The 267201-nt window shown below is 34.7% G+C and overlaps 20 protein-coding genes, 2 long non-coding RNA genes, 1 other non-coding gene and 1 pseudogene across 35 annotated transcripts; 10 read left to right on the top strand and 14 right to left on the bottom strand.

Moving 5' to 3' along the window:
* Nucleotides 1–4341: 4341 nt before the first annotated feature.
* On the bottom strand, nt 4342–7168 carry LOC140875578 (uncharacterized). Its single transcript, XR_012148510.1, has 3 exons — nt 6960–7168; nt 6764–6821; nt 4342–4579 (listed from the first exon to the last, which is right to left on the bottom strand). It is a non-coding gene; the product is annotated as an uncharacterized lncRNA (long non-coding RNA).
* Nucleotides 7169–39420: 32252 nt separating this feature from the next.
* Nucleotides 39421–43190, top strand: LOC140875627 (uncharacterized). Its single transcript, XM_073279357.1, has 5 exons — nt 39421–39770; nt 41339–42145; nt 42246–42425; nt 42647–42820; nt 42970–43190. The coding sequence occupies exons 1-5, from the start codon at nt 39723–39725 to the stop codon at nt 43072–43074; spliced, it is 1314 nt and encodes a 437-aa protein (XP_073135458.1). The 5' UTR covers nt 39421–39722; the 3' UTR covers nt 43075–43190.
* Nucleotides 43191–43564: 374 nt separating this feature from the next.
* LOC140875708 (protein PROTON GRADIENT REGULATION 5, chloroplastic-like) lies at nt 43565–44857 on the bottom strand. Its single transcript, XM_073279479.1, has 2 exons — nt 44513–44857; nt 43565–43752 (listed from the first exon to the last, which is right to left on the bottom strand). Exons 1-2 carry the CDS (start codon nt 44774–44776, stop codon nt 43648–43650), a joined length of 369 nt encoding a protein of 122 aa, XP_073135580.1. The 5' UTR covers nt 44777–44857; the 3' UTR covers nt 43565–43647.
* A 470-nt stretch (nt 44858–45327) lies between these two features.
* On the bottom strand, nt 45328–46476 carry LOC140867246 (uncharacterized). The gene is made up of 3 exons (XM_073272325.1): nt 46346–46476; nt 46136–46224; nt 45328–46054 (listed from the first exon to the last, which is right to left on the bottom strand). The coding sequence occupies exons 1-3, from the start codon at nt 46427–46429 to the stop codon at nt 45328–45330; spliced, it is 900 nt and encodes a 299-aa protein (XP_073128426.1). The 5' UTR covers nt 46430–46476.
* Nucleotides 46477–47915: 1439 nt separating this feature from the next.
* On the top strand, nt 47916–51467 carry LOC140882352 (heterogeneous nuclear ribonucleoprotein 1). 2 transcript variants are annotated; one of them, XR_012150208.1, is made up of 3 exons: nt 47916–48244; nt 49418–50582; nt 51256–51467. XR_012150208.1 is itself a non-coding variant. In XM_073288348.1 (2 exons), exons 1-2 carry the CDS (start codon nt 48023–48025, stop codon nt 50507–50509), a joined length of 1314 nt encoding a protein of 437 aa, XP_073144449.1. In that variant the 5' UTR covers nt 47917–48022; the 3' UTR covers nt 50510–50916. The 2 variants fall into 2 exon arrangements, 1 of the variants encoding a protein (XP_073144449.1); XM_073288348.1 differs by lacking the exon at nt 51256–51467 and having other exon boundaries at nt 47917–48244; nt 49418–50916.
* Nucleotides 51285–57247, top strand: LOC140882240 (protein unc-13 homolog). Of its 2 annotated transcripts, none has more exons than XM_073288229.1 (7): nt 51285–51421; nt 52187–52345; nt 53167–53783; nt 54107–55015; nt 55084–55536; nt 55676–55862; nt 55971–57247. In XM_073288229.1, the coding sequence occupies exons 3-7, from the start codon at nt 53229–53231 to the stop codon at nt 56942–56944; spliced, it is 3078 nt and encodes a 1025-aa protein (XP_073144330.1). In that variant the 5' UTR covers nt 51285–51421; nt 52187–52345; nt 53167–53228; the 3' UTR covers nt 56945–57247. The 2 variants fall into 2 exon arrangements, with proteins under 2 accessions (XP_073144330.1, XP_073144251.1); XM_073288150.1 differs by having other exon boundaries at nt 51342–51479.
* Nucleotides 57248–57699: 452 nt separating this feature from the next.
* LOC140875230 (cyanate hydratase) lies at nt 57700–59884 on the bottom strand. Its single transcript, XM_073278864.1, has 4 exons — nt 59562–59884; nt 59104–59175; nt 58065–58173; nt 57700–57957 (listed from the first exon to the last, which is right to left on the bottom strand). The coding sequence occupies exons 1-4, from the start codon at nt 59825–59827 to the stop codon at nt 57889–57891; spliced, it is 516 nt and encodes a 171-aa protein (XP_073134965.1). The 5' UTR covers nt 59828–59884; the 3' UTR covers nt 57700–57888.
* A 783-nt stretch (nt 59885–60667) lies between these two features.
* Nucleotides 60668–61611, bottom strand: LOC140876050 (uncharacterized). The gene is made up of 2 exons (XM_073279905.1): nt 61339–61611; nt 60668–61293 (listed from the first exon to the last, which is right to left on the bottom strand). Exons 1-2 carry the CDS (start codon nt 61577–61579, stop codon nt 60986–60988), a joined length of 549 nt encoding a protein of 182 aa, XP_073136006.1. The 5' UTR covers nt 61580–61611; the 3' UTR covers nt 60668–60985.
* Nucleotides 61612–66120: 4509 nt separating this feature from the next.
* On the bottom strand, nt 66121–69385 carry LOC140875098 (KIN14B-interacting protein At4g14310). Its single transcript, XM_073278641.1, has 3 exons — nt 67770–69385; nt 66949–67562; nt 66121–66849 (listed from the first exon to the last, which is right to left on the bottom strand). Exons 1-3 carry the CDS (start codon nt 69306–69308, stop codon nt 66318–66320), a joined length of 2685 nt encoding a protein of 894 aa, XP_073134742.1. The 5' UTR covers nt 69309–69385; the 3' UTR covers nt 66121–66317.
* Nucleotides 69386–72527: 3142 nt separating this feature from the next.
* Nucleotides 72528–88882, bottom strand: LOC140882618 (tRNA threonylcarbamoyladenosine dehydratase-like). Of its 5 annotated transcripts, none has more exons than XM_073288748.1 (7): nt 88742–88882; nt 88568–88648; nt 75146–75361; nt 74315–74439; nt 73980–74037; nt 73674–73816; nt 72528–72712 (listed from the first exon to the last, which is right to left on the bottom strand). In XM_073288748.1, exons 2-6 carry the CDS (start codon nt 88571–88573, stop codon nt 73781–73783), a joined length of 441 nt encoding a protein of 146 aa, XP_073144849.1. In that variant the 5' UTR covers nt 88574–88648; nt 88742–88882; the 3' UTR covers nt 72528–72712; nt 73674–73780. The 5 variants fall into 5 exon arrangements, with proteins under 5 accessions (XP_073144849.1, XP_073144856.1, XP_073144840.1 ...); XM_073288755.1 differs by having other exon boundaries at nt 75146–75357; XM_073288739.1 differs by lacking the exon at nt 88568–88648 and having other exon boundaries at nt 73674–73780; nt 73862–74037; nt 75146–75357; nt 88742–88870.
* LOC140882615 (SWR1 complex subunit 2-like) lies at nt 79034–88743 on the top strand (annotated as a pseudogene).
* A 101-nt stretch (nt 88883–88983) lies between the features above and the next one.
* On the top strand, nt 88984–89057 carry TRNAT-AGU (transfer RNA threonine (anticodon AGU)). Its single transcript has one exon. It is a non-coding gene; the product is annotated as a tRNA-Thr (tRNA).
* Nucleotides 89058–89837: 780 nt separating this feature from the next.
* Nucleotides 89838–95859, bottom strand: LOC140889516 (uncharacterized). Its single transcript, XM_073297249.1, has 14 exons — nt 95640–95859; nt 94538–94919; nt 93546–93720; nt 92992–93075; nt 92657–92898; nt 92340–92559; nt 92084–92163; nt 91905–91989; nt 91374–91505; nt 91181–91294; nt 91051–91098; nt 90491–90575; nt 90328–90384; nt 89838–90235 (listed from the first exon to the last, which is right to left on the bottom strand). The coding sequence occupies exons 2-14, from the start codon at nt 94759–94761 to the stop codon at nt 90138–90140; spliced, it is 1644 nt and encodes a 547-aa protein (XP_073153350.1). The 5' UTR covers nt 94762–94919; nt 95640–95859; the 3' UTR covers nt 89838–90137.
* Nucleotides 95860–115539: 19680 nt separating this feature from the next.
* Nucleotides 115540–116903, bottom strand: LOC140889015 (protein LIGHT-DEPENDENT SHORT HYPOCOTYLS 4-like). The gene is made up of 2 exons (XM_073296712.1): nt 116730–116903; nt 115540–116565 (listed from the first exon to the last, which is right to left on the bottom strand). The coding sequence occupies exon 2, from the start codon at nt 116491–116493 to the stop codon at nt 115915–115917; it is 579 nt and encodes a 192-aa protein (XP_073152813.1). The 5' UTR covers nt 116494–116565; nt 116730–116903; the 3' UTR covers nt 115540–115914.
* Nucleotides 116904–122024: 5121 nt separating this feature from the next.
* LOC140884621 (putative E3 ubiquitin-protein ligase XBAT35) lies at nt 122025–126984 on the bottom strand. 2 transcript variants are annotated; one of them, XM_073291433.1, is made up of 10 exons: nt 126707–126984; nt 125957–126071; nt 125315–125395; nt 125144–125232; nt 124947–125038; nt 124536–124617; nt 123830–123932; nt 123410–123495; nt 122558–123225; nt 122025–122277 (listed from the first exon to the last, which is right to left on the bottom strand). In XM_073291433.1, the coding sequence occupies exons 1-9, from the start codon at nt 126806–126808 to the stop codon at nt 122587–122589; spliced, it is 1389 nt and encodes a 462-aa protein (XP_073147534.1). In that variant the 5' UTR covers nt 126809–126984; the 3' UTR covers nt 122025–122277; nt 122558–122586. The 2 variants fall into 2 exon arrangements, with proteins under 2 accessions (XP_073147534.1, XP_073147526.1); XM_073291425.1 differs by having other exon boundaries at nt 122025–122283; nt 122562–123225.
* A 1537-nt stretch (nt 126985–128521) lies between these two features.
* LOC140876219 (malate dehydrogenase-like) lies at nt 128522–131596 on the top strand. Of its 2 annotated transcripts, XM_073280131.1 has the most exons (9): nt 128548–128671; nt 128802–129046; nt 129132–129184; nt 129763–129919; nt 130032–130207; nt 130357–130634; nt 130747–130882; nt 130998–131109; nt 131189–131596. In XM_073280131.1, the coding sequence occupies exons 2-9, from the start codon at nt 128920–128922 to the stop codon at nt 131281–131283; spliced, it is 1134 nt and encodes a 377-aa protein (XP_073136232.1). In that variant the 5' UTR covers nt 128548–128671; nt 128802–128919; the 3' UTR covers nt 131284–131596. The 2 variants fall into 2 exon arrangements, with proteins under 2 accessions (XP_073136237.1, XP_073136232.1); XM_073280136.1 differs by lacking the exons at nt 128802–129046; nt 129132–129184 and having other exon boundaries at nt 128522–128671; nt 129761–129919.
* Nucleotides 131480–135645, top strand: LOC140876202 (cryptochrome-1-like). 2 transcript variants are annotated; one of them, XM_073280121.1, is made up of 6 exons: nt 131480–131609; nt 132584–133117; nt 133310–133531; nt 133757–134463; nt 134555–135161; nt 135351–135645. In XM_073280121.1, the coding sequence occupies exons 2-6, from the start codon at nt 132805–132807 to the stop codon at nt 135374–135376; spliced, it is 1875 nt and encodes a 624-aa protein (XP_073136222.1). In that variant the 5' UTR covers nt 131480–131609; nt 132584–132804; the 3' UTR covers nt 135377–135645. The 2 variants fall into 2 exon arrangements, with proteins under 2 accessions (XP_073136222.1, XP_073136215.1); XM_073280114.1 differs by lacking the exon at nt 131480–131609 and adding an exon at nt 131734–132484.
* Nucleotides 135646–177530: 41885 nt separating this feature from the next.
* Nucleotides 177531–179674, top strand: LOC140876176 (phosphoenolpyruvate carboxylase kinase 1-like). The gene is made up of 3 exons (XM_073280062.1): nt 177531–177875; nt 178367–178805; nt 179416–179674. The coding sequence occupies exons 1-3, from the start codon at nt 177531–177533 to the stop codon at nt 179472–179474; spliced, it is 843 nt and encodes a 280-aa protein (XP_073136163.1). The 3' UTR covers nt 179475–179674.
* A 1097-nt stretch (nt 179675–180771) lies between these two features.
* LOC140876166 (low affinity inorganic phosphate transporter 1) lies at nt 180772–184474 on the bottom strand. Its single transcript, XM_073280050.1, has 2 exons — nt 184339–184474; nt 180772–182846 (listed from the first exon to the last, which is right to left on the bottom strand). The coding sequence occupies exon 2, from the start codon at nt 182800–182802 to the stop codon at nt 181180–181182; it is 1623 nt and encodes a 540-aa protein (XP_073136151.1). The 5' UTR covers nt 182803–182846; nt 184339–184474; the 3' UTR covers nt 180772–181179.
* Nucleotides 184475–217570: 33096 nt separating this feature from the next.
* Nucleotides 217571–219689, bottom strand: LOC140877280 (probable inorganic phosphate transporter 1-3). 3 transcript variants are annotated; one of them, XM_073280830.1, is made up of 2 exons: nt 219491–219689; nt 217571–219396 (listed from the first exon to the last, which is right to left on the bottom strand). In XM_073280830.1, the coding sequence occupies exon 2, from the start codon at nt 219370–219372 to the stop codon at nt 217747–217749; it is 1626 nt and encodes a 541-aa protein (XP_073136931.1). In that variant the 5' UTR covers nt 219373–219396; nt 219491–219689; the 3' UTR covers nt 217571–217746. The 3 variants fall into 3 exon arrangements, with proteins under 3 accessions (XP_073136931.1, XP_073136923.1, XP_073136928.1); XM_073280822.1 differs by having other exon boundaries at nt 217571–219392; XM_073280827.1 differs by having other exon boundaries at nt 219496–219689.
* A 16999-nt stretch (nt 219690–236688) lies between these two features.
* Nucleotides 236689–237734, bottom strand: LOC140878841 (ethylene-response factor C3-like). Its single transcript, XM_073282468.1, has one exon. It carries the CDS (start codon nt 237525–237527, stop codon nt 236901–236903), a length of 627 nt encoding a protein of 208 aa, XP_073138569.1. The 5' UTR covers nt 237528–237734; the 3' UTR covers nt 236689–236900.
* Nucleotides 237735–243604: 5870 nt separating this feature from the next.
* Nucleotides 243605–246791, top strand: LOC140874895 (uncharacterized). 2 transcript variants are annotated; one of them, XR_012148255.1, is made up of 4 exons: nt 243605–244005; nt 244135–244158; nt 244531–244656; nt 245328–246791. It is a non-coding gene; the product is annotated as an uncharacterized lncRNA (long non-coding RNA). The 2 variants fall into 2 exon arrangements; XR_012148254.1 differs by having other exon boundaries at nt 244531–246791.
* An 8592-nt stretch (nt 246792–255383) lies between these two features.
* LOC140876360 (uncharacterized) lies at nt 255384–263746 on the top strand. The gene is made up of 2 exons (XM_073280308.1): nt 255384–260661; nt 263449–263746. The coding sequence occupies exon 1, from the start codon at nt 255491–255493 to the stop codon at nt 256466–256468; it is 978 nt and encodes a 325-aa protein (XP_073136409.1). The 5' UTR covers nt 255384–255490; the 3' UTR covers nt 256469–260661; nt 263449–263746.
* Nucleotides 263747–265583: 1837 nt separating this feature from the next.
* LOC140867202 (ethylene-responsive transcription factor 14-like) lies at nt 265584–265973 on the bottom strand. The gene has a single exon (XM_073272280.1). It carries the CDS (start codon nt 265971–265973, stop codon nt 265584–265586), a length of 390 nt encoding a protein of 129 aa, XP_073128381.1.
* Nucleotides 265974–267201: the final 1228 nt, after the last annotated feature.

Below are 267201 nucleotides of genomic sequence, written 5' to 3'. Positions count from 1 at the left end.
TAAGTCTTCAAGATGAATGCAACATATATCATCATCAAGGCATTCATAACATCAAAACTTATTCAACAACTCAAATAAAAACACATAAGAGCAATTAAGCAAACAAGTATGTGATTTAGGGGAACTCGATACAAACCATCTCGAGTTGTAGTCCCAATCAAATAGTAGTCCACTTTTACCTTTCAAATGTGGTGTTTAGGATGTCTTCAAACTTGTCAAAGTCTGTACAAGATCAACCACCAAGACTATATCAAAATCTGCTCAATATCAACCCCAAACTTCAACAAGAATTTCAAAGGCAAACTCTACCAACCTTGTTCTATTGTTTATCGGTTTTGGAGTTGACGTTCTTGAGTTGATATGCCCTGTTCAACCACTGAAATGATAGCATAACAATCAAGGAACCATTAACTAATAGCTCAACAACTTCTAAATGCAAGAACAGTAGCAAAACACTTCAATTCACGAGTTCAACGGCATATCGGTAGTACTTCGGCGATTCCGAACTCAATACAACATTTCTAATATGAACATCAGCTGTTAAAACTTCAAGATCAACAGAACAGCAGATATATATAGATCGAATCATAATTGAGAATCACCAGAACATGATATACAACTCCATCTTCAACCCAACTTCAAGATTATACAAGATAGAATCTCAACACCACAATTTCATAACAACATCTGATATCTGTCCATTTCGAAATCTCAAACCCCGAAGAACAAAGAGGAAACTTACATCAAATCGAAGGTCGTCTTGCGAGGATTCCAGAACATCTTTCGGAATCGAAAACGGATAACCGTATCTCAAGATATCACAATTTGAAAGATGAAGAAAAGTTTGGAAAATTCTGCTCTCGGTTCTTCCTTTTTCCTTGTCTGAATTTTCTGATGGAATATAGTGTAGTACACGTGAACATGCTGAGGAATAACAAGTGTCCAGCTCAAAATAATGATTTTGCACTTTGGCCCCTCAACTATACAATAATTGCAATTCAGCCCTCACATTCTCATGTTATTCAATTTCAATCCTAATCAATTTAAGAATATTAGAATTTGAATCAAAACTCCAAATATTCCCAAATTAATTATTCTCGGATTAAAATTAAATAATTCTGGGCGTTACACTGTTGTAAGTACACATACAAAACAAAGCAACAGTCGGATAAACCGGTGAGAATGATAATCCCAGTAAAAGCAACATATCAAGTAATACAACAATAAACATGCTTTCAAGACAACAACACAATCAATAACAACGTAATGAAATGCATGTCTTTAAACCGGGATATCAAATCTGATAAACGAAGGATTGCTGCTGTGCTTTTGGGATCCCAAGGATGAGATCATGTGACGACTCACCGACTCTCCCAATCGAGGTGGTGCCACATATCTCACTCCTCTAGACTTTGAGCAACCATAATGAGTATGCTAGCACTAGGCGATACGACTACGATCTAGGCCACTCAATCATAGTTCCCAAACGTCCAAACAAAAAGGGCGGTTCTGCCAGCTGAATCAATGTAGGCTCAAGATGAATGCATAACATAAACATAAAACATAAGCCACATAGTCGAAAGTAAAATCAATCAACAAGACACAAGTTCCTCATGCTAGAACAAGTGTAGATGCAATATGTGATTTGAAAGGGAAACTCGAGAACCAACTGTCCCGAGTATGCTATCCCGCTACGATGACTGCTTTTACCTTTCAATGTCGTAGATCCAACTCCGAACAAGCTACAACAAAAGATTTTATCAACAACTATACAACCTAAACAACAACAACGGTTCAAGAAAATCTCTTTACCGTTCTTCGTCCAACTCTCGACGAACAATGCTGCTAACATAGGGCTCGACAAACTCCAACGAATCTGTACGAATACAAGAGTTGATCAACAACCATGATCACTCACAAGCCAAAGCTTCAATCAATACAAAAATGGTTCGAAATCTCCAAAACTCAAACCGACGGCATAACGGCTATAAACTGAACAAACTGGAAACGCAGACAGCAGTTCAATACCGATATAACCTCATATCAATGCCCAAAACAACAATAACAAAGCAAACTCATCAATCTCAAAATCCACATTTTCGAAAATGGCTTCCAATAATCATAACAAATCTGAGCGTCGCTCTAATTCAAAACCGACAGATAATAAACGATCAGAACTCTGTTTAGAACAACATACTCGAATCTCAAACAATTCTAACAAAATCCAAAAACTAGAATGCATCCGATCGTAGAAAAACTTACGATATAGCGGAGCTCTCGCTGCAGTGATCGCTAAACTGCCTTCAGAAATAAATTCCAACGGCCGGATCGTGCTCGGACTGAAATCCCAAAGCTTGGAAAAGCTTGGAGGCGTTCTAATGGAGGGAGACGTCTTGGAGGAGATGGAGAAGACTTTGTCAAACAAATTCTAAGAGTAGATAATATATAAAATCCATAATTTGCATTTTAGTCCCTAAAAAATCTAATTTTTGCAAAAAGGACCCTGATCAAAATCAAGTCGGCTCGTGAACTCTGTAATCTCCGATTAACTCAAATAAATTCATTTAAGATAAAAACGGGGCGTTACACAACTGCTGCATCAAAACATGATTGTCTTGGCTTTTTAGACCGATTAATTTTGGTGGTTTCAGTTGAACACATGTGAAATGTTAGATGCGTAGCCATCTGGAACTTTAACTTTTTTCAAAACCTTGCAAAATATACCCTTCTCTTTTTTTCCCCCATTGAATAACATGATGGAGAAATAAAAACTCTACTCGATCCTTTCTCAATAGGATGAAGTGTTGATCTTATCCCAATTTCTTGCAAATCAAGACGTGATTTCATACTATCTTTTGTTTTCCCTTCCATATTCAGCAATGTCCCCCAAATCGATTCACAAACATTCTTTTCAATATGCATAAGATCAAGGTTGTGACGTATCACATTATCTTTCCAATATGGTAAATCGAAGAAAATACTCAACTTTTTCCAATTGTATGGTAGTTTCGGATTATCATCCATGGTTTTTCCGAATTTCAATTTAAAAATTTTCAACTCGTTGATCGCACTTTCTCCAGAAAGTATGGGTGGTTGTCTTCCGTACTCTTCTGTTCCATCAAAATGTTGAGCATTTTTCCGAAACTCATGGTCACTGTTCAAAAATTTGCGGTGACCCATATAGCAATATTTTTTTCCATTTTTAACCACCGTGAATGAGTAAATTTGTGGCACACTGTGCATGCAAATTGACCTTTGGTGCTCCACCCAGATAAGGTTGCATATCTAGGAAAATCACTTATCGTCCATAGTAATGCGGCATGCAATTGAAAATTTTGCTTGGTTGATGCATCATATGTCTCCACTCCTACCTCCCACAAATCCTTTAAATCAGCAATAAGGGGTTGTAAGTAGATGTCGATGTTATTTCCAGGAGCAGATGGACCAGGTATTAGCAACGACAACATAAAGTATGGTTGTTTCATACACATCCATGGCGAAAGATTATATGGCACTAAAACGACTGGCCATGTACTATGCACCACACTCATATTTTTGAATGGATTAAATCCATCTGAAGCTAATCCTAGCCTTATGTTCCGGGGATCCTTTGCAAATTCCGAGTGGTTATGGTCAAACGTTTGCCAAGCTGGGGAATCAGCTGGATGTCGCATGTAACCGTCTTTTGTGCGAGATTTAGAATGCCATCTCATATGGGCTGCTGTTTTGCTCGACATGAACAAACGTTGTAACCTAGGCTTTATTGGAAAATACCATAAAACCTTGCGTGAAAGTTTTCTTTTCTCACCAGTAGGATCACCTTCAGAAGTTTCCCATCTGGGCTCATCACATGTTTTGCTCTGAACTCTTTCTTTGTCCAACCCCCAGTACAAAGTGCAATCATTTGGGCTAGCATCGATCTTTTCGTAACCAAGTCCTAATTGCCTCATCAATTTTTCTGCTTCATAGTATGACTTTGGTAAATCTTTCATGGCGTTAGGAAATGCTTCTCTCAACAAATCCAAAAGCATATCGAATATTTTATTGGTCATTTTTCCAAGACATTTTAAGTGAAGCAAGCGAATGATGAATGAAAGTTTTGAGAATTTCTTGCAGCCAGGATATAACTCTTTTTGCAAATCATCAATTAATTTATAGAATTTTTGGGCCTCTCCAATTGGAATATCTTTATCCCCTTCAAATCCTGATGTATTGTTAATGTTGTCATCGTGTTGTGGATCCCAAAAGCCTCGTGAACTAGCCCTTCCATATCATGTACATCATCACGATATGAAACGAAACTAGATATTGAAGATGCACTACATGAGATCTCTCCATGAGCAACCCAGTCAGTGAGTATAACCTTTGATAAATCCATCAACCGTCAAATGATCATAAGCCTCCTCTCTTGAAACACAAATGCCAATCTTACATCTTGCACAAGGACATGCAATTTTTCCATTTATGTTTGCATTAGAAAATGCAAAATCTAGGAAACTCTCCAGTCCTTTTCTGTATTCCTCAGTTTGTCTCGGCAAATACATCCAAGTTTTATCCATCACAAGTTTGATAAAAATATCTACTAACACAAGTTCAAAAAACAAATATATAATATATGTATATATATATGTGGAGTATGAATATCAAACAAGACATATCAATTATAAATTATTATATAAACTATAAATATAAGAAATGAGATGATATTAATTTTTTAAAAGCTTTTAAAGTAGAATCACTCCACAATCAACATGTTATATAATAAACTTCTACTTATAAATTAATTTACATTCAAAATATTAATCTAAAATTACTTCACTCATAATTAATTGGCGAAAACATTACTAAAATAAATTTACAAGCAACGTCAACATTACTAAAAGATCTACTAACACAAGTTCAAAAAACAAACATATAATATATGTATATATATGTGGAGTATGAATACCAAATAAGACATATCAATTATAAATTATTATATAAATTATAAATATAAGAAATGAGATGATATTAATTTTTTAAAAGTTGTTAAAGTAGAATCACTCCACAATCAACATGTTATATAATAAACTTCTACTTATAAATTAATCTATGTTCAAAATATTAATCTAAAATTACTTCACTCATAATTAATTGGCGAGAACATTACTAAAATAAATTTACATGCAACATCTTAAAATAAAATTTCTTTCTCATAATTTAATTGACACAAGAAAGTAATTTATAACATATCAAGGTGGAAGTATCGATCTAAGCCAAATTTCGTTAATTTGGTAATTAACTTTATTTTTATAACTATTGCCTATTGGTACTGTTTTGCTTTTTTATATTAATTTTTTTAAAAAAAGATATTTTTTGACAAATATTATTATTTTATGTATTAATAAATATTATTTAAAATATTCATAATATTATATATATAAATATATATTTTTTCTTAGCTCTTTCATACAATTAACTACATTATTATTTTAATTATGATGAAGTATTCTATAAATCAACTCATCTAATTACCCATCTCTCAATATTCTTTAGTCCACCCCAGATTTCAAGCAAAAAAATAATATTTGATGCAAATAAAGAATTTCATGTTTCAATTACTTTTCAAGACAGAGCAATCCCAAACACATTGTTCCCAAAAATCCAAATCAAACAAAGAATATCCAACCAACATCTACTTGTTTACAAAACTTTTAAGCTCCAAAGGAAATTTGATGCAGCTAGTGCAATAAATTCAAATGCTTGCAACTACTTTACAAACATATAACTGTCAACTTCTTGCAATAAATTTAACAACATTTATATGTCTCTCTCTAATTTTTTTTCTCCTCTCAAGAAATCTAGACCCATCAAATATTGTGCTTGAGAAATTATTTCAATCACATGGAACCATTACTACCCATCGTGGCCGCAACCCACATATATTTTCAGCATGTCATCTCAACTATTTTATTGGCTTCATATTAGATATTATTGATTCATTATTTTACGTGTGATAACTAAGGAATTGAAAATAAATTAGCACAGGATAGTTGCTGCCCACTCACTAAAATAAATCCCCCAACAGTTCTTTATGAGCTCACACTAGCAAGAATTTCCATATATATTCACAAAAAACTAGAAACTCACAGTTCCAGGAACTTACAGATTCAGAATGATATATGAGCTATGGACGGAGGAAACTTCCATAATTTTACAGAAACCAAATTCAATAAAATGAGAAATAAATTCCAATTTTACAATATGACTTGCTCCAGCAAGTGAAAAGAAGCAAAATAACACGGCAGTCAATACAAACAAGAGGTAATTTTTTTTAAAAACAAAGATATGCTATTTCTAATGTGTTCAAATATTTTGATTTAATGGCTCTTCATGATCAGACTGTGATGCTGAACAGGTAATCTAGGATTACCAACAGCTTTCTCAGTCTCCTCAAGGAGCTGCACCGGAGAGTTAACTTCGCAAACTCACAAGTCCTGTCTTGTGGCAGAAACTAACATCTATTTCAAAAGAAATAGGGCCAATACAAAATCAGTTTACAATATGCATTGCTAATACTATGTTAGTGAGACTCAAAACTGCCTACGACCAAGACTTGATCGGATCGAATCTAGTCAAAACAGGGCAGTGTGGTCCTTGATAAATTAATTAGTCGAGTACAACAATTAAAATCTCACGAGCAGTCTGCTAAATCAATGAAATTAAAATATATTGGATTGACTTTTACACTTCATGAAAACCAAAACAAAATAAAAAAACATACCCAAACAAGATGGTTGGAATGGAACGATGGTTTCTCTGCTGCAAAACTCAAATCACCGCTGAAAATTAAACAGGTTTTTCTGGGTTAAAATTACAACTTCTTTAAGAAATAAAAATAAATCACTCGAAAATAGAGCACAAAACTTGCGACGACCCAGGGCTACTGATTGCCAGAGACGAGAGAAGAATTAGATTACCTCGGCGGGGTGGCAAAAGGTGAGGATGGCGGCGTTGGTGACAAACGGTGCAAAAGACGCTGATGGATAAAGACGTCGGGGGTGCGGGAGGATCCGACGGAAACGATTTTCCAAATCACAGAAGTGAGATTGTTGCGGCGTGAGCGAAGATTAGGGCGCTAAAGAAATTTGGGGATGCTAATAGGCACGAGTTTGATTAATAAAATTGGAGGGAGAGATTGGAGAGGGGAAAAAATAGGCGTGAAAATGTAATATTTTTAGTGGCATTTTTTTAATATTGTCACAATAATATATCTAATAGGGTTTTTATTTTATAAAATTTTCTTTTTTAATTAATGTCGTGATATGTATATATTAATGACATTTATTAAAAATGTCATTAAAAAAATGTCAAAAAATGTATTTTTTCTAGTAGTGCGCGTTTACAAAAACAAAAATTTTACAGCACTGTTAATTATCTTGGACTCCTAGACAGGGGAATTAAAAAAAATGAGCTAGGCAGACTAGGATATATATATATATATATATATATATATATATATATATATATATATATATATATATATATATATATATATATGCATGTGCAAATTATATTCATGTGGTAACATCATTGATCTTACAACCATCATGTCACTGTTCGGAATATGTTCAATGCTTATCGAGAAAAATTGGCTATTCCCTCTTAAATATAAAAATATATAAATTTAATTTTATTGTAGCATATATAACTATTCTTTACCAAATATTGCGAGTAATATCCAAATCAGAACATAATATTAGATTCCTGTATACCATGCATGTTATGACCTTTGAACGTATATTTCCAAGAATTGCAACATGGGTAATGCTACATGTATACGGAGTGTTACACGTTGGCTTACACAATGCACTTGAAATTACATGATTATCCTATATGTATTTTTGAAAGATTTTTTCCAAATAAAGTGCCGAGATAATCATGTAATTTCAAATGCATTGTGTAAGCCAACGTGTAACACTCAATGTACATGTAGCATTACCCTTGCAACATAGGCTATCGAATAAAAAAAAATTCAGAATGAGGCCTGGATAAAGAATTCGAATTTCTAAATTTAGTACATTGGTAGCACGACCTTGTGCAATATTTCACCAATATAGAACAAACATGGGACTTAACTCAAATATCACTATTCCATATTTTTTCAAGCAAAGGCACAAGACCTGTCCACGTTGCTTGGGCTGATTAATTTAGGCTCCACGTATTAAATATCTGAATGCATTTATTTAATTTTGTTTTTTTTTTCAATACTATTTTAAGTACAGGATTTAACTTAATTTTGTTGATATATTTTTTTTAAACTTTCGAACCTCCTAAACGTCGACTTGCAATTAAGGTGATATACACGTATATATATTTATAATTTATTTATTCCATTCGAATTTACGATTTTTTTTTATCATACTTGTAACTTGCTAGCTAGCTAGCTTTGAGTATATACCAAAAATATTTAATTTAAATCGGTCAAATTTATTTTGGAAACTTGTAGCTTGGGATTTTTTTTTTAATCAAGGATGGAGTGAAAAAATATAAATAATAAAAAAATGGTGTAGTTTATAAAGACGAATTTAGATGTAAATAAAGGTAGATTTGTTTGCCGAGGAATCCGCTAGCTAGATGAATTTTTTCGAGACTTGTACATTAAGAATTCAACAATGGAGGTCTCATTTTAGCTTTTAACTTTGAATAATATCTTTGCCTTCCATCCATACGGAGTTTGTCTCGAATATTATATATATATTAGTATTTCACCCGTGCGATGCACGGACTATATATCATGTATAATATGGTTAAATTGGATAATATAAAAATTTTGAATATGAAATTAAAATATAAAAAAATTTAATTCTACAATAAGTAATAATAATAATGTTAAAAAATACTTTTAAAAACTTTAAAAAAAATCTTTAAAAAATGTATCGTGTGATGCACATGATGTTATTTTATACAATTAATGATAAAAAAATAGTAAGATTAAACATTTGAACGAACATAGATAGAACATAAAAATAAATCAAAAAAATTTATGTATACATCAACATCTTAAAATATGGTTTTATCGTGTGAGATCTAGTAGATCTTAACAACATACTAACTGTGTTTCAACGATCAATGCTAGTCTGAAGGGTATAGTTCACGAATAACATTAAGCAAATGTGTCATTTGGTTTGCAATTGATTGGTGACTATTTTATTAAAGTAGTTGATCATGTTAAATAATATTTTTTGCACATAAATATATTTATACATTAAGTTTATTCAAACCAAAATTGGAAATGCTCGGTCAGTTTTGTTAAATTTTAAAATTTTTAATTGTGTGCAGAAAAATTTAGGGATGCGATATCGAACCAAAATATCGACTTTTCGAGATACCGTACCAAAATTTTTTCGATATATAAATATTTTTTTGATATATCAAATTTTTTTCGTTATTTCTACGGTATTAGTATAGATTTTTTTCATACCAAAATTTTAGAATTTCGATATCTGTACCGGTATGAATTTTTTTATACAAATATTTTTATACGATATACCGAAACTCCACCCCTAGGAAAATCATGATTGTTTTTTTAAAAAAAAAAAATTAGAGGTGGAATTTTCAATTTTTTGGAAAGAAAATATTGTATGTGCATATAAATATATGAATGTATTAAATGTGATTTTTTTTTCGAATCTTAAAATATGATTTTAATTTTTTTTAAAAAGAAATCAATTATCGTATACGGAATGCTGAAATCTTGGTTAAGATGTATACATATATGATAAATTAACAACATTGTGTAATCTATATATACATGTATATTTAATATTTATCGGGTATTTTAAATGTTTTATTGATATTATGATATATATTTTATATATAAATATATTTATACATATATGATAAATATGAAACATTCTGTATTTTTTAGTATTGTTTTTTCACATTAGAACCATTATCTAATCCATATATCCATGTATATTTAATATTTATCTGGTATTTTAAATGTTTATTGATATTATGATACATATGTTTATAAATATATTCACACATACATGGTAAATTAGCAATATTATGTAATATATATTTTAAAAGTGCACTTTAATTGTAATTATAAGTGTTTTCAAATTGAAATATTATATATTTATTAGAAATGTGGAATTGTAATTGTTTGTAAATATTTTTCGTATTTAAAATGAATATATATGTATATAAATAAATGTCAATATTACAAATTTTTAATTTTGTACATGAATATGTGATTAGATGAAGAATTGTTGATGTTTTAGAAAGTAAATATTACGGGATGATATTTATGTATATTAATTTATGCAAATATTAAGAAATTACATTTATATTTAATAATAACATTTATAGATCTTAAAGGTGTATGTATATAAATTATATTACCGAATTCTGTGTGTGTGTATATATATCTATATATATGTCTATGTATAAATTTATATTAAATATTTTTCGAATCTTATGTTGGATTTTTTAAAAAATTTAATTGTGTTGTGAAAAAGTAAAAATTTATGGTAAAAAGTAAATACTCCAAAACTCAAAATTTATCAAACTCTACACTTCACAAATATTTTTCTCTCAATTCAATTGTATTTTTCATCACAAATGAAGACCTATTTATAGATCCACATTTGAGATTAGTCCAAAAATAAATACATCATCATCTACATCATCACACACTAATTTTCCACATTTTACAACTCAATATTCAACATTCAACATTCAATATTCAACATAATATTAATAATAATAATATTTTTTAACACTCCCCCTTGTGATGATGATCGTGATATGATGACTGTCTTCATTACGTGTTTTATACTGCCTCGTTAAAAACCTTACTAGGAAAAACCCAGTGGGATAAAAACCATAGTAAGGGAAAAAGAGTGCAGCCACGTAAACTCCCCCTCATGTTAATATGAGTGATTCTTCACATATTCCGCAGATTGCGCATCCCAATGTTGTATATATGCTTTCTGAATATCGTCGTGGGAAGTGTCTTTGTGAAGAGATCTGATGAGTTCTCACTTGATTGAATATAACAGATATCAATATCTTTATTCTTCTCAAGCTCTTGAGTGTAGGCAAAGAACTTTGGGGGTATATGTTTTGTTCTGTCACTTTTGATGTATCCTTCTTTCATTTGAGCAATACATGCAGAATTGTCTTCATACAACGTCACAGGCTTCTTGTCTACTGATAATCCACAAGAAGTTTGGATATGTTGTGTCATTGATTTTAGCCAAACACATTCACGGCTTGCTTCATGTAGCGCAATAATCTCAGCGTGATTTGATGAAGTTGTTACGAGTGTTTGTTTCTGTGAACGCCAAGAAATTGCGGTGCCTCCACGAGTAAATACATATCCGGTTTGAGAACGTGCCTTATGTGGATCAGATAAATATCCAGCATCAGCATAACCAATGATACTTTGATTGGTGTCTTTTGAGTACAAAAGTCCCAAATCTGTTGTTCCTCGTAGATAACGAAATATATGTTTAATTCCGTTCCAGTGCCTCTTTGTTGGATATGAACTGAATCTTGCCAATAAATTTACAGCAAAAGATATATCAGGTCTAGTGCAATTTGCAAGATACATAAGGGCACCAATGGCACTTAGATATGGTACTTCTGGACCAAGAATAACTTCATCATCTCCACATGGACGGAATGGATCCTTTTCTATGTTTAATGATCTTACGACCATTGGAGTACTTAATGGATTTGATTTATCCATATTAAAACGTTTAAGGATCTTTTCTGTATAATTTGCCTGGTGAACAAAAATTCCACATTCTTTTTGTTCGATTTGCAAACCCAGACAATACTTGGTTTTTCCAAGATCCTTCATTTCGAATTCTTTCTTCAAGTACATCATAACTTTTTGAATTTCTTTATTCGTTCCAATGATGTTTAAATCATCAACATATATAGCAATAATTACACATCCGGATGTTGTTTTCTTGATGAAAACACAAGGGCATATTGGATCATTTACATATCCTTTTTTCATCAAGTGATCACTTAGCCGATTATACCACATTCGGCCTGATTGCTTCAACCCATATAATGATCTTTGCAATTTTACAGAATAAAATTCTCTGGGTTTTGAACTTTGTGCTTCAGGCATCTTAAATCCTTCAGGGATTTTCATGTATATATCACTATCAAGTGATCCGTATAAGTAAGCTGTAACAACATCCATAAGACACATTTCTAAATTTTCAGACACTGCCAAACTAATCAAATATCGAAACGTAATTGCATCCATAACAGGAGAATACGTTTCTTCATAATCAATTCCAGGCCTTTGAGAAAAACCTTGTGCAACAAGTCTAGCTTTATATCTGACTATTTCATTTTTCTCATTTTGCTTTCGAATAAAAACCCATTTGTATCCAACAGGTTTTACACCTTCAGGTGTAAGGACTATAGGTCCAAAAACATTACATTTATTCAGCGAATCCAATTCAACCTGGATGGCATCTTTCCATTTGGCCCAATCATGACGAGTTTTACATTCACCAAAAGATTTTGGTTCATGATCCTCATTTTCATTTACGATGTCACAAGCCACATTATAAGAAAATATCTCATCAATATCTTCTATGTCTTTTCGGTTCCATATTTTTCCAGTATTAATATAATTGATAGAGATTTCACGATTCTCGTCAGTTTGTGGTTCTGACAGAATATTTTCATCATCAGGTGATTCTTCTGGAACACCATTTTCTATTTTATGATCGTCGTGTTTCTCTATGCCTTTTTTTTTCCGAGGATTTTTATGTTGGAAAACGCGGCTCTCAGATCAATCACGATTGATACCCGGTGCAGCGGAAGTTTAAAAATTTATTATTATGGAACAATTCCATAGTGTGGGTATCAACCGTTCAACGATTAAATTATAAGTGTGTGTAAAATTTAAATAACAATTATTAAATTTTACCTTCAATCTCGAATCGAGATTATTGGACTCCAACAGATTTCTCTGCTCTTGTTGTCTCTCCCTGGAACCGATGAACTCCTTCAATCAGGTCCACGAATAGAGGTTTAATCCCTCTGATAGATTGCACTAGAAAATCTATCAGAAGTTTTTCTACGAAGAGAATAAACGAATTTGATTCGCTATTCCACACTGCAATTCAAAATCACAGACCGGAATTTCTCACGCAGAGAAGGGAGGGGGGCGGCCGAATTTGAGAGAGAGGAGGCTAGGGTTTTCGAAATTTTGCTCTCAAAATTATGACCAGTTGTCTGTAATTTCTGTACTGCAATAACTTATTTATAATGCAGGCCACTAACAGCTTAGGGCCCATTAGTCATAAGTTGAGGCCCGACAAGCAAAGCCCGCACGTTCAGAAATTAATATAAAATTCATCGTGACTCCGATTGATAAACCGATTTTACCAATGTGCACAGAAACCATTTCTGCACATTTTAAAGTCAAGATAAATTTTCCTGAATCCGAATTCAGTGGTTTCCAAAAATGTACATCCCTATGTCATTTTAGGAAATCCTACTCCCTTACTCTTATTCAAGAAGTCCAACTTCTTTATTCATTAAATTTAACTCTTTAAATTTAACTATCTCAACGGGGATTAAAACTCCATTACACTGTGTGACCCTCAATGGTTCAGGGATACAGCTAGCCGTGGGCTCACAACTCCTTGTGACTCGGAACAACGATTTCCGACTTGCCCATCGAATCATGGTAAAGCACCTAGCAACATCGCCCCATGATTCCCTAGGTATCACTGATAGTGCCTACAAGAACCAGTAGATTTTGGTTAGCGTACAGTACGGTCCCTTCATCCAAATATCCCGATCGAATCAACAACCATTGGTATATCGAGAGTCGCTCAAGATTCGATAACTATGCAATACATCTTGAAGATCAAATTAGTGACATCGCATGTGCTACTAAGAAACCATTTCTTAAATCACATCAAGTACTCTGGCCAGAGATTCGTCACACTAATATCTCCTCAGATCGCATAGGATATCCACACTCGCAAGTATGTGGTGAATCCTTGACAACAATGCATCGACTCCTATATGTGTTGTAACTGTACCCAATCCCGACACCTGATGACCCCCATAGAGTCGGTAAACGAGTCAAAGCACAGTACTAGCATATAGAGTCTCCATGATGTTTCAAGTAGTAAGGACTAATGGTGTACAACCAAAACCGCGGACTTTATCCACTCGATAAGTGATAACCACTTGGAAAGTCCGGATAGGGTAGTTCGATTATTCATCCTATGAATATCCATTTGCATGCTTCGAACATCTCCATGTTCCCTACCAATGAAACGTGGTACTCCGCATCGCAAATGCTAGTCTCAAACTCGAGCGATCCTTATCCTTATTATCGGACGGCTCAATCGACTAGGAACAGTTTAGAATATACAGTGACTATAAGATGTATTTCATGATAGACATCCCCATGTTCTACCACATCTTACATACACTATAGTATATTCAAGGTCTTTATCAAAACAACAATAGTATATCACAATATAACAATATGAAGAAAGTTAAAGTCATTGCCATTAATAAAAGTGTAAATTATATTAAACAAAAGATCGTTTGTACAAAGAGTCATCAAAGCCCATAGCCACAAGTTGGCTCACTGGGCACCCACTCTTTCATTTTATCCTTGGAACCAACTGGTCTTCCATGCTTCAAGCGTTTTATGACATCATGAATGTCTTCAATTTGTTTCTTTGGAATTTCAATTCGAGCAGGGGCATTTACAGCATGTATATATGATTTTGTTACCCCTTTTGTGTCTGCAAATGCATCTGGCATTTGATTTGCAATTCTTTGCATGTGCACAATTTGTTGTACATCTTTCTCACATTGTTTGGTCCTTGGATCCAAATGTAACAATGATGGTACATACCATGTGATTTCTTTTTCGATGTGTTTCTTTTCTCCCCCTAACACTGGGAAGATTTCTTCATTAAAATGACAATCAGCAAAGCGTGCTGTAAACACATCGCCTATCTGAGGCTCAAGATATCGAATGATTGATGGACTATCATAACCGATATAAATACCGATTTTTCTTTGTGGACCCATTTTTGATCGTTGAGGTGGTGCAATAGGCACATACACCATACATCCAAAAATTCTCAGATGAGAGATATTTGGTTCTTTACCAAATGCAAGTTGCAATTGGGAGAATTTATGATATGCACTTGGTCTGATGCGAATTAATGCCGCAGCATGTAAAATTGCATGTCCCCATATAGAAATAGGGAGTTTTGTTTTCATAATCATTGGTCTAGCAATCAGTTGTAGACGTTTAATCAATGATTCAGCTAATCCATTTTGCGTATGAACATGAGCTACAGGATGTTCAACAGTGATTCCCATTGACATACAATAATCATTGAAAGTCTGGGATGTAAATTCTCCAGCATTATCAAGTCTTATTTTCTTGATTGTATAATCGGGAAATTGATTTCGCAATTTTATTATTTGAGCCATCAATCTTGCAAATGCCACATTCCGAGTTGACAATAAGCATACATGTGACCATCTGCTAGAGGCATCGATCAATACCATAAAGTATCGAAATGGTCCACATGGTGGATGAATTGGCCCACAAATATCACCCTGAATTCGTTCAAGAAATATGGGTGATTCAGTTTGGATTTTAGCTGGCGATGGTCTTATAATAAGTTTTCCAAGAGAACATGCTTTACATTGAAACTTATTATTCTGAAAGATTTTCTGGTCTTTCAATGGATGACCATGCGTATTTTCAATAATTCTTCGCATCATTATTGAACCAGGATGTCCCAATCGATCATGCCAATTTGTTAATATTGAAGAATTATTAACCACCATATTTGATTCGATTGGCCTTATATGTGTATAATGCAATCCAGTAGGGAGCATTGATAATTTTTCAACCACATATTTCTTTCCTGATTTATATGTGGTAAGACACATATATTTCTGATTTCCATCAGTTATCGTCTCAGTATCATACTCATGAGAGTATATGTCATTAAAACTCAACAAATTTCTTTTCGATTGTGGTGAATATAAAACATCATTTATCAGAAATTTTGTACCATTAGGTAACAAAAAATGTGCTTTTTCACAACCTTCAATCAAGTCTACAGAACCTGATATGGTATTCACCATTGTTTTTGTTGGTTTTATTTCCAAGAAATATCTTTCATCTCGCAGAATAGTGTGTGTTGTACCACTATCTGGTATGCAAATTTCCATGATATTATTTCCATGTTTGCTCATAGCATTTTTCATATCAAACTTCACAAAAAAATGCAATAAAGAAAAATTAAGTACAATACAAATGCAAAATATAACATGCTTTATAATACAAGAATGCATGAAAAATACAAATTTGTTACAATATAGTCCCACCAATATTTTAATCAATGTCTTCGAAATCATTCAAAAAATCTGCAGCATTGAAACTAGTTGAACCAATTAAATGGTCACTATCTTCAACAAAATGTTTCATAGTTGAACCAATTAAATGGTCACTATCTTCAACAAAATTGGTCTCTTTTCCTTTCCCCTTTGTCGATTCTTTATAGAGCTTACATAGGTGCTCAGGGGTTCGACAAATATGTGACCAATGTCCTGGAGTGCCACATCTATAACAAACACTCTCAGATCTTTTTGAGTGATTTTCATTTTCACTTGTATTTTCATGCTGCCTTTTTGGTGGGTGGTTCGTGACGTTCTTTTGAGATTAGTTATTGAAATAACTATCTCGATTATTTCATATCCACGGCCACGACCACGACCGCGATAATTTTTACTTCCACGTCCACGCCCACGCCCACTTCCTCGACCTCGTCCACGACCAAAATCTGGTCTATGCCTTTGATTTTGGTTTTCATTTTTTATTACGACATTTGCTTCAGGAAATGTCGTCGATCCAGTGGGTCGGGATTGATGATTTCTTATTAATAATTCGTTGTTCTTTTCCGCCACAAGAAGACATGCAATGAGCTCAGAATATCTCGTAAAACCACGCACTCTATACTGTTGCTGTAGAGTTATATTTGATGCGTGAAAAGTGGAAAACGTTTTCTCAAGCATTTCCATCTCTGTGACTTGAAGTCCACAGAATTTTAATTGCGAGACTATTCGATACATTGCAGAATTATATTCACTGACTTTTTTAAAGTCTTGGATTCTCAACGAATTCCATTCATCACGGGCGGTCGGAAGTATCACTTCCCTTATATGCTCAAATCTTTCTTTCAACCCTTTCCATAAAATCATTGGGTCTTTTTCTGTGAGATACTCACATTTCAACCCTTCATCAAGATGTCGGCGTAAGAAAATCATTGCCTTTGCTTTATCTTGTGAGGTTGATATATTAATTTCTTTGATTGTATCACTTAGACCCAATGACTCAAGATGCATTTCTACATCGAGAGTCCATGGCATATAATTCTTTCCAGTGATATCGAGCGCAACGAATTCAATCTTTGCCAAATTTGACATGGTGACTAGAAAAATAACAATACATTTTATTAGTTAATTTCCATTAATATGACAATACAAAATAATGGATAAACGATGAGTACAAGTAAGTGTACAAATAGAGAAAAAGCATGTGGTGGAAAATCGCTGGTGAGTACAAAACTCGTGAGCATGATGATCATAATCGTTATGAAAGATATCCTTAGAAAAGCCAAAAACTCCATCTTCTTCTTTTTCAAAAAAAACCGAGGAGAAAATGTTTTGAGATGAAGAATGAATTTTGGTGTGATTGAAAATGAGTTTGAGTGAACATATTTATAGGGCAAAAACTAGCCGTTTATTACCGTTTGTGACCGTTGGGGGTAAGGAAAAAAATCGTGTATGTGTTGAATAAAAAATCGTGATAATCATGTGATGCACATAATGATAATCATAATTAAATAATTATGTATATCATATCACATTATTATAAGATCGGTGTCGTAGACAACCTTTTATATAATAACATGAGATTATACGAATATGGTTAGTATATAAATACACAATAATATATATCATATCACGTTATTATAAGGTCAGTGTCATAGACAACCTTTTATATAATAACATGAAATTATATATTAATACAGTTAATATATATACATAATAAATATATATCACGTTATTATTTAAAAACCTTAGAGGCTTTTATACTTGTCGTATCCCTTACCGGGAGTGTGGGATGTCGTCTTAACATCCTCCCAGGATTTATAACAAGTTTTGAAAAAAAACTATTTTTTTTTATAACATGATATTATATATTAATATATACACAATAAAAATATATAAACAGTAAAATAAAAATTCTTACTTGTTGAATATTTTTGACTTCTTCTTGTATTTTGGAGCGTCGGAAAATATAGAGAACCTTCGAGCGATCGTGCTGATAACGTGTTGTGAAAAAGTAAAAATTTATGGTAAAAAGTAAATACTCCAAAACTCAAAATTTATCAAACTCTACACTTCACAAATATTTTTCTCTCAATTCAATTGTATTTTTCATCACAAATGAAGACCTATTTATAGATCCACATTTGAGATTAGTCCAAAAATAAATACATCATCATCTACATCATCACACACTAATTTTCCACATTTTACAACTCAATATTCAACATTCAACATTCAATATTCAACATAATATTAATAATAATAATATTTTTCAACAAATTGATGAATTTTATATATTTTGGAAAGCAAATATTATGAATGAAATGTTGAAATAATGAAATATTGTAAATATTTCTGTGTAATTTAAATGAATATATATGTAAATATTATAAAATTTTTAATTACATGAATAATACGATTCAATTTAGAAATATAATAGTTTGTAAATATTTTTTCGTAATCCAAATATGCCAAATATGAAGAATTATAATTTGAAAAGATATAATTTTTTTAAACAATTTATTTTCCGATTTTCACAAAATTTTTGTTTAGAAACCAAGTTTTGGCGGGATTTTACTAAAAATTACAAAAATAAAATTAAATAAATATTAGAAAGGGAATGCTGAAATCAAAGAATAATGAAAATAATCATGTGTAATTTTACATGTATATATATATGTATATAAATAGTTGAAAATATTATGGAATTTTTAATTACATGAATATTGCAATTTAATTATGGAATTTTTTATTTTCGTTTTTAGCAACACATTTTTGTCAGAATTTAGCCAAAATGACAAAAATTCTACTTATATTTATGTATGTTTAATTATATGAATATTTTGATTTAATTTCGTAATCAAGATATGAAATACTTTATATTTTTTTTAAACCTAAGTTATTCTATATTTTTCTTAATTTTTAGATTTTGTTGTATTTAAGAATGACCGAGAAGTTAGTAGTGATTTTTTATAGTTTTAATTAAGGTAATGATTTTGTATGCTTCTAATTCGCAATTATAGATAGTGATTTTTTATAGTTTTAATTATAGTTATGATTTTGTATATTTTTTTTATACAAAATTAAAAATTAAAATATTATGCAATTTTTAATTACGCAATATTTTGATTAAGCCTGAAATTTAAATTTTTGAAAATCCTCCATAATCAAAATATGTCAAATATAGAATAATTGATTTAATATAATTTTAAAAAGTATGATTTTTTAAAACTATTTTTTCCCATTTTTGTTCTGAAAATTTTTATTTCCGAATCTTATGTTGGATTTTATTTTTTAAATATTTATTTTTTATTTTTAATTTTTTTTAAAAGCAAATATTATAAAAAAGAATGCTGAAATTAGGGAATAATATAAATAATGTTGTGTAATTTTAATTGGATATATATATATATATAGATGCAAATATTATGGAATGTTTAGTTATATTAATATTGTGATTTAATTTAGTAATTAAAATCTGAATTTTTTTTATTTTTACGGGTTTAAAAATAATTAGTGATTTTTAATAGTTTTTATTTTATTTACAAATTATATATATAGACAAAGATTACGTAAATATACATAAATATTGTTTGGAAAAAAAATATTGTAAATATATGTATATGTATATGTATATAAAAGATGTAAAGATTATGGAAGTTTTAATTTATATATATGTATATATAAATATGCAAAGATTATGCAATTTTTAATTAAGTTAATATTGCAATTTAAGTATGGTATTTTTTATTTTCGTTTTTGGCAATATATTTTTGGCGGAAATTTGCTAAAAATGGCAAAAACTCAGTTATTATATATATAGATAATATTTTCTTCAGGTATACACGGGGTGATCATCATCATGTATATAGAGTAAAACTTTTATAATTAATAACAGAGATGAATCTAAGAATTTTATCAAAGGGTAAAAAGCCAAAGAATACACAAATATATATATATATATATATATATATATATATATATATAAAATCATCGATAAAAAAAATTAAAATATAATAATAATATATAAATAATACTTTTTTATTTCAGATTTAACTTACAACATCTTTTACGAGTTGAAATTTTTTAAAATAATTAATAATAACTATATTAGATAAAATACAAATGATATCCTTTTTAATGTAAGTAATTAAAATATTATTCAAATATTCATTTTAACTTCGATTAGTATAAACAAAGAACAATTAAGATGAAATAAAATAATAAGTGATGTAGCAAAAAATTGATATTACCCGATTAAAGAAAATTTGGGTAACTTGTGGAGATCTGGATAGCCGGATTAATACTCGAACTGTTCCAAAGACCGAACTTCGTGGGTTGTCACCTGCATCACAAAGCAAAGTGAGTGGCGCCGGGGGTTGCCCGGCGAAAACACTCCGACGCTCAAGTCAGTATTTGTCCAATAAAAGTTCTAGAGAACTAGAACATGTGACTATAGAGTGCGTACCTTAATAATGAGAGAACTTGAGCTATTTATAGATAGTCAGAGAGTTTCATGGGCTTTAGCCTCTTATGGGCTTTGAGGTATTTATGGGCCTTGATAAAGTGTCCAAATAAATATCGGAGTAATATGGGACCCATATGGATTGAGTCATTGGGCTGGGGCCCGGGAGAAAGTCAAATTGAGTAATAACCCATCATAAGCCCCCCACTCTCGGGCATGCCGTTTTGGCGAGATGACCAATAGTAGAAAATTTAGATACTGTTATAGAGTAATTGTAGTAGGAATGTGTTGCAATTGAATCGCAGATAGTAGGAAGCAAAGTCCTAGTTGAATTAAAAATTGTTGGATTTACAGTCCTGTCTGAATAATGATCGTAGAATTGCAGTAGGATTGTGGTGTAATATGATATGAATCAAAGTCCTGCCAGAATAATAATTGTAGTGTAGTAGCCCGTACCCTAATTGAGTAATTAAAGGATTAATGCTAATTAATTAAATTGGGTATCGGACGGATCGGAAGCTCCGATGAGCGATCGGAGGCACCGATGATATTACGTCATCCATGACGTGTGGTTAGATCGGAAGCTCCGATCACCCTTATCTGGAGTCAACAAGTGATATTTTGACACGTGGCAGATCAGGATCTTCGGAAGCTCCGATGGCAGGATCGGACGTTCCGATCGAGGTTCGGACGTTTCGATCAAGGATCGGAAGTTCCGATTGTTGTCTATAAATAGAGGGCCGAGGCTTCATTTCTAATTGCCAATTCTGAGTATTTCCCTCTCCTTTCTAGTCTATTTGAGTTGTTCTAGCCTTCCTAGGCTTGACCCGGCGATCGGCGAGGCGTTCGGTAGTCGTAGCGGAGTTGTGCCCAAGTTCTGGAGTCGACATCAAAGGGCTAACGACGGACGAAGATATAGATTTTGCTTCCTATAAATATTTAGGAGTATGCAATAGCTTAGTTAAGGCTTTTAGTGCACTTTAATGATAGTAGTATCATTTGGAAGTGTAGAGCAGACTATAGGCGTGGACCTAGAGTTGGTAGAGCTTGCACTGTTTTGAGGTACGAAAGTACTGTTCGAGATATCCTGACTGAGTATGCATGTATTATGTGACTGCATGATTTATATGTCATTGATTTATGCTGAATTCATTTGCATACAGAGCTATCTCCTTCGAGATGTCTGTTAGTAAGGTTTTTCCCTATCCTGTTAGTGGTTGGACTTCCATCGATTTTGGTCCGGCATATCCACTGGTATTATGGTATGGGAGCCACCTCCTGAAGCGACGGCACATCGTGCTACATACCAGGGCCCGGTCTGTCTCTGTTATCTGATCCTTGACCTCGAGTTATAGGGAGTTCACTTTGCATGCATGTATACTCATACTCTCGTACTGAGCATTTTATGCTCATGTCTCGTATTCTGTGTTTCTGGACACCCTATTCCATGGGGCAGGTTTGCGATTGGACGAGGAGGGTGAATCCAGGAGGGGCTAGTCAGTGGTTGGCCAGCTGGAGCTTCGTCTAGGTTTATTACTGTTGTTTGGGTTGATACAGCTATTCGATTTGGTTGTATATTATTTGGATAAATTACAGATTCCTTTACTTGAGATTGTATAATGTTTATGGTTTCCGCAGTTTTATTCTGATATCTGTTTTACAGATTCCTGTGAGCATTGTTAGCGATCAGGACCCCAGGTTCACTTCTAGATTCTGGGGGAGTGTTCAGCGTGCGATGGGTACTACTCTCAGTTTGAGTACTGCCTATCATCCGGAGACTGATGGTCAGTCAGAGCGCATTATCTGTACTTTGGAGGATATGCTTAGAGCGTGCATCATGGATTTTGGTTCAGCCTGGCAGGATCATTTGCCATTGATCGAGTTCGCGTACAACAACAGCTACCATACTAGTATTGGGATGGCACTTTTGAGGCGTTGTACGGGCGACGTTGTCGTACTCCACTCTTCTGGGAAGAAGTGGGGGAGAGACAGGCTGAGGGACCAGAGTTTATCCAGCAAGCGATAGACATTGTTGATCAGATCAAGAAACGGATTAAGACTGCACAGGATCGTCAGGCCAGCTATGCTAATATCAAGCGTAGGCCTTTGCAGTTCGATGTCGGGGAGAAAGTGTTTCTGAGAGTGTCACCTTTCCGCAAGATTCTCAGATTTGGCCTTAAGGGCAAGTTGTCTCCCAGGTTTATCGGTCCGTTTAAGATCTTGAAGAGCATTGGCGATTTGGCTTATCGACTAGCTTTGCCACCGCATCTATCCAGTATTCACGACGTGTTCCACGTATCTCTGTTTCGACGGTATGTGGCGGATGAGTCTCATACTCTGCAGCGGTCTGAGGTTCGGGTGAACAAGGATTTGACTTATGTTGAGAAACCTATTCGTATCCTAGATTATAAGGATAAGGTTTTGCGGAACAAAGTCATTCCTTTGGTTTTGGTTCAGTGGCAGCGCCGAGGCACTGAGGAAGCTACTTGGGAGCTTGAGGACAGGATGCGTGAATATCATCCTGAGTTGTTTTGATTTCATTCTTAAGTTGTATTCAGTTGCAAACTCTGTAAACGTTTGATTTGAATAAAGAATGTTTCTGATTTTTGTATTACATTCAGTACTTAAGATCTGATTTCGAGGACGAAATATCTTAAGTGGGGGAGAATGTAGTAGCCCGTACCCTAATTGAGTAATTAAAGGATTAATGCTAATTAAATAAATTGGGTATCGGACGGATCGGAAGCTCCGAAGGCATGATCGGAAACTCCGAACAGGATCGGAAGCTCCGATGAGCGATCGGAGGCACCGATGATATTACGTCATCCATGACGTGTGGTTAGATCGGAAGCTCCGATCAGGATCGGAAGCTCCGATCACCCTTATCCGGAGTCAACAAGTGATATTTTGACACGTGGCATATCAGGATCTTCGAAAGCTCCGATGGCAGGATCGGACGTTCCGATCGAGGTTCAGACGTTCCGATCAAGGATCGGAAGTTCCGATCGTTGTCTATAAATAGAGGGCCGAGGCTTCATTTCCAATTGCCAATTCCGAGTATTTCCCTCTCCTTTCTAGTCTATTCGAGTTGTTCTAGCCTTCCTAGGCTTGACCCGGTGGTCGGCGAGGCGTTCGGTAGTCGTAGCGGAGTTGTGCCCAAGTTCTGGAGGCATCGACATCAAAGGGCTAACGACGGACGAAGGTATAGCTTTTGCTTCCTATAAATATTTAGGAGTATGCAATAGCTTAGTTAAGGCTTTTAGAGCACTTTAATGATAGTAGTATCATTTGGCAGTGTAGAGCAGACTATAGGCGTGTACCTAGAGTTGGTAGAGCTTGCACTGTTTTGAGGTACGAAAGTACTGTTCGAGATATCCTGACTGAGTATGCATGTATTATGTGACTGCATGATTTATATGTCATTGATTTATGCTGCATTCATTTGCATACAGAGCTATCTCCTTCGAGATGTCTGTTATTAGGGTTTTTCCCTATCCTGTTATTGGTTGGACTTCCATCGATTTGGGTCCAGCATATCCACTGGTGTTATGGTATGGGAGCCACCTCCTGAAGCGACGGCACAGCGTGCTACATACCAGGGCCCGGTCTGTCTCTGTTATCTGATCCTTGACCTCGAGTTATAGGGAGTTCACTTTGCATGCATGTATACTCATACTCTCGTACTGAGCATTTTATGCTCACGTCTTGTACTCTGTGTTTTTGGACACCCTATTCCATGGGGCAGGTTTGCGATTGGACGAGGAGGGTGGATCCAGGAGGGGCTAGTCAGTGGTTGGCCAGCTGGAGCTTTGTCTAGGTTTATTACTGTTGTTTGGGTTGATACAGCTATTCAATTTGGTTGTATATTATTTGGATAAATTACAGATTCCTTTACTTGGGATTGTATAATGTTTATGGTTTCCGCAGTTTTATTCTGATATCTGTTTTATTTAAGTTAATTGCATGCCTAAGTTTTGTTTAGTAGGTGATCCGGGTAAGGGTCACTACATGTAGAAACTCAGTAGAACTCTGGTTGTATTACTATTATAAATTCAACACCGTAGTGTTTACATCACAACTTACAAACTCAATATTATTTCTGAATTTTTTTATTGCAGCAGCCGCGGATGGAAAATTAACAGATCAAAGAGATTCAAAATAATATCATGATATGTACAAATCAAATCTATTTTTCTCTCTCATCTTTTCTTCTCCTCTCCCAAGATAAAATATGTATTGTGTGTATATGTGTATCTATGCTTGCAAATATGTGTATATCCCCATCTATGCAATTGTAGTAGCACGTACCCAAAATCAGTGATTAAGTGTTAATCAATTCATTAATCCTACTAGTTAAGAGTAAACGTGATTAAGGGAACTCTTAATGGGTTAACGGAATCCGGAAAAGGATTCAGAACACTTGAAAATGGTTTGAGGGTCATCGAGTTCGGAGGCTCCGAAGTCAAGGTTCGGACGGTTCGAAGTCAGGGTTCGAACGATCCGAAGAGTGGTTCGGACGCTACGAACGTGCTGCCGACAGTCGTCTTGGATGACGTCATCATGCTGACGTAAGCAATGACGTAATATCGGGTTCGGATGACCCGAAGCCCAGTTCAGACGACCCGAACGTGTTTGGACGACCCGAAGCCCAGTTCGGACGATCCGAACTCCGTCTATAAATAAGGGGTGCCGAGCTCATTTTTGAAGTGCACCAATCTCCTCTTCTCTCTCGATTCCTTAGCCTTATAACTCAGATCTAGGGAATTCTAGGCGTCCTGTGGGGAATCCGGAAGTGGCATAGCGATCCAGGCATTGTAGCGAAGCTATGGCCTAGTTTTGAGGCACTCGACAGCAAAGGGCTAACGATGGACGAAGAGCAGACTATAGGCGTGGACCTAGAGTTGGTAGAGCTCGCACTGATTTAAGGTACGGAAGTACTGTTCGAGATATCCTGACTGAGTATGCATGTATTATGTGACTGCATGGTTTATATGTCATTGATTTATGTTGCATTCATTTGCATACTGAGCTATCTCCTTCGAGATGTCTGTTAGTAGGGTTTTTCCCTATCCTGTTAGTGGTTGGACTTCCATCGATTTGGGTCCGGCATATCCACTGGTATTATGGTATGGGAGCCACCTCCTGAAACGACGACACAGCGTGTTACATACCAGGGCCCGGTCTGTCTCTTTTATCTGATCCTTGACCTCGAGTTTATAGGGAGTTCACTTTGCATGCATGTATACTCATACTCTCGTACTGAGAATTTTATGCTCACGTCTCGTACTCTGTGTTTCTGGACACCCTATTCCATGGGGCAGGTTTGCGATTGGACGAGGCGGGTGGATCCAAGAGGGGCTAGGCAGTTGTTGGCCAGCTGGAGCTTCGTCTAGGTTTTATTTCTGTTGTTTTGGGTTGATACAGCTTTCGATTTGGTTGTATAATCTATTTTGGATATTTACTGATTCCTTGCCTTGGGATTGTAATTTTAGTAATGTTTCCGCAGTTTATTCTGATATCTGTTTATTAAGTTAATTGCATGCCTAAGTTTTGTTTAGTAGGTGATCCGGGTAAGGGTCACTATATTTATGGTATCAGAGCATGCAAAGTATTCTTGGGATTTAGATTCTACATAAAGATAACCGTTAGGTTAATTTTGTAGATGGCAGATCGTGACGACCAGAGTTCTCATGGCAGTATTGGTGGGCGTTGGAGTGATGCCGACCAGGAGCCTCGTCGAGAACGCCGCCATCGTCATCGAGATAAGGACCGTTTCAGTGTACGTCGATTCTTGCAGACAGGGCCTAAGCCCTTGGTTGGAGGTGAGTCTCCGGAGGATGCGGAGAACTGGTTAGACCGCATGGAGATGACTTTTCAGACTTTCCAATGCAGCGAGGAGCAGAAGATGGAGACCCTTGGTTATATTCTGGATGGACGTGCGCGCAGGTGGTGGAGGTTTACTTCTGCACCTTTTGTTGCGGCGAGAGGAGTGACCACCTGGGCCGAGTTCCGCACAGCTTTTCAGAAGCTGTATTTTCCTCCTGCACTCCGTCAGTCGAAGGTGGGCGAGCTACTGAGTCTGCGACAGGGAGCCATGTCTATTGATGAGTATCAGCAGAAGTTCTTTGATCTGCTATCCTATTGCCCCGAGATTGCTGACAGCTCTGGGATGAAGTATAATCTTTTCCTTCAGGGCCTTAACCCTGAGATCCATGACCGTGTGGCGGTTGGCGACGACATGTCCTACGAGGGTTTGGTGAGCCGTTGTCACCAGGCGGAGGACAGCATTCGGCGGAACAGGTCTTTCTCTCAATCGAGGCCTGCTAGTTCTTTGGGTCCCCGTGCCCAAACTTTTAAGAAGTCTGGATCTACTTCTTCCTCTGGTTCTGGAGGTGTTGTCCGTTTCGGTAAGAAGGACAAGTGTGATCACTGTGGGAAGAACCATCCATCCGACAAGTGCCGTAGAGCTTCTGGAGCTTGTTTCCGTTGTGGAGAGACTGGTCATATCCGGAGGGATTATCCACTATCTGGGGGAGGCGGTTTTGGTTCTGGTTCTGGTTCAGGATCTGGTTCTCAGGCCACCGTTCAGCAGAGGTCGCAGGAACAGCCTGTTGGGAGTTCTCATTTGAGGCCACGAGCTTCTGGCCAGGTGTTTGCCCTGAGACATGATCAGGCAGTGGAGGAGAATGAGAAAGTCATCGCAGGTACATTTCTGCTTTATGGTATACCTGCTCTTGTACTTATTGACACTGGTGCATCTCATTCCTTCATTTCTGCACATTTTGTTAAGAGACATAAGTTACCATGCATTGCACTAGACGTAGTGATGTCTGTTTCTACTCCGACGGGCCAATCTGCTTTGGCTAAGCGTCTAGTGATGGGTTGCCCTTTAGAGTTCGAAGGAAACATTCTGTTAGCAAATCTCATGGTCCTGGCGATTGACGACTTTGATATCATTCTGGGAATAGATATGTTGACTACCTATCGAGCTTCAGTGGACTGCTATCATAGATTAGTACGCTTTCATCCGGAGGGGAGTGAGAGCTGGTTTTTCTATGGTGAGGGAGCGCGACCCCCGATGCCTTTGGTATCAGCTTTGAGAGCCTGTCGAGCTCTAGAGTCTGGCGGGGAAGGCTACCTTATCTATGCAGTTGATTTGTCCGCTGAGAGCGTTGGGATAGAGAGTATTTTGGTCGTGGATGAATTTCCACATGTTTTTCCTGATGAGATTTTGGGTTTTCCTCCTGCTAGGGAAGTCGAGTTTGGCATAGAGTTGATGCCGGATACTTCGCCTATTTCTCGAGCACCGTATCGTCTAGCTCCGTCAGAGATGCATGAATTAAAGAATCAGCTACAGGATCTTTTGGACAAGGGATACATTCGTTCTAGTGTATCTCCTTGGGGGGCTCCTGTTCTTTTTGTAAAGAAGAAGGATGGGTCTATGCGGTTGTGCATTGACTATCGGCAGCTGAATCGAGTCACTGTGAAGAACAAGTATCCGTTGCCTCGTATTGATGACTTGTTTGATCAGCTACAGGGCACTTCAGTTTACTCCAAGATTGACTTGAGATCTGGGTATCATCAGTTGAGAGTCCGTGATCAGGACGTAGCCAAGACTGCATTCCTTACTCGCTATGGGCATTACGAGTTTCTAGTGATGCCATTTGGTTTGACTAATGCGCCGGCTATATTCATGGATCTGATGAACCATGTCTTCAGGGAGTATTTGGACAAGTTTGTCGTGGTCTTCATTGACGACATCTTGGTGTATTTGCGTAATACGAAAGAGCATGTTTCTCACTTGCAGTTGGTACTGCAGACTCTTCGAGATGAGCAGTTGTACGCCAAGCTGAGCAAGTGTGAGTTCTGGATGGATCGAGTGGTCTTTATTGGACATATCATATCCAGGGAGGGGATTTCTGTTGATCCGAGTAAGATTGAAGCTGTTCTTAATTGGTCGCGTCCGACGACGGTTGCTGAGATCCGTAGTTTTCTGGGTTTAGCAGGGTATTATCGTCACTTCATTCTGAACTTCTCTCAGCTAGCTCGACCTTTGACGCAGCTTACCCGCAAGGGTGTGGATTTCGAGTGGTCCTCCGAGTGTGAGGAGAACTTCTGTGAGCTTCGACGGCGGTTGAATTCTGCGCCAGTGTTGGCATTACCGTCAGGATCTGGAGGGTATGTGGTGTACACTGATGCTTCTCTTCAGGGGTTAGGTTGTGTCCTGACTCAGAATGGGCATGTGATCGCATACGCTTCTAGACAGCTGAAGCTTCACGAGGACAACTACCCAGTCCATGATTTGGAGTTAGCAGCCATTGTGTTCGCTTTGAAAATCTGGCGTCATTATCTGTATGGCGAGAAATTTGAGATCTTCACCGATCATAAGAGTCTCAAGTATTTGTTCACTCAGGCGGAGTTGAACATGAGGAAAAGACGTTGGATGGACTTGCTTAAGGACTATGATTGCAAGATTAAGTACCATCTGGGAGCTGCTAATCTCACCGCTGATGCTTTGAGTCACAAGGTGCGACTATCCGCACTTCAGACTTGTTCGATGTCTAGTGCGATCAGTGACTGTTGTACTTCAAGATATACTTTCAAGCATAAGAAAGGTATGCAGAGTATCCAGGTGTTTGCGATATTATCTGAGCCAGCTTTGTATTCGCGGATTCGAGATGCTCAGATGTCTGATTCTAAGACCCAGCGTTTAGCTCGTCTAGCTAACAAGGGTAGCTCGTCTGGATTTCATTATCAGTCAGATGGATTTCTGTGTTTGTCTGGTAGGCTTGTGATTCCGCAGGATGAAGAGTTGCGAGAGGAGATTTTGTCTCAGGCGCATCGCACTAAGTTGAGTATTCATCCTGGGAGCAACAAGATGTACAAGGATCTACGTACTCATTTCTGGTGGAAGGGAATGAAACGCAGTGTTTATCAGTTTGTTTCGAGATGTTTGGTGTGTCAACAGGTCAAGGCAGAGCACCGACGACCTGGAGGATTGCTTCACAGTCTGCCTATTCCTGAATGGAAATGGGAGTTTTATCACAATGGACTTTGTAACCCATTTGCCGGTATCCCCGAGGAACTGTGATGCTATCTGGGTTGTGGTGGACCTACTCACCAAGTCAGCGCATTTCATTGCCTATAGCCGGGAGTACAATATCGATCGTATGGCTCGGTTGTACATTCAGGAGAACGTTCGACTTCATGGAGTGCCTGTGAGCATTGTCAGCGATCGAGACCCCAGGTTTACTTCTAGATTCTAGGGGAGTGTTCAGCGTGCGATGGGTACTACTCTCAGTTTGAGTACTGCCTATCATCCGGAGACTGATGGTCAGTCAGAGCGCACTATCCGTACTTTGGAGGATATGCTTAGAGCGTGCGTCATGGATTTTGGTTCAGCCTGGCAGGATCATTTGCCATTGATCAAGTTCGCGTACAACAACAGCTATCATACTAGTATTGGGATGGCACCTTTTGAGGCGTTGTACGGGCGACGTTGTCGTACACCACTCTTCTGGGAATAAGTGGGGGAGAGACAGGCTGAGGGACCGGAGTTTATCCAGCAGGCGGTAGACATTGTTGATCAGATCAAGAAACGGATTAATACTGCACAGGATCGTCAGGCCAGCTATGCTAATACTAAGCGTAGGCCTTTGCAGTTCGATGTCGGGGAGAAAGTGTATCTGAGAGTGTCGCCTTTTCGTAAAATTCTCAGATTTGGCCTTAAGGGCAAGTTGTCTCCCAGGTTTATCGGTCCGTTTGAGATCTTGGAGAGCATTGGCGATTTGGCTTATCGACTAGCTTTGCCACCACATCTTTTCAGTATTCACAACGTGTTCCACGTATCTCTGTTGCGACGGTATGTGGCGGATGAGTCTCATATTCTGCAGCGGTCTGAGGTTCAGGTGAGCAAGAATATGACCTATGTTGAGAAACCTATTCGTATCCTGGATTATAAGGATAAGGTTTTGCGGAACAAAGTCATTCCTCTGGCTTTAGTTCAGTGGAAGCGCCGAGGCACTGAAGAAGCTACTTGGTAACTTGAGGACAGGATGCGTGAAGACCATCCTGAGTAGTTTTAATTTCGGTTTCAGTTGTATTCAGTTGTAAACTCTGTAAACGTTTGACTGGAATAAAGAATGTTTTTAATTTCTGTTTTACATTCAGTACTTAAGATCTGTTTTCTAGGACGAAACATCTTAAGTGGGGGAGAATGTAGTAGCCCGTGCCCGAAATCAGTGATTAAGTGTTAATCAATTCATTAATCCTACTAGTTAAGAGTAAACATGATTAAGGAAAATCTTAATGGGTTAACGGAGTCCGGAATAGGATTCAGAACACTTGAAAATGGTTTGAGGGTCATCGAGTTCGGAGGCTCCGAAGTCAAGGTTCGGACGGTCCGAAGTCAGGGTTCGGACGATCCGAAGAGTGGTTCGGACGCTCCGAACTTGCTGCCGACAGTCGTCATGGATGACGTCATCATGATGACATAAGCAATGATATAATATCGGGTTCGTATGACCCGAAGCCCAGTTCGGGCGACCCGAACGTGTTCGGACGACCCGAAGCCCAGTTCGGACGATCCGAACTCCGTCTATAAATAGGGGGTGCCGAGCTCATTTTTGAAGTGCACCAATCACCTCTTCTCTCTCGATTCCTTAGCCTTCTAACTCAGATCTAGGGAATTCTAGGCGTCCCATAGGGAATCCGGAAGTGTCATAGCGATCCAGGCATTGTAGCGAAGCTGTGGCCTAGTTTTGAGGCACTCGACAGCAAAGGGCTAACGACGGACGAAGAGCAGACTATAGGCGTGGACCTAGAGTTGGTAGAGCTTGCACTGATTTAAGGTGCGGAAGTAATGTTCGAGATATCCTGACTGAATATGCATGTATTATGTGACTGCATGGTTTATATATCATTGATTTATGCTGCATTCATTTGCATACTGAGCTATCTCCTTCGAGATGTCTGTTAGTAGGGTTTTTCCCTATCCTGTTAGTGGTTGGACTTCCATCGATTTGGATCCGGCATATCCACTGGTATTATGGTATGGGAGTCACCTCCTGAAGCGACGGCACAGCGTGCTACATACCAGAGCCCGGTCTGTCTCTGTTATCTGATCCTTAACCTCGAGTTTATAGGGAGTTCACTTTGCATGCATGTATACTCATACTCTCGTACTGAGTATTTTATGCTCATGTCTCGTACTCTGTGTTTTTGGACACCCTATTCCATGGGGCAGGTTTGCGATTGGATGAGGCGGGTGGATCCAAGAGGGGCTAGGCAGTTGTTGGCCAGCTGAAGCTTTGCCTAGGTTTTATTTCTGTTGTTTTGGGTTGATACAGCTTTCGATTTGGTTGTATAATCTATTTTGGATATTTACAGATTCCTTGCCTTGGGATTGTAATTTTAGTAATGTTTCCGCAGTTTATTCTGATATCTGTTTATTAAGTTAATTGCATGCCTAAGTTCTGTTTAGTAGGTGATCTGGGTAAGGGTCACTACAGCAATCCTCCACCATCACCATGGATCATCGCCGATGAGTTGAGAGGCGGCGACACGATGGAGAGAAGGAGAGGCAGTGACGGCGTCGACGGCTCATGTCGATTTCCAGCCATGGATTAGCTTCCAAGCTTTCCTAATCTGGCTCGACAGAGGCTACATCGTTCGTGGCGTTTTTGTTCAAGGAGCATGGTCGCGCGAGAAGATGGAGAAAACAGTGTTCGGAGTCGAATTCCAGCATGGAACGTCCACCGCCGGTGGATGCTCCATTTTCAGGCTCGATCTGGGCGCGGTGGTTGCGGCGCGATGGCGAACGTGGTACGACAGCGATGATACTGCGACGACAATGGCGCTGCAACGAAGCGATGATGAATTTCTTGGGCCGTGAGAGGGATGGATAGATGCATGTATATACACGCATATGCACATACACGCATGTTATTTGTTGTTGATAATAATTATTTTATTTGTGTTTAAATTCATGGTCTGCTTCACCATAAAATCGTGAGAATTTTTATTGTCTCACTTTTACAACTTTTGTCTAATATTTTAAAATATTATGACTTAGTTATTTGCATTGAGTGATAGCGAAAAAGGTGTACTAGATATATATTTTAAATATATATATATTTGGTGGGGTGTCCGTTTTGGTATAAGGTATTGTCCTTTTTGGGAGTGAAGTGAAATACTAACATGTCTCTTGATCTAGCGGAACCTTCTACGTATTAGTTCGAGTCTACGTCAGGACCTAGATTCCATGCCTTCGTTCGTAGTTAGCCTGTTGATGTCAAACCCTTGTGGTCGAAATTATATACCAAAACTTCGAAACAAGTCCCAACAACTAAACTAAATCAACCCAACACTAGCCGGCAGCAACAGGCGGCGCAACGGCGGCGACTGGAAAATGGGTTTCTGGAAAGCGCAATAAAATTTCGCAAAATTGGTATCAATATATAGCTCTCGTCGAGACGATTCCAACGGTATATTTGGTTTTGCGTTTCGGCGACCGGAGGCGGCCAAACGACGGCGAGAAGTGGCGGTCGGTGGAATTCGGGTTTCTCCCAATCGCTCTAAAAATATTCAAAATGGGTGTCAATGGCTAGCTCTTGTCACGAGGAGTCCAATCGTATATTTACTTTCGAATTTCGACCATCACAAGCGGTTGAACGACGGCGAAACGTGGAGGTGGTGAGGAGAGAGAAAACGATTCGAGAATGGGGAATGGTGAGGACGATGAATATTGATGTGACAATGTCATTAACGGTGTAATGGTGTACACGTGTTTAAATGTGTGTACTCTTTTAATATTTTGGGATTAAATCTTGACCCGATTTGAATTATTTTAATTTTTAGTCGATATGACTTTTTCTGAAAAAAATTTTATAGTCACTATGACTTCTTTTGAAAAAATTTTATAGTCTCTATGACTTGATAAATTTTTTATAGTCGCTATGACTTCTTCTGAAATTTTTTTATAGTCTCTATGACTTTTCCAGAAATTTCTTTTATAGTCACTATAACTTCTTTTGAAAAAAAATTTTATAGTCTGTATGACTTTTCCTGAAAATTTTTTATAGTCATTATTACTTCTTATGAAATTTTTTTTTATAGTCGCTATGACTTTTTTGAAAATTTTTTATAGTCAATATGACTTCTTCTGAAAAAAGTTTGACAGTCGTTATGACTTCTTCTGAAAAAATTTTATAGTCACTATGACTTGATAAATTTTTTATAGTCACTATGACTTCTTCTGAAAAAAATTTTTATAGTCTCTATGACTTTTCCTGAAAATTTTTTATAGTCATTATGACTTCTTCTGAAATTTTTTTTTTATAGTTGCGATGACTTTTTTGAATTGTTTATAGTCGCTATGACTTTTCTGAATTTTTTTATAGTCACTATGACTTTTTCTGATTTTTTTTTTATAGTCGCTATGACTTATTTTGAAAAAAATTTTATAGTCTCTATGACTTTTCCTGAAAATTTTTTATAGTCATTATGACTTCTTGTGAATTTTTTTTTATAGTCGCTATGACTTCTTGAATTATTTATAGTCGATATAACTTTTCCTGAAAATTTTTTATAGTCATTATGACTTCTTTTGAAATTTTTTTTTATAGTCGCTATGACTTCTTGGATTATTTATAGTCGCTATGACTTTTTTGAATTGTTTATAGTCGCTATGACTTTTTCTGAATTTTTTATAGTCACTATGACTTTGTGAATTATTTATAGTCACTATGACTTTTTTGAATTGTGTATAGTCACTATGACTTTGTTGAATTGTTTATAGTCACTATGACTTTGTGAATTATTTATAGTTACTATGACTTTTTTGAATTGTTTATAGTCACTATGACTTTGTGAATGATTTATAGTCACTATAGCTTTTTGTTGTGCTCTAGGAGAAATAACGTATTGCTTAACATGAAGTACTTAGGAGTGGATCAAGTTCCTAAGATTTTGTCTCATGGGAAAGTCCTGAACCCACTCTATTTGCTAGGTGGTGAGGTATCCCGGGACTGTATTTTTGTCGTCTTGACCTCTTACAGCATCGTGGCTTAGGTAGTCCTACAGGGTTGGCCAAGCATCTGATGGATGAGTAGCCTCAATGAATGCATGGGTCATGGCGTATGAGATAAACATTCGTTAACGGAGCTGAGTTTCTTCCTATATAATTAAATAGAAAAGTAAACAAATCAACGTAAGTTTATTATTAAACTTAAAATAAAAGAAAATTAAATAAAAGTTTTGATCTGCAGAGTAAATAAAGTAGCGGCAGACAATTTATTTTAGCTTGCAGGTGTTTGCTCTATGAGTATAGAGTTTCTTTTGATTGACATGACTTTTTGTCCTGCGTTATATTTCATTGTATTCTTCGTTTTATTTTCTTTTTTCCTAGGAGTGTAACTCATCAGTTTCTCGAGACGGATGTATTTTTACGCTCTAGACAACAGTTCCTCCAAGGTATTCGGAGATTTTCATGCTATAGATTCCTTGAACCTTCCAGGACGCAAGTTCTGCTGCATTATTCCAGATAACATATCATGGTTCACGTGTGTGACTGCGTGAACCGCATGAGTAAATCTCTTAACATAGTCTCGCAAAATTTCTCCTTCTTTTTGAAGAATTGTGAATAAGTATGCTGTTGTTTTTGGGTATTTTTTGTTAATTGAGAATTGTTGGATGAAGCGTTGGATGAGTTGCTCCAAGTTTGCGATGGATTCGGACGGCAGCTTATTGAACCATGTGAGAGCTTGCCCTGATAATGTTGTTCGAAATATATTGCAGTAAGACGCATCTGTGATGCCATATAAATCTGCCTTCGCGTAGAATTTGTCAATATGATCTTGAGGATCACCAGTTCCATCGAACTCAAGTAGGTTAGGGATTTTGACTCCCTTAGGCAATGCTTCAGATAGAATGACGTTAGTGAACGGGCTCCGACGTACAGGCAAGACTGCTGACGAATTCTCTCCAGTTGCATATGTGTGAGATCCATCTCCACGGGTTGGATTAGTGGTTTTGTTTTCGTCAAAGACATCGCGAATTGTTTGAGCACTTGTTTCACTCTCTTTATGAAAAGTATTTTTTTTGTCCCCTCAAGATCTTTGTCTTTCACTTTAGACTTAGTTTTCTTTGGGTCTTTGTTACCGGGGTCATAAGATGAGAGCCCTCTTCTATGAGCTCTCTTGTCGGTGCATCGGCGTTGACGGGATTCCACGAACTGAGCGACCGCTTCAGTCGCTGTGCGTGCGCCTGTTCCTTCCATTAAGACTGTCAACGTTTCTTGGGTGAAACTAAATTCAGGCGGTGGTTTGGAAATTGGAGGTGTGTCTCCATTGCGATTATTTCCTTGAGATGTTTGTTATGGAGTATGCATTCTCAACGATGCAATGAACAAGTTTCCACAGACGGCGCCAAGCTGATGTAGCAAAAAATTGATATTACCCGATTAGAGAATATATGGGTAACTTGTGGAGATCTGGATAGCCGGATTAATACTCGAACTGTTCCAAAGACCGAACTTCGTGGGTTGTCACCTGCATCACAAAGCAAAGTGAGTGACGTCGGGGGTTGCCCGGCGAAAACACTCCGACGCTCAAGTCAGTATTTGTCCAATAAAAGTTCTAGAGAACTAGAACATGTGACTATAGAGTGCGTACCATAATAATGAGAGAACTTGAGCTATTTATAGATAGTCAGAAAGTTTCATGGGCTTTAGCCTCTTATGGGCTTTGAGGTATTTATAGGCCTTGATAAAGTGTCCAAATAAATATCGGAGTAATATGGGACCCATATGGATTGAGTCATTGGGCTGGGGCCCGGGAGAAAGTCAAATTGGGTAATAACCCATCAATAAGGAAGAAAAATAATTTCTTCTCACTCTTCAAACTTGGATTACAATTTTAAGAAAACTAAAGGCAATATTATTTTAACGATGAATTAATAATTTATTGTTTTCAAGAATATTTTTTATTCAGCCAAAATAAATGTATTTAGATAAAAAAAAATCATCATGTTTCATTAACCAATTAATATAAAAAAATTTAATAAATTTTACATATATATTTGATAGAATTAGTAAGGGAAATTAATCGTTAAAAACAACACATAAACAATACCCCATGTGTTAACATCGAACTGTCCACGTGCTAGCATATAGCGACATAACCAGTCCATTACAAATCCACCCAAATTTCAGCAGGATTTGACGTAATAGCAGCTACTAACACTAACCATTTTACTTTATTTTCAAAATGAATTCCATTATCTCATGTACAAAAATTAACTAGAGATTCTTGTTTGACTTGATTCTTATTCTCTATCTCAACAATGATCCTCCTTCAAATATTTACTAATTTGATTTCAAGAATTAATAGTTATGCACATTTCGATTTCTCTCATCCAACAGAGTTATTATTGTTCCTCAACAATCCTTATATGAATAATTGCATTGATCATTATAATCAATATGATTTGAACACGTGACATCAACTCGAATAGAATTTGTAAGATTTTTGTGTTTGTTGTATTACAAAAAAACTATAACTGATGAGAATAGTCTAACTAAGCACAAAAGTTGCGGCTTAATTAGTTGTTCTCTTAACAATGACAAATATCGTTGCTTTCAAAATATTTTTTTCTAATGAAAAATTGATCAATTACATTACTTTATAGTCATTCAAATAAAAAAAACAATCAAAATTCTTGAACCATGACATATACGTGCAAAATTGTTCACCTTTTACTCTTTTTTCCCCCACGAAACAAGTCATCAAATATTAAAAAGTTCCTTAAGAATTATAATTTTTTAAGTATAGAATCCAATCTATTACCATGGATAGACCAACTGATTAGTGTGACTGGTTTTTATATTATCATCAAAATCAGTATAAATTTTACAGAAAGAAGTTACACAAATAATGGAAGCCTATTTCACAAAGACATTCGATGTCCATGATTTATAGGAAGCATCCAACATTAATCCTTTCAATTGGAATTTGAGCAAATAGGTTTGATTCTTTTCACTGTTTTATCTGTACACGTGTCTCATATATGTGAAATCTTGTGGTTCACAATTCATTTATTTTTTCCTAAATAAGATTGAAATAATTATTTTGGCTAATTTAAACTCCCACAAAAATAAATCATAAGTAAGTCTTATGATACAATATAACGATCTATATTTGTAAAACGATTCCACCTGATACATATTTACGATGAAAGTAATATTTTTTTTATGAGTTGGGTTATTTCGGGTCAAAAACACTCTTACAAAATTGAATCATCAGATGATATATTATAGATTTTGTTGCGATAAATTATATAGAATCTCGTCGATAACTTAATTACTTGAAAAAGTAATCTCATGTGAGACGATCTCAGGAATATTTATTCATGAGTCATATCGATCCGATATATATAGAATTAAAAGTAATATTTTTTGTATAACAAGTAATATTTTTCATGAGTCGAAGCAAGTAATAAATATATCCTACATACATCGTAAGACGATGATGTCATAAAAATTTTGTGTTACATGGATGGATATTACTATATATTAACTTTTGAAATTTGACAATTCTCTCCGTTTTCGCTTTTCCTTTTACTCGTTCCATATATTATTTCTCCCATCCGAAAGGGACAAAACGTGGGAATTAATTTATTATATACTTCAACCGTGTTCTTGTGTTATTTAAGGAATTCTTAAATATAATAGAGTTCTTTTTGGAACTAAAAGTCAAATATCGTTAACATTAAAATTTAAAAGAGTGTTGATATTTACACTCCATTTTTTGTTATTTGCACTCTATTTGTGAGTAAATTGGACACATATTTTACACATGAAATGTAGTGTGAATAACACAAAATGAAGTGCAAATATCAATGAAATATAGCATTTTTCAGGAATATTACTTAAGAAGATCCTACCTATACAGACACTTGTTTGATATAAATTTAACGGTTGATATTTATCAATAAGTGTGGGGTTCATTATTTTTTTAGTGAACCCTACATGTATTGATAAATAATGGTTTTTAGATCTATCACCATGTAGGGCTTGTAAAGATAGGTTGAAATACTTGAAGATGTCAACAATAATTAGATAATAACATTTTTTTATAGCATTCATCCCTTATTTTATTTTTAAAATTCTTGCGGTGTTTCGTTTATATATATGCAAAACTATTATTTAACTGATTTAAAAAAATAAAAAATAAAATTTAAATTCAAAAAAATTACGTACATCTCAAACTAGATTATAATGATTTAAAATTGTATTGAATAGCCCAATAATAATAACAAAAAAATAAAAATAAATTTCTATTTCCAATTTCAATTCCTTCCCGCCACGTCATAAAATGCCACCTCGTACAAAAACAGCGGTCAAATTTGTGACTCCCCGACAACCTCGGTTTGACTACATCGACTAAAATATCTCGCCAAATTCCATATATATAAATATAACCAACTCTTCGTTTTTGTTCTCCTCGTTATTTAAAACATAAAATAAATTAACAGCCATATAAATTTCAACCTCCCCCATGCTTAATATAGCATGCAAGTTATAATTTTTTTTCTACTCCCTTTTCTCCTCTAAATTTTCTCTGTCTTCCCCTCTAAAAAAGGGTCTTTCTCTTCTTGTTTGCTCTAGATGAAGTTTTAATTGTCTTCTTCCATCGATTTCAATCTTCACCGCTCGAAAGAAAGGTTTATTTGTCGGAATGAATATTTGATCATCGCTAGGTTATATACGTTGGCGGAGGGAAGCTGATCTTGAAGGATTCCGCGTAATTTGCAGCGCGTTCGATTTCGTGGGATCAAGGATTGATTCATGATGTTGGACGACATGGTTCATCCTCAAGATCAACAGCTTCCCATCGTAAGTAAATTTTTATATATTATATACATATATATTGCCTTATAATGAATCAAATGGTTTCTAATTATTTTACCTTTTATCTGCCATTGTTTTTCACGTTTTTTGGGATCGAGAAAATTGAATCATGCATTTTATTCTATTGTTTTTGCTTCCCTTCTTGATTTACCATTTTCTATCCTCACATTTTTACTTTTATTTTGATATATACACGTCATTCGGTTTTATATATGTACGTATTTGAGTTTAATCATCCATGCATCTTGATGTTTCATGCACAAAAGATGGTGAAAGACAATAGCATTATTAACGCACAAGTATTTAAAATTTTCAGTGGGCGATTTGATCGTTAATTATCCTCTTATTTTTATATACTTACCTTCGTTTATCATTTTTTTTTAAAAATTTCTAGCTAATTCCAGTATTTGGGTCTTGGGATGCGGGTCATGTGTATGTTTGTATCAAGACAAGCAAAATAAAATCGTTTCATACATAAATTAGATTCAAAGTTTATTGTATATTAGTTCTTTGAAAATAAATATATGATAATTAATATGTTGTTTCTCAATTTTTTGAGTTCTATTGTTGTGGATTAATGACCGGTTTATATTTTATAAAAATTAACCTTTTGGTATAAATTTGCAATATATATCAAACCCCTTCATATATTCTTGATGACTAGCTCCAGTGTTCCAGCATAACAGAAAATGGCATCTGTTCAGGGGAAAACTCGTCAAATCTTATTATATGTACGCAATTTTTTTGTTTATATATATAAATAAATATAGACTATATATATATCCTCCTCTAGCTACTAAAATGAACGAGTACATATATGATCTGTGGCTAAGGACACCAGACATATACTTTGTTATCGATCGAGATCTTTATTATTAATCATACATGCACAACCGGACTAATAAAATAGCAATTTATCACGCTTCTTTCGAAATCATGATGGAATATTGAGCATTTTGGGCTACATTTTCAAGTGTTGTAATCTGGATTCCTTTATTCAGTTCGACCGAGAAAGGAATTTAGTTTATGGAAGCACTTCACGTGTGTGATTTAATAGGCATAAATGTCACTAAATTCCCAATGTTTGCCCATAAATAGGACATTAGTTCCACCTTCCCAAAGTTTGAAATACTGTGAATTTCCTCTTTCAAAAGCCTAATTTCTCACTTCCCACAAGCCACATGGACGCCACAAACTCGCCAAATTTCCTTTTTTCTGCAATAAAATCTAACACCAATAACATTACAAGATCTTCTTGGAAGCGTTTCATTTCTTGTGGCTTTCATCCATCATATGTGGGCATGCATATAGTTTCTTGGGTGCATGAATTAGTAAAGCAATATATAAAAATTAAAAAAAAAAAATCAAAATGGGTCAATAAAAACATAAATTTTTTAAACTTATTATAATTTAATTTGGTCAATAATAGCGTCATATTTTTAATATGTATAATATAAATGGCCGTGTAGATATATACTTTCATCAACTTCTTGTTGTTTATTATGTAATAACAATGATAATAATTTTTTTGGTTGCCACTTTTTTCTTGACAGGATGAAATTACAAGCCCCATTGGAGCTCAAATCTTCGAGTTTTGTGAATCTGAATTATTTCCCGAGACACTACAAAACTCAGAAGTTGCATCAAGTTCCAATTGCTGCTACGAGGAGCATTCTTCCTATCCCACAAATCTCTCTGTCCCACCCGAAATGAACAATGACTACACTATTACCACCTTCAAAGACAGAGAAATCCAGGCGTCCGTCATGGCCCCATCCACCCCCGGAAACCAGCACCTATCCGTTATATTCGACCCGACCGACGACAACGACATTTCAGCATCAATAGATTTCAGCCTCTCCCCATCTTTTCCCAATATTCCAAATCATCACCAACACATGATCAGCAGCAATAATCAAGAACCATTCGCAAACTCCTCGATGAACAACCACCCGTTTTTGTTAGACGTGTCCGACGGGCAAGTACTGCACACGGCTCATCATCAGTACATGCCCGAGAGGCGGCAGACGGCCGTGGGGATGGTTCCAATGCTAGGGCCGCCGCCACTTGCTTCGGCGGGTTATGAAAATGAATGTGGACTGAATTCTGTGCCTCCTTACATTCGTTTGAGGCCACCTTTACCAGGTTGTGGGATCATGGATCCAATGATTGGACAGTATTTGAATCCAGGCAGCACGAACGCGCCCTTCTCCGCAGAGAATTCGGGGATTTTCACCGGGGGTTCTTTGTTAATGGGACCTGATTTTTCCAATCAAGAATTGGAGTTCCAGAGTGAAAATGGTGGCCTTTTCATGCCTGATTCCATGCCAAGAGGCTTCAGCTGCGGGAATGAGCTTCAGGTAGATATTTCCAGCTCTGGATTTCAAGATTAATGCTTTACTTTAACTTGAATTAAAACTTGGTTTGATATTTCTTCTGGGCTTTTGGCATCAACTTCAGGTGCTTAGTAGTGAGAGCCAACATCTAGTCCATGGAGGGACAAGTACAACAAATCCACTGGCATCAGAGTTAGATGATCCGACGTTTAAGGTCGGAAAGCTCTCCGTCGAAGAAAGGAAAAGGAAAATTCATCGATACATGAAGAAAAGGAATGAGAGGAACTTTAGCAAGAAAATCAAGGTGATTATCCCCTGCCCCTCCCTCAATCATCTATTTACTTGTCACTAGCAACTTTATATAAAAGTATTTACATGGTCTGGACTATATATTATGAAGGAACAGAGAAAATTAAGTAAGAAGTTTCTTTTTCACATAAAAATCATGCATCCAACACACAGTATAGTATCAAGTGGTTCACTATTAATACTCAAAGCTAGCTCCAACCCTGTATGTAAATGCAGTATGCTTGCCGCAAAACACTAGCAGACAGCAGGCCTCGAGTTAGGGGGCGATTCGCAAAGAACGACGAATTAGGCGAAATGAACGGGAGAAGTGGGTGTAGCAACCACGAAGATGACACAGATGAAGATGTTAGCCTCTTTTCAAGCCAAATCCCTCATCATCACCAACGCAAGGTGCCTCCATTTCTTGATCATTAGTCTCTAATCTTATTTACATCAATATTCACTGATAAATATATACTGTAGTAAATAGTTTGGCTTGTATATCAATTAAATAAATAAATATATATGTTACTAATATCTGTTTGGGGGTGTACATGTAGGTGTTGGTGAAGGAAGAAGATGATATAGACGACTCAGATATATTTGCCCACATTAGTGGAGTTAATTCCTTCAAATGCAATTACCCAATCCAATCTTGGATCTGAAAGAAAAGAGTTTCACAGTACTGACGCCTTTTTCCAAGTGAATTTTTTCCTTGATATATATTGTAGAGAACATATATATAAATAGTTACTTATTTTTATGCTCTTATGCTAGTCATAATAATTAATCACGCTTCATTGCACAACTCGTGTATTTTCGTGTATATATACCCCATACAAGTGAATGGAGACATGTCTTGTAAAATCTTGTGATATACCCTAATATCGAATTAGTAGGTATTTTGCGAAGCGGTCTCGCGAATTCATATACCATGGGTGAGACCAGAAACTGGTCTCACAAGAATTTATAATGTGCTACCAAATATGGAGAGAACACAATTGAATCCTCGGCTTTTTTTTTGTTGGAGAATTAACTTGTTAATAATTATCCTAATATATAATAACTAACATCGTAAAAAGTATTAGTCCCAGTTAATTTCACATTAAATCCATAACCATTTTTTAATTGTTCCACCTTCCACACACACACACATATTTCAAATCCATTAATTTTAAATTCATTTACTTGCTTAGATATACAAAATTGAAGTCAAATTATACTCGAGAGAACTGTAATCATGCAAGAAATCCAAGCCGTTCTCCATTTTTCTTAGCAATACGAATCAATCCTTGCCGTTGCTTAGAGTCTGCCCCTATGGATTTGCAAAACTCGGTTATCACCTGAAAGGTTTGAATGCAACATCAAATCATAGAAAGTTATGACATAGTTTAATAGAAAAAAAAAATCAATAATAATAAGTTTTGTATGAAACAAGAACTAGATACATGTTTTGCTATCAATAAATATACGTTCAACGGTGAGATGAAATTCATGATGTTGTGAGTGTTGATAACTTCACCTGCATGCAATCTCCACGACCATTGGAAGCCGAGGATGTAGCGGGGCAAACACATACCCCAATTGTTTCCCCATAGCTAGCTAACCTAACTCAATCCAAAATCTAACTTAAAAGGGATGAGTAGTTTGTCCAAGCCTATATATATTAAACTCTAAGACTACTTATCCAACCAACTTGAGACAAATAATTAACACATGACACCGTGCACTCCGCCTCAACTCTCGGGTTCGGCCCATACAACATGAAATGTGTTTTTTCCCCATTTTGAATTCAATTAAATAGTGCATGATTATTTTGGTAATTGCAACTCATTATCGGATCTAATAATATTATTAATTTGTATGTGGTGAACTTATCGTTCTTCTAAAGATCGACTAAATTCATGTTAAAATGTTCATCAAATACTTAAGTCCAGGCACGTACGTACCTTGGAGTTCTGATTACTATATATTATTTGATAAAGATCTAGAAAACATGATTATCTTCTATAATAAATTAAAAGCTATTACTTCAGATGATAGAAAATTAATATAATTTTCAGAAGATCACTTGGATGTTTAAGAGTGAGTTTTTTTAGTAACCTGGGAGTGCAAAGCGATGGCTTTGCCCCTCAGCTGATTGAACTTCTTCTTCCCAATAATATTACGCGCCACCACAACAATCGGAGCGAAGATGCCTTTCCCTTCATTCACGTTCCTCATCACCGGACGCAACCGAACCGGCCGCGCCACCCTGAAATGTGGCGGCGCCGCCTTCGACTGCAGCATGGCATGGTCTTCGCCTCCGGCGACGGACGTTCCCCAGCTTCCCAGAGAAGCAGCTGCAGAAAGCGAAGTAGCTGCCATTTGTTTGTGCTGGAGATGAAATCGAGCAAGGGATAGAATAGAAGATTTCGTTGGTCATTTGTTTGATGGAATATTTAGAGCCACAAGAAAGTGGTTGGCCTATATTTTTCTTTTCTTTTCTTTTCTTTTCTACACTTCTCCTCCAAAGTCGTGGTTATTAGTAAATTATTGAGGAAAAGCGTCTTGTGATATAGGCTATAAATATTCTAGCTAGACAGAAAAACTAACTGTTGATTTTGCAACAATAAAAAAATCCACATGTATAACAAAAACAAATAAAAAATGAATCATACACACGATTTAGTCTATGCAACAATAAAAAAATCCTTGTCTATAACAAAAACAAATTAAAAATGAATCATACACACGGTTTAGTCTATGCCAGCACATGCATCCAAGGGCCCAATTTTTTTGTATTTGAGATGAACATCTCAAAAGCAAAAAAATGTGGGCCGTTGGATCCCGTTCGGGCAGTAGCATAAACTAAACTCATAGGGATCAAACTGCAAACATTAATCAAGTTCAAGATTCAAGCACAACCAACTGTCTTTTTATGTCAAACTTAACCAGTTTGAGAGACTGGCTTCAACTGCAACAGTACTACTGCTGCACCCTTGATCCCGTCGGAAAACTCTCCGGTTTTTCGTGTTCTTGAAATCGGAAAAATCTAAACTTCGCTCTTCCTCGGGGTGACATTTTGGTGTATTTTGCTCGTAGTATTGCTCTAACTCAACATTCTCCTTTTCGGGCCTCACCGGTGCTACCTTAGCTTTCACTGCTCTCCACTGACTCAAATTTTCAACAGGACTAAGCACAGAAAGCGCCTGTTTTTTCCTATCTGATTCAATCCCCTCAATTTCTTCACTCTTCAATCTGAGATTTTGCCTGAAAACACTGTTTTTGTCCCTGTCATAATCATTTCCATGAGTACTGGCGTGATCGTCCCCCTTATCTTCGTCGCTACTTAAGTCATCCTCCAACTCATAGTCGTCGTCTTCAATATCTTCGTAGATCTCGTCTGTGCAGTTGTGATATCTGTGATTTTGTGGGTAGGATTTGATTCTTGAAGATATTGAATCTTGTGCATAATGTAAAGTGGCCATGAGGCTTGTGGTTTCTGGGTTGAATTCCCATTTGGTTTTCTCTTCTTCTTCACTATCTGAGAGGTAGAATGTGTTGATGTCTGCCTCATTCTGTATTGGTTCATAGGCCTCCACATTTAAGTTGAAGCTCACCTTTTTCTTGATTTTCGATGTTGATGCTTCTTTTGTCTTCCCTCTACGAAATGAATTAATTAATTTGAGAAAATCATGAGCTTGAAAGATCGATCAAGAATAAATCTATAAACAATTGGCTTACTTGATCCCAGAATCTAATGCATTGTGCTTCTCTGTGGTGTCGAGTTTGATGAAAACATCAGAATCAAGAGGTAAGTAACTTCCATGGTTCTGTAAATTCAAGCAAGAGAGCAAAAACATGCATAAACTAAATGAAAACAAAAACCAAAAAGAAATTAGATTTCCGCTTTACAATCAGCTGAGTGATGAGTGTTTGAAGCTGGGATCTTACTTGTTCCACAGATGAACTTATATTCCTCGATTTTCGCCCTTTTTTCTTGGTCTTGAATCCAAAACATGCAAGAAAACACCCCATTTAATTAATTCCAGAAGCCCGCAAGACAAAAACTTGTTCAACTTGGCTTTAGCTCTGTGGACTGGTCGGTCTAATAATACGTGGATATATAATATATGCTCTTGTGTATGAATTTGAGTTGAACCAAAAAGTGAGATTTGATTCGCTAATTCTGACTGGCATTTTGGGGTACTACGAACGTTTGCCTCCACTGGATTTTGAAAACAATAACGTTGTGGAAATAATGATGGAATGGAAATGGTGCCCGACATTTGTTCAAATTACTTATTCTTTTATTCCCTATGGTATACTTTAATTTGGATTATGCTGTATTTTCCTTGATTGATATTTTTTTTGAACCATGTTTTTCAGTAATGTACTAATGTTAGCGTCAATTTGGGATATATAAAACTATATTAGGAATAGGCCGCATCAACTATAAAATTTGATTGTCACGGGTATTAAGATGTTCTCAAATGCAAAAAAATTAGATCCTTGGATGCAGCACATGAGCATTGTTCATATGCTAGCATAAACTAAACCGTCGTTTAGTTGAGAGTCGGTTTCTTTTATTTTTTCCTAAATTATTTATTTTGAATGCTACCGAATTTTCTGCTTTATCAATATCATCGATTCAATTAAGTTTGACAAATCACATTTCGCGCATTATTAACCTCAGTTGACTTGCAAAACTCGACAAGTTTGAGATAAAATTTGAAATACATATGACAATAGCGACGAGTTTGCAGGGAAAAAAAACTAAATTTTATCTGCATATTTGGTGTCTTATTATATAGTTTTTCCCATGGAGAAAGCTGAGGGGAAAATAAAAATGGTTTTTTTTAAAAAAAAAATCCCAATGAATTTTTAATAATTTTTTCCTTGCAAATAATTATTAAAAATATCATTTTTTTTTTTTTTTTTTTTACCTCTGCCACCAATAGAGCTGTCAAACGGGCCAACCCATGGCGGGGCGGGTCGGCCCATCAAAAACCCACCTTTTGGCGGATCGATGGCGGGCCGACCCACCATCCTGGCGCTCAAAATCCTCAACCCAACTCAACCCAAGGTGGATTGTGGGTTAGGCGGGCCGGCCCGCGGGTTGAATCACGACAAATAAAAATAAATAAATAATATTATAATTAATTATAAAAATCATTTCATAAAATTTCAAATTTTTTCAACCCAACCAACTTAAATTGTGTGGCGGGTCGAGCCAACCCAACGAGGCTAACCCAAATTGACGAGTGTAGCCACCAATAATTAACTAATTTTTTCAACCCAACCAACTTAAATTGTGTGGCGGGCCGAACCATGTCAACGGGGCTAACCCAAATTGACAGAGTGTAGCCACAATAATAAGTTAATTACAACCATCAATATTAAATATAACAACAAAAAATAAAAAGAATGTTCGTTCAAAAAAGAATATCGAACTTCGAATCTCAGCCCTTAACCTAGAGCCCTCATCAGATCCCAGCCTTTGATATAAATTGACCCCTCTTGTCTTCGCTTCTTTCTTCAGCAGTCGGCCGAGTTCACACGCTGCTGACCCCAAACCCTTATTCCCTTAAACGCAGCACTCATCTCTGCAAATTTTCATCGGAAATAATAATGGATTCAGATCAGGGGAAACTTTTTATAGGAGGGATTTCGTGGGAAACAGACGAGGAGAAGCTGAAAGAATACTTTCAAGGCTATGGAGAAGTATTGCAGACTGCGGTGATGAGAGACAAGATTTCTGGAAAGCCAAGAGGCTTTGGTTTTGTCGTATTTTCAGATCCAAACATTCTTGATAGAGTTCTTCAGGATAGGCATGTTATTGATGGCCGCACGGTAAGAATCGTGTGACTAATGAATATTATGTTTTTGCATATTTTCATTTGTTGGTTCGCCAAATATCTGTGGTCGACATTTGAGTTTTCCTTGGTTTGTTTTAGTATCTGGGTTAGCGTCGATTTACCTGTTTTAAGTATCTATGTTATCTAGCAAGTTTCAGTTAGATGCTTAATGTTTTTGGGACCTAATATTTGAATTTTCTTTTCTTTTATACTTTGGCTTTTGTTCAGACCCTTTTTTTTCAGATTTCTTGTTTAATCATGTCGATTTCATGTACATTTACAATTATTCCATCTGCATAACATGCCTTGAAACACTTTCCGAGGATACAAGCCAAGAAATGCAATTTTTACTTGAAATTTCATGTTATCTAGTGGTTTTTCCGGGCCTTCAGTTTTTGGTATCAGTTCATGTATAAACCATCATTTAGCTTTGTGAATGCTTAATGGGAGACATTTTTAGGCTTTAGCCAACAGTCACTCTGTTTCCTGATAGTCTATTTGTGTTAGGATTATAAGTTTAAAAAAAATGCATATGTTTTGTTCATCATTGCTAAGAATTGTCATTGCATGTTGTGTTGGCGGTTTAGCATTTATTTATGTGCTCATTGGGTAGTTATCAACACAAGGTTATGTCTATTTAATAATTGATTGTTTAATTTTATTTGACCATGGACTCATAGGAATCTTCTAATGGTAGATACAATACCGTACTACTAATGGATATCTTGGTACTATTCTGCTGTCGAATTTGGTGTAGATTTACTTTACGTATTTAGGGAAATATAATTAGTTAATAAACCAAGAGAAATCAGCTAAATTTATATGACCCAGTTACTATTTTTGGTTAAATGCAATGAGCAAGATTTTGGAAAATGGGTCATCCACTTGAGAAATTGTGTATCTTACTCGCTTAGCTTTCTCACGCTCTCCTTTAATTTTATGTGATTTGTTTTTGTTTCAGTTTGTGTTTACGTATGTATATATATTTTATGTTTTCCACATCTCCTTCACTTAAAATTTCTCGTTCATTGATAATCTATATGCAAAATAGCATGTATAGTGGATTACCATGTGGGGCTGTGACTGATGAATTATCCTGCCTTTTTATGTGATGACTGATGATTTTTTGCTCTGAATAATGATGGGATTATATTGTTATACCTGATAGGTCGAGGCTAAAAGAGCGTTATCACGAGAGGAACAGCAAGTTTCTAAGGTTGGAAACCCTGGTGGTGCAAGAAATTTTGGAGGTGGTGGAAGTACCAGAACAAAAAAGATATTTGTCGGGGGTTTACCAGCAACTTTGAGTGAGGATGGATTTAGGCAGTATTTTGAAACTTATGGTATGGTAACAGATGTAGTAATAATGTATGACCAGCAAACAAATCGTCCTCGCGGATTTGGCTTCATTTCATTTGATTCTGAGGAAGCAGTAGATAGGGTTTTACACAAGACATTCCATGACTTAAACGGTAAGCAAGTGGAAGTGAAGCGTGCTCTTCCTAAAGATTCCAATGTTGGCGGCGGCGGTGGCGGCCGATCTATGGGTGGTGGAGCTGGTGGTAGCAGTGGAGGATATCCGGGATATGGAGCTTCTGGTGGTAATTCAAGCTCTTATGATGGGCGAATGGAATCAAAGTACGTTCATTCACAAAATGCTGGTGGTGGTTACCCTTCTTATGGTTCATCTGGGTATAATGCTCCTGGTTATGGTTATGGTAATGGTATGGGTATGGGCTATGGCTACGGAAATTATGGTGGTGCCAATACAGGAGGCTATGCAAATCCTAGTGCTGGATATGGTGGTGGCCCTCCAAATGCTCCTAGAAGTTCATGGGGTTCACAAGCTCCAGCTGCATATGGCTATGGAAGCTCTCAGTGGGGTACTCCTGGTGGTGGTGGTGGCCCAGGTAACAATGTGCTTGCTACCGGTCAATCTCCAGGTGGCTCTTCTGGATTCGGGAATCAAGGTTATGGTTACGGGGGGTATGGTGGAAATGATGGAGGTTATGGTAATCAAGCGGCTTATGGAGCTGTTGGTGGGCGTTCGGCAACTGGCCAAAATGGTAGTACTCCTGGAGATCTTCAACCTGCTTCTGGCAATTACATGGGTGGTGCTTATGGTGATGGAAGCGGTAATTTAGGCTATGGAAATACTGGATGGCGATCTGATCCATCAGCAATGGGGTCACATGGTGGCCAAGTTGGCTATGGAAGCGGGTATGGTAGTGCTTCTAGTCGACCGGGTCAGCAGCAGTAATTTGTGGCTTGAGTCAATCTATTCTTCTTTCAAGGAGCTCTTACAGTTTACAAACTCCCTCTCTGGCACCAAAGTAGGTGGCTCTTGCCAGAAGTCACCTATTATATGGGACTCATTGGATATCTTAAGTTTGGTTGATCGTATTTGTTGGTTTTATTATTATGCTAGTTTCTAATAAGTAATACTTTATCGAGAGTAGTCTTCTTGCAATTTTCTTTGCTTTAAATGTAGTCTTAAGTATGTTTTCTGTAATGTTTGAGTTATGCTAGTTTCTATTGAACCTTATCTGAGTGAATTGCGGTGAGCTATTAGTGTTTGACCTGTAACCCTGGTAGAAAGGTTAATATGCTCTGGAATCTTCATGTCTGTGATGGTGGTGATATGTCATTACTAATCTGTTTGTTGAATGTGGCTTACCAAGAAATGAATGATGTTTCTTTATATTAATATCATTAATGCATGTTGATTTGGTGAACCTTTAGTGGCAGGAGTTCGGTTATTTCCGGAATATCCAATTCTTTCAATAATGGAACTATTGACGATCTTAGCTCTAGTTCTTGTTCCATAGAGTTGTATTTTTCTTAGAAGTTCAGCATTGTGACATTAGATAAATTAGTTTCGTAATGGATTTCAGTGATAGATAGCAGTTAAGGGATGAATACCATAATGGATAGCGGTAATCTACTGGTAGATACATTTTGGCAATGGTATAATCTTCCTCCTGCATTTGGCCTTGTGTTGTACAGGAGTGGAGGTGCTTGCATAAAAAAGTTCGATCAAAATATCCAAGCAAGCTAAACACAAGCATGTTGGATAATCTGTTTAGCATGGAATGAAACTTTAGAGGTGGCTGTGCCTGGGGTGACACGAGAATTAACTTGAGCTGAAGCAGTCCCTGCAGCTGTTGAAATGGTATTCTTCAATCTTCCTTGGGTTTTTGTGGGGAGAAGATTCACAGCCACAGATTTTGGTATGTTGGTTTTGTAGGGCTGTTAGGCTGGTTTTCGTGTTACGATATTGTGGAGGAATTGAGATTCAATAGAATTGGTCTCTTCAATTTTCTCATCTAATTCTAAGCCGACTATTTGGTACACTTGTTCAGGAGTATAGTCTTTGGATTTTCTCTGCTTTAAATTTTAGTTATACATTTGGTTTACTCATACCCATGTTTACTAGCTTTTCCAGATCCTGGCTTACTATAATGTTTCAGATATTTGAGCCTCTATAGATTTTTCTTGAGTCAATCAATGGGTAGTTGTTAGAGTTTGACCTGCAGCCCCATGAGCAGAATTTGTGGTTTGGAATTTTTTTGTCTATAGTTTTTTATGGTGGCGACATAAAATTCATATCCATCAGTTGGGTTTTACTTAACTTCTTGTCTTGAGTTTAGAGTATCATTTGAATTAATTCCCTTGGCAAACCTTTTACAGATGGAGTTCGGTTATTCCTATCTCGTTTAAATGTTTCTATTGTGGAGGTAGTTAAGATCTTTAGTTAGTGTACCATTTGAGTTGTGTTTCCGTTAGAACTTCAACGTAACCTTGTTAGATTTGTAGTTCAGTGTATAGATAGCAAGCAATGGGAGTGTTAGTGATTATGGATAGCGGTAATCTACTGATAGATAAATTTTGCCGTTGACATAATCTTTCCCCCTGTATCTGGCCTTGTGTTGTACAGGAGTCAAGATTCTTCCAAAAAGGTCCGCAGATGGCCACCTGAGACGAACACAAGCGTGTCGAAGGGGTGTCTGTGACTGGGTTGAGTTTTGTTGAACCGAAACAGGCCCTGGAGCTGTCGAAATGGAATCTCTCGAGTTTCGCAGCCGTGGACTTGGTGGTATGTTGATTTTGTAGGGCAGTCGGTCTAGTTTTCATGTTCTGGCATTGAGATAGAAGAGTACTCCTCACTTGACTAACTGTGCTCGGGATGAAGTGAAAACATAAATTGGCACAACTGACTGATTTAATTTACGAATAAATCATTATCATACTCAAATTTGAACTATATGACCATGTCATGTACTATCCTTTTCTATTACACGTTTGGTCTAACCCACAGATTTCTGTCTCGCTGTACGCCTCCTGTTTTTAATTTTAATTTTGTGAACAAGTTTATATTATTAGATTATCCTGAAAAAATAGAAATCCTTCTGAATTTGTCATTTTTATTTTTTCCGTTATGGATGAACGAAAAATTTTCTAGATTATGATGGATTATATATTTATTACCGATCATTACATAATTAGCACAACTATATGCTTGTTACCATATCAAAGTATGAACCAAACACAAGACATTTCTATGAAGAAAAACGAAACAATATTAAATAAGAAAATGAAATTCAAAATTTCTGAAATATCTGTGTCATGTTCCATTTCAAATTGTTTTCCTCGAATAATTAGATTATCGAAATAATTTGGAATGACAAAAAAAAAAAAAAAAAAAGGGCTGTGTTTTTCTAGGGAAAGTAGTACGTACATTAGAATCCTTTATGTTTTCCTCGTATTTATCGCACAACAATGGGCTCAAAACACAATAAAAATGAAGACCATCAATCTCTGTTCCCCCCCTCCCTTGTAGCTAACATTGTGTGCCTCCTCCCATGTTTTCTTTTTCACAAAACATTCTTGAAAATACGATACAATTATGTTCACCAGCTTCTCTCTTCCCTCTCTTCCGCCGGACGTCTAAACGTTAGTTATCTCGGAAGTCTCCGCCGATGATCCACCGCCACCTCCGTCTGTCCAACACCAATTTGCATACCGACAATCCTAAACCTGGCTCTCACAGCGGCCACATGGATCTCTCCTCGCCTTTCGGGAAACTCGATGGTCTCGACCGAGACGACTTTCGCGAGGCGGCATACGAGATTTTCTTCACGGCGTGCCGGTCTTCTCCGGGGTTTGGTGGGCGGAGCGCGATCACTTATTACAACTCTTCAGAAGGCGTGGATGGAAATGGGTCGAGTCCCGGGTCGCCGATGAAGCCACCGGGGGTCGGGATGGCGGTGACGAGTCGGGTGAAGAGGGCGTTGGGGCTACGAATGTTGAAGCGAACGCCATCTTCCAGACGTTCGAGCTCATGCGGAGTGAATCCTTCGTCTCCAAGTGGCGCGGGGTCGAGTCCGAGGATGTCGTTGACACTGCCTGCATCGCCGGTGGCGAGGCTGAGGCGGCCAATGACATCGGCAGAAATTATGAGACAGCAGATGAGGGTGACGGAGCAGAGTGACAATAGACTTCGCAAAACTCTAATGAGGACTTTGGTTGGCCAAGTACGTAATGTTAATATTTTTGTGATGCTATGAATATTGCATGCACGGTTTACGAAACTTTTGAGATACAGATAAATAAATGGTTTTTAAGACGATAACATTTTAACGTTATATATAAATAAATATAAACATGTATCGAGACATAAATTACCAAAAACTTCCCTCGTTCGCATGCACGAATATCAGTAGACAATGAATTTTCTTTCTTATTGATTGAATTTTTATTTTTTTTGGTGTGGATTCATGGTAAAACAATATATTCTATTCATTATGGGAATGGAAAATGCATCGCAATATTGTGAATATTTTTATTGTTTGATTAGATGGGGAGGCGAGCAGAGACCATCATTCTTCCTCTGGAGTTGCTCCGTCATCTGAAACCATCTGAATTCAACGATGCTCACGAGTACCATATCTGGCAAAAACGCCAACTCAAAATACTCGAAGCAGGACTACTACTCCACCCTTCTATCCCACTAGAAAAGTCAGACGCAGTTGCCGCAAAATTTCGAGACATCATCAATTCTTGCGAAACGAAGGCTGTAGACACAGGCAAGAATTCCGAGGCCATGAAAACACTCTGCAACTGTATCGTTTCCTTGGCATGGAGAAGCCCCGATGGTGGAACCACTGACGTGTGCCATTGGGCTGATGGATACCCCCTCAATGTCCAAATCTACGTAGCCCTTCTCTGCTCGGTTTTCGACATCAAGGATGAAACGCTAGTCGTTGATGAAGTCGATGAACTGCTAGAGCTTATGAAGAAAACGTGGTCGACTTTGGGGATTAACCGGTCCATACATAATCTGTGTTTCACTTGGGTGCTTTTTGAGCAGTATGTCGTAACAGGGCAGGTGGAGCAGGATCTTCTTGGGGCATCTCATGCTATGTTGACTGAAGTAGCAGCCGATGCTAAGAACGTCAATAGGGAGGCGATTTACATCAAGATGCTGTCGAATGTTTTGACAGCAATGAAGAAGTGGTCTGACAAAAGGTTGTTGGATTATCATGAAAGCTTTGACAGGGGAACAGTTGGAATCATGGAAAGTATTCTTCCACTGGTTTTCTCTGCTACAAAGATACTCGAAGAGGATGTTCCTTGCTACGTCTCGGTTGATCAAGAAAAGGGAGATGTTTCGGCTAATCAAGAAAAGGGAGAGACGGGGGATGAAGCCATGGGGAATAGGGTCGACTATTATATTCGAGCGTCACTGAGAAATGCATTTGCCAAGGTATGTGTACATCTACACAAAGAAATGTTTTCATTTTCTTGGTGTACCCAACTTTTTTATATTGACAGATGCTCGTGGACAAAAATGGAAGCGGGACAGCCCTTGAAGGGCAAGAAGTGAGTAAAATGCTCATCAAATTGGCTAGAGAAACCGAAGAATTGGCTTCGAAGGAGAAGGATTTATTCAGTCGAGTTCTTAAGAAATGGCACTCGATTTCTGCTGGTGTTGCAGCTGTTACACTGCACAATTGCTACGGTAAATTACTAAAGCAGTACTTAACGGGCACGTCTATGCTCCAGAACGAAACAGTCTTGGTGTTGCAAAGGGCTGGGAAATTAGAGAAACTTTTAGTACAGATGGTGGTTGAGGACTCTGCTGAATGTGAAGATGGAGGCAAGGCAATCGTGAGAGAAATGGTTCCTTACGAAGTCGATTCAATCATAGTTAAACTTATGAAACAGTGGGTTCAAGAAAAGTTGAAGCAAGGGAAGGAGATTTACCAAAGAGCAAAAGAAACAGAAGTAAATTTATTAAATCACAAATTCCGCTATATATGTATATAACGAAAATGATTTCTAACACGCGGAATCGAAATGTCACATTTTGCCATAGAACTAAGAATTGGCAGATTAGGTTCTAAAATTTTTCATAATTCTGCAGACATGGAACCCGAAGTCCAAAACTGAGCCATACGCTCATTCTGCTGAAGAACTAATCAAATTTGCCAAGGAAGCTGTGAAGAATTTCTTTGAAATTCCTATAAACATATCAGAGAATCTTGTTTACGATCTCACCGAAGGTTTAGAGCATCTCTTTCGAGATTACATAACGTTCATTGCATCATGCGGTAAGAATTGCTCAATTATCATAATTCTAAGCAGAAGCTAAGCAATTGCATTCTAGTTTATACAATTTGTCTTCTATAAATCCTAAGCTCGCATTTTCTCATTTTTAGGATCAAAACAGAGTTATATCCCCACACTTCCTCCACTAACACGATGCAGCTTGGATTCAAAGTTCCGAAAACTCTGGAAAAGAGCAGCATGCAATGTAGGAATTGATGATCCAGACAATAATTTGGGCAGTGAAGGAAACAATCCCCGTCCATCGACAAGTCGTGGAACACAACGCCTATACATCCGTCTCAACACCTTACACTACATTCAGTCACAACTGCACCCCCTTGACAAAACATTAACTCTGTCGCCAAAGGTAACTCCATCACCAAAATCTCGGTTTGGTAACAGAAGGCAACTCAACAGTTCATATTTTGAGCACAGCCGATCAGCTATACAAGCTGCATTTCAGCATGTGGCAGAAGTAGCAGCCTATCGTCTAATATTTTTGGATTCAAACTCGGTTTTCTACGGAAGCCTCTATGTTGGTGACGTGATAAATTCACGAATCAGGCCAGCATTAAGAATACTAAAGCAGAATCTTACTCTACTGTGTGCAATAGTGACCGATCGTGCTCAACCACAGGCTCTAAAAGAAGTAATGAAGGCTTCTTTTGAGGCTTACCTAATGGTTTTGCTAGCTGGTGGCAGCTCCCGAACCTTCTCTAGGTTCGATCACCCAATGATTGAGGAAGACTTTGATAACTTGAAACGAGTATTTTGTACATGCGGAGAAGGTTTGCTAGTTGAGGATATGGTTGAAAAGGAGGCGGAGACGGTTGAAGGGGTGGTGACGTTGATGGGGCAGTCAACCGAGCAATTAATCGAAGATTTCAGTATCGTGGCTTGTGAAGCTAGCGGGATAGGAGTGGTGGGTACAGGGCAGAAACTCCCAATGCCACCAACAACTGGTAAGTGGAATCGGTTAGATCCAAATACCATATTGAGGGTACTTTGCCACAGGAATGATCAAGCTGCAAATCATTTCTTGAAGAGGACATTCCAACTTGCAAAGAGAAGGGACTCGAGATAATCAAGAACACTGTATATTTGAAAAAAAAAAATTTAAAAATAATATGCACAAAGAGATTTCTTAATTTATGTATGAAATTTTCTTTTCAACAAGGTTTTAATTGGATTTTTAGTGGTATTCCTTAGACAACAATCTAGGGCAGGAGAGCACACTTCTAAATTTTGTCTTTGTTTTTCTTAGACCTAAGCAATATTCTTCGATATGTAATATTTGGGGGGAAGTCGGGAGTTGCTTGAAATATTTTTCTTGTACTACTTTGGATGTTGACTAATTGTTGATATAATTTATTAGATAATATTACCACTAGCTTCTAGGCAAACACATCACATCATTATGGCATCTTTACCAATAGGTTTGTTGCAAAATATTGTGCAGACCAATGATTGGTATGATTTCTGCAAAACAAATAATCAAGAAATGTGAAATACTGAATATTTAGGCTGCCGATGGAGCCATGCTGCTGAATTTTTCATAAATCGACGATTACGCGCCAAAATCAACGACCCTGAACCTTACTCGGAAACCATATTAGTTGAGTACTTTATATTTGAACTCATAGTCTTGTCGAAGCTGTTTTTACGTAATATTATTAACATGCAAACTACATATGTTTTCTTACTCAACTTCTAGGAATCTTAAGCACAGATACGACGAGATTTCCACTAAATTGATGATAACCCCAACTGCAATTTCAAGACCAATACGGAGAATATTTTAGATTCAACTAGATTGAAAATCATACAAACTTTAGAGAGAACTCAAAAACTTAGATTTAGTAACCAGATTCTTATTTTAAATTTGCAAGAACTCCCTATCAGATCTTTACATCAACAAAATCTGACTTACCATCAATTTCTTGGTACCTGAGTATAACTTATGATCAGGTATTATTTAATTGATCTCAACAACAATACACACATACAAGGGGTTATGGACAACTAGATTTACCCTTTCTTTGATTCATGATCTTGATTTTCTATCTTTCTTGATCTCGATACCATATGCTCAGTACGCTGCACAAGAAGAAAATAAATGTAATAAAAATTTTGTAGCAATTAGTTGTGAAGTTCAGAAACAATTAAAGTTTTATCTAACAAATAAAGTAATTCAGCCACGTTACATGCTCAGTGTGAGACAAGTATTTTCCGTCAAACGTCACAACAACGCGATCCTTCCCGTCCACGCCTTTGATTTTGTCGACTGAACAGAAGAAATCAATTGCCGACATGCTATTTGCCAAGTTCCCAGATCCAGCAAAAGATGTTTCACCAAAAAAAAATAGGGAAAGAAAAGGTAAGGAAAATCATATTGATTAAGTATTGTAATTTAAAGCTCAAGTGCACCTTTTTATTTAACCCATCACCACTATTGTACATTATAAAAGTAAATAATACCACCCAGGGAAGTTTTGGTAATTTAAGCCACGATTATCTAGTAGAAGCATGGTCATAAATGAAGTTTAGTTACAAACTGCAAAATAAGAGGCAGTACGCTGTTAGAAAGACTCGGCAGTGACTATTTAGCATTAACACTAGCCCTGTAATTACATAAATTATGCAATTTTTGGGAAACAAGATAAAGATCTTCATATTCAGTTTCTTGAGAATGGTAATTGCACTTCCTCTTGGCAGAAAAAGATAAGGTCCTGCTTCTTAAACTTGTAAAAGGAATTTGATGGTGAATAACTTAATTACAGGAACTATGTTATAATTATAATAGACCAGGAAGAAAGAGAGATTGTCCTGCTTAATGATAAGCTGATAACTTGTACAGGATTGGGGATATGATAGAAATCATAGCAAACAAGGGAAACTTCCAAATATTCAATTTCTATCAGAAATTCAAATATACATAAAACTCACTGGTGAAAGGTCAAAGTTGAAAAAATAATTTCAGGGAAGCTGGAAAAGGACATAAGAGACAGAGTCTATCCACAATGAAGCAATCTAATACATTTTTCAGATGATATTGCTCGTTCTACGGCATATATAAACAACATGAAAATGGAGCTGTAATTTGTATGCCATATTCAAGTTGCAATTAATTCAAGACACCATCCAACACAAATAAATATGAAGCAGTTGCCAGTTTCTCTAACAAGAAGCTAAAATTCTTCAAAATTGAATCTTCACTTCAGAAAATAAAGAACAATTACTTACATGCCATCGCCAAATTCCTCATTTATGATCTCCTTAATGCTCTCCCCAAAATGCATAACAGCTTCGTTTAGCCTGTAAACAGGAAAGTGAGAACTTTAGAGAGAGTACAGCGTATCGGCAGGCAGCACAACTTAGAGCCAATTAGTTGATTCAAAGCCAGCATTTTTTAGATGTAAAGCATCACACAGAGTATGGTTGAAAAGGTCGAAGCTTTGCATTCGGACTCATATCTTCTCGCATCAAGTACTTATCTTCTATAATAGAAAACTTGTGGTCCAAATTACATAAACCAAAACATCTGTAAACACGAACCCCACACACGCACACTAAAACCTATACAAAGCAACAGATTAAATCAACTCCAAACTCAAACTTGCTTTCCAGCAACTAATTTCAACAAATGAGAAAAAATACATTTCGAAAAACATAAAAGGACAAACCAAAAGCAGCCGAATTACCTATAAATACTGGGTTCTTGAATTAATCTTGGATCATACGATCGCATAGGCGGTTGCATCATCTCATGAAGGTGATTCTCAGATAGGTCAGGCAGGGCTGCCCGGAGTAACGGCGCGGTGTCGGGCTTCAGCTGAGCTTGGCGGCGCAGTAGCTGAGCCACGTACACGTTAGTGAGGCCAGTCTCCTCGGCTATCTGCCCGTAAGTCTTGCCCGAGTTCTTCTTCACCGCTTGGAGTGCAGCCACAGTACTGACTTTGGTCTCCATAGAATTGTTTCCAGACACACAAATGTTTAGGTGAGGTGTGATGATTATTCCATCTCTTTATTTCTTCCTTCCTTCCTTTCTTTCTTTCTTTCTTTCTTTCTTTATTTATTTATTTTATTTTATTAATTAATTTATTTTAAAAAAATATCAGATTTATTTAAAATTTTTATTATGATAAGTAATTATCATATTCTCATATCAAACTAGAATATCATAAATGAAATGATAAGAATTGATTTTACATCATTGTGCTGTTTAACATTAATATTGGTTTTGTAACCCCAAAATTAGTTATATATATTTGAAACCAAAGTATGATAGATTAATAGGTTTTTATATCGATGATTAATGGGTGACGATCGAGTACTATCTCACTGATTAAACTATTATAAATTTGACTTATATGAGACTATATATTTTTAAGCTTTCAACTCGTGTTTGAGTAATTACATATTTTGATAATCATGACTATCTAATTTGCAAGAGTTTAAAAATGTATATCTTTGGCAAATATATATAATTAATTATATTGACTGTAACCGAGAGTTTTTGTTTGAGATGGGAGCTTAACTCTATATATAGCTCCAAAATCTTTATTCTATAAACTTTAATAATTTTATTTATATTCGTATTTTTTAGACATGATTTTAAATTCTATTATCTATATATGGCGTGTGCATTTAACGAATATTGTGTTTAAATTAATATTTGATGTCTCGAATCAATCGGTAAATATAATAATTTCATTAGGTACTCGCGATTTCATTTAATTTGTTTAAATTAATGTTTGATAACTCGAATCAATTACTGCAAAACTACTGACATGATTAAGAATAAAACACAAACACAAGCTATATTATATTGAGTGATTAATAAGATGATACATATCGAAATTAATTATCGAACAAATCAACCAAGAAAGAGGGGTGGGTAAATATAGGCAACTAACATATATATTAATTAAGTATATAATATTGATAATTCATATGTCCATGCATGCAGTTCGGTCACTTATAGATCTGACGATTCTTTTTTTTTTTAACACACAAGATGTTTAACCAAACATTTTGCATGAAACAAAATTAAATCGTTGGATCTTGATTCGAACAATAACATCCACAGATTCCATGCATGCATATTGTCCCATTATATTGGGGATCAATGATGCCCAACTACACCGGCGGCACCTCCGCCGGCGCCAACGCCAAACCCCCCACCCTTCCCAAAGCCACCGGCAACTACGCCACCTTTGCCGAAACCACCTCCGACGACACCGCCTTTCCAAATACCTCCTCCAACACCCTTACCGAAACCTCCACCGACGACACCCCCTTTCCAAATACCTCCACCAACACCCTTACCAAATCCTCCGCCAACTACGCCGACGCTTTTATGAATGCCACCGCCGAAGCCAACACCCTTGCCTAGTCCTCCGCCTTTACCCCATTCTTTACCGAAACCTCCACCTACTCCGCCACCAAGGCCAGTACCAACACCAACGCCGCCGCCACCAAACCCAACACCCTTGCCTATTCCTCCCCCTTTAGTACCCCATACTTTACCGAAACCTCCACCAATGCCACCACCAGCCCCACCGCCACCGAACCCAACGCCCTTCCCCACCCAACCACCAAGTCCAACACCCTTTCCGATCAGAAACTTCTCATCGCCATTCGCAATATCTCTAGCCACCACCAAAGTCGCCACGAGAACAGGAAAACAAAGCATGTATAAAAAACAACCGCGACCCATTTCCAAGAACAATAAATATAAACCGATGTAAAATATTGCTAATTGGATCGATATGTTTCTTGAATGAAGAAATCCATGACAATTTATAAGCATGCAGAATTTGCATTAAATGAATTCAGCAATCAACCGTCTTCCAACTTTGACAACACTACAGAAGTACGTGATCGCTAGCTTGACGAATAACTACCCTCTTTAATGGCTGCCGATATAAGTAGATTAGAGGATCGGAGGGTAATATTCAAATCATGCATTCAATAGTTCGTATTTTTACACATAAACATAATTAATGATATATTGTTGACGTGACAAATCATACCTAATATGCTAGGTTAAACTCTACCGGATCGGAGACTCCCCACCATCAACCATCCATCATTAATATTATACCATTAATCTAATTTCATAATCTTATTTTCAAATAAAACACCTAATCATGCATTAAATTTATGATATTTCATCGTAAAAAACAGTTGATTAAGCTGCGGTTTTTTATTACCTAGAAATACAAAATCAGCTATATATCACGCGATAGTACTTTAATCACGTATATGTTTTAATTAGAAATCGACAATTACTGATCATGTATCTAAATTTGGGAAGATTTAATTTGTACGTTTTTATGGGAAAAAAAAAGACTAAAATGGGAAAATTTCAAAATAATAGAATGTGACCGTAATTTGACCGGAAACTTCGAGACCATCATGAAAACGTATCCGATTGAAAAGGAGGGGAATTATATAAATTTTTAGGCATTAAAATATTATAAGTTTCACTGTCATAAAATAAATTTGAATATATAGCATGATCTCCTCAACTAAATTATTAAGCTTAGTCTGGATTAATTAATTATATGGATGTGGTGATGCACATGGCTAGCACATTTAGAAGCCCATCTGTTTTCCAATATCTTCCTATTAATTGCTATTCGGCCACACGGAACCTTATAAGATTAATGAAACCGGATATTGTATATAAATATGAAACCATTTATGTTTGGTCCGAATCAAGAAATTTACAGCTTTCTTAGTTAATATATATTATATATCCTTTTTAATTATATTTTATCAATCTTATGGAATCAAGATGAGGAATTGAGACTTCACATTTTAATTTGGCTCTGATTTCAAAAATAAGAAACTGTGAATTTATTAGGCGATGATTGTAAACAAATCGAGTCAGTTTGGAAAATATCCGATTTATGTCTAAAGTTATAGCTTTTGAGCCAAAAATAAACATGCTCAAATTTGACTAAAAATTTGAGCCTAAATTATTTTGTTATACTACCTTTGATATTGTATCGATATAATATTATTGTAAGTAAAATAAATATAGTACGATCAATATAATTATATAGTAACATGATATCTCACATTCTCACTAATATGTGGAATGCTTCGAGTCGAGCATGAGCTGAATTCGAACAAAAATTAATCAATTATTCGAGTTTATTTCTTAAATTTTTCTTAATTAATATTTGATTCGCTAATATAACGTTCCTGCAAATTTATAGGAATTCTAACTTCTGTTCTTTTTATTTTATTTTATTTTTAACAAATATTTAAATGTATTTCAACAATGTATGCGTTCTTTAATTAACACACACCAATTCACATGTCTCACTTGAACTTTAATTATTGGGACCTATCAAATTATTCATCACATGATTATGGTGAGTTGGCGCAATGTTTCATAAATTAGATTATATAATGTCGTAAAATCAGTATTCAATAATAATTCGTTGTATTGATATTTACATCACACGGATCTGAAAATTGCACTTACCTAGCTAATTAACTATATTATATACTAATTAATTGAATTAAATGGGATGTAATAGTAGTTGCACCGGAGAATTGATCAAAAGCTTAATTTTAATCATGCCAAAGGGTTAACTGGAAAATGATTCTAATTAAAGTTTCAGCTCAACCAAATTCAATTTTTACTCAAATTATGCAGCAAAAAAATAATAACAATAATAAAACAAAATAAGATAGAATTTTTTGTACATTTGGGTATAGCTTTGAATTATTGGATAGCGTGGATTCGATAACCATCATCGTCTTAAAACCAAATTCGGATCCGATCTTAACCCAGCCCATGTTAGGCCCATTGTTCTCGGAGCTTTGGACTTTCCTGGTATGAAGCAGCCCACTTCAGAGTCAACGTCATAAAAAACATATAATAAAAAGAAAAAACTTTGCACAAGCGTGCAAACTGCAAAGTTTATATATAGCAACGCGTGCACGTAAAATATTTCAAAATTATTAAAGCAATATTTTATTAATAATAAAATTTAAGAAGAGTTGTGAAATATTAAAGGCAAATAACTAAATATAGGATAAAATAAAATCAGGTTGTCTCAAGTTTTAAAAACGATGGAAAATATTTCAAATTTTTTTGTTTGTTTGTTTGTTTTATTTTTAGAGTTTGTTCAGAAGCTCATTTAAATATATGAAATGTGGTTTTTATAAGCTCCCGTTGCTTATAATTAATTACCAAATAGAGATCGTCACTGAATGTATTATAAAATACACAGCCACCCATCATTAAAAAAAATTTATTCACAATTCTAAAAATACATTCTTCATCTTCAATTGAGTGTTCATCTTATTTTATTTATGTCATGAAATCGAAGATCAATGTATGCGTCTGTACGGTAGCCTTTGATTACGACGGATAACCAACAAAAATATGTCATATGTCCCACTTGTCATTTCAGTAATTTTGAAGTAGATTTATTTCTGGAAACAACTAAAAATTAACCATTATAAATAAATAAATAAATTTTTTTTACAATAAATAAATAAATAAAATACTAAAAATACCGTTCTAATAAAAAAAAATTCATGTCTAATGAGTTAATTTCGTGAAACAAATATTTTTTTTTACTTCATTCATAAAAAATATTTTTTTTTATATAATTATTTTTTAGCATAAATATGAGTGGAATTATGGATAATGTTTTACGATATATTTGTTTAAAAAATAATATATTGTATTTTATTCAGACTGTCAAATTCTATTTTTATCACATGCGATGGCCCTTGAGTAATTTAGTGTGAAACCAAGGGCGAAACTGAAATATCTCTGGCTATATAAAGAGGACATTTCACGCCGCGGACGCACACCCTCCTTCAGGTCCCTTTCCTTTTAAAACATCGCCTCTCTCTTTTCCTATCGCCACCCTAGAGCCGCCGTACTCCGCCGCCGTCGCCGACCAACCATTTGTACAGTTTCCTATTTTCTGAATCTAATTTTGTTCCCCTTGATCGCCAAATTCAACTTTCCGAACAGTTTTCACCGACCATTTCGCCTTCGCCCCTCTCAGGATCTCGCTGACGTGGGACGCTTATCTTCATTTTTTTTTAATTTTTTGAATATAAAAAACGGACGGTGAAGATGAGCTCGCACGCGCTAGGAATAATGGCGCCGGGCGCGTCGCGAAAGCGGAAGGAGAGGGAAGCATCTGACGGTGCCAAGTCACAGAAACCGTTGGCCAGACAAACGGCGGTTAACGGGTCAACCACTGCGAAGCCGCTTTCCTCCTCGAGCCGGCTTCTGGCCGGCTACATGGCTTACGAATTTTTGACCAAAGGGACCTTGTTGGGACAGAAGTTTGATCCGGAGCCGATGCCGATGAATCATAAGAAAGTGGAGAGCCGCAGCCAGCCGAGTGCGAAATTGGAGCCGGCTACCTACGCTGAGGTGGCCAAGCTGATGATGACCGATGGAGCCCACATTCCGGGTGTGGTGAACCCCACCCAGTTAGCACGTTGGATTCAAATGTAGAAATTTTCTCTTTCTTTTTTCTGAATCTCATGTTACGCTTACGCCTAGTGGATGGATAACTGTTATTCATCACAGAAAATTGTGGCCACATTTTGTGTTGAAAAAAAGAAAGAAAGAAAGAAGAATAGGGAATGGGAAATCAATATTACGGGAAACAATAGTAAAGCGTGCATGGACTTTGCATGCGTATGAGCTAGTAAAATGTAAAGCTAAGGGAAATATTTCTTTATACTCCCATGTTAAGAAATGCATCATTCTTATGTTCTTGCTCCATTAAGTTTTTTAAAATAAACAATTACGTGCATATCATATAGCTAGTTTTAAGTTACGTTTATATTATCTATCTATTTATTAATAAAACGGACTTTATGAATATAAATCTAATTAAGATCGATATCAAACACAAACTAAACTTTTAAACCAAAACTCGATCTTGGACGTACATGTCATCATTCAAGCTTCAAGCCAAAACTTAGAATGCCTTCAATCAAAATATATAACATAAAAATCGACAAGATTATACGAGAGAAGACCAGTTCTTCGACTTCGATTCCATTTGATTAAATACTTAAATTTAAGTGTCCGTTATTCTCGTCTAACTTTTCGTAATTTTAGTACTAGTGATTATTTGACCTGTTGTAGTGTTTTCGTGACAGTAAATGTGATACACCATGTGGTTCAAACTGAGTGCAAGAAGCTCAACAAGGCATCGTTTGCATGGTATGTTTGAAATCCCAAAAAAAAAGAAACATGAAAACATATAAAACAGTAGCCACAATCACGGTTTGCTTCTGGAACACCCAAAAAAACAAAACCCTCATACAAAATATCATGACAACAAATTCAACATGCGAAAACCAAAACGCAATAACAGGACAGACAATAAGTTATTGAACAATCCATATATATCTTCAAGTTTGATACCTTAATAATTTATTCACATAATTATCTATGATAAATACCTCCATTTGGCGGGACGATCTCTTGACACCAGAAGAACTCTTGAAGCCAAGTAATCAAAGGAAGGAGAATACATGTCATCTGGTCCAATAATTTCTTTTGCATTCTGTACGTTATTATAATTCATAGAGAGGTACTGAGAACCATCGTCTTTTAAGGATTCAAAAATAAATAAACCGAGCCCACAAACTCCCATAACTGAACTTGAATTCCCCCACACTTGTGTCAATGCTGAGAAATGGGAGTGAGCATTCGATTCTGGCAATGTGTACGTGCTGAAAAGATTCGGCTTCCGTAATGAGTAGCGTTGGATTTGGGAGGTGGATTGCTTTTTAGCCATTGATCTTAAATTAGTGCATCCAATGTATAATGCATCGCCGCAAGAAAAAGATGACTGAACGTCCACACCAACTTTTGGAATCTTGAGACCTATGCCAGATGGGTGACGAAAATCAAGAACATTAATTGAATCAGGAGTGCAAAATACCCCATCATTTCCCTCTGCTTCTGATGAACTAATTCTGCAAAAAGTACAAAACGAATACACAAGTATGAGAAAAATGTTTTAGAATCCAATTAAAGAATCAATATGATAATTGTGCGAGAAATGAGTGTGTTACCTCTGCCTAACTCCTCCGCCTAATTCTGCATCTGTGTTATTCACATGCAGAGCAGAGATTTTTCGACCAGTGGATGAAACCGAGAGTAATGCTTGCGGACTCTGAGAGCTCACATCAAATAGGGAAACAGAGTCTGCCTCTGCTATCACCACTTTTTCTCGATTTTTCCATTGTAAAGGGCTTGCATAATCCATGGCCAACACAGGCTTCTGCAACTCCCATTTCATTACTTGATCTCCATCACGTATATCGTAAATTTGCACCATCCTTTGACCACTAGCAGTTGATATGATAAGAGGTCCACAAGGTTTATACCACCATTGTCGGTTTTCAGTAGCAGTATACATTGGCAAATTGTTTCTTCTATACATAGTGTTGTTTGACAAGGGAGCTAGGGCTGCTCTTGTATTGGTGGAGTCTTCCTCAAAGTGAAATGCTCGTACAGATTTTGAATAAAAATCCCAAGAGCAGAAACCTGAACCCACAGAATTTCCAGCAGATGCTGCCACAACGTATCTCCCAGCACACCCATCTGCGCTTGGGGCACGGATTAGCCAACAATCTTGCCACATGTTTGGTGAGATTCCAGCCGGAGGTTTGTACTCTGCCTTCTCCTGAAATAGACACAATTATAGCACAGTTGATCAATACTTTATACTTCTTTTCATTAAAAGATCCCTACTCTACTGCGTTATTGAACACACACACACGAAATAATATATAATGGTTCATTGATTTATTTTTAGCAGATACACTCACAGACATGATCAACAACAATGCAAAACATTGAGTATGTGAAATGATTCAAGAAAGATCCATACCTCACAGTTTGTTATGTCGTAGAATGAACAAGAGCCATCATCATGAGCGAGAAGAACAGACTCTCCTTCTGACACAAACCATCCTCCAGTTGAGGTCTTGTTACCAATTTCATTCAACTTATACGTATAACTGTCTTCTATCTCCTCCACGAATGTCATGGCTGGAACTCTCTCTTGGTCATCAAAATCGTCGAGCTTTTCATCAGCCATCAGCATAGCATCAATGGTAACTTTGTCTTTATCATTAAAAGTATTAATGGAAGAAGTTCCCACTACAGAAATTGCTGAATCCTCAACTTCTTGAACTTCACTTGACTCTGTACCAGCCAACATTTCCTTCTTACTCAAAGAAGCCAAGAATTCCGAAGCAATGGCATTGCCATCTAAAGAGCTTACTTTCTCCTCCAAATTCAGTTCACCCTTGGATTCCCCAACATTTGCCATATGGGACTCCGAACCTTCAGAAGTTCTTGAAAACGTTCTATCTCTTATCAACTTATGATGAGGGAATAATCGAGCTTCCAATTCTTCAACATTCAACCCCTTCACCGAGTTTTTCACATCCACAAATTCCTTCTTATCTTTTATATACTCAATGTCACCTTTGTTGGCTGACCCTGTCTTAACATCTCCATCATTACAGACAACATGACCCATAGCCCTCTCAATCCCTGAAATCTTTTCTTGAATATCAGACAGCATCATCTTTGACGACTCTGGATTATTCATATCCAACATCTCTTTGGTCCGCTTTATATCTGATGCTATTCTCTTCACTTTCCCTTCCAAAAAAGCAAGCTTTTCACGAAGCTTGCTGGGATGCTTATTCACACTATTCTCTCTTGGTACCCCAGGAAAATTAATTACTTTATTAGCCATTTTAGAGTCTCTCGAACCAGACCCATGTTCAACTTCAACACCTGAAGATTTCAACACTACTTTTTCTACACTAGGCTTTTCAATAAAATCATCAAGTTCCGATCTTTTAACTGAAATTGAGCTCAAATTACCTATTTTCCCTTCATTACCACCATTATTCAGAACCATAACCTTAAATTTCCCATTTTCTCGAGAATTCTGTTCCAACACTTCTACAATTTCTCCATTTCTATCCTGATCTTTCGAAACACTTTTCTCAAGATCAGATTTTTCCCCTGATTTCTCGCTCAAACCCCTAAAATTGGAACGATTCCCTTTCACCTGATGTGGGCCCAGTGAAACCCTAGTAGAGTTTTTTCTCAAATCAGAAAAAACTCTAGTAAAATCAGAGGGGCTACAGCTCCTACCTCGGGGAACCGACGAAGTCGAACGCCTGAAACGTGGCTCAGCGCGTGAGTCCTCCACCGGCGGCGGCGCTAGAGCGGACTTGTCAATCCGAGCGATAGGCCTGATGTTGGGCTTCTGAGTTGCTGCCCGGATACGGGATGTAGGCCTGGAGTTCTCCTTCCCCGTGGAAATAGAATTCCCAGAAGCTGGAGTGATTTTCCCCCCACCAGTGCCGCGTTCTTTCATCCGGCGAACCGATGATGACGAAGACATTGTGTATGGGGAAATCAGAAATGGATCCTGCAGTGTACTGTGTGTGAATTTACAGCGGGACTTTGGTTTGGAGGATATGGTGACGAAGGGTGGCATTTGGTTTCTTTGATTTGATATCTGTCTGGGCGGGAAAATAATTTCTATTGGATTTTTTGAAAACTTTTGCTGGTTCCGAAATTTTGGTTTTTATGTGGTCAAAGTCGCGTACATACATTTGGGAAATCGATTATTTTTTGGTATATTTGTATGTGAATCTTTTACTATCTACTAGTGCTAAATGCACATATTTTACGTGTGTAAAATAAATAAATTTTTATGTAATTTTTTTTTAAACCAAAAAATAGATTGAGAAGGATGTTTATATTTTTTTTAAACCTAAAAATAGATTGAGAAAAATGTTTATTGAGATAGAGGATAAGAAGGGGTAATTATGGTATAAAGAATTTTGGTGTTTTCAAAGTTAGTTACTACTAAGAGTGTTCATATTTCGGATAAAACCAAAAAATCGAAAATCCAAACCGGATAAATCAAACACCGAACCGAACCGAAAACCGTAGTTTATAATTCGGATATAAATATTAAAACCGAAGTTTATTTGGTTCGATTTTGGATTATATATGTCAAAACCGAACCGACCAAAAAAACCGAAATTGAATTAAAATAATAATTTATTTATATTTTTTATTTATATTATATATGTTATGAGATGATATTTAGTGAATGAATAATTATTTTGAATAATTATTAGTTAATTGTTGTTTATTTATTCATTGTTGTTGTTTATATAAGTCATTTAAACTTTATTTTTAAAATTTTACTAATAAATCATGTAAAAAAGAACATATTATATTTTACAATGTATTTATATTATTGATTTTAATAATTATATCACATTCGGAATAATCGTATCAAAATTTGTTTTGTTTTGTTCTTTTGAAAATATTATAAGACTATAGTTGGATGTTTGTCCTTGCATTATTTGTTATTTTTTGTTTCTTCATTACATGACTATAAATTAAAGTTGTGTGATGTGGTATTTAAATTACATGTTGGATTTTATATTTTTTTATTGTGTTATGTATTATTAATTATCAAACCGACCAAACCGAACCGTATAAACCGATCCATTATAGTGCAAAAACCGAACCGAACCGAAGTAGAAATGTTTGACTTCGGATTACATTTTTCATAAACCGAAAGCCGAAAAACCGAACTGAAATTGGACAAATTAAAATCGAACCGACCGATGAACACTCCTAGTTACTATAATAGGCTCAACTTTTATATAATAGTATAGATTAATAAACTTGTTTGTACGATGAGGTCTTTTGTTCAAGATAAGCACGTTTCGAGTACGCTCAAGTCTCGTCTGTAGTGTGGACGATTACTTTATATAATTGTAATTTGGATCAAAATTGTATATGTACTCTTAAAATAAATAAACTTGTTTGTATTATTATTACTACTTTGAAAATATCTATTTGATCTAATTATATTATGAAGAGTAGGTGGTATCTTACAAGACAATTTCATATATCTTTATCCGTACTACGAATCAATCACGGTCATATTTACAATAAAAATTAATACATTTTGTTATAAAAAAAATATTATTTTTTCATGGATACTCATTTAGAAGATTTGTCTCACCAAATTTACTTATGACCGTCTCACAAGATTTTTTGTGTTATATTAATATTATACCAAAATTAGTTTTTAATATTTAATTATTTTTTAAAAACTAATAGCATATTATATATGTTTATATTCGATGGGAAAAACATAAAAAAAATTGCAAATAAAATAAAAAAATTACACCAACACAATATATTATAAATAAAAACGATCTTTACTTACATAAAATTAATTTAATTTATATGCATATATCATGTGCCAAGTACTAGTTAAAATAATGTATGAGGGACACGTCTTGTAATATGCAATGTTCACAAATACATGCATATGAGCATATACATAGAATCTTACAAGTCCCACGCACACATAAAAATTGGTCACTTTCTCAACACAAGTAATCCTAAACAAAAAGCTGCTAGAGGAAAGCCCAATTCAACCAAGCATCCAGTCGTTGGTCTATCTTTGTTCTTCTGAAAGCAAGGCCCCTCTGGCAGTTCAACCGCTGAACAGTTTCCGGTGCCTGATCGTATAGTTAGATTCACCCTAGGAATAGTATAAAAGTGAGACATAAATCAGGAAAGTAATTTTCTTTGGCTAGTTTCGGCTTACAGCGAGCATAAGCACCTTTGTTTACAATCGAGCACTATATGAGTCTATGACTCCAACTAGATGCACATTCTGGATTAACAGCTACTATGATTCTCATACTAAATTACCTTTTACCAAGAGGCTAGGACCCCACAAGATGCTAAAACAGCCTCAAAATCCATAGAAAAAAGTCTGCAGTTTAGTCAATTATATTGAGATCTGCTAAAAGAATTCATACAATGTTAATACGTAAGTTCCTTTCTCAAAATTATTAGATTTTCAAACTTCTGTTTCACATTCGATATGAGATGAATCCTCAAGAAAAAGAGTTCAATCGTTATCCTAGTAAACTAGCATCAACACTTCCAGTATAGAGCGAATCCTATTGGACACCATTATCATGGATGAGAAGGAAAATAATAACCATGAATATTTGAATGAGTTCATGCAGATACTTGTAATTGTATACTCCACCATAACACTGAATGATAGAAATCCTTCATAATTGGATGATGATCACCGGGCTAAAAGAAGTTTGCCATTGGAAAAGTAAAACTTTGTTCAGACTCCATTTCTAACAACATACTACCAGTAAAAGGGTAAAATCAAATATCACACAATTGTTAGAAATCACTACAACAAAAAAGTTAATAGACAAGGATGAAAAAACGATGTTAAAAGGAGGTCTGTAACCGATGTTAAAAGCCATGTTGTTAAAAGTGCGGTCAAAAACACCGTTGTCTTTTTGAGCCAACGACAACGGTTTCACAACGGTGAAAAATCGTTGGCGCTGGCTCATAAAAACACGGTTAAAAACTGTTGTATTTTTATCGCACTTTTAATAACTGGGCCTTTAACATCAGTTTTAAAAACCCATTTAACAACGGTTTTTCACCCTTTCTTTTTTCAAATATAAAATAAAAAAATATAAAATTTCCAATATTATAAATTTTTCAAAATTTGAAATTTGAAAATAAAATTTAATATACAATTTTTCAGTATTGTAAATTACTCGATATTCAAAATTTTGAATTCTAATTTCATGCACACTAGAAACTAAAGCTAAGCTAATATCTTGATAAACTTGAAACCGCATCGATCGTTTTTTCTAAATAGAGATTCTTCAAGAAAGTCGCATCCATCTTTTTCTTCTGATTTGTCTGTCCATAAGCATCCCCACACTAAGAAAAATAAAAAAAGAAGCATATTTAGAAACCAAAATACAAAAAAATTATAAACCAAAACACAAAAGCGATCCAATCAACTAAAAGCATCCCAATTAATGTTCACCTCTCAAATGATAAAACTAGAACACAAAAAGTTTATAACCGTATTCAAGAATCCAAAAAGCATGAAATTAGTCTCCTTCAATTTTATTTTCGAACCAAAAGTTTATAAAACTAGCGTAATTGCTTTCTCCTAACCCCTCAGTTTTAATTTTAATAATCAGTTAGAGATCACCAAAACAACCCACAGACGCACACAAAAAAACATTGCAGCTTAGTTTCAAAACTCATCTATAAACTGTATAAAATAAAACATTAGCTTGTGGTAGGAGTCATACATTTCTTAGTACATTTGATGGAGTCATACATTTCTTAGTACATTTGATGAAAATAATAAACAAGTGACAAAAAAGAACAACACGTCTCAACTAGTTAAACGAGAGGCCCAAATTTCATATATTCACATCTCAAGCAAGGTTGCTGAGAGTTTAACAAACAAAGTATTCTAGCATGATCAACCATTTATCAAAGTTGTCATATCAGAGAAGCAAGAAAGTTAAAATGCATGAAGTGCTGAATTCCTACCAAATTTGATCAACTTAGCAACCTTTGCAATTATTATATTATAATTTATAAACAAGGTCAACTGTTGGATCACGTTATTTTTATTCATATTATGACAACATCTAATCGTTTCTACCTCTCGACAAAAAATTATAACTATGAAAACAGAAATCATACAAAAGAGCCCATAAAACAAACCGACGCATTCTACCTATTTCAACTCAAAAAGATTGATTCCACCTTTTACTATAAATGCAAACAGTACAGGAGATGAAAACTACCAGCCTTTCTCAAATAGAGATTGGACTGTACATAAATTTAAGCATGGAGATGCTGTAATTAAACCACATACCTTCACGATTAACTGAGTATCACGAGCAAGGGAATTATCTGCCTCTATATGCCATGCACAAAACATAGTGTATCCAGTATTCAGGAAAAACTCGGGTTCATTTTCTCCTATAACGTCAAGTGAACTGGATTCATGTTCATCAGCTGTGGAGGAAAATTGATTAAGCAAGTATATAATATTTCAAATACCTCGTGTATGACAAAGTCAGTGAAGGATGAATGCTTTGCGTACAAATTGCAAGCGCAATACTGCTAAAGAATGCATTTTCATTTATGTTATGACAGGCATATTCAGTCCTGCACACACCTCTTTAAATCTCAAGAGAATTAAATTTGACATACAGGCAGGTTTTGTACGATCCCATCTGAAAATATACCATCAAATAACAAACAATTAGAATGGAAAAAACCGCAGGTATGCCGCAACTCGCAAGTGTTTGCCTTCTTCATCATAATAATATAAACATGACTAGGAGAAAGGATACACATACAAACTAGCATTTAAGAGAATTTGTCATCTCAATAAAAGCTTCTCTTTTTTCTCTATAATTCATTATATAACAAAAATCCATATATACCTGATAAGAATTGAGTTTCTTTTTCTTTTTTCTATATAATTCACTGTATAACAAATATCCATACCTGATAAGTATTAATTCGTTTACAGAACGCCACATTGCATGTCCAACTTCTTTAGGTGATTCATACATTGCACTCCGTCCATGCCACAGTTCTTTGACTATATACATGACCTCCTCAGCATCAACCTGGAAGAAATACAGACAAGACAAGACACAAAAGTTGTATTTAATTGCAAATCATGTGGCTTGTGGCTTGACCATATGAAGGATGATGCTGTCATTGATAAATGCAGTTTCATGAGTGGCTAATAACGGTTCAGGACTCGGTTGACATACATTAGTCAGTTTAAGCTTGCATGACTTCAAGATTACGTATGAATTCGCAACATATTACGTTGTCAGATATCACTGGATTTATGGTCCGTTCCCTCAATGAAAGAGTTATTCAGGTGACTCCAAAATCGCAAGGCATATATATGTTCCTGTATCGATTAAATGAATCAAGGTATATTCTCAAGACAAATTGTCCTGGGATTTCTTTCTATTTTTTTTCTTGTTCCTCCATAAAACCCAAAGTTATTAGTCAGAAATAAATTGAAAAAAGGCTGGTAAAAACCAAATATAGCAATCAAATAACTGAATTCACACCATTCAACCTTATAGAAGGGTATAATACAAGCCGTCAATTCTCTAGGTTTTCATGCCAAACCAAGTCTATCCCAACTGTACTCTCTTTTTTGGAAAAGAAATGTCTTCCCAATACCTTCCTACATAAACATTGTTTCTCAATAAACTATTTTTTAGGATGAATACTAGCAGTGAAGCAATGCGGATAAAAGGGAAGCAAGAGCACCTCAATAGAGTATTAGAAAAAAAATTCACAATTGAGAACCTGAACTTGCATTGTGGTACCATACTGCAACTCTTCATGTTCAATAAGACGCTGATGAAGTACACGATAATGGTCGATATCAATATTCACAACTGGCTCCATATGAACTTGCACTCCAGCCAGTTGAGTCACAACATAGGAAGCCATTACTTGCCCAAAGATTGCAGGAATGGTTCCTAAGACTGGAATGATACGTACTCGAAATCCTGGGACTATCTAATAATCAATTTAATACAAATTTACAATTTCAGAAGAACAACCAGGAAAGATAAAAGCTGGTGCATGCCTCGGCATCCTTTAAGCTCGTGTTAAGAGCCTCTAGATTCCATGGACAAAACACAGCAAAAATTCACGGAGAAAAAAATGCTATGGCAGAGCCCTAATGAGAAGTATAATGCAAGAAACCTTTAAACAAGAATGCCAGCTTCGTACCTCCCTCTGCGCTAGCATCAGATTCTTCCACTTTCACATTTACATTTACATTTACGGGCAAATATGTTTTTATTCTCATTTCCATTTTTCACTTTCTCTTCATCAATTTTTTGCCTAATGTGTTGGATATTTTTATCGGTCTACAAGATTACATTTCTATATCAATATAAATGGTAATTAGAAATTATATATATGTCATAGACCCAAGACAAGACAAAAAATTAATTAAAAACAAACACACACTTATAAGCTACGTTGTACTAACACACCAAACAAAGTACGAGATTACTTCAAAATACTGGTTTTCTTAGCTTTGTTTGTTGAAAAGAATATTGAATGATACAACAATATGGTCGAGCACTCTATTTAATTTAATATTTATGAGGGGTTAGGCAGAAACTTAAATTCGTTGATGCAGACGTACGTACAAGTTAATTATATATATTATGGGTTTAATTATGTCAAATTGTCACAGCACAGACATCATGCCAACCTTAATTACAATATTTGAAGTGGCTCAATATCCAACTTAATTTTCCTTTCGCGGAAAGGGTGTCCTTTGCTTTTAGAAATCACCCATCACCACTAGGTCTTCTCTAAAAGCAGCACAGATTACAGTTAAATGCACATAATAAACTCATTTTTATCATCAGTAATATCTAATAAAAGATAGGTTTTCTTTGATCCTTCCTCACCTAGCCTGCTAGCCACAGAGAAAACACTAGTAAGCTCCACTGTTCACGAATTGTACTCTGAGCCGTGATTACGTTCTTAACACACACACAGAGGAACATATTTCTCTGAAAATCCTGAAATTTCTAAAGGCTTTTTTTGAGAAAAATCAGCCAACAAAATATCAATTTTCCGAAAAGAAGAATTGTGAGCTTGGGAGCGGAACCGAAACAAAGATAAAGGCACCACCACCTTCAGAAAATTAAATATATCCTGCCATATTAAGACCAAAACCAATACAATAATCATGAATAGAAAATCCCATTAACAAAACGCAAAACCCTGGACCGGAACCGATTCAGTGGCTATTTATACAAGTTGTTAAAGAAAATCAATCTTTCATCGGCACGAAACAAGTATGAGCAGCCATGGAAAAAATATATATATTATCTCCAAATCGGAATAGATAGTTGAAGAAATCGGAAGAAATGGAGACTAAAAAACCTGCCTAATTACTTCGAGTCACGACAAGGCTTTGATAGTGATTTTGAGCTTGAATCCTTGGGCTTCCAGTGCTTAGATTGAATCTCTAGGTTGAAATTTATCATGGACGGTGGTCTTCGGCTAGTTTCTGGTGGTGTACGAAGGCGCCGACATGAAATCGAAGAAGAAGAAATTTGGGCCTTCTACGCGGAAACCCCGGAGGAGATGGGTTGGGGCTAGGTTTTGAAGGGAATGTGATTTGGGTTTCTCCATGGGTTCGACAGAAGTTCTCCCATTTTTTCTGTAGTCTTTAAAACAAAATAGTTTTAAAAAAAATTAAAATTTTAAAAAAAATGCAAAAAAAACGCTCATAGACAACGAAAACCGTTGTCTTTGACCCCAAAAAAACAACGGTTTTAGGAAAACTGTTGTCTTTGGTAACAAAAAACCGCCCATAGACAACGGTTTTCATTAAAACCGTTGTTAAAAGCTAAAAAAACGGTTTTAATTAAAACCGTTGTCTTTGAGGTGTTGTGTATTTGGATTTTTGTTGTAGTGAATAAACTGTAATTTCTAGAGCCATTTTCTAGAATACTCATGTGAACTTTGAAAGGCACTTAAGAAGTTAGAATGGCTAATCAAAGCCTAGAATTAATATACATGCAAAATTGGTTATTTTAGTTCTATTTATATAATCTTGTAATCTGCTATGTGCAGAGGGAAAAAATCAATCAAAAGATTCAATTTAAAAAATAGAGCAGCAGCTCTCAAGTCTTCCGCTGTGCCAACAAATTTGGTATCAGAGACATTTCTTCCTTGCAACGTACAGAGAGTTGTTGGAAGCTTTTCTCTCCTATTCAATTCCAAATATCTCAAACCCTTCGTTCCTTCTCCTATTAATTGTCTTTCACTTGAGCAACTATCAATTTTGCTTGCAATGGGAAGCTTTCTTATGCATGTTCTACGGAGAAGAAATTTCAAGTCCACTTTGATTTCTTTCATCACAACACCAAAAACTACAGATTGCAATGACCGGAAAATTTTCCACTCACGATGTTTAAATATTCTTCGACGGAAGTACCATATTCGAAGGAGAACATTATGATTATTGGAGCACTGAAACTATGGATTTCTTTATCTCGGAAGATTTATGGGACATCATTGAAAGCGATTACCCAAATCTATCTACGAAGATGGTGCAGAATGGAGTGCAAATCATCAAACAAAATACAAAGAAGATCAAAAAAGGATGCTACTGCACCTTGGTATTTGAAGCAGAGGGGGTTAGCAATAGGGGTGAAATCGAACCGAATAATCGTAAAATTTTAAGGCTCGAATTCGGCTCGATAAGAGTATATTCGAGTTCGAGCTCGATTCGAAGTTCGATAATTTCAAATATTTTGGCTCGAGCTCGGCTCGAAATGAAGTTCGAGTTCGAGTTCGGTTCGAAATATTCGAACATATTCGTGAACTATTCGGATATTATGGTTCGAAAAGCTCGAAATGTTCAAAAAAGTTCAAAATGTATATATATTTATTATATAATTATATTATATTAATTAAATATTAAGGCTCAAAAACTATTCGCGAACTATCGAACAGAGTAATTTCGGCTCGAGATCGGCTCGAAAAAAAGTTCGAACATGTTCGAATTCGGCTCGAGTTCGATAAGCTCGAATACGAATCAAATATTTTCGAGCGGGCTCGTAAAGCTCACGAACATGTTCGGTTCATTTGCACCCCTAGTTAGTAAGGGCGAGTTTGGATACAAAAGCCTTTAGCTTAAATAAGTCCAGTTTTTTGAAGTGCTTTTATAAAAAGAAAACATAAGCGGTTTTAGCGTTTGGATAAATGTTTAAAAAAAAAAATTTTAAAAAAATTAAATAGAAGCACAAGCATAAGCCAAAATTTCTGGAAGCACTTGAATAAGTGTTTTTTTTAAATGTTTTTCTTTTGAAGAATTGGACTTAGACCTAACTCAACCTCAAAAGCTAGCTTAAGAGGGGAGGGTTGTCCAAGACCATATATTGAACTCCCAGGAATTCTCTCTAACCGACTTGGGACATATCTAACCGATTTGGCAATTTGCATCTAGGGTTCATGATTATGTGTGCATTTCTGTTCCAGAATCACTCCCCTTTATCCCAATTGAAATTGAACCGCGTGTGGGACGAACACTTTCCGGTGATGGCAATGGACCAATAGGCTGTGGGTCAAAAAAGAGAGTTTTTGTCTCAGAAACGTATTCAGTTCGCTCTTTCGGTTAGAGGGTTGAAGAATTTATTTCACTTGGTGAAGTCGATGGATTTGCAGCAATCCCCCGTTTTCCTTGATCGTTTCTCTTGGGGAACCAGAGACAAAAGGATGACGAAGTTTCTTGATGATGAACTCGAAGAGGACGAGGTCTTCTGGAATCAAGATGCTCTCAAAGAGGAAGAGAATGATGTCGAATACGAGGAAGAAGCGGAGGTTGCTGATGTTTATGATAGTGATTTTGATGATGTGCGTCTGAGGCAGATGAAGTAATGGAAAATGAATCAGATGAGAGGACAAGGACAAAAAAGAAATTAATATTTCCAGGAAAGCCACCCACAAAGAAGAAGAAAAACAAGGTGCTGTCAAGATAGAAAAGGTACCTGAAGATGAGAAAATTTCAGAGCAGTCCACTCCTGATGAACATCATGAAGTTCCTGACGATGCCGAGGAGGAGAAAATAGTCAGAAAATCAACCAGAACTTCTGCCATTATCAGGCAAGCCGAAAGGGATGCAATACGTGCAGCATTGCAAGCTTCTAGGAAGCCAATTAAAAAGAAAAAAGGAAGGTGAGGAGAAAAGGATGACCCGAGCAGTGTTTTACGTAGCGCGCTATAGCACATTTTTATGGCGTAGCGCTACTATTTTAGCGTTTTGCACGAATAGCGCACACTATCCTCTGGAAAAGCGCGCTATAGCGCAAATAACATGCACTATAGCGCTATTTGCTGAAAACTAAAGGCTCATAATTGACATATTATGACCAAAATTAAAGGTTCAAACAAGCAAGATTGGGGTTGAGTTAGGTCCAAGTTCATTTCTTAACACTATCTATCATAGAATATCCAACAAACGAAAAGCAAAGTATAGGAAGTCTTGCAACAAGAATTTCATGGAAATGATAAAATAGTGTCTATCAAGCTTGAATCACTATGGAGTGATTTCGACGATGATAGAAAGTGAAAAAATACCTGGTATTTCTTCCCGACTTCTCTAGAGTTGCAAAAATTGTGAATAATATTCAAAGCCTTAAAGACAATATTCAAGACAAGCGGGTAGTCGTGAAATCTCGCAGAGTCTACAATCAAAGTTTGATCGTTGTGTTGCAGCAACCGAAGAATCGAAGGATCTCTCCATGTTGTCAATGTTCGAGTTGATGAGTTCTCTTCAAGCACATGAAGAAAGGATAAATTGATCCTCAAATCAGCCTTTGGAGCAAGTATTTCAACCCAAAGTTGAATTTTATAATAAGAAGCCGAATAAGTTTGAAACTTCATCAAATTCATGGTAGACGAGGAACCAAAATGGTCAGCAACATTGGCAAAGAAAATATCCAAAAAAATAGGAGCGACAACAAAATTTGGCGAACAGTATTGCATCATATGCGACTCAACCAGCCACAATTCAAGGGATTGTCGTTTCAAATGCACAAGATGTCGCATTCTGAATCATTCTCAAAGAGACTGTTGTCATCAAATAGACAAGAAAAAGAGCAGGCAGATGTCCCAAAGGAGGAAACTGAAGATTTGTTGTTTTATACATGCATTAAGGCAGAAAGCAGATCCAAGGATTTATGGTACATCGACAATGGTTGTAGTAACCACATGACTAGCAATCTCAACAGTTCTGTGAAGATCCACAGAAATTTCTCCACTGAAGTAAAACTTGGCGATGGGAAAATGCAAAAGGTCGAAGGAAAAGACACAATCAAAGTTTGCACAAAAGAGGTACCAACAAGCTTCTTACCGATGTTCTTTGCGTGCCTAACTTGCACAAAAATTTTCCGAGTGTCGGGCAACTTATTTGCAAAGATTATTCAGTTCATTTTGATAATAATGAACGTATAATTACTGACAAGAAAAGGAATTTGACAGTGGCAATAAAATAACTCAAACGGACAAAAATAAAGTTTATAGTCTCATTATGCCAGTTGAAAATAATGATTCTCGAAAAGCTGAAGATTCAAGTGAACCATCATTCACTCATGGCCTTAAGCCACAATCAACGCCCAAAGGAGATGAATCATTCAATGAAGCAGTTGATCCAGAATCACAGGTAAAAAAGTTTCAATCTTTGAAAAAGATTTTTGATACAGTGTTTCCATGTTCTCTTGTGAGCCTTAATTTTTTGAAGAAAGAAATGGTGCAGCAAATTTGGTTCAAGCGAAAAAATGAGATATTTTTTGTTGAAAAGAAGAAACAAAAAAATGCATTGAAGAAAATTTACAAGACAAAATGTGAAGATGGTGTATCCATAAAAAGGAAGAAAAATCAAGGAGTTGTAAAGAACATGCTCAACAATGTGAAGTTGATGGCAATGACACATTTGACCCAATGGTTCGAATGAAGTCAATCCAAGTAGCTCCTCAAAATGTGTCAATTCAAAATTACAAATTAAAGAGTGTTGGAAATAATTCTTAAATCTAATGTCGTCGTCTAGAGATGTGAACTTTGAAATGCACTTAAGAAGTTTGAATAGCTAGTCAAAGTCTAGATTTAATATGCATAGGAAATTGGTGATTTTAGTTGTACTAGCAAGAAACATGTGATTTGCACGTGGAACATGTATTATATTGGATTTGTTATGATCTTTATTTTTTCAATGCATTAATGGAAATGTGAAATCAATTATCTCCCTATACACGATTCATAATTTTTTTTATTTTGGAACCAAGACACATTGAGCCATGAACAATGTATATACATGTGGTTACCACTAAAATTCAAATAAATATAATGTCACTTACTTTTCTTGTCTATTTATACAAGAACGACCCATTAGTTATAAAAACAAACCACTTTATTATTATTTTTTCGGAATGAATAAACCACTTTATTTATTCTAGACTCTTAATTCTATTTCCAATAATATGTTAGAAATCATATTTTATCTCATTACTTCATTATTCTATTGCGTCTTTTCTGTATTTCTTGTGGTATGCTACATATAATTTCTTGATCTTTTGTAATTTTTAAAATGGTAGTACTCGTAACTTCATTATCCTATTGCATTTTTCTGTATTTCTCGTGGTACATTAGATATAATTTATTGATCTTTTGTAATTTGTAAAATGATAGTATTAAATATATTTACTGACATATTATTTTGAATTTGATCACCTTACAGCTTTAGTCATCAATCTTTTCTATTATATCATTAATCTGAAAAAAGTTGCTTCTAACCAGTATTTTCTCCCTAAATATATTTCTCTCTTGAATTTATTACCAGTTCCGCGTATATACTATTTTAGCATGTTTCATCAATAAATTGACATATACTTAATTATTTTTAGAAATTTAAAATATGTAATAATTACACTTATCTAATTTTTTTGCTTATTTTTTTATTTTCAAAATTATAGAATTTTTTAAAAATTAAAGTTTTACTTATAACTCAGAAATATGAAAAACTAAATCGATTCAAGTAATAACACTAACTCATTTTATTTCTTGCTCCTTTCCTATACATGTTATAAGTCTTATAACACGTTATAAATCATTTTCCACCATTTGTTAAATTATTATCTACTAAATCATAAAAAAAAAAACAAAGAGGAAGACCAAGAATTATATTATATCAATTAATATATCACAACATTATAAAAAACAAATTGAGCAATTTAAAATATGTAATAATTACACTTATCTAATTTTTTTGCTTATTTTTTTATTTTCAAAATTATAGAATTTTTTAAAAATTAAAGTTTTACTTGTAACTCAGAAATATGAAAAAAAATCGATTCAAGTAATAACACTAACTCATTTTATTTCTTTCTCCTTTCCTATACATGTTATAAGTCTTATAACAAGTTATAAATCATTTTCCACCATTTGTTATATTATTATCTACTAAATCATTAAAAAAACCAAAGAGGAAGACCAAGAATTATATTATATCAATTAATATATCACAACATTATAAAAAACAAAGAGGAAGACCAACAGTTATATTAAATTAATTATTCGGTCAATTCGGGCAATATTAAGAATTTAAATATTTCAAGGGCACAAAAGTAAATAAACAATTCAAAATCTTATTCATGCTTTTATATAGATAGAATAGATATAGATATATTTAGAGTTAGATTTATAATCATCTTGTAATCTGCTATGTGTAGACAAAAGAAATCAATTAAAAAAACAATTAAAAAATAAAGTAGCAGCTCTAAGTTTACCACTATTCCAACCGTAATCATGTCATTCGTCCACTCTTAAGTATACCCATGGTTGGAGTCATCAATAATGGTATTTATCAAATTTTGCAAATTGGCTAGCATATTTTGCAAACTATCTAGCATCTAGATGTAATTGTGGTAGTTGAAGAAATTAAAAATATAATAACAAGCTGCATATGTCACAAATCATTTGGGAGCATCCATGTGTTCGCAAAAAGCATCGTTTGATTTCAAAAGAGGTTATTACTTCATGCATGTCTCTTCTTGCATTTAAAGCCAATCCAACGATGTTGTTCATTGTATGCATTTAATTTTATGGTATTTGCATTAAATACCCATGGTTGCTGACAATTCAGGTTTCGTAATATTTGTTAGGCAAAGAAGAACTTGAAAATAAATAAATAAATAAATGGAGTTATTTTAAGGCTATGCCAGGCACCATTAGAGACTTTGTTTGGCACCGGCAATGAAGACAATTCGTACTACCATCCTTCAATTCACTTTGTAGGATGTATTCGACAACAGATTTGTTAGCAACTTGGTTTAGCAATTTTTGCGAAGTGAGGATGGATACAAGTGGTTGTCGATGTTATCATTTGAACAGAAATCTTGCTTGGCTGGACCACTGAACCATGGATATGACAACATGCTATCAAAGTCGAACATATGAAAAATGTCAGAACCTAAGTGCTATGCAGGACGATTCACCACTCAATGTTGGTGAATTGATGCATTAAGCCGTGATACCCTATATTGATTTGTCAGAAGGATTTCTCTAGCAAAACGAGTAGCCGTTTTTGCAAGGCGAGAATTGATGCGAAATAGTTGTTAACAGAGGCCAACATAAATACTGTTTGCACACGCTCATAAATTTGGGCAAGACAGCTCAACATTGTGAAATGAGAAGCCAAACCATAGTTATACGACAACACAAATTTTTTTCAAAAAAGGAATTTATTATTTCAATGATACCAAGATAACAAATTTTTATTTACCACTCATCATGGTCTTCAAAAACATTTAAGTTAAACAAGCACCTCTAGTAGCATGAAAAACACAATCTCAAATGAACAAGCCACACTAAAGCAAAAATCAAGGCCATGCATTCATGGGAAGCAACAGCAAACATCAACGCAACTCATACGAGTTTTTTAGAGCTTCAAAGTCAAGTCTATCTCCTCTTCATCATCGCTTATGACAATTATCTCCTGAAAGGGCTTTTTCGACTGATTTATATGTGGCCTTTTATGACCAGCAACCCGTCCTCCTCGACGTCCATTTTGTTCCCTCAAATGCAAGGGAGGAACTGTGGCCATGCCACGAGCAAAGCCACTCCTTGCACCAACTTGAGAGTAAATTAGTGGGCGGGTTGATGACGAAGCAACAGCCATGTGGCTCATGGCTGAATGAAAATTTGGTGACGGAAAATTCTGAGAAGCATCAACAGATGGCCTTAATGGTGGCATGGAATTCAGCACGGGCATCTGGACAACAGTAGAAGGTAAAACGTTTGGTGGTGTTGCAGAAGGAATAGGAAGGGAACATGATTTCAAGTAGTAATTCATCTTAGGAATGTCTACAAAATAAGCTTGACTCATTCTGTTAATAGACAAATTCCAGCTATTTTGCAAAGCTGCCATGGTACGCCCCTGTAGACTCGGGTTTGAATTCTCATCTTCCAGGTGAGCCTCAAAGTGATACACGAGGCTCAGATTATCAAAGAAAACCTTGTCACACACACGGCATGCAATTGCCATTGAGTTAGTAGCAACAGGTGTTTTCAGATTTCCAGATTGTTCCATGTTTTGGTTATGAGAACTTGACTCATTCGCAGACATGGAAGATTGCAAAGAAATAAAGAAGACTGTTGTTGAAGATTTAAGAATACAAAAGGAAAGACAATGCATTAGCCCTTCGAGAGAGCATCAAATTTATAGGGAAGAAAAGCGAGGTGGTTGGCATGCTTATCTGTGTAAAGCACGTTAAGCGTTCGAATTTCCTGTATTTATCGAAAAATTCAACATTCAACTGTAGCTTTGAATGGGTTTGGTAGAACCATTGTATTTATCTAACCTAAAAGCACGTCCTTTTAAATTTCAAAAATATGATTCTCGTTCTCGGAAATATGATAGAGGTAAAAATTCCGAAACTATTCTAAGACCACACGTGTTGAACGTTCCATCAGGATAGAAAAATAATCACTTCATTTTCTGGGATTTTTACTACACCTAAACTCTCATAATATTTGTAATGATTAAAAGTTTTCCAAATAAAAGACAGTTTCAATTAATTTGTTTTATGAATAATAATTTAATGCATGTGGCAATTTATTATTTTTTTCGAAGCAATGTGGCAATATTTTATGATTCGGTATTGTTGTCACACAACAAATATTTATTCACATAACTTAAAATCAATATTAATCAAAGTACCATAAAGCTTAGAAATGTTTATCATATTAACTGAACTCATTAAAAGTTTGGAATTCACTTTAACCTCACCACAAAGTTGAATATCTGTTTCCTGATTACCAGAACCCTAATAATTGTTAAGTGTTATTTTTTGAAAAAGAAAATTCTAGACATTACAAGCAATAAATTTAGGAAGCTAAAGCTAGGCATAATCCAACATCCAAAGTTTTGAAAATTAAATAAAAGGTTGCTGAAAAGGTCGGTAAAAAAGATGTGACATGATTTCTAATATCTACACAAAATTTTCCTCTTCGCTTTGTTGTTACTGTTGCGTCAAACCTTAAAGAGCCTGTAAAGCAATTTAAAGGTCTAAAATAAAATTCAGACCTTAGTCCATTGGGTAAATCCAAATGTCAACAAAAATACTAAAAACGATTATATAAACTAAAATTAGCAAAACACTGATGCTAAGAATCAATGTTATAGTCTATACTATCAGCATTGTGAAAATACAACAAATATAGCATCACTGATTTATTAAAAACAATTATTCCCTCGTCTCAGTTATTTAAATTTATGTATGTTTTCACAGAGATTTAAGAAAATTATGGGAAAAACAAGTTTTACTGAAAATATTCTCATTTTATCTCCATTTAATGAGCGCTTTAATGTGATATACCCCCTCTGTCCCATATATTTATGGTTTGTGTTCTTTTATACAGATTAAGAAAGTTATTAAAAGTAAATTTTACAAAGAAAACGATTTTACCCTTATCTGATGAATGTTTTAGAAATTAGATGAATAAATTAGTAATTTAAAAAACAAATTAAGTAGGGGTGGATTGATAAAACAGTAGGGAAAATAATGACAAATATGAAAACTGAACTATATATTTGGGATAGACAAAAAATAAAAATTAGTATGCATATATAGGACGGAAAGAGTAAAAGCTTGTTGGAAGTAACTAATGTACACAATGAATAGGGTAGATTGGTAAAAGAATAGAAAAAAAATATTAAATATGGATATTGGACTATATATTTCATACAGATGAAAAATGAATGTCATTTTAATATTTGGAACAGCGAGAGTATTTTTAATCTCGAAATTAGCAGATACTGATGCTAACAATTAATGTTATAGCCTATACTATCAGTGTTGTGAGAATACAATAAATATAGCATCACTGATTTATTAAAAACAATTATTCCCCTTGTCCCATATATTTAAATTTATGTGTGTTTTAAAAGAGATTAAGAAAATTATGGCAAAAGTAAGTTTTACAGAAAATATTCTCATTTTATCTTTATTTAATGAGCGCTTTGATAAATTACCTCTGTCCCATATATTTTTGGTATGTGTTTTTTTTAACAGATTAAGAAAGTTACTGAAAAAGTAAATTTTACAAAGAAAATGATTATACCCTTATTTGATGAATGTTTTATTAATTAGATGAATAAACTAGTAATTTTAAAAACAAATTAAGTAGGGGTAGATTGATAAAACAGTAGGGAAAATAATGAAAAATATGGAAACTGAACTATATATTTGGGATAGACAAAAAATTAAATTTTAGTTTGAATATATAGGACGGAAAAGTCACTAATGTATACAATGAACAGGGGTAGACAAGTAAAAGAATAGATAAAATAATTTTAGATATACGTATTGGGCTATATATTTGGGACGGATGAAAAATGAAATATGATCTTAATATTGGAACGGAGAGAGTATTTTTATTCTTCGCACACAACGTGTCGAGTCGAGGGAGGCTACAGTGGAAACTTAGGCAAAGGGTGGAAAAGAAAGATATTATCATACACTCAAAAAAGGGATAATCTAACGAAATTTACGATTGCCACCATGCTTCCTGACGAAACTAGAATGCTCAATCGGGAGCCCGACATCCGATAGAGTAGAAATGATGGTGAAGATTGGCAGAAGGCATAATTAGGTGGAGAAGATGTCAAGGATGAACAACAGAGTGGAAAGTTCCATCTAGGACAGAATCAAGGACCTGTATTTCATGGTTCGATGAATCAAAAAATTACTGAGTTATGACAAAGCAGATAGTAGAGTAAGAGATACACAATTCATCAAAATTATGGCTTATTATAATATCATATTGTGATATGTAAAGTGGGGTAATAAAAATATGAACGCATAATAATATATTGAACGGAGGAGTAGAGTCTCATAGCCAGACTTAAGCGGACCTGGACCTGGAGCGGGTCATTCAGTAAGACACAAAGAAATCCTAAGTTAGAGGAGTCAAGGGTAACGGGTAAGCAAATTGATAATGAGTGACAAGTATGAAATGCTACTTATATTTTCCTATCACTGACTCGAGCAATGATATGCCAACTCTGTCAACGTTTACAAACCCGATGAGGCAGAAAAGACTGCTGATGGGGGACCTACAATCATCGGGACAGGGTTTGGGATCAAGAAAAGAAGATGATTAAAATAGCCAATTGACATTGAAAGATCCTATCTTGGTTATTAGAGTTCTTCCTCTCTGTGATCTCTCTCATCAAAGAAGACGTTGGGATTTCCTTTATTAACAGCGCACCTGATGGAAACAATATATACTGTCAGATTTAGATGCAAGTTTCTCTATAAGAATCCATTTTTCCGGTCAGGTGGATATGCTAGAGCAGTAGGAACTGCAAATGATGATGAGATTTAGAAATTGACACGCATTTGCTGCAAGAGTATACACTTAGTTCCACTGATGTTTGTCAATTAATACGGTATAGCAGTACAATGGCGGGACAACAGAAGCACGCAATAAGCTACATCCAATGGAACTAATGCGCTAATCATCACAATTTCCAATCATACCATGAAAAGCTACCAAATCAATGGAAATCTGAGATATCATAAGGCACAAAACATCTAAGTATAACCACTAGAATCCTACACCTTAAGCAAAAGAGTCGGGAAGCAATATACAAAAGTCAATCATCCAATGAAAATTTAAGAAGAAAAATACCCGCATAGAATTATATCCAATTTATTCATTCTCTAGGACGAGAGAGGATGCCAATATCGGATGGTAACCCAACACACGGAGCTGCACCGCAAACATCAAGAAAAGCAAACGTCGTGAAGGGAAAGCACTCATTCACCACGGATCATCATAAAGATTGAAAATTTGAGTTCTTACAGTCGATTCGAGCCGGTGAGTCAGGCGCCTCCCGTATTCTGCAGAAAAGGCACGAGCTTGCAGTCGCCATAAACTCTATCACCAGCTTCATTACACCAAAAGGGATACTTGCTACCATCAAGTATTCATGTGAACGATGGCAACTTGAAGATAAAAAAACAAAACCCAAGGACTACGATAATCAGAACTTGCTGGGAAATATATATTGAGATATATAAACAGATCCTACATCGGATGCAACAGCTCTCGTAGCTCAGTTGGTTAGAGCACCCGTTTAGTAAGCGGGAGGTCTTGAGTTCGACTCTCAACGAGAGCATTTACATTTTTTCTTAGAAACTTTTCAGTACAGAACTGAACTACTATTGTTATAACAATTATAATTGATTAAGAAGAGAATTTAAATAAATTCTGATGTTATATTCTAATATTATATTAAATTAAATTTCGACACCTTAGTTAAATTTTCAGCAAAAGCTAAATAAGTTCCTTCATTTTATAAAAGATCAGGGTATCTATGCTGCTTATTTTAGTGGCATTTAAAAACCTTCTAAAATTATATTAAAAATATATTATAAATTAATAAACTATTTATTTTTATTGTTTAACCTTCTAAAATTATATTTAAAATATATTATAAATTAATAAGCTATTTATTTTTATTGTTTATTGATGACATAATGGCATAACGCGATTTTGTCTATGCTACCCCATTCGGGCACTCGGACAGTGCCCGAATGGGGATCCAACGACCCATATTTTTTGAAATTTGATATGATTTTATTTCAAATAAAATTATATTAAATTTCAAAAAACATGAACCTTTGGATGTAGCACATGTACACTGCCCATATGCTAACATAAACAAAGCCGCATAACACATTCAAACGAATTGCATGCACACTTGCACAGTACCATTTGTCGTAGAAATACAATTATACAATCGAGACAACGCAGTTTCGTGACAAAAGTGTGCTAGGGATAAAATTAAAAAAAAAAAAACAAGAAACAAGAATTTGAAGGCAAATTTATATATAAATATAAACTTCAAAAAAATGTTAATCACATTCATTAATCCTATACCCAAATAACAATTACATGAGAAATGAATTAGTCTCTACAATTTTGTAACGACAAAGAATTACACATCGTCAACTATCAAAAGGGTAAACAAAAAAAATGACATATTTACAGTCGGTGTGTAATTTACACAAGCTCAATCAAGGTAAATACACCTGGAAAACTAACTTCATCCATGGATACTTCCACATTATGGGCATTCACGGACCAAAAAAAGCCAAACCAACCATCCTATTCACTTCAAAAGAAATTATCGCCGTCTTGATTCTTGTTACTACAGTCCTTCGATGCTAGTCACAGAGTAGTGAGGAGTTCCTTTCTATGGTTCGCCCTTTTTCGACATCTCTAATGTGGGAGGAAGTAGATTGAGAAAACTTCCTTGCGCAGGCTGAGAGTATGAAGAATTTGATTCCTCACCTTACATAGTAATGAAACATGAGAATATAAAACAACGGGTATTTTTTTCTATGTTGTAAAAAGTAATTGTGGAGGGAGAGAAAGAATCATACTGAAGAGGGACTTCACGGTAGGTCTCTTTGGTTTTGTGCTCTTCTTCTTCAATTCGGCTGGAAATAACAAGACAAGGCTTGAAAAGTTAACAAGATTCAAAGGAACTGAATGCAACATGGAAATGAACATAGTTAGTTCGCCCAAAGAGGACAGATATGCTACCTATTCCAGGAACTTCATTATCATTTACTATTTCAAAGTTCTTGTAAGTGTAACCCATAAAGTTAACGTCCTTGGATGAAAGCATCTGCACCATGAAAAAAAACATAATCATATTTGATCAGACCAGATTCAGCAAGTAAATGCCTGTTTCACCGATGGAAATGCAAAGCCAAAGTGTAAAAACTCGCAATATACAATGGATATCATTATTACTCGATCAACTTAGTTCGATAGTATATTCTTCATATGTAGCATTTTTTATAAACCTATTTTCTATAAATAATTTTGCCTCAGATTTTGAAAAGGGCTTAATAAACTGAAACCAAAAATTGTGTGGTTTTGGCTTCCGCTCAACTCTCTACCCTTTTTTGTGACAAGAAAAACATGTATAAAAAAATTGTGGTTAACAAGGGCTTCAATATTCAAAATCACCCTACAAATCCCAGACGACGTGTTTGGCTGAATTGAGTCACAAATGTGACATGGTACAAGGAGAATTGAAGGTTTCAAACCATCAGAAAAGACTGTAAATAGAGATGTTATTGGCAGCATATACTAACCTTCCTCCAGGGTCCTGATTTTGTTGTCGAAGGAACTTGATTGTCAGACTGCGGGAAAATTGCAAGGACGTGAGAAAAAAAATAAGTAGAAACATGCAAGACATAGGTGTAACTGAAAAAAGAAGAAAACCTCTTCGAACTTTTCAAAGTTTTGAGTATCCAACTCATCGTTAACCTCTGGAATGAATGCCGCTTTCATTTGATACAACATGTCCCACTCAATGCCTTTGAACCACGGGTGAGCCTGGAAAGATGGTGGTACAGGTAAGCTAATGGTTTACCATAAGTTATAGATCTTCAAATTAAATATGCATGAGCAACACCTTAATTTCATCAGCGCCTTTTGTTCCAAGCCTTTGCTCTACATTACACAAGAGTTTGCAGATAAGATCCTTTGCTTCTGGTGATAACTTTGCCTCTTCCGGAAATTTTAAATGAATTCTCCAGTTTACTATCTGCACCGAGAGAAAGGCGCAACAACCCATAGCAAGGAAACCCATCAATAAAGCATAGCACCGGTTTAAAGAAATTCACAGCAAGCATTGAGTTTAAGCTGCATTCTGTGTTCCTCCACAATGAATTGAAAATATAAATATTTTCTTGTTGGGTTTATTGAGGGAAAAACTGGTTTATTTGAAAAAGACTCGCTTGTTGCATTCATGACTTCCTGTGTTGTCTAGCATGGACAGGGGGGGAAATAATAAAATATCAAGGAAAAAATTATCAATTCGGTGATTGAGAAAGAAAAAATGGAAAACAAAATCCATAAAAAGCAAAGATGCAACAGACAGACAAAATGGAAAGCACAAATCATTACAATCACAGCATGTAAGACCGAATCTTATTATCATTACCTTTCTACATGTAGACATAGGTTCATCTGAGTAGAAAGGTGGAAACCCTACCAGCATCTCATACATGATAGCCCCAAGAGACCACCTAGGCAAGACATACGATCCGGATCGTCCCCATCAGACAAATTATTTTTTTTTTTCTCCACACAATAAAAAACAACACTGATATGAATGCATACCAATCACATTCCATTCCGTATCCTTTCTTCAGCAGAACTTCTGGAGCAATATAGTCAGGCGTACCAACAGTCGAGTAGGCCTACGCCATGAAAAACAAGAGGGAATTCAACATAATTACATGCCAGCCTTACAGCTACAAACCTTATTTATTGCCAGTATTAAAAATATATATGTGAAGAAGGGGATGAATTAGGTCAAAAGTGGGGGGTAAGGGATGGACTATGGAGTAATATGATTTAGCTATAGGAAGCTTACAAGCATTCTCCTGTTCCTCTGCCAGTGCTGCAGCTGCTCTTGTTGAGTGCGCCTCGGTACTGCAGGACGCCCATCACTTTGAAGAGCCCCACTGTAACTATTTCCTACTGAAAAATCCTTTTCTTGAATATTGCTGCAATCCAACGGTTTACATAATCCAAAATCTGACAACTTCATGTGTCCATTTCGATCAAGAAGCAAGTTATCAGGCTTGATATCTCTGTACAATTATAAGAAATGCGATATGAGATATAATTGAACAAAATATGATTTGAAGCTAAAACATTCCATCAAACTATCACAAAATTGTCACAAACCTATGAATATAATTGTGTTTGTGGATTGATTCGATGGCAAGAACAGTTTCACCGACGTAAAATCTGGCTTCTTCTTCAGTTAAAATATCTTTGCGCATTAGCAAAGTCATCATATCTCCACCAGGGAGATATTCCATAATAAGGTACAGATACCCTTCGTCTTGGAAAGAACAATAAAGTTTGACAATGCAATTACTATCAACTTCTGCAAGTAAATTTCTTTCAGCTTTGACATGCTCGACCTAAAAAAAGACAAGAAAGGGTAGAAAGAGTAAGCACCACAGCTAACTCTAGATATATTTTTCATTCATTTTGTTTGATATATTAAATGTTACCTGGCCCCTACGAAGCATTTCTGATTTCTTGAGTTTTTTCATGGCATAAACATTGCCAGTTGATTTCTCCCGACAAACTCTAACCTGCACTATTGCATTATTTTTAAGTCATTGTATGCAAATAAAGTAGAATATATATTGAAAAAAAATGAAATCAAACATCATCACCTACAAATCTGTTGTTATTCTAGGTATTCCTCTCCAAGGAACATGAGAAATGGAAATAAAAACCTTTGAAGCCCAGTAAGAGCGACCAGTGACTCAATATTCGATATGTGATTCCGTATCAACAGGAAAATGACTCACTGAAGACATGAAGCAAGTCATGCAGTATGCTGAACAAATGTCACAAAGATAGGAATGTTTTGTTCTGTATTCTAATGCATCCTAAACTTGGGAGGAATTGGGTAAATGTCACAGAGAATCATTCAGATCCAAGATCTCAATGCATCAATATTCAGCTTCACAAGGAAAAGAAAATAGGGATGTCCTTTATCCAAATTTAACTTCAAGGAATATACATTCTTAAAGCTTAGAGAGAGAGAGAGAGAGACCTCTCCAAATGCACCCTTTCCTATCATTGTTAGTGGCTCAAAATCATCAGCACCCATTTTATGCCTCTGAATGCGCATATATTCTGTTTCCTTTTTCTCCAAGCGCTTCAATATGTTGTTTTGCTCTTCCTCCGAGACCTCCGCATCAGCCAGTTTTCTCTCAAGCATGTTACGCCTGCAGGATGCCACGACGAAGGACTTCTTCAGCGTTCGAAACTTGCAGTGTGTAAGAAAATCAAGATCCATAGTCCATCCAAAAAGAATAAAAAATTGTTATAAACAAAAGAAAATGAGAGGAAATGTTGGTAGATGGACCAGACATTAAAAACAAACACAAGCCAAAAGCAGACCTCGGAGACGGTCAATGTTTAACTTGATTTAGCACATACAATGAGTACAACCCGTATGCAACATTGTACTCTACACTTACACACTCTCACCACACTATTATGAAAAAAGTGTATCCTGCACTGCTAAACAATACACTTATGCAATCTTCCTTGAAAACTAAGGGGCCCCCATTTGCAACAATCTCATCAAAGGCCTGGGATACAGAATGTAGATATGTCATATGCAGAGCTTGCTATTGCCAACAGCGCATCTGAGGATTTATCAAGTGAGAACTAACATTGCACAGACAGTTATGGTGAATAAGACTTACATAATGTTTCGGTTGTAGTAAATAGTAATCAACTGTAAGTAATAACTGTTCCAACAAAAACCAGTTCGGAATTTCTCGCTTCAAGATATGGATTATGGATGCACATTGTCGTAAAGTATCAAGTATACAAATGGATCCGTCGCTAACACATGAACCACATTAAGGTAGTGTTTGAGAGAGCTTCTAGAAAGCACTTCTCAGTTTTTTCTTAACAAAATTTTAAATTTTGTTGACGAAAAGCTGAGAAGAGCTTCCTAGAAGCTCTCTCAAACACTACCTAAATACATCAAACAACAATTCATAACAAAAACTTGAAAGAGAAAGGTCTTGCCTCTCCCTCCTTTCTTGCAAGCTCTTCATCTGTTCCTTATAATGTTTTTCTATATACTGTTTGGCAGCTTCTACCTTCTGCTTAGTTGCATTCGAAGGTGTTTCTTCATTCAACGGAGTTTTCGAACCTTCTTTCCCATTAGGTGTCGGTTCTTTTTTCTTGCTTGAAGTCCTAGGCTTTTCTTTTGATCGCAACTTTCCAAGCCAACGCTTAGCAGTTTCCATCTACCTTACCACTTTTTCTTATCAAAATTTAGACTCCAGTTCCTGATGCTACCAAGTTGGCATGTCAAAGAATCCCATATATTCAGAACCAAACTTCCAATGCATCAGCTATGGAATCAAATCCGCAGAGTAATGAGAAAAGATACCATTAACTCGTGCTGCATAGAGAAATAAACCAGAAATAATGAATCAAGAAATGTCAGAAATCTTCTTTAGTAGTCAACAAATCCCTTTTTGGCATGTAAAAAAAGAACCTAGTCAAAGTTTCCATAATTTGATTTTGGCGTGTTTTATTGCTACTTTTCAAGTAAAACATCTCAAATATCAAAAAGAACATTTCTTTAAATTCATATCTTCGTTGATGGTACAGTCAGAGCCAATCAAACTCCTCCAACTTAAAATCCCAGAAAATATCCTCCAGCACAGGCAATAATAAATTAAACACCAAGACAAGATTTTTCTGGATCAGAAACAAGAATAAGTCGAAAAGAGGAACAAAAGCCAAAATAAATTCATCGCCAAAACAGGATTTGAAGAAAAAGGGGAAAAGGGTCCTAGAATAAACTGACCAAATGACCAAATTTTACTACTGGATGTCAAGAAACAAAAAAGCAATCAAACGACCAAATTCTACTACTCAATTCCTACGGATAACACCAAAGAGAAAAAGGATCTTTAAAAAAACATTAATAAATCAGAGATACATAAGAATCACCTACAGCAAAATCCAATCACTAGCAGCACAAGGAAACGCATCACACCGATCCCAAAAATAAGAAGCAGAAGATTATCCCTTAAAAATCCGAAATTCAAGCCAGAAGAACTTTCTCCAAAAGTGAAAACTCAACTGTAAGCATAAACATGAATCGAGTAGTAACCTTAGCATCAAATCCAGTAAGAGAAATTTCCCTCCATTTATTTATGCACAACAGATAGAGCAGTAAAACGAGATGACGCCAATGCGACAGCGAATCACTGGAAACCCTAAATTTATCTAGAGAGAGCAGAAGAAGGAAAGGCGAGAAAGAAGAAGATGGCGATGGAACTTTATGCTTTGGTGGCAAAATTCGCCATTAAAAGGGGAGAGAGAATGGGGAAGTTTAGCACTAATTGATGGAGCTGTAATAATATTAAATCAAATTAATTAAATCTTGCCTTTTTTCAAACTGTTACGCAGTTGAATTTCTCGCGAGTCTTTTCGGACGCGTTTTGACGAATCAAATGTCACATTCCATGCAACCCATTTTTCTTTATTGCAAATTGTTATTTTTAAATTTTAAGTGCAAATCTAATTTATTTTATATATTCTGCCGATCCACTCAATTTCTTTTTAAAAAAATATCTAAACTGTTAGAAGGGCGTCATTCGATATTAAATGATAAACGAGTGCATGAGTTGTTTGATTCGTTTTTCTCAAATAAATGTTGGAATTTTCAAATGTAGTGTTAACTATTTATTACCCAATCGTCGACGCACAAATTTCAGTTCTTGTTTTCCATAAATAATTTTTAAAAACAATGTTGATTAATACTCACAAAACAGACATAAATATATGGAAAATAATTCGATCTCCAGTGGTGCATGATAAGATGGATTATTATTAGTTTTCATCAATCATAATATTTTAATTTTTAAATATATTTTTCATATAACAAGAAGCCCATAAATTAATTAGGCGTACAGATCAAGATTTATGGTCACAAATTATGATGGAACAGCAAAACCATGATCGAACTGATGGATCCAAGATGTGCTAGAGCACACGCTTGCTCCTAATTCATTACTTCCTTTGTTCACAATTCTTAACATAAAAATCATTATCATAGTCTCAAAGTATAGTGGACGACAATGATAAATAGATCATCATTTGTTCGTGAGGTAAAACAAGCTATTTTTAAATTAACATTATCGTTAAAATCGAATTAAACACGAAATGATCCAAGAATGGTAAATGATATTTCTTTATACTTATATTTTGTAAAAGAAAAAACAAAATGTATGTACACATTTTGAGGTTAAAGTCGTGGTCAAGAATGAGACATATCATCAAACCATTTACTTTTAAACGCACAACCTCCCCAACTATAAACCTTAGATACACTTTGCCTTTGGTTTTTTCGATTAATTTCCATAATACTAAACACTTTGAAAATTTTAAATATAATATTATGTCGATAATTCGGTTCTATTTAAATAAAACCTAATTATAAGTTAATAATACCTTCTGATATGACCAAATAAAAAGTATTTTAGCAAACAATAATTTTTAACAAAGTTAATCAATGAATTGTATTTGCTTTATTTAAACTGACAGATAAAGGTCAATCTATCTTTTTTCATCATGTGGGCTAACGACATAAAGTGTGGGCATAAAAGGAACGTCCACCAAAAGTGCTTCTAATTTAATCATATACAGCTTAATTAAGATACTGTTTGGCCTAATCACTCACCTTAATGGAAATTTTATCATATAATAATTATGTAACGCGAAAACATAAAAACTTCTGTACGATTGTCTAAGTTGATTTTAATTTGTAATATATATTTCATATTCGACCTATATTTATGTAAAATATTATTTTTTATGTCATAAATATTATTTTTCATTTTATACATGAATCAGGTCTTTTTGTTTCATTATTGATGTCGTCCGACATGAGACATATCCATGCAAAATTATTTTTGCAAAACTTCTTATGTACATTTTTTTATTTTTACATTTTTATGAATTTTAGTTCTTAAATCCAACATTTTAGTTTTTCTATGATTTCTTAATATTCGAATTCAAATTTCATTTTTCACACATTTACTATGTTTAATTAATTTAATTTAATTTAAAACTTTCTGAATTCAATTAAAGAAAATAAAATAATTAAAAAATCGTTGAACAAATTACATAAATTAAATTTCGATATTTTATTTTTAAAATTCAAGTTTTAGTTTTTCATAAAAACAATACTTACAGAAGATCAACTGCACAACACGATTATCGCATACACAAAAACACTAATATATTCTTTCAAAAAAAAAAACACTAATATATAGTCAAAAACACTAATTTATATGTTTATCATTACATAATAAAAAAAATTCAAAATATACTAATTAGTAATTGAACTAATCCACTAAATTAATTTTGTAAATAAGCCATTGTGAAAAAAAAAAAAAAAAAAAACCAAAGCCGTTGATATAGGTAGGAGAAGGAAAGTATTTTGTTAAAGATTAAAAAAAATCATTCTCAAGATTTTTACGTGATTGGAATGATCATGATCAGAAATAACAAGTAACAATAGATTTATATTTTAAGCACATGCGATATCTTATATTATTTTATAATAATAGCTACCCGTATTTTATTAATTAAACCAACAAATCATTAGTCTAATTGAAAAACCTTTGTACAAGCTAGTTTGAAAACTGGTCATTCAAAAAACCAAAATAACATAATATGCATCGTCTGTATGTGTTGATCAGTAGTACAAATAAAGCTCGGAAGTTGAATTTTCAAAAAATTATATATTATCGGATTAGCCAGTTCCATCATTTTATCTTAGATTAATGGGAACAAATTACATATTATGAATTCATAATAAAAATATTATTAAAAAAGAGCACCACATACTAATCGAGTTAAAATTAATTTGGTGAAACCAAATATGAAATATCTAAAATACTCTTTAAAAAAATATTTACCTCTCTTTTAAACTTCATTTGTCCATTATAATCTTCATTTTGTGATTTAATTTTATTTTCAAATTTAAATTGATTTGAAACAAAGATATAATACATATATACAATAAATAATATTCACATTTTAATGACACGCGCAACTCATTTTATTTTTAAATTTAAATTGATTTATAACAAACATATAATATATAAATACAATAAATAATATTTATATTTTAATCACACACACAACCCGTGTGCAGACGATTAGTTCATAATAAAAATGTGCATATCTCCTTATCAGGTTTGTAGGAACAAATTATTGATAACCAAAAAAAAAAAAGCTGCCCCCGAGTAAAAGTGTAAAACCCGAAGGCCTACGTGAATTTAAAACAATGTGCTTTAAGTTAGCCCCCAGACCAGCTGGGTTTTGGTGTTTTAAAAATATATTGCTCATTTTTCGTTTCAGAGAAAGTTTACTGCTCGATTTGATTTTTAAACAGTGTTGATAAATAATATTTATTACCGGTCCAAAATTCCTTTATTTTTTGGAATGATATAATTTTTTTATAAATATAATATATTTTTTTTAACTTTTAACTCTTAGATAAAGTTTCAGCGTAATTAACATACAGGTTCATGATTCTAATCGACCTGTATAGTCCATTTTTCGTGTCAAATCTTTATGGTACTTGATACAATCAAATAATATCGGGTTGTTACTTTGATCATACTACATAATCAATGGTAGCTATTATGCACAGAGTACTTTATAATTTACATCACAGGAATATCAATGTATTGCATACTACTTACGATCGAGACCATAATATAATGTATACCGACAAAGTTTGACATATTACATAGCTAATATTAATATTTTAAAAACATTTAATATTATTAATTCCGTTCCATTATATATAATTTATAAATCAAACAAAATAAATTTTTTTTTTTGCCGTGTGTCTTTAAATATGTGTTAAATGCATCACATAAATGAAATCTTTACAAAAAAATTGAAGTCGTGAACACGTGTAACTAGCTCATATATATATATATCATTAAATCATATATATATATATATATATATATATATATGGGTAATGCTACATGTACACTGAGGGTTACACGTTGGGTTACACATTATACTTGAAATTACATGATTATCCCTGCACTTTATTTGGAAAAAATCTTTCAAAAATGCATGTAGGATAATCATGTAATTTCAAGTGCAATGTGTAACCCAACGTGTAACCATCAGTGTACATGTAGCATTACCCTATATATATATATATATATAATATTCACAAAAACTCACGAGTCAGACTAACTATTCAATTTATGAGACATGTCTTTTATTCAGGTTACCCATAAAAAAATATTATTTTTAATTTAAAAAATATTATTTTTTATTGCAAATATGGATGTGATTGACCCGTCTTACAAAAGATTTACTCATATATATCCATTATTTTTCTAAACTGTGTAGAACTCGATGCAATTAACAATATTATTTCTCTTAATTGAACCGAGGAAAAGCTAATATCCATCTGACATCTCTATACATATATAACATATTTTCTTGTTTGCATTGCTAAAAATGTCGCACAGTCAAAAACATCACATGTACAGTCCATTTATGAACTAATACATTGACTAAAAAATGGTGAAAAAAGCATACAATTTTGTCACTTCATTAATTGACACACACATGAAATGTCTATACAAAACAACAAACAGCGCACCTAATTTCTCAAACAAAATGTCATTTATACAAAAATGGGATTCTTGGTTTCACATGCCCAAATAGCTCTTGTAACCAATGAAAATGGATAAAGTTTATTGGTGCCAAATTACCCCACCACAAAGACAACTCGAGCGGTTGAGTAAAGGGCCCCAAATATATATAATGGCCAAAATGTGGACCATTTAATAATATCTCTTGGGCAAGAAAAAGAAAATTAGCCCATTTTAAAGTCACCCCTTTTAAATTATAAATATATATATGCATATCAACTAAATCGCATATAAACTAGATTAAGTTAGTGTTTGGAAGAGCTTTTAAAAATCACTTCTCAACTTTTCGTTAATAAAAATTTAAAATTTTGTGAAATTTTATTAACAAAAAATTGAAAAGTGTTTTTTAGAAGTTCTCCCAAACATTACCTAAACCAATTATCTTTTGCCCAAGTAGACAATTAACATTTTTAATTACCAACGAAAAAGGCTCATGATAAAAAATATATATATAATTTTGATATATTGAAGACCTCTTAAACGAGATGATCATGTGAACATCTCAGAATACGCATGGTTACATTTACCCACTTGATTTCTGGCATATGAATCTCAGCTACATTTGCATGTGCTCGTATAACTTTGAAACCCTTTTTATGCGACATGATGGGCAAATGCCCCCTTGGAGAAGCTAATAAATAATTGGAAGCAAACTCGATCTGTAAGTGCATGGTACTTCATATACATCCTTTGCGTAATTTAAGGATGCCTCAAAGGAAATTAATACTTTAGTTCTTTCTTTAAAAAAAAAGAAAAATACTTTAGAAAATATGCAACTTGTCTTGGAAACCAATTTCGTATAGGGTTTTGGTCACTTTCGTGAATCAAAGAATGTGATTCCTTTTTATGTTATTCACGAGGCCAGGTCTATTATTACCAACACAAGTTGAAAGAATTAATAATAATCTTCTTAAAGTTGGCGAGTAAAATCACTGGTGAATTTTGAATTTGTTTTTATAACATGACCAATGCTATGATACTAAATTCTGATAAAAAAAAATTATATAATTCTGGCTAGCTACAAAATTAATTTGGATGAACGACATATAAACGATATAATCTTTGGTTATATTTTAAATTAAAGTTAAACTTGGCGGTTCGCATCTCGAGTTAATTTTGGAACACTTGCTCTTTTCTTCCGGTTCAATATCTCTAATCTAAACATCAAGTAACCATCAAAGATTTTAAGTTGAAATAAGATGTGTGTTAAGTTCAAAACACAGCTATAACAAATTATTATTCATATAAAGTTTTTTCTTTAAAAAAAATTTGAAGCGCGAAATGTATAAGATATTTTATACAAAATCTTAAATTTAGTCTCATAATCTTCCACTATATATAAAGAATCTACCCCTCAGACGTCATTTGTTTATCACCGAAATTGTCCTTATTTGATATAAATATTATTTTATTTTGTTTTTTTTTAATTTCAATATTTCAAATTACAGTTTAGTTCCTCGATAACTTTTAAACTATGATATTACTCTTATTTGAATATAAATCAAATTAATGACAAAATTATATATTATACAAGTACGCAACGCGTGCATCAATACACTAGTTAAAGAAAATATTTTGTGGTATATATATATGGACTATATATAATAATTTAAAGAAAATATTTTCTGAGAATAATTATATTGTACCAATGGACGCTTAAGTTTTACTGCATGCAAGTGCACATGCATCCACCAGTTATGGAACCGTGCCAATCAAGCCTCTACTCTATATATAGCGCACACAACATTAATTAATTATATTTATGATCACCCAAACGTATATACATCGTCATTGTCTTCCAAGCAAATGACCACAAATATTCATCACGTTTCTCAGAGTACAGTCCCATGAGATATCTTTGCTCCAATAATTTTCAAAATGGAGATTGCAAACAAAGAGGACCTCCTTCAAAACATTTTACATATTTTCATTGGATCAAGTTATATATCGAATATCGCATCATATATCCAACCCAAACTTGACAGAAGCTCCATCTTGCTTTCCCCACAAAGATCAGAATCTCAATTTTCTCAAAGACCAGCTACGTACCATACTATTACGATTGAAGAGAGAAATTGAAGCTAGAAAATCCATTGAATATATTGATGAATGAATGTCAATTACAGAGTACAAAGCTTATTTATATACAAGGAATATAAATGTCTTTAACTACTCTAACTAACTCTATTTTAACTCTAATATCCCCCCCTCAAGACGGACTATATATGTTTTTAATAGACATCTTGGACAACAATTGTGATAGAGTCGAATGTGGGAGAGGTTTTGTAAACATGTCTGCTAATTGAAGCTTGGAACTAATTGGTAAAAGTTTGATCGATCCATCCTTGATCTTGTCACGAATAAAATGACAATCAATTTCTATGTGTTTGATGCGTTCATGGAAGATAGGATTAGTGGCAAGATGGATTGCAGATTGGTTATCACAGAAAATAGTAGCTGGTGTGGAAGTATCAATATGCAAATCTTTAAGTAGCTGGATGAGCCAAAGTATTTCACTAGTGGTATGAGCCAATGCTCGATATTCCGCTTCAGTTGAGGATTTTGAAATCGTGGCTTGTTTCTTTGTTTTCCATGAAATTAAGGATTCCTCGAGAAACACACAACATCCAGTGATTGATTTTTGAGAATCCATACAAGCAGCCCAGTCACCATCTGAAAAAGCTTGCAATTGACATGATGAAGTAGCAGAAAAGAAAATGCCTTGACCAGGTATGGACTTTAGATATCGAAGAAGGTGGTGTGCAGCTTGTAGATGAGGAATGCGTGGTTTGGATACATATTGGCTTAATTTATGACCAGCAAACATAATGTCTGGCCTTGTGATTGTTAAGTATAATAAACATCCAATAAGCCTGCGATATTGAGTGTTATCATCAAGTAGCTCACCATCATTTAATGCTAGACGACTTCGAGGCTCCATTGGTGTATTGGTTGGTTTGCTGCCTAGAAAACCAGTGTCCTCTAGTAGATTCAGAGTATAATTTCTGTGAGATAAAGCAATTCCATGAGATGATCTTGCTATCTCAAGACCAAGAAAATACTTGAGATTTCCCAAGTCCTTGAGCTTGAATTGGGTTTGTAATTCAGACTTTAGTGCTTGAATGTGAACATCAGACGGGCCAGCAATGATAATATCATCAACATACACTAATAAAGCTAGGAATGAAGATCCTGAACCCTTGGTAAATAATGTATGATCAGACTTCGATTGTGCAAAACCAGATTGAAGTAGAGCATGTGAGAATTTTGTATACCATTGTCGTGAAGCTTGACGAAGAACATAGATAGATTTATGCAATTTGCAAAAAAGTTTTTGAGATGAAGAGATCTTGTTCTTATCCACGGAATAACCAAGTGGTAAATCCATATAGACCTCTTCAAGTAGATCCCCATTCAGAAACGCATTATTGATGTCCAATTGAGCCAAATTCCAGTGCTGAGTAGCAGCTAATGCTAATAAAACTTTGACTGTGGCAAGTTTAGCAACTGGAGAGAAAGTCTCAAAAAAATCAACACCTTCTTGTTGAGTATATCCCTTAGCAACTAAACGTGATTTGTGTCGATCTACTGCACCATCTGAAGTATATTTCACCTTATAAACCCACCTACAACCAATGGGATGTTTTTCAGGGGGTAAAGGTACTACAGACCAAGTATGGTTTGCTTCCATGGCATCTAGTTCATTATTCATTGCTGTTTTCCAAGAAGAGAATTTGACAGCTTGATGATAAAATTGAGGCTCATATTGAGCTGAGACATTAAGTACAAAATTCTTATGTCTGTGAGATAAGGAATTGTATGAGAGGAATTCGTGCAAAGGATATTTAGTGGTGGAAGGAGGTACTGAATTATGTTGAAGAAGATGACAGTGATAATCACTGAGGTAAGATGGTTGTCTTGAAATTCTGGAAGATGCACGTAGAGGTACCACTGGTAGTGAAGAGCTTGTAGATGGCAGATTAGGAGTGTCAAAAGGTGTTGGATTAGTAGTATGATCATTTGAGTCAAGTGAAATTAAATCACTTGTATCTACTGGTCGCGGAAAAACCATGGTTGGAAAAGGATCTACTGAAGTGTTTGTTGTAGGAATAGAGATAAATGGAAATATATTTTCATGGAACACATCCCTAGATACAAATATGTCTTTACTGTTTAAATCATATAATTTGTATCATTTCATCTCTGGAGGATAACCAAGAAACACACAGGTTCGAGCTATAGGGAGAAACTTCTTTCGATGAGCAGCAAGAGTTGACGCAAAAGCAAGACATCCAAAAACTCGAAAATGTGAATAATCAATACTCTTTTGATAAAGCAACTCAAATGGAGATTGATTGTGAGTAATGGATGATGGAATACGATTAACCAAAAAGGTAGCTGTCAATACACATTCTCCCCAAAAATGTGTCGGCATATGTGACTGGAAAAACAGAGAACGGGAAACATTAAGCAAATGCTGGTGTTTTCGTTCTATGACTGAATTTTGTTGTGGGGTTTGAACACAAGAGTATTGGTGCAGAATTCCTTTAGATTGAAAAAGGTCTGTAAAGGCAAGCTCTTTCGCATTATCCGTACGAAATGCCTTAACCTTTTTGTTGAATTGAGTGTGAACCATAGTTAAGTATTTGGAAACTATGCTCGATGCTTCAGATTTATGTTGAATAAGGAAAACCCACGTAAACCGTGTACAATCATCTACCAATGTCATGAAATATCTTTGATTATTGTAAGTAGGAACATGGTATGAACCCCAAATGTCACAATGAATAAGCTCAAAAGCATGAGTTGACATATTATGAGCAGATAGAAAAGGAAATCTTTTCTGTTTAGCCAATGGGCAAATGTGACAAGGTGTACATTGATGTAATGTTGTATCTTCTAGTTGTAGCTTTCCTTTTATTCCAAGTAATACCTTCAAGGATGGATGTCCAAATCGTGAATGCAAAACTGAGGAGCTGACTTGATTGATATGAATATTCAGATTTGTGTTGGTGGTGTCCAGAACATACAACCCTTCAATTCTGCTACCCTTGCCAATCATCTTCTGTGTTCGATTGTTTAGAATTATAAATGAATCATGGTAGAAACTAATCATCGTTTGAGTATTGGCAATAAGGGAGCTGACAGAGAGTAAATTAAATTTGAATTCCGGTATGTAAAGAACATCAGAAAGCACCAAAGAAGATCCTAATCGAACATCACCACTGAAAGTGAACATCAATATGATCATGATTCGGCAGAGTAACTCGTGAATGATCAACTGCCTTAAGAGATACAAATGCTACTGCATTCGAACAAATGTGCTTTGATGCACCAGAATCCACTATCCAACATGATGAAGAATTCAAAAACGATGGAATTGAGATGGCAAAACAAGTACCTGCAACATGAGAAGTACTTGCTCCATCTTGTGATTGATCCTTTTTATCAAAAGTGGAAATGTGTTTGACAAACATAGCCATCAGTTGATCAATATGATCCTTATCTAGATTCTGAAACGCATTTGCGTTTGAACTTGCTACATCCTGAGGGATATCAGCAGTGCCAGAAACTTGATTAACTAGTGTGGTAGATTTTCTGTTAGAGGATGACCGATGCTTGTAACTAGGTGGATATCCATATCTTGTAACACGTTTCTATGGTATGACCAGGTATGTTACATGAAGTACAATAGGGCCTGCCTTTCTGAAATTTTTGTCCATTTCGATATTGAGGCTGCCGCTGAGACTGATCATTCTTGATTGCAAAGGCCATGCTATTATTTGAAATATTTGCATGAGATGTGCTACCAATTGTTCTTTGACGTTCCTCTTGCATCACCAAAGCAAAGACACGACTGATAGAAGGAAGTGGATCAAGAAGCAAGACTTGACTTCGAACATTTGCAAAAGAATCGTTAAGACCCATGAGAAATGTCATGGTATAATCCATTTGAAAATAAGCATCAATATTCTTGACTCCATTGCAAGAACATTTTCCACAATTGCACATAGGGCGGAAATGATTTAATTCTTCCCAAAGCGCCTTGAGTTTGGTGAAATAGACATTAACTGGATCTTGCCCTTGTCGAAGAGATATTATATCATGTCGAAGTTGAAAGATTCGAGGCGCGTTGCACTGCTGAAAACGATCACGAAGATCATTCCATATATCCGCAGCAGAATCTGCAAATAAGATGCTCGCTGAAATGTCTTTGGACACCGAATTCAATAGCCAAGATATGACTATGTTGTTGTTGCGATTCCATGCATTTAGCAGACTGACTTCAGATTCGGAAGGCTTGGGAATAGAACCATCAAGAAAACCTAGTTTGTTCTTGACGAAAAGTGCTATTTTCATTGCTCTACTCCATGAAGAAAAATTATCACCCGTGAGTGGTTGTGAAACTAAGATCATGCCTGGATTATCAGAATGATGAAGAAAGTATGGACTTGAAGAATCATCCATAGCAGATCGCGATATATTCCATGCATAAGATGAAGGAATTGCCATAATTTGGAGATTGAATCTTGAAACAATTGTGGTTGAAATCGATAGTTGAAGATGATAACCAATTACAATCAACCAGTAATCAATCGGCGCCGATCAGATATGACCTGAAGAATGGAAAAGTTTGTGCGAAAGCTTCTCTGATACCATATTACGATTGAAGAGAGAAATTAAAGCTAGAAAATCCATTGAATATATTGATGAATGAATGTCAATTACAGAGTACAAAGCTTATTTATATACAAGGAATATAACTGTTTTTAACTACTCTAACTAACTCTATTTTAACTCTAATACATACTCTATAACAAACCCCCCAGAATTCTTGGAACCCGCGGATTAATAGGCATGCATGCATGCACAAAAACAAGAAATCGCTTCTTTTGTTTGCACGTACCCCATCGATCCGATCACATCTTTCTCTCATCATTTATATAGCTTCAGTGTTCCTTTAATTATTTTCTGCTTCTACTTCCATATTTCACATAGAAAAAGAATCACATTTTGAGTTCATTCGGGATCTCTTACATTTTAATTCTAATCACATTTGATATTATTGATCTGTGTAAGTTACCAAACACCACCATCGATCTAAGGTGCGTGCATGTTCCCTTAATTAATCTAGCCGAATCGTGAAAAATATTTAAATCATGTGGGGTATCCTCATATGATATCCTCTCCCAACTAGGCCCAATTATCTAAAGACTTTTACGTTGGGCCTTCTTGTGGGTTTATATATCATTCACACATATACCTAAACTAAATTTAACTATCCACCAAGTCATACAACCAAACAAATCATCAATCCATCTTATTAGTGATATATTTATTTTGTTTTATGAAAATTAAATTCTTATAAAATTAAACCTTTATAAATTAATAATGTTGAGACCGTAAAATTTTATTAATTTTGAGAGGTATTAATTAATCGATAAATTAATAATTTATTATTTTAAAGAACATTGTTCTTTATTCAGCTAACATTAATTTAATCACGTAAAAAGTCACCGTGTTTCACCAATACTTGAATCATATTATTCGAATTAATATATAAAAAAATACTGGTTATAATTTATATATGTGTGTATAAATATATAAGTGATACTCGATTTTTTTAATAATTAAATAAAATTCCTTATATTGACTAAATTAAATTCAATTAACCACGTACATAAAAAATAATATAATTAAATTTTATGAAAAAGGAACAATAATATAATCATATTTTACAAAATTATCAGTTATTTTTTGTCATTTTAGTAAATTATTAATTTATAATATTGATGGATTTTCCAAAAATTTATTATCTTAATAATTGATCGAAAATTTAGTACATTGGCTCAAGTCAAAACCTTTAATTTATCGAATATTAAATTATAGAAGTACTTTTTCTATATTAGTTTGATTATTTTGTCGGATTAGTTTTTTATGATTGTTGATCGGGTCGTCGATCGGGTGTGTATGGGTTGGATCAGTTTGATTTCATGGTTTTCTTTCTTTTTTTTTTTTCAAGTCAATTTCATGGTTTTATATTTTGATTAAATCCGAGTAGTTTAAGAAATATTTCAATATATATGTTTTTTATTTTTTAAATTTAATTATAGCAATTACATCCCACAAAGTGATAAAATACAAACACTTGGAAGAAAAATAATTCACTTGTACACTGACTCAGAAAAGACTTGCCCTTGGTGTATGGTCCACGTCAACTCAGACAAAACGATTCCGAGGGCTTGGATTCATCCACGTGGCGCAGTCTCCGGGAATCCGTGGCAAATGGACCGGGGAAACTGATTGGAGTTGGGGGGGGGGGGGGAAAAAACAAAAATGGGCCGACACTGACACGTAAGCCCACGTGCATCCTCCAGGGCTTTTGGGCCCACTAAGGAACTTTATGTCAAATCTGATGGGTCAGCTCGGAACTGAGAGTTGGAAGACTGAGTGATTCCAGAGGGATTCTCGTACCCGTTTCCATTAACACCAACACCAACACCAACACCAACAAATTTATCTACTTTTCTGTATTTTTTTCCCTTAAATTCTTCATTCTAATTTTTTTTATTGCACTGTAGAGTGAAATAAAGTTGGTGAAAACGACAGCCTCTTCCCTTGTTTTTCTTCGCTTTCTTTATTTAAATATGGGCGTTGATTCTCCTAAAAAAAGAATTATCATTCTTTCTCTTTAAAATATCAATATATTAGCAAATGTGTTATTGAAAATGATCAATAAAATAGACAATATCGAATAATCTAATCCAATAGTTGTAGAATTTTTTTTTGAAAAAAGGAGAATGAAATTTCTAGTCTCCTAACTTTGTAATTTTTTTTTCTCCATATGAGTCATTTCACAATTTTAGCTGACTAACTTCCTTTCCCTTTCTCCTAGTTTGTCATTTTTTTTTCATTCAAGTGTTGATGACTTGATGTGTCATCATTTCAAACACGTTAGCAATATATCTAGGCTAGTTTGATGTTATCTAATAAGGCTGCGTTTACTTATGTTGATAGGATTGTGAAAATATAATTTATTAGGTGATTATTAAACTAATTAGATATGATATAGAGTGTTATGGATAAATAATAATTTGTTTACTATGATTGATTACGATTGTGATTAGAATTGTGATTAAACAAAAATTCACAATTTTATCCTTTAAATATAATAGAAATGATTAAAAATAAGGGTATATTGGGAGTTTTCTAACTTTTTTTCCATTTATACAAGCCATAGATTATTTATCCTTAATGAAATTGAGGATTAAAAATCATGCTCAAATCTAATTATTAACGGGCCCTTGAGTTTAGGATTTTTTGTAAATTTTTAAGTAAACATGAGATGAATTAGTATTAATAGTCTTATCACATGATAATCACCCCAAGTAAACGCAGCCTAAGGGTACTGTTTTGTCATACATCTAACGGTTGACATTTTTTAATACATATGTGATCCATTATTTTTTAGTGTAACCCGTATATATTGATGAATGATCACTCTTAGATCTATCATAGGGTAGTGTTCTTGTAAGTAGCATGAAATATTTCTTAACACCATAATATTTTTTTTAGTGCCACGTCAGCAATTATCATATACATGTCAGTATTGATCAGGTTAAAAACGTTTAATTTTTTTAAAAAAAATGCAATTTAATGTACTAATATGAAGAATGGACTAATATCATAAATAAAAATAGAAACTGTGCAAATTATAGGAAAAAAAATTAATTCTCTCGGTGAAACATAAATATGTAAAATGTTTTGAAGGAGGTACTCCTCATTTTATGTCCCATTTCTGTAGTCCTTGGATCCCTATTAAAAATTTAAAATGAGACGCAATATTATACCATGTGCTTACTTAATGAATCGACATTTTTCAATTAGTCTGCAAAATCATCGCCATCGAGCCTACATCTAAGTTTGATCTGAATTCTAATATGTCATTTTTGAAAGAAAAACTCATAATTGTATTTTTCGAAAGCAATATAAAACACTACCACAAGAACTATATAATTGTATATGTGCTAGTCTAGTAATTTGATTAAATACGATCAAGCAAGAATCATCATCATGAGCATATTTATATAATTTTTTGAATTCAGGGTAATTGGATAAGTGCATGATGAAAACAATGACAATTAATTTTAGATCTAAAAGCTGACAAGGATACATTTTACAATGGATTCTTCATTAGGCGTTGAATAGAGTACTATATGCTAGCGCCTGCACCTAGTCGTTTAATGTAATTAATTTAACTTAAAAGCACATGTATTTACCCTATATCATAATTTTGTAGCAACTGATCATATCGTTGGTGGAACTGACCGGTACCACCACAAAAAAAATAAAATAATAAAATAAATAAATAAAATTGATAAACATTATGCCCTTATTCATTCTAACATTTGATTCGAACTCTACAATAAGGCATTGTTTGGTTTGATGTATTATTAATCTATGTATAACTTATCCCAATCAATTTCGCCTTATTTTTGTCAAATTATTTATCTATTTATTAATTAATAATTTTACATCAATTAAATCAAATAAATTATAATCTATCATCAAATCAAATAATGTATTAACTATTTTTTTTAATTTTTAATTTACATTATATTACTTATCTATGGATTAATTATCTTATCACTCAAACCAAACGATGTCTAAATAAAGTTAAAATAATTTTGTTATTTTTTATATCTTTCAATTATCACCAAATTCCATGTATGATGGACATAGAAACTATGAATCTAGAAATTGGAAACTAACGACATATTTAATTTAATGAAAAATGATATATGTATAATAAATGTTACATATGCGTTGTTTTTATAAAATTATTCCAAATGCACTAATGAAAAGACGATATTGTAACACAAATTAAATAGTTGTCAATATTCAAAATGCATAATATTTTCGAAATATTTCATAAAAACACTTATGAAACGGTCTCACGATTAACGGGTCAATTTTATGTGATATATCCCTATTTGGCCCGATTCATTAAAAAATGTTGCTTTTATGCTAAAATTTTAAATTTTTCTTGCAAATATGAATCAGATCAACTAATTTCATGGATATATATCCGTGAAAATCTCGTAAGACACCTAGTCGAAATATTTTTAAAGATTATATATAATGGAATTGAACATCTCGAAGACGTACATCGTTTAGGACTTACTGTTTTAATTTAATCTATATGTTACTATGTCCATTCATGATCAAACACACAAGCATTAATTCAAGATTTATCCCAACGTTCTCAAATAATCATTGGATCATATTTTTATTGTTCTCAAGGATTTTAATTTTAATTAATTTTTTTTAAAGCTATATCTATATTATCTATTCTATATATATCTATACTAGATGAGGGACTTACCGTTTTTTATGTTTCAAATCACACCAAATTTTTTCTTCATTTTACCTCTAAATTTAACAGACATATCTTCTTTAATTTACATCTCAAATGACTAATAATGTATCCTCATTTTTCTCTAACATCATTATCTTATTTTCTTTTTATCTTATTTTTCAAATTTCATTATTCGTTTTTATTAAATTATCCAAATATATTTTTACAAATTCTCTTTACTTTTTAAAAACTCACATGTTTTTTTTATCTATTATAATTTTTTACTCTTCTAAATAATTGAATTATCGAGCACATAAAAATCATGTGTCACGATTGCTAATATAAATAAAGTTTCAGTAAATAGAAAATAAGGATTTTCGATTTAATAAATCGGCATGTACATATATATACATACCTAAGTATAACTTTGTGGAGTAAACTGTAAACATATCAAACTTCCATTAATATAAAAGCTATCAACGAAAATATTTTATGCACTAATTTTGTATTTTCAAGTATAAATTTGTTTTTGGTAAAAAAAAAAAAAGAGTATAAATTTGTTTGTTTATTTTATTTTTCATGTACGAAATCCATTGAACTTTGACAAAGTATATTAATGTCTAAAAAAATATTCCAAAATATGTGTCTAAATTTTTTTTTACAACTACGTGAAAATGTGGAATTAATGTACAAAAATGAGCGGTCAAATCTTAAAAAAATCTAAAAATGATCTCCATTTATATGTTTCCATATTGATTCGATACTAATAAATACCGTCCTTTTAAAAAAAAAAATAAAAAAATCTCCATTTGATTAAAAATCCATACTGGATATCCTTAAAAAAAGAAGAGTCATATTGAATATTGGAGAATCACAGTAGTCATCTCTATTTTGAATCCATTTTGGAGATGTTCTCCAAAATTGAGAACGAGATGAATTTGAAGAATCACTGTAGATTTGAAGATGGAATTTCGATAATGGCATAATGACGAAAATTTCATTATCTAAAATTGCAGTTTAACCCTTTTGTATTTTTTGAATTATTTTTTGGTTCAATCATATATATATATATATTTGTTCATTTCAATCCTTTTATTTATTTTAATTTTTTGGGTATTTTTTAAATGTATTTAATGTTTTATTCTTATTTATTTATTGTAATTAAATTATACTGAAGAAAAAAAATTGAAATAATAATTAAATAAGATAGTGAAAAAAATACATTACATATTTTATCACGAACATAAATCATATTAGTTAATTTGAATTAAACATGCAATCACATTAAAACATAAAAAAATATACAATCATTAAATAATTTGGAATTAAAAATAGAAAATAGAAATTTTTAAAAAAATAGAGAATATTAGTTTAAGAAGATTTTTGAAATAAGAAATTCAATACTCTACTTAATTTGAAGAATATAGTACTCCAAAATAGAGTATGCATTGGAGATGTCCTAATAAGGAAGTCAAGTCAACCAAGAAATATTTTCTTTTAATTGAACTTGACTCAATAGGTTTTTAGAATAAATTAAATTCAAATGCCAATGTTTAACTCATAATCTTGATGACAAACGTTCCCTAGGGTTGCTAATGACTTATTAAGGATTTACCGACAAGTTTTTAGCATATGATGAACATGATTACGAAATGAATAAAATAATCTTCGCAAATTAAAAAAATACCTTATAATATGGATGGATAAAGTAAGCCCACTTTCAAAAATTAGTATTTAATTTCATAATATCAATGAAAATTATTTAAATAACCGAATTTTTAAATTATTTTCTTACAAAATGGGTCCCAAGATTCATGAAACTTCTTGAACTTCGGTATCTCTTGGGAGTGAAAATTTCCGATAAATCGAAACAGTCAATCCAACCAATTTAACTCCTATCGATTCTATTTGTCATCAAACATGGTCACAAATAGAAAATCAAATCAACGAGACATTACACACACACACACAACACACACACATAATATATAATGGCCTTTTCTTTTATTATTATTTTTTTTAAAAAAAAAAAAAAAAAAAAAACCTCCATGCATGTTTAGGCCATACGTTTTCGTTTCTTGGATACCCAAAGCGAATGGGGTCTTGAAAAATGGGGTTTTGTCTTCTTTTCCATATTTATAAAGATGAACCAAAAGATCGCCTTTAATGAATACCTAACAAAATTCAACTGTTGAAAGAGGATCATGTGAGAGTCCTGAATAATTTAATGTTATATATATATGTGTGTGTGTGAATATATATATATATATATATATATATATAATATAGGATTTATTTAACTAAATAACGCTTGTTTGACCATGATTTGGAAATATAACCTTCTCAATTTTTTCCTTTGTTTTGTTTTTGCATTTCCTTTGTATTTGAAGGTCATTTTGCAAATTTTTTTTGTTGGAAGGTCATAAATCAAAAAATTTCGTTGACCAAGGTCATTTTTCAAACTCTCTCTCTATATATATGTGTGTGTGTGTGTGTGTGTGTGTGTGTGTGTGTGTGTGTGGAACATATCTCTTTGATAGAGGCCATCTGAAAACTTCGGCATTTTCTGGAAAAACAAATAAGAACTCCAGTGGATTAAAAAAAAAAAAATCAAGTAACTCGATCAATATTCGCAATTAATTTGCTTATTGTTTTCGTATAATTTAAGCTACATATAAACTATAATAAATCATTTTCTGAACTCAAAATCCCGATATTCACCAAAGTACTCTTCACATACACATACAATTCCATGTACATTAAGTTGGCATTAATGAAGAAATTAATCGATTCTGATATTAATCGATTCTGATATTAATCGATTCTGCTTATATCCTAGGCCAGCCAACCATCTCAACCAGTGTACATAACATATAGTTACTTTTCTATGAAAGTGTCATTGTTCGAACTATTTCCAGGATGAAAAGAAAATTAAGCTATCATTTAAATTTTTTGTCTCGAAAATACCTACATATATATATTTGGTTTAACCCTTATGCTCTCATCTATTATCTAATCCTCCACGTATGGCTTAATTGCTGGATATATATACGTACGTACATGCACATATAGTTTCTCTTAAAGTGATGGAACATTCTTGAGGTTCTATATATGGTATATATTTTGTTATTACCCTATGAATGAACCCAATCATTGAGGCAGTTTTACCATATACGAAATATATAAAATCTATAAAATCAAGGTATGTACTATCGGATCATAATCGATTTATTCGACTCTATATTGTGGTATAATTAGCCCTAAGAGATGATCAAATGATGTTAAAAAGACCACATGTGTTCTTTCATGTGAAACAATGCATTTATTCAAATGAAAAAAAATTATTTGACTCTCTTGTAGCAGTTGGATCAACCCTTGGACTATATATAAGATCGAACTTATAACAATTCATAATCACAGAAGACATGCATTGATCTTTTAGCGATCCATCGAATTTTCGATATGCTAAAGCTTCAAAAATAGCCAACAGATTTTAAAACTCCCTATTTCTTGCAGCTTGAGTGCTAGAAAATGATGACATATACAAAATCCATACAAAACTATTATAAAATAAGTATATATCATTCACAACCTTTTTTTTTTTTTTTTTTTTTATTAACTCGATTTGGCAACACTCACATTTAAAAAGACCCCAACTATTAGCTAGAAAAAAGACACAATACCTGATATGCAAATCTACTAGTTGTCATAAATGGTTTTTCAGAATCCAAATCAATGCCAAAATTGGTGACACAGTGACATAGATCTCAACTAGCCAGTACCTGCCATAGTACCCAAAAAACTACCACTTCTATTAATTATAACACACTTTGGAAATTTTAATGTGTTGACGCACGAATTCAAAAAGGGGAAGTCCTTCAAATATCTTGCAGTATTTTACATTATATTCAAGAAACAGACAGATCATACATATAAGAATTCGAGCCCTTAATATATTTGGAACAAGAGGCATAGCTAGCGGCCATAAGCACATACACATCCACTACCATGTTGAACATTACAATTTCTAGCATGTGTGTGTGGCACGATCAAATATCAAAATCCCATATACCAAAAAACCATAAAAAAAAATCAACAACAAAGCTTACACAGAGAGGAAAAAGTTAGGGTACCTCTTCATAAACGCCTCACAGTTGATGTTCATCAAGTTGGCTAACATTGATTTATAGTGGCTAGATAGGTAGAATATATATATATAGGATTCAAGATAATAAATATCACTCGATTCTTGCAGCAAACCCCATGCAAACGGTGGTGATCTTAGATAGATAGTACTTGAACTTGGAGATGCATAGAATAACAGCTAGCTAGCTCGGTGGCGGCGCTGCAGGTTGCGGCGGCGGCTTCTTCCGTTTCTTCTTCTCGTAGCTTATCCCTCTTGCCTTAGACTGTGAATCACGAACTTCGCGCAAATAGAGCCTAACTGCCCGAGCCCCAAACGGGTTGGCTTCGGGCTTGCCTCCATTCTCTTCGTAAGCTGCCCGGAGGCGGCCTATAAGGGCATCAAGACTGCCCCAAGCTTGACGGAGGGGGCACGGGCAGGGGGCAGGTGGGTTCGGGTGCCCAAAAAAGGGACAAAGCTGAGTGTGTACCTTAGTTTTGCCGAACTGATCAAGATAACGGAGGAATTCCAGGACGTGAGCTCCGCTGCAGCGGGATAGCGAGAGGGGAGGACGGTGGTTGCGGAGATACTGCCCGAAAGTGTTCCAGTCCCGGCGTTTCTGGTTCTCGTAGCGGCTGAGGGTCGTCGGAGAGGAGGCGGAGGAGCCCGACGGTGAACCCATCATCGAGCTGCTGCCGCCGCCGCCGGATGCAGGGGTGGTGATGGTGAATGTGTTGATCTCCATGTTGGGAGAAGAGTTCATTTGGTGGGTTATCGGGTCCATACCGGTTCGATCTCGAATTTGGTTGAAAGCTCGGAAAATGAAAGAAAAGGGACAAAATGTTTTAGGGTTTTCCTGCAGTTGAAGAATCTGGATTACCAAATCAACAAACACGAAACCATATATACAAACATAGTAATTTGATCTTAATTTGCCACGAGAAATTAAGATGAAGCAACAACAAGTCAAAGATGAGCAGCACAAAAGAATTAAGAGAAAAGGAGAGATTAATAATTAACCTTTTGGAGGTTTGAAATAATCTATCTAGCTAAGTTTCATCAATCCTAGATAAAACCAGCTTCATGATGTGTGTGGCTTTTATGGGTTTGGTTTTGTGCAAACATTTGAGGAGAGATTTCTGGTTTTGGGGGTCAGAAAAGGAAAGGGGTAGCTAGGAACAACTACTACTGTAGTAAAACTGTGTTGAATATATATATATATATAAATGGAGAATTGAAGAGAGATGTAGTGCCTAGTATTGGTAATATAGGTAGGGCTTTTGTGGAAATGAAAAGATATTTAAAAAGGGTAAGGGGGGAGACATAAGTAAAAGCTGTGGGGGAGACTCAAAAAAAAGGGAATAATATGATTTTTGTTGCCTTTATATTGATTTGACAATATATACCTTTTCTAATTACCAAAATGTCCTCTTTTCTAATTACAATTCTCATTATTATGAGTAACTATTTAGTGGTTAATTTCTATTATATATATATATATATATAACGCAATATATATTTAGATATAATGATTTCAAATCTATAGATTTCGATGAGAGCTTAATTGTTAACAAATAAACAATAGATCAAATTTTAAAAATTATTTTTTATGTCAAAAATATTATTTTCCATTTTAGATTAGATTGTGTCAACTTTTCTCACGGGGTCTGTCTATGCTAGCACATGAACAATGCCCATGTGCTGCATTCAACGGCCTAAATTTTTTGCATTTGAGATGTTCTCGTACCTGAATGGGGTAACATAAACAATACCCTCTCACGGATATATATTGGTGAGACTGCCTCAAATGAAACCATTAATCTTTAATTAAATGGCTAAAGCCTCCAATGTTCGCTTTTTTATACATGGCTTTGTCCATGCAACGGGTCGATCGAGTTCATATCCAAAGTGAACAATAATACTTCATATATATCTTACTTATTTACATATTACTAGGAAAGCACATCGGAAAATTTATACTTAAATATATGTTTATTAATATCTAATACATAATAGAAAAGATATATTTTATTGGCAATATTAACTAAGACACGATATGATTAATTAATGGTTGGAGAATAGAGTACAATATGAAGGGTACAAAAGAATTCACAATTCAAAATGATATATTTATATATAATAATAAAATATTAGATGTTAGATAGTTATATAAAAATATAATGGACAATGACACAATTATTATATAAACTTGAAATGCATCATAATTTATATGAAATACTATATAAATATGAAAGAGAGAATTTGAAGTTTATGGTCTTACTTATCTAAACAACAAAAATACATTTGAATTATATGTATTTGAAATTTTTCCAACTAAGCACGAACTTAATGTTGCTATAAATGATATGAAATGACACGATTTTATTTTCGAAATGTGGGGAGAATAATTGTGATCAACCATTAATTTAATTTTTTTGAACTATAAAATTTATGAAGAATCGATAGCTTATTTTACGAGTTTTACTTAATTAACATTTCATCCATTCTATAAATTTAGGATTGTGCATGTGCTTTCACGCATATTTAAAAGCTATTGAAAAAGAAAATTTTAGAAAGAAAATTTCAATTTCCATTATTTATGAATGGTTTAGTAGGATAAAAAATGTTGGAAGTACTTATAAATATATTTAATCACAAAGGTAGAGAGGTAAAAATTAAAATAAAATAAAATAATAATAAAGATTAAGTGTCTACTATTTATTTGAGATGAATAAAAAAGAAAATGTTATATTTGTATTTGGTATAGAATAAGTAATATTAAATTTGATATATATTGTGGGGAAGATTTTAAGATATGCAACAATTTTTTTTTGAAAGAAGATATGCAACAATTAAATTAACTTTAAATAGGAAAAATAAAATAGATACTATACTTTCTCAATATATATGTTCTCATTACTGAATACACCGTGGAAAATAATAATTTTGAGACTTGATATTTCTCTTCCATTGCCCCCACCAAACCGTAAAGTCATCAACTTATTATGATTATTCGAGCTAACATTGACTTTTTTGCGTTTGTATTCCATTTTATCATTTTAAACAAATACTTGACATTATATATATTTAGGTATTTATGCATATATATATAATGTTTAAATGTTATATAAAATTATATATATATATATATATATATAAATAATTTTATATAACGTTTAAACATTATTAGTATTATTAATTATTTTTTTCTGTCATCAACGTTGTTAATTGTTATTATAATTTACTATGATGTTAACTACAAGAATAATAGTTTTACACTTTTATGTATGACCGATAAAATTGTTTTCCATAAAAAATATTATTTATATTGTTACATTTTTTTCTTTAAAAAAAAATTTTCGAAATTTTCTCAACAGTCGTATGTAAAAAAACAAACAAACAAATAACAGTGTTAAATATTCCGTTGTAAGAATTAAGTATCGGTATATGAAATACGAGCTGTAATTTTTTTTGGAGTTGTTGAAATAGAAGAAATTGAGTTTTGCAATAAATAAATGGGAACCCTGTTATAAACTTATAAGTGTAGTCCGTACAATGTTTGTTTGCTATTCATGGCGATCAAATATGTTTAAATGCAGGTAGGTAGGATGTCTCCATTATTATTATTTTTTTTGTGATTAATCAATTTTATTTTTTATTTTTTAGTTTTTAGTGGTGGATACATAATGTTTTCCAACATAAAAACTTTTCACATAATATATTTTTATCCAGAGTTGTAATAATTATTGTTATGTAATATTTTTCAAGTTCACATATTGATAATGAAATTAAGTGTTATATTAAGTTCGACATGCATGACATACATTAATTCTATAACAAATTTGGGATTATTGAAATGTCCGGGTATTCTCTATATACTTTGTTAAAATAGATATTTTGAAATCTAAAATTTCAAAACTTATATATAAATCCATTACTCCAATATACTCTAAATTTTTTTGTAGTCAATGAAAATGTGACAATGTATAAAATTAACTAATGTGTATCTTACAAATGTGAGGTACGGTATATATGTGTAGGGAAAGATCATGCATGACTTTGAATAGTATAAATAATGGGTATGCGCTTGGGTTGCTTTCACAAATTAAGTGGATAATGCTAGATAGTCTTCCTATATGAAAATGACTTGTTATATTACATATAAGCTAGAAAAAGATCAATCTGGTTCGATTAATGCAAATAATCTCAAACCCGATAATTTAAACCAGTAGGAATTATTTAAATTAAATTTTAGGATGCAACATATATACTACAATATTGAAAAAAGCACCTTTTTTTAGTAAAAACCCAAGAAAAAAATAAAAAAATTCAATTGGTCGAGTGTGGTATGTTCCCTAAGACCACAAAATAAAGTCAAAATAATACGTACAATTAATTGTTGGCTCGAGAAGGCTGTGGCCTAGTAATTATGTGATCTCATCTCTTGGCCCTCCCACATTACCCACTGTACGTCATACATTGTGTACAAGCGAAGTAAACAAGAAAATATTATATATATTAGTATATTTGGTACGCGATATGTGTACGTATACGAAAAAAATTACAAAAAGTTTCGAAATTATTTAAGATACAAAATTATATAAATTATTTTAGTATATGATTTGGTTTTTATAATAACATTCTACTGATAAATTTACGACAATAGATATTTTTCTTGAATAATGAATGTTAAATTAAATTAGATCTGGTGTATTTGATATTAATGAATAAAGTAACAAATTATGAGTCTCAAGTTACACGGACATTTGGGATGTAATAAATGAGAGGGGAAAACGTACAAGTTAGAATGTAAATTTTACCTACCTATTTAATATGCTCAGTTTTTGTCCAGGATATTCATCTGGAATTTAAATTATTATTTTAAAAAGAAGGATGGTGACAACTCATTTTTACAAATATATCTAGACTTCAAATAAACCACAAATGTGTCGATTTAAATAGACGACTTAAATAAACGTCGAAACTCATGAACTTGAATATAATCCCAATAAAAAATCGAATTATTTGCTAACTAAGATTAAAAAAATATCGAACCATAAATTTGAATGAAATATAGATAGTTAATTGTATCATCATCAACACAAATTAATTTCTTAACATATTTATAAAACACAAAATCAAAAACATTGAAGGAGACGGTGAAGTTGGCCGTAATAGAGCTACAGTGATCAGATATAAATTTTATTTCATAACTAGTAAGGATGATTGATTTTAATATATTGTTTATTTATTAATACGTGCATGTGTGCTAATTAATTAGACCTAATCATGTTGTTAGTAAAGGAGATTACAATTTAACTGTGTTGTTCAAAGTTCAAACATAACTCAAGTTCCGAGGAATACATTTGTGCTCACTTTTTATTTGCATCCATCCTGTTTGGTCTCGATCCTCTACATAATTTGACGAGAGATATTAATATTTGAAAATCAATTTTATATAACAAAAAATTCAGAACAAAAGTTTTATTTGGGAAAATTTCATGACATATTGAATACAAAATTATATGATATAGTTTATGTAAATTTCGATGTATAATATATTGAATGTATTTTTAGTATTATTCTAATTTCACTAATGAACCGAGTTGGAACAATCATTTCAATTATTAATGACAAAAAATCTTAATTTTAGGAAAGCATAATTACCGAAAACACTCTTTATGTTTTTTGACTTTGTCTCACTAATTAGCATTTACCAATGGCTTGTAAAAATTTGAATTCGAGTGAGTAGTGAATTTCAATCAAAATGTACACCATTAGATACTATTAATCTTCCATATTGACATTAGGTTTTTGAATTTAACCATGATTTTATTATGTGGATCACAAATTTAGGAGACGAATCAAATCGCTACTAATATTTACCATAAATATTCTTAAGCCTACTTTAGCCAAAGCAAGTTAAAAAAAGTCGACAATTAGATGCCATGTTTAGTTCTGGTAAATAAGTTTAATTCCATCACAATGTTGGTCATGGAATCTGTAAAAGAAGAAATAAATTTGAATTGGCAGACACGTTACTATAATGTAAAAGAAAGCTGATTTTCAAGTGGTGAACAAGATGCGACAATCTTGAATTTAAATATGCAAAAAGTTGTACAATTATCACACCAACTTAATATCACCAAGTCTATTGAATCCAAAAAAAAAAAATCGTATTCAGGGCAACAGAAAAAGGAAGGTGAATGCAAAACAACAATATATATATAATTTTGATATGTTGTCTATCCATCGTGACCATTATTGAAGTGACACTCAACTATTGAATGTATATAAACACTCTCATTTGATGAATGAAAAGCAGAAGAGAGAGTACTTCTATTAAAATTTACGAAATTAACAGTTATACAGCAAACCATCATAAAAAAAATTCATCACAGCTATACATACACTGTATTTCGAATTCTCGTAGCATAATCACAATATTGATGCATATAGATAGATCACTCATAAAAAGCATGCATTGTTCATCATAAATGACCAACGGGTTATATAAAAATGAATTCAATCTTGCAACTTCCGCTGCCAGAGCCGAGCCGGCATGAATCTTTGGCTGCAAAAAAAAATGCAAGTTACAATCGATCATTCGTTTCTCAACACTTTGGGTAATAAAAAATCTGCGAAAATAAAAGGTTCCCAAATTTTGCAAGAAGCCAAATCATGCAAGACTGAAGCTTCATGGTCCACCTGAAACCGTTGGATCATCCAGTTGCACATTTTTTATTTTATGGAGTATGGCGGATCCGACGGTGTAAGATGGGTAAAGGACAAATCCAGTTGATCCGAGTTCATGATAGAATTTTCCTTCAAAACAAGAGTAATGAAACTCACCGGTAACATCTATTCCATGTGCCATCTAAACAGCATATATACGTATAATCTGATCGATCTTGGAACGACATACAGGGCAGCCCCATTTCTTGGCCTTAATTTCATTCAAACAAGACATGCACCCAGCCATGTGCCCACATGGGACACAAGCTCCCTCCAGTGGAGCGTCTAGGCATATTGTGCAAGATGAAGGGACCGCACCATTTTCATTATTTTCACCTGTACCACCAGATATGGCATGCACAGATGGTGAAGATAAATCGACAGGGCTTGCGTCGATTGAGTCGAGCGAGGGATAGTGAATATGGCCATCATCTATAGATTCAACAGCAAATGGAGCCGATGGGGAAGAGACTGGAGGAGGATTTTCGAGGGCCGGTGCAATTGTAGAAACCTCACATTTGCTTCCAGCAGTATCGTGGCTAGAAGATGCTCCATCACCATGGTTTTCTTGATGGTTGGAGGTGTTCATGGGATTGATCGAACTTGTTGAAGCATCTGGATGAGATGGTGGGCGAGATGCTATATGTGGTTGACCTTCAACCATCGCAGACTGAAGGGAGGCATTGATTGCCATAGCAATTTCTTCATCTTCTGAAGTTGGTGGGGCAGTTGCTGGGGCATTATGGATTGGATCGTTGAAAGGAAATGATGGATGCATCACCTGATTTCAAGCCAGGAAGCGATAAAAACAATTTGCTATCTCAAATACTAAGAAGTCCCCAAAATAATAAACAAATAAATAAAAAGTCATTTGCTGATACGTTTTAAGTCACTTGTTCTAAAGCATGAGAGCAAATGTTAACAGAAAAATTATGAAGTAAAGGACCAAAGGTTGTGTGTTCCACCTGTGGAATTCCTTTGCATGCATTACAAAAACGCTGCAATTGTTGTTTCTCACTTTCATGAGCAGGTGCCAGTTTAATTCGTGTACCTATGGAACAAGAAAACACAAATGACTTACACCATCAAACTAATTTTATTCAATCTTATTTACATGTTACGCAACGATTAAGAGTCAATAACAATTACTGCTTCTCTTATAAGTACATTAAGAGTTATTAAGAATTATGAAGTGTTTGAAGCATAGAGTCCAGCAAAGAGTGAATACACAGCCAAATACAACTGGAATGTGGAAAGTTGCTTGGTTCGACTTCATTTATTGGATTTTCAATTAAATCAGAATTGTAAAACATGAATGTATCGATTTGATTCAGTTGACTAAACATAAAAATATAAAAATTCAAAGAATGAGCTTGATAACTGACTTTTTGATATATCAGATATTATTGCTGCTGGATCTGGCTGGTTAAAATTTGGTTCGTCCAGATTGGCCTTCCAGAGTGGTAAAATTGTCCTTGGTTGGGCATCCTGATCAACATTGTAGAAGTTACATGAGTCAGACTCAGAGATCGTCAAAAGTCTGCTTCTTAATATGAAAAGAGATCTTGATTCTCAGAAGACATATAAACAGAAAAACATCAAAACCAGTCTGATGGCAAGTATACCACATCCACAGTTAATAGTTAACTAGCAACCGTCGCACGTGATTTTCACGTGCTCGACAATTTAATTATTTTAAAAATATATAAAAAATTATCACGGTGAAAAAATACGGAAGTATTGATATAAAGGAGAGAGAAGTTGTAAAAAAATTACGTGGATAATTTAATAAGAATTGATAAATGATGAAATTTTAAAAAGGAGATGGAGATAAAAAGAGATAATGATGTTACAAAAAGTGTGGATAATTTAGTCATTTCAGATCTGACATAAAAGAGAGTTATGTTAAATTTAGGGGTAAAATGAAAGAATTTTTGGTGTAATTTGACACACAAAAAATGGTTAGTATAAGGGGTGAAACTATTATATAATAGTTAGATACATTTCAAGTAAGAAACCAGAAATGGCCTAAATCAGAAGAAAGGTAGTAAAAATTCTGTTCGCTTGGAAACTCAAAAGACATAAAGGCACCTGATTAGTAGCATATATGGCAAGCTCCAACTTGAGAGGCTTTCTAAGATTACGGGAGCCACAAGGTAAAATAACCACCCACCTGCAAAAAGATAAGAGGAAAGCATCACGATTCTTGCATCAAGTAAACTACACTAACTACACAAACTGAGTTTTAATATAGATTAGAAAAATCCAGTACTTTGAATGACCTAAAAGGTAAAAACAAGGGAACACTCGTGAAACATGTTTTTGAAACAAAAAGCATTAAAGCCAGATGAGAAATATATGGTTGCTACTTACTAGTTTAACTAGCTCTATAGAACCCATTAGGGGTTAGCTAATAAAAAACAGAATTGTGAAACAAATTTATAGCGAGAAATATTCAAAGTATACAGCAAAAAATAACAATGATAAGGGCATTCTACCCACACTTTTCTTGAAAGCAGCTGAGGTGCAAAGAGTTCCAGAATGCCAGGTCCATAAAGCTCTCGCAGCCAACCAGAGAATAAGCAAATACGCTCCTACAAAGCACAACAGGAGAAAGTCAAACTAGTATTCATACTATACATAAAAACCAAACGGAACAAAAACAGGGCACTAAACCAATGATCAGTGGATATATGTACCTCGATTGTTCGTACAACATTGCTATACCCTTTGGCTCTAGCAACGTCGAGTGGGGTTTGACAGTCGTCATTAATTAGAAGTGCATTTGCTGAAATTTCAGGCAACAAAATCAAACCAACAAAGACATATAATTTAAACAAAGTGTCTGCACGGTGAAAGGGTACACAAACCTCCTTGTGAAAGAAGTAACTTCACGGTGTGTTCCAGGCCTCTTTTTGCAGCATGATGTAGTGGAGTTCCAGCATGGCGCCCTTCAAAGAAAAACAACTTAGCAGAAGAAACAACACAAAAACAACAACATCAAATGCTCGCGAACCATAAGATTTCATGAGACGCATCCAATGAGAAAGACTGCAACAAAGCCAAACATAAAACAATATTCATTCAGACTGACATTCATACCAGATGCATCTAGAAAGCACATATTAACTCAGCATCTCAACAATATATATAATAAATGCCTATATTAAAAAATGAACATACTAAGTGATATGTGATCGTAACTCATGAGTCACTTTAAGTCTTCAACTCAATTGTTCGTTTCCAGTTTCACTCCATCAGAAAATACATACCCAATTAGCAAACACATAGCTGACTTGCATACAAATACATTAATCCGTGGTAACAGGAAGCACCTAAAGTGACTACATTAGAACAACTGTCCATCGAAAGGTATTTCTCTTTATCTATATACCACCACATCTCCTGGCAGTACAACTCAAGGGAATGGTGCAATAATAACAGGAAAGTACCGAAAGAACTACATATTTGGAAAATTTTAAAAGAATAAAAAAACAGGATATTTTTTTTACCTGGGCGATAAGCATTGACGTTTGCACCCAGTTCAATCAAAGTTTTTGCTACATTGTAAAGCTCTGGATTCATGCAAGCCAAAACCAGTGGAGTTTTCCCTTCACTATCTATCCACTGTACCCAGAGGCAAGACAATCATTTTAGCCCATATAACAAGAACCGAAAGCTTCAAAACATTTTAACATTGGAAACTAAAAGATCGTGCTTATGCAGTCACCAGCCACAGAAGTTAAGCGAATCAATTCATGGCTCAATGTTCTTCGAGAACCATACAATGAGACAAGTATTAGTTCAAGAATTTTTGCATACTTAACACAAACATTAATACCATCATATTGCTAGTTAGCACCCAAAAAAAAAAGGTCAGAGACATGCATATGATTAATCACAATTACACATGAGCAACCATGCCACTTGAAAGCTAAAATATGAAATGCAATTAAACAGTAACATAATTTTCCAACCGAATTCAACACCGAAATCACGGGATAATTTCCAGGTCTTGCTAAAGAACGCACAAATTATCTGGCACCGACAAGTAATTAAGGAAGTAAATAAACTTGTATATTTCATGAGTCCTTTACATAAAATTAGGAAGCCCGTGTACATAAAAAGAAGCAGATATTGTATTTTAAGTTTTTAACCCATAAATTGAGACGGGCAGCACCTGAAAATGGAAACTTTAACCACAGAGGCATCAATCACGCAATCAAAAAGAATGTATAATTATAAATTTAGATGTTATATACCTCAAGGCCAGCGCCTTCGGTTCGAAGAGATTTGATGCCTTCAATATTTCCATAATTCACTTGCTTGTACAACAACTCATCTTTCGATTGCTGCTGTCCCATTCTTTAAAGATCGAATTTTTTGAAAGGGGGAAAAAGGTAGAATGAATATTCCCCGAATTCAACGAGATTTTCGGGGCAGCGAAGCGAAGCACAGAAAGATATTTTTTTTTTAAATGCTTGGCTCCGCCTGCGAAATGGGATCGGGTGGCCTTCCAGATAATGGGAATTTCTCTTAATCTAATACGTTATTATTGCTTAATCAGGAAGGCTTTCATCAGTATTTTATACATGAAAATTACTCACACAATTATATTATATTTATTGCATAGTCAAAATCATCAAATTGTTCAAATGGTGAAAATAAATTTTGATTTTGATCGAGTTGAATTTTATTTTATAAAACTCTTTCATTAATACTGTACGTGCATATATACATATATATATATATATATAGTGTAAAAGATATTAGAGATGATTTCTCTTATAATAATTATGACAATGATTATTTAAAAATAAAAAATTTAGATACAAGATAAATAAATATTTTATTAGGATACAACTATATTATAGATTATTTATAAATGTGCTAACATTATTTTATCTTTGAGATAAAGTAAGAAAAAATTGAAAACATAATCGAAGATGATGAAGAGAGATACGAAAATTATCAACTAACTTGTATTATCAAAATTAATCACTTTTAAAATGCACAATCTATTGCAAACACTTCTTAAAAATAAAATTATAGAGAACTGTTAGTGTAAAGTTGATAATAAGATGAGATCTCGATATATTCTTAAATAGTTTTTTTTAAGTATTGAAGATTATATATTTATATTTATACCTATCTATACTATAATTAAAGTTTATGCTCTTATAATAACTCACTTTAATTGAATTGCTGATCAAATCTTACATAAAATTACATATATACTCTCATGGTCTGTTTGAAGTAATTGATTAGAGCTAGATCGATTATTTACATACAAAATATGTGTGTCATAACATGCTAGTATAAAAATAACGAGCTATATAGAATGTAAGCATTTTTAAAAATAGATTTTCAAAAAATATTTTGGAGACTTTTTCTGTGAAATTACAAAATGATGTCACAGTCTCCTATGCTTACATCTTGAAGCACATTCGACGCCCAATATTTATGTTTGCCGATTCCTCGTGTCAAATGATGTCATATTTGTATGCTTCATTATATCGTCTATAACTTTTTTTTCAATTAATTTGCTCTGCCTTCTCATATCCTTTAAATATTTCCCTGGTATGAATTAGAGCTGTAAAAAATATATCAAATTGTACTAGGCGCTTGGATCGGTCAACATCACTACATAAAATAAATAGATTAAGTTGACAAAATCGACCTGCCAAAAAATAGACAAATCCCCCGTACAATAAAATTTAATATAAAATTTGCATAACCCATTGAATCTGTCTTTTCGTACATAAAATAGATTGATTGAGTTGATAATATTATGATCCTTCAAAATTATAAAGATGATTTGTTAAATGAAATCAATAATTTATTATTGAATCTCACAAAAAAACAAAATAATTAGCATTCACCTAAAAAACAAAATAATCAACATATCGCGTTAATATTGTTCCATAATTAACTATTAACTAAAACACTAAATGTATAGGGCCGTCACTAAGCATGCCATAATGCCTAATTGTTAGGCCTTGGAATGTATGTGGAAAAAAATAGATTATGCCTTGGAATGTCTAAATTCGGCTTGGCAATATCAAAAACTTCACTCTTATAAAAGGGAAGTGGTGTCTTGTGTGGACAGAGTGCCTCTCTTTTGCCTCCTCCCTCACATTTCATTGGTATAATCGCTTTCTGATCGCAGATCTCGCAATCAATCATGGTGAAAGAAGCAGTTCGTGTTCTCGTCACCGGCGCCGCAGGTACAACTTCACGCGATGCATCGTATCTCGCCTTTTGATCCCTTTTTTCTTCATTTTTCGTCATTGGATCTCTGCTTTATCATTTATTCATCTGCATTTCTTTCACTGATCGTTATCTCCTTGTTTCTAGCAATTGTTTATTGCAGTGGGTGATGAAAAAGATTCATCTTTATCATATGCACTGCTCTGGGTCAAGATTAGTTTATTAAGAAACCGTACTACGCACAGTTTTGAGTTTTTCGAGGATCATGCCGATCTCGGGAGAAAATTTTTATCTTTATTGTTTTTACAATCCGTTTTCAATAATTATAAGTCTTCTAATTGATTTAAGGCAGCAATTCAGCAAAATGGAGGATCTGTTTAATTCTTATCTCAGTGAGTAGCTCAGATAATTTTAATTATTCTTTGGTGCAAATGAACTGAGTTTTTAATCGACATATATTATTTTTGTTTTGAATAGGTGAAATTTTGGGTTTATGTGCTTTAAAATCGATCAAAGTTTCTCATGATGGGAAATGAAGTTTCTTCCCTTTAAGTTTCCGTTGTTGAAATTGAAGTAAAATTACAAGTTACGATCTCAATATCTGGGAATTTTTAATTTTATTTTGTGAGTTCACCATTTTGGTGGCAACTGTGGGAAGCATCCATGGCCAGATGAGCTATTTTACTCAGTTTTTTTTATTTGAATACACTTCTTGGTCCGCCGTTTGTGGTGTGCGTAAAAATATGATCGTGAAGTGGTTTTTCTCATTCCTGTGGGAGAATACTAACATACCTGTTTGGCGAACTAACTACTTTCCTCTTGTCGTTTCTCATTTGAAATGACAAGTTATAAGATCATTTGATCACAAATGCTTTGTCCGTTTCTTTAAGATTCAAAACAATTGACTGGATCACCCCCCATGGGCAGCCTGGATTCAGATTTTGACAGCCACAAGCTGTAACTTTTGTGTAACTAGTTTGTGTGATGGTCATTGCTGTTTTTTGTTTGAGAACTGTAATCTTGAACTGTAACTTACAGTAGCTTTCAGTATATATACACTTGATTTTAAGTGGTATTAATGGGAGAGTCTTTGCATGTTTTTACAGGGCAAATTGGATATGCCCTGGTTCCTATGATTGCCAGGGGTGTTATGTTAGGTCCTGACCAGCCTGTTATTCTCCACATGCTGGATATTCCACCTGCCGCTGAGGCACTCAATGGAGTTAAGATGGAATTGGTGGATGCTGCATTCCCCCTTTTGAAAGGTTAGTTCTTTTGCTTCATTTGTCAAGGTTACAGTTTTATCTTTTCTGACTTATATAACCACATGAGATAACCATAGACTTTCAATCAAGCCTATCCATTGTTTTGAATCAGGAGTTGTTGCTACAACCGACGTTGTTGAAGCTTGCACTGGTGTCAGTGTTGCAGTTATGGTTGGCGGATTCCCAAGGAAAGAGGGTATGGAGAGGAAAGATGTTATGTCGAAAAATGTCTCCATCTACAAGGCCCAAGCATCCGCTCTTGAGAAGCATGCTGCCACTAACTGCAAGGTGATTTTTCTAGAACATCGTGCTTTTTTGTTTCAAGTTGATTTGGTATATTGAGACCGTAGTTTACCAAATCAAAATATATCTTCGTCTGACACGTATATTCTGTGGAAAAAGAAATGATTTGTAAGTATTTGTGGCTATCATTCCAGGTTTTGGTTGTTGCCAATCCTGCCAATACCAATGCATTGATTCTTAAGGAATTTGCGCCATCTATCCCGGAGAAGAACATTACTTGCTTGACTAGATTGGACCATAACCGGGCTCTTGGACAGGTTTCTGAGAGATTGAATGTCCAAGTCTCTGATGTTAAAAATGTCATTATCTGGGGAAATCACTCCTCGACACAGTATCCTGATGTCAACCATGCATCTGTCAAGACACCAGCTGGAGAGAAACCTGTCCGTACTCTTGTTGCTGATGATGAATGGTATATAAGTTCGATCATACTTCGAAATTTTGTGGCCGGTATTCACTATAACAATGAGAGGTTTCTACTTGATTCCTATCTCTGGGATTTTATTTAGATTTCTATTTGTTAGGTTGAACACGGAATTCATTACAACTGTTCAGCAACGTGGTGCAGCAATAATCAAAGCTAGAAAGTTTTCTAGTGCACTTTCTGCTGCTAGTTCGGCTTGTGACCATATTCATGATTGGGTCCTCGGTACTCCGGAGGTCAGCCTTTTTCTTGGCCATCTATTTTGAGGTCTCCATTTAGTTCGAGGTTGTTATAATGATGGATGAATGTTTGATTGGGTTTTGTTCTGTTTATCATGTCACACAATTCCAGGGTTCTTGGGTGTCTATGGGTGTATACTCTGATGGCTCGTATAACGTCCCAGCAGGGCTCATCTATTCATTCCCAGTTACATGCAAAAACGGTGAATGGAGTATCGTTCAAGGTGAGACAATGAAACAACATTAAAATAGGGCACCCAATTGTTTTAGTTTCAGGTGCTAATTGAGTCGACCCTGTTACAGGACTTGCCATCGATGAATTTTCAAGAAAAAAACTGGATTCCACTGCTCAAGAGCTGAGCGAGGAAAAAGCTTTGGCGTATTCGTGCCTCTCTTAATCTCCTTCCTTTTGCGTAGTGTTAGCAATTGGTGCTACTCATTTTTCCCATTTTGTGGCAATATAAGCATGTCAGCAGCAGTTTTAAATAAATGAGATTGTTGAAGGACTAAAGATGGAGACTCCGTCCGTATCCACCCTTCTTCATTCCATTGCGCTTTAATTTCAAAACTTTTGCGTTTGTTGAGATGTAATGAAATGGGTGTCTTCTAGAACTTGTGTCCCAATTTAATAATAAATGAGGCCACAACCAAAAGTACCTTAAAAATTTTCCGCCTACCTTTTGATGTTGACAGGCACCTTTGTAGTTTTCATTCAATGTTTAAGGTAATGCATTAAATACCTTTTCTCAAATGTAAAACTTTGGTCCTTGTGTACATTGCATAAGAGTAACCCTTTTCTTTCTTTAAAAAACACAACATCTTTGGTCATTAGGAAAAATTTATCATACCTCCACTTGAGATTACACAAAATTGATGAAAGTGAAGATCTTGATATTGATAGTCCCTATATATCAAAGTGCTCAAAATTCTTAATTAAAATTAGCTTCAATATTGCTCGACGTTAACTCGAACCATCAATAATTAACGGTTTGAATCTCATCTAATCGGCACATTAATAAATTGAGAGATTGAACTTAAGCTAAAGGGATCATCTAAATTCTAACGTATTAACTCCAAATTTTGGATAGGAATGGATCCTCTGTGGAAAGGAACTTTTCACTTGTGAGATAAGTTTTTTTGGGATATTCTAAATTTCTGACTCTGCACATACATGACTTGACTCACAAATTTGGTTCTTTTTTCGTGCTTGCACGGACATGTCTCATCTTACATTAGCAAATTTCAAAATATCCCTTTTACTAATTTTAGAAACCAAGTATCGGCCATACCTCATACGTGTGTGTCGTATGCCAATAAAGTGAAATATTGCATCTCAATAAATATCTATAATTTCTAAAATATATTGTGCAAACATATGTATCGATTTATAAAAATACGTACGTCAATCTCAATTATCGAAATTGTTAAATTTATGCGTTTGTTTCCTCAACGGGATATAGTTAATTATATTATTGATATTCCATTCCGAGGATACAAATCTGCATGATGATCAACACCATACTTGATTTTTGTCGTAGTGGGCCTGTGCACACTGCTAAGTTTGTCTGGGAAACATTTCACTTAGTCATATGAAATCTGGTCTCTATGCATATATATTTAAGTTTTTCTCAATCTTTTTTCTGCAAAAGTATTTTGTTTTTGCTCCAACCTAAACTTTTTTTGTACTTTTTCTTCAAGTTACATTTTGGTTTCTGGTGAAGAACTGACCTGGAAGGATGTCTGTGCACAAGTTCCAATTTCTCTGCCGGAAGATGTATTTGTTACAGCAGATTGACATGGCCCGTTTCGAGAGTTTATTGTTCTGGGGATTATATACAGCCTATTATAATTAAGAAACTGAATTTTGTGGGGAGTGAAAAAATATCAAACTTTGATCACGAGGATTGATATTCTTGGAAATGGAAAGTAACTGCAAGAGCATAGTGTGGTTTAGGAGGGATTTGAGGATCGAAGATAATCCTGCTTTAGCTGCTGCTGCAAGGGATGGCAGTGTATTACCAGTCTTTATATGGTGTCCTAAAGAAGAAGGCACATATATACCGGGGCGGGTTTCGCGGTGGTGGCTTAAGCAATCTCTCATACAGATGGAGCAGTCTTTGAAATCTCTTGGGGCAGAATTAGTACTTATCAAAGCAGAGAGTACTCTATCTGCTTTATTGGATTGTATTGGTGCTGTTGGCGCGACGAAAGTCGTCTACAACCACCTTTATGGTGAGTTCTTTTTTTTTTTTTTTTTGAATGGTTTGTGGTCATGAGGGAGTTTAGTTCGGTCATGAATTGATTTAAAATACACTTAAATTGGATGGTTTGAATTCAAAGTTCATATGAAATCATTTCTTGTACTCCGATTTCGCTCTTTTATTCTTGAATTCTCAACTTCAGATATATTATCTTTCGTTACAGATCCTGTTTCACTTGTTCGTGACCACCATATTACTCAAAAGTTGGGGGAAAGGGGAGTTTGTGTTCAAAGTTACAACGCTGAGCTATTGCATGAGCCTTGGGAAATATATGACCATAATGGAAATGCTTTTACTACGTTCGATGCTTATGCTGATAAATGGTTGAAACTGCAAACGGGACCTGTGGCGCATCTTCCCCCACGCTGTTTGGTGCCGGCTACAGGTTTGATGTCTCACTTTTCATTTTTCTAGTAGGTCGTCTCATCGAGTTTTGATCTAGTTTTCTACCAATTTAGTAAATTTATCAGTTTATCCTAAGTCGGGAAATCGTGCTTTAGCTGAGACAAAATTAGTGCACTGGAGCAGACGAGATTAACTATGAAAAAGGACGAGACTCTGAAAATTCAAGAAAAAACGACTAATGAGCTGTTCTTGGTGCTTTTGACAGGGAAAATCGAAAAATGTTTGATTGATGAATTGGGTCTTGAAGACGAAGACGAGAAGTCGAGTAATGTGTTGCTTGGAAGAGGATGGTCGCCAGGCTGGGCTAATGCTAACAAAGCTTTTACTGGATTCATGGAAAATCATCTAATCAACTACTCAAAAGATAGGTTCAGGGTCCATGGGAACTGCACATCCCTTTTGTCCCCGTACCTTCATTACGGGGAGCTAAGTGTGAGAAAAGTTTTCCTGAGTGTGCTAATGAAACAGAGAGTCTGGAGAAACGAGAAAAATTTGGTCGGCGAAAACAGTGCGAATATTTTCCTCAAGGGTATTAGATTAAGAGAGTATTCCCGCTACATATGTTTCAATTTCCCGTTTACTCACGAAAAGCCGTTGCTGAGTCACCTGAAATTTTTCCCTTGGGATGCAAATCAAGTGCATTTCAAGGCTTGGAGACAAGGACGAACCGGCTATCCGCTTGTTGATGCTGGAATGAGAGAACTCTGGGCGACCGGATGGATTCACAATAGGATTAGAGTTATTGTTTCGAGTTTCTTTGTGAAATTTCTTGTTCTACCTTGGCAATGGGGGATGAGGTATTTCTGGGATACCCTTTTGGATGCTGACTTGGAAAACGACATCCTCGGATGGCAGTACATCTCCGGAAGCTTGCCTGATGGCCATGCACTCGAGCGAATGGACTTCCCTCAGGTTAGACCGATTGAGTTTAGTCTCCGATCCTTCTCACAAATAGACAAATCATGTCCATTTGGTTTGGTGTTTTCTTGATTTTGTGATCCAGGTTCAGGGATTCAAGTATGATCCAGATGGAGACTATATAAGGCAATGGTTACCCGAGTTGGCGCAAATACCATGCGAGTGGATCCATCATCCATATGATGCCCCTGAATATGTGCTTAATTCTGCAGGAGTCGACTTGGGATCAAACTACCCAAAGCCTATAATCGACATAGATTTAGCCAGAGCTCGGCTAACTGAAGCCATATCAATCATGCGCGGGAAAGAATTATCAGCCAGAGCCGATGGAACAGATGAAGAAGTCTTTGATAACTATGATACACCTATTCCCAACGCAGTTGTCAAGGGCAGAAGTCTGTTTCCTGACGCCTCGTCTCGCTGTCGAAGAGTGACCTCAATACAAAATTCGGACAACATGGTTATTAACAACAACAAGAGGTTGAAGTCTACCGAAGGCGAAAGGGTGGTCTCAGAAGATAATAAGTTGCGTGGTTGCAGTAGTGGAGGGGAGAGGTTGAAAACGGAGGACGAGTTGCGTTCGACGGCCGAATCTTGTTTTGGTAAAAGACAGGCAACAAGCAGTAGATCACATCCATTTCCCTTTCCCCAAAACTGTTCTTCAATGTCACAGCAAGTCGAAAACATGCCAGGTACCGTAAAAATGCATGTGGTACTATATATATGATCTCTAAATCATGTTTACGTTTCAATTCGCTAGATTCGTTATTGGAGTCTTAATATATTCATCTAGATATTCACAAGAAGGCGTGGCTTCTCAGATTTAAATCACATTTGAAACTATGTAGATATCAGATATTTTTCTTGCTCTGTTGATGCAGGAGCTGCCCATCTGCATAGTGAATGACGGTGAATAGAGTATCGATCGATCTGTGAATAAGGTGGTGTTTGGGAGAGCTTTTACTTTCGAGAAACTCTCCCCAACACTACCCAAAGTAAGAGTTTTTCGGTGGAATGAGTTTGCTTCTCTTGTAATTAAGTGATGTGTAGCTAAATAATAACGTGTTCCAAGTACGCATTTGTACCCGTTTTACAGGTTTCTTTCAGCATTTTTTGTTTTGATAGACGTACAGACTTCCAATTTCTGTTTCTTTTTAAAGATTTGTGATTATTTTATTATAGTTTGTAGTTATTATTTGGATAATAATGATATAACTTATATTTAAATATTAGCTTCATTGATACGCGTCTCGTGAACATATATATAATATTAATTTTTATTATAATTTTTAAATAATGTATAATTAATTTAATTTGAATGAAAGGAAAAAAAAAAAAGAAGGGAAAACAATACAAATGTAGAAATATTTATAATTATGTTAAGCATTAAATAATTCGTATTTTTTGGTTGGTTGATTGAAATTAGAGATAGAGTGAGGGGTAGAATGGAGGAAAAAAAATATTAAGCTTCACCAAAACACCAAAATATTTAATATATGGAGTTTAATTTTAATAGTACTAGTGCAATGAACATGTTTTGCATGTGCATGTAATATAAACGTTATATTGAATTAAAAGTTGTTTTGTAAATTCATGTTTTAATTAGAATTTTGTGATGAATTTTAGTTTAGTGGTTGAACACAAAGATATCGTACCATTAACATTTCCTTCTAGGATAATGAGACAATGTTTAGGTGTCTGAATTCACCTGAATGTAAATTGAATGATTTAAAATTGATTTGAACACTATGAAGTTCATAAAAATATATATGAATCACACATAGTCAAATTAAAATTGGATCTTTATATATGGTCCGAAGATATTACACTTATACTAACATCTCATAAACATGTTTTACACAATAGGAATAGAATTAGAGAATTAACGAGTACTAAACAATCTACCCTTTTATGAAGTAAGTGTTAAATATTTTAGGAGGAATGGTAAAGATAAAGTTGGAATATTAAAGATTTGATGTATTTTGTAAAGATGAAGTGTGAATAGTTGAATTTTAGAAAGTTGATAGTTATGTGATCACAAATTGGTTTCAAACTTTATATATGTGGTAGCTAGGCATAGACATAGGGAAGAAAAAAATCTTGGACAATTGAAGAAGTTTATAATCGTCTCTTGTAATTGGAAACGTTTTACCTTTATTATTCTTTTAAAAAAAAATTATTTTTCCTTTATTCTGGATTTGGAAGTTTGGTCCATGCTTTTTCTCCGTGGTTGGCAGAAATGGATAGCTCATGCCAAAACATCGATAAAACCATTGGCCTTCATTAGGCTAGTGCCTAACAAACATCCTCCCTTACACTCATAAGATATCGTGCACAAGTAGGCTCCACAAATGGCCAAGAAACTTCAAACACAATCCAATATTGTACCTTTAGATTTGTGATTGTCGTTTGATTTGTACCTGTTTCGTACTAACCTTGTACCCTTTGGATTTCTCCAAAAGACGTTCAAATTGGGACCTCACATGCTCCCAATGACAGCTGATGATACATGACATTTAGAGAAGTTTTATTTTATTATTATTTTTTAAGAGAGACATAGTATACATAGATCTGTGAGTCGAATTGATCTAGTCTGAATGCAATAAAAAATACTATTTTTCATAAGTTTACATGATTTGAAGATCCGTTTTGAAAAATTAATTATGAGAAGATTTCACGATAGTTTTTGTGTAATATTTATCACCAACAATGATCCAACATTTTATGTGATGTTTGGGGCGCCTCATCAAATGCTCTAACGAACAATGTGTGGTGGCCACATATTAATTGGTTACCCCAAGCTTAAAAAGTTATTAACTAAAGTTTGGAGACCACTTTTTTTTTTTTTTTTTCCTTATTTTATTTTATTTTTTATCACCAAGTATTTTATCATTGAAAATATCTGGTAGATCGATGGAGCACTGAGTGCAATCATTTAACTAAAAATACTGAATAATATATATGTATATACTAGCAAAATGTACGTGCGTTGCACGTAATAACAATTTTATTTAATTATGATCGGAATTATCAAATTTTGAATGTTTAGTTTTATTAAAATAAAATGTTATAATTTTTACGGGTGCCAAGTTCAAACTTGAGTAACTATGATTCAATATCTAATTAGCTACTGAAGTGATCATATGACCTATTTAACTTTCTTTTTTGTTCTATTAGTCGGTTTCTGATAGACTTTTTTCTAGTGATATTATATGTTTATTCATTAAGTTTTATTTTTTAAAGCTAACAACTTTAAAGCAATAACATATGTTATATATTTATTGAAAAATGTAAAATATTTATATTGTTACAAACGGTAGGATCAAGAGATTTGTGTTTTACTAAAAACTATAGTTGGTGGTAATTGTGTAACGCAAATCTTTTAGATCGTAGCACAGTTCAAACAAATACGTATTTCAGTTGTTTAACACAAGAGGACAATTATTGCACCCAAACAATCACCTTATCAACAATTGTGCTTTCAATCAATGTGAATCGAAACTATGGTCTTGACTCTGATATTAATTGTATGACCGAATACATATCGCTTTACCAAAATTTATAGTTGATGGTAACAATACGATTCAAATATCTTAAATATTACAAAATCTTAAGCATCGTGTTTCGATTGCTCTTAGAGACTATTATTGCATCCCAGCTTAAACAATTTATGTTAAATGATAATTTTATTTATATTGATTTTTAAGGAAAAAACAGTAATTTCTTTCAGAAAAATGATTTTTTATTCATTAACTTGTCCAAATTTGAGTTTTAGTCCATTGAGTTGTCAAATTTGGTTATGGTGCACTCACATTTAATTTTCAATTATTGTTTGTCCAATTGATGACTTGATATTTGACAATTCAACAATGTTCTATCTCACTTCAGCATTTTTACGTCATGTCAGTATTTTTTTATTATAAGCCAGTATTTTCCAATGGGCCTCTAACCCAATTAGACCTAAAATAACCGAATTAAAATTTAACGTATCAAAAATATACTTTGTAAACTTAGTGGACCAAATCATAATATTAAATAAGTTAGTGAAAAAAAAAACTATTTTTCCTTTATTTAAAAGCTTTTATTTAGATATGAAAGTTTATCTTCCATTGATAAAGTAAATAAAAATCACGTATTATTTTTTCTCTGATAAACCATGTTAATCATAAGACAATTGTTGTAGATTAACTTGCTACAGTAATCTTTTTCAGATAAGTGATTTTTTGATTCATTAACTTATCTAAATTTGAGTTTTAGTCCATTGATTTTTCAAATTTGGTTTTGGTACACTAACATTTAATTTTTGACTATTGTTAGTTCAATTGCTGACGTTATATTTGACAATTCAACAATGTTCGATCTCAATTTTTGACTCGAATATATGCTTTTATTCTTAATTTTCTTCAATAATAATCCAATTGAGTTGTTTTAAATTTTATATACATTTAAAGTAGATGTTGTTGTACATCTATAGCTATATAAAAGAGTGAATAAAAGGTCAAAGTTTTACCATTGTGAAATAACAATGTTGTCCTTTATTTATACTATAAGTAAAATCATATAAAAATATATAGGGTTATAAAAGTAAAAATAACACTTTAGTTATAGGACATAAACGTAAATCAATATTATATTATATGTAAAATAGATTATTATGATAAGGTCAAAATTGACAAAGTGTGTGCAAATTAGATAAAGATTCAGTTTCCAAAAGGATTTAAATTCTTAAATACTTTGTTTTTTTTATTTTCTTGTAGATAAAGTAATCAATATTAATATGTAAAATCGATTATCATGATAAGATCAAAATTTAAAAAATATGTGCATATTATATAAAAATTCAGTTTTCAAAAAAATTGAAATATCAAAATACTTTGTTTTTTATTTTATTGTAGATAAAGTGAATATATTTTTTCCACAAATATTTTTTTAAAAAAATTCAAAAATATCTTAATTAAATACTATTCAATTTCTTAAAATATTGAAACATCAAATTCTAGATTTTTATTTGTTTGTATACTGAATAAACATTTTTTTAAAAAAAATATTATATATTTTAATTCGTGTAAGGACCTATTGAAGTAAATAATTATATCATGAGTTCAAATTTATATATTTTAATTCGATTATTATGATAAGATCAAAATTGAAAAACTATGTGCATATTATATAAAAATTCAGTTTTCAAAAAAATTGAAATATCAAAACACTTTGTTTTTTATTTTCTTGTAGATAAAGTGAATATATTTTTTCCACAAATATTTTAAAAAAAATTCACAAAATCTTAATTAAATACTATTCAGTTTCTTAAAATATTGAAACACAAATTCTTGATTTGTATTTGTTTGTATACTGAATAAACATATTTTTTTAAAAAAATGTTAGAAATTCAAGATCTAAGTTTCGGTGTTTGACAAACTTAGACATCAACTGAGCAGATCAGAAGAGAAGCAGAACATATAAGTTATCGAGCAGATCAATGGAAGCAACAAAAAAGCCAGATCAAGTTCACGATGTCTTGAGATCAGATCAATTATGTGATCATAATTGATCTGCACATAGTACAGATCAAAGCCACATTCAGACCGAATGATTCTCAGAAACAGAACAGATCAAGAACTTATGGAAGAGCCTAGAATGTCATAGAGCTTTTGTGCTAAAAGACAAAAGACATTAAAAGAAGATTTGAACGTTGCCAACAAAGAGCCAGAAAGTCAAGATCTAAGAGTAAATTAAGGAGACTTGTCGACACCTTAACGGATACTTTCTAAAGGCTATAAATACAAGAAGAGAAGAAAAGAAAAAAAAAGTTAAGAAGCGTAAGAAAAAGAGAGCTACAGAAAGAGAAGAGAATACACGATCAGAAATATCGAGTTGTAAGATTATATCAGATCAGTTGAATGTTCTGTAAAACACTACATTTGTAACAAGAAACAATCAAGGGTTGTGTTCTTGAGTGTCTAGGAGTTCTGAGATAGGCAGAGGTGTAAGTCCAATCTTGGATCGGATCTGTGCAAATTGCTTGTACAAGATCAAAGTCTTCTAGAAGAGAGTGAATCCTTCCGAGGTGGAAGAAGGGGTGACGTAGGAGATTGAGCTCCGAACATCCAAAAATAATTCACTGTGTTATTTCCTTTCTGCCTAACACGTTCACTCACTTCACAAATTCGACCAAGCTATTTGATCTGTGTTCAATCTGTTAGTCAATCTCTTCCGCACTGATTTAAGTTGGTTGATTAATATAGACACACGAGAAAGACAGGAGTCCATTTACTAACCCATCTGAACTCCATATAATTGAGAAAGATATTTTCGATCCTATCAAGTGGTATCAGAGAGAGGTACTTTCTCGTCTCTGAACATATTCAAATGGCCGCATTTAGTGAGATTGCTAAAAGCTTCTGGTACACCACCGTGGACAACTGTACTGCCAAAACTATTGAGACATGCTCCACTGCTAAGATCTTTGGCAGCAGTTGATCAAGCTTGGAACAGATGAGAAGGCTGAGCAGATCAGGAGTCCAATGATTGAAGATCTTAAAGAACTCTGCTGCTCAGATAGTTCCAGATCAAATGATGATGAGAGCACAAGTCAACCAATTCATCCATCTGACTTACTCGAACGTTGCTCAACTGAACCAATCGCTTTTATTGAGGAATCTTGCCATCCAGTTAGCTCATCAAACTCTGATGATTATGAAGATAGCTGCCTCATGGCCAAAAGTGACCAACCACCTATCAGCAATCAATCATCACATCAACTCTTCTCCAGTGAACATGTATTTGATTTCAACTCAGATGAATTTACACGAGAAGATTTAGCAAATGCATTACATGACATGAGTAAAGAGTATCAACGACTTTGCTTAGCATTTGAGGAAGTTAAGGCCAAGAAAAATGATCTGTCGGACTGCTCAACTGAACCCAATTGGGAAACATCAGTTGAGAAAATCAGTCTAGAAGCAGAGATTGCCAAGCTTAAGACAGAAATTGATAAGCTACAAGTGGAAAGTCAGCAATTAAGATCAGAAAATTTAAGACTGACTGAACTGACCACCACCTGGAATAAGTCATCAGCATTGTTAACTAAGATGCAAGAGTCACAAAAATCTTTTGGAGATAAGACAGGTCTCGGATTTAGTGACAAGGACTGCAAACAAGCTGAGCCAATTACTCAATCCTGTCTGGACAAAAACACTTCAAATTATGTGAAATTTGTCAAGTCCAGCACGATATATGAAAATATAAAACCTGATAATCAGGTCAGTTCACCTATATCTCAACCAAAAACTCTTTACAATCGAGGATTGGGATATGTGGAACTAGAGAGTTCTAACTCAAGCCAGATCAAAAATAGACCAGTTCGTTCTGGATATGGTAAAAAATAGACCACCTTATTTCAAAAATAGATCCGTTCAAAAGTGATATTGGAGGCCTAACTTGTACAATCAATCTAGACAGACATATCCAATGCACAAACGACATAATGCATATCATATTTATCATTCACATACATATCACCAGCACACATGACACAATATACAAACTTTATGGGACACTTTCAATGATCGACCTGTTAGATTAATCAAAGCTTAGGTTCCTAAAAGACTAATCCATCGAGGACCCACATAAGATATGGGTACCATAGCATATTTTTATTTGTATTTGCAGGTGACAAGTACTGAGAAGAATTGAGAAAGGAATTACAGTACAACAAAATTCAAAAAATTACAGAGGATGTTAGAGACAACTATATCTTAAGATGTTTTAAAGCTGCTGCCCAAATTTTAGCTTGATCCGATGGCTAGATTGTGAGAGATGATTTTTTTAAAATTGTCGCTCAGTAGAACAAGAAAGTAGCGCGATAGCACCCCTCAATAGCGCGATAGCGCTCCTAGCACTCCTTGGAAGCGCGATAGCGCTCCTAGCACTCCTCCAAAGCGCGATAACGCTTCAGTAGCGCTCCTCCAAAGCGCGATAGCGCTGTTGCTATGAAAAGCATGCGAACCCGCATCAATCTGGGAGATTAGATAAAGAACTGTGAAAAATAAAAGCTCGATGGGATTTTATCTACATATAAAAGAGATTTTGAAGATCACAAGAACACACCACACAACACAAAATCTGGAGAGAAACGCAACAGATTGAGGGGGAATGAAGATTCTCTCTGGCATCTTAATTGAAGAAGAAAGCAGATCAGTCAAGAAGAAGAAATAATAACTGAGCAAAGCAGATCAATGTATCCAATAGGAACCAGATCAACTTGGAGGTAACATATCAACTCGAAGATACATAGCAAGAGATAATGTAGTGACCCTGCATGGTATCACCTACTAACTGGCAACTAATAGCATGCATTAAACTTAATACAGCAAAATAACTTAACAGAGTAAATCGTGCGGAAACATAACCATAAATTACATATCAGCTTAGTATAAAAGTGTCAAGCTTATTCATCAGTAGTGATACAACCATATCGAAATACTTAAAAGTAAACATTATACAGCTATATCAAATCCTGCTGTATAATAAACTCCTCAAGGCTCCTGCTCCCTACTTGCCTTGAACTACCAGCTCCGTCCATCCTGCGACCTGCCCCGTGGAATAGGGTGTCCAAGATAACAACTAGGACGTGAGCGCTAACGCCCAGTACATAAATATGAGTAAACATATGTATATAGTGCATGCAACATGATAACTGGTAAAGGGTCATCTGAAAAATCATGCTCAGTATCGGCGCCACATGAGTGCTGCCACCGCACGAATCAACCTCTGGGTGCAACCACACTCGTCTAGTACACCAGAGTAGTCAGACATAAATGCCCCCGCCGTCGCGGTACTCTCAGTGATAGACTATCGAATATAGAGCTGAGCGGCTCTATAATCAGGTATAACAAGATATAGGCTCAACGTATATATGCACATGACATATGAATATGAAAAATGATAAATCATATATCATGCCATATAATAATGCCAAATAAATGCAACATATAAACATGTATACTCGCTGGCAATCTCAGTCAATGTGTATGTACCTCTAGGCTAGTTCAAGTATAATAGGATCCTAGGTTCCAAGCCTATATTCAAAAGTTCACCGTATCACTACATAAATTCTATAAGCCTTAACTAAGCTAATACGTACTCCCAAAACTTAAATAGATTCCCGGTCCATACCTTCGTCCGTAGATAGCCCTTTGGAGTCGCTAGTCCCGGATGACTATAACCACTACTTGGTTATTCCAGAACCTCTATTATAACCGATAGGGCCCTCAATGTTGGAAAACTGTGTTCAGATCAATTAGAATTGATACCCGGTGCAGCGGAAGTTTAAAAAATTTATTTTATTAATATGAAACGATTCCATATCTGGGTATCAAAATTTTCACGATTAAATTTGTGTAAGTAAAATAAATAATCACAATTAAATATTTTACCTTAAAATCTCGAAGCGAGATTATGGACACCAACAGAATTTAATCTGCTCTTGTTGTATATCCCCGGAACTGATGAACGAACGTTTCTTCAATCAGGTCCACGAATAGAAAACAAAACCCTCTGATTGACTGCACTAGAAATCAATCAGAAGTTTGCGTAGAGAATAAACAGATATGATCTGTTAATTCGGATTGTAATTTTTCATAAAAATCACAAGCCGAATTTTCTCCGAAAGGGACAGAAGTTTTCGAAAATCCTCTTGAAATATTTTGTAGTGTTTTTCAAAAATTCTAATAATGAATTTCATGCAATTTTCGAACACTACACATATATTTATAGATAATTTCTAGTTATAATTGTATCAGGACTCTAACTCCTTAAAGCCCACAATCCATAACTTAAGCCCAACAAGCCAAGCCTGTTGTTGTAGAAATTAATATAAAATTCATCGTGACTCCGATTGATAAACTAATTTTACCAATGTGCACAGAAACCATTTCTGCATCTTTTAGAGTCAAGATAATTTTTCTGAATCCGAATTCAGTGATTTCCAAAAATGCCCATCCCTATGTCATTTTAGGAAATCCCACTCCCTTTAGTTAAGAAGTCCAACTTCTCATTCATTAAATTTAACTCTTTAAATTTAACTATCTCTACAGGGTTTTAGTAATCCATTACTTGTGTAACCCTCAATGGTTCAGGAATACAGCTAGCCGTGGGCTCACAATTCCTTGTGACTCGGAACAACAATTTCCAACTTACCCATCGAATCATGGTAAGAGCGCCTAGCAACATCGCCCCATGATTTCCTAGGTATTACTGATAGTGCCTGCAAGAACCAGTAGATTTTGGTTAGCGTACAGTACGGTCCCTTCAACCATATATCCCGATCGAATCAACAACCATTGGTATATCGAGAGTCGTTCGAGATTCGATAACTATGCATAACATCTTGGAGATCAAATAGTGACATCGCATGTGTTACTAGGAAAACCCATTAACCTAAAACACATCATGTACTCTGGCTAGAGATTTGTCACACTAATATCTCCTCAGATCGCATAGGATATCCACACTCACAAGTATGTGGTGAATCCTTGACAACAAAGCATCGACTCCTATATGTGTCGTAACTGTACCCAATCCCGAAACTGTACCCAATCCCGACACCTGATGACCCCAATAAAGTCGGTAAACGAGTCAAAATACAGTACTAGCATATAGAGTCTCAATGATGTTTCAAGTAATAAGGACTAATGGTGTACAACCAAAACCGCGGACTTTATCCACTCGATAAGTGATAACCACTTGGAAAGTTCGAATAGGGTAGTTCGATCATTCATCATATGAATATCCATTTGCATGCTTTGAACATCTCTATGTTCCATACCAATGAAACGTGGTACTCGGCATCGCAAATGCTAGTCTCAATCTCGAGCGATCCTTATCCTTATTTGCGGACGGCTCAATTGACTAGGAACAGTTTAGAATATACAGTGACTATAAGATGTGTTTCATGATAGCCATCCCCATGTGCTACCACATCTTACATACACTATAGTATATTCAAGGTCTTTATCAAAACAACAATAGTATATCATAATATAACAATATGAAGAAAGATAAAGTCAATGCCATTATAAAAGTGTAAATTATATTAAACAAAAGATTGTTTTACATAGAGTCATAAAAGTCCTTAGCCACAAGTTGGCTAACCGGACACCCACTCTTTCACTCAAGTGTATATCTCACACTATATAACTGAAGAAGGAACCTCGGGAATTCGTATTTCAAAATGAAATCGAATGAGCCCTATTTATAGGAAAAATTTCGAACGAGTTCGGGCCCTCCGAACCTGAGTTCGGACCGTCCGATCCAACTCACTGTCTGCATGCGAGACACGTCGAGTTTGGATCGTCCGATCTCTACTTCGGGTCGTCCGAAGTGCTCTAAGTCCGACACTTGTCAAAATTCATTGCTGATTAATCCTGCCTACTTGGCACAAACGAGTTTGGGCCGTTAACAAGCCTTAACTCCGAAGTCACCAAGCTCACCTTCGGAGCCCCCGGTGGTCAAGTTTGGGCCGTCCGAAGTCCTTTTCGGATCGTCCGAACTGGCTCAGACAATGAAATTTCATTTCTTTCTTCTGAAGTCCGATTAAATCCCGGAATTGGTTAATTACCAACCCTTAATCATGTTTAACATATTATTATCTTAAAATGAGTTCTGGATTACTACATTCTCCCCACCTTTAGATATTTCGTCCGCGAAATAACATCTAAATACAGATTAAGATAACAATATGAAATATCAAACCACGTTTTATTACAACAACTGTAATTACAACTACATGGTAATAAAAAATACAAAGCAAACAACTCAGGATATTCTGCTTGCATATGACTCTCAGTTTCCCAATTTGCTTCTTCAACGCCTCGGCGCTGCCACTGTACCATCACAAGTGGTATAGTCTTGTTCCGAAGAACTTTCTCCTTTCTGTCTAAGATACGGATTGGTCGTTCAACAAAAGACAGATCTGGCTCTAGCTAAATATCAGTAGACTGAATCACCTGAGATTCATCAGCTATATACTGTCGAAGTAACGACACATGAAAAACATTATGTATACTGAAAAGATTTGGCGGTAAAGCCAAACGATATGCAACATCTCCGATCTCCTCTAGTTTCTGGAAAGGTCCAATAAAACGAGGAGACAACTTGCCTTTCACGCCGAATATCATCACCTTCCTGAAAGGTGATACTCGTAGAAACACATATTCACCAGGCTCAAACTGAAGTGGCCTGCGACGAATATTAGTATAACTGGCTTGTCTATCTTGAGCAACTTTGATCCTATGCTTGATCAAATCTACCTTGTATACAATCTGCTGCACCAATTCAGGACCCTCGAATTGTCGTTCCCCGACTTCATCCCAGAATAACGGAGTACGACACCGTCGACCGTACAATGCCTCGAAAGGTGCCATATCAATACTATGATGATAACTGTTATTGTAGGCAAATTCGATCAAAGTTAAATGATCCTGCCAAGATAAGCCAAAGTCCATGACAAAAGAACGTAGCATATCCTCCAATGTACAAATCGTCCGCTCTGACTGTCCGTAAGTCTCCGGATGATATGCAGTGCTCAAACTCAGAGTGGTACCCAACGCCTCCTGAAAACTACCCCAAAAACGTGAGGTAAATCGCGGGTCTCTATCACTGACTATGCTCGCTGGAATCCCATGCAATCACACTATCTCCTGGATGTATAAACGTGTCATGCGATCATAAGAATACTCCCGGTTATAAGGAATAAAGTGTGCTGATTTTGTCAAACGGTCAACAAAGACCCAGATAGCATTACACTGGCGTAAAGTCATAGGTAAGTGGGTAACAAAATCCATAGTTACATGCTCCTACTTCCATTCGAGAATCTCAAGATTCTGCAATAATCCACCTGGTCGTCGATGTTCAGCCTTGACCTGTTGACAAACCAAACATCTCGAAACAAATTGATACACACTCCGCTTCATCCCTTTCCACCAGAATCTAGTTCGCAAGTCTTTATACATTTTCATGCTTCCAGGATGAACTGATAATCGACTCCTGTGAGCTTGAGAAAGAATATCATTCCTGAGCTCTGCAACATTAGGTACAACCACTCGATTAGATAAGCACAATAAACCATCTGCCTGAAAATGAAATCCAGATGTATTAACTCCATTGGCTAAACGTGCCAAACGCTGAGTTTTAACATCAGATATCTGAGCATCTCTGATCCGAGAATACAATGCTGGCTCAGATAGAATAGTATACAATCGAATCACATTTCTCCCTTTCCTGTGCTTGAGCGTAAAACTCAATGAACAACACTCTTGTATCATATGAGATATTTCATTAGTCTGAAGTGCAGAAAGTCTCACCTTCCGACTCAAGGCATCAGCAGTAAGATTAACAAAACCTGGATGATATTTGATTTCACAATCATAATCCTTCAGAAGATCCATCCAGCGTCTCTGTCGCATATTCAACTCCGCCTGAGTAAATAAATACTTCAAACTCTTGTGATCCGTGAATATCTCAAATTTCTTGCCATAAAGATAATGTCTCCAGATCTTGAGTGCAAATACAATGGCGGCTAACTCGAGATCATGTACTGGATAATTACTCTCATGCGTCTTCAACTGTCGAGAAGCATAGGCAATAACATGTTCATGTTATGTCAGAACACATCCTAACCCCTGACCAGAAGCATCAGTATAGACAACATAACCTCCTGATCCAGAAGGTAGAGCTAGCACAGGTGCAGTAGTAAGACGTCCACGCAGCTCGTGAAATGACTCCTCACAATCCGAGGACCATATGAAGGCAACATATTTCCGTGTAAGCTGTGTCAAAGGTCTGACCAACTGTGCAAAATTCTCGATGAACCGACGGTAATATCCAGCTAGACCCAAGAAACTACGAATCTCAGCAACCGTCGTCGAACGAGACCAGTTCAGCACTGCCTCTATCTTACTAGGATCAACAGATATCCCTTCATTAGAAATCACATGACCGAGAAACACTACCCGATCAAGCCAGAATTCACACTTACTCAATTTCGCATACAACTGCTTATCTCGTAACGTCTGTAAAATAATCCTCAAATGCTGTGCATGCTCATCCTTGTCATGAGAATAGACAAGAATATCATCAATGAAGACGATGAAAAATCTATCCAGATATTCTCGAAATACCTGATTCATCAGATTCATAAAGACTGTCGGTGCATTCGTCAAACCAAATGGCATAACCAGAAATTCATAATGTCCGTATCTGGTCCTAAAAGCAGTCGTAAAAATATCTGAGTCTCGTACCCGCATCTGGTGGTATCCAGATCTCAGATCTATTTTGGAGTAAACAGAAGTACCCTGTAGTTGATCGAATAGATCATCAATCCACGGCAAAGGATACTTATTCTTGATGGTGACACGATTCAACTGCCTGTAATCAATACACAATCGCATCGATCCATCTTTCTTCTTGATGAACAAAACAGGTGCTCCCCATGGAGAAACACTCGGACGAATATATCCCTTATCAAGCAGATCCTGTAACTGCTGTTTCAATTCCCTCATCTCTGATGGTGCTAGACGATAAGGCGCTCGGGATATAGGCGTAGTTCCTGGTACTAAATCAATACCAAATTCAACCTCTCGCACCGGAGGAAAACCAGGAATCTCATCAGGGAATACATCAGGAAACTCACTGACTACCGGTAACTGATCAATACCCGTACTACTCATGGACATATCAACTGCATAGATAAGGTAGCCCTCTCCACCTGACTCCAAGACATGACATGCCTTCAGAGCCGAAACAAGTGGCATCGGAGGTCGCGCACCCTCACCATAAAAATACCAGCTATCACCCTCAGCAGGATGAAACTGTATCAGACGCTGATAACAATCCACAGTAGCGTGATACAAAATCAGCATATCTATTTCCAAAATACAGTCAAAATCTGTCATCGCTAATATCATCAAATTAGCCAATTACATATTACCCTCAAAATCTAGAATGCAACCCATCACTAGACGCTTAGTTACTATCTCCTGCTCCAGCGGAGTAGATACAACTAAATCCATATCTAATGATACATAAGGTAATCTATGTCTCTTAACAAAGCGACTAGAAATAAAGGAATGCGATGCTCCAGTATCAATTAAAACAAGTGCAGGAATACCACATAACAAAAAGGTACCTGCCAACATGCGATCGCTTCCCTCAGTAGCCTGTTCTTGAGACAGAGCAAATACCTGCCCTTGAGACTGTGGACGGTAACCAGAAGAACTCTGTGGTGCTGGCTGCTGTCGTGGAAAAGTAGAAGCCTGAGATCCAACCTATGATCCCGATCCACTAGAACAACCCATGCGTTGAGGACAATCTCTCCGCAGATGTCCCTGCTGACCGCAAATATAACAAGCACCAGTAGCTCTCCGACATGAAGCTGCAGGATTCTTCCCTCCATAGTGACTACAAAACTCCTCCTTCTTCTTCCCAAAATGGAACATACCTCGTGAACCACGAGATCCAGATGAAGTAGTAGGAGTAGAAGAAGACGTAGGTTCAGATTGCACAACAGATTGAGCTCTAGGCTCAAATGATCCTCTAAGCTGTGCTGGCATCAACAACTGTGCACGCCTGTTGCTGGTCTCCACAAGATGGCAATGGTTCACCAAAGTCTCATAAGATACTGGGTCATCACAGACAACAACCTGTGAGTAGATATCTTGGTTCAGGCCTTGTAAAAAGAGATCATACTTCGATGCATCACTCTCATTAATATGAGGACTGAAAGGTAGCAGATCAAGAAATCGTTGCTGATATTGATCAATATTCATTGATCCTTGCCTCAGAGTAAGCAACTCCATTGATCGTGCTTGGCAAACAGCCGGAGGAAAATACAGTTTCTAGAACTGCTGACAGAAATCTCCCCAAGTCACCTGTCCTCTCTCAGTACGTACCAGAGCAGCTTTGGCATCCCACCAAAAACGTGCTCGATCCTCTAGAACAAATTCTAGAACTTTCAATTTCTGATCCTCAGTACAATCGAAAGCACGAAAAGTACTCTCGAGTTTAGACATCCAACTTCTTGCTTGTTCAGGATTCTCGCCTCCCACCAAAGGTTTCGGTCCTACTTGCATGAATTTATTGATAGAGTAGCGACGTCTACCCTCATGATGACGATGTTGATCATCATGATGGTGGTGATGACGATGATGATGACCACCTCCCTGGCCAACACTACCGTGACTCTCGTCAGCCATATCCTGAAAAGAATTGCACATTAAAATCCCAAATGCGCAAGAATTACTCGTAACTAATTCTAAATCCCAAGTACTAATCTCAAAATCTAAGCATGCTCTGATACCAAAAATGTAGTGACCCTGCATGGTATCACTTACTAACTGGCAACTAATAGCATGCATTAAACTTAATACAGCAAAATAACTTAACATAGTAAAACGTGCGGAAACATAACCATAAATTACATACCAGCTTAGTATAAAAGTGTCAAGCTTATTCATCAGTAGTGATACAACCATATCGAAATACTTAAAAGTAAACATTATACAGCTATATCAAATCCTGCTGTATAATAAACTCCTCAAGGCTCCTGCTCCCTAGTCCTGCCTTGAACTACCAGCTCCGTCCATCCTGCGACCTGCCCCATGGAATAGGGTGTCCAAGATAATAACTAGGACGTGAGCGCTAACGCCCAGTACATAAACATGAGTAAACATATGTATATAGTGCATGCAACATGATAACTGGTAAATGGTCATCTGAAAAGTCATGCTCAGTACCGGCGCCACATGAGTGCTGCCACCGCACGGATCAACCTCTGGGTGCAACCAAACTCGTCTAGTACACCAGAGTAGTCAGACATAAATGCCCCCGTCGTCGCGGTACTCTCAGTGACAGACTATCGAATATAGAGCTGAGCGGCTCTATAATCAGGTATAACAAGATATAGGCTCAACGTGTATATGCACATGACATATGAATATGGAAAACGGTAAATCATATATCATTCCATATAATAATGCCAAATAAATGCAACATATAAACATATATACTCGCTGTCAATCTCAGTCAATGTGTACGTACCTCTAGGCTAGTTCAAGTATAATAGGATCCTAGGTTCCAAGCCTATATTCAAAAGTTCACCGTATCACTACATAAATTTTATAAGCCTTAACTAAGCTAATACGTACTCCCAAAACTTAAATAGATTCCCGGTCCATACCTTCGTCCGTAGATAGCCCTTTGGAGTCGCTAGTCCCGGATGACTATAACCACTCCTTGGTTATTCCAGAACCTCTATTATAACCGATAGGGCCCTCAAGTGTATATCTCACACTATATAACTGAAGAAGGAACCTTGGGAATTCGTATTTCAAAATAAAATCGAATGAGCCCTATTTATAGGAAAAATTTCGAACGAGTTCGGGCCCTCCGAACCTGAGTTCGGATCGTCCGATCCAACTCACTGTCTGCATGCAAGACACGTCGAGTTCGGATCGTTCGATCTCTACTTCGGGTCGTCCGAAGTGCTCTAAGTCCGACACTTGTCAAAATTCATTGCTGAGTAATCCTTCCTACTTGGCAAAAACGAGTTTGGGCCGTCCGAACTTGAGTTCGGATCGTCCGAACCAGCCTTAACTCCGAAGTCACCAAGCTCACCTTCGGAGCCCCCGGTGGTCAAGTTCGGGCCGTCCGAAGTCCTCTTCGGATCGTCCGAACTGGCTCAGACAATGAAATTTCATTTCTTGCTTCTGAAGTCCAATTAAATCCCGAAATTGGTTAATTACCAACCCTTAATCATGTTTAACATATTATTATCTTAAAATGAGTTCTGGGTTACTACAGATAAGAATCCAGATTAAAGTTGGACCAGATCAACGTCAGATCAAACCATATTGGACCAGACCAGACAAATCAAACCATACCAGATCAAAGTTCAATCAGATCAGACAAGATCAATCAAACCAGAAAAGATCAGATCGAATCATAAACGAGCCAGATCAATTGGAATGATGAAGATCAACTAAGAGACTAGATCAATTGAACCAGATCATATCAGTTAAAGCTCAGACATGACCAGATCAGTCAACCAGATCAGACAAGCTAGAAATTTGAAAAATTCATTTGACATCACCTTTTAAGGGAGAACAGACTTATGGAGATCAGTCAACCTAAGAAGAAGAGAACATATCAAAATATATATCACCAGTTGATGCGATTGTCAAGAAAGGAAAAATGATAGACTAAATGCTTATCTTTGTCAAACACCAAAAAGGGGGAAATTGTTAGAAATTCAAGATCTAAGTTTCGGTGTTTGACAAACTTAGACATCAACTGAGCAGATCAGAAGAGAAACAGAACAGATAAGTTATCGAGCGGATCAATGGAGGCAACAAAGAAGCCAGATCAATTTCACGATGTCTTGAGATCAGATCAATTATGTGATCATAATTGATCTGCACATAGTACAGATCAAAGCCACATTCAGACCGAATGATTCTCAGAAACAGAACAGATCAAGAACTTATGGAAGAGCCTAGAATGTCAGAGAGCTTTTGTGCTAAAAGACAAAAGACATTAAAAGAAGATTTGAACGCTGCCAACAAAGAACCAGAAAGTCAAGATCTAAGAGTAAATTAAGGAGACTTGTTGACACCTTAACGGATACTTTCTAAAAGCTATAAATATAAGAAGAGAAGAAAAGAAAAAAAAGAAAAAAAGGGGTTAAGAAGCGTAAGAAAAAGAGAGCTACAGAAAGAGAAGATGATACACAATCAGAAATATCGAGTTGTAAGATTATATCAGATCAGTTGAGTGTTCTGTAAAACACTACATTTGTAACAAGAAACAATCAAGGGCTGTGTTCTTGAGTGTCTAGGAGTTCTGAGATAGGCAGAGGTGTAAGTCCAATCTTGGATCGGATCTGTGAAAATTGCTTGTTCAAGATCAAAGTCTTTTAGAAGAGAGTGAATCCTTCCGAGGTGGAAGAAGGGGTGACGTAGGAGATTGAGCTCCGAACATCCAGAAACAATTCACTGTGTTATTTCCTTTCTGCCTAACACGTTCACTCACTTCACAAATTCGACCAAGCCATTTGATCTGTGTTCAATCTGTTAGTCAATCTTTTCCGCACTAATTTAAGTTGGTTGATTAACATAGACACACGAGAAAGACAGGAGTTCATTTACTAACCCATCTGAACTCCATATAATTTAAAAAGATATTTTCGATCCTATCAAAAAATCTTATATATTTTAATTTGTGTAAGGACATATTGAGATAAATAATTATATCATGAGTTCATATTTAAATATATACAAATATTAGATTTGGAAAAGTTATTAATATATATATATATATATATGTTAATTAAATAATATACAGATGTTGAAATAAATCAATTCAAATATATTCAAGTTTTAATATAAAATAATAAATAAAAAAATACATCAACACACACATATCACATATATAAAAGTTGAAATTAAAATTTTAACTAATTTTCCTTCACATAAAAGCTAAAACCATTTAAAAAAAATTATCAGATGGTCTTGCAACCAAAAATATCAGATTTTTAATATTTTATAAAGCATTATTTATAAAGTCCCGTGAAATACCAAAATATTTTTTGAAGTATTTGAAATACTTATTAGTTGCAATGCTAAAGATTATATTGATTTCATAACTAAACATGTAATAGTTTTTCTTTCAAATAATATATATATTACCAATTACTATGAAATATACTTTATTTAAAGAACGACGACACTTCAATAAAGTGATGATAATGGACTGGGTTTAAACTTAGTTTTGTATTAAACCCGTCTCGGAGAAACAAGTTTAGACTCACCCAAACGGGTTCACAAAAAAGTTCAAGTGGGTCTTCGCTTTTGGCCAGACCCACCATATAAATTGTTGTTAATAAAGATGATAAGAATATTGATTTTTTCATAGAGAAAAAATAATGCATGATAATGAAAAAAAAATCGTGAAATAGATAAAAATTCATTATATAGAGGAAAATATTTATTAATAATTTAAATTAAGGTTTAGAATGCATTATATATGTTATTATTTTTATTACATAAATTAATATTTGTAAAACAAGTAATTAGCACATAAATTAGAACATATATTACAAAATGAATATTTTATTTATAAATTTGATTAGCATATCTCACTTATTAGCAAATACATAATAAATCATATCGATTCAGAGCAACATACATAAGAAAGAAAATAAAACAAATGCATGGTACCAAAAATGTCATACTTGCTCAATATTAATCAAACAAAAAATTGAAATTCGAGTTAATAATTGCATAAGAATCAATATCAATATTGTGCCAAAATAAAACTATATTAAAATTTAAACATTATATCTATAGGCTTACATGAGTTATTGATAATGTATTATTTTAAACTGTTATAATGATGACTGTAAATTGAAACTGTAAACTTTTAGTAAAATGACAAGCGATCGGTCATACAATTGATATCAAAGCTAAGGTCATGTGTTCGATTCTCATTGATTACAAGAAGTGCAATGAAGATTGTTGAGTGCAATAATTGCCCTTGCTGTGTAAAACAATCAAACCATGACGCTTGATTGTTGTGCGGTTTAAAAGATTTGAGTTGCATTATTACCGCCAATTATAACTTTTGATAAAGCAGCAAACTTTCGATCCTCTATATTATTACAAATTATTAATAAAATCTTCTTTATTTATAGGATAACATCACTTCAAAATAATACAAAATTTTAAAGGCACTAAATTAAAAAGAATATACATTTATTCTTAAAATGGATAAGACGGTTAAAATACAAGATGAAATGTTGACATTTATAATAAAAAAACATTCAAAATTCAAGTTAAAATTTAGCAAAAAAAATTATTGCAATAGTGGATTTCGAACAACTTAACATTAAATTAAAAATAAAAAAACGTCAAATAACACATTGATTATTAACGATATTGACTTACAAGTAATAGAAGATAATAACACAAGAATAGAGGTTGGAAACAATGAAATTATTTATACTCTTGCAAAGAATTTTTTTAGCATAATCCAACAAAAGAATCAAAGAATAAAGATATAAAAATAAAAATAATTGATAGTAAAAATATTACAAAAATTATTATCTAAGATGATGAGAAAATTACTTTTTTTATAAATGGACTGCAAACGAAAAATCGTGAAAGAAGAAAAATATTTTATGTAAACAAGAAAAGACGTTGTAATTTAATTTAAAATTTAAAATGCATTATTTGTATTATTATTATTTTCTCAAAACCAGTAGTTGTAAAATAATTTTTAAAAATTATATATTATTTGATATATTTTTTCTTAAATTTTATTTATTAAATATGTCACGACATCAAATTATATATTTTCCTCTTTTTAAAAAAAATTATATATTTTCCTTAATGTCTAATTTATACAAAATTACAGTATTTGTTACAACTATTATTTACAATAACGTCTATAAATTCAATTAGACTTGTAACATATAAAATCTTTCAACAAATACTTTTCACACTCATTTTATAATACATGTTGTAAATATCATATTACATTGAATTTAAAATTTACTAAATATCACGAAAATTATTAACTAACTGCATATTTATCTTTTCTCATCTCAACTCAGTTATTTAACAACATTTATCGATAATAGAAAGCATTCCCACGTGCAACGCACGTTACTTTTACTAGTGTCATAAAAAATATTTATATATGAGTGTGATAATTAATTTATAATTTTTAAGAATAGTATGTTAAATATATTATTTGCAATAAAAATTTGAGTAGACTGAAAAATGTGAAGAGAAATATTTTTTTAGAAGATGAACAATCATATTTTAAACAAGTTAAAAACTTTTATAATAAATCATTCAAGCAACTTAGATATAAGAATAACTTGTCTAATTTAAAATCGATTTGAATTTAGTGTGATTTTTTTAAGTTTTGTCACGCAATATTTTACGATTTCATAAGTATTAACATTAATTAATTCTATTAGCCAAGTATTATATTGTAATACAAATATCCACGTGAAATTTAGTCATAATCATACTCGATCTCTTTGTATCACTTATTTAAGATACATTTATTTTTTATTTGTCTCAATTATATATATAAAAAAAGGTTGACCACGAAAGGGACCCCATTCCACATGAGTCAGACGTTCATTGGCTCATGCGGAGGTTAAATCGAGGGATGTGCACGAGCGATAGAGACCTGAAGGAGGGAGCAACATGACCAACCCCCAAAGCATATCCCCACAGTATTTCAGCAGGGAATATGCTCCACACGAAGATCGAACCCGCAACGCTGAAAAATCTCTTCTCACGTCACCTCAGAACTTACCAACTCACCTAGGCCCCCGTGGGATTGCCTCAATTATATAATGTAGTTATCATATTGAATATCATATGTCCTGCTCTTTTAACAATTTATCCATATTAACTTAATATTATTAACTAACTTGTATAATTATTTTATTTTATTAGTATTAATTGATTCTATTAACCAATTATTATATTGTAGTACAAATATCAACTTAAAACTTAATTATAATCATACTCTCTATGTTTCACTTATTTAAACTACATCTATTTTTTTAATTAATAGTATGTGAAATAAGAAGGGCAAATTATAAAATTGACAATTGAAACTAATCTAGAAATGAGTATATTTTTTAACTTGCACAGGAAAATATTGATGTTGTTGATTATATTTGTAGTCTCTAAAATTTTAAAAAAATATTACACATAAGTATTAATTATGAAATGAAAAGTGATAATAACTAAAGTGTCACTTTTATAGAAATATATTATAACAAATAAATTAAGACATATTTCAATTAATATAATAATTTTTTTAGTTTAGGAAATGAATTAAATTTAAAAATTAATTTACTCTGAATAATTAAATAGACACAAAATTTAAGATAAATTTTAATTATTAACTTTTTTTAATTGAAGACATGAATTAAATGTTAACAATTAATAAAAAAAAATAATAATTACTTTAGACTAATCTAAAAAATGAAAGGGAAAACCAAAAAATACATTGAAAATGACAAAAATATTTAATTAATATTATGTAAGATAAAGAAGGACAAATTAGAAAATTCACAATTGAAACTCATATATTTATAATTTTAATTAATTAATTAATTAATTATTAATTAATTAATTAATAACTTTTTTTTAATTTAAGACATGAATTAAATGTTAACAATTAATAAAAAAAATTAATTACTCTAGACTAATCTAGAAAATGAAAGGGAAAACCAAAAAAATACATTGAAAATGATAAAAATATTTAATTAATATTATGTAAGATAAATAAGGGCAAATTTGAAAATTCACAATTGAAACTCATATATTTATAATAGATAATAGATACATGACCAGCTGGTTCTCTATATTTCAACTTTTTATGCATACTAGTAAGTAGGACGTGCGTTGCACGTATTATACGATCTGAAACGATGAAATTATAAGAATTTAAAGATAAATTAAATATTTATGTAGATTTATTTGAGAAAACAAAATTTTCATTGTCCATTGAAATTTGAATAAAAAGCATGGTGTTTATTCTAAATTCTCAATATTAAAAAGTATTATAAATTTTTTCTACCGCTTAATTTTTACTTTTTAATCATGATTATGTTGTTTTTTTTTTATTGAGTTTCTTGATTCTTCTATTAAAATCATCAATCATCTCGTCATCTTGAATCATTGCGATAACTTTTTTAGAGACGAATGACTTTGATTCTCTTTATATGGTTTTGTTGTTTTGTTTGCATTTGTTCTTCTCTTATCATCTATTTGTATTTTATTCATTTTATGAGTAATTCGTTTCTAATTATCTGTAACGTTTGTCTTTCATTGTTCTGGTTTCTCAAAACCATCTTCAATTATTTATAGCGTCACATTTTTATATAAGACAAAATTGTCTAATTTGAAAGAAAAACTTGTGATCTTATTTTCTTGGGTGATAAAATATGTTTTTTTTTGTTTCAGTGTACATGGTCGCTACAATATAAAATACGTTTAATAAATATAAAAATATTGGAATGAATATGTTGGGATCGGTTCAGAGGGTAGAGGGGGGGTGAATACACTCTGAAACTTATTTTCTTTCTTTTCAAAATGATCAAGTGAAGTTTAGTTCACTTAATCTGTTTTCTCAACTTCTAAAACGGTTTGAACAACTTAAATAGTGCGGAAATAGTTCAGAGGTTTTAGTGATGCAAAGGCAAGTTATAACACGATGTATGAGCAATATGTAAGATAAATATGCACTAAAGACTGAGGCACGATTTATGGAAGTTCGAAGGCTTAATCCTTCTACGTCTCCCCTTCTTCCACTTAGGAAGGAATTCACTAGAAGACTTTGGTTATTACAACGTCTTGCAATACACCCACTTCAGACTTAGGACTTATCCAATGCCTAATCCGAAACTCCTAGATTTACACAGATAAGATTCTCGGTTCTTATCAGACTGGTGGAAGCTTTCAGAGTAGCTTCAAGTCTCTTCAATAATGAATACAGTCCGGTTGAGCTTCTCAAACTGCAAGCGGTCGAGAGGCTTGGAAACCCTAGGATGATCCTTGAAGATCAGATATGTAAACTGTAGGCGAGGGTTTATTTGAGCAGCAAGTGAATGATCTTGTAAGTGTGCTCAAGTATTGCTTCAGTATATCAGATGAGGACTTCTGATAGTATTCAAGTGATTGAGTTGATTGAGATTTTTCGTCTTGCTTGTCTTCTTGTCTTTTGTCTTGAGCAATCTTCCCTTTATATAGGTCAATCATCAACGTCTTTATTTTGAACGTTCTGATGCTGCATTGAATGCACATTTAATGCTTCATAAATGCATTGATGATTCTGCATGAAGATCGTACTCTTCTTTAAATGCAGACAACTTCCAGGGTCCAAAACTGGTATAAACGGTCGAATGCTTTATCTGTAGCCATTCTGCGTTTTTGCCATTTATTTGCAACCTGTTGTCTCGATGCAAGAGTCAACAGATCTTCTGATACGCCGGTTCTGCTTTTGATAAAAGATCTTGCAAAGAACGTCTTGTCTCAACTATTTGTCTTGAGATATCTTGATAAACAGTTGACTTTCTTCCGGTAGAGAGATTTATCCTCTGCTGGTTTGAATAACCAGTCGATAGGCTTGTGACTGCAATCGGTCGAGAGACAAAGGCGGTTGACAAGCTTCCGGTAGATAACTTGAAGGGTTTAGACGGTTGCGGTAGGAGTTGTAGTAGATTCCTGAAGTACAAAAGATTGGTAGCACATTCCTATACACTGAGTTGTTGTTTGTTATCACCAAAATGTCGGATTCAACAATTTCCCCCTTTTTGGTGATGACAAAACTAAAGTGCTCCAAGAAAAATATGAAAGCATTAAAATGAACTTCATTGAGAGAATGAATTTCATTAATTACAATAAGCATTCTTATTACACCTACTGAAGAAAAAAACAAAATGAGATGCAGCTGCGATAAGTAAAGAAGAGACAGGTTGTTCATCTTTTGAACCAACTGGCTCCTCCTGACCTATAGCCTTCTCTTCTTCTTCTGTCGGCTTCTTCCTCACGTCTTCTTGCCTCTGCTGCTCTTCGTTGCTCTTCTTCCCCCTTTTTGGCATCACCTTGGTTGAGTCGAAGGATGATCTCAGTGAGTTGAGTGCCAAGGCAGGCTTGCATAGTATCAATTTTTGCATCTAGTTGAGCAAGTAGAGTAGCTTGCATAGTGTCCATCCGATCATTCAACTGCCTATGAAGGCGGTTTTTGGATCTGACAACTTGTTCGGAGACGGTAGAGAGCGTTTTGATTTGAGTGCGATGATGGGCAGTGATCTCTTTGGACAGGTGAGCAAGGTCTCGAGACACGGTCTCAAAATGCCGAATCATCGTCTCGCGTGAATTGTCAACCGATAAGGATGAGTTTGTGATGTCTTGTGAGAAGGATCGAACTGTTTGCATGAGCTCATGAAGCCTATTTATCAAAGTGTGATCCAGAGCTGCGGCCATGGCTTCAATTAATGAGTCATCAGTCGGAAGCATTTGACTCTGTGTGTCATTCCTTGGTGAAATCGGGCCAGACTCAAGATGATGTGGTGCTGGTGATCTGGCTGGGGAGCTAGCTGATGGACCTTCCAATAGTGGTACAGTTGGAGATGTAAGAGTCTCGACTGCAGCCAAGATGGTTGGTGGAGTAGCAGGATCAGCACTCGGTTCATCCATTATGAGATCTTTCACAAACTTTTCAGTAGATGGAGACGGTTGAAGTGCTGGGTCAGCATCAGTCACTGGCTGTTCTGGAGGTGCAAGTGATACAATAGTGCTTGGTATCTCTGTTGGGGGCACTACTGCTTCACTGCTGCAAGGAGCTTCTGTCACAGAGGTGATAGGAATCTCTTTTTCAATCACTTCAAAAGAATCTTGTGGACGACTGGGAGAGGTGTGAGCGGTCGTCGCTGGAGATGAGTGAGCAGTCACAGCTGCTTCCGGTTGAATTACTGCTTGGACTGCGGTTGAGGCGGGGTCGACCGATGAAGATGCTCCCACAATTGATCCTAGAGCGGATGACTGAAACAGGTCAGCAGTGATGAGACCGGTCAGAATCCCATCTGAAAGAGTAAGAGCAGAGACGTCTTCTTCACCCTGATCTTGGGTAAGAAAAGTCTTTATCATCACCTGTGCTTCCAGTCCATAAGCCTGTAAACAGGCTGCTGAAGCTGTCGTTTTTACGTTGTTAAGAGCTTGGAAGTGCTGAAGTAGTTGAGTGATTTGACGTAGACTATTCTGTAGTCCAGTCAGAATCACAAAGTCATCGGCGGCGGTAGGACTCTTGGATTTGAAGTTCTTGACACGCTCATTAATCAACAGATGTAACAGGCTTCCTCGAAGCTTCAAGTCGATGAGCTGTCTTCTTCCCAGAGCCTCCACGATGTCTTTAGTGTCAGCAAAAAGAAGCATCTTTTTCTCAATAACATTCAAAGCTTTCCACTTAGGAAATATTTGAGCAAGCGTCAGGTGAGTACGGGAATGATGTCATCTGTCAAAGCGTTGTAGGTGACGCTTGATAGTGCGGAGAACGTGAGAGATGATCAAGTTGAGCTCTACAGTAGCTGCTGGTTGAGCCTTAGGTGAGTAGATCATCACACCTTTCCCTTTGTCCTTGGGATCAGCGAGAGTGACCTTTGGAGTTAATGAGGCACCTTCCCTGATTATCACACCCTTGGTAGGACGTGGAGCAGTAGTAGCAGCAGTGGTAGTAGTCTCAACCGTTGGCAGAATTGGTGTTGAAACGGTAGGAGCAAGTCCAGAAAGAGACTTTAACTTCTTGTGCTGCCTCTTCTTCTCGCCTGCAGGCATGGATGACACAGCTGCTTTGGAGACAGAAGGAGATGACTTGCTGAAGGCTTGAATCAGTGGAACGTTCTCACGTGATTCGTCTTCAGAGTCAGACTCTATGATAAGTTGACGCTTGGCAGATTTCTTGGTATGGGCTGGTTTGGCCGCTACCGAAACTGTTGAAAGCGGTTGAGTGACAGCAATAACACTTGCGGTTGAAGGCAGAGTGTCGACCGCAACCTCTTTCTTGTTCAGAAACTTGAAGATTGTAGACTTGTTGAGCCATTTGGTGGGATGCAGAGGCTCAGTCTTGGAGAAGTCTACTCCAAGGACGCTCAAGATGTGGCAAATTTGCAGAGCAAATCCCTCGGATTGCCCTTTTCCCCTGATCATTTCACATAAGGTAGTGAACAATATGTCTGACCAGTTGATGTTGATTTTGGAGGCGATATAAGCCATGTATTGGAATTTCTCCATCGTCACCTTGTCGTATGATCCAGCCTTGGCAAGAAGATTCTTGGCCACGATGTTGGTCAATAGCCTGAATGGAGCTTTAAGAGATGTCTTCTGAGCCGGCAGTTTGATCAGAGCATCAGTGGTTGAGAACTCCTTCAACCAGTATGAGCAGTTACCATCGGGAAGATCCGCGCATTTTGTCAAACCCCTGGAGGGCAGATCAAATGTGCTGGCGAAGAACTTTTGATTGAAGGAATAGGACTCTGTCCGGATCAAGCATTTGACAGTCCCATGCTCGATTTGAGCGGTTGCAAAGAACTCCTTCAATACAGGCAGATCGCAGATGGCGCTGCTTCCCAGAAACTTCTTTAGTCCAGAGGCTTCAAGCATGGTGAAGACCTCAGTGATTCCTGCATTGTTTGCCTCAATAACGGAATCAAAGTTGATTGCAAGGCAAGTCTTTTGGATCGACATGATAGCTGTAGATAAGAACTCGAGCAGAGAGTAAGCAAAAGCTTGATAGTAATACGATAGAACTTTTAATGCAATATGAAAGCTTTAGAAACGGTGAAAGGTTGATATACGAGTGTAGAGAAGTATATATAGGAACCTATGGGCCATAGGGTGACGTCATGAAAAGTATTTTTGAAATTCAAAAAGTTTTGAAGAGTATAATCACAGTGCCCAATTAATGTCATTTGGTTCAAAGCACAAAGCTGCTAGTACGGAGCCTGTCAGAGACTAGCTAAAGGCGGATGATATGCCAACATTTATGGCAATGTAACAGCTAAGCTATTAACGTCATACTGGCAATCATTCCCCCTAAAAACATGCATACTAACTTAGATCTACTAAACCAAAAATATTTCAAAAATATGAAAACTTAGCGTCCGGTAAAGGCTTGGTGAATATGTCTGCTGCTTGCTGATTGGTAGAGATGTATTCCAGCCTGATTTCCTTCTTTAAGACATGATCTCGGATAAAGTGATGCCTGACATCAATGTGCTTTGTCCTAGAGTGCATCACTGGATTGTGAGTGATGGCTATGGCACTTGTATTGTCACAGTAGATTGGAGCTTCACTCGACCGGATTCCATAATCATTAAGCTGCTGTTGAATCCAGAGTATTTGAGCACAACAGCTGCCAGCAGCGAGGTATTCTGCTTCGGCGGTCGAGGTAGCAATTGATGTCTGCTTCTTACTTGACCACGAAATTAGTCTATCTCCAAGGAATTGACATGTGCCACTTGTACTTTTGCGATCAATTCTACAGCCTGCATAATCTGCATCTGAATAGCCAATAAGATTAAGATTTGAATCTTTGGGATACCAAAGACCCACATTAGTAGTTCCTTTAATATATTTAATTATTCGTTTGGCGGCAATGAGATGAGATTGCTTAGGTGCTGCTTGAAATCTAGCACATAAACAAACTGAATACATGATATCCGGTCGACTGGCAGTCAAATAAAGAAATGAGCCAATAAGGCCTCGATACATTGTTACCTCGACCGGGATTCCCCCTTCATCTTTATCAAGCTTGATTGATGTACTCATGGGGGTAGATACAGTTGAGCACTGTTCCATTCCAAACTTCTTTACCAATTCCTTGGCATACTTGGATTGATTGATAAATATTCCAGTTTCAAGTTGCTTTACTTGCAATCCAAGAAAGAAATTTAGCTCGCCCATCATGCTCATTTCAAATTTCTCCTACATCATCTTAGAGAACTTTGAGCACAACTTGGGGTTAGTTGACCCAAATATAATGTCATCAACATAAATTTGTACTAGTAACACATGATCACCTTTTACAAATTTAAACAAGGTCTTATCGACCGTTCCAATTTGGAAATCATGTTCCAGTAAAAATTTTAGTAATGTATCGTACCATGCACGCGGTGCTTGTTTTAATCCATAGAGGGCTTTGTCAAGTTTATAGATATATTGAGGATGAGTAGGATTGACAAAACCTGGTGGTTGCTCAACGTACACCTCTTCTTGAAGTAGACCATTGAGGAATGCAGACTTGACATCCATTTGATAAACTTTAAAGTCCTTGAAAGCTGCATAGGCAAGAAAGATGCGGATTGCTTCTAGTCTTGCAACTGGTGCGAATGATTCCTCAAAGTCTATGCCTTCTTCTTGTCTGAATCCTTGTACAACAAGTCGAGCTTTGTTGCGCACAACAGTGCCATGTTCATCGAGCTTGTTACGAAACACCCATCTAGTTCCAATCACATTTTGATTTTCCGGTCGAGGAACTAGATGCCAAACATTGTTGCGGGTGAATTGATTCAACTCTTCTTGCATAGCTTCAATCCAGCTGGCATCTGATAGAGCTTCATCTATCTTCTTGGGCTCTACCTGAGATATGAAAGCTGCATGCAAGAATTCATTAATCATTTGACCACGTGTTTTTCGAGGAGCAGAAGGGTCACCTATGACCAACCCAGGTGGATGATCTTTGTTCCACCTAAAATAATTCCCTAAAGGGTTGTCATCAATTGGTTGACGAACGTCCTCGTTTACTGGATCATTATTGGCAGGAGGATCGTTATCAACCGGTGGATCCTCTTCTGGCCTTGTTTGATCACACACGGTAGAGGGAACTGGATCATCCTTCTTTGGAGGATATGGATCACTGTCACTTTCTTCCTGTAGATTTGTGTTTTCCAGTCTATGACTCAGATCATTTATGCTCCCTTGAGTTTGTTCTGTACAAAGAGTAGATTCATCAAAAACAACATGAATGGTTTCCTCGACCGTTAGTGATCTTTGATTGAACACTCGATAAGCTCTGCTAACGGCTGAGTAACCAATAAAAGTTCCTTCGTCTGCTTTGGCATCGAAGGCTGTCAAATGATTTTTGCCATTGTTGTGGATAAAGCATTTGCACCCAAAAATTTTGAAGTATGAAATATCAGGTTTTGTACCATTCCAGATTTCATATGGAGTTTTGTTAAATCGTTTATTAATCATAGATCTGTTTTGAGTATAGCAAGCTGTGTTAACTGCTTCTGCCCAAAGCCTTTGAGAAACATTTGAATCAGCAATCATAGTTCTGGCTGCTTCTTTTAAAGTACGGTTCCTTCTTTCAGCCACCCCATTTTGCTGTGGGGATCTAGCAGCTGACAACTCATGCTTGATTCCCTGATCATCTAGATAAGTCATAAGAGCAGTGTTTAAAAACTCAGTCCCTCTATCACTCCTGATTCTATCTATCACAGTGGATTGTTCATTTTGCAAACGTTTAAAAAGCTTAATCAGGTGAGGTGCAGTTTGATCTTTTGAAGAGAGAAAGATGACCCAAGTAAATCGAGAAAAGTCATCTATAACAACAAGAGCATATCTCATTCCCCCTATGCTTCTTACTGGTATAGGACCAAATAGGTCCATGTGAAGTAAATCTAAGCATTTGGAGGAAGACATACACCCTTTATTTTTAAAGGTTGCTCTCACCTGCTTTCCTAGTTGACAAGCAGGACAAACTTTGTCTTTTATAAAATCTCCTTCAGGCAGACCAGAAACCAAATCATGCTTCCTCAAGTTAGAGATGGACTTAAAATTTAGATGATTTAACCGCTTATGCCACAACCAATGTTTATCATGATAAGCAGTAAGACAAGTAGGTGAAGAAGTATGTGAGCAAGACCAGTTTACCTTGTAGGTGTTTAGGTCTCTTACACCGGTCATAAGAGTCTCACCTTTGTCATTTTTGATAATGCAAGTGTGTTTGTGAAACTCGACCGAATGATCATTGTCACATAGTTGACTAATACTTATCAAATTATAGCACAGTTTGTCAACAAGCAACACATGTTTAATAATGATGTTACCATGGATAATCTTACCCTTACCCACGGTTTTACCTTTGGAGTTGTCTCCAAAGCTGATCTTTGGTCCTTTGCACAGCACGACTTCTGTCAGAAGTTCTGGATTCCCTGTCATGTGCCGTGAGCAACCACTATCTAAGTACCAGGTAGTGTCCTTGATAGAAGTGGTCTTCTCGCCCGTTTGGACTTTTAGTACCTCCTCAGCTTCTTCTTCGATGTCAGCCATAAGGCATTCAACCTTTTCATCATCGCTGTCATCTGAAGAGCTTCCGGTATTGGGGTTGTCAGAGTCAGACTCAGCCCGCTTGCTTTTGCTTTCGTCTGCTACTAGAACCCTTTGGTTTCTTCCTTTTCTAAACATCCTCTTGTCCTCCTTGCCCTTTCTTCTTTCGAAAACTTGCTTCTGATCATTGCTCTTAGGCTTGGTGCAATCTGCAATGAAGTGGCCTGGCTTGACACAGTTAAAACAAGTAGGACCATCGTCTGTATGGTCTGATTTATGATAATTTTTAAATTTAGAATTGTTTTTACGCATAAATCTACCAAATTTCTTGACAAAGAGTGTCATGTCTTCGTTGCTGATTTGCTCAGCTGATCTCTTTGGAGCTTCCTCGACCGGTGGACGCATCACCGTTGAGGTTAAGGCCTTGGTTGGTTGAGAGGTAGATGGTTCATCTTCTGTCCTCATGTTGAGCTCGAACTCGTAGGCTTTGAGATCTGCAAAGAGATCATGCAGTTCAACCTTGCTTAAGTCTTTTGACTCCCTCATGGCCACTGTCTTGATCTCCCATTCTTTGGGCAAAGCTCTCATAACCTTCACAGCAATTTTACGGTTAGTATAAATTTTTCCTAAAGCAATAAGGTCACAAATGATACTACTAAACCGTTCATCAAATTCAGCCATGGTTTCCCCTGGCTTCATTTTGGCATTGTCATATTTTTGAATGGCCATGGTGAACTTGTTTTCCTTGGTCTGGTCATTTCCTTCACACAGCTGAGTGAGCTTCTCCCAAATCTCCTTTGCTGTGGAGCATGACTTGATTTTGCTGAACATGTTCTTGTCCAGTGTTTTGTATAGGATGTCCCGGGCCACATTGTCAAGATTGGCCTTCTTTTTGTCCTCAGTAGTCCACTCAGCTCTTGGTTTCTCAATCATTTGTCCTGCACCATCGGTTAGAGCTGGATTGACCTTCATGATTTTGATGGGACCGTCTGTTATGACATATAGCATGTCATCGTCCTGTGCTGCAAGATGTGCCTGCATGCGAATTTTCCAGTCATCATAATCTTCTTTAGAAAACATAGGAATTTTGTTAAAAGAAGTCATGATTTTAAAACTTTAGATCAGCAGTTGAGAAAGGAACCCTCTCTGATACCACTTGTTGGGATCGGTTCAGAGGGTAGAGGGGGGGGGGGGTGAATACACTCTGAAACTTATTTTCTTTCTTTTCAAAATGATCAAGTGAAGTTTAGTTCACTTAATCTGTTTTCTCAACTTCTAAAACGGCTTGAACAACTTAAATAGTGCGGAAATAGTTCAGAGGTTTTAGTGATGCAAAGGCAAGTTATAACACGATGTATGAGCAATATGTAAGATAAATATGCACTAAAGACTGAGGCACGATTTATGGAAGTTCGAAGGCTTAATCCTTCTACGTCTCCCCTTCTTCCACTTAGGAAGGAATTCACTAGAAGACTTTGGTTATTACAACGTCTTGCAATACACCCACTTCAGACTTAGGACTTATCCAATGCCTAATCCGAAACTCCTAGATTTACACAGATAAGATTCTCGGTTCTTATCAGACTGGTGGAAGCTTTCAGAGTAGCTTCAAGTCTCTTCAATAATGAATACAGTCCGGTTGAGCTTCTCAAACTGCAAGCGGTCGAGAGGCTTGGAAACCCTAGGATGATCCTTGAAGATCAGATATGTAAACTGTAGGCGAGGGTTTATTTGAGCAGCAAGTGAATGATCTTGTAAGTGTGCTCAAGTATTGCTTCAGTATATCAGATGAGGACTTCTGATAGTATTCAAGTGATTGAGTTGATTGAGATTTTTCGTCTTGCTTGTCTTCTTGTCTTTTGTCTTGAGCAATCTTCCCTTTATATAGGTCAATCATCAACGTCTTTATTTTGAACGTTCTGATGCTGCATTGAATGCACATTTAATGCTTCATAAATGCATTGATGATTCTGCATGAAGATCGTACTCTTCTTTAAATGCAGACAACTTCCAGGGTCCAAAACTGGTATAAACGGTCGAATGCTTTATCTGTAGCCATTCTGCGTTTTTGCCATTTTAGTGCAACCTGTTGTCTCGATGCAAGAGTCAACAGATCTTCTGATACGCCGGTTCTGCTTTTGATAAAAGATCTTGCAAAGAACGTCTTGTCTCAAGTATTTGTCTTGAGATATCTTGATAAACAGTTGACTTTCTTCCGGTAGAGAGATTTATCCTCTGCTGGTTTGAATAACCAGTCGATAGGCTTGTGACTGCAACCGGTCGAGAGACAAAGGCGGTTGACAAGCTTCCGGTAGATAACTTGAAGGGTTTAGACGGTTGCGGTAGGAGTTGTAGTAGATTCCTGAAGTACAAAAGATTGGTAGCACATTCCTATACACTGAGTTGTTGTTTGTTATCACCAAAATGTCGGATTCAACAGAATATTTTAAATTAATTTACAAGTGTGCATGTCGGTGTATTTCTCAATAAAACAACCAATAAATGACACTACAACGTTTCTTCAAACAATGTCACTTAATTTAGACATTTCATTTTGATCTTGGATGATTATTGTTATTTGGTACCTGAAAAATCAATTGTGAGAATTTATACACAAAAATTAATTTTTTTGATTAAGAATCTATATATAGTTTAGCATAGGTGAGTACATTATGACGTCTTTTATATTGATCTTGACATAATTTTTGCAATTAAATCTACCAGAAGTTTTGATAACATCTTTGTAATAATTACTGCAAGCCTTTTACCACGACAATGCTTTATTTTCAATTTAATTGATGATTTCTTTGATTTAATTATATTTGTCATATAAGAAGGTTATCTGATCGTGAACATGTCGAATTATTTTAAAGTCATATTCAATATAGGAAATTTGATTAATTTTAATTAATTTTGTAGATCTTAAAAATTCACGGCTATTCAATCCGGACTTTTGTATTTCAAAATAGATTTTCTTAGAGTTTAAAAATTCAATTGATATTCGATCTTTACTTTTAAAATTTTTACAAAAGTCCACCAATATTAAAAAATGATAACAAATTGATTGATTTTATTAACATAAAAACATTATAACATAAAGTAAAACTATAAATTATCTATAATTTTCTTTGATCCAACCCAAAAATTTTGATGTATTTTTAAAACTCATGATTTACATACAAATTTTATCTTTCTTCTTCTATTTCTCTCTCCATCTCACGTCTCTTCTCCTCTCCTCTCACTCTCTTTTATCTTCAAAATGTATTTTTATATTTGCACTTTTTAATTATCATTTTTATCTTAAGAATTTGTTTTTTCATTTTTCGAACAATATTTAAATACTTTCTTAAGTCGTTAATTTTTTTACAATAGTTTGAAATCAAAACCAAATTAAAATTATAAGTTTTTTAATAAAATTATTATGAAAATCATAAAAATTTGTTGCCAATAGAATTAAAAGACGTTAATTTTTTCAATAATAAAATCTAATTTTTTTGTTAATTTTTGAAATTGATTTTTTTTCGTATTTTCAATTATTATGTAAATTAATATATTTTTATTCCAATATTATATTTACACAATTGTAAATAATATTCTTGAATTTTTTTTTTACATGCAGATATATATTATAAATTCAAACATAAGGTTTCTGATTTAATAAAATGACAAGTTTTTTAAAAAAATAATGGTATATAAAGAATCCAACATATAGATGCAAATACATGTATGTAAGGATTAAATTGATTTAAATTTTAAATAAGTAAAATCTATGTATTTTAATAAATTAAAAAGTTATTTCAAACTGGTATACATGTTAAATAATTATTAGTTCAAATAGATCAATGAAAAAGAATAAGTTATAACAAACTTAGAAATACATATCGCAATTAAACAATTCAATTATATATGAAAGATGTGACGTAATATTCAAAATCATGGATATTAATATAGACAATTATATATTGAAGTTTTTTTAAAGAAAAGTAAATTAATTTCATCGCATCAAATCTTACAACGTTACATACCCCAGATTCAACAAAAAATACATTATTGTAAAACCAGTTGTCGAAAAAATTGAATGAAAATATATTATTATACGACAATTGACTTTGACGGAATAAAAGAACAGGAGACAGCATATCTTTGAACAAAGCTTGGAAAATTATTGGAGTAACCGATAAGGCCGACTTATTCTTGCCAGAAACCTAATTAAACGACAAAGGTTTCTAAGAAAACCTTCAAGCACGACAAAAATGACACGATGAGATCGATGCAAATACATGTAAACGATCCAAGTCCACCTTTTTGACTGTTAAGAAAAAATAATTAATCAACAACATAGAAAAAATAAAATTAATTCATATACATCTTTCATATATTTAATCAATCTCAAAATCCCTAACATTCTAATTTACTTTAATATTATAATCATCCCTGATTTTGGTTAAAAATCTCACAAAGTAGTTGTCCTTTTTAATTTTTTTCTATATATAAATTGGTTTTTTTAACTTAAACAATGTAAATTATAAAAAACATATTATTATTATTATTATTATTATTATTATTATTATTATTATTATTATTATTATGATCATCATCGTCATCATCATCATCTATCATGTTATTTAAAAACTTTAAAGTTTATCACTAAATTTTAAAATTTTTAAACGTATTTTTTTAAATATTTTTTATTTTTTAATAAAAATTGTATAACGTAATCATAATTATATTAATATTTTTATGTAAATAAATTTTTATATAATTAATTTTCAAATCACCACAAATAAATTATAAATTTCTATCTTATAAATTTTTAAATAAGTTTTTTTTGCATTAATTATTATAACATTAATCATTATAGTATTAACTAATTTTACATTAATATGTTTTTTTTATGAATTTTCATATGAATATTGAAAAAATACATTACCCCATATTTTGTTAAATTTAAGTTTCAAACATTGGTTGCTAAATTTTATATAGTTTTTTGTTTTAGATATTTGGTAAATTTAATTTATTTTTTTTATTATTTAATAAAATTATTTATAACGTTATTACTATTATCGATAAGTTATTATACATAACTAATTATTAGAAAAAAGTTACCTAAATATTATTAAATAAAAAATCATATATTATATTGTAAATATTGAATTTTAATAATGTATTTTTTTATATGCAATAATTTTTTAAAATAAAATATTGATAACATTGTTGCCATTATTTTAATTATTTTTATGCTATCAACTATTTTTTTTTATCCAATTAAGTTTCAAATGGTGACAACTAAACTTTTTAATTTTTATTCAATCTCCATTAAACACGGTTATTATCGAATAAATAATTTTTTTAATTTAATGGAAATAAAATAAAAAAGTTTAGTGGATACATAAAAACTTCCGAACGTGGATACAAACATCAATTTAAGGCGATCATTTAAACATAAGGACAATTTGAATGATAAAAAAAATTATTTACACATTGAACTTAAAAAATTTAAATGTTGGCACAAGGACAAATAGGCATGACACAATTAAACTCTCACAATTTTAACGTTCACAATCACACAAGGACAAATTAAAATGGATATTTGACAATTACTTAAAAAACACAATTTATTTTATATTTACACAATAAATCGTAGAGTGCATGAAAAAAAATTTAATTGAATAATGAAAGTAAAAAAATATTTGTAGGATAAAAATTCATCTAACATGACAATAAATTAAGAGGCAAGCATTTAATAGGAATATAATTCCACTCACCTTCTTTAAATGTTGGCACAAAGACAAAATAAACATGCCACAATTAAACTCTCACCATTTTAAATTTAAGTTTCAAACATTGGTTGCTAAATTTTATATAGTTTTTTGTTTTAGATATTTGTTAAATTTAATTTATTTTTTTGTATTTTTTAATAAAATTATTTATAACGTTATTACTATTATCGTTAAGTTATTATACATAACTAATTATTAAAAAAAAGTTACCTAAATATTATTAAATAAGAAATCATATATTATATTGTAAATATTGAATTTTAACAATGTATTTTTGTATATGCAATCATTTTTTAAAATAAAAGATTGATAACATTGTTACCATTATTTTAATTATTTTTATGCTATCAACTATTTTTTTATCCAATTAAGTTTCAAATGATGACAACTAAACATTTTAATTTTCATTAATCTCCATTATACACGGTTATTATCCAATAAATAATTTTTTAATTTAATAAAAATAAAATTAAAAAGTTTAGTGGATACATAAAAACTCCCGAATGTGGATACAAACATCAATTTAAGGCAATAATTTAAACATGATAAGGACAATTTGGATGATTAAAAAAAAAATTTGAAAGAGATAAAAAAAATTATTTACACATTGAATTTAAAAAACTTAAATGTTGGCACAAAGACAAATAGGCATGCCACAATTAAACTCTCACAATTTTAATGTTCACACAAGGACAAAGTGGATATTTGACAATTACTTAAAAAACACAATTTATTTTATATTTACACAATAAATCAAAGAGTGCATGAAAAAAAAATTTAATTGAACAATGAAATTCAAAAAATATTTGTAGGATAAAAATTCATTTAACATGACAATAAATTAAGAGGTAAGCATTTAAGAGGAAGATAATTTCACTCACCTTATTTAAATATGAGTAACACTCCTGTGCAACGGTCTCATTCGTGAGACGGGTCAACCCTATCCATATTTATAATAATAAGTAATACTTTTGACATAAAATGTAATAATTTTTAATGGATAACCCATATAAGAGACCCGTCACACGAATATGACCCGTGCAACGGTTGCATACAAGTGTTTGCCTTTAAATATTGGCACAAGGACAAAATAAACATGCAACAATTAAACTCTCACCATTTTAATGTACACATAAGAACAAAGTAAACATTTGACAATTAAACTCATACTTTTTACGTCAATAGTTTGTATCGAGTAGTACTTTAGTATTGATGAATGTTCTGGCAAAGCACTTATTTAGTAATTGATAGAATCAATTGGAGGAAAGCTTTTACATAGTGATTAAGAAAGTAAAGAAAGTTCCATCAAGGTTTTCAACCGTACCGCTGCCTAATTTAATACAAATATTAATATAAAAAAACCATTTACTTGTTATATATAAGAACAAAAATATATTATATCAATATAAATTTATTCTATTATATTAAGTGTGATGTCACGCCAAATTGGCACGTTGATGTGACATTTTTTTGTTTTAAATTTTTTATAATTGAAAGGAATATTTTATTCCTTAAAATTATCCTATTTTGAAAAGAATTTATTTAATATTTTTTTGCCTTTCTTGAACATGAAGTAATCTTTATTTAAGTGATTTATTTCCTATTTGTGATATTAATAAGTTGATTAGAATATTTATCATATCATATCTAATATTTATCTTTCTTTATTTGTGTAGATTTGATATGATCAAAATAAAAGAAATCCTACGTCTACAAGGAAACATATTGAAGAAGGATTCTTGGTTTATTTATTTGAGATAGGCGTTCACAAGGAGAAGAGATTGATAGAGAGAAACCGTGAGAATTCCTAGAGCTTCATATACGTATATTGACAGAAGGATTGAAGATCTTGGAAAACCTAAAATCGGCAAAGGTTACTTGATGCTTGAAGGACACTTGAAGATCATTGATTGAAGAGTGTTTCGTCTATACAAGTTTTGGCATCAAAATTTTTAACTCCTTACTCTATTTTATTTATTCTATCTTGAATAGAATTTTTAGGAGTTATTTTTATGGTTTATTTTCTCAATTGTTTTGAGAAATTGAATTTTTCAATAATCACTAGTTTTAGGGTTTGTAAAACTCTTCGAAAGTTTTTTAGTGAAGTTTTGCCCTGAGGCACTGCAAGAGTATTTTATACTCTTGCTTAAATCAATTGAGTCTATTTATTTGGTTGCTTGTTTATTTTATTTATGCTTTAATTATATTCCGCTGCAAATTACTCAAGGTGTTATTGTAGGTGTTGTCAACACCTTGTGACAACACCTCAAACTGTTTATGTGCAACCCCTTTTCCCTTATAATAATTATTTAATATTTTTTATTTTTTACAATTATTTAATAAAAAATTGAATTGTATCATGAACACGCAATGTGTATGCAAAAATTGACTATAAGGTCTTTGATTTTTTGTTTTTTTAATTTCTTCAATTATTTAATATTTTTATTTTTTACAATTATTTAATAAAAAAATAATTGTGGAAGCACGCAACGTGTACAAAAAATATTTATTATATAAGCACGCAACATGTGCAATTCTTACTAGTTTATATAAAAAGAGACCTCCTAGATGGTATTTTCAAACGTGTGAACTAACTAAAATACACATTTAATTTGCAATTATATTATCAATTAGTGGAATGATAAAATTTATTCTAAAATTTTTTGTATGTAAATAACTTACTGAAAAGATTAATTTTTAAAATTCCATTGATATCTTATATAAAATCTACACTACACAGATGCAAGAAAGATTTTATGTTGTATCGGAAGAAAACTATCTTATTTTTCTTCAGATATTCACACGAACATCACATTGAAAAATAAAAAAAAATATTGATAAAATCCACTGTTTTTTAGCGTGAAATTTACATAAATATCTAAGAAAAAAAATTCAAGAACTAATATTTCTCCAAAAATAACGTAGAATATCTCAATTCCTTTCCATGCAAGGCAAGAGAACAAAAGTTGGGAAATTTGTAGGCTACGTTATCTCTATTATATTATAATAGTTGAGAGAGCTAGAAAAACTGTTTTTAGAGAACACCAACTTTTTTTTCCCATTTTACCCATCTTTTAACATTTCTTTCACGTGTAGGTTAACTTTTTTCCCACGCAAATATAACTTCTCTCATGTAAAATATCATCTATTTATACTACAATTATCATGCGCAAATCTTCTACCTCTCATCTCAATGGTTGAGTTCAACCTAGGATATGAGTATTACTCCAATGATAGATCTAATGTTCAATTATTTGTCACGTCAATAATATATCATTAATTACGTCTATGTGTAAAAATACGAATCATTTGATGCGTGATTTGAGTATTACCATCAGTGTAGGATCTCATTGACCTATCCGAATATATCTTCTAATTTGTAATCTCGATAAGCACCTTTTTTACATTTCATATTAAATTATGTTGTGATCATTATTGTACACACGCAACGCACGTATATCATTTGCTAGTGATAATATAAACATCAAGATTCTATCGGCCTCTAATTTTTCAAGAAGCTAAGGGCATGTTTGGTAGTTGATAAACTGAATTGGATAATAATGAGCGTGGCGTATCTGATAATAGAATCCAACTGTAAAATGTACGGATTTTGTGGGTTGGTGGTTCCCAAATTAATTCTCGAATCCCTTTGGAAGTACGATTGTTCGTCCACTAACGCCGTTAAACTCCCGTTCAAATAACCACCAATTAGTTATTAGGCTTTTTTTTGCCTACTATATTTAATGCATATTATTTGTTTTAAAAAGGACGCATCTAATTGAGTAGCTCGCAAATTACTTGAGTAATTATATGTTAGTATATATTTTTATTTTTTTAAATGATGTATATTACAAATTTTTTTGCTATATGTATATAAAATTTAAACCCTAAAATTATGATACAAACAATTTTGAATTTTTCGAGCTCGAGTAAATTGAACTTTGCACAGGTCAGAGTTCGAGCTTATAAAATTAAAATCGAGTTGAACTCGACTACTCAAATAATATGAAACTCGAGCTCAAAATTCAAACGAGTAAGAGCTTGAGCTTACAAAGTACAGAAGAATTTTATTTTAAGTTTATAGAAGGATTAAAAAAAAAAAAAAGGACTCGTATTTCTTGTATCCAATTTTTCTTGTGTACAATTGGAGGGTACATATCTAATGGGATAAAATTATTAATTTTTAATATTTATATATATACTGTCGTTTACTATATATAAGTTTATATTTTGTAGCACTATTATATTATTTATTAGATATAATAATTTCTAATTGGATCAAACTCAAGAAATTAAAATAAATAATATAAAGAATATGCACAAACATATATAATTTTTAAAATAATTTTATTCAAATGATGAGGTACAATCGGTTCTATTTTTCATTAAACTTATCATCACACCATATTACACGGTGCAATTTGACTTCCCCATGGTGTGGTACGGTTCGATTCGGTCGATTTAAACATTTTTTATTATTAATTTTGACCATGTTCAACATGAAAGCCTCTATAAAACACCATCTTTGAAGATTTGTGGAACACACATGAAGCGATTAGCGAAGAGTGGAGATTGCTTAAAATATCATCTTTTATTCATAAAACGGGTTAATGCTACCTATAATTACAATAAAAAAATAACTCAGACATAGAAAATAATATTTTTTTCACGAAAACTCAAATAAGATATTCGTTCATGAAATTGATCCATTAGACCTTTTTCACATAAATTTCTTATGTTGTAATAATTTTTATCTAAAAAATCTTTTCATGAATATATCGTTATCGAAGTCATGAGATAAAGTGATGTAATAAGTATCATATTATTAAAACGTAATGTTTTAATTATTAATTACATGATTTAAAAAGATTAAAATTATATTATTATTATTATTATTATTATTATTATTATTTCAATAACTTTTTTTAAAAAATAAAATAAAATTATAAACACTCAATCTTACATATTATTTGATGATTCCTTTTTCTAAAGTGGAATGATTACAATCGAACAAATAGACAACAATATAATTATAGTCTGAGATATAATAATCCCATAAAAGAAGAGGTTGTTTATTGGATAAATACTTAATATTAAACATCACTTACAATATTATTTGGGGTTTGTAATAGTTTTAAAAATAAAAGAAGAATCGGTTAAAATAAAGGAAAGTTCGAATATCTTAACCTCCAGATAGGATCAGATCCGAATTGAGATTTTGAAAAGAAAAACACGAAACTCCAGAAATCGGTCTCTTATTCCCGTCAAACTTTCTCACACGTGTCAATGATTAATTGGCTATAAAAAATCCAGTTTATAAATACTACCTTTTGGGAGAGAATCAGAAAGAAGAAGCAACAAAGCAAAGATGACTGAAGCGCTCAAGAGAAACTACACAGTAGGAGAGGAGATTGGTAGGGGAAGATACGGCGTCGTATACAGGTGCCACTGCCTCCGCACCGGAGATTGCGTCGCCGTGAAGTCCATAGAGAAGCGCCTCATCCAAAACGACGCCGTCGATAGCCTGTGTATACCCAACGAGGCCAAGCTTATGAGCCTCGTCTCCGATCATCAGAATGTGTTGGGGATTTCTGATGTTTACGAAGATGATGAGTTCGTCCACTTGGTGCTGGACTATTGCGGCTCTGCGGATCTCTATCAGAGGATCACGGCCCGACCCGTTTTCACCGAGCTGGAGGCCCACCGAGTCATGGTGAGTTGTGTTTTCATGGAGGATGCAAATGTACTACTTTTTCTGGGTGTTACCGGATTTGATAATTTTGTCCACAAAGTGTTTGAATTCTGTACATTTTGAGTTAGATCTTTGCGTTTGTTTGTTTGTTTGGGTTGGGGGCGCTAGACTGAAAATAACAAATTATGAGTTATCCGGGACTGAGACTGTTCGATGAAAATAACAATTCGTGATCTCTATTCAAATAATGCTTTGGCCCTTCGATTTTATTTATTTTACTTGTACTAATGCTTGCCTTGTGAATCGAAGATCTCATGTTGTTTAGTTTGTTTCCTTTTGTTTTCAGTTTTTTAGTTAAATTCTTGTTCTTTAGCTAATATCTGTTTCCTGAGCGAAATAAGTGTTCAAGAAAATCAATCAATTAAACCGAAAGATTTGGATATTTCATAGCTAGACTAGATTTGGCTTGCTTAATGTGTATAGTTAACTCATCACAATTTTGATATTTTCAGGTACCTCTCATGGAAGCCATATTTCACTGCCACAGCCGCGGTGTAGCCCACCGAGACATCAAGCCAGATAACATTCTCTTCAACAGCTACAACGAGCTCAAGCTGGCGGACTTTGGCTCGGCTGAATACTTCCACACTGGGGAACTAATGTCTGGCATTGTCGGGACACCGTTCTATGTTGCCCCTGAGGTGGTGGCTGGCCGGGAGTACAATGAAAAGGTCGATATATGGAGTGCAGGTGTCATATTGTACATAATGTTATCCGGGATCCCGCCCTTTTACGGGGATTCTGCGACGGAGATCTTTGAGTCTGTGTTGAGGGCGAATTTGAGATTCCCCAAGAGTATTTTCGGCTCAGCTTCTTGTGAAGTGAAGGATTTGTTGAGACGGATGCTCTGTAGGGATGCGTTTCGAAGGTTTTCGGCTGAACAAGTGCTAGGTATGCGATTCATATCTTTCTGTTTGTTCTTGGCTTGTTTCAATGTTGCTTCTTAACTTGTAGGATTGCATAGAATGCTAGAAGAATGTTGTTTCTCATTGCATGCGTCGTGTTCGGAAAATTCGAGCAAGTTATGAAATTAACTATGAATTCTTATGCACCAACGCATATTCAGCTTCAACAACATTTAAAACTACACAAGTTTAGTATTCACCAATGACGCTTAAGTAGTGTTTCGGAATGCTTCTAGCAAGCTATCCTAAATCCGAGGCAAACTGCTTCCAACGAGTTTTGGACGTCGACTCTCGGCTTGCATTCTCTGTATTCATAAAATTCTTTCACGGGTGAGCCATTCCGTGATTTGTGGTTAGGATTTACCCTTTAGGCCAAAAGGAGCAAAATTCAGCTATCCCACTTGATCCACTAGGCCACTTCTCTACTAATCATATCAAGAGCTTGTAGTTAAACGTGATTGGTTGTCTTTCTATCCACTCATATAAATTTAAATATCCCAAGAATTTGTATTTTTCGAATTAGTCTGTCAAAAATTTTGTTGTCATATTTCTTTAGCTTCAAAACTTTGAGTAACTTGACAAATCTATTTTTGCAGCACATCCATGGATGACAAGCGGCGGAGTCTCCGTAACAGAGTGCTGCTATCTAACCTGAGAAGATGCTTTCAAGTCTTCCAAATATTAGTCAATCCTATATATATATAGATATATCTTTAGCTCTAAATTGTAGGAGATTTTGTTAATATGCTGATAGTTTTTATCTTTACTCGATCGAAACGTTGGTTCAAGTTTTTTGCGTACCGACCGGAGTAACCTGGATGTATGATACACTTGCTGTGAATATGTTCTCTTTCCATCGAGTTATATTAGCTTCCGAAAATTGCAGTATCGATCATTCATTACATATAACATCGGTATTCAAGAAAGAATTCAATTATAATTAATTTCAGTCAAACTCTAACGATGCTCAAAATCCTATATATGTTACAACGTTTCATTACGTTTTCTAAAAAAATGTTTTCTTTAATTGTAAAATTCAACATTTTATGACTACAAGTTAGTTTAAAATTAATGTGCGGGATATTTAAAAAAATAAATAAATAAATAAAATAATTTTCGGGAGAATATGCAATGATGAAATCAATTAAATTTACGGTTATTATAAATACAGCGACAAAGAGAAATAGGAATAAACTCTCTAAGGCTCCGCTTGGATTGAAATATTTCAAATCCATGGATTTTAAATGCATTTTTGTTGTTTAGAGAAGTTGCACCACAAACATCAAATCCACTTTTTTTATGTTTATATAGTAATTCATGGTAGTTGTGATGGATTTCAAGTTCATCCAATAAAGTGGTGATTTAAAATCCTTTTTACTCCATCTAAGTAATGTGTAAATAATTAAGCTATGAATTTGAGATTTTTCTATGTTTCATTGTTAACACTAAAATTATAATCGAAATCCATTGATTTCAAATCCTTCAATCCAAGCGCAACCTAATATTTGGTAGATGAAATGGGAAAAATGTGATAATTGCTGATACATTTTCTGTTAAATTGACGTTAATTTCACTTGTTAAGTTTTTATTGATACGATAATTTTTTAAATATATAAATTATTACACATGTCAATCAATGATTGATGTAACATAGAATAATAAACCAATTCGTCACATAAGATTTTTTCTCAGATGAAATGAATGAGTTAAAAAAAAAGTTTGTGTTTGGATAAAAAAAATTTAACTTCATAGATTTCAAATGTATTTTGTTATTTAATTAGAAGTTTCAAATACACCTTCATGTTTATATAGTGTTTCATGTTTATTACAATAGATTTTAAACGTTAACTTATGATGATGTTGTTAAAATACTATCTACTTTATCGATCAACTAATGTGTAACCAAGTAATGTATGAATTTAAGATTTGATATATAGTTTCATTGTCAATAATAAAACTAAAATAATAAATTTAAAATCTTTTCATCCAAACACAACCTAAGTAAATTAAATTTGAATACGTAGAAAAGAAAATAAATCAAACTTAATGAATAATAAAACATAAACAAAATCATATATATGTAGCCTACAAATCATGCAAACCACATAAACTGCATTGAACAAACATAACGTGAGAGATTCACTCAGAAAAATGTTGAGTAAGAGGAATAGATTCTTGATCATCTGTCAAACCACCAACTCGTATATTCTTCCGACAGGAAATAGAGATTCACAAGATGGGATCGAATTATCTTCCTACTCGATTCGATTTTCTTGTTCAGGGCACATGGATCGGATTGAGATAACAACTCATTAAAGTATGATATGTAAACATGATTATAATCTTATTTGGCAACATAATCAAACAGGAACAGTCCTATTCTCACCATAACTCTGTGTCCTCATTTCTTCTCCAGTACTATCTTCATTCTCTTTGGACATTTCCTCCAACGATTTTCCCCTGGATTCAGGCACCAACAGAGTGAACAGAATCCCCAAAGCATTCACACAACCCAACACAATCAGCGAGTACTTCACCCCTATTCCAGCCGGGTACCCAGCATCCCTCTTGCTCGGATCCTTTGGCTGAGCAGCATATAAGAACCCGAACGCCCCCACGATGGCCCCTGCCTTTCCAGATGCTGCCGATATCCCGTGGCACGTTGACCGCAACCGTGCTGGGAAAATCTCAGCCGGCACGACGAATGTGGTGGCATTTGGTCCGAAGTTGGCGAAGAAGAACGTCAGCGAGTAGATGATCACGAACCCGATTCGGTTGTCCTTGTGAGTCCAGTGGTCGTAAGGAATGGCTAAGGCGAACATGAACACGGTCATGAAGAAGAATCCCATTAACTGGATCACAAAGCGGCCGATTTTGTCGATGAGAAAGACCGTAAACCAGTAGCCTGGAACTGTGCTGCAGAGGGCTATCAGTGTTTGGGCTCTGGCGATTCTGAACACTTCCTCGAGTGCATTCATAGTTTTGGCCGGTGGGATCCATCCAATGGCGCTGAAAATGTCTTTCTGGAACAGATTCTGGCTGTAGAATGCGATGTCGAGTAGGAACCAAGTCGTGGTCGTGCCGAGCAAGTGCATCCCATGTCGTTTGACGAATTCCCTCGAAAACAACCCAAAGCTGTTCCCAGCTTTGTCCTGAGAAATCTGCTCAATCTTCTCCTGCTCTGCTTCGAGTTCAACTTGCAGCACTTTGGACATATCGGCAGCTGCTTGTTTCGCGTTCTTGGCTACCAATGCCGTGTAACGTGCAGTTTCGGGCATTTTCATACGCCAATAGTACGTCAGGGCAGCGGGGAGCGCACCAAACATCAAGATTAAACGCCACACAAAATCAGCCTGTGATACAGTAGAAGCAGCAGCATTTTCTTCATACGTCGGGGCCGGATACGCACTCCTAAAGGAAGCCGAAAGAATGATCCCCACCATTCCTCCAGCCAAGATCCCAAACCCCTGCATCGCAAACACCGCAGCAATGAACGCCCCGCGAGTCTTTTTATTTGCATACTCAGACATGATCGTGGCAGACAACGGGTAGTCACCCCCTATACCGAAACCCAACCAGAACCGAAAGAAGCAAAGTGTCGCCATAACGGATTTGGGCTTGTCCCCGAAGGAAAGGCCAGAAGCAACCGAACAAATAACCATTACCATGAGTGTCATCCCGTACACCTTTTTCCTGCCTAATTTGTCACCGAGCCACCCGAAAAAGAGCTGCCCTGCTAAAGTACCGCAGAAGGCGACACCGTTGACAGCAGCGGCTACGTTTGGGGGCAGAGTCCCGGGCTTCGCCGCGCCTTCTTGGTGGTAGTATATGCGGCCTAGGAGCTTGGTTACTGGAGGGATGCAGAAGAGATCATACGCGTCGGTGAAGAAGCCCATTCCGGCGATGATTATCGCTGTGAAATGGTACCATTGCGTTTTGGCCGCATCGAGGGCGTTGAGAACATGCAGGTGTTCCCTGGCCATTAATTTCTTGTTTTGGTGGTATATACTTATCGATGCTTTAAATCCTGCGACATAGAAAGAGAATGGGAAATTCAATTCGATCGATCATTTGATTAGTACTATTACATAAAATTCAAGAGTAGCTAGCAAATTAAATATATTCCTAACGAAAGTATTGTCAAAATTTATAAATAAAAACCAACACATGCATGCTACTACGTACTACTCCGCCAGTTAATTTGAACCTGTAATTAGTTTATGTATATGATAATATGAACAAACACCTGATCGATCTGGAGTCAATTGTTGTATAGCTCAATACGTACGCTTGCTAGCTTATGTACATTTATTGGGTATATCATGATTTTATATATAATTTATTTATTATTTGTTATCGATATATGCGGGGTAGGGTAGGTTTTATATGGGTGTGAAACTCGAGACCATATTCGAAATTAAGTGGAGGTAGGTTGAAATTTATGCCATATAGGAAGTAAATTAAATGAAGGCTTAAACGAATAATTTATTCATCGTATTTTGAAAGTTGGTGAACTAAGCAAGGCACCTTTTTTGACTAAATGGAAGAAAGAATATTCAAGGATCTGGTAGCTAGTAAATATATATTTTAATTAATTACAAAAAAAAAACGCAAAGTTGCATGCATGATTTAATATAAAATATACGTTTGATTAGAGAGTTGGGGAATCCTGAATAGATTAATATATAACTAATATTTTTATTTCTATTTGGTCTGACACTAAAGTCAAACCGGTCAAAAAAATGCTATTATTATGGTAAAAAAATAATAGAACCGCCAGGCTAGCTCCCCTCGATGAGGCAACAAAGGGTCCAATATCTTTTGGAGGTATGTTCGATCAGTCAAATACACAACCAACTTATTAACATACCTTCGCACGTGTGGTCATATATAGATCGAAAATTTTACCACCACCGTAGATTATAAAAAAAATATATATATATATATATATATCTTGTACATATATAATTTATAGTAAAGGAACTTAAACCACGAGATCGGATTAAAATTAATTCTATACTTCACCGATAGAAATTAAAAAAACTCTTCCGGTGAATATTCGGAGGAGCATTATGTACAAATAATCACGAGTGTGAGATCAAACTGTCCAATCCAACACATGAAGCCCGGTACGTAAGAAGTGAGAATTACGTCTATATATATCTCTCTCACTCTCTCTCTCTCTCTCTAAAAAAGAGTTGGATCGAAATGTTTTTTATTTTACAAAGCAAAAATATATTGTTAATATTATGTACTTTTCCGTCTACGAAAAGAATATGGGAGAGACTATATATATATAGTCACCCAAAAAATTCACATGCATCTATTTTTCAACACAAAACTAAGAAATATTTATAGTTATCTGCAGGCCATTCATATTCAGAGGATGCATAAACAAGCAAAAATAACCTTACCTTCCAAACTTGAAGGACTTTTTTTAAATTACCACAAAAACTACACTTTAATTACTCTATATACGTAAAACGAAGGGAAAAATGAGATGATGAGTACGTACGTACCTAGCTATATATGTTATTAGGGAGGAAATTCACAAAGTCAGAGTCGAAAATGGTGTGTCGCTAGCTAGCTCTGCATGGCGCCGTATATTATTATAAATCGTGTGAGAGGAAAAAAAAGAAAAGTATGCAAGAGAAATGGAGAGCTGGTTCCCTTTTATAAATGCCAAACCAAAATGGAATTTTTTCAAAGCATATTCCGATTCCTGCCGAATGGGATTGGGCTTCTTCGCCCCCAAGATCTTGCCACGTGTTCTATTTCCGATGTGGCAGGATCGAGGCCGTTCATCTCGGACTTGTTTTATTATTCCTCGGTTTACACTCGTCCTATACATACTGATTTTTTGTCCGACTCCATATTGGTCAACGCTTTTGTTTAACGACGCGTGTTTTTTAAACAAGTATGTTCATTTAGCTAGGTGTCTGTAAATATATATTATGAAATAGTTCTTTTATTATTGTATCATAAAAAAATCTGAGGGTTGAATACTATAAAATTAATTGTGAAATTATTATAATCAATTTAACTTGTTGTTGTGCGAACACGGAGTAAGTTAATTAAGCAATGTTATTTTGGAACATAAAAAAGTGTGGCTTGAGCACAAAGAAAATATTATTTATGTCGTATTATAATAGTATTGTAGATACATCCAATCATATATGTAAAATATCTATTTGACAAAATTGTAAACTTTTTATTGAGTTTTAATACTTTTCCACTTCATTTCTGAATATTCTGCCACTGCAATTAATTTTTCCATAGTGATTTTGAACCTTCTTGTTTTAGGTAATAATGCATGAAAACAACCCTAAAAAAATATAGCAATATTTCGACCGACTCACTATATTAATTTTCTGCAACACAGCCTCAATCTATCGCCCATGTTTGGTTTTCTCATTTCGCTCAATCATTCTGAAATCAGAAGGCAACTTTCTGTTTCCACCCAACGAGTTTTTTTTTTTTAAAGAAAATTTTATTAAAAAATAAAAAAAAATCTTTGTGATGGGGGAAAAAGAAACTAAAAAAATGAATTTCCCCAGAGTGACCATGCACGGGCCTCAAATTTAAAATATTTATACGAGAAAATTAAACACAGCGCACGTAATTACATTCTCTAATTTCTCTATCTTTTTATATACTCCAAAAAAATTGAGAATTGAATTCAATTTTCATACTAAATATATAAATTATATTCGGTCCATTAGTTTAGTTTTCAATGATTCAATCCAAGCTTAAACTCTAAATTCAATTTTAAAAATCCATAAATCAACTTCCCTGTAGATGACTTAAAACATTCATCAAAATTAGTTATAATTTTTTGAATGGCTTTGTAATTTATCTTATCTAATAAATGATCGCTATATGGGTGAAATATAATATATATATATATATATATATGATATATATAATAAATAACACTAATGAATATTGATTGTAGCACAGGCCCACTATAGACTTGGCTGTATGTACATTGTAAGTCAACGGGACAATGCTGGCTAGTTGTAACATTAATTGCTTTGCGATACATGGAAGAAAAAATGGGGCATTGAATTGTAATCCCAGTCTATATATGAATGATTTAATGAACACAGACTATGAACTCATTTGATATTAGTTGTGATTTTTTTTAAAAAAAATATTTTTTTAAGTTCTAATTTTGGATTTTTGAAAAAACTCTAAATTTGATTTTAAAAAATATTTTTTAAGCACTTAAATAGCAGGGCCGTTCTTTTTATGAGTCAGAAGAGTCCAATGACTCAGGCTCAAAAAATTTGGGGCCCATAATTTTTTTAAAAAAACTAGTATTATATATAAGTCATAGCCCAATTAAAATTTATTAACCCATTATTTCTCCAAACTTCATAGCATAAGCGGAAGTCTGCACAAAAACAAAATAAATTTCAAGTTTTTCGAATACGTTTCTTTTGAAGTTTTTTTTATGAGTTATCTCATGCTCTATGTTTTCCTATTTTTTTATTTGATTATTTCATAACTAGTTACTAGATTTAGATATAACGATAATTTTTTAATAGATTAATGTGTAAAAATGATTTGAATGAGAAGTTTGAATTATTGCACACAAACTGCTTGATGAAATATTTGAATTAGTTTTATGGGGTTACAATGATTATATGAACTATGGTTGATCAAAATATGATAATTGAAAATTGTGAATTTGATTGTCGAATATCTATGCAATGTTTGCAAGTTATTTGATCAATTAATTTATATGCACTTAAATACTTAATTCGTAATAGTGGAAAATTTTATGTCGTTTGAAAATTATGATTTATTTATTTATTCTAAATTTTAAATGAAGAAGATGTGTGTAATTTCTTTGTGATTATTTATTAAAATTTTCATTTAATTGTTAAATTCTTAGTATTTACCATGCCTCCTAAGTGCATAAAGTAGTTTATGCAAGTTAAAACTCGTCAAACTTTTTTCTGATCACTATCTCACAAGAAAGATTGAATGGATTGATCATGTTGTCAATTGAGAAAAAAATTACTGAACATCTTGATTATACAGACTTAATTAGAATTTTTAGCTCCAAAACTGTAAGGCGGGTTTCTTTTTAGCGATAATTTTGGACTTGTTTGATCTTATTGTTTAATTATAATAAAATTATTTAGTTGTTATTTATATTATCTTTCATGTATTGATTTAATTCAAAGAGGTTATAATGAAACTAAAAGAATGTGAACACGTATTATGCTTAAGTTATTCACGGGTCTTTTTAGAAAAATTGGACTCAGGCCTAAAAATGTTCAGGATCGGCACTGTTAAATAGTTATCCAAACACTTTACAAACCAAAAAAACACTTCTTTTAAAAAAAAAAATACTTTTTTGATTTAACTTTTGATACCAAACGAGACCTATATAATTTTTTATATTATATATATATATATTTATGACAATATATATAATCCAGAACTATTATATCAATTTTTTCGATGCAGGATGGTTAAACGGTCTATTAGTCTATATACAAGATATTATAGTGTGTTTGATAAAGAATATTATAACAAACATTATATTTTTGTTATTATGATCTCGAAGATATCTTCTCAATTAGTTTGAGTACCCTAAAGAGTGTATGTATGTATGTATGTATGCATGTGTGGGAAGTTTGTGTAAACGTGTACTAGAAAAAGTTTATGCCAATAAATGTCTTTGTAGTTTGAAAATCTCTAAACAATGCGATGTTCAAAGCAACTAAAGCCATATATATATATTCGACGTTGTAGCCATTTTATTCACGAATACAAAATTATAGAATCACGCTCTTTGGAAAGACTTTCAGAGAAATTTGGTGCGACTTTAGCAGTTTACTTTACAAGGATTGGCAATTTTTAGGCCCACTTATGGAAGAAGGTTAACAAGATAAAAGGGGAAGGAATATTATTAATGCATGGGTAGGATTTAAAGTTGACATACATTAGCGTGCATAATTTAATATTTCTTTTCAAATAATTAGTTTTTGTCGAAACCTCTACTTAAAAAACTCCATCATACTTTGTTGACTTCCATATTTTCCAAAGCAAAAATAACATGTTCTTGATGGAAATTATGAATTATTAAATCATGTTAGTTGAAAAAACATATGCTACATATGAACATGATCTTGCTAGCTAGGGATCCAAGTCAGATCAAGCTGTAAAATCTAAATGTTTATAAATACTTGTAAATTTTTTTAAAAAAAATTATAAATTATTTTAAAAATAAATATGTATGTGGACTACTATTCTATAAAAAAATGTTTCTAAACCTGAAAATTAGTACGTTTTGTTTTTAATAATAATCATTGTATTCAATTCTAAAAATATCAAAAAATATGAGTTATTCGTTCTTTAATAAAATCACAATTTCTTAAAAGTATTTTTCAAATTTTTTTAAAAAGTTAAGATCTTGTTCAAACATATACTTTAAATTTTTTCAACTTATAAAACACTAAGAGAGTGTTTGTTAAATTTTCTACAAAGTGCTTCTTAACTTCTAGTTATATAGAAGTACTTTTGAGTATTTGTAAATGTTAAATTCTGTTTTAGTTTCTAAAACTTTACCTCAAAAGAAAAAAGCAAAAATTTGATTTTTTTTCTTTTATTTTTTTTAAGATATAAAATTATATGTTGACATATATGTCCTTAATAAACTTATCATATTATATATGCTTTTATTATTATTTTTAAATATTTTTTAATTTTACATTATTATTACAAATATTTTTTTTTAAAAAATATTTATTAATTTTACATTGTTGTTACAAGATTTTTTTAAAAATATTTTTTATAATTTTATATATTATTACAATTATTTATTTAATTATATATATATATATATATATTTATATTGTCTTTTAATACATTTTTGTACATATCTTGCATATTTATACAAAATTTTCATTTTTTATATTTTTATTTATATTAATCTTACCTATTTTTTCAAGTATTCATCTTATAAAAAATTAAATATTTTTGATACAAAATTCATAATGCAAAATAATATATAAACTCAGCTTCAAAAATTAAATAATAAAATAAGGATATGATTGTTATTTTGTTAAAAAATTAAAATTGAAAGCAATTATTCTCCAAATAGTAAGCTTTAGCTTGTATTAGCTTTCAAATTCTATTTTCAAACATTCCTTATTTTAGCTTCTCACCAACTTCAAAATAATCTCTATTAAAATAACTTTTAGATAAGTAAAATGTAGTGACCCCAGTGTTCTAAATGACGGTCGATGCGGCATCCTAGGCAACACCTAGCCAGGCGGTAGGGGGCCCTCGACCGCCCCGTCTTTATCTAAGGCGGTCTCAGTAGGCGGTCTGAGGCCATTCGACGAGCGAGGCGGGCAATAAAGCGGGCGAGGCAGCCGAGATGGTGAATGATTTTAAAATCTCAGTCAACTATCAAAGTTAAATAATTTTTAAAACCAATCAAAGTCAAACAATTGTATGCTCGAGCTACTCGAGCTCGAGCTCAGTCAAATCAAGCTCGAGTCGAGCTTTGACCGAGCTACTCACGAGTTGCTCGGTTCGTTTACACCCCTAGTAACACCCCTCACTCTCTTTTTTATTTAATTTTGGTTTAATTACATATATTACATAAAAAATTATGACTATTTGTAATTACATTGCATGATTATATATATTATATAATTTACATATAAAATATAGCTAAAAAAATTCAACCGCCTAGGCACTGCCTAGGCGGCCGAGGCAGTAGGCGGTCACTGAGCACCCCGCCACCGCCACCGCCACCGCCTCCCACCATTTACAACATTGAGTGGCAATGCATTGAATCACCTACTAACTGGCAACTATGACATGCATTAATCTTAATTAAAATATAATCACTTAACAAAGTAAACATACGGAAAACCATAATTTATATATCAACTTAGTATAAAGCTTAACTCAGTAGTGATACATGACCGCGTTAATCGGTGTGAATAAATTCAACTGGCAAGCGTACCAGGTCAAGTAATAATATAGTGGACAAAAGTCCAAGTGTCGAACCCATAGAGACTGTATAAAAATGATTACCAAAATATATTTATTTCTACCTAATCTAGCCTAATTAAAAGGATGATTTCAGATTTTTAACTAACAAATAAAATTGCAAATAAAATTAAATAAACTAAAACGGAGCTGGAAAATTTGGATTTAACTCAAATTTGGTAAAAATTCGATCAATGACTCACGTAGGTACCAGACAATTCATGTAACAAGCAGTCGATCTAAGACATCAGACTTAATCTTAATTCACGAGAATTTTCCTAATTTGTTCGAAGGACTATTTCTAGAACAATCAAACCTATTCAAATATTGATGAACTAATCTTTCGTAATTCTAATCAAACTTGAATGCATGAATAACTGTGAAAATTCGGTTTACACTCAAACCACATAATGAAACCGAATTCTATTTCTATTCAGTTTTACACTATGTTGACTATCAAAGTGATCGAATTCGAGACCTCCTCTGTCGACTTGGAATCGATTAACAAGCAAACAAATAAATGGCCAAGAAATTTGTAAGACAAATATAAATTCGATAATCAATAAAATCAAATCAAGTCTAAAAATCTCAAATAAACAAACGAGTTTTATACATAAATTGTCTGGCCCAATCACGTGACCTTGATCGAAAGAGAAAACTACTCAATAAATAAATTCATGATCAAACAAGGTATTTAATCCTGAAAAGTAAAAATAAAATAAAAGAAAAAATAAGAAATCTTCTCCCAAGCGTGTAGCCTGTAGCCGCCTCTGAAAATCTGGAACTGAAACCCTTATTCTGATGATTAGATTGGTATTTATATGTCCAAGGGTCTTCAAAAGTTAGTATCCTTCCCGAGCAAGAATTTTCTTTTTAAAAAACTCTGCACGCGTATCTCGCTCGAGCGAGCATAGGGTCTCGCTCTAGCGAGCCATCTTCTGCCCGAAGGTGATTTTCCACATCTTGCTCGCTCGAGCGAGCATATCCTCTTGCTCGAGCAAGCAACATTCTGTCTCGGATGCTTTTTTGGACGTCTCGCTCGCTCGAGTGAGCATAAACTCTCGCTCGAGCGAGCAAATTTTTCTGCACCGCGCGACAATTTTGAAAAATTCATATCTTGATTTCTAGCCGTCGGATCGAGCTGAAATTTGGACAGCAGCTTTAAAACATCATGAATTTCTGAACGGTGGAGATTGGATTTGGATCTCTCTAAAATTAAATATGATTTTTCGATCAAGGCTGCTCCGTAATTCACTCTTCAAAAATCCATTTTTCTACAAAATTAACCGGGAGAGTGAAATACACACACATGAACTAAAACACATAAAAACACATAAAATCAAAATGAATGCACACAAAAATATATATAAAAATATCACAAACTAATGCATACAAAATGCACTTATCAATACACCAAATCGAAATAACTTAAATAAAACTGTCAAAAATATTATACAGCTATATCGAATTCTGCTGTATAAAATATCCTTCCATGGCTCATGTTCCCTAGTCCTGCCTCGAACTCCCAGCTCCATCCATCATGCGACCTGTGCCGTGAAATGGGGTATCCAAGATAATAACTAGGACGTAAGCGACTAACGTCCAGTACATAAATATGAGTAAACGTATGTGATGTAACAAAAAATTGATATTACCCGATTAGAGAAAATCTGGGTGACTTGTGAAGATTTAGATAGCCAGATCAATACTTGAACTGTTCCAAAGTACGAACTTCATGGGAAGTTACCTGCATCACAAAGCAAAGTGAGTTGCGCCGGGGGTTACCCGGCGAAGACACTCCGACGCTCATGTCAGTATTTGTCCAATAAAAGTTTTAGAGAACTAGAGCATGCGACTATAGAGTGCGTACCTTAATAATGAGAGGACTTGAACTATTTATAGATAGTCGGAGAGTTTAATTGGCTTGAGCCTCTTATGGGCTTTTAGAAATTTATGGGCCTTGATAAAGTATCCCAATAAATAATATGAGATCCAAGTGGATTGAGTTACTGGGCTTGGGTCCGGAAGAAAGACAAATTGGGTAATAACTCGTCAATATGTATATGATGCATGCATTTGTGATTACTGGTAACGGGTCATCTGATAAATCATGCTCAGTACAAGAGCCAGATGAGTGCTGCAACCTCGCGGATCAACCTCTGGGTACAACCACACTCGTCTAGTACACCGGAGCAACCAGGCATACATGTCCCCGCCGTCGCGGTACTCCTAGTGACAAAATATATATATATACAGGTATAGGCTGAGCGGCTCTATAGTCAAGCTATAACAAGGTATATGCTCAACGAGTACGTGCACATGACATATGAATATAGAAAGCGGTAAAACATATATCATGCCACATAATAATGCCAAGTAAATGCAACATATATACATGTATAGTCGCTGAAAATCTCTGTCAATGTATACGTACCTCTAAGCTAGTTCGAGTCTAGTAGGACCTATGTTCCAAGCCTATACTCAAAAGTTCACCGTATCACTACACAAGTTCTGTAATCCTTAACTAAGCTAATAAATACTCCAAAAACCTAATATGATTCTCGGACCATACATTCGTCCGTAGTTAGCCCATTGATGTCGCTAGCTCTGGAGGACTATAACAACACCTTGTTATTCCAGAACCTCTTTATAATCTGATAGGGCCCTCAAGTGTATATCTCACACTATATATAACCGAAGAAGGAAAATCGGGAATTTGTATAAAAAATGAACTTCGGAGACCCCTATTTATAGGCCAAGGAACGGCCACGATCAGAACTTTCGATTTCGAGAACGGAGCTTCCGATCCTGCTCGATGAGTGCATGTGTGACACGTCGGGATCCGAACTTCCGATCCAGCGATCGGAGCTTCCGATCTGCTCTATGTCCGACATTTGTCAAAATTCGTGGCTGAGTCATCGAGCATTGCTGGCAGCTGGAGATCGGAACTTCCGATCCTAGATCGGAGCTTCAGATCCTGCCTTAGTTTCGAAGTAAACAAGCTCTTTTCGGTGCTTTCGATCTGTAGGGTTCGGAGCTTCCGATCCTGTCCATGCTTGGAAGTCCAATTTCTTGTTTTCGAAGCTCAATTAAGCCCTTGAATTGATTAAAAACTAACCTTTAATCATGATTATCATATTAAAATGGTTTCTGGATTACTACATAAAAAACTCTCCAAAATAATCTCTAAATCTTTTTTTCCAGTACTTATCTAAACATACCGAAATCATATGCGAAAACTTCGATACGTAGCAGATAAATTCTATCTCAAACATAACCGGCCAAGTCAAAAAGTGGAAGATGGAATGAGATTCTATTTGTAATTTGAGCCTTCTTCACTTACGTATATGATATATCTATATATAGTATTACTACTCGATCCTCCTTCTATAAAGTTAGAAAAATAAGTAGTGATGTTTTTGTAATCAATCATATTATTTATGTAATCACAATTCAATGATCACTTTTTAATTAGCAATTACTTATTTTATTGATGGCCGCCACTATGGTACTACCACGAGATCTCTTTGATCATATAACTATATAATAAAGTTTACAATATTTGGATTGATGGATTTGGAAATGTGAGAGGATTTTAAATCGATATAATTATTTAAATGACTATAGATTGAGGAAAATTAAGTTTGAATTTGAAGTCAAAAAAATGTTAACATAAGGCATGTTTTTTAACCAAACGCATTGAAATCAAATCTACTCAAATCCAAACAGTTGATTAATCATATTTATTTCACACTTTTTAAGCTTTTATTATTATTTTTATTAAAATATATTGAAACAGTTGAAAAAATGAAGTCCACATTTACGGATATCAGGCGACCCCCTAGCTAGCCATTTCCTACTGCAAATTGATGCCGCATTCTAAATCGATCTCTTTTGACATATTTATTTGATATTATATTATGAAAACAAAAATTTAATATAATATAATAAAATAAAGTCGTAAGACTTTTACATTTTTGTTTACTTTGTTAGGATTTTTATTTAAAACAAAAAATTATGCAAGCCTTTTAAATTAAAAATTTTAAATATAACCGTGTTTTGATCCTCGCAAGCAATAGCATGGTCCATTAAAGTTAGGGGTGTCAAAATGGGCTGAGTTTATCGGGTTGATCTGTCCCAACACCTAAATAAGTGGTTTGAGTTGATGTTTTCTCAACCCGCCTCGCCTAATGGTAGGTTGTGGCGGGTTGCGAGTTGACCCGCCACAATCCGCCAAATTACACGTGGGCCGCTGATTTGATCGGTCAAACCAAAATAAATGAGTTGAGTTGGTGTTTCAACCCACCTAAAAGGTAGGCTGGCCAACTCCGCCCCCACCTAATGATGGATTCTGAAAGATTGTAGGTCGACCCGTTCCAATATCTCATTTTAACATCTCTAATTTATATAACTTGCTAATATAATATGTTACCCCGAGAAAATATTTCAACCCGAGCCCGTTTATAATGGGTCTACTGGATATGACCAGGACTGGTATTTTATGGGCCGACCAGGGCTGGGCCTAGTATGCCGCACGCATCTTTTCTATAATTCAAGTGAGACTCTGATATATGTGAGATAAGTATGGATCTTCTCAAATATTCACAAGATAGAGATAAACTTAAGAAAGATCCAATGGATGAAGAGTCCTAGTCCAGGATATGTTATAATTCGACTAGGTAAATTATTCTATTTTCTCCTATAAATACAGGTATTGTTATGGTTGTATTCATTATTCATTACTCACTTTTACATTCACGCATTCATATCTCTCAGTTTTCGCATTAATCATACCCTCTGCCTTCAAGACACTGACTTAGGCATCGGAGGGGTCACGCCGAAAACACTTTCGGCGTCCCTTTGACCTAGCTGTTGCTTGTGCAGTTCCGCCATACCCGACCCGACCTACTTTCTAAAGGATTTGGAGGATCCATTCTACCAGACCGAACCCGAGGTAAAATTTCGACATCATCAATTGGCGCCGTCCGTGGGAATTTGAAGAAAAAGAGTTTCGATGGCTAATCAGAATGGAAATCACCCAAATTTAGAGGAGTTAGTAACTCAGGCTGTTCAAAGGGCTTTGGCGGAAAGGGATGAGGCCAATCCTTCGCACCTCGATCATAATGCCCACCTCGAGGAGATCAAAAAGTTGAAGGAGGAGATAGAGCAGTTAAGGAAGAAGCAGGCCGGGTACCTAGCTACCACAACCAGAAACATTCCTTTTACTCAGGAGATATTGGACGCCGACCTCCCCAAGCAGTTCAAATTGCCTCATGTTGGATAATATGATGGCAAAGGAGATCCTGAAGACCATTTAGCGCGCTTCGAGAATGCAGCTCTGTTGCATAAATATTCTGATCAGATTAAGTGTCGGGCTTTTCTTACTACTCTCATAGGACCAGCCCAGCAATGGTTCAATATGTTACACTCCGGAGAGATCAAGGAATTCAAGGATTTTAGCAAATCCTTCGTGCACCACTTCGCCAGTAGCAAAAAACATCCTACTACTACTTTCAGTCTCTTCGCAATCAAGCAAAGGGAGCATGAAAATTTGAGAGCATATATCCGCAGGTTTAGTGCCTTGGCTCTTGAGGTACCCACAGCGACACCAGATCTGCTTATCAGTGCCTCAAATCCCTAATAAAAAGACCAGCGGAAACATACGAGTAACTACTCGCCCGAGCGGAGAAATATGTCAACATGGAAGAAATACAGGTTTCTAGAACTGCTGTGAAGAGGGAACGACCAAAAAGTCCAAAGGGTAATAGGGTTCCTAACAATAATTCGGGAATGGGACAGCCATTCCGGCCCATTTTGTTGGGAGAGTTCACTTCTCTCACCCCTTTACGCATGAACAAAGTACGAGCTTTACAAATTTGTGACGATCGTAAACTCACGCAGAGGCCTCCCTGGGCTGAGAAGGGACCTCGTAATAGGGAATCAGATAAATATTGTCACTTTCACAATGAGTATGGGCATACGACATAGGACTGTCGTCAATTAGATCAAGAAATTGAAAGAATAATACAGCAACACTCTGAATTAAAAAACATATTGACTCGGCAGGAAAGGTATCGCCCGAACAGGGGACAGGGAGGAAGGTCAAGACAAAGAGCCCGGACTGCTCCTCCCCATGAAGATTTCAACCAACCCAATCAAGAACAGCCCAGGGATGACCGAGCTCATCAGAGACCAGCCCCGCCCGCTCGAGGAATTATCAACATGATTTCTGGAGGTCCTACTGATGGTGATTCCAACCGAGCCAGGAAGTTTAGCAGCAGAAAGTTAATGAATATGGAGATCGATAATCAGATTGTCCATACTGGCCCAACCCTCTCTTTTGGACCGGAAGATATGAAAGGGGTGGCTAGCAACCATAATGACGCACTAGTAATAAGAGCTATGATCGCAAATTATGATGTAGCCCGGATATTTGTGGATTCAGGCAGCTCTGCCAACGTTCTATTTCAGGAAGCAATAAGTCAAATGGATTTGGGGCAATACAAGATAGAACCAGTCGTAACATCACTCTTTGGTTTCACAGGTCATGCCATCCGACCTGTGGGGTTAGTGCATTTACCCTTAACTCTGGGTAAAAGCAGCATCCGCAAAACCAGGATTGTGAGTTTCATTATTGTTGACGCTCCGTCTGCCTACAATGCCATACTAGGCAGACCTGCTATGACCACTTTCATGGCAGTGGCATCAGCCCTGCATCAGAAAATAAAATTCCCGGTGGGAAATGAGGTTGGTGAGGTAGAAGGGGACCAAATCATAGCTCGCAAATGTTATGTAGAGGAGGTCAGAATAGAGCAAAAGGTTGCCAGGACTGATAATGTTGGCAGACCTGGACTTTCTGTGATGGAAAAAGTCAACTTGATAGAGGATACATCTGTCACCACTGAAGAAGAAATTGAGGAAATCATGATATCACCTCCCTCTGGGGTGGTGAAAATTGCTCACACCCTTGAAACACGGTTGAAGCAACCGCTACTGGAATGCTTGAAAAAATATAAGGATGTTTTTGCATGGTCGGTTTCCGACCTGACAGGGGTACATCGGGAAGTAGCAAAGCACAAACTCAATATAATAAAGAGTTGTCGCCCTATTATCCAAAAGAAAAGGCACTTCGGTCCCAAAAAGGATGCGGTTATAAAGGAACAAGTGGACGAATTACTCAGAGCGGGACACATTGAGGAAATCTACTTCCCGACCTGGCTGTCTAATATAGTGCTGGTGCCAAAGTCCTCAGGCAAATGGCGCATGTGCGTGGATTTTCGGGATCTAAACAAGGCTTGTCCAAAGGACTGTTATCCGTTACCCAGAATTGATCAACTTGTCGATTCGATAGCAGGACACGAGCTGCTCTGTTTCTTGGACGCCTATCAAGGATATCATCAAATCCCATTAGCCAGAGAGGACAAGGATAAAGTAAGTTTTGTGACGTCAACAGGAACATATTGTTACGTAGTTATGCCATTTGGGCTCAAAAATGCTGGGGCTACATATCAAAGGCTGATGGATAAAGTATTCGAGCAGCAAATTGGGAAGAATATCGAAGTCTATGTAGATGATATTCTGGTCAAGACCCGAACTACGGACCAGTTTATTACTGACTTAACTCAAACCTTTCAGACCCTGAAGCGCTACAAGCTTAAGCTAAACCCTAACAAGTGTACTTTCGGAGTCCGAGCTGGAAAGTTTTTGGGTTATATGGTCACGCAAAGGGGAATAGAAGCTAATCCTGAAAAAGTTCAAGCTATCATTTCTATGAGCTCCCCTAAGAATATACAGGAAGTACAGAGATTAACGGGAAGAATTACAGCACTGGCCCGATTTATAAGCAGATCGACAGATAAAAGCCTCCCTTTCTTTAAAGCATTAAGGAAAACGAAGAATTTTGAATGGAATGAAGAAAGTGAGAAAGCATTCCAAGACTTGAAGGCTTACTTAAAACAATTACCCGTATTAAATAAACCTACCCAAGGGGAAGAATTGTTCTTATATTTGGCAGTTACACCCCGAGCAGTCAGTTCGGTCCTTGTCAAAAAGGACGGAATAAATCATCGGCCCGTATATTTTGTCAGTCACGCCCTGAGGGGACCCGAGCTCAATTACCTGACTCAGGAAAAGCTTGCTCTAGCTTTGATCATCACAGCAAGAAAATTAAGGCCTTATTTTCTCTCACATCCTATCACTGTACTCACCAATAGTGCTTTGGGAAAGATCGCGGCTAACCCGGATGTATCGGGTAGACTGGTTAGATGGATCACAGAATTGAGTGAGTACGATATCAAATATGAAGCTCGAACAGCTATAAAAGCCCAAGCCCTAGCTGATTTCTTGGAAGAAACAATTCAGCTCGAACAAGAAGAACTATGGAAGATCTTTGTAGATGGGTCATCATGCAAGTCCGGGAGCGGAGCAGGAATTGTAATAATCTTACCTTGGGGTGAAGAGACTAAAATTTCAATCAGACTAGACTTCAGAGCCTCCAATAATGAAGCAGAATACGAGGCCTTGTTACTCGGCCTTAAGGCAGCGCGGAATTTGGGGGTTTCCCGAGCTATCCTATATTCCGATTCCCAATTAGCTATTCAACAAGGCAATGGAAAGTTTGAAGTCAAAGATGATAAAATGAGAAAATATGCCAATGCATTGGACAAGGCCAAAGAAGGATTCACAGATCTGAAATTAGAGCTAATTCCCCGAACAGAGAACATCAAGGCTGACCACTTGGCCCGTTTCGGAATCCCTCGCAGGTTGGCCTCGGACAATGGGAGGCAGTTCTGTGGCTCCAAAGTTCGAGCATGGTGTCAAGAGATGAAGATTGAACAAGTTTTCACCTCTGTTGCATACCCTCAAGGGAATGGACAGGTTGAGGTTACCAACAGGACGATTGTCCAAGCTCTCAAAACACGACTAGATGCAGCTAAGGGAAAATGGGCAGACGAACTCCCTTCTGTATTATGGTCCTATCGAACTACAACTCGATCTGGTACAGGTGAAACTCCTTTCAGTATGGTGTATGGGATGGAAGCAGTTCTCCCGGCAGAAATTGGACAAGAGAGTGCGAGGATAATGGCGTATGGGGCAAACAATCAAGCACTACGAGCAATGGATTTGGACTTACTCGAAGAACACAGGTCCCGAGCAGCACTTAGGCTCGCAGCCTATCGTAAACGAATGACCCAGGCTTACAACAAAAGAGTATACCCTAAAGTTTTTCAGGAAGGAGATCTGGTTATGCGCAAGATACAACATCCAGGGGAAAGAGGAAAGCTGGAGGCCAAGTATGAAGGCCCATTCAAAGTAATAGGAAAAGCTGGAATTGCGGCATATTATCTGGAAGATGCCCAAGGCAAGAAGGGTAAAAGGCCCTGGAATGCTCAGCACTTGAAAAAATACTATCCCTAAGCAGGCCAGCCCGAGTTTCACCACAGTATCTATAACTCATCAAGCTGGTCCTTAACCAGTGGGTTTTTTTTCTTTTTTTTTATGAAAGTCAGTCCTATTTTTATTTATCTCAGGGTCAGTCTTGTTTTGTGTCAATTTTGTTTTTTTAAAAAAAAAACAATCGCGCAGTAGGAGCCAATTTTTCTTATATAACGCATTAGTACTTTTAGACATTCTTTACAAAGCCCAGGCAGGTCTGACACTCAAAGTCCACTTCAGTGGCACGCAAGGACCACATCAGTGGAACGCAGGTCTGGCACTCAAAGTCCACTTCAGTGGCACGCAAGGACCACATTAGTGGAACTAAAAGCCCAGGCAGGTCTGGCACTCAAAGTCCACTTCAGTGGCACGCAAGGACCACATCAGTGGAATTAAAAGTTCAGGCAGGTCTGGCACTCAAAGTCCACTTCAGTGGCACGCAAGGACCACATCAGTGGAACTAAAAGCCCAGGCAGGTCTGGCACTCAAAGTCCACTTCAGTGGCATGCAAGGACCACATTAGTGGAACTAAAAGCCCAGGCAGGTCTGGCACTCAAAGTCCACTTCAGTGGCACGCAAGGACCACATCAGTGGAACTAAAAGCCCAGGCAGGTCTGGCACTCAAAGTCCACTTCAGTGGCACGCAAGGACCACATCAGTGGAACTAAAAGCCCAGGCAGGTCTGGCACTCAAAGTCCACTTCAGTGGCACGCAAGGACCACATCAGTGGAACTAAAAGCCCAGGCAGGTCTGGCACTCAAAGTCCACTTCAGTGGCACGCAAGGACCACATCAGTGGAATTAAAAGTCCAGGCAAGTCTGGCACTCAAAGTCCACCTCAGTGGCACTCATGGACCACAACAGTGGAACTAAAAGCCCAGGCAGGTCTGGCACACAAAGTCCACCTCAGTGGCCCACCAATGGAATTCAAAACCCAGACAGGTCTGGTACTTAAAATTAGTAATTAGCAATACTAACACCCACATTTTGGTGGGTAATTGAAAATCATAGTATGATTCAAGCTCGAGGGTCACAGTAGAGCTTAAAGAGCTTAGAAAAGGTACTAATTTGCATTCAACTAGTCCAGGCACCCTTGAAGGTCGGAATTCAATTCTCACTCATCCAGTCCGGGTACATATAGTTTGGGTTTTAGGGATACACTGGATTAATTATGACTTGATTCAGCCAGTCCGAGTGCATATAGGATAAGTCCTTAAAATTTTTAAGGGTGTGGTTTTGTCATCCAGCCAGTCCGGGTATATTTAGTACGGGCTTTCAGTAATTTACACGGTAAAGTTTGACTCAACTGGAATTCAACCACTCCGGGTATATATGTAGGTCGGGCCCTTAAAAGATTTATACTTGATAAATTTTGTGGCTGGATTTGCATGCACATTTATAACAGTAAAACCATGTTAGAAAAGGAAAATTCTTAAATAAACCTGAACTGGGCAAAAACATTCATATGTGAAAGAGTAAACAATGTATCAGCCCTACCTGGGCAACAACCGAAATCAATGACCTCGCAGGGTCTACCATTTAGATCATGTTTTTAAACAATATTTATACAAATAATCAAAGGGCGGGGGCGTCCTGTGACTTTGAGCTCTGATCGGGATCTTCTGGCTTCTCTTGCTCGGCCTCCTCCGAGTCTTCATCGGGCATGTCATCAAGAGCCTTGGTACAATCTAGGAAAAGGGCGGGGTGCTCGGCTTCTGAGTACCCATTAGCCCTGAAATGGGCTAAGCACCCCTTGAAACCCTCATCAAAGAAGGTAGCCGCCTTCTGAGCTACTGTAACACCCGGTATTTTTAAATACGTAAATCCGCATGCATAATTAGGGTATTTAATTATTTAAATTTATGATTTATGGGTTAAATAATTATGTGAATTATTTGTGCATGATTTAATTTATTTTTAAGCATTTAACCCATAATTAGTGATTTTTATGATTTATAGTATTTTAATTATTTTATCGCGTTGACGGGACCGTGGACGGACGAGATGACAACTTTCTATCCAATTTATTTCATGAGCCTTTTAAGAGCCCAAAAATATTTTGAGTTTTAATACCTCACTATTTTTAGTATTTAATTTTATATAATTTTAGGAGCCTGTTTTTATTCAAAATAAGCCAAAATATTGATTTTTAATTATCTTTAAAAATTCCCTAATTTAATATTTCGGGATTTATGATTTAATATCAGATTTAAATCTTTTTAGGTGGAGTTTAAATTATATTATTTTGTATATTACTAACCTAATTAATTATATTATCTATTTACCTAATTTTAATTATTTTAAAAACCTAATCTACCCAAACCCAAGCCCACGTCTTCAAGATGCAGCCGACACCCATTCCCTATTCATCCTCTTCTTCGGCCAGTCATCCCCAAGAAAACTCCATAGCCTCGGTCTTGAAGGTCCAAAGTTCATCGTCGTCGCCCCGTCGTCCCGGAATCGTCTCACTTTCGGTTTTTTCTCTTCGTCTACGGTGAAAGGCATGAATTCTTCCCTATGTTTTGTACCTATCAGATATCAGTATGTGTGTGTCGTGTATACACCGAAAGGTTTAAGAAATTTTCAGAAAAATGTTGGCTTTTGATTGTTATGCACTTTGTTTATGTATTCATTCCATCTTGCTCACGTTTTCTTCAACCATGGGGCGTCCAGCTGCTGTCCAGGGGTTCATAGGCTAGGTGAGGGTGGCTTGAATCTGGGTGTCTCGAAGAGACCGAGCCAAAATAGCCAGGAGAGGGCTGGAGGCAGTTTCGGCTCTTGGGCTGCGCAGGTTAGGGCTGTTGGAAGAGGCTTTGGGTTCAGTGGCTTGGGCTGCATGGGGTTGGGTCTAGGGGCAGGTTAGGACCGCCCAAACGTGGGCTACGTCTGGGCGGCGGCGCTCCGGCCAGGGGCGGCCGAAGCAGGCCGGCAGCAGCCAAGGAGTGGCTGCTGCTCACGGCCGCAGCAGATTAGGGCATAGGGTGATCGGGTTTAGGGCTCCAGGTTGTTTCCGGGTCGGGTCTTGGGTCCGGGTCGGATCTGGAAGTAAGTGGGTCAAGTTAGTTGGGTCCGGGTTTGGGTTAGGTTAGTTGGGCTCGGGTATTTTTATTTTTAAGTTTTTAAGTTTAATTAAGGGTTTAATGGGCCTAATTAAATCTTAAAATTTTATTGGGCTCCATTTAATTATTTTGGGCTAAGATAATTTATTTGGGCTTAATTAATTTAATTAAGTGAGTCCAATAATTTTTATGGCTTTAGGGCCCGTGAAAATTATTGGGCCAGTCTTTGGGCTTTTGGGCCCATTGGGCCAGAATTGGTTATTTATGGGCTTTAATTATTTAATTGGGCTTAGATCAATTTTATTGGGCTTAAGTATGTTAATGGGCCAGATTTAAGTAAATGTGCTTGAGTGTTAGGGCCAGCAGTCCAGTACAATCCATGAGAAATTTGCATGTGTCCTGAATATATTTAATTATTTTTATGCATTGAAGTTATTTTAATATTTATATTAGTAAGAAATTAAATTAAATATATATGAAGGACACACATTTTTATTTAAGTACATGCATTCATGAAATAATTTTATGCATAATTTAATTTTTAAAGGTTGAGCAGTAATAAAATATTTTATGTTGGAAGTTGAAGTAGTGTGACAATTTAAGGGGGATTCGTCCCCATATGTGACCTATTGAAGGGCAGTCTACTGCCAATTTAAGAGGTGATTCGTCACCGCCACGTACGTTGGTTTCCACGCTGATCAGTATTTAATGTATGATTTAAGGTTACACTACGGATACAACCATGCGATGTTAGAAAAATTAATTGCTCAACAATGTTATGTATTATGTTATTTAAGTTTATTTAAGTTAAGTTATGTTATGTAATTTTTAAGCATGCTCATTCATGTATATATATGTATTAGTATTTAATTGTTTTAAATTATTTTAAACCCTTGTTATGTTAGCATGTTGGGCCTCTAGGCTCACTACACTGGTATGGTGCACGTGAGTACGTTGAGGAGGATGTTGTATCCACCGGAGGCGAGGATGTATGAGCGGACAGGTAGTGACCCCGTGACCGTGATAGATGTCTGAGTCACGTGCATGTTTATTTATGTCAGCATGCTACATTTTATATTATTTTTCAGTGGTTGGGAATTTTGAATATTTTATGGAATATTGTTAGTGCATGAAAATTTTAATCATTTTATTTATGCAGTACTTTTAATTAAATATTTAACTCAGATATTTATTTTATTTTAAAGAATGCATTTTTATTTAAGTATTTAATTGTTTATTTATTTATTTATTTATTTTAAAACTTTTTATTCTGTGCATATATGTATGGGCATATATGTACATATTTTATTTAGTAACTATATATATAAAAAAAAATTTCCGCATATTTATTTATTAATTATAGAGTTAGGGTCGTTTCAGTTGGTATCAGAGCACGGTCCTCGGAGGGGTCATTACTGCTATGCGAGCTCAGAAGTTCACGCTACCGGTCTGTAAGTTTTAAGTGTTTATAGCATGATTTAATTTTTAGAATTTAAGTTAGCATTAAATTTTAAACCACTTAGTTATGCATGGCGATTTACGTAAAGAAATATGTCGTGGTGCAGAATGCCTCCTAGACCAGTTAACAGACGTGGGGGACCTCCACCTCCACCTCCGCAGAACCCTATTGCAGCATTGGAGCAGGCCAATGCAAATATGATGGCAGGGATTACTGCTCTGTTAGAGCAGCAGGCTACTCGTCCCAGGTTGTCCCACGAGGAGGACGTTGCTGAGAGGTTCCGGAAGAAGGGACCCAAGGAGTTTGTTTGTACCACCGATCCTTTGGTGGCGGAGGGATGGATTCGCTCTCTGGAGTTCATCTTTGCTTATATGGGGATCACAGACACCGACAGGGTGAACTGTGCGACGTACATGCTGCGGGGTGATGCAGCGCTCTGGTGGGAGGGTGCAGCCAGGGGAGTTCACCTTCCTACACTGACCTGGGCAGAGTTTAGGCGTATCTTCTACGCCAAGTACTTTACTGAGGATGTGCGCAGTCGCATGATCCGTGAGTTTATGAGTCTCCGTCAGGGGGACAAGGCCGTGGTTGAGTATGTGAGACTGTTCGAGAGGGGCTGTCACTTTGTGCCCTTGATTGCTGATAGTCCGCAGGAGAAGTTGAGGCAGTTTGTGGAGGGCCTGAAGGCTGATATCAGGCATGATGTTCGTATGGCAGCCGTCCTTACTTATGAGTCTGCAGTCAGTAGAGCCTTGCGTTTCGAGGAGGGTCGGAGAGAGATCCAGAGGGAGCAGCAGGGAAAGAGGCAGTTTCAGGCTGGGTACCAGCGACCATCTTCGCAGCCTCCTGCGAAGAAGCAGTATACAGGGCCGGCTAAGGGCCCGAATCAGCAGCAGAGGCCACTGCAGCAGAGGCCGCAGCAGCAGAGGGGCGGGGCCCCTAATGCCATAGCTTATCCTACTTGCCCGAAGTGTCAGAAGATGCATTCGGGACCTTGTCTTTTGGGAGCGGGAGTGTGCTACCATTGTAGGGAGCCAGGGCATCAGATTGCTAACTGCCCGAGGAAGAAGAACACTGCTGGGAGAGTGTTTGTGATGCAGGCTGAGGAGGTAGATCCAGACACCTCTTTGATCACCGGTATATCCTACTCCTAGCATTTTAATAATTTTCCTTTGGTTAAAATTTCGTCTTTATTTTGGAATTGTTGCTATTTGGGTTATTTAACTGCATGTTAGATTAAAAAGCATGTTTCTACTTGTGATTAGAATTATGGGATTATTAGTGATTTGTTGGGGGAAAAGTTTAGTAGTTGTGTGAATTGTTGGGAATTTTCTGCGTGCAGGGAGAATTCTAGTAGGAGGTAACTCCACGTTTGCGTTGCTAGATTCAGGGGCTACGCATTCGTTTATCTCCCTGGAGTTTATCAGGCGGATAGGCATCACACCTGAGAGTTCTGACAGTGGGTATGATGTTACTATGCCGTCAGGACAGATTATTTCTACCTCGAAGGTCATTCGAGAGTTGGAGTTGGAGCTTCAGGGACACTCCATTCGAGCAGATGTAGTAGTTTTGCCTTTGAGTGGTTTTGATCTTATTTTGGGTATGGACTGGTTGACAGTCAATGGAGCTTCGATTGATTTTTGTCGGAGATCAGTATCAGTGAGACCTTTAGTAGGCGACCCGTTCACTTTCCAGGCATCTCGGAGCAGTGATATTCCTCAAGTGATATCTCTCATTCAGGCGAGAAAGTTGTTGAGACGGGGTTGCCAGAGGTTTCTAGCCAGTATTGTCACGGCCTCAGATCCATCTAGCAGATCTTTATCAGATATAGAGGTAGTTCGTGACTTTCCGGATGTCTTTCCGGAGGATGTTGCAAGAATTCCACCAGTGAGAGATGTGGAATTCAGCATCGAGTTAGTGCCAGACACTGTGCCTATCTCTAAGGCACCGTACAGACTTGCTCCTACTGAGATGAAAGAGTTGAAGGAGCAGATTCAGGAGCTTTTAGAGAAAGGCTTTGTTCGTCCTAGCTTTTCTCCATGGGGAGCTCCGGTGCTGTTTGTGAAGAAGAAGGATGGCAGTATGAGACTGTGCATCGATTACCGAGAGCTAAACAGGGTTACAGTGAAGAATAAGTATCCACTGCCGAGGATAGAGGATTTATTTGACCAGTTGCAGGGAGCTTCAGTGTTTTCCAAGATCGATCTGCGATCTGGGTATCATCAGTTGCGTGTCAGAGATGCAGATGTGTCCAAGACTGCTTTCAGAACACGATATGGGCATTACGAGTTCTTAGTGATGCCATTTGGGATGACCAATGCTCCAGCGGTTTTCATGGATCTCATGAACCGAGTCTTTCAGCCGTATTTAGATCAGTTCATCATAGTCTTTATTGATGATATTTTGATCTATTCTAAGAGCATCGAGGAGCATAGACAACATCTTCAGACGGCCTTGCAGACTTTGAGGGATCTTCGGTTGTATGCCAAGTTTAGCAAGTGCGAGTTTTGGCTTGAGCAGGTGGCATTTCTTGGCCATATTATTTCGAGGGATGAGATTGCAGTTGATCAGTCTAAGGTTGAGGCAGTGCAGAATTGGGGTATTCCGAAGAATGCTTCAGAGATTCGCAGTTTCTTGGGTTTGGCAGGATATTATAGGAAGTTTATCAAGGGTTTTTCCTCTATTGCAGTACCCTTGACTTTCTTGACCAAGAAGAATGCGAAGTTTATCTGGAGTTCAGACTGTCAGAGGAGTTTCGATCAGCTAAAGGAAGCACTCACTACTGCACCAGTGTTAGCGATGACAGTACCACACGAGGAGTTAGTGGTGTACACCGACGCGTCTAAACTAGGTTTAGGCGCAGTGCTTATGCAGTGTGGTAAGGTTATTGCGTATGCGTCGAGACAGCTGAAGATTCATGAGCAGAATTATCCGACGCATGACTTGGAGTTGGCAGCAGTGGTTTTCGCTTTGAAAATCTGGAGGCACTATCTGTATGGCGAGAAGTGCAAGATTTTTACAGACCACAAGAGTCTCAAGTACTTCTTCACACAGAAGGAGTTGAACATGAGACAGCGCAGATGGTTGGAGTTGGTGAAGGACTATGATTGTGACATTAGCTACCATCCGGGTAAAGCTAATGTAGTGGCCGATGCTTTGAGTCGGAAGTCGTCAGTGGTATCATGTTTGACCGTACAGTTACCACTACAGAGCGAGATTCAGAGATTTGGCTTGGAGTGTTATCCGAATGGTCGTGCACCGAGATTGTCAGTGTTGACGGTGCAGCCAGTTCTGCGAGATCGGATTAGGGAGGGACAGTCTACTGATGAGGAGTTGCAGCGATGGAGACAGAGAGATGAGGCTAGAGGTAATCTCTTGTATACAGTGGAGGATGATATCGTTCAGTACCGTGGTAGGATATGGGTACCGAACGTCGATCAGTTGAGAGCTGAGATTTTAGCAGAGGCTCACACATCTCCGTACTCCATTCACCCCGGAAGTACGAAGATGTACAAAGATTTGCAGCTATTGTATTGGTGGCCCGGGATGAAGAGTGACATCGGGAGAGTGGTGTCAGAGTGCTTGACTTGTCAGCAAGTCAAGGCAGAGCATCAGCGTCCAGCAGGACTTCTTAGACCTCTTCCTATTCCGGAATGGAAATGGGAGAATATTACGATGGACTTTGTGGTTGGCTTACCGAGGAGTGCCAGAGGTTGCACAGCGATTTGGGTGATTGTGGATAGACTCACCAAGTCAGCTCATTTCTTGCCGGTGAGGACTACTTATACTTTGACACAGTATGCAGAGCTTTACATCAGAGAGATTGTTAGACTGCATGGCATACCAGTGTCTATTGTGTCAGACAGAGATCCGAGATTCACATCTGCATTTTGGAAGAGTCTGCACACAGCTTTGGGGACGAGGCTTTTGTTCAGTACAGCATTTCATCCCCAGACATATGGTCAGTCTGAGAGGGTGATCCAGGTTCTCGAGGATCTTCTGAGAGCTTGTGTCATTGATTTTTGGGGCTCTTGGGAGACTAGACTGCCATTAGTGGAGTTTATCTATAACAACAGTTTTCAGTCGTCTATAGGTATGGCTCCTTATGCAGCATTGTATGGGAGGAGATGTATATCTCCTGTGCATTGGGATGAGGTTGGTGAGCGGATTTTGCTGGGTCCTGAGATTGTGCAGCAAACAGCTGACATAGTGACTCAGATTCGAGATCGGATGAGGACTGCTCAGAGTTGGCAGAAGAGTTATGCAGATGCCAGACGTCGAGATTTGGAGTTCACTGTAGGTGATCACGTATTCCTGAAGGTGTCACCTATGAAGGGAGTAGTGCGTTTTGGCCGGAGAGGCAAGCTTAATCCGAGGTATATAGGGCCATTCGAGATCTTGGAGAGAGTTGGCACGTTGGCCTACCGTTTAGCTCTACCACCAGGGCTAGCGGCAGTGCACAACGTTTTCCATGTATCCATGCTTCGGAGATATGTCTCTAACCCATCGCATGTGTTGGATTTCGAGCCCTTACAGTTGCCACCAGATCTAGTGTATGAGGAGAGGCCAGTACGGATCTTGGCAAGGGAGGAGTGGAGGCTTAGGACGCGGGTCATACCGATGGTCAGAGTCCAGTGGCTGAATCACTCGGAGGAGGAAGCTACTTGGGAGACCGAGGCAGACATGAGGACTCGCTACCGGGAGTTGTTCGGGTAAGTACTTTAATTTCGAGCACGAAATTCAATTTAAGGGGGGGAGAATTGTAACACCCAGTATTTTTAAATACGTAAATCCGCATGCATAATTAGGGTATTTAATTATTTAAATTTATGATTTATGGGTTAAATAATTATGTGAATTATTTGTGCATGATTTAATTTATTTTTAAGCATTTAACCCATAATTAGTGATTTTTATGATTTATAGTATTTTAATTATTTTATCGCGTTGACGGGACCGTGGACGGACGAGATGACAACTTTCTATCCAATTTATTTCATGAGCCTTTTAAGAGCCCAAAAATATTATTTTGAGTTTTAATACCTCACTATTTTTAGTATTTAATTTTATATAATTTTAGGAGCCTGTTTTTATTCAAAATAAGCCAAAATATTGATTTTTAATTATCTTTAAAAATTCCCTAATTTAATATTTCGGGATTTATGATTTAATATCAGATTTAAATCTTTTTAGGTGGAGTTTAAATTATATTATTTTGTATATTACTAACCTAATTAATTATATTATCTATTTACCTAATTTTAATTATTTTAAAAACCTAATCTACCCAAACCCAAGCCCACGTCTTCAAGCAGCAGCCGACACCCATTCCCTATTCATCCTCTTCTTCGGCCAGTCATCCCCAAGAAAACTCCATAGCCTCGGTCTTGAAGGTCCAAAGTTCATCGTCGTCGCCCCGTCGTCCCGGAATCGTCTCACTTTCGGTTTTTTCTCTTCGTCTACGGTGAAAGGCATGAATTCTTCCCTATGTTTTGTACCTATCAGATATCAGTATGTGTGTGTCATGTATACACCGAAAGGTTTAAGAAATTTTCAGAAAAATGTTGGCTTTTGATTGTTATGCACTTTGTTTATGTATTCATTCCATCTTGCTCACGTTTTCTTCAACCATGGGGCGTCCAGCTGCTGTCCAGGGGTTCATAGGCTAGGTGAGGGTGGCTTGAATCTGGGTGTCTCGAAGAGACCAAGCCAAAATAGCCAGGAGAGGGCTGGAGGCAGTTTCGGCTCTTGGGCTGCGCAGGTTAGGGCTGTTGGAAGAGGCTTCGGGTTCAGTGGCTTGGGCTGCATGGGGTTGGGTCTAGGGGCAGGTTAGGACCGCCCAGACGTGGGCTACGTCTGGGCGGCGGCGCTCCGGCCAGTGGCGGCCGAAGCAGGCGGCAGCAGCCAAGGAGTGGCTGCTGCTCACGGCCGCAGCAGATTAGAGCATAGGGTGATCGGGTTTAGGGCTCCAGGTTGTTTCCGGGTCGGGTCTTGGGTCCGGGTCGGATCTGGAAGTAAGTGGGTCAAGTTAGTTGGGTCCGGGTTCGGGTTAGGTTAGTTGGGCTCGGGTATTTTTATTTTTAAGTTTTTAAGTTTAATTAAGGGTTTAATGGGCCTAATTAAATCTTAAAATTTTATTGGGCTCCATTTAATTATTTTGGGCTAAGATAATTTATTTGGGCTTAATTAATTTAATTAAATGAGTCCAATAATTTTTATGGCTTTAGGGCCCGTGAAAATTATTGGGCCAGTCTTTGGGCTTTTGGGCCCATTGGGCCAGAATTGGTTATTTATGGGCTTTAATTATTTAATTGGGCTTAGATCAATTTTATTGGGCTTAAGTATGTTAATGGGCCAGATTTAAGTAAATGTGCTTGAGTGTTAGGGCCAGCAGTCCAGTACAATCCATGAGAAATTTGCATGTGTCCTGAATATATATTTAATTATTTTTATGCATTGAAGTTATTTTAATATTTATATATTAGTAAGAAATTAAATTAAATATATATGAAGGACACACATTTTTATTTAAGTACATGCATTCATGAAATAATTTTATGCATAATTTAATTTTTAAAGGTTGAGCAGTAATAAAATATTTTATGTTGGAAGTTGAAGTAGTGTGACAATTTAAGGGGGATTCGTCCCCATATGTGACCTATTGAAGGGCAGTCTACTGCCAATTTAAGAGGTGATTCGTCACCGCCACATACGTTGGTTTCCACGCTGATCAGTATTTAATGTATGATTTAAGGTTACACTACGGATACAACCATGCGATGTTAGAAAAATTAATTGCTCAACAATGTTATGTATTATGTTATTTAAGTTTATTTAAGTTAAGTTATGTTATGTAATTTTTAAGCATGCTCATTCATGTATATGTATGTATTAGTATTTAATTGTTTTAAATTATTTTAAACCCTTGTTATATTAGCATGTTGGGCCTCTAGGCTCACTACACTGGTATGGTGCAGGTGAGTATGTTGAGGAGGATGTTGTACCCACCGGAGGCGAGGATGTATGAGCGGACATGCAGTGACCCCGTGACCGTGATAGATGTCTGAGCCACGTGCATGTTTATTTATGTCAGCATGCTACATTTTATATTATTTTTCAGTGGTTGGGAATTTTGAATATTTTATGGAATATTGTTAGTGCATGCAAATTTTAATCATTTTATTTATGCAGTACTTTTAATTAAATATTTGACTCAGATATTTATTTTATTTTAAAGAATGCATTTTTATTTAAGTATTTAATTGTTTATTTATTTATTTATTTATTTTAAAACTTTTTATTCTGTGCATATATGTATGGGCATATATGTACATATTTTATTTAGTAAGTATAAAAAAAAAAAAATTTCCGCATATTTATTTATTAATTATAGAGTTAGGGTCGTTTCAGCTACGGCGTTAGCAAAATCGGCGGAATTCAAGAATTCTCTTTTCCCGACCTCCTTCGCAGCCTCAAGTTCCCGAGTCAGGGCCCGTACTTGGTTCTTTAGTTCAATCTTATCCACTTCCAGCTCGGCAGTCTTTTTATGAGCAGCCTCCAGAGCATCCCGTGTGGATTCAATCTCCACCCTCATCTCGGTCACCTTTTCCTCATGATTAGCCTTCATTTCCCGGGTTTTTCGTGTGAGCTCAGAAATCCGAGCAACGAAGGCCTCCTGGTTCAGGTTGTGTTCCTCCCGGTCTTTGAAAGCTCGGCTGGTGATCTCCCCTCCCCAAGCTAGAGCCTGTGAAAACACGAAGGATAAAACCCAGCTCGGTACATGACAGCTCAGTATACAAGATAAGATCGAAAAATGCAATATACCTGCAGGGATGCAAGAGCGAAGTTCTGTTCAGCTTCCAAGGTAGGCACTCCTTGAAGGATTTTTAAATCAGAACGAGAAATCAGGTTCTGCATTATGCCTAGGCACCCTTGGGGGTCGGGCTTCGAGAAAAATGACATCTCTGGGACCCCGGGCTGATCGGGCATTCCCTGAGGTTCAGCGTCAGGTAGGGACCCGAACTCTATTATGGGTTCTTTGCCACGGGCTCGGGACGAGGAAACAATGGACGGCTGCTCAAGCTCGGGAAGATTAGTGCTGGGTTTTTCCTTGGTTTTGGAAGCTTTCTTTTTTGACTGTTCAGTGGGAGGAGGTTCGGGATGAGTTCTGGCCTTACTGTCCTCTGTTTTCTTCCTCTTCAAGTTCTTCAGTGTAGCTCTGAAGTTGGCAGGCATAGCGGCAGATTTGATCTTGTCGTCTAAAAAAAAATATATATATATATATATACATATATAAAAATACGGTAAATCAAAGGCATAAGGGGAATCAGTCTAAGATAAGGATAGCACGGGTACAGGGGTACTACCTACATCCCCTTGGATCTCTACTCCCTTCCCACTGAAGCCATAATGACAGAGCAGATCCTCCTCAATCAGGCTTTCAATATCAAAAGTTTGCGCGGACATGGTATTGATAAAATTGGTAAAGTTGTGAGTAGGCAGGGCTGGAGGTTCAGGACTAGTAAAGTTCATAGCCCAGTTAGACCGGCATTCCCATGGCTGGTTGGGGTTGACAAAAAAATATTTGTTTGTCCAGCCTTTGTGTGAGCTAGGCTTACCCTTCAAAAAGGGGTATTCGGGTCGCATGGAAATATAGAAGCGGCCCGGGGCGGTTTTCTTAATTTGCAAAAAGTAAATGAAATTTCCTATGTCTAAGGGAATTCGGAAGAAACAGAAAAGTACACCTAATGATAGAATTGAACTAAAAGAGTTCGGGGATAATTGACTTGGGCACACACAAAAGTATTGACATAAGTAGGAAATGCAGTTCGGGACTGGAAATCTTAAACCCATCTTGATTTGATCTAGGCTGAAGCTCAAGAAATTAGGGGGGTCTGTGAGCCCGATCTTTACGGCCCGGGATTATAAGATCATAGGTATCGGGCATTCCCGATTTCTCCCTAATGAGGGGACCTAGGTCTGGACTTAGATGGGAGGCCAGGACTTCATACCATTGTTTCCCTTTGGCAGATAATCGGGCTTCATCCGACCTGAGTTTGTGCAGTCGCTTTAATTTTTCTATACGAGTCTCCGACAGATCCAGCTCTGAGCTTGGATTATTGGAATCGGAGGGCTCGGGGTTGTTAGAGGGAGAATTGGATGCTTCAAAAAAGGCTACTATTTCCCGAACAGAAGTCTCGTCTGGGGAGGACATATTAATCAACCTAGTGTAAGGACGGTAGGACTTATAGGTGAAAGAGTTGTAGCTCGGGAGTGACACAAACAAGACAGACGCAGTAGTCCGGGTCGGGCGAGCTCTTGAAATTTTTGCAGCGTAACAGTACAAGAGTAAAAGGTGAAAAAAACAAAATTTTTACCGCCTAGTATATATAGAGGTGGTGAATCGATCTGGACCGTTGATTTTTAACATGATCTACGGCTCGGGACGGGACAAGCCATGTTTTTTTGGCTTCGGGAAAAGAACCGTCAGAGGACATCTGAGCCGTTCATTAAAAACACATCACGCGGATCCTGATCTAGACCGTTCAAAAGAAACACATTGCATGAATTAAATTCTGAACTGGTCGAATGACACATGCATAAATTGGGGTCCGGATTAAATTCTTAGTCTAACTTCATTTTTCTTTTAGACCAGTTAGGGAGGTACTATTGTTATCCCGAGAAAATATTTCAACCCGAGCCCGTTTATAATGGGTCTACTGGATATGACCAGGACTGGTATTTTATGGGCCGACCAGGGCTGGGACTAGTATGCCGCACGCATCTTTTCTATAATTCAAGTGAGACTCTGATATATGTGAGATAAGTATGGATCTTTTCAAATATTCACAAGATAGAGATAAACTTAAAAAGGATCCAATGGATGAAGAGTCCTAATCCAGGATATGTTATAATTCGACTAGGTAACTTATTCTATTTTCTCCTATAAATACAGGTATTGTTATGGTTGTATTCATTATTCATTACTCACTTTTACATTCACGCACTCATATCTCTCAGTTTTCGCATTAATCATACCCTCTGCCTTCAAAACACTGACTTAGGCATCGGAGGGGTCACGCCGAAAACACTTTCGGCGTCCCTTTGACCTAGCTGTTGCTTGTGCAGTTCCGCCATACCCGACCCGACCTACTTTCTAAAGGATTTGGAGGATCCATTCTACCAGACCGAACCCGAGGTAAAATTTCGACATCATCATAATAATATATATTCTCGTCACGCGTGACGAATTGGTGCTATAAAAAAGGGTGCTCATAATTTTTGATAGCATACATCAATTTTCTCTATTACTTCTCAATAGAAGTAAATCTGTGGAATACGAATACTCCGTCAAGTTATCCCTTTACATTTTGTGTTAATATACTGTTACCCTTGACCGTTTTAAAAAATTTTATGAAGTATTTTATCTTTATCAATAATATCCCCTTGATATATGTTAGATGTGTTGTCTATGTTAGAGTAGATGTCCAACAAGTCAACTTATGATTGTGAGTTTTATTTATTTTGACATGTAAAAACTCTTCATTTAATTTAATGATTACGTTATTGGTATTCCTTTATATTTATACCCATGTATCAACAATAATATAAAGACCATGAGATTACTATAGTCCACGTGAAATGCGATTACGCAATTGTTGGTAATCATGAAACACATTTCTTAGTGATTGCAGTCTCTAAATCAGTTTCTGATCTACCCGAACAAGATAATTAAATTCAATGAGTTGAATTTAAGAGTTATAAATTTAATATGATTAAATTCATAAGCTTATAATTTAGATTATGAGCTAATTTTAAATTGACACGAAAAATTCAAGAAATTTTTATTTTGAATTATTTCAATATTTAGACATCTAAAATGGAAATATTGATATGGATATAGTAGTAACGAGATCGACATGCTCGTCATGGAAATAAATTTGATTTATTTTTCTAGACTACAATATAAGAGTTATGAAATATTTTGTGAAAAATGTTTTAACTTTATATATTGAAAAAATTCGGTAATTAAGGTATTTCGAAAATTCTGTATTTTGGTTTGATATCTCAGCCCTCATGTGCATGCATATACATTAAAATATTTATAATTTCAAGTAAATTAAATTTTTGTATAAACGTATTAAGTTGTCCTGGATTCATGAGAGACTTTGCCATGTTGGCAGATTTGATCTTCATGTGAAATTTTGCATAACGTATGTTAATTTCGGAACAACTTTTTCTCCATCAAATGTCATATTTGGATTTCTATTTCATTGTATTTAATCTTCATGTATGAATTACTCCACACACATGCACATTAAATTTTTTTATGTCATTCCATTTACAATAATAATGTGTTTACTTACTTTCATAAATAAAGGATAACATAATTAATACTGGCTATTTAGTTATGAAATTGAAAAATCATTATAAATCTTTAAGTCTTTAATAATAGGATATATAAATGATTTTTAATCCTAAATTATAAATCTGTACAAGGTTAAAATAGAAATAAAATAATCTATCCCAAATTTAATTGTCAAACAAAACATATTATTATTTTTTTATAACAACTTTATATCCTATCAAATTATATTAATAATCATATTTTAATCTATCATTAATGCATAATCTCATCTCTCGAAATAAACGCAACTTAAAGGTATTATGAAGGGTAATGCTACATGTACTAATTATGTAATAAACTTTAGATGTATAAATTTACGAAGTATAAATATGCATCTACAGGATTAGCCAAACAAAATGAACCGAACCCGGCTTAAAAACCAGAAAGCTTATTTGATTTTTATGCTACAGGCTAGACCGGACTGGACTGGACTGGGCATTTTTACATGACTTTTCAAGCCTGTTCGGTTATATGGTAAAACTATGAGTATATTTATGGGCTTTCCCTCAGATGTTTTCCCTGAAAGCCGAAAGTAGTTGGCAGTTACATATTTTGAAATTTTAAAAATTAAAAGCACGTACACTTATCCATCATCATCCCATTTAATATTATTAAAAATTATAAGGCGAAATAGAATTAATTTTAATTAATCAATTTTTTAAAATAAATAATCTATATTAATATCGACTATACGGAGCGTTCAAGAATTCATACATAATTTCCATTTTACGGGCACGTCAAATTTATTAGATATATGGTGGAATTTAGGTTCTACGAATACCGTTGGTTTTTGGTTAGTTGGAATTTTATTTTTTTTTATATCTACAACCATTTTATAATAATTTATTGATTGTAATTTAATACATAAGCAAAGACATATGATTGGATGGTGTCATGATCATCAAAAATTTTATAATTTAAAAAAACCCACCACCAGCTAGAGTTTCCTAAGAATATATATAGGATGTAATTGAACGCGTAAGACGTGAGGTACTATCCAAAGATTGATATGGATCGAAGGGCAAACAAATGGTTTCGTTTGCTTCACCCCATTACCCTATACTAGCATTTTGTTAGCACGCATTGCGTGCTAACTCTATTTTTATGATAAAATTATATTTTAATTAAAATCGACGAACAAAATTATTGTATTATATATTAAATACAAAAATTGGGGAGAAAAAAATAATTCAATGAAAACAAAAAAAAAATCATAATTGAAGGAAATTTTTTTTTGAGATAGTGGATAAAAGCGGTTGAGTGTGTGGATGATTTTTTTTTTTTTTTAAGTGTGTGGATGGTTTTTTTAATTTATTTAATTATTTAAATAAGCATACCAAGAGAACTAGATGTTCTTAACTAATATATAGGAATAAATATATTTAATTACCGTTTGACAAAACCTTCCGTCACCAAGTCTTGGTCTTTTTTCTGCCAAAAATAAGGGACTCAAGCAAATGCCCCTCGTACAGAATAGTCATTAATATCTTTTATATATTTGAGAATAGTTGACTATTTGTAGGACTTTTATGTCCCGGCCCTCACCTACCTCCTTACATTTAATTAGAAATAAATAAGATGGTATGCAGAGGAGGGTTGGATCGGAGGTCGAATTAATTGTCACATTATGTACGTGTTTATGAGTTTTGTTTATGCTATCACATTCGGATAGTGTGAAAATGGGAATCTATCGATTTATTTTTTTTAACATTTGATATGATCTCATATCGGATGTAGTACATTCGGAAGTGCCCATATATATATATATATTTATTTAATATATATGAGACCAAATTACAATAATATTCTTCCAGTCAACATAATTAGATTATAATCTTGGAGATATACTTATAAAAATGGATTGGCTCCATGGAACGAATCTATGAATTTTTCTCATGATCGATTGCGATGGCCGGCGCCAAATGCTATAATTTGCCGGCCAAATGCTATAATTTTTGCATTTGTATGACTTAGTCTATGTTGATGTTTGTCTGTAGTGTGACGTATCAACGCCTTTTTGTCGTGTAAGATTAAAAAATATATTTATATATAAGTAGATTTATTTATAATTTTCAAGGATTTAATAAAGTGGCGTCGGATAAGTTTACCAACTCCAAATCAACTGCTTCCTTAACTCGTTTGGGACAAAACACGAGTTCAAAATCTCGCAAGTATAAGGTTGATGCCACCCGCTACCGTGTAGGTGACGTGACGGATTATGATTGGATAAAATCAGTGGATCTCACGTGTACTACCCTACGGGTGACGTCCCAATCATTATCCGTCACGTCACCCGCAAGGTAGTACCTTAGAGTGACATGTACTAAACCCTCAGCAAGTACTAGGTTTGCAAACCAAATGACTGTAATGTTGTAAAGGAAACTGTCGGGATTTTATTATGACTTGCTATAACACGGACTGTTTTTTTCCTACCCATGCACAAATTATCAAACACAATATTGAAAACAAAATTACGTGTATAGATAATACAACACAAATATGCATGGCGCTTTTTTTTTAAAAATTTTCGATCGAATTAATTATTACTACACCGGAACAGTCCTGTTTGTGGTAGCGACCATTTCCGAGGCGTCTCCGTCTCCGTCGACGGCGTCATCGTTTTCCCCGGACAACTCCTCCAGCGATTTCCCTTTGGGCTCCGGCACCAGGAAAGTGAAAAAGAAACCCAAAGCATTCACACAACCGAGCACAATCAGCGAGTACTTCACACCGATCCCCGCCGGGTATCCAGCATCCCTCTTGCTCGCATCTTTAGGCTGCGCAGCATACAAGAACCCGAATGCTCCCACTATAGCCCCTGCCTTTCCGGCCGCCGCAGATATACCATGGCACGTAGACCTCAAACGGGCTGGGAAGATCTCAGCCGGGACCACAAATGTTGTGGCGTTTGGCCCGAAATTGGCGAAGAAGAATGTCAATGCATACATGACCACGAACCCGAATCTGTTTTCCGGGTGAGTCCAGTGATTGTAGGGGATTGCAAGTGCGAACATGAACACTGTCATGAAGAAGAATCCGATCAACTGGATAGTGAATCTTCCGATTATATCGATAAAGGCTACTGTAAACCAGTATCCAGGAACGGTGCTGCATAGTGCAATCAATGTTTGTGCTCTGGCGATTCTGTATACTTCGTGAACTGCGTTCATATCTTCAGCATGTGGAATCCATCCAATGGCGCTGAAGATGTCCTTTTGGAATAGATTGTTGCTGTAAAAAGCGATGTCAAGCAAGAACCATGTCGTCGTGGTACCGAGAAGGTGAAGGCCATGGCGACGGAGGAATTCTTTCGAAAACAAACCATATTGATTAGCTGGCTTTCTCGTAATCCTTTCGAGTTTCCCCTCTTCCGCATCGAGCTCCACATTCAGCACTTTAGCCATGTCTTTCGCTGCCTGCGTAGCGTTTTTCGCCACGAGGGCTGTGTACCGAGCGGTCTCCGGCATCTTCATCCGCCAATAGAACGTCAGTGCAGCCGGCACAGCACCAAACATGAGAATTATACGCCAAATATAGTCTGCCTGTGGCACGGTTGAAGCAGATGCCAGCTCCTTATATGTAGGCGCTCTGTATGCATGATCAAATGCCGAAGAGACGATCAACGCAACAACCCCACTAGTAAGAATCCCGAATCCCTGCATAGCAAATACCGCAGCTATAAATGCCCCACGAGTCCTTTTATTAGCGTACTCAGACATGATCGTGGCAGAGAGTGGGTAGTCGCCTCCAATACCGAAACCCAGCCAGAATCTAAAGAAGCACAAAGTAGCCATGACACCACGTCGAGAACTCCCCAACGAAAGACCCGAGGCAAGTGAGCAAACGATCATGAGGAGTAATGTCAGTCCATACACTTTCTTGCGGCCCAATTTGTCACCAAGCCACCCGAAGAAGAGCTGCCCCATTAGTGTCCCGACCAGGGCGACACCGGTGACCGAGGAAGCGACATGAGGAGGTAAAGTTCCGGGCTTTAGCTTGGTCGTATCCGTGTAGTATATTCGACCCAGTAACTTTGTGACCAAGGAGATGGCGAATAGGTCGTATGCATCGGTGAAAAATCCCATTCCAGCTATCACAATAGCAGTGAAATGGTAGAGCTGTGTCTTGGCAACGTCCAGTGCATTGAGCACTTGCAGTTGATCTTTCGCCATCTTGCTGTGAATTTTGGAAACTCTCTGCAAATCATCGTTAAAATGAGACAATTAGTACCAACAAAACGAAGTCTAATTACTTATAACTTTAGGCTAAGGAATTTTGTATGGTACATACTTTACCTGCCCTAAAACTTATTGATTAGCTTGGAGATGGAATTTGTATGATATTTAAAGGGATTTGAACCAGGGGATCGGAAAAGGGATTGTTTTGGAATATTTATGGTATATACTCCCAAATATTAATTCTTTAGTCCAGAAATTTACATGATTGATTCATCTCTTTAACGTGAACATTAACTACAAAACTTTTTTCATTGTTGTGGACAGTCTGTATACTTGCAAGAAATTTCGTTGTAAATGGATATGTTTTACGTAGAATATTCATACATCATTTTCAAGAAAACAAGTGATTGATATCTTAATCACAAGCAAAGCCCACACTCATTAATATCCAGACCAATTGCATGTTCAACAGACTTTTGGTCACCTCGGAAACACGGAATTATTCGGCTCCCAAAATTTTTCTCTCTTTTAGAGCAAAAACGAAAAAAAATCAACAGCAGCACATGAAGAAGTATAACCACTTAACATAGACCAGCGATAATGATGGACAATTTTGCGGAGAAAACTCGAAAATATCGAATAAATTGAACAAGAATAAAAGATTATAAATAAGAGTTATTTGCACCAAACATCCCTGTGAAATATTGAATGTATTTTTAATTGAAAAGTTGGAAACAAGAAGAAAGTTTAATAAAATAATGATAACATGATAAAATAATAATATTTTTTAGAAAATAATTATATAATCATAATAAATTTAAAAATAAAAATAAAATTAATAAAACAAAAAGTGTTTGCTAAATATTTTATAATTAGATTTTAATAAAAATTATGTATTATGGGTTGAATATATTTAAAAATTATTTTCACATGGGTCAAATATGCATTTTTAATATTTCACAGGAGTATTTGATGCAAAAAAAATATCAAAATCTTTGCTCAGTCGCATGAGGGGCGCGTGCGCAACAATCACTCATCTGAAGGGGCGAGTGTGCTAATTTTTTAAAATGTTAGGGTTGAAAATGCCTATTAAAATTTCACAAGGGAGAAGTGTGCATTTTTAATATTTTACAAGGGTGTTTGGTGCAAATAACTCTTATAATACAATGTTCAAATCAGAGAGAGTGGATGGGAATTATACTCTTCACTCTTCCCTACTAAGATAATTGATATTCTATTATTGCACCAATGAATAAACGAAATTGCATATATAATAATAAGGGAATATTAATTTTTTGCCTATGCAATTTCACTTTCGTTTTAATTCTTTTTCATCGAATGTTGAAGCGCCACTAGAAAATTATAATGTGACATTGTGAAACGATCAAATGCCATTGAAAAAGGCTGATATATATATTTATTATATATATATGTGTGTGTGTGTGTGGCGACAACAACCATTATTGTACGTACGTAGATGCTAATGGATCAAAGTCACGGTTAACAGGATTGTAGCTTTGTTTTTGTCAGTGGATTGCCTATTTTGCTGTCTTTTAAGGTTTTTTTTTTATAAATAAAAAATTTATTTTATTTTTATTTTTTGAAAGCTGTCTTTATTGTCTAGATTACACATAAAATTTAATTATACGAAGTAAGTTGGAAATAAAAAATATTTTCTAATGTCGGTTTCGAATAATTGAATTTAAATATAAAACATCTACTACTAATAAATGCGGAATTTTTTTTTTTTAAAAAAATAATACTACTATACATGCATGCCCATACATATATGTATAAAATTTAAAAATAATACTAACAAATAAATTCTTTTAATAATAACTTAAATAAATAAAAATCTTGAAACATGCAATATTAATAAAAATCTGTAACTCAAAATTCAAACTCATGCATGTGAAATAAACATAAATAAAGTGAAACATGTTTAAAATCCTTGATAAAATATTTCGAACATAATAAAGCTCTAAGGCAACGGTCACGGGGTCCACTGCTCCGTGAGCTCATAAGTCCTCACCACCGGTAGGAGCTACATAAACGTCATCATGCTCAACTGCACCATATAAGCGTAGTGAGCCTAGGGGCTCAACATGTCTAATCCTTTATAACAAGGTTAAAATAATGCATCACATAATTACTAATACATATACATGTACATGAGCATGCATGGAAATATTTTTCATATCATAAATATTGAAACATAAATCTTAATCATAAACATCATCTTTCTTCATCATACATAACATAATTGAGCATGGTATTTTTGAAACAGTCTATGGTCATATCCGTAAGTGTGATGCTTATTTGTGCCGACTGATCAGTCTCATAAACCAACGTACGTGGCGGTGATAAATCACCTCCTATGGTAGTAAACTACCGCATAAATCATATATCATATGATGGATAACCACCCTTATGTCACACTACTTCAAATTCCATCAAAAAAATATTTTTGCTCAACTCATACATAATCATAATCATAACATATAAAATTTAATGAATGCATGCACTGAAAATTTGTCCGTAATATATATTTAATTAATTTTTCATAATAAATATACTTATACTTAAAATATAGACTTCATGCATAAAATAATTAAATATATATTCCGGACTTAATTATTTTTCATGGGTTGGTCCAGACTGCTGATCACTCACTTTAACCCCATAATACTTAAATAAAACCCAATAATTATATTTTAGCCCAAATAACTTGATTAAACTTAACTGGGCCTAAATAAAAATATTTAAGCCCATTAACTTAATTAAACCCAATAAAACTCTAGAGTGGCCCAAAGATCCATTGACTGGCCCAAAAATTCTCATGGGCTCCCAAGCCCATAAAAATCATTGGGCTAACTTAAATAAATTATTTAAGTTCCAAATAAAAATATTTGGAAGCCCAAATAATTTTCTAACTATTTATTAAAGCCCAAAAACCACTTAAATTCATAAACATTAAAAATTAAAATACCCAAGCCCGGCCCACCTAATTCGGACCCAGACCCTACTGACCCGACCCACTACACCCCAGACCCGACCCGGACCACCCAGCCCAAGCCCAGCCCGAAATAAAACCCAAAAGTTCAAAACTTAACCCAAACATATTTTTGCTCACAACCAACTCTGTGCAGCTGTACTAATTCCTTTCGTTCTCTCTGATCAGACAATATTTGACCATGAAACCACTTCTAAAACTTAGCCAACATCAAGACATTTCCATCAAGATAAAAATCAGCCAAAACGGTGGTTCGAGGAAGGAGAACAAAGCCTTGCAACATGCTGTTCTCCAAGCTCGCATCCAGCCCTGAGCGGCTGCCGTAAATTCGATCGTTCTCCCTACTCCGGCCATATTTTTCCGTGAAACCACTTCTCAATCCTAGCCAACATCTAGGGGGTTCAAACCCTTCACACCTCACCCCAAACCATGGCTTGAGGAGGTAGACCGAAGCTTTCTCCCTCAGAACCCAAATATGCATGATCTGGTGCTCCAGAGAAGAAGTGCTTCGTTTCAGACCCTTCCAGCCCCAAACCGACCACACCACTCGACCATAAGGACCCTCACACATGCACTTAGACGTTGGACATCAGCTTGGACCATCCCATGCATAAAAAACATGAGCATGAATCATGAAAGCAACCAAATTTGTGGACTGTTCATGCCATGAACGAAAATTCTGTACATAATCCATATATAACCTTAAAAAAATGATGATTACAAACATAAAAATGAAATACATAGCTTATATGGTGTTGAAAGGAAAGAATTCAACATGCCTTGCTAATTATTATCGAATAATATCGCGTATACGGCTCCGGGACGACGAGACGGCGAAGAACTCCACAAAAATCCTGAAGGGCACGGCTAAGGGGCTGAAGAAGATGATGATAAATCTGATGAATAATGAAACGACCCTAACTCTCTAAATATAAATAAATATGCGGAATTTTTTTTTTTTTTTTTACACTTACTAAGTAAAAATATGTACATACATGCCCATACATATATGCACAGAATAAATAGATTTAAAAAAATAAATAACTTAAATAAAAATGCAACCTTTAATAAATTAAATATCTGAGTCAAACATTTAATAAAATACTGACATAAGCAAAATAAATAAAATTTGCATGCACTGAAAATATTTAAATAAAATGAGTAATAATATCCACCACTGAAAATAAATAAAATGTATGACATGATAAAAATATTCAAAACATGACGTAGACTCAGACAACGGTCACGGGGTTACTGCTTGTCCGCTCATAGGTCCTCGCCGCCGGTGGGTACTACATCTTCCTCTACGTACTCACCTGCACCATATCAGTGTAGTGAGCCTAGAGGCCCAACATGCTAACATAACAAGGGTTTAAAATAATTTAAATCACTTTAATACTAATACATAACATATACATGAATGAGCATGCTTAAAAATATCATGAACATAACATAAACTTAAATTAAACTTGAATATCATAATAATACATAAACATTGTTGAGCAAAGTATTTTCTAACATCGAAAGGTCGTATCCATAGTGTAACCATACATACATTAAATACTGATCAGCGTGGTAAACCAACGTACGTGGCGGTGACGAATCACCTCTTAAATTGGCAGTAAACTGTCCTTCAATAGTTCACATATGGGGACGAATCCCCCTTAAATTGTCACACTACTTCAACTTCCAACATAAAATTATTTTCTTTTGCTCAACCTTAAACATTAAATCATGCATAAAAATTATTTCATGAATGCACGTACATAAATAAAATGTGTGTCCTTCATATATATTTAATTTAATTTCATACTAACATATAAATATTAAAAATAACTTTCATGCATAAAAATAATTAAATATATATTCAGGACACATGCAATTTTTCATGGATTGTACTGAACTGCTGGCCCATTAACATACTTAAGTCTATTAACACATTTCTAAGCCCAATAAAATTTCCTAGCCCAATAACACTCTAATCTGGCCCAATGGGCTCAAAAGCCCAAAGACTGGCCCAATAATTTTTCCATGGACTCTGAAGCCCCTAAAAATTAGTGGACTAACTTAAATTAATTATTTAGGCCCACTAAGAAAATTAAATATAGCCCATTAATTTAATTAAACTAATTAGTCCAATTAAACACTTAAACTTATTAATTAACTTCAAAATAAAATACCCGAGCCCAACTAACTTAACCCGGACCCAGACCCAACTAACATAACCCATGACCCATTGACTTGACCCGGACCACCAACCCGACCCGGAAATCCACCTGGAACCCTAACCCGATCGCCTCCTACTCTCGTTTCTGCTGCGGCCGTGAGCAGCAGCCACTCCTTGGGTGCTGCCGGCCTGCTCCGGCCGCCCCTGGCCGGAGCGCTGCCGCCCAGACGTAGCCCACGTCTGGGCGGTTCGAACCTAGCCACTAACCCAGCCCCATGCACCCTAGAACCCTTAACCGAACCCTTCTTCCCGTGAACCCTAGTCTGCGTCTCCCATGGAAGCCGTCTGAACATTGTGGTTTCCTGGGCTCGTTTGGCTCGAACCACTCTAGCCATTCGAGTCCATGCCACCCCCACACCGCCTAGGAACCCTGACCAGCAGCCTAGATGCAACCATGGAGGAAAACATGAGCATGAACAACCAAACACAACAAGAACCGTGCGCCTTCAATCATAAAAACGAACCCTTTTTCTGAAAACTTTGAAATTTCGATGCATACACAATACACACACTATAATATCTGATATAGTAGGAAAAATAGGGAAGAAAATCATGCCTTGCACCGTTGAATGGTGTAGTAGCCCGTAACCAAAATCAGTAATTAAGGGATTAATCATAATTACTTGGGTAGAGTTCGGAAGCTCCGAAGGTGAGATCGGAAGCTCCGATCAAGATCGGAAGCTCCGAACAGGATCGGAAGCTCCGATCGATATTACGTCAGGCATGACGTGTGGCAAGATCGGAAGCTCCGATCAGGACCGAAAGCTCCGATCACCCCTATCCGGAGTCAACAAGTGGTATTTTGACACGTGGCAGATCAGGATCTTCGGAAGCTCCGATGGCAGGATCGGACATTCCGATCGAGGTTCGGACGTTCCGATCAAGGATCGGAAGTTCCGATCGTTGTCTATAAATAGAAGGCCGAGGCTTCACTTTCATCTGCCAATTCCGAGTTCTCCTTTCCATTCTAGTCCCTTTTGGAGCTGTTTTAGTCTTCTTAGGCTTGGTCCGGAGGGCGGCGAGGCGTTCGGTAGTCGTAGCGGAGTTGTGCCCAAGTTCTGGAGGCATCGACATCAAAGGGCTAACGACGGACGAAGGTATAGCTTTTGCTTCCTATAAATATTTAGGAGTATGCAATAGCTTAGTTAAGGCTTTTAGAGCACTTTAATGATAGTAGTATCATTTGGCAGTGTAGAGCAGACTATAGGCGTGGACCTAGAGTTGGTAGAGCTTGCACTATTTTGAGGTACGAAAGTACTGTTCGAGATATCCTGACTGAGTATGCATGTATTATGTGACTGCATGATTTATATGCCATGATATTATGCTGCATTCATTTGCATCTTGCTGTATCTCTTTCGAGATGTCTGTTAGTAGGGTTGTACCCTATCCTGTTAGTGGATGGACTTCCATCGATTTGGGTCCGGCGTATCCACGGTTATCTCGGTATGGGAGCCACCTCCTGAAGCGACGGCACATCGTGCTACATACAAGGGCCCGGTCTGTCTCTGTTATCTGATCCTTGACCTCGAGTTTATAGGGAGTTCACTTTGCATGCATGTATACTCATACTCTCGTACTGAGCGTTTTATGCTCACGTCTCGTACTCTGTGTTTCTGGACACCCTATTCCATGGGGCAGGTTTGCGATTGGACGAGGAGGGTGGATCCAGGAGGGGCTAGTCAGTGGTTGGCCAGCTGGAGCTTCGTCTAGGTTTTATTACTGTTGTTTTGGGTTTATACAGCTATTCGATTTGGTTGTATATTATTGGATAAATTACAGATTCCTTTACTTGGGATTGTATAATGTTTATGATTTCCGCAGTTTTATTCTGATATCTGTTTTATTAAGTTAATTGCATGCCTAAGTTCTGTTTAGTAGGTGATCTGGGTAAGGGTCACTACAAATGGAAAGAAGGAGACGTATATGATGATTCCGGGACGACGGGGCGATGACAACCAACTTGGAGCTTGAAAAACCGTTCAAAAATGGAGGCTTGGAGCTAAAACCGACTGAAGAAGATGAAGGATAGGTGGGGTTGGCGGCTGGGAGCTTTGAGCGTAGGATTTTGGGGGTAGGTTTAGGGTAATTAGAATAAAATAAGGTTTAGGATAATTAAAATATTAATAAGGGTTTTAAATATGACATATATAACTTAAAAGCTTTAAATAATATTTAAAATCTGTTAACTTTAATAAAATCCCGAAATATATAATTAAGGGAATTTTAAAGATAGTAAAAAGTCATTATTTTGGCTTATTTTGAATAAAAACGGACTCCTAAAAGTATATAAAATTAAATACTGATAATTTTGAGGAAATAAAACTCAAAATAATATTTTTGGGCTCTAAAAATGCTCATGAAATAAATTGGATAGAAAGTTGTCATCTCGTCCGTCCACGGTCCCGTCTACGCGATAAAATGATTTAAATGCCAAAAATCATAAAAATCTCAAATTATGGATTAAATGCTTGAAAATAAATATTAAAACTTGCACAATTAATTCACATAATAATTTAACCCATAAATCTAAAATTTTAAATAAATAAATTTCCTAATTATGCATGCGAATTTACGTATTAAAAATACCGGGTGTTACAAATGATGTGGGGGAGGCGGCTAGGGGATTAACATGAGTTTGGAGTTTTAGCTAGGTTTAGTGAAAAAAATAGATTTTTAGATTGATAATATGTTAATTAGGAGATAATTTCATAATATATATAAATAATACTTAATAAAACTCAATATAAAATTACCATGTTGATAAAATACTTAAATCCCGAAATTAATAAATATGCTAATTTTAAAAATTAATAAAAGTCAATAAAGGGACTAATTTTGGCTAAAAATCAACCGTTAAATAAATATATAATTAAATACTAAAATTTTCTTGACCAAAATATCATAAAATATTATTTTTAAGGCTCATAAAATTTCATAAAATATTTTTGGCTCAAAAGTTGATATCTCGTCCGTACTCGATCCCGTCTACGCGATCAAATAACTTATTTAATCAAAAATATAAAAATACAATAATTGCGGGTTAAATGCTAAAATAAATTTAAATCATGCATATAATTCACATAATAATACATAAATGTCATTTAACCCAAATATAAATTTTAAATAATTATTTTCCCTAATTATGCATGCGAATTTACGTATAAAAATTTCCCGGTGTTACAAAATAGTTTGAAGATCTCATGATTAATGCTTTGCTATCTTTTTTGTTAGCTGCGACATTTTTGATGAAATTAATCATCTATGTTCATTTTTATATGGAATTGAATTATATATTTCATATTCCAAATTAAATGATTTTCCTCAATTATTAAAGGGGAAATACTTTTGTTTGTTAATTAACTTGTATATGTTTTAGTTTTGATCCATTAACTTTTCAAAATTTGATTTTGGTACACTAATTTTTAATTTTCAGTGATTTTGGTCCAACTGCATGCGTGCCAACTAGACATTGGCACACGTTACTCGAAAAATGCTGACGTTTGCCAATGTCTAGTTGAGACGTGTGCAGTTGGACCAAAATCATTGAAAATTAAAAGTTAATGTACCAAAACCAAATTTTGAAAAATTAATGGACCAAAACCAAAACATGGATAATTTAATGAACCAAAAAAATATTTTTGCATTATTAAATTGAATTTCATGGTGAATAGATCGATTTAGCTATTATTTGACGAGTTCTTGGCTCCGCACTGGTCTCTTGTAGTCTATATCGAAAATACATAAAATTCGAAAAAATTGTTTTTTTGGTCCCGTGTGTTGTCATTTTGCGATTTTGGTCCTTTATGTTTTTATGTTTCAGTTTTAGTCCGCTATCTTTAATTTTTTTGGCAATTTTAGTCTTTTTTTCGATGTGACGCTGATATGATACGTCAGCATGCAATGCTGACGTATATAGTGTCATGTAAGCATTTTCGAAGAGAAATGACTGAATTGCCAAAAATCGGAACATGCAGGACTAAAATTGAAATACGAAAAATTGAGAACCGAAATCGTAAAGTGACAAATATACATGACTAAAATTGCAGTTTTTTCCGTAAAATTCATCATATTTGTTCGGTGGATTATTATACATACATATATATATATATATGTTATTTGTACGATCCTCAGATGGTGTTTTTGCTTTTCAAAAAAAAATTTGGGTTCATTATTTTAATTATATGTTTCCTTTAACATGCATGTCTTCGAATGAATACATGTCATCAAATACTTATGATCATGACTTTTCAACGTCTTGAACAAATTTGAAATGTAATTTTTGGTGCTACGTACTACTTGGTTATAACAAGAAATGGAATAACAGGGAATTAAGAAAAATGAGAATGACAAAATATATATATATGTATCTATAGAAAATCACAAGTAGACCAATTTGGAGGAGTACTACGTATTACGTGGTTATTAATGGGGATTTCGAGTTTTTGGGATCTGTAAGAAAATATATGGCAATTTGTCCTCCAATGCTGTTTTTGCTTTTCATTACGTTTTTTTTTCATATATATTATCATTTTTATATCTCATCAAATTAAATATGTTTTCCAATGCAAATAACATCTCGAATAAAGTCTGAAATGCAACTAAAAAGCGCTTGGTTTTATTGAGAAAAAAAGCACTACATCTCCAAGTCAAAATGAATTCAAATATTCTGGAAAGTAATTTTTTCAAAATAATCCAAAGAAATTGGCTCTAGAAGGCTTTGGAGCAATTTTTGGTGGCTTAGATGGAGCATGAGAATGTTTGTGGTGAAGATCAAGTTGAGCATCCTCTGCCATGTCAAGAAATTGTGGGAGAGATGGCTTCTTGGGTGATGGTGCAGGTGCAGGTGCAGGCGGATGAATCGGCTTGTGCTTCAACACCTCTTTTAACATATCTTCATCTCCATGGAACGTTTTCGAATTCGGCGTGGGTGCAGGTGAAGGTGGGTGAGTGGTTTCGTGCTTCAATCCCTCGACTAGCATGATTCGTTCATCGATGGTGTTCGAGGGTGCGTGCTTGGGCGATGGTGATGGTGCTGGAGGATGATGTGGTTTGTGTTTGAGGATATCATTGGCAAAGGATTCGACAGCGAGTGAAAGAGCCAGGAGAAGAACCAACAAACTTGCAGAAGACATGATATATTATGGATACAAACTTTGATTGATTTGTTGGTGAGAAAGATGGAGAGATTCGTGGGTGATTTATAGGGGGAATGAGAGCTCTTGCATGTCAACAAGTGTCGATCCACCAAAAAAGGGTGAGCCCCACCCCAAGGGCCCCACATAGAGCCGCCCCAAGCCCCGGCGTGAAGGAAGGTAAATCAGGATTATGCCTGACTAGGTAAGTACCCAGGGAGAGGAAGGCTCGCAAACGCGATAAACAAGACTAAATACACCTTTTACGGGATTCGAACACCCGTCACCTTCTTTTTCACCAAGGCCTTTGCCAGTCTAGCTGTGCCCCTTGGGACAGTGTCGATCCACCAAACTTCAATGAAGTACTGGTGCTTACTAAGTATCTATACTTTTTCTAATAAAGGGAAGATAGTTTTTTCTTTACTAATTTGTTCAATTTTGAGTTTCAATTTACTAAATTTTCAAAGTTTTGTTTGAGTACATGCAGACTCGATCGTAACGAAAGTGATAGCAAATATTATTAATCTATATATAATTTATCTTATCCAATCTCGCGTTCTTTTTGTCATATTATTTATTCATCTATTAATTATTTATTTTACATCAATCAATCATCAATTAGTTATGTTACATCAATCGAATCATTGAATTTAAATTACTATATTACTTATTATAAATAATATTATTCATATTTTATTTATTGTTAAAAGGACAAAATGATGATTTATCATGTTTATATAAAATTTAATCAATCAAATCAAATAAAATATAATCTATCAATCAAATCATATATTATATTAACTATCATTTTTTATTTATTTTTTATTACATTATATTACTTATCTATGTATTATTTATCTCATCATACTTACCAAACGGTGCATGGTTGCCCAAAAGTTGTTTATATATATATATAAAATTTTCAGCTGCCCAACCATTCCTGCCCAACTCGTCCCCGATCACTAAAACTCACTATCGGGTTTTAGTTATTTTTTTAAAAAAAATTCGTATCACTAAAACTCACTACCGGGTTTTAGTTGTCAGGGATAAGTTGTGCAACATTGGTTGGGCAGCTGAAAATTTCTAATCCAAAATATCTTATTTTATAATTATTCTTTCAATCCAAATTCCACACTCCCACTAAAAATATTTCCGTCACTCCATGTTTTGCATAAAAAAAATTTATATGTAAATTAAAAAACTATTTTCCCTTTATTAGAAAAAAAATATAGATATTTAGAGTGTGTTTGGATTAAGAAGCCAGAACAATAAATTTTTTTTAAAAAAATATTTTTATTGTTCCATATGTGTTTGTATAGATCTGCAGTGTTTTAAAAGCACTTATTTAAGCTAAAATATGTGTTTTTTTAAAAACCCATATTTATAGCTTTTCAAATATTTTTTTATAACACAACTAAAAAAAGTGGTTTCAATCTATTTATCCAAACATAAAATATTACAGCTTTTTCTTTAAAAAAAACACTTTTAAAAGCTAACTTCAAAAAAAACATTTTTTTAACAAAATATTTTTTAACCAAACTGACCCTAGTAATACTAGCACTGGTTAATGAAATTAACATCTATATGAATTTTGTTGGTGAATGATATATTCTGCTGAATAGATTCGTAGCAAGCACTGTACTCCCCAAATATTACAATAAGTCATTGAAGTTTGTTGGATCGACACTTGTTGACATGCAAGAGCTCTCATTCTCCCTATAAATCACCCACAAATCTCTCCATCTTTTTCACCAACAAATCAATCAAAGTTTGCATCCATATATATATAATCATGTCTTGTGCAACTTTGTTGGTTCTTCTCCTGGCTCTTTCGACACTCGCCGTCGAATCCTTTGCCAATGATATCCTCAAACACAAACCACATCATCCTCCAGCACCATCACCATCGCCCAAGCACGCACCCTCGAACACCATCGATGAACGAATCATGCTAGTCGAGGGATTGAAGCACGAAACCACTCACCCACCTTCACCTGCACCCACGCCGAATTCGAAAACGTTCCATGGAGATGAAGATATGTTAAAAGAGGTATTGAAGCACAAGCCGATTCATCCGCCTGCACCTGCACCATCACCCAAGAAGCCATCTCTCCCACAACTTCTTGAAATGGCAGAGGAGGCTCAACTTGATCTTCACCACAAACATTCGCATGCTCCATCTAAGCCACCAAAAATTGCTCCAAAGCCTTCTAGAGCCAATTTCTTTGGATTATTCTGAGAATATTACTTTCCAGAATATTAATTTGAATTCATTTTGACTTGGAGATGTAATGCTTATTTTCTCAATAAAACAAACCATGCGCTTTTTAGTTGCATTTCATACTTTATTCGAGTTGTTATGTCATATGCGCATTGGAAAACATATTTAATTTGATGATAGATATAAAAATAAAATAAAATAAAAATTAATTCAAAAGAAAAACACCATTGGAGGATGAATTGCTATTTATTTTCTTACAGCTAGCTCCCAGAAACATGAAAGCCCCATATATTAAAACCACGTAGTACGTACGTACGTCTCCTCCAATCCAAACATTTATGATCTCTGCTGATAAATTTGCATGGCTTGGTTGGAGCTCATATCTTCAACTGACTATGGCACGGTGCTGTTGTTATAAGGGAAAATTTGGTCTACTTGTGATTTTCTATAGATACATATATGTTTTGTCGGACAATGCTATATATACATAGATCATAGAGTCTTACATAGAGGGTTACACGTCCATTAAATTTAGTATCTTAAAATTCTTTTAAATTTTTTTTTCTTTTCAACCTACAATTTTTTTTCTTGCTCTAAAAAATTTCACTAAAATATTATTTTTTATTTTATTACTTATTTTTAGAATTAATTTTATCGAGTTCAACAAAAGTAATTATTTTATAAGATTTTAAAGAATAATTATGAAAAAATATATAACGTTTTACTAAGTTAAACAAAAATAATAACTGTAAATATATTTTAAAATTTTTAAAATTAAACTTTCAAATTTAAATCATATATAAACGATATTTTATTATTATGTATTTAAATTAAAATATATTTATTATTATTATGTGTAATAGTTAATATTTTGTTAAAAAAACCAAAATAACAAATCAAATCATGTAGGTTTGGGTTGATCGGATTAGTCGAGTTCGGGTCGATCCCAATTGATTTATTCGAGTTTGGTTTGAGATTTTTTTTAAAAAAAAATTGTACTTATTTATATATAGATTAATTAAAAATATTTACTATATTTTTAGATATTGTATATTTGAAAAAATTTTATTGTATATTGTATCATAGATTTTCCACATGTAATAATTATTTTATAAAACAATTATTTTTAAAAATAATTTTTATTTTGTGTAGTAAGTATATTTTAAATTTCGTACAATTAAACTTTCAATTTAAATTATATAGAATTATAAGTGAGATTTTGTTATTATGTATTTAAATCAAAAAAAAATTGATTACTATTACGTGTACTTAATTATTTTGTTAAAAAAATCAAATATTTCGGGTCCAATCGGAACCCCAAAACATCAATCTTAATCCAATAATTTTCTGGTCAACTTTAGTCGGGTTTGACACTTCTAAAACTACACAATAAATAATAATATTTTTATTAAGAGTTTTTTGAGCAAGACAAACAATTGAAAATAATGATATTTAAAAAAAAAAATTGATATAATTTTCTAATATATAGAGCGTGTAACCCTCTATGTAAGATTCTATGTACACATAGCATTATCCATGTTTTGTCATTCTCATTCTTCTTAATTCCCTGTTATTCCATTTCTTGTTTCTTATTTATTTCCTTTTTAGTGGCTATATTATTTACAAAGACGTACAAATTTCCATATCTATGTTGCATGTGACCAAACATCTTCTTATGGTGAATCTATCCACGGGTGGCTTAGTGGCTATGAATTCGATTCCGCTATCAAAATATTATAATTGAGGTATGTGGTCACGATTCTTATTTTCTTACCAACACTTTTTGGTTGAGTTTATTGCACAAAGTTTTTCCAATGCACCTTACTTGGCTAGCTAGTGTCGTTTTTATGTTATTGTGTTAGTCCGTTGATTTACCTAATGCATACCATCCATGATTTATACAATTGGTCACTGGATTTCGGTGTGAGAAGTTCGCTGGTTAAATGCACTAACTCGCCACGGGTACAAATTCGAAGAACAAAATGTTAAATAATAATTATATATATTTATTCATTATATCGACCTAATATTACTGGATTTTTATTAGTTAAAATAAATATTTTGAAATTTATGAACAATATTGTAATTTTACTACAAAAAGTAAAATTTTCAAATTTTATAGAAAAATCCTCATGTTTTTATGTATTTTAGTATATGAACTAGAGGATTTGATTATTAAGTACTATCACGTTTCTCAATTATTATCTTATGATTTATAATTTTCTCATTCACGGTAGTCGATTTTGAGTTTGAGTATGATATATACCCAAGAGTAAAATGAAAAAGGAAAAAAAAAATTGGGCCAAACAATTGGTTAAATAATTAAATGCATATTACTCAAAATAATAATAATAATAATAATAATAAAATGTTTTTGTATGTTGTTGTTATAATAATAATAATAACTCAAGAATATGATATTCCTAATAATATTGATTTATTAAATAAATGGACTATTCCTAAGATAGAACCTAAAATGAATCTTTTTCTTACATAATTCTAAATATTCAAAATTCATCTGACAAGATCTTGCCTTGGTAGGAATATTTTTTTCATCAAAACTGTCTTCATAAGGAAAAAAAACAATATGTTTCTTACGATTCCAAAAAGCATTGGAAAAATCATTACAAATTTCTAAAAAAAATTGGTTATGAAGCAATTTGATTTTATCCTATAGTTTAGAATTTTTCAAAATATCATCAATAGTTAAAAAATCTATTTCTTCTTTTAAAAAATTAATATGAAAAATTTTTCTTTCAATATTATTGTCAACATCATCATATATATGATCATCATCATCATCGTTATTATTATTGTTATCATTATTATTATTATAACAACAACATACAAAAACATTTCTACCTGATGTATATTTTAAAAAATCAATATGAGTTTTGTGGTGAGCAATTTTTTACGAATGATGTGAACTATCTAGATCTTTACGCATATCGAAAGATTATCTTCACTAACTTCAAGATTTGAAGACGTGATGTGTGATAAGATATTTTGATTCTTTGAGCAAAGCATTTTTTGCATATCTATACCGTGATTACCCATAGTCATATGTTTCCAAATTAATTACCATGTTTTCAGTGTTTTTTTAATAATATATATTGTTTGGGCAATAAATTAGCTAAAGGAAGTTTCCACTCGGTTATATTCTAATTGGATTTCCTAGTGACAATTATCTACTTTCTATTTTAATATATTTTCGGTTTGATTATTGATAGTTTTTTAATTTTTTAAAAGTTATATAAAATTATGCATCTTATCGAAGAAAGTTTTAGGCTGATGTACATATTATAGTTAAAAAAAAAAAAAAAAAACGTATGTTGTATAATCACCATAAATATTTCCGACACTTGGATTCCCCTTCTCTCCCACTTGTCTCTAATGAGACAACTTCGTCAACTTCATTTGTAAATTATTTTCCGCTATACTTACAAAATTTTAAATTCGCAGCCAAACTTTTTACCACGTATTAATAAGTGACTAAACTTTATTATTGATATATATATATATATAAGTCTATATCATAGTTCACACTTTATGATTATTATCGGACAACCAGTAGACACGTGGGTCATATCCAAAATGTACAAATATATTTTCTTCTTAGATTTAACAGAATCTCATATACACATTTTTCTAATCAATTATTACTCCATTTTCTATTAAAAGATAGATAGCTCCAGTATAGGTCATAGAGCATATCAATGTTATTAAGTCGTCCACGGGTGGCAAGTGGATATTAAATAATTATCTATTTGAGTAATTAATTAAGCGCGATTAGGTAATGTAATGATGATATATAGGCCGTACCCATAGATGCAGAATATATTAACTAAAGTAATTAATTCGTTAATCATAACATATTTGGTAGCTGGAAAATGAAATAAAAGAAAATAAAAAGATAAGTTATCTTGGTCAATTGAATTTTGAGAATCCAAATTTGAATCTGCTAGTATTTATCAAGAGTCGTTTAGTCTTTTATATGCGTGTGTCAATATATAAGACAATATATATTTTTTGGAAATTTCGAATCAATTAAGATCATATAAAGACACATTTTAAGGGAATTGCTATTGGCCATAACAATCAAAATAATTTGTCATTTTCCTAGAGGTAAACAATTACATGTTTTAGGGCTTGTTTGGTACCATTACAATTAATCATGGTATACTTTATTATATCTAATACTCCGTTCTTCTCGTCATATTATTTATCTATCTATTAATTATTTATTTTATATCAATCAAATCATTAATCATTTATCCTATATCAATCAAATCATTGAATTTAAATTACTATATTATCCTTATAAAAAATATTATTTATATTTTATTTATTTTTAAAAAGGACAAAATGGTAATTTATTATTTTTATATAAAATTCAATCAATCAAATCAAATAAACTATAGTCTATCAATCAAATCAAATACCATATTAACTAGCATTTTTTATTTATTTTATATTATTTATTCAAGTACTATTTATCATATCCTCGAACCAAACGGTACCTTACCGAATTACTTGGAATGTCTCGTGTGATAACCTGATATTTATTTTTAATATTATAGTACCGTAACTTTTTACTAAACACTAATTAACCTTTAATTTTTAAAAATAAATGCTTGAGTTTTTCAATAATTTTGAATGACTTGTATCATACTCTTCATTAATCATGAAGATTAAAATCAATGTCCACGTACGATTCATGAGACAATTTGATGGAAACACAAAATCATGAGAATAAATATACATTATATGCATTGATGAAAAGAAAAACAAAAACAGATGAATGTACACGCACTTTATAATCACAACCCAAAACACCAAAAAAGAAAAGAAAATAAAATTAAACAAATCCAAAACGAAAATTCGAAGCAGGAGCCATAGAAAATTCACTTGAATTATCCATCCAAATTAAAGTTGTTCTAAATAATCAGAACCCAAATCCTCAAACACAACCTTTATTCCCCTGCCGGCGGCCGCTTTCCCTTTCGTTTGGCCGCGCCGCCGTCTCATGGAGTGCTTCTTTTTCAAAGCCATCAATGGAGAAAGCTCCTGATCCTCCTGCTTGATGGAACACCTGATATCTCTCAAAGAATCACTCACCCTCTCCACCGGGAAGTTCAGCACCGCCGCCTGCCCTCTCATCGCAAACGCCGCCTGATCATACGCCAGCGCCGCTTCCTCCGCCGTTTCGAATGTTCCCAGCCAGACCCTCGCTCCGTTCCTGGTCGAATCTCTTATCTCCGCAGCGAACTTCCCCCACGGCCGCCGCCTCACCCCTCTGTAAGCTTTCTCTTTGGCATGATATCCTCCGATCTCCGGCAACGAATTTACTTCGTCGACGTTATCCAAGCTCGTTTGCCTGTGGTCATAGAATGAGCTGGATTCTGACTTTTCTTGAGCTGCTTCCGCCAGAACGCCAAACAGGAGCATTTCTTGGGAATCATCTTCGTTGAAGGGAAGGGAATCCCAATCCAAGGATGAAGACATAAAATCAGTACTGGAGATTAATGAGTGGGAAAAAACTGATAATTCCATTGTAAGTTCTAATTAATGGTACCTTTTTTTTTTCTAGCAGTAAAATGAAACGAGAGTTTCTGTTTATAGCAATTAGAAATCTAGCTATTTGGAGGTTCAAATGTTGGGGCAAAATGTGATTCTATATATATAAATAAATTGATGAGGATCAGATCATCTAATTAAAGTCAAATGGCATCTAATTTTTTTTAATGGACTTAATTCTCAATATTATTGAGAGGGTGCTTTATTAATGATCGTTAAACAAAGGACATTATGTAAATACATAATGCATAACATCTTCATTTAATAATCATCTATTTATAATATGATAATTGCTATATCATTCTTTAATGGGTAATCTGTTCCAAGAGCTTGAAAACAAATAAATTCAATCGTGGGATTGAATTTTTTTTAAAAAAATGAAATATGTGAATTATATATATCCAATAGAATGATCTCCTGCGTACATCCTAGGATACAGAAAATTTGTGAGCGATTTAGTGGTTTTTGTCTTATTTTTTTCACTCTCGCTTAGAGATTTCCTACACCCAAGAGTGCAGGAGATTTAAATTATATATAATTTTGATCTCCTGCACCATATGGTGCAGAGTTTTTTTTTCATGCGATCACTAAAACCCGATACCGTGTTTTAGTGTAAAAAAAAAAATTAAAATCCGATTTGCATACGAAAAATTCTGCATCCTAGAATGCATGTGATCATTACTGTATATATATATTGCACGTCTTTCAAATAAATAGTCAAATTTCTATATTTATATAATTCTTTTTGGTCTTTTTATTAATATATATTCCTATTCATTGAGTCTTGGAAAGACACTCAACATTTACTTGAATGTATTAAATATAAATAAAACAGGAAGCATGTTAAATTTTTTTTTTCAATTATTTTCGTTATTTTCTTATATATTTATGATTCAGACGGGAGACGTAATTATAGACCATGAAGTCTCATGTGAGAGAATCTAGTCGTGAGGGAATTCAGACGGATGGATTTCTTGCTTTTTCTTTCTTTTTTATTTTGGAATAAGTAATTTCCCGTGGAAAGAAGAAATAGCATACGAGGTTAATTCAAAGAACACAATATTGCAAAAAAAAAAAAAAAAAAAAAAAGAGAAATAAAGAAATCAAAGGATAGCTAGCAGGTCAGATTAAAACATTGGACTCCTAGTATACAAACACAAATATTAACATGCTTGAATTTATTTCATTTCTAATTTTTCAGTTTTAATTAAATTAAATAAAGAAAAGTGGTTCGCTGATACTGAATTAATTAGGATACGTTTAAAATTTTAAATGACTCACTCAGTTTGGTGGGAGACTTGGTCGATGATATATAGATAAGTAATTTAATTTAATACAAAATAAATAAAAAATGATAGTTAATATAATATTTTATTTGATTGATAGATTATAGTTTATTGATTTGATTAATTAAATATTATATAAAAATAATAAATTATCATTTTGTCTTTTTAACAATAAATAAAATATGAATAATATTATTTATAAGGGATAATATAGTAATTTGAATTTAATGAAATTGATATAAGATAAATAATTAATGATTTGATTGATGTAAAATTATAATTAATAGATGAATAAATAATATGACGAAAAGATCACGAGATTAAACAAGATAAGTTTATACATTGATCCTTAATACTCGTACCAAACAGAACCTCGTGATTAATAATATTTAAAAAAAAAGAATTTAAGAGTATTTAATTTTTTATTTTCAACCCAGATCAAGTCATGAACTACTTCGGTTCTCGTCTTCTCGAGCAGAACAACAGTAATATCTAATAATTATATGTGTGTGTGTGTGTGTGTGGATGGATGTAATATTCTGGTTCCTTGAATACATGCATTCTCCTGTACATTTCCTTTTGTGTACAAAATGAGCATTTAATATATACAAATGATGGTGACAGATATCGTCATTGCGTGTTTAATCTTAGTACTACTTTTTTTTAGTTTATTTGGGAATCATGTGAACTAATTTAACTGTGAATCTAGCTATCCACCTTTATAGATTGCTGCCTGCACCAAGGATCTTTCACATGGATGCCATATGTAAAATATTGTAATCACCACGATTATAAAATAATAATAATCATCGTCTCATTTAAAACTTGAATCCAAATTAAATGTGATATCTATCTGACGTTTCCCTTGCTGTTCTAAGGTAATTTTCATCACTTGCTCCACATGATTAATTAGAATTAAGTACAAGTATGATATATGTTATCGTTCTATATATGCATATAATTTACTTTGACATGTATAAAATTTCTCGCCATATATATATAGAGAGAGACTAAAATGGTATTAATATATTGATTACTTATAATTCATATGAGATTAATTAAAACCTCAAATTTGAGATAAGACCTCGAGTTTATAATATAACTGTAACAAATCTATTTCTTAATTTAAAAAATAATAATGTCATCGTTATCTAACAATAATTGGATGGCTGGAAATGTCCAAGTACATACGTTCTGAAAATGATTCAAAGTCACCAAAACTTAGGAGAGACAACAATTCAGTATTGATTTCTCCTCAAAATTTAGAATGGTATGACTTGGAAAGAGACTTGTCTTTCAAGAATCAAGCGTGGGTACGTTGCCCCTGACCCTGTTATGTATCTTTGAAATTTAAATAGCACATCATCTCAAATTATGTATATGTGGTAACGTAGCCCACAGGGGCATAGGCGAGTTGGTAAGGCCGGAGGTGACGTAGGAAAAAATTTCTCAGCGTTGCGGGTTCGATCCTCTTGTGGAGCATATTTCTCATTGAAATATTTGGGGGTATGCTCTGGGGGTTGGACCATGTTGTTCCCTCCCTCACGTCCCCCCTGCCTACTCGTGCTCATCCCTCGATTTAACCCTCGCATGAGCCAATGGATCTCTGACTCATGTGGGATGAGGTTCCCTTCGGGGTCAACCCTTTTAAAGTATATGTGGTAACGTAACACATAAATTTCTTCTTAATGCAGCCTTTTTTTGGCATATAAATATCAGTAAATAGTCCAGATTATGTTATACTCGAGAGAGGATAGATTTCCCAGTACATGGAACAAAAATATTAATGTCCCTCTTAATTAAGTTGGCCAAACACAATGTCCACTTATAAAGGATATTTCCAAAGTTACACGGAAACATTACTTTTATGTGAAAAGAAATAACATTACGCGCGTTTGTATATATGCGATATATGCAGAGAGAGTGTATATATATATAAAACACATGTCTTGCAAGACATGTGTTGTATAACAATTTTATTTTATATTATAAGAGTATTAAATATTTATTTTATAAAATTTACACTACAAAAAAAATTTCTATTTAGTCACGGTTTTAAAAAAACCGTGGCCAATTTAGCCACGATTTTATTAAAACCGTGGGTAATTAGCCACGGTTAAATAAAACCATGGTTATTTAGCAACGGTTTTTTAAAACCATGGTTAAATTAACCACGGTTTTAAAAAACTGTTGCTAAATAACCACGGTTTGAAAAAACCGTGGCTATTTAACCACGGTTTTAAAAAAAACCGTGGCTAAATTGGCCACGGTTTTAAAACAACCATGGTTAAATAGCCACGGTTAAAAAACCGTGGTTATTTAGCAACAGATTTTTAAAACCTGGTTAATTTAACCACGGTTTTAAAAAATCGTTGTTAATTTAACCACGGTTTTATTTAACCGTGGCTATTTAACCACGGTTTTAAAAACCGTTGCTATAAGTAGCCACAGTTTTAAAAAACCGTGGCTAAGTACTCACAGTTTAAAAAATCCGTGGCTACATTTAACCACGGAGTTTTTAACCGTGGTTGAATAACTACGGTTTTATTTAAACCGTGGCAAAATTAGCCACGATTTTACTAAACCGTGGTTAAATAACCACGATTTTATAAAACCGTGGTTACGTGTAGCCACGATTTAAATAACCGTGGTTATTTAGCCACGGTTTTTTTAAAACCGTGGTTAAAAATAAACACGATTTTTATTATTATTATTATTATTATTATTATTATTATTATTTATAATTTATTTAATGAAAATGAATGTATTAAAACTGTAAAAAAAACATTGTTAATGAATGCTCCACTGTATTTATTATTTTATTAACACAAAAAATATTGTTTTAATATCTTATTCTGATATAATTGTTATTATAACCAGGAAATTTATATTTATATTTATATTTTATTGTTAAAAAAATTCATTATTATATTAAATATGTTATTATAAATATTTTTCGATAAGTTGATCGTTTCCATCATTATCAGTTGATATAGCTGTGTTACTTATTTTATATAATTATTGTCAAAGTTATTATTACAATCATTAAATTATTATGTGGAGTGTTATTTACACCTCATATAATTAATCAATTGTTAGACTAATTTACCCTTACATATACTTTTCTTAAATTATGAAATCATGATTATCTACAAAAAATCTAAATATAAAATATTTTTACATTACATTTTATTTTAAAAATCAAATAAAAATTTAAATATTTTAAGAAATTGCCATACTTTTTACAACATAGAATAAAATATTTTTTATTATATACAAATAAAATATAAAATAACAAAAAAAATTATACCGATACACATAAAATTTTGGTAATGTAACATGACAATAAAATATATATATATATTTACATTATATTTTAAATCATAGAATAATTTTTTTCTAAAAAATTTTTATCAATTTTTTAATTAAATTATATATTTAACATGTCCAAATATATAAAATATCGATTTTTTTTCAACTAAAAATTTTTTGTTCATGTTCAAACAACTTTTTAGAATTAATTGTTTATTGCAAAAATTTAAATTCCAATAATGAAAATAGAAAATAAGAATATTTAAAATGTGTACAATATAAATATTATTTTAAAAAATTGATATATTTGACATATTTAAATTTTTAATATTTATAATCAAGTTAAATTAAAAAAATAAGAATATGTGTTTTAAAACCGAATGATCTGTATCAATTTACCAACAAATATATAAAATTCAATTGGTCAAATTAACTACTAAAATTAAATCAAATTTATATGGCATATCAAATTTATATTTGTTAAAATATAATTTAATTAAAAATTTAAAAAATTATGATACATAAATATTTTAGAAAAAAATTATTCTAAGATTTTAAATAGTATAATTTAGATATATATCTTTTTAGATTAGAAAAATTTTGAAAGTTCAAAATTTATACGTCTCATACTATAATATATCTTGAATATAAAATTAACCAATATTTTATGTACATCGGTATAATGTTTTAGTTATTTTAAATTTTATTTGTATATAAAAAAAATATTTTATTTGTATATTATAAAAATATTAAATTTTTTAAAATATTAAATGTTATTGTTTTTAAATAAAAGTTTTAGTTGTTTTTTTTTTGGATAAAAAAATCCTCAGTTGTTAATGTAAAAATGTTTTATATTTAGTTTTTTGTTAATTAATCAAGATTTCATAATTTAAGAAATTTATATGTAATTTAAGGAAAATATATGTAAGGAACAATTGATTAATTATATGAGGTGAAGTTTTATTAACACTTTTTGTAGTGTAAATAACACTCCCTAATTATTATTATTATTATTATTATTATTATTATTATTATTATTATTATTATTATTATTATTATTATTATTATTATTATTCCAAATTTATTTAATAAAAATACATGTATTAAACTGCAAAAAAATATTGTTAATGAATGCTCCTTTGTATTTATTATTTTATGAACACAAAAAATGTTGTTGTAAAATCTTATTCTAAAACGCGCAATAAGCCGAAATTTTGGGAATTCAAGCTGATCGTTTGGATCATTGTGAGTTGGTATAACTGTGTTATTGTAGAACTCTGATATTAATTATTCGATAATTTGATATAATTGAAATATTTATTTATGTCAAATAAATTGCAAAAATATTTGGAAAAAGCATATTTTAGAATATAAAAAATTAAATGGTATGAAATAAATATTTGAGGTAAAATAAAACACAAAAGTTATTATGGACAGACATATATACATATATCTTCTTCTCTCTCCTTCACAATCTCATTCCCGCGTCCCCTTTAATTTTTCCCCCAACCCTAGCCGCCTCCATCGATTCGCCGCCTCTAGCCGCCGGAAAGCTACCCTATCAGCCATCATCGAAGAACCTCGGTATCATCTTCATCGTCATCTTCCCAGTTGTTTTTCCGATCGTTCTTGTTCTTTAATTAATTTTCAAAGTTTTTCGTTGCTTCAAATCGCCTTAACTTTTCCGTCGGTGATCACTTTTCGAAAGCGAGCATAGTTTCGGATTCCTGGCGACGAGAGATAGCTAGTGATACCTATTTTACAAGTATTCCTCATAACCTGTTCGAACCCGTTTCCGGCAGCCTTCCATTCGCCGTCCGTTCGCCGTTGCCGACCTCTTTATAGTCTAGGAGAAGGTCGTTTATGTCGAGTTGAACTTGTTTCGAAGTTTTTGAATTATAATTTCAAACTAGGGTTTCAAAAATTAGGGGATTTCGAGTTAATTTAATTCCAATTATTGATATTTGATTTATTCGTGGTTGTAGGTACTATATTGAAGCCGATTGAAGGTATTGATTAATTTTCAGATTTTATTTGGAATAATTTCAAAATTCCAGATTTGTTAACTTGGGATTTTCGAATTTGATAGGTGTTGAACTCAATATTTGAATGTATAGACATGTTAGAATTGTTCTATATTAATCACGAATATATATGCTGCCCGAGTAAGGAATTTTACTCACTTCGATTTAATTAGTTTAGTTTATGTTGATTTTATAGCTTCATTATTGATTGTTATTCAGATTTATATTGAAGATTATATGGATAGCATAATGTAGTAAATCATTGGCATAATAATATCTTTGTTTATTTTATGTCTAAATTTATCAAATCACGGTTCACATCGCTGAAATCGAAATGATGAAGGCAATCTTTTACAGATGGGAAGAAGAGATTGACTCAAATACCAAGTTACAGATGAGTGTAAGCTTGAAGTAAATGTAGAAGTATCTGTTGAGGCGTCAGTTAGACCATTCTTGATGGATGTGATTTACGGCTGGTCAAAGGTCAGTTGCATTTGACTGTCAGCTTGTGTTTTTTTCATCATATAGCATGTCAAACTACAACAAATGTACTGTTTAAAATTCATGTGGACTTATCATATTGGGTATTGCCACTTGCTGATAATCATGTCATTAAATAATTATTTCTGAAGGTAGGTATCTGTGTATTTTCTCTGTTTGGATTTTTCTCGTTAAGTTTATTGTTGCAAACAGAAATACCACCTTGCCAAAGTATCTTGCATTTCGTTACTTATGCATATTGTGATTTATAGTGGAGTAAATGTCATATTTTGTGTTCTCTCGAGTAAACCATAAAAATTTTTGAAATCTAGTTGACAGTAAAAAGAAAAAAAATCGATCTTGGTTATTTTTTCTTGCTCGTGATATATATGGTTATTTTTGAAATTCCAATTGGTCATCAAGATGGAAATGTTCTTGTTTACTAGCAAGATATGTAAGCACTTGGATTTTGAATCATCACTTGGTATTTTTGAATGAGTAGACTGAGTTTTACTGAATTATAGTTGATGTGGTTAAAGTTGATTTGTTAAGGTTTAGTTCAGCATGTCAGAAATATGTTAGCTTATGGTTATGCAGTTTAGATCGAGTTTTTAGCCCTTAATTTTGGTGATGTATTTGTAATTTTTGTTTCATTGACTGACTTTCTAATATAGATTGACTGGGACATTCAGTGGGTATTCGATTGAAGGTATTTCATATTTTCAGAATTTTTCGGAGCGTAATTTCGAATTTCCAGAATATTTGAATTGAGATTTTTGAATTTTAGTTGCTGATAATATTCATTTTTTTTTGGATGCTTCAGAGGAGAATAATTCCACGTAGGATTTGTGGTTATATGCTTAATACCAGTGGTTTAAAAGTTACTATCTGTGTTGTTTTATGGAAAGATTGGAGATTTTAGATTTATTGTAAAGTAGTTCTAATTTTTATATATTTTGCTCATTAAAACTATGTCTATTGGTTTGAATTCTTTGTTTATGAGTTAGAATTAAATTTTGACTGATTATGAGTATGCGTATGCTGCCTAGAAATATTGGTTTTAATTAATAGAGTATGTGACAAATGAAATTCTATTGTAAACTAGCCAAAGTTTTCATGCCTCGAATGTTTGGTTCCCATGCTCGATATTCCTTTTGTTCTTGCATTCATGAACATTGTCTTCCTTTGTGCTCTGTGCATATTTTTCTTAAGTTTGCTTCTTTATTTCGTAAGTATGCAGTTTTTCTTTGGCTGTGAGGATAGTAGATGGATGAGTTCTTGTTGAAGAAGAAAGCTGTAGGCAATGGACTTTACTTACATGAGTTCAAAGACCGATTTTTTTTAAAAACCGTGGTTTGAACATTTTGGATTCATGAATACGCTTTGAATATGTTTATGAATTATTTTTTGAATGATAGGTATTTTCAGCAATTTCGGAATAGGAGAAGTTAACCATGAGTCCATGAGTTTCATTTCATTATATTTATTTGGCTACAAATGCAATTGTAATTTTTGGTCGTCATCGTTCGATTTCATCCTGTTATTCTCTTAGTATTTTCAGAGTATTTTGGATTATTTAAGGTATGTATGGTTTTGATGGTGTGGGCCCTATGCACCTATGAGTTTATTGTTTATGGTTTTTTGGTTAGAACTTCAAGTTCGAGCTTAAGTTCTATTCTTTTCTTTTGGTTCCAGGATATCTGCCAGAGTTCCTCTTGGTTTTATGTATTCTATTTTCTTTATTGAATCTTGAGTTTAATTCATTTGTATTGTCATTCATTTGCCATTTTGAAGATAATTCTATTTATTTTTTTTGTGTTCTCAGTGACCTAGCATATATGTTCGTTGTATATCTGAGTTGGATTCGAAGCTCTTCGGATCTGTAGTCATGCCTGTAGTAGCTTCATCTATTTACTTCCTCAATTTTCATGGCAATGTCCTCGTCAAACGTCTCTATTGTGACGATGTTGGGTTAGGCCTTAAGAATTTGTGATCTCCATGCCGCCTTCCTTCGCACGTTCATGTATTTATTATATGCTTAATAATTTGGGTATTCTGTTTTTGTGTTATGAGATTGAAGTGAGCTGCAGTGAGGTATATGCCTTATTGGTTCAGTAAATTGTTGATTTTGAGATTCATTGTTTGATACTTTTTTTTATATTAAGCAGCGACAACAAGTTTACGATTGTTGAATCCGACATTTTGGTGATAACAAACAACAACTCATTGTATAGGAATGTGCTACCAATATTTTGTATTTCAGGAATCTACTACAACTCCTACCGCAACCGTCTAAACCCTTCAAGTTATCTATCGGAAGCTTGTCAACCGCCTTTGTCTCTCGACCGGTTACAGTCACAAGCCTATCAACTGGTTATTCAAACCAGCAGAGGATAAATCTATCTACCGGTAGAGTGCCAACTGCTTATCAAGATATCTCAAGACAAGTACTTGTGACAAGACGTTCATTGCAAAATCTTTATCAAAAGCAGAACCGGCGTATCAGAAGATCTGTTGACTCTTGCATCGAGACAACAGGTTGCACTAAAATGGCAAAAACGCAGAATGGCTACAGATAAAGCATTCGACCGTTTATACCAGTTTTGGACCCTGGAAGTTGTCTGCATTTAAAGAAGTGTACGATCTTCATGCAGAATCATCAATGCATTTATGAAGCATTAAATGTGCATTCAATGCAGCATCAGAACGTTCAAAATAAAGACGTTGATGATTGACCTATATAAAGGGAAGATTGCTCAAGAAGTGACAAGAAGACAAGCAACACGAAAAATCTCAATCAACTCAATCACTTGAATACTATCAGAAGTCCTCATCTGATATACTGAAGCAATACTTGAGCATACTTACAAGATCATTCACTTGCTGCTCAAATAAACCCTCGCCTACAGTTTACATATCTGATCTTCAAGGATCATCCTAGGGTTTCCAAGCCTCTCGACCGCTCTGCAGTTTGAGAAGCTCAACCGAACTATACTCATTATTGAAGAGACTTGAAGCTACTCTGAAAGCTTCCACCAGTCTGATAAGAACTGAGAATCTTATCTGTGTAAATCTAGGAGTTTCGGATTAGGCATTGGATAAGTCCTAAGTCTGAAGTGGGTGTATTGCAAGACGTTGTAATAACCAAAGTCTTCTAGTGAATTCCTTCCTAAGTGGAAGAAGGGGAGACGTAGAAGGATTAAGCCTTCGAACTTCCAAAAATCGTGCCTTAGTCTTTACTGCTATTTATCTTACATATTGCTCATACATTGTGTTCTAAACTTTGCATCACTAAAACCTCTGAACTATTTCCGCACTATTTAAGTTGTTCAAACCGTTTTAGAAGTTGAGAAAACAGATTAAGTGAACTAAACTTCACTTGATCATTTTGAAAAGAAAGAAGAAAAGTTTCAGAGTGTATTCACCCCCCCCCCCCCTCTACCCTCTGAACCGATCCCAACAACGATCAACACCTATTCTCATACTCGAGTTGTAAGTATTTTCTGAGCATTTGTGGTGTTATTTCACGGAGCTAGCTTCAGATTCTTTTTACGAGTTTCTTTATTTAATTTTGGAAAGAGTTAGTGTATAATATGTTCATGTTGTTTTAGCTAGTATTTGGATTTTTAATTATTAAATGATATAATTTATATATGTTTTAGTGTTTGTTGTGGTATTAATTTTATTGGTTTCTATATTTTTTAATCTTTCGTGGCTAAAATTTATTGGTTTCTATATTTTTTAATCTTTTGTGGCTAAATTAGTCATGGTTTTTTTAAAAACCGTGGCTAATTTAGCCACAACTTTTTTAATACCGTGGTTAAATTAACCACGGTTTTTGCATAAAACCGTGGTTAATTTAACCACAGTTTGATTAAAATCGTGGTTAAATTAGCCATGGTTTTTTTAATAACCGTGGTAACATTAACCACGGTTTGATTAAAACCGTGGCTAAATTAGCCACAATTATTTTATTCCGTGGTTAAAATAGCCACGACTTTTAAAAAAACCGTGGCTAATTTAGCCACGGTTTTATACAAAATCGTGGTTAAATTTAGCCACGGTTTTAAACCGTGGCTAAATTTAACAACGATGGATTTAACCACGGTTTCAAAAACCGTGGCTAATACCGTGGATAAATCAATTTAATCACGGTTTTAACCACGGTTTTGGCCGTGGCTAAACTCAAAGTTTTTTTGTAGTGTTAATTCTAGCACAGGATCAAAATAAAATATTTGAAAATTTTTGAAATCAGATGATGTTGAAATTTAAACATATTTTCTTTGATATTAAAGTAAACGTCATCAAATTGATTTTAAATCACCTATTATATTAAAGGATACTCGACTTTAATTAATAACATAGAAGATTAGGTTAAGGGAATTGACTACTGAAAGGAATATTAATTCCTTGAAAATCTTTTCCTTAAGCGTGCTAATTAAAATAATGAATTTTGCCTTCTAGACAAAAGATTTGATATGATATGGTTAAATATTCTATGATCTCGATAATATATTTAGGATATATATTTAACTTAATTATATCTTGATATCGAATTGAAAAGATTTATGTTTATGAAATATTATCAAGATATGAATTGATATGATAGGGTAAATATTTATGTGTTATTATCGAAAATATTGAGATAAAATATTTACCTAGATTGAGTATTATCTTGATAAGGAAATATTGTGTATTATCGTTATCATATATTATCAAGATGGTATCAAAAGAATCTAATTCCTAACAAAGACTTATTTTCTTATTTATGTAGGACTATACAAGGAATCATTTCTCTGTTTGGACTCTCATCTATAAGTAAAGGATTCTGCGCACAAACAATTGTACACTTCAGAGGAAAATTCAGAAGAGCTTTCAAAAAAAATCACATAGAAGAATTCGAAGATTCTGAAGAAGTTTTGCAACCATCTTTGTTGCTTGTCCCCGTGCTGCTGTTCGTGTTGAAGACATCAAAGACAACACTATGGGAACTGTGTTGATCGAAGATCTTTTTTGTCTCTTCAATTTAGGCTACGGGAGTTGCATCTGATTTGTTTTATATTCTGATTATTTAGGATGCAAGTTTGATTTCTAAACTTGTTGAGAAATTTAGGATTTAATGATTTTTCGTAAAATCACTAGGATTATTTTTGTAAGACTGATCTTACGTTTACTAGTGATATTTAGCCCTAAGGCGCGAGTTTTTATACTCATGCAAAATTAATTTCTTGTGTTATTTATTTTTGTTTATATTTTGTTGCACTGTGTTGTCATTGATGTTGTGACACCACGGACAACACTGACTCTTTATTTTAACCTACAATTACAATACGTTTTCCATCAAGTGGCATCAGAGCCAACTCTTGACCTTACTAAGAGAGATTCTGGTTATTTTTGTTTTGTAGGTTTATCATGGACGTGCCGGTTGTTGACGTCAGATTTCGACCACCAGAAGTCAATAATTCAGATTTATGTGAAGATTCAATTTCTTTGATCACCCAAAAGTTTGAAAATTATTTGAAAAGAAGAAACAAACAAAAATTTGGACAACAATTTAAGCACCCTAATTTTTCTGCTCCTGAAAATCTGTTGAGGGTGTCACCTACTCGAGAACCATCTCGACCAAGGTATGTTGTTAATCATGAATCTAATACCAAGTATTTTGATTATGTGCAATGCAGGGAATGCAAAGGATATGGACACTATGCAATTGAATGTGCAAATCGATTCCACAAAGGTATGACTATGTTCTTGAGTGATGATGACTCTGACAGAGATCAAGAACAGAATGATGAAGAAGATCATATCTCCCTGGCTGCATTGTTGAAAGCAAAGAAATGTTTTCAAGTCAACCCACTGGGTGTTGCCTCCAGTGTTGCAACACCAAGTCGCAATACCAGTGAAAAATCAGTTTGCTTGAATACATCTACTCTTGGTAATTTTGGTGATCAGGAAGCTGTCAATGATGATATAACTCTAGAGTGTGTACAGGAACTTTATGAGGAGTTGTATGCTGATCGGATCAAATGGAATAATTTGAACACAGCTCTCTCTAAAGAAAATTATGATTTGAAGTCTACCATGGCCAAGCTTGAAGTGATTCTAGGTAAGAAAAATCTTGAATTCTGCAAGGATAAGGGGGAGCTTGAAAAGGTAACTCTAAATCTTGCTAAGTATAATTCAAGTACATCTAAGCTTGATTTTATAATGGGTAAAGATGGTAAGGTTGGTCTAGGGTTAGTTAACAGAGTGTTTGAAGTTGGAGAATCATCAAAACCAACTGTGTTTGTGAAAAAAGGTAGCAATACTTCTAGCACATCCATTGTCGCTCCGTCATTCAAAAATTCTCCATCAAAAGAGTGTGTTCCTCCTCAAATGCCAAAGCAATGAAAGCGCCATTTTTTGTGTCATTACTGTTTCAAACCAGATCACATCAGGTCTTTTTGTTTCAAGACCAGGAATGACTGCATGTATTGGAAGTCAAAGCTGATGTTGCCCCCCGTGTTGCACAACACCAGGCGCAACACCACCAAAAACAGACCCACAACAAAGAAAATTTGGGTACTAAAGTTTGATTTTCAGTATTTTGTTGTTTATACTTCCTTGAAAACTAACATTGCAGGTCACTGGTACTTTCATAGTGGAAGCTCATGTCATATTACAGGTTCAAAAGAGCATCTCATGGACCATATTGAACAAAGATGTGGTACAGTGACTTATGGAGGTGGTGCAAAAGGAAGGATTGGTGGCAAAGGAACACCAAACGTGGAAGGATTTTCAAAGTTTCACAATGTGCTACTTGTCAAGGGACTAATCTCAAACTTGATTTCTTTTAGTCAATTGTGTGATGATGATTGTCATGTCAAGTTTGATAAAAATACTTGTGAAATTTTTGATAATGCTAACATATGTGTTTTGATAGGTACAAGATCAGCAAAGTACTACCAGCTTGGAGAGAAATTTCCTGCAACCACATGAAAGTGGATGGTCTTGATTTATGGCACCAAAAGATGTGTCATGTAAATTTGAAGACATTGAAAAATCTATGTAAGTATGAAGCTGTCCAAGGTATGTCTATTTTGAATTCTGGAGTTCCATATGTTTGTGGTGCATGCCAAATAGGTAAGAAAACTCTCGTTTTGCACCTCATGTTACAACACTTTGGAACAACACGATGCCTTGAACTTTTGCATTTGGATTTAATGGATCCTATGGAACTGGAAAGCTATGGAGGTAAGAAGTTTTCTTTTGTGTGTGTTGATGACTTCTCACGTTTTACATGCGTAAGATTCTTCATAGAAAAGTCAGATACATTTGATATTTTTAAGAATTTACTCACAAAGATTACTAACCTGCATAACTTGAAGGTTGGAATGATCAGGACAGACTATGGTAAGGAATTTGAGAAATATTCATTTTCATCTTTGAGTGATAAGAAAGGCATATCACATGAGTTTTCTGCCCCAAAAACTCCTCAACACAATGGCATGGCCAAAAGAAAGAATATGACGTTGTAGAAGATGGCTAGGGTGATGCTGAGCTCAACGAATATCTCAAAAAGATTTTGGGCAGAAGTCGTGGATACAACTTGTCGTGTATTGAATCGAGTATACTTAAGGAGTGGTTCTACTATGACTTCCTATGAGATTCTCATAGGAAAGAAGCCAAACCTTAAATTCTTTCATGTTTTTGGTTGTATTTGTTTGTTTTGAATGAAAGAGATCATCTAGTCAAATTTGATTCCAAAAGTGAAAAATGTTTGTTTCTTGGATATGCTTTGAATAGTCATGCATGTAGAATATGTAATATGAGAACTGGAGCAGTTATGGAATCTATTAATGTAGATTTTGATGATTTTGCAGATATCGAAGGAAAAATTACTAAGGATGATCTGCTGGAAATTTTCAGTCCATTGAAAGATCCAAGTGTTGTCTCTGATGTTGCAACATCAAGCACAACATTGGGTCTAACAGTGACTGAAACTGAAGATAATCAACCAAGAAATGATTATGTTTTTTTGATAAATGATGTTAAGGACATTTCAAGCAAAATACAGAAGAACCATCCATCATCACAGACTTTTGAAGATGCTTCTGAAACAATGCAAACTCGGATGAAGGACAAAGTGGACTACCTCAAGGTGATTGGGTTAGTATGCGTGAGTTTCATGTCCACAAACGAGGTAAGGTTGATTGAACATCTTCTTGAAATTGGCTTCAAATGAGGTAAGTTTGATAAAACTTTTTTTATTCAAAAGCCCAAAGGTGAAATACCTGTTTGCCAAGTTTTTGTGGATGACATTATTTTTTGTGCTTCTTCTCAAAAGCATGTTGTTGATTTTGTTGAATGCATATCTTTCATCTTTGAATTGAGCATGATAGTTGAGTTGAGTTATTTTCTTGGTTTTGATGTTAAGAAAATTCATGATGGTATTTTTCTGTCCCAAAGCAAGTATGTCAAATTTTGGTGAAAAATTTCTGTAATGAGAACACTAAAAGTATGAAAACATCAATAGGATCTAGTGAAAAGTTGGGTAAGAATGGAGTTGCGGCCGGTGTTGCCAACACCATGTACCACATCGTGATTGGAAGTTTTTTGTACTTAACTGCAATTCATGCTGATATCATGTTTAGTGTGTGTTTATGTGCTAGGTACAGTTTTTACTGCTATTTATCTTACATATTGCTCATACATTGTGTTCTAAACTTTGCATCACTAAAACCTCTGAACTATTTCCGCACTATTTAAGTTGTTCAAACCGTTTTAGAAGTTGAGAAAACAGATTAAGTGAACTAAACTTCACTTGATCATTTTGAAAAGAAAGAAGAAAAGTTTCAGAGTGTATTCACCCCCCCCCCCCCCTCTACCCTCTGAACCGATCCCAACAACGATCAACACCTATTCTCATACTCGAGTTGTAAGTATTTTCTGAGCATTTGTGGTGTTATTTCACGGAGCTAGCTTCAGATTCTTTTTACGAGTTTCTTTATTTAATTTTGGAAAGAGTTAGTGTATAATATGTTCATGTTGTTTTAGCTAGTATTTGGATTTTTAATTATTAAATGATATAATTTATATATGTTTTAGTGTTTGTTGTGGTATTAATTTTATTGGTTTCTATATTTTTTAATCTTTCGTGGCTAAAATTTATTGGTTTCTATATTTTTTAATCTTTTGTGGCTAAATTAGTCATGGTTTTTTTAAAAACCGTGGCTAATTTAGCCACAACTTTTTTAATACCGTGGTTAAATTAACCACGGTTTTTGCATAAAACCGTGGTTAATTTAACCACAGTTTGATTAAAATCGTGGTTAAATTAGCCATGGTTTTTTTAATAACCGTGGTAACATTAACCACGGTTTGATTAAAACCGTGGCTAAATTAGCCACAGTTATTTTATTCCGTGGTTAAAATAGCCACGACTTTTAAAAAAACCGTGGCTAATTTAGCCACGGTTTTATACAAAATCGTGGTTAAATTTAGCCACGGTTTTAAACCGTGGCTAAATTTAACAACGATGGATTTAACCACGGTTTCAAAAACCGTGGCTAATACCGTGGATAAATCAATTTAATCACGGTTTTAACCACGGTTTTGGCCGTGGCTAAACTCAAAGTTTTTTTGTAGTGTTAATTCTAGCACAGGATCAAAATAAAATATTTGAAAATTTTTGAAATCAGATGATGTTGAAATTTAAACATATTTTCTTTGATATTAAAGTAAACGTCATCAAATTGATTTTAAATCACCTATTATATTAAAGGATACTCGACTTTAATTAATAACATAGAAGATTAGGTTAAGGGAATTGACTACTGAAAGGAATATTAATTCCTTGAAAATCTTTTCCTTAAGCGTGCTAATTAAAATAATGAATTTTGCCTTCTAGACAAAAGATTTGATATGATATGGTTAAATATTCTATGATCTCGATAATATATTTAGGATATATATTTAACTTAATTATATCTTGATATCGAATTGAAAAGATTTATGTTTATGAAATATTATCAAGATATGAATTGATATGATAGGGTAAATATTTATGTGTTATTATCGAAAATATTGAGATAAAATATTTACCTAGATTGAGTATTATCTTGATAAGGAAATATTGTGTATTATCGTTATCATATATTATCAAGATGGTATCAAAAGAATCTAATTCCTAACAAAGACTTATTTTCTTATTTATGTAGGACTATACAAGGAATCATTTCTCTGTTTGGACTCTCATCTATAAGTAAAGGATTCTGCGCACAAACAATTGTACACTTCAGAGGAAAATTCAGAAGAGCTTTCAAAAAAAATCCCATAGAAGAATTCGAAGATTCTGAAGAAGTTTTGCAACCATCTTTGTTGCTTGTCCCCGTGCTGCTGTTCGTGTTGAAGACATCAAAGACAACACTATGGGAACTGTGTTGATCGAAGATCTTTTTTGTCTCTTCAATTTAGGCTACGGGAGTTGCATCTGATTTGTTTTATATTCTGATTATTTAGGATGCAAGTTTGATTTCTAAACTTGTTGAGAAATTTATGATTTAATGATTTTTCGTAAAATCACTAGGATTATTTTTGTAAGACTGATCTTACGTTTACTAGTGATATTTAGCCCTAAGGCGCGAGTTTTTATACTCATGCAAAATTAATTTCTTGTGTTATTTATTTTTGTTTATATTTTGTTGCACTGTGTTGTCATTGATGTTGTGACACCACGGACAACACTGACTCTTTATTTTAACCTACAATTACAATACGTTTTCCATCAAGTGGCATCAGAGCCAACTCTTGACCTTACTAAGAGAGATTCTGGTTATTTTTGTTTTGTAGGTTTATCATGGACGTGCCGGTTGTTGACGTCAGATTTCGACCACCAGAAGTCAATAATTCAGATTTATGTGAAGATTCAATTTCTTTGATCACCCAAAAGTTTGAAAATTATTTGAAAAGAAGAAACAAACAAAAATTTGGACAACAATTTAAGCACCCTAATTTTTCTGCTCCTGAAAATCTGTTGAGGGTGTCACCTACTCGAGAACCATCTCGACCAAGGTATGTTGTTAATCATGAATCTAATACCAAGTATTTTGATTATGTGCAATGCAGGGAATGCAAAGGATATGGACACTATGCAATTGAATGTGCAAATCGATTCCACAAAGGTATGACTATGTTCTTGAGTGATGATGACTCTGACAGAGATCAAGAACAGAATGATGAAGAAGATCATATCTCCCTGGCTGCATTGTTGAAAGCAAAGAAATGTTTTCAAGTCAACCCACTGGGTGTTGCCTCCAGTGTTGCAACACCAAGTCGCAATACCAGTGAAAAATCAGTTTGCTTGAATACATCTACTCTTGGTAATTTTGGTGATCAGGAAGCTGTCAATGATGATATAACTCTAGAGTGTGTACAGGAACTTTATGAGGAGTTGTATGCTGATCGGATCAAACGGAATAATTTGAACACAGCTCTCTCTAAAGAAAATTATGATTTGAAGTCTACCATGGCCAAGCTTGAAGTGATTCTAGGTAAGAAAAATCTTGAATTCTGCAAGGATAAGGGGGAGCTTGAAAAGGTAACTCTAAATCTTGCTAAGTATAATTCAAGTACATCTAAGCTTGATTTTATAATGGGTAAAGATGGTAAGGTTGGTCTAGGGTTAGTTAACAGAGTGTTTGAAGTTGGAGAATCATCAAAACCAACTGTGTTTGTGAAAAAAGGTAGCAATACTTCTAGCACATCCATTGTCGCTCCGTCATTCAAAAATTCTCCATCAAAAGAGTGTGTTCCTCCTCAAATGCCAAAGCAATGAAAGCGCCATTTTTTGTGTCATTACTGTTTCAAACCAGATCACATCAGGTCTTTTTGTTTCAAGACCAGGAATGACTGCATGTATTGGAAGTCAAAGCTGATGTTGCCCCCCGTGTTGCACAACACCAGGCGCAACACCACCAAAAACAGACCCACAACAAAGAAAATTTGGGTACTAAAGTTTGATTTTCAGTATTTTGTTGTTTATACTTCCTTGAAAACTAACATTGCAGGTCACTGGTACTTTCATAGTGGAAGCTCATGTCATATTACAGGTTCAAAAGAGCATCTCATGGACCATATTGAACAAAGATGTGGTACAGTGACTTATGGAGGTGGTGCAAAAGGAAGGATTGGTGGCAAAGGAACACCAAACGTGGAAGGATTTTCAAAGTTTCACAATGTGCTACTTGTCAAGGGACTAATCTCAAACTTGATTTCTTTTAGTCAATTGTGTGATGATGATTGTCATGTCAAGTTTGATAAAAATACTTGTGAAATTTTTGATAATGCTAACATATGTGTTTTGATAGGTACAAGATCAGCAAAGTACTACCAGCTTGGAGAGAAATTTCCTGCAACCACATGAAAGTGGATGGTCTTGATTTATGGCACCAAAAGATGTGTCATGTAAATTTGAAGACATTGAAAAATCTATGTAAGTATGAAGCTGTCCAAGGTATGTCTATTTTGAATTCTGGAGTTCCATATGTTTGTGGTGCATGCCAAATAGGTAAGAAAACTCTCGTTTTGCACCTCATGTTACAACACTTTGGAACAACACGATGCCTTGAACTTTTGCATTTGGATTTAATGGATCCTATGGAACTGGAAAGCTATGGAGGTAAGAAGTTTTCTTTTGTGTGTGTTGATGACTTCTCACGTTTTACATGCGTAAGATTCTTCATAGAAAAGTCAGATACATTTGATATTTTTAAGAATTTACTCACAAAGATTACTAACCTGCATAACTTGAAGGTTGGAATGATCAGGACAGACTATGGTAAGGAATTTGAGAAATATTCATTTTCATCTTTGAGTGATAAGAAAGGCATATCACATGAGTTTTCTGCCCCAAAAACTCCTCAACACAATGGCATGGCCAAAAGAAAGAATATGACGTTGTAGAAGATGGCTAGGGTGATGCTGAGCTCAACGAATATCTCAAAAAGATTTTGGGCAGAAGTCGTGGATACAACTTGTCGTGTATTGAATCGAGTATACTTAAGGAGTGGTTCTACTATGACTTCCTATGAGATTCTCATAGGAAAGAAGCCAAACCTTAAATTCTTTCATGTTTTTGGTTGTATTTGTTTGTTTTGAATGAAAGAGATCATCTAGTCAAATTTGATTCCAAAAGTGAAAAATGTTTGTTTCTTGGATATGCTTTGAATAGTCATGCATGTAGAATATGTAATATGAGAACTGGAGCAGTTATGGAATCTATTAATGTAGATTTTGATGATTTTGCAGATATCGAAGGAAAAATTACTAAGGATGATCTGCTGGAAATTTTCAGTCCATTGAAAGATCCAAGTGTTGTCTCTGATGTTGCAACATCAAGCACAACATTGGGTCTAACAGTGACTGAAACTGAAGATAATCAACCAAGAAATGATTATGTTTTTTTGATAAATGATGTTAAGGACATTTCAAGCAAAATACAGAAGAACCATCCATCATCACAGACTTTTGAAGATGCTTCTGAAACAATGCAAACTCGGATGAAGGACAAAGTGGACTACCTCAAGGTGATTGGGTTAGTATGCGTGAGTTTCATGTCCACAAACGAGGTAAGGTTGATTGAACATCTTCTTGAAATTGGCTTCAAATGAGGTAAGTTTGATAAAACTTTTTTTATTCAAAAGCCCAAAGGTGAAATACCTGTTTGCCAAGTTTTTGTGGATGACATTATTTTTTGTGCTTCTTCTCAAAAGCATGTTGTTGATTTTGTTGAATGCATATCTTTCATCTTTGAATTGAGCATGATAGTTGAGTTGAGTTATTTTCTTGGTTTTGATGTTAAGAAAATTCATGATGGTATTTTTCTGTCCCAAAGCAAGTATGTCAAATTTTGGTGAAAAATTTCTGTAATGAGAACACTAAAAGTATGAAAACATCAATAGGATCTAGTGAAAAGTTGGGTAAGAATGGAGTTGCGGCCGGTGTTGCCAACACCATGTACCACATCGTGATTGGAAGTTTTTTGTACTTAACTGCAATTCATGCTGATATCATGTTTAGTGTGTGTTTATGTGCTAGGTACCAATCTGATCCTAAGGTCACACTTTTAAAAAAAGTAAAATGTATCTTAAGATACACCTCCGACACCTTGGATTTGAGATTGTGGTACACTAGAGAGACAAATACCATTCTTGTTGGTTTTACAGTGTGTTTATGTGCTGGGGTTTTGAATGATAGAACATGCACTATGGGAGGGTGTTTTTATCATGGAAATAGAAGTTTTTGTTCACAACTCCTTTGGATGAACCAAATGGTAGAGGATTATGAATTTAAAAGTGAACTCCCCATTTTTTATTGTGATAATTTGAGTGCGATTGACATTTCAAAAAATCCAGTTCAACACTCTCGCACAAAACTCATTAATATTCGTCGTTACTTTATTCGAGATTTGGTAGAAAAAAGTATGATCCGAATGGATTTTGTTGGAACTAATAACCAACTGATAGTTATATTCACAAAAGTTTTAGTTTTCGAGAGATTCTCTACTCTTTGGAGGTCTCTCAGCATGTGTGCATTATAATCTTTTGCTGGTGTTGTCGCCGGTGTTACAACACCATAGACAACACTGTTGTTTTTCTTTTTCATGCATGTTTAGGATTTTAGGCATTTTGCATTCACTTTGTGATGTGTAGTATTTTAATCTCTGTTACAGTGATTCGACTGATGCCAAGTTTTTCAGCAAAATTTTTATTAAACACACTGACCCTTGTTTATGGAACTCTGACTAAACCACTAAGTAGTTGAGAGATGCACGTGTATTCCATGTTCTTGTCCCATGTGAAAGGTGGTTTCGCAAATTCAGTGTTCAGCTTTTTAATAAGTTTGATGACCAATGTCATATGTACAAACTTTATCAATAATTGGAAGAAAATGGAAAAAGCTACCTAATTGAGTCCAATGAAGACTGTTTTTTTAGTGTGCAGGCTACCACTTCTGAAAATTTTCTGAAATCAAGGGTAATCAAGTGTGCAAGTTTCAAATACTTTTTGAAAAAATATGGTGTTGTTGTTGATGTTGTCAACATGAGAGGCAACACTACACTTGTGAACATATCATGTGCATGTGGTTGCATTTTGTTTTTATGTTGCATTCTGTTTTAGGCATAAAATAAGACATGCATATGCATTCAGAATTGTGAATATTTTCTGTTCAGGGTTTGACGTTCTAAATGAACAAATTTGGTGAAATACTCTATCTACTAAAAATTGAATTTTTGTGATTGACAATGATTTAGTGGAGTTGAGCCGATGTGGAGTTATTTATGGAAATTTTTGATTGCTTTCAATCTCGGATTATTATCATAATTGGGTTGAAATTTCCTCGATTTGAAAAGTTTTACCCATAAGAATTTTCGTTGGTAAGTGTTTCTGGATGAGTTTGTTAGAAGGTGAATGTTTGAATTCTGAATTTCTTTTTATTGTCCAATGAATTTCTTTTAAGCATATATTACTCATTGATTTGATCATTCTTATGCTTAATTGGTCTTTGCAGTAATCAAATTGCCTTCCTACATTCTCTCGCTTTGATTAACCTTAAGCTTATCTGCTTTCTGTGCTAATCAGATTGTCTTTTTTTTTATGGTTTTTCCAAACATTTGCCTACTTTTGTTGTCATTGAGGAAGAACCTGATGCAGATATGCAAAAGAAACTTGCAGATAACAGGCCTAGTATTTCTGGTATTTCATCTTCCATCTTTGAGAATGATGCATTTGAGGAAGCGAATACTAAAGATTCTGCTGGTGATGATGTTGTGAATGGTGTTGCCAACACTGGAGGCAACACTGTTTATGCAGATTGTGACATGTCACTTTCATTATCTAACAATTTATATTCAGAAGCTTCTACTGTTGATTGACATCAATATGTCAACCATGAGTTCATTGAAGAGAATAAGATTGATCTGGATGCTTGCAAGAGACAGAATTTGGTTGAATTTGTTCAAGACTCGAGGTATTTTTGCTACTGTCTTTGCTTTTGTTCATCACAATCGAAAGCCTGTTTTGAAACTCTTTACAAACCTCGCTGCTGGTGTAGATGCTGTGCAATCTATCAATTTTTACAGAGTGTCTGTGCATGAGCAAATAAATGTTTGATTCAGTTGTTATCAGTGCTCTATATCGCACTTTTGATCTTGAAGAGAAAGGGGTTCTGGTGAAAATCAATTAGTGTTGTGAAAAACGAGACTCCTTCAACCAAATCTACTGTGGTAACCAAGTACAAGGTGTGGTACTTTTTGCAATTGGAACTTGATGTCCTTTCAAGTTTGGTGAAGTTGATATTCAAGTTCATATTCCAATTTGCTGATTGAGGTTGATAAAGTCCACAAATTTTCCTTTTTCATCCCTCATCTTTGGGATTCTGGAATTAATATGGCTTTATCCGATACATTGTTGAGTCTTTGTCTCTGGTTGGTTAAGAATTGAAGGATGCTCATATTTTGTTGAAAGGGGAAATAGACCTAACTTGGTCTGAATCTGATATTGTGCCTCTTGTTGCCAACACTGCGTGCAACACTGCTCCCACAACTGATTTTCTGCAGATTACTCATGCTGTTGTACAATCTTTGATGGATCATGTAGTGAAGAAAATAAGAGAGGAGAAGGAAGACAGTGTATACTATGAAGCCTTATTGGCCGAGTATTGATTGATGATTGAATTTGATGTTTTTATTCCTCCTATTGCTACTGAGGACATTGTCTTTTATGATGATGATGAAGCTTCCTTGACTTAAGTTATGGACATTCTAAAGCAAGGGAAGGATGATATTTCTATGATTGTTTTTACTCATACTTCCGATGACGAGCTTGATAAAGAGATGCTGAAATAATTTGCTGCAATGAGACTCAATGTATCTGATAATTCCTCCACATCTAAGATGAGTATGATGCTTAAGCTAGTGAGGAATCAAGCCTTCTTAGGAAGATGATGCAAATGATGGTGTTGCTGATGGTGTTGCCAACATCACAGACAACACGGATGCTGCTGATTTTTATTTGACTACTGTCTTTTCCCACAAGTTCTACTCTGGAGAAGATGCTGCTGTATGGCTTTTGTATGTGAATCGAGGCTGAATGATGAGAAGAATATCGATGTGGATGCCTATGGAAGGATCAATTTGGTTGAATTTTTGAAGGATCAAAAGCTATTTTTATTGCAGTAGTGCCCTACAGCAGGAAACCAGTGCTGGAATTTTTGTGAGAAAAAAGCTTTTTGAGTTCAACCCTGCCACAATCAAGACACACCGGATGTTGAAGAGAGGAACCACCTTGATATTCATGAAGTTACTGCTTACTCATCGGTGTTTGCTCAAAAGTTTCCTGGACAACTCTCTGTTTCACAGCTCACATCCTTTTACTCTATCTTACACAAAACAGCTGTACGAAAATTGGATGCTTTCTACACGCTCCACTGTGGTGACTCGACCACAAGCGTTTGTGTTATTTGCTATAGAGACTGAGAGCACTTTCCTTTTTTTAGCAAAGCTCGTATTCAAGACTATACTCTAGTTTGCAGATGGAAGCTTAAAATCCATCAAGTGCCTTTTCCATATTTGATCTATGGAATTTTGGAGTTTTAAGGTTTGCTTTGCAATTTTGGTGAAGGTATCTATGAACTGACTGAAAATCTGCAGGCTGCAGCTGCTTTAATAAGAGGGAAGAGAAACCTTGACCTTCCTTGGTCTGAATCTACTGCTACTGTTACTGGTGCTGATGTTGTTCCCAATGTTGCCAACACGGGAGACAACACTGAAGAACCTGAAGAAATTGCGCCTCAACAATCCACTCTGGATTTCTCTCTCACTATCATTCAGGCTCTCATGGCTCATGTTGCGAAGAATACTGCCCAAGCTCAGGAGGACTTGGATCTTTATGGAGCCTTGTTAGGTGACTGTCGTACAAAATTTGGCATTTCTGACCAAAAAAAGGGAGAGAATGCACAAGATGAGGCTGGTCCATCTTGGACTAAGGACGATGAGGATGAGGACACTGATAATCAGGAGGGATCTGATACTGATCAATCTTAGATTGATTGGTGTCACCCATATTTTTTCCTTATCTCATCTTAACCTTAATTTTCTGATTTTTATCTCTTTTTGTTTTGATCTAGTTATGTGCCTTAATTGCTCTGATATGCTTTAACTAGACTAACTACTTCTACCCCTCTCATGCTTTGATATATGAATTATAGAATCCCTAAGCGTCAAAGTTCGTGTTATCCTTGGTGTTGCCAACACGAGGGACAACACCTTCAGGGGGAGACTTAAAATTCAGGGGAGAAGTGTTTTAAACTCAGGGGCAGTTTATGTTTATAATTATTTGTGCTGGTTTTGTCTAGAAAGGCAAAAAGGGGGAGAATGAAAGGAATATTAATTCCTTGAAAATCTTTTCCTTAAGCGTGCTAATTAGAATAATGAATTTTGCCTTCTAGACAAAAGATTTGATATGATATGGTTAAATATTCTATGATCTCGATAATATATTTAGGATATATATTTAACTTAATTATATCTTGATATCGAATTGAAAGGATTTATGTTTATGAAAATTATCAAGATATGAATTGATATGATAGGGTAAATATTCATGTGTTATTATCGAAAATATTGAGATAAAATATTTACCTAGATTGAGTATTATCTTGATAAGGAAATATTGTGTATTATCGTTATCATATATTATCAAGATGGTATCAAAAGAGTCTAATTTCTAACAAAGACTTATTTTCTTATTTATGTAGGACTCTACAAGGAATCCTTTCTTTGCTTGGACTCTCATCTATAAGTAAAGGATTCTGCGCACAAACAATTGTACACTTCAGAGGAGAATTCAAAAGAGCTTTCAAAGAAAATCACATAGAAGAATTCGAAGATTCTGAAATTGTTTTACAACCATCGTTGTTGCTTGTCCCCGTGCTGCCGTTCGTGTTGAAGACATCAGAGACAACACTGTGGGAACTGTGTTGATCGAAGATCTTTTCTGTCTCTTCAATTTAGGCTACGGGAGTTGCATCTGATTTGTTTTATATTCTGATTATTTAGGATGCAAGTTTGAGTTGAGAAATTTAGGATTTAATGACTTTTCGTAAAATCACTAGGATTATTTTTGTAAGACTGATCTTACGTTTACTAGTGATATTTAGCCCTAAGGCACCCGCGCGAGTTTTTATACTCGTGCAAAATTAATTTCTTGTGTTATTTATTTTTGTTTATATTCCGCTACACTGTGTTGTCGTTGATGCTGTGACACCGTGGACAACACTAACTCTTTATTTTAACCTACAATTACAATACGTTTTCTATCAACTACGACCAGCTGGTGATCATCCCCCGACGATTTTGACATTTCTAGTTAAGCAAGGTGGAATATTAAATCATAGATTAGAATATACTAATCCTTTCCTTTTATTTTATTAAATAATCAATTTCTTCCCAAGTATTTAGTGTAATTTTAATATTATACGTTTTGGACTTTTGGTAAAATATCCAAGTTATTATATATTTTCTAAAATATGATAACATATAGGACCAAAACCAAAAAAATAACCAAGTTTTATGTAAAACCATCTTTATATAATTGTGATAAATAATTTGTACCGTATAAATTTAAAATAAAAAATTTGAAATTTGAAGTGATGCTACTAAATCTTTTTATTCTTTGTTTCTACACTGATCACCACCAGCTCTTGTTCTGAATCAGTAAGAAATTCAATTAAGCATCCAAACAACTTGAGAAGAAAGAAAACAAAAAAGATACAAAATTGCCTTTTGTAATTCTATTTGACCATGATTTTAAAATATAACATTCTCAATTTTTTCCCTTTGTCTTGTGTTTGCATTTCCTTTGTATTTGAAGGTAATTTTGCAAATTTTTTTTTGAAGAAAGATCATAAATCAAAAAATTTGGTTGACCAAAGTCATTTTTCAAACTTTTAATTTAAAACCAATTGATGATTAATTAATGTAGTGGCTTTATTTAAAGAGTAGTCGTGTTAATGTTCAACAAGAAAGTTCATGAATCTTAAGATTAGAATTGAGTGACACTTAAATGGCCAAGAATATTAGTTAATCATGATTGAATAAGGAATTATTAGATAACCATTAATCTTCCGTTCAGAAATATGTCCACCTCTATAATCATATATGCCCGATACATGGTACTTAGTCTCTAGTGTTGATTTTCCTGTTTGAATTGAATTCTGGTCCCAAATTCACAACTTTACTCTTTTTATTATTAATTATTATTATTATTTTGCGTGGCTAACCCTTTATAAATGCTGATGGTTGTGGGTTTGGGCCAATTTGTACAGTCATGATAGTGTAAAAAATTGATTAGAGATGAAATTGGGCCGTCACTTCTTCAGCCCAAATTAACGACCCACCCACAGAATTTTGTTTGTTTGGAGCACAACTTGTGAGTCCAGCAAACCAGAAAAGGACTTTCCTGAAGCTTCTATCCTAAGCTGGTTGTGTTGACCACCCGTGACGACTCATGAATTGAGAAAGTATTAACAATTTTAATATTACATTTTTTTAAAATATAAATATATATATATATATATTCTAAAATATCATAATCTGTCACATGATGAATGGGTAACTGAATTGCATTTTGGTCATTATAACGATCCCAAATCCATTAACAAATCACAGGATATCTATGATCTCCTACTTTGTGAAAACAGGGGAAAGGATTAAAAAAACAAAAATCAATCCGTACTTATTTGACGTACGTACAGCATGAGCTACATATATATGCATTATACATATATGTAACGATAGAGTAATTTAAAAGGAAATTAAGATTATTAAGGGTACGTACGCATGAGCATGAATAATCAAACAAATGTAATCATGATGAGTAGAGATGAATTAATTAATATCTTCTCTTCTCATGATTGTGATCGTTGTAATCAAGAAGATCCTCCAACAACTTATCGTCGAAATACTCAAACTCAAACACTTGTCGCTCATGATTCTCGACGTCTTCCCTCCTCTGCCCGGCAAAATGTGAGGAGCTGGTCGGCATATTATACTCTTCGGGGAAGTTAAGGATCGCCAGATGACCTCTCATGGTGTAAGCCGCTCTATCATAGGCTCTGGCGGCTTCTTCCGCCGTGTTGAATGTCCCGAGCCAGACTCGGGCCCCTTGCCTCGCCGAGTCGCGTATCTCGGCAGCATACTTCCCCCACGGCCTCTTGCGGACACCTCTGTATTTGATTTCTCCGCCACTACTCCTGCCTCTGTTGCTTGGCTCTTCGTCCATTTTGTTGTCCAAAATGTTTCGAGTGAGGTGGCACTTATATTGTTGGGGAAAAGTTGATTGGGGGTGTGGGGTTTTCCACGTGGATGATCTAGTGGTGAGAATTTGATGGGACGTGGATAGAAGCTTCCATGTAGACCAAATTAAAAGTTTTGCATGCAGTGTATCGGGGCTGGTCAATGTGGTGGCTTTTGAATTCTTTCTTTGCTTTTGGAAGTTGGGGATTTAAATTAATTATTCTTGACTTTAGTCCTCCTGTCATATTTCTTCTTTAATTTCTCTGGGTCCATTTTTCGTTTCATTAATCAATATATTTTCATTGGTTTCATGTGTTTTTTTTTATTTGCGGAGATTTTTGTAATCATGACAACTTGAAAAAGGTCATATAATTTGGTGAATTTGTTTGTGTTTGCATTATTGAATGGAATGTTCTTGGAATATATAAATTGTAGCTACATGCATGCAATCATTATTATATTTTGGGATAATTGAAACGATAATTAAAATATATATAGAAGGATCTAAAGTACTAAATTCATTAAAATAAGATGTGTGAATGTTACGAAATTGGGAGGTGAGATTCTTCTAGGTGTACATACGAGGTCAATGATCAGATGACTCGACTTCGAGACTAAAATTTTTGTTTTAATCTGGCTCATTAATATACAAGAGCCCTGCCAATAAGGTCTTGGCCTAGTGGATGGAGGCCCTGAAACCTTGGTTTCATGTTCGATTTTCGTTGACTGTGGGTTAGTTTTTTAATTTATTTAAGTTGATTTAGTTGGTTTTTTTGCTTGAAACAAGCACGTTTCGAGTCCATATTCAAGTTTCGTTAATTGTGCGGGCAATTTCATTCTTTAGTGTTACAATTTAATGTAATTTGATTTTCGATATATTTGTATTCAAAAAATATATATATAAGAGCCCTACATGAAATTTACACGAGACTAGTATATTTAATTACTACCACCCCACCGATGGGGTAGATTTTCCCAAGCTTAGATTTTCCCAGCTAACTTTAACATGAGACCTTTCTTTTTTGTTTTGTTTTGTTTTGTTTTGTTTTTTGTTTTTTTTTGTTTTTTTTTTTGTTTTTTGGGTTGGTTTGTTAAATTAAAGGACATGGCCCATGGGGCCTTTCTCTGTTGATGGGAAATGATACAATTGACAGTCAAAAAATAAGTCGAAATTGGCGTGAAAAGTCTTATAGCTGACGTCACTTCTCATTTAA

Source organism: Henckelia pumila, chromosome 1 (assembly GCF_033568475.1).
Source record: "Henckelia pumila isolate YLH828 chromosome 1, ASM3356847v2, whole genome shotgun sequence".
In the NCBI taxonomy this organism is placed as follows: Eukaryota; Viridiplantae; Streptophyta; class Magnoliopsida; order Lamiales; family Gesneriaceae; genus Henckelia; species Henckelia pumila.
Note: the sequence above shows the minus strand (reverse complement) of the source record. Positions and strands in the feature narration are given on the sequence as shown.

Excerpts from the sequence above, each read along its gene's own strand:
- LOC140889015 (XM_073296712.1), bottom strand. The coding sequence starts at position 116,493 with ATGGACCCGATAACCCACCAAATGAACTCTTCTCCCAACATGGAGATC.
- LOC140876166 (XM_073280050.1), bottom strand. The coding sequence starts at position 182,802 with ATGGCCAGGGAACACCTGCATGTTCTCAACGCCCTCGATGCGGCCAAA.
- LOC140876176 (XM_073280062.1), top strand. The coding sequence starts at position 177,531 with ATGACTGAAGCGCTCAAGAGAAACTACACAGTAGGAGAGGAGATTGGT. Across the intron at positions 177,876-178,366 it reads TGGAGGCCCACCGAGTCATG|GTACCTCTCATGGAAGCCAT; the intron begins GTGAGTTGTGTT and ends TGATATTTTCAG. Across the intron at positions 178,806-179,415 it reads TTCGGCTGAACAAGTGCTAG|CACATCCATGGATGACAAGC; the intron begins GTATGCGATTCA and ends CTATTTTTGCAG.
- LOC140876219 (XM_073280131.1), top strand. The coding sequence starts at position 128,920 with ATGCCGATCTCGGGAGAAAATTTTTATCTTTATTGTTTTTACAATCCG. Across the intron at positions 129,920-130,031 it reads TGCATTCCCCCTTTTGAAAG|GAGTTGTTGCTACAACCGAC; the intron begins GTTAGTTCTTTT and ends GTTTTGAATCAG. Across the intron at positions 130,208-130,356 it reads ATGCTGCCACTAACTGCAAG|GTTTTGGTTGTTGCCAATCC; the intron begins GTGATTTTTCTA and ends CTATCATTCCAG.
- LOC140884621 (XM_073291433.1), bottom strand. The coding sequence starts at position 126,808 with ATGGGACAGCAGCAATCGAAAGATGAGTTGTTGTACAAGCAAGTGAAT. Across the intron at positions 125,396-125,956 it reads CGTCAATGCTTATCGCCCAG|GGCGCCATGCTGGAACTCCA; the intron begins GTAAAAAAAATA and ends TTTTCTTTGAAG. Across the intron at positions 123,226-123,409 it reads CATGCAAAGGAATTCCACAG|GTGATGCATCCATCATTTCC; the intron begins GTGGAACACACA and ends GCTTGAAATCAG.
- LOC140867202 (XM_073272280.1), bottom strand. The coding sequence starts at position 265,973 with ATGGACGAAGAGCCAAGCAACAGAGGCAGGAGTAGTGGCGGAGAAATC.
- LOC140877280 (XM_073280830.1), bottom strand. The coding sequence starts at position 219,372 with ATGGCGAAAGATCAACTGCAAGTGCTCAATGCACTGGACGTTGCCAAG.
- LOC140875627 (XM_073279357.1), top strand. The coding sequence starts at position 39,723 with ATGATGTTGGACGACATGGTTCATCCTCAAGATCAACAGCTTCCCATC. Across the intron at positions 42,146-42,245 it reads GCTGCGGGAATGAGCTTCAG|GTGCTTAGTAGTGAGAGCCA; the intron begins GTAGATATTTCC and ends CATCAACTTCAG. Across the intron at positions 42,426-42,646 it reads ACTTTAGCAAGAAAATCAAG|TATGCTTGCCGCAAAACACT; the intron begins GTGATTATCCCC and ends ATGTAAATGCAG.
- LOC140878841 (XM_073282468.1), bottom strand. The coding sequence starts at position 237,527 with ATGGAATTATCAGTTTTTTCCCACTCATTAATCTCCAGTACTGATTTT.
- LOC140867246 (XM_073272325.1), bottom strand. The coding sequence starts at position 46,429 with ATGGGGTGTTTTCTTGCATGTTTTGGATTCAAGACCAAGAAAAAAGGG. Across the intron at positions 46,225-46,345 it reads TAAGTTCATCTGTGGAACAA|AACCATGGAAGTTACTTACC; the intron begins GTAAGATCCCAG and ends TTGAATTTACAG. Across the intron at positions 46,055-46,135 it reads GCATTAGATTCTGGGATCAA|AGGGAAGACAAAAGAAGCAT; the intron begins GTAAGCCAATTG and ends TTCATTTCGTAG.
- LOC140882618 (XM_073288739.1), bottom strand. The coding sequence starts at position 88,859 with ATGGTAGCAAGTATCCCTTTTGGTGTAATGAAGCTGGTGATAGAGTTT. Across the intron at positions 75,358-88,741 it reads CTCACCGGCTCGAATCGACT|TCCCAGGATTTCGAGTACGT; the intron begins GTAAGAACTCAA and ends ATTATTAGATAG. Across the intron at positions 74,038-74,314 it reads AACGAATTAATACTTATCAG|ATGGGATCGTACAAAACCTG; the intron begins GTATGGATATTT and ends GTATATTTTCAG.
- LOC140882240 (XM_073288229.1), top strand. The coding sequence starts at position 53,229 with ATGATCCACCGCCACCTCCGTCTGTCCAACACCAATTTGCATACCGAC. Across the intron at positions 53,784-54,106 it reads TGAGGACTTTGGTTGGCCAA|ATGGGGAGGCGAGCAGAGAC; the intron begins GTACGTAATGTT and ends TTGTTTGATTAG. Across the intron at positions 55,537-55,675 it reads AAAGAGCAAAAGAAACAGAA|ACATGGAACCCGAAGTCCAA; the intron begins GTAAATTTATTA and ends ATAATTCTGCAG.
- LOC140882352 (XM_073288348.1), top strand. The coding sequence starts at position 48,023 with ATGGATTCAGATCAGGGGAAACTTTTTATAGGAGGGATTTCGTGGGAA. Across the intron at positions 48,245-49,417 it reads ATGTTATTGATGGCCGCACG|GTCGAGGCTAAAAGAGCGTT; the intron begins GTAAGAATCGTG and ends TATACCTGATAG.
- LOC140876202 (XM_073280121.1), top strand. The coding sequence starts at position 132,805 with ATGGAAAGTAACTGCAAGAGCATAGTGTGGTTTAGGAGGGATTTGAGG. Across the intron at positions 133,532-133,756 it reads CTGTTTGGTGCCGGCTACAG|GGAAAATCGAAAAATGTTTG; the intron begins GTTTGATGTCTC and ends TGCTTTTGACAG. Across the intron at positions 134,464-134,554 it reads AGCGAATGGACTTCCCTCAG|GTTCAGGGATTCAAGTATGA; the intron begins GTTAGACCGATT and ends TTTGTGATCCAG.
- LOC140876050 (XM_073279905.1), bottom strand. The coding sequence starts at position 61,579 with ATGGGTCGCGGTTGTTTTTTATACATGCTTTGTTTTCCTGTTCTCGTG. Across the intron at positions 61,294-61,338 it reads AGGCAAGGGTGTTGGGTTTG|GTGGAGGTTTCGGTAAAGAA; the intron begins GTGGCGGCGGCG and ends GTGGCGGAGTAG.
- LOC140875230 (XM_073278864.1), bottom strand. The coding sequence starts at position 59,827 with ATGGAGACCAAAGTCAGTACTGTGGCTGCACTCCAAGCGGTGAAGAAG. Across the intron at positions 58,174-59,103 it reads GAGGAATTTGGCGATGGCAT|CATGTCGGCAATTGATTTCT; the intron begins GTAAGTAATTGT and ends CTTGGCAAATAG. Across the intron at positions 57,958-58,064 it reads ACTTGTCTCACACTGAGCAT|CGTACTGAGCATATGGTATC; the intron begins GTAACGTGGCTG and ends CTTCTTGTGCAG.
- LOC140889516 (XM_073297249.1), bottom strand. The coding sequence starts at position 94,761 with ATGGAAACTGCTAAGCGTTGGCTTGGAAAGTTGCGATCAAAAGAAAAG. Across the intron at positions 93,076-93,545 it reads GAAAGGGTGCATTTGGAGAG|GTTAGAGTTTGTCGGGAGAA; the intron begins GTCTCTCTCTCT and ends GCAATAGTGCAG. Across the intron at positions 90,236-90,327 it reads TACCGTGAAGTCCCTCTTCA|GTGAGGAATCAAATTCTTCA; the intron begins GTATGATTCTTT and ends TTACTATGTAAG.
- LOC140876360 (XM_073280308.1), top strand. The coding sequence starts at position 255,491 with ATGGACGTGCCGGTTGTTGACGTCAGATTTCGACCACCAGAAGTCAAT.
- LOC140875708 (XM_073279479.1), bottom strand. The coding sequence starts at position 44,776 with ATGGCAGCTACTTCGCTTTCTGCAGCTGCTTCTCTGGGAAGCTGGGGA. Across the intron at positions 43,753-44,512 it reads CCATCGCTTTGCACTCCCAG|GTGATAACCGAGTTTTGCAA; the intron begins GTTACTAAAAAA and ends CAAACCTTTCAG.
- LOC140875098 (XM_073278641.1), bottom strand. The coding sequence starts at position 69,308 with ATGTCTTCGTCATCATCGGTTCGCCGGATGAAAGAACGCGGCACTGGT. Across the intron at positions 67,563-67,769 it reads ACGACATAACAAACTGTGAG|GAGAAGGCAGAGTACAAACC; the intron begins GTATGGATCTTT and ends TGTCTATTTCAG. Across the intron at positions 66,850-66,948 it reads GGCGGAGGAGTTAGGCAGAG|AATTAGTTCATCAGAAGCAG; the intron begins GTAACACACTCA and ends TACTTTTTGCAG.